General features: G+C 42.3%; 9 protein-coding genes across 12 annotated transcripts; 5 read left to right on the top strand and 4 right to left on the bottom strand.

The window, feature by feature from the left end:
• The first annotated feature begins 20,631 nt into the window (after window positions 1–20,631).
• On the top strand, window positions 20,632–122,566 carry LOC106582184 (thrombospondin type-1 domain-containing protein 7A-like). Its single transcript, XM_045703364.1, has 28 exons — window positions 20,632–21,191; window positions 59,541–60,372; window positions 64,291–64,545; window positions 65,564–65,745; window positions 75,801–75,956; window positions 76,692–76,895; window positions 81,736–81,930; window positions 89,122–89,380; window positions 93,634–93,749; window positions 96,433–96,568; window positions 96,823–96,926; window positions 98,313–98,507; window positions 98,924–99,181; window positions 103,174–103,352; window positions 103,977–103,982; window positions 104,262–104,395; window positions 104,628–104,781; window positions 106,228–106,369; window positions 109,342–109,457; window positions 110,130–110,247; window positions 114,238–114,383; window positions 115,159–115,333; window positions 115,896–116,069; window positions 117,114–117,209; window positions 117,344–117,429; window positions 117,786–118,005; window positions 118,639–118,726; window positions 120,447–122,566. The coding sequence occupies exons 1-28, from the start codon at window positions 21,032–21,034 to the stop codon at window positions 120,535–120,537; spliced, it is 4,977 nt and encodes a 1,658-aa protein (XP_045559320.1). The 5' UTR covers window positions 20,632–21,031; the 3' UTR covers window positions 120,538–122,566.
• Window positions 122,567–122,985: 419 nt separating this feature from the next.
• Window positions 122,986–132,256, top strand: LOC106584533 (neurexophilin-1). Its single transcript, XM_014169940.2, has 2 exons — window positions 122,986–123,375; window positions 128,637–132,256. Exons 1-2 carry the CDS (start codon window positions 123,301–123,303, stop codon window positions 129,396–129,398), a joined length of 837 nt encoding a protein of 278 aa, XP_014025415.1. The 5' UTR covers window positions 122,986–123,300; the 3' UTR covers window positions 129,399–132,256.
• Window positions 132,257–146,636: 14,380 nt separating this feature from the next.
• On the top strand, window positions 146,637–156,371 carry ica1 (islet cell autoantigen 1). The gene is made up of 14 exons (XM_014164993.2): window positions 146,637–146,821; window positions 148,533–148,562; window positions 148,676–148,850; window positions 149,078–149,150; window positions 149,296–149,419; window positions 151,287–151,485; window positions 151,931–152,056; window positions 152,168–152,266; window positions 152,749–152,852; window positions 152,961–153,001; window positions 153,306–153,368; window positions 153,548–153,823; window positions 154,800–154,892; window positions 155,128–156,371. The coding sequence occupies exons 2-14, from the start codon at window positions 148,546–148,548 to the stop codon at window positions 155,247–155,249; spliced, it is 1,512 nt and encodes a 503-aa protein (XP_014020468.1). The 5' UTR covers window positions 146,637–146,821; window positions 148,533–148,545; the 3' UTR covers window positions 155,250–156,371.
• A 564-nt stretch (window positions 156,372–156,935) lies between these two features.
• Window positions 156,936–174,583, bottom strand: LOC106582161 (glucocorticoid-induced transcript 1 protein). Of its 3 annotated transcripts, XM_014164974.2 has the most exons (9): window positions 174,416–174,583; window positions 173,915–174,296; window positions 170,880–171,028; window positions 167,791–167,883; window positions 164,170–164,280; window positions 163,248–163,385; window positions 162,500–162,683; window positions 159,807–159,927; window positions 156,936–159,530 (listed from the first exon to the last, which is right to left on the bottom strand). In XM_014164974.2, exons 2-9 carry the CDS (start codon window positions 174,243–174,245, stop codon window positions 159,119–159,121), a joined length of 1,539 nt encoding a protein of 512 aa, XP_014020449.1. In that variant the 5' UTR covers window positions 174,246–174,296; window positions 174,416–174,583; the 3' UTR covers window positions 156,936–159,118. The 3 variants fall into 3 exon arrangements, with proteins under 3 accessions (XP_014020449.1, XP_014020442.1, XP_014020456.1); XM_014164967.2 differs by having other exon boundaries at window positions 173,915–174,583; XM_014164981.2 differs by having other exon boundaries at window positions 164,170–164,277; window positions 173,915–174,583.
• Window positions 174,584–175,222: 639 nt separating this feature from the next.
• LOC106582151 (GATOR complex protein MIOS-like) lies at window positions 175,223–183,533 on the bottom strand. Its single transcript, XM_014164943.2, has 11 exons — window positions 182,715–183,533; window positions 182,043–182,532; window positions 181,181–181,279; window positions 180,718–180,972; window positions 180,161–180,330; window positions 179,786–179,851; window positions 179,502–179,660; window positions 178,934–179,086; window positions 178,350–178,554; window positions 177,666–177,795; window positions 175,223–176,557 (listed from the first exon to the last, which is right to left on the bottom strand). Exons 1-11 carry the CDS (start codon window positions 183,531–183,533, stop codon window positions 176,467–176,469), a joined length of 2,637 nt encoding a protein of 878 aa, XP_014020418.1. The 3' UTR covers window positions 175,223–176,466.
• Window positions 183,383–200,227, top strand: LOC106582155 (collagen alpha-1(XXVIII) chain-like). Its single transcript, XM_014164954.2, has 37 exons — window positions 183,383–183,573; window positions 185,380–185,525; window positions 185,915–186,045; window positions 189,794–190,362; window positions 191,083–191,103; window positions 191,195–191,254; window positions 191,427–191,480; window positions 191,582–191,626; window positions 191,768–191,794; window positions 191,884–191,928; window positions 192,024–192,068; window positions 192,960–193,013; window positions 193,508–193,576; window positions 193,667–193,735; window positions 193,945–194,013; window positions 194,178–194,246; window positions 194,394–194,462; window positions 194,590–194,658; window positions 194,795–194,863; window positions 194,947–195,018; window positions 195,138–195,206; window positions 195,294–195,365; window positions 195,451–195,519; window positions 195,646–195,714; window positions 195,822–195,890; window positions 195,994–196,062; window positions 196,185–196,253; window positions 196,404–196,472; window positions 196,588–196,656; window positions 196,832–196,912; window positions 196,997–197,032; window positions 197,119–197,155; window positions 197,245–197,465; window positions 197,702–198,035; window positions 198,284–198,468; window positions 198,908–199,181; window positions 199,310–200,227. The coding sequence occupies exons 3-37, from the start codon at window positions 185,922–185,924 to the stop codon at window positions 199,480–199,482; spliced, it is 3,564 nt and encodes a 1,187-aa protein (XP_014020429.2). The 5' UTR covers window positions 183,383–183,573; window positions 185,380–185,525; window positions 185,915–185,921; the 3' UTR covers window positions 199,483–200,227.
• On the bottom strand, window positions 199,891–211,700 carry si:dkey-256h2.1 (Peptide-N4-N-acetyl-beta-D-glucosaminylasparagine amidase F). The gene is given in 12 exon segments (NM_001173612.1): window positions 199,891–200,827; window positions 203,376–203,509; window positions 204,159–204,285; window positions 204,456–204,580; window positions 205,459–205,604; window positions 208,516–208,684; window positions 209,296–209,417; window positions 209,585–209,725; window positions 210,021–210,181; window positions 210,375–210,550; window positions 210,810–210,949; window positions 211,065–211,700. Coding segments are annotated over 12 exon segments (2,052 nt in total). The 5' UTR covers window positions 211,550–211,700; the 3' UTR covers window positions 199,891–200,701.
• Window positions 211,701–214,014: 2,314 nt separating this feature from the next.
• LOC106582140 (septin-7) lies at window positions 214,015–226,013 on the bottom strand. Its single transcript, XM_014164915.2, has 15 exons — window positions 225,761–226,013; window positions 224,225–224,226; window positions 223,974–224,076; window positions 221,838–221,944; window positions 219,929–220,029; window positions 219,625–219,759; window positions 218,780–218,897; window positions 218,425–218,517; window positions 217,891–217,987; window positions 217,726–217,777; window positions 217,445–217,573; window positions 216,560–216,580; window positions 215,810–215,945; window positions 215,353–215,495; window positions 214,015–214,987 (listed from the first exon to the last, which is right to left on the bottom strand). The coding sequence occupies exons 1-15, from the start codon at window positions 225,762–225,764 to the stop codon at window positions 214,948–214,950; spliced, it is 1,281 nt and encodes a 426-aa protein (XP_014020390.1). The 5' UTR covers window positions 225,765–226,013; the 3' UTR covers window positions 214,015–214,947.
• A 409-nt stretch (window positions 226,014–226,422) lies between these two features.
• On the top strand, window positions 226,423–228,342 carry LOC106582133 (serine/threonine-protein kinase Nek10). Of its 2 annotated transcripts, XM_045703338.1 has the most exons (7): window positions 226,423–226,536; window positions 226,771–226,886; window positions 227,055–227,115; window positions 227,206–227,342; window positions 227,435–227,518; window positions 227,980–228,092; window positions 228,181–228,342. In XM_045703338.1, exons 2-7 carry the CDS (start codon window positions 226,816–226,818, stop codon window positions 228,300–228,302), a joined length of 588 nt encoding a protein of 195 aa, XP_045559294.1. In that variant the 5' UTR covers window positions 226,423–226,536; window positions 226,771–226,815; the 3' UTR covers window positions 228,303–228,342. The 2 variants fall into 2 exon arrangements, with proteins under 2 accessions (XP_045559294.1, XP_014020379.1); XM_014164904.2 differs by lacking the exon at window positions 226,423–226,536 and having other exon boundaries at window positions 226,548–226,886.
• Window positions 228,343–238,528: the final 10,186 nt, after the last annotated feature.

Here is a 238,528-nt window from a genome sequence, read left to right as displayed (position 1 = left end):
AAATGGAGCTCTTTGGCATCAACTCAACTCGCCGTGTTTGGAAGAGGAGGAATGCTGCCTATGACCCCAAGAACACCATCCCCTCCGTCAAACATGGAGGTGGGGATGGTGTTTTTCTGCTAAGGGGACAGGACAACTTTACCACATCAAATGGACGATGGACGGGTCCATGTACCGTCAAATCTTGGGTGAGAACCTCCTTCCCTTTGCCAGGGCATTGAAAATGGGTCGTGGATGGGTATTCCAGCATGACAATGACCCAAAACACACGGCCAAGGCAACAAAGGAGTGGCTCAAGAAGAAGCACATTAAGGTCCTGGAGTGGCCTAGCCAGTCTCCAGACCTTAATCCCATAGAAAATCTGTGGAGGGAGCTGAAGGTTTGAGTTGCCAAACGTCAGCCTCGAAACCTTAATGACTTGGAGAAGATCTGCAAAGAGGAGTGGGACAAAATCCCTCCTGAGATGTGTGCAAACCTGGTGGCCAACTACAAGAAACGTCGGACCTCTGTGATTGCCAACAAGGGTTTTGCCACCAAGTACTAAGTCATGTTTTGCAGAGGGGTCAAATACTTATTTCCCTCATTAAAATGCAAATAATTTTATAACATTTTTGACATGCATTTTTCTGGATTTTTTGTTGTTGTTATTCTGTCTCTCACTGTTCAAATAAACCTACCATTAAAATTATAGACTGATAATTTCTTTGTCAGTGGGCAAACGTACAAAATCAGCAGGGGATCAAATACTTTTTTCCCTCACTGTATCTGTGAGTCAGATATTGATGTTATTCCAACATATAACTATTTCCCCAATCAGCGTAAAGCCTTTCCTGCTGTGATATTTCTGAAGAAAACATCTGCTTTCAAAGAATGTCACAAAATATTACTTAAAACAAACAGTATGTGTCCAAATCAGCAATTCAGCAAAGTCATTTCACAGTTGGATGCAGTGAAAACAGGAGAGACTACAGCACCATTGCTTCAGCAGAGGCTTCAAAACAGCAGTATGTGTGACATTATAGAATATTTTGTGAAGGAAATGCTACCTGCACATTTCTTAGCCAATGATCTCCTCCACATTCACAGTTTATGCTCTCAAAATTGCAATCAGTGCAAGAGAGCCATGAATAGCCAGGGTAAAAAATGAATAGCTCAACTAGGGCATATTTCAGAAAGCGGCATCAAAGAATTCCTTTCACTGCAAGCATCCCAAGAAAACAAGATTTGTAAAACATGTACTACTGCAAACACCTTTCAGCGATCAAGCTTTAATGTCATCCATGTTCCAAAGACATTACTTGTGAAGATAGACAGGCCAGCAGAGAGCTGTTTACCCAAGAGCTTGAATCTATCCTGCGTATATAACATACACCTCTCTGAATTATCTAGAATTATAGCATTTTCAGATAATTACCCACTTGGGAAATCGTACACACTACATGGCAAGCTCTGGTATATATCGACTGCACTCTAGTATCAAAATCAAGTGTGGCCTTTACCTTAGAGAAGGACCAAGAATTCCTGAAGCAAGCTGTGTTCTATCTGGTATCATACGAAAAGAAACACAGTGAAAAAGTAAAAAAAAATATTTTGAAAGACAAAAGTAATCTGTGCTCTGACAAATGCACAAAGAATAACTAATCTGTGTCTTAACTTCTAATTCCAAAGACAACCAAAACTCTTCCATCTCCACTTACTAAAGAGGATTATAACATATTAATCAATGACAACAAGTGGTTGGTTCAATGACAAAATAATTGAAGGGTACAATTATCTTTTGATGTCACATCTGAAGGAATAATTTGTGTTAATGTCCCCTGCGTCTTTTGCGCGTCACGAAGACAGAGTCTGTTTTGTGACAGCAAGGAGGTTATGCCAAATGTGCCTGGAACCAGAACGGTGCACTATTGGTGGCGTTTTGATCATGTGATAGTGACTGTGAACTTAAAGTCACATTGGAAAGTTATAGCCATAGATATGCAACATAGAGTTAGTAGCAGTAATTGTATTACATTACATCTTAAAATGATGGATTCCTTAAGCCAGTGTGAATGCATGGACTTGTGGTGTATGTGACTCTAAACTAGGATTTTGTTCTCATCGGTGCCCCCATTTTAGAATACAGTCAGATGGTAGTAGTTGTGGTGTTAATGTGTGCTCATTCTGTAAAGCAGTCTTATTAGAGGGCAATGTGAATACACTTTCTCACAATGGCATGTGAGAGTATGTTTTATATCAGTTATCAGAGAGAAAATTACTACAGAGTACATTTTAATCTCTACACAAAAGGCCTTTGCTGGCCTTGATTTATAATCAAGGGGGTGCGGTATATGGCCAAGGGGGTGTGTTGAAGTCGGAAGTTTACATACACCTTAGCAAAATATATTTAAACTCTGTTTTTCACAATTCCTGACATTTAATCCTAGTAAAAATTCCCTGTCTTAGGTCAGTTAGGATCACCACTTTATTTTAAGAATGTGAAATGTCAGAATAATAGTAGGGAATGATTTATTTCAGCTTTTATTTCTTTCATCACATTCCCAGTGGGTCAGAAATGTACATACACTCAATTAGTATTTGGTAACATTGCCTTTAAATTGTTTAACTTGTGTCAAACGTTTCGGTTAGCCTTCCACAAGCTTCCCACAATAAGTTGGGTGAATTTTGGCCCATTCCTCCTGACAGAGCTGGTGTAATTGAGTCAGGTTTGTAGGCCTCCTTGCTCGCACACAGTTTTTCAGTTCTTCCCACAGATTTTCTATAGGATTGAGGTCAGGGCTTTGTGATGGCCACTCCAATAGCTTGACTTTGTTGTCCTTAAGCCATTTTGTCACAACTTTAGAAGTATGCTTGGGGTCATTGTTAATTTGGAAGACCCATTTGCGACCAAGCTTTAACTTCCTGACTGATGTCTTGATGTTGCTTCAATATATCCACATAATTTCCCGTCCTCATGATGCCATCTATTTTGTGAAGTGCACCAGTGCCAGCACCCCTTCAACATGATGCTGCCATCCCCGTGCTTCACGGTTGGGATGGTGTTCTTTGGCTTGCAAGCCTCCCCTTTTTTCTTCCAAACATAATGATGGTCATTATGGCCAAACAGTTTTATTTTTGTTTCATCAGACCAGAGGACATTTCTCCAAAAAGTACAATCTTGGTCCCCATGTGCAGTTGCAAAGCGTAGTCTGGCTTTTTTACCGCGGTTTTTGAGCAGTGGCTTCTTCCTTGCTGAGCAGCCTTTCATTTTATGTCGATATAGAACTCGTTTTACTGTGGATATAGATACTTTGTACCTGTTTCCTCCAGCATCTTCACAAGGTCCTTTGCTGTTGTTCTGGGATTGATTTGCACTTTTCGCACCAAAGTACGTTCATCTCTAGGAGACAGAACGCGTCTCCTTCCTGAGTGGTATGACGGCTGTGTGGTCCCATGGTGTTTATACTTGTGTACTATTGTTTGTACAGATGAACGTGGTACCTTCAGGCATTTGGAAATTGCTCCCAAGGATGAACCAGACTTGTGGAGGTCTACAATTATTTTTCTGAGGTCTTGGCTGATTTCTTTTGATTTTCCCATGATGTCAAGCAAAGAGGCACTGAGTTTGAAGGTAGGCCTTGAAATACATCCACAGGTACACCTTCAATTGATTCAAATAATGTCAATTAGCCTAACAGAAGCTTCTAAAGCCATGACATAATTTTCTGGAATTTTCCAAGCTGTTTAAAGGCACAGTCAACTTAGTGTATGTAAACTTCTGACCCACTAGAATTGTGATACAGTGAATTTTAAGTGAAATAATCTGTCTGTAAACAATTGTTGGAAAATTACTTGTGTCATGCACAAAGTAGATGTCCTAACCGACTTGCCAAACTATAGTTTGTTAACAAGAAATTTGTGGAGTGGTTGAAAAACGAGTTTTAATGACTCCAACATAAGTGTATGTAAACTTCCGACTTCAACTGTATATACCACACCGCGAGGGGGTTTGGTATATGGCCATCTCATGCAAGACCAAGGGAGTAATCTCATCACCTGTTCATGTGGGAAAGCCTACGTAGGACAAATGAAAAGACAATTAAAACAACGCATAGCTGAACACCACAGCTCAATCAGGTGTAAGCACATTGGCTATCCAGTAGCAGCGCACTTTGTTGAAGCTAACCATCCTGTCTCCTTCCTCAAATACACAGGCATTGAGCATGTTGCTAAAAAAATGAAATAGGAAACTATTAAATATATATGTGAAATTGAATTAAACAATAATGTATGTTGATGCTAATATTATGTACAATACTTAATTATGTTTCCATATGATAACAATAGCCTAATATATTAAATATGCTATAAACTATTGTTTTTTCAACAGTTTCACTCAACTCATTCTAATTAACTTAATAATTATGACACACCCCTCACAATGTTGTTTATTTCACCTTTATTTAACCAGGTAGGCTAGTTGAGAACAAGTTCTCATTTGCAACTGCGACCTGGCCAAGATAAAGCATAGCACTTCGACACATACAACAACACAGAGTTACACATGGAATAAACAAACATACAGATAATAATACAGTAGAAAAAAAGAAAACAACAAGTCTATATACAGTGAGTGCAAATGAGGTAAGATAAGGGAGTTAAGGCAATAAATAGGCCATGGTGGCAAAGTAATTACAATATAGCAATTAAACACTGGAATGGTAGATGTGCAGAAGATGAATGTGAAAGTAGATACTGGGGTGCAAAGGAGCAAGATAAATAAATAAATACAGTATGGGGATGAGGTAGTTGGATGGGCTGTTAACAGATTGGCTATGTAGAGGTGCAGTGATCTGTGAGCTGCTCTGACATCTGGTGCTCAAAGCTAGTGAGGGAGATATGAGTCTCCAGCTTCAGTGATTTTTGCAGTTCATTCCAGTCATTTGGCAGCAGAGAACTGGAAGGAAAGGCGGCCGAAGGGGGAATTGGCTTTGGGGGTGACCAGTGAGATATACCTGCTGGAGCGCGTGCTACGAGTGGGTGATGCTATGGTGACCAGTGAGCTGAGGTAAGGTGGGGCATTGCCTAGCAGAGACTTGTAGATGACCTGGAGCCAGTGGGTTTGGCAACGAGAGTGAAGAGAGGGCCAGCCAACGAGAGCGTACAGGTCGCAGTGGTGGGTAGTATATGGGGCGTTGGTGACAAAACGGATGGCACTGTGATAGACTGCATCCAATTTGTTGAGTAGAGTGTTGGAGGCTATTTTATAAATGACATCGCTGAAGTCGAGGATCGGTAGGATGGTCAGTTTTACAAGAGTATGTTTGGCAGCATGAGTGAAGGCTGCTTTGTTGCGAAATAGGAAGCCGATTCTAGATTTAATTTTGGATTGGAGATGCTTAATGTGTGTCTGGAAGGGGAGTTTACAGTCTAACCAGACACCTAGGCATTTGTAGTTGTCCATATATTCTAAGTCAGAGCCGTCCAGAGTAGTGATGCTGGACGGGTGGGCAGGTACAGGCAGTGATCGGTTGAAGAGCATGCATTTACTTTTACTTGCAGTTGGAGGCCACCGAAGGAGAGTTGTATGGCATTGAAGCTCGTCTGGAGGTTAGTTAACACAGTGTCCAACGAAGGGCCAGAAGCATACAGAATGGTGTCGTCTGTGTAGAGGTGGATCAGAGAATCACCAGCAGCAAGAGCGACATCATTGATGTATACAGACAAGAGAGTTGGCCTGAGAATTGAACCCTGTGGCACCCCCATAGAGACTGCCAGAGGTCCGGACAACAGGCCCTCCAATTTGACACACTGAACTCTATCAGAGAAGTAGTTGGTAAACCAGACTAGGCAATCATTTGAGAAACCAAGGCTGTTGAGTCTGCCAATAAGAATGCGGTGATTGACAGAGTCGAAAGCCTTGGCCAGGTCCATGAATACGGCTGCACAGTATTGTCTCTTATTGATGGCGGTTATGATATCGTTTAGGACCTTGAGCGTCGCTGAGGTGCACCCATGACCAGCTCTGAAACCAGATTGCATAGCGGAGAAGGTACGGTGAGATTTGAAATGGTCATTGGTTGCACTAATTGTCATTGGTTGCACTAATTGCACTGTTTGTCTACATAACCTGGTTCAAGCATTCATGACATTACCCTGAAGAAGGCACAATGATGCCGAAGCGTTGGTGATTTACCCAATAAATGAATGGGAGTTTAAATATAGAGTGTGTGACTTTCTTTATTTTTATAGCTTAAAGTTTATTCGCCATTAGTCATCACCGCTACATAAAATAATTGTCTCTTGTTGTGCTCCAGCTCAAGTTTTTTATTCGACATACCAGAAATCTAACAATAAAAATAATACAAAATATCCTAATTCTTAACAGCATAGAAAATTCCCCATTATGACATACTAACGTGCATCAGGAGATCGGTTTACTCCATGATCTAAGTTTAAACCCGGCTTTTATTCTTCCAAGAGTGCCAACTCCGAGTATCTCCTATCCTCTAATTAACATCACTTTGCATGACCCAAAACAATTAAACAAAGGCATGAAAACATTCTTGGATCTAATCATCACAACTCTTATCTAAATTATACTGGTGCACCCCTGTGTCTCTCCTCTTTGAACTATCCGCCTTCCGACGAATATAACTATAACTATAAATCCATAGCACTTACAGTACAATAAAACATATCAAAATGCATAGCTCTTTATGAACTCTTGAAACAATCCAAACATGACAATTTAACTCACACAGTAACATTCATTTCCTTGATTTCATCAGTCTTCAACTTGTTGTGGAAATTACCACCTGGAGCTCAAAGTCAAACTTCAATTAATAATTATTTATTATCAGCAAGCTGGAGAGGTTAATGCGCCATAGTACACGTTGACGTTTGGTTCCTGCATGAGACCAACCAATACCTCATGAGGCGTCTCCTCTCCAAGCTGAGACCTTGAAACAGAGATATCATTTTGGTTCCCAGAACAATGTTCTTGGCGTGCTGCCAATTGGTCTGAGGAGGAAGTCACAGTCACCTGCACGAACCAAGATAGAGGCAGAGGAGATGCTGTGTACAATTCAATGCTATCGCTTCAGACAACAACATTTTCTCTCACAACCCCTCCTGGCATCAGTGACCCTAGGACTTCTGTGTGAATGTGTCTTCATCGAGATTGCCACAGATAAGGTATGTTTCACCCCTGTGATAGCCCACAGATGGTCTGTCATGCAAACAATGCCATAAATCGGGATTGAGTCATCACACTGTGCTCACGCTGTGCTCCCACACCAGCCAGTCGCTAGTTGCGAGTTTCACCTTCTCTCATTATTCCACTACACTATAACTTGTAAATGATGTTCTCCAGTGTTGTTCTGAATGCTTAATTACACTGTGTACTGTTAGCCTTGTAACCTTGTAGTCTCTTGTAATACATTTTCATCTCTACAAAAAGTGCTTTTGCTGACCTTGACCAATAATCATGTAAATAATCTTGTCTCTGTTATAATGTTTTTAAACTAGGTAATAGGCCTTTACTGTGTACTGCAGACCTTCATAGAGAAGAAGCCTATATCGGCCTACAACTTGTAAATCATTTTATCCATTACTGTTCAGAAAGTATGATTATACTGTGTCCTAATAGCCTGGTAGATATTCATTAAATTGAACTCGTAAATAAATTAGATTTAGTTTTGATAAAAAAGTTTAGCTTTTGTGTTTCATTTTTGTTGTTGTTGAGTGTGTATTGATTTCAAGAGCATGGATAGTGATTTAAAGCTGTGCTGCTGGATATGTACGACACAGCCCCCCTACAAACTACACATATTTGGTTAGTAGAGACCCTACTGAGTGTTTCCCACTTCACGTTAGCTGAGAAAGCTAGAACAGTTCTCTCTCTACAAGCCACTATGTTTCCCATATACAGTGTATTGCATTAGGCACTACAGATGGGACAGAGTGAAAAGCCAGCAGCAGGCCGTGCGACACAGTCCCCCTCCAAAAGTAACCACACATGGTTAGTAGAGACAGTGGTGTAAAGTACTTAAGTAAAAATACTTTAAAGTAATACTTTTGAGATATCTGTACTTTACTTCACTATTTATATTTTTGACAAATACATCACTACATTCCTAAAGAAAATAATGAACTTTTTACTCCAAACATTTTGACACACAAAAGTACTGGTTACATTTTGAATGCTTAACAGGACAAGAAAATGGTCCAATTCACTCACTTATCAAGAGAACATCCCTGGTCATCCCTACTACCTCTGATCTGGCATACTCACTAATCACACATGCTTCATTTGTAAATGATGTCTGAGTGTTGGAGTGCCCCCGGCTATCCGTACATTTTAAAAACAAGAGAATGCTGCAGTGGTTTGCTTAATATAAATCATTTGAAATTTGATACTTAAGTATATTTTAGTAATTACATTTATTTTTGTTACTTAGGTATATTTAAAACCAAATACTTTTAGACTTCTACTCAAGTAGTGTTTTACTGGGTACTTTAGTAATTTTCTATTAAGGTATCTTTACTTTTACTCAAGCCCTGACCTCCAAGGGGCCCCCATTGATATTATCAGTCGCTTTCACTCAGATGTCATTAACATGGCATTAGTCGTGCAAAATGTGTAACATTTTATGGAAAATTTACTTTAAAACTGAAAAAAATGCATCTCCACCCCATGGCAAAATGAGTATAATTGCATGATATTTGTTATAAAATTACAAAATGTTCTCTCCGCCCCATGGCAAAATCTGTAGAAATGCAGAAAACTTGCTTTAAAACTGCAACATTTTGTATTTATTTTTTTGGAACTCAGTCAGGGTCTCAGGGCTCCTGAGTGGCGCATCGGTCTAAGGCTCTGCATCTCAGTGCTAGAGGTCTCACTACAGACACCCTGGTTTGAATCCAGGCTGTATCACAACCAACCTTGATTGCGAGTCCTATAGGGCGGTGCACAATTGGCCCAGCATTGTCCGGGTTTGGCCGGTGTAGGCTGTCATTCTAAATAAGAATTTGTTCTTAACTGACTTGCCTGGTTAAATAAATAAAACATTTTACTGTTGAGAGTTAGAATAGTAGAATATACAAGGTGCAAGTTCGAAATTTGGTTGTGCATCAGCAATTTGTATCTTGTTATGTCAGTCACTAACAATCATTCAATTAGCCATATTAGCGGGAAAAAAATATTGGTAAATTAGGCTAGCCAGTTATCTAAACTTGTAGTACTCATGGCCAAATATCGACCAGGCCCAGAGGCTGACCTCCAGCAGGCCCCCATTGATTTTGTTAGTCACTTTCACTCAGACATCATTAACATGGCAAAATGTGTAGAATTGCAAGAGATTAGCTTTAAAATTGAAAACAATTATCTCCACCCCATGGAAAATTGGGTAGAATTGCAGTAAATGTATGTTTACTTGGGTGCGGCCAGCTGTGGGCATGTAGGCAGGATGAAATACCTTTCATTCTGTGACACAATTATTTCCTATCATCTCGCAAATCTCACTTTTGGACGAGATTGACTTTATGACAAAAATGATCCTATTTAAACTTTATAGTCAATTTTGACACTTGAATAAATGTTTCTGGCTGATATCGATGCTTCGTAGGCCGTTATCAGAACGATAAATTGCTTTTTAGGAGCAGTCTCTCTTGAAAAGAAATGATGGAAATGAACTGAGACTCAAATCATTTGGTAGACAGTGTGCATTTATTTGTATTGTCTAGAGGATGATGAGAGATATATAGAGAACACATTACTCCTTCAGATAAGAAGACATGAGGTAATACACACTATTTACATTTATAGAATTGCCTGGCAGGAGGATTATTGTATTTGATAACCACACGAGGGCAGTATACTGTAAGTATTGCTGATGACTGGATGGTGCCTCAGCAGATAATTGTAACAATAGCTTTATTTCAATCTCTGTACTTATTCACAGGAGCTACTCTAAATAATGTGGGAAAAATATTGGATTAGGACAACTGTCAAGTAGCAACATTTCAAATTATTTTGCCCAGACAGTGTTTTAGTCGTGGCCTACTTGGTATTGCCACTAGTTTCGTCATTGTGCCCACACTAAGTAAATTAGAGAGGCAGCTCCGAGCATGACGAAATCAGTCGATGCTAATGAGTATAATGTACAAAATATTCCTGAAATCAGTCGATGCTGATGAGTATAATGTACAAAATATTCCTAAAATGCAGACCAATGCAGAAGGAGTCTTGAGGTGCTCAAACACATTTACATGTACAGATTTAACAAGCCCAGAGACCATTACAAAAAAAGATTGCCGTTTTGAAACTGCAGTAAAAGTGCAGTAACAGCAGTCAACTCTGGTACTGCAGTTGAAATGCAGTTATACTGCACTCTAACTGCAATTACACTGCAAAATTACTGTATAAAAAAAACAGTGTTATTTTGGACGCAGTATTTGCAGCATACTACAGTTATACTGCAACCTAACTGCAATTATACTGCAGTGTACAGCAGTTATACTTCACTCTGACTGCTATCTTTTTTGTAAGGGGAGCAAGCCCTACTTTCCTCCACCTCTTATTAGAGAGGTGGCTTCGTCTTACTCAGTCTGAGTTTCCTGTTAGCGTACGACTACAGCATCCTAAGCACTCATCTCCCACTACAAACACAATCATATTTGTACATAACTTACTCTGGATTACCGTAAGGGGTATAGAAAACCCTTCAGTTCCAGTCTTAGGTGGAGAGTTAAGAGTCTTCTGGCACTGCCGTTCCAGACAGACTACAGTCTGAGGCTGCCTGTGTGTCTCTGATAAGACCTTAGGGAGAGCCTTGTGGACACATCCGCCCTCTCCCAGTGTCAGAAAACTATCAGCATCTGTGCAGAGGGTGTGGATGAAATCCGTACTGCAAAGGTGATTTCTGAAGTCCCTTAAGTCCATTTTCTGCTAAGTTCATTTGCGCCTGTCAATTTCAACTGCCAATCATAAATCAGTAACGGGGCATTAGGCGACCAATGTTAATTGAAATGATTAACCACATAATAAGAATGTAGAATTTAATCATGTAAATAACAAAGCATGCTTTCTCTCTTTACATTTCTGGAATTGGCCTCAAGAGTTCTGGGCGTTATCAATCCCAGCCATAAGCCGTTAGAATTCTATAAACTAAGCACTGAGGTTAAAAATGAATAGTCAAGCTTAAAATGGGAGTAGCGATGCTACATTAGGGACGAGGCATAACTCCTACATTTTCCCTAAAGCAATATCCTCACTTGAATTGCCATGTGCTTGTTTTTAATTGCTCAGTAAGTTATCAATATCGAACTGCAATGAAATATTAGCATTGCCATTCCCTCTGCGATTGGTTAGAAAAAGTTTACATTAATTGGTAATTGAAGGCAAAGTCGAAGGCCTCCAAGATACAGAGCCCTTGGAAATTCAGGAAACATGAACATTAGTCGTTTTGGTTGAATCCTCCTAATAATTCTGATAAACTGTGATTACTCAACATGCAATCATACAGTTTCAGATGAGTCCTAGGGGTGTTTTTGCCTTTTTTCCACCTCATCTCTCAACAGTCTCAAAGAATATTCACTGGCTTTTCATACAAAAGTGATATTGCTGCACAGTTCCATACTGTGGTTCAAATAACTACTACACCACTTACAGAATTATAGATGATCAATGTAAAGTGGGATCAAGGAGTCAACTACAAGGAGGCAGGTAATCTTGAGGGGATCTACTGTACAGTATTGAAACATCTTAACTCTGTATTGAAATGTGTCCAAAAGTATAAACTGTTCAGCATACCGGGTGTGTTGAGGTTGTTGTCAGACATTGCTAACCCTAGATTGATCTTGGTTATGTACAGTACATCTGTTTCCACAGAGGATCATCCAATCACATTCGGACCAAATGGAGAAAAGCTCTTATGATCTTATGACAGTGTGTGGGTGTATGTGGGATTAGACAGTGGTTTGCATGAGGCTTTTAGTGTGTGGTTAAATGGTTCGTTTATTGCCCTCCTTTTTCTTGCCCTCCTTTGAATGAATGAAATGGGCCACTCCTTGTAGTGCTGACCTGATTTGGTTGGCTTTGCAATCTCCTAGAATATGACTCTTTAGATCTGCGATTGCTCAGAGGGCTTGGTTGAGGCCAATGCAGACTTTCCCCTTGGACTATTGGGGTTTGGCTGATGCTTGATGCTCAGAATGGCTCTTTAAGTTAACACATTAACCTTCTCCAAAATGCTTTTACCCTCATATGTTTTTGTTGTATTTAACTGTATTTGTTGACATGTTATGGTGACCTTTGACATACATATTATACTACCTAATATTTGCTGAGATGTTGTTTGTTGCAGTAGATCACCTGTAATGTTGGTCCCCAAGGTCAATTACTTAGCCCATCAATCTGGAGGGCTGCACATTAATCATGCCACACTATCTGTGTTTCACCACAGCTGCAGCATTAGCCTCCTGTTGGGATTGAGACTATAGGAGAGGAACTGACTGGTGCATTGGGAAAGACTTCAGACAGATATGGATGGACTAGCCAGTAGGTTGTTGAGCATAATTTTTTATTTTACCAGGCAAGTCAGTTAATTAAGAACAAATTCCTATTTTCAATGACAGCCTAGGAGCCATTGGTTGACAGCCTTGTTCAGGGGCAGAACAACAGTTTTTCACCTCAGAGATTTGATCTTGCAACCTTTTAGGTTACTAGTCCAACACTCTAACTACTAGGCTACCTGCCATCATGAGGGTTTTGGGGTCACAATCTGTATTTCAGTAATTATTTTAGTGTTATGTACCACTGTGCAAGGTAGACACCATGTTTTGACTAGTAGGCTGGGAGGAAATGGAATGTGATTGAAGTCGCTCTAATCTCCATGACAACATTTTAATTTATAAAATTGCTGTGTGTTTTGAGACCAATAGAGTATAAGGAAGTGGCAGGAGATGGAAATAGAGCAGGCTGTGTGATTGTAGGTCATGGTAATGCTTGGTAAACCTGACCCACTGAACCTCTCTCTGTTTGGACTCACTAAGGAGTCCCCCAGGGGCCCAATGTGATGACTGAGGGGGCAGAACCTTGGCTGTGCCTTCCTGCGCCACACGCCACATACACATGCACGTACATGCATGCACACACACACACAAACACATGCCCTGTAGGAGTGCTTCAGGACTAGCTATAGTGTATCCCTGCTCCAATTTCTTCCCAAGTCTCTCCTTCTGAACAGCAAAAACAAATGAGTGGTGTTGAGTAGTTAATGAGCATCACACACAGGCATGCACACGGGCACACGCCGGCATACACGCACACATACATATACACCCTGCCATCCTGCCTGCTTGTCACAGCACATTACCATTGGGTCAGGTTGCTCTCATCACCTTTGCTATGGCAGCACTCATTGAAAAGTGTCTGGCTGTAGGCCTGTCCTCTAGGCTGCTCCTTCAAAAGAAAAAACAGCCACAACATCCAGGGGTGTCACAATTATACTCCTAGAAAGCATTATCACCAAAAATAACACATTCAGGCTCCTGCTGTTACTGTATTACTCAAAATAACTAAATACCCTTACCGTAAAAGCATGTAACCTCTTCACTTATTTCACCATTTGCATGGTGTTAATGGTTAAACTTCAGTTATTCAACCCACAAACTTTGAGAAATCTACATTGATGATTCCGTCCATGGTTGTGATTTGATATGTTCCGTACATTATTGAACCTCTGCTAAATGGTCAGTCATGCAGGTGCTCTACATGCTGACATGAAGTATAGACTGTGATATGACATCTGGGTCATTTCTTCTATTTTGGGTGGATTGGCTGGGAGGCCACTAAAAAGAACTGCATCTGACCTCGTTCTTTCCTGGCTTCTTTTGGCTTGTTTTTTAATGCTACTGACCCATATTTACTTTGACTCCATCTGAGCTCTCTATGGAAATAAGTATAGAAAGTGCTTTTTATTCTCAATAGAACCATTTGCTTTCATGTGCTCATATTTTTCACAGCTTGCAAGATCAGATATGTCAAACAACTGTAATTTATGACCTGGTAGTTACAGTGCAACTAATTCCAATGAATTATCATTCTGTTATGCGGAGTGGAACAGGGGAACCGAAGAGCAGACTCAGACGAGGAGACTGGGATGAAGTAACCAAGGTATTTATTGAAATACAGGGGGGAGATGGAGTGCAGGTCAGGGGAAGCTCGGGCGGGTTGCTGGAAACCACGTGCGGAGGCTGAGGCTGGAGCGAGAGGGGTTGGGACAGGGTAAGCAGGTCCGGAGGGGAATCCAAGGGAGTAGTAGAGTGGGGAATCAAGGACCGAGTAGCAGGATGACGAGACGTGGGACTGGAGAGAGGGACCAGTCAGAGCGGGCAGAACTGTAGCAGAGAGGACAACAGCATCAGGCAAGGAAAACAGGATATGAATAGTAACAAACAGCTAGACCCATAGACTGACTGAGCAGAGATTACAATCTGGCAGCATAGAGTGGCAGGGCTGAGTATTTGTAGAGGTCTTGATTATGGAACAAGTTGCAGCTGGTGGGGATCTGCTCTGACTCCAACACACCTGTCTCCGCTCACACACACAGAGAGAGAGAGCGAGAGAGAGAGAGAGAGAGAGAGAGAGAGAGAGAGAGAGAGAGAGAGAGAGAGAGATAAACACATATATTGGGGGAGACACATTCATTGACAAAATACATATTTGTAACTTTGATTAATTAATAGATTAATTTTGATTAGTTAAAAAATGGATGTGACTCGACTGCCATTGATTAGTCGAGTAGTATATTATGTAATTGATTGTTTGACCCCAGCCTTTATTGAGGACATTGACGGAAGTCACATCAAAGAGTTGAAAGTCTAGTCGAACAGTCCATTCATTAATGTGGAGCTATTTTGAAGTAGCAGCAGCAGTCTTTATGAAAAAAATCTGACCAGCATACTGTGTGTGTGTTGTGACGCTAGCCTCTCATTAGACTAATTGGTTTTGGCGCATGGTCAGTAGATGAGGACAGCTGAGAGTGGTCGAGGCAGATGAGGTAAGCTCTTAATCTCCTGAAGTCCTTCCTTGCCTCACTGGGAGGACACGACTGGGACTCTAGTGCACTCCAAGGTGCAGCATCTCACTCACACACATCACACAGTCTGAAACAACTCTCTGCAGGAGGGGTGTGTATGTGTGTGTGAGGTTGTGTTTGCGTGTGAGGGAGATGTGAGACAGAGAGAGTGTGAGTGGGTGTGAATGTGCATAATGCATAGTGTGTTTGCGTGTTAGAGTGTGTGCAAACAAATGTATACAGTATCTGTGTGCACACACGTGTGTGTCTGTTCGTATGTTTAGTGCTCAGGTATACTTTATATGTGTGGTTGCTTGTGTGCATACTTCATTTCTTTACCTTTTGGCATGCCAGGATCTCTGCTAGTGTGCCAGAGGACTTGTAAAGAAGAAGGACTGCCTTGACCTGACCCCAGAGTTCATCTCATTAAGCCATTAGGCCACCTGGGCCCTCGTGGCACGTTCATTTAAGCCAATGAGGACTGTTTAGGGTGGATTACGTCATACCTTTATCAGAATAGGATCAACAACACGGCTTTCCTTACATCCAAGGGAAAGTGACGTAGTGGCATTGTAATTGTCTCCAACCCTAATCAGATTTCCGCTCATTGTACCAACCGGTAAGCTAATGTCAGACCTGGGTTCAAATACTATTTTAAGGAATTTAAAAGGCACACCTGGCAGGCTAAAGCAAAAGGTAAAAGATTTCAAATAATATTCCAACCCAGGTTTAATGTTGGTTGGCTAGCATGGAGGATGAGAGGTGTATTTCCATCTCTCTCTCCCTGGCGGCATGGTGTTGATATGAATATTCTGGATCCATTGGAGGGATCTGTGGTTTCTATTAACCTTGATGTGTAGACTTGAGTGTGAAATGATCCAGCGGAGATGTATAGGGAATATTTCACAGCATTTAATCAATTCCCACAACATTGCAGACAAGAGATCAAAATAAAAAAAAATTGCAGCTGAGCAATATGGTATTTCACCCATTTGAGGAGGAATTGTTGTGTAGCGTGGATCAGTTAGACTCAAAACAAATTTATTTCGGTTATTGAACATGTCAAATAGACTCCTAGAGCTAAACTTAACCATTTCACCCACTTCAATTGTGTGTGTTTATTACGGTGTAGTGTTCTAGTAGTTCAATATGTACTCATATAGAGTACAACTGTACATTTTAAGCATGTGGCCACAAAGGACATATCTGAAATATAGGCCAAGTAGTTCAAGAGATTTATTTGGTGAGATTTTTACAGTATGTGTTGTACAAATGCTGCTTAACAATGCTTATGGAAAGAAATAATTTTCTCCCAAGAACTGTACAGTACATGTACTAAGGCCCAAATGGGAACATACTGTACTATAAAGGCAAAGATAATACTGTCTCTGATCAGAGGGAAATAAAAAATGTCCCAGAGGAGTACTTGAACATGCATACTTTGTAATTCGCACGATTTGAGTTTGTTTGCATGTGTGTTTGTGTATTTTGACTGTTGACAATTCATGGCGTAGTCTTTTTCATAATCTCCCTTCTCCCTGCTGTGAGTCAGACACTTGAGCCCTGGTTGTGGGGCCTCGTAGGCTGGCAGCCCTGTTTGACTTTGGCACTGCTGTTATCATCCCTTGCTTTATGACTCATAGTCATCCCACAGTGAATACGCTGCTACAGGAAGACTGAGGTTGCCATGTATGATACTGGGGGTTGCCATGTAGTACTGTATGTTAGGGTGAAGTATAGCATTTTAATGATGTTTGCTTTTCTTAGCAGGTGTGTTGGCTCGTATATGTATTTATGAATGTGAGTGTATGGGTAGGCTATGTGGTTGTGAGCGGTGAGTTTATTTGAACGACCCAGCGGGGGGCCATTTCCTATACGGCATTATTGATACAGTACCTCTGTCCTGATATTTAATGGAGGAACCCTGCCTCTCTATGTGCTGTTTGGGAGACACTAGTCTTGCTGATGCACATGGTGTCACTGATGAAATGAAAGTGCTATGAGATTACTGTGATGACGTTGCTCTCATTCCCTTTATGGAGCTCTAATCAATGAAGCAGAATACAGCAGGACTGGAGCACTGGGACGGGGACAGGGATTGGAGCTGGCTGCCTGTCTTTCTCAATGAAGCTGTTTTCACCCTGACGGGATGTGAGAGGTATGAACCATTTGGCAAAGCGTTTATGATCGGGTTTGTTGAAGGGTTAGCCATCTTGGTTCTTCAGGTATACCTTATATTCCCTTGAAAATATATTTCCCCAGACTGAAAACCAAGCAAGGATTCAAACGCGTGTTGGCCGTGTTCTATCAAAGGTAATATGTTGTGGGTTTATGCAACAAGAAATCCTGTTCAAATGTGAAAACGAATGTTAAAAACCCTTTACATGCACATGTATGACTCTTGTAGTTCGGGATTTCTGCTGGTACAGTAGGAGTGTTGTTGTTCTTTGCCTCCTGATTAATTTGCAGCCGGAAGTGGTCATTTATTATTCATTAGGAGGCATGCACTAAGGGTTTTCTTTGATTCCATGGATGCTAAGTGTTTGCTTAATCCATGTTAATAATCCTAATGAATTTCCAGTGGTGATTGGTTTCCCTGTTGATGTAATATTCAACACGACGACGACTAGTTAATCCATGTTAGAATAAGGCTGTAACAAAATGTGGAAAAAGTCAAGGGGTCTGAACACTTTCCGAATGCACTGTATATACAGACCCCTTGACTTTTTCAACATTTTGTTACGTTACAGCCTTATTCTAAAACATATTTAAAAATATATATATATTCTAATCAAAAACAGGTTTTTAAAAATGTTTGTATTAGGGGAAATATTCGGAAGAATTAAAATCTATTTAGCTAGTCTATACTTTGTAGGCAGCATGTGCTGCAACAGAATCACATGTTCTCTCCCTGCTTTATCATGCTTTGAACGAGGTACAGTACAGTACAGTTCACACTCAAAAAGATTAGCCTACTGGAGATTGTTGAATTTATTTACCCAAGAGAGCATAGCTAGGCCTATATCTACGGGCTTTTATGTGCTTCTGTCGTGCATAATGCATATAGCTTATGTATTGGATAACAGAACAATCATTTGGGCTAGGGCTCATAAAATGTATTTAATCAGGCTCAGGTTGCATCAGGCTTGAATTTTTGATCAATGCTCGAATCAAATCCAGACATAGGCCTATTTATATGCTTTTGAATAACACAATTCCGGGAAATATCGGGTTACCCGGGAGAAAAGTGATTTATTATGGAACATTTGTAAAATACCGGGAAAATATTCAACCCTGATCACCAGTCAAAGTGTGAGCAAAGTGTAGATTCCATTACTCCATTATAAGAGTCCATTAGCTGATCCCTGAATCAATTTCTTTGCTGTAATGAACGCCCTCTTGGATATTTGGCCCAGTATAATGTTGGCATAAAGATGAAGGTATTGGTTGGATTTGTATTTCCCACACACACACACACACACACACACACACACACACACACACACACACACACACACACACACACACACACACACACACACACACACACACACACACACACACACACACACACACACACACACACACACACGGTCAGAGACAATGTGACTGCCATGAAAAAGTGCTACTAGGTGATTACCCTGTTCCCTCATTAATCATGCATTATCGTTTGTCCAGGAACCAAAGGCATAGAAAAACATCTACTGAAAAATGTGAAAACAATAGCAGAGGTATGGTATATCCAATGGAAACTATCAAGTCAAGACAGGGTTGAATGCAAAATACAAATCTTTTGTTTTATGAATTCAGCAGCATTATGAATGTACCCATTGTGTCTAATCTGTTTTCGACACTTTGGTTTTTAGGTTTTTAGGTTGTGCTTGGTGAACTAAAAAGAAACTGTCCCCTTAGGACTCAGCCAAAACGATAAAAAAAAACACTAGATGTCATGGTTACAGGTAATGTTTCTGATAAATGGTCACGTGGCTACGTTTCACCCAGAAAATATTGACATTTTGACATTTGCCTAAATTGGTATGGGCAGTCGATAAGGACCAATTCGAACAAAATGCTGTTCTGTAAAACATTGAGTTTATACTTTATGTTAACTTTTTGTTCCCTTTGTGTGTCCTTAATGGCCTCTCTTGACTAATCCCAGATGAGTTGTAAATGCGTCTTTAGTGTTTCCTAAACTTTTTATGTTGTGACCCACCTGTTCTTACAACTTTTCTTGTGACAAAACCATGTTTACCAGGAACCAAGCTGGGCACGACCATTCTATTGACCCAACAATTGGTAAACGTTGGTCTACCAAGTGTTTTTTCCAGTATGGCAGCCCTCAGTCTGTGAAAAGGTAGCTAACGCTGGCATACCCTCTGAAGTGGTTGTCTTAGCTAAGCTAACGCCTGTTCTAAAGCTAGCTAAAGCAAACCGGCCAAGCAGAACCACGTGTCTGCAGGTCAGAAACACGGGCAGGGTCTTAGCCTGGGCTCCTGGCCAGGGAACACGCTACATGTTCTGACTACAGGGGAGGGAAGGAGAGGAGAGCTGAGGCAAGGGATATCTACCTGCTTGCCTCTCCCCCCTACTTATATCCCTATCTCTGTCTGTCTGTCTGTCTGTCTGTCTGTCTGTCTGTCTGTCTGTCTGTCTGTCTGTCTGTCTGTCTGTCTGTCTGTCTGTCTGTCTGTCTGTCTGTCTGTCTGTCTGTCTGTCTGTCTGTCTGTCTGTCTGTCTGTCTGTCTGTCTGTCTGTCTGTCTGTCTGTCTGTCTGTCTGTCTGTCTGTCTGTCTGTCTGTCTGTCTGTCAAACACTACGTCATTGGAGCGTCAATGGAATATTTCGGCACTTAACAATTGTGAAGTTGCTTTGTCAGGTCTGTGTCACGCTTTTCAGTCTCAAAATAGAATGAAACGCCAACACAGTAACCCAATAGATTATGTGCAAAGAGCCTGGAAAGGATATTATGCACACCGTGGTATTATTCTGTTCTGTTCTGTTTTAAAGCACTGCAGTGCTATCTATAAGCCTAATACTCTACAACAGAGACAAAACCCAGTTACTCACCAATCTAGATCTGCTTGATTTTGCTGATCGGTTTTACAAATCTCTCCTCTCTCTCTCACACAGTCTACACCCCCAGTCTACACACACACACACACACACACACACACACACACACACACACACACACACACACACACACACACACACACACACACACACACACACACACACACACACTTTCCCTATTTCTCCCCATCTCCCCCATCTCTATCTCTTCCCGCCCTGTGCTGCACTGTCTCTGAACCTTGAAGCTGTGCTTGCAATAACTCCTCTGCTCATTTTGAACGTTGGTCTCCAGCTGTCCTCTCAGCGCTGCTAGCGAGGAGTGGAACAGAAGATGCGTCCGTCCCTGTGCCCTCGGCAAGAGAGGGACTGTGTGTGTAAAAAAGAGAGGGAGCTGGAGCATGGAGAGACAGAAAGAGAGAGAGTGAGTGAAAGAGAGCGAGCGAGAGAGAGAGAGAGAGAGAGAGAGCGAGAGAGAGAGAGAGAGAGAGAGAGAGCGTGTGAGAGAGGGGAAAGGAGAGAGGAGGGGAGGAGGTACCACTGCAGACGCACAGCCACTGTCACAGCTCCACAGCCAGAGGACAGAGGCAGCACCAGAGAGCATGGAGGAGCAAGACTCTATCATTCCTCTGGACCTCTACCCTCTCTCACTGACAACCTTCCTCTGGGGATACCCTGTGAAGAGTGGAGTGGAGAAGAGAAGAGGAGGGAGATAGAGGACAAGAGGAGTAATCTCTCGATCTGCCCTTCAGGAGAGGAAGCACCAGTCCCTTACTCTAGTGGGACAAATCACACACTATTCTTTTTTTTTGCCTGTCAGACCTGTGTACGTCTTGGGCTATCTTCCTCTGCGGTGACCTTTTCGACTGTGTGGACTTACGTTGACCCTGGAGAGGACCATGGGGCTGGGGTGGAGGTGGAGGGGTGCAGGAGGGTCCCCCAGTATGAGGACAGGGGGCAGCACATTCCTTTGGGTGACAGTACTACTGCTCTGTGGTACCTGGAGGGCTAACACACAGATGGTAGAGGACACCAAGTCTGTGTACTTCTGGGAAACAGGTACTGGACTCCTATTGTACTATGAGAGACTTAGAGACAGATTGGTTGTTGTTTTGTACTGTTTGACTTTAATGGCGATCAGAATAAAACATCTGCAGTATTGAAGTCTAAGCAGAATATTATGTTTCAAGGAGCATGTTTTCAATAGTTAATGGTGACTATGTATTCAGTATTGAAAAAGCTTGTGGACAAGACACTCAGCTTGGGCACGATATTCTCTGTTCTCATTTCCTCTCTGTGAACCTTTTGAAAATTAGAGCAGGTCTCAAGGTCCTTAAAACCCCCCTGTCATCGCGTTACCTAATTTTCCCTGTCCCTTGCACTAGTCTCACAAGCTGATCGTTTTCACATTGTAACTGAAGTCTAGAAGTCTTGAATAGCAAGCTATCATGGGAGAATGAGGCAGAGAACGCTAACAGAGAAATCCACCAGAAGTCTATTAATAAGTGCAATGAATTTGCCACCTAAAGCTCGCATGATCCATTCTGACTGGATTACTTACATTTCTGTCTCTTAGATGAATTGGTAGTTGAGGTGTGTGGTTACACCATATCCTGATGATTGTACATGTGTCGGAGCACAATAGTAGACAAAAAATGGGGAGTTGATTGCAAACATGAGATGAAATGGGATGGGTGGTTGCAGAGTGTTTTCTGATCACCTCTGATATGAACAAGTGCAATGCATTAGTAATGTACAGCTCCTCTAACATAATTAGAAGATCTGAGCCAGGAATAATCATGCCCTGGGAGTGCTTTTAAAAATATATGGGAAAATCTCCTTGGCCCTCGAGGTGATAGTTAACCCTTTGCTTCCTCACCTCCCCCACCACCTCCCTCCCCCTCATAGGACTAGATGAGGGCAAAATAACCCTCCCCCTTCCCAACCCACTGGACAGCTCAGCCCAGCGCCAGTCCTGAATCGATGGGATGTCGTTGTGTCTCGCGCTTTCTGCATCTCTAAAGAGGATGTAGTTGAGTAAGGAGATTAAAGGACTAGGGATTTGCTCAAAAAAGACGTTCCAGGGAGCAGCCCTGCCCTAAGAAATGGAGCGTCAGGGGCTAGATCTCTCCCACTGTAGATCATTAGGATTACACCACTCTCCCACGCTGCTGCACCCCTCTCTCCCACGCTGCTGCACCCCTCTCTCCCACGCTGCTGCACCCCTCTCTCCCACGCTGCTGCACCCCTCTCTCCCACGCTGCTGCACCCCTCTCTCCCACGCTGCTGCACCCCTCTCTCCCACGCTGCTGCACCCCTCTCTCCCACGCTGCTGCACCCCTCTCTCCCACGCTGCTGCACCCCTCTCTCCCACGCTGCTGCACCCTCTCTCCCACGCTGCTGCACCCTCTCTCCCACGCTGCTGCACCCTCTCCCACGCTGCTGCACCCCTCTCTCCCACGCTGCTGCACCCCTCTCTCCCACGCTGCTGCACCCCTCTCTCCCACGCTACACACACACACCTGCACAAACACAAGAAAGCAAACACACATATACACACACACACACGCATACCTCCTACTGCCTATAGCCACATCACTTTAGGTCTTCACTGTGATATGTAGCCCTCTGTGTGGAGGTTTTCTGTTCTTTCTAACTAAAGGAAGACTATTGATTTTAGGATAGAAGTTTTTATTTGTTTTAGAATTTTAGAATTTACTTTTTTTTTCTCTTCTTCTTCTTCTTTGGTTTGGCGATGCCACAGAGCTTGGAGATAACCTACAGTAGAGCAATTTATTTCTGTGCTTTCAAGCATTTTGATCAAAATGTGTCCTGTGTGGCTCAGTTGTTGGAGCATGTCGCTTGCAAGGCCAGTTTTGTGTGTTAAGTTCCCACGAGGGGACCAGTACGATGAAGTATGAAAAATGTATGCACTCTGTATGCACTCTGAATAAGAATGTTTGCTAAATGACTAAAATGTGGTATCATTGCATTTGCATACCACTTTTTGTGCATTTCAGCTCTTTTCATAAAATATGATTATGTTTGTGCACATTTCAGAGAGAGCAGTCAGTGGAGGGAATATTCTGGTGACAAATGCTGCTGTGATGTTTGCATAATGATGAGTTGCTGAAATACAGCTCTGTCTTCAAACTATAGGGAATTGTCTTACGTTGCTTTTATTGGCTTCATGAAAATATGATCTATGTTTTGAGGTGCAGTGAATTCAGGGATATTTCCCTCCGGAGGGTTCTATTTAAATGACAAAAGCGAAAACAGGCACTGGCTGCCACAGTCTTGATAATGATGTTCTTGAAGAAGATGAGGATGATGACGACAATGATGATGTGAAGGAGGAGGAGAAACCTGTTGAGAATAAGGTTGATGAAGGCAGTTATGATGATGATGATGATGATTATATTGATGTGGACGATAATGAGGAGATTGTGAAGGAGTAGGAGGATGATATGGCAGTGTATAGTAGTGTTACAAGCCTTGAAGAGATTCTTGGAGGGTTTAGTGCTCTCTATCACACAGTTATTTCTATCCTCTATCTCTCACTTACACACACACTGTCACACAAACACACACACACACACACACACACACACACACACACACACACACACACACACACACACACACACACACACACACACACACACACACACACACACACACACACTAACACAAACACACACACACACAGTCACACACACACACACAAACACACACACACACACACACACAGTCACACAAACACACACACATACACAATCACACACACAGTAACACAAACACACACACACAGTCACACATACACACACACATACACACACACACACACACACACACACACACACACACACACACACACACACACACACACACACACACACACACACACACACACACACACACACACACACACACACACACACAGTCACACACACAGTCACACAAACACACAGTCACACAAACACACAGTCACACACACACAGTCACACTGTGGGTGGAATTCCTCTTGCAGTTTGGTGCTGTGTGCGCTTCATTAGTTTCCGTTAGTGGAGTGGCAGTACTGCTGTAGTCTGTAGGGCGGAGCTGTCAGGATTGCACCAGCATGCGTGCCCATCGGAGGCCAAGGCAATTTTCAGTGTGTGTACAGTGTGACTGTGTGTCCCGTTCAAGGCCAGAGATCAACCTGGAGTACACAACAGATGAGGCTTTGGTACTACGCTACCCCACTCCTTGAACTCTCACTCTGACACCATGGGATATAAATGAGGATACTCCAACTGTCCTGACTTGTACTGGTATGACACCATCAAACCAACAGTGTTTGGTGTGACTCTTCCAATGTGAAGAGGTATCTTCATATGTGACATTTGTGACATCTTATCAAATATTCACCAATATAATTTGAATACCACCAAGCAACTTGTAATGACATAGAAATGCAGTTGGCAAATGTCCTGCTGTGTTGTAGGGAAGCATGAATACATTACAAAGGGCCTTACAAAGGACTCCTGAGTGGCTCAGCGGTCTAAGGCATAGCATCTCAGTGCTAGAGGCATCACTACAGACCCTGGTTCGATCCTGGGCTGTATCACATCCAGCCGTGATTGGGAGTCCCACAGGGCGGCGCAGAATTGACCCAGCATAGTCTGGGTTAGGGGAGGGTTTGGCCAGGGTAGGCCATCATTGTAAAATAAGAATTTGTCCTAACTGATAACTGATTTGCCTGGTTGAATAAAAACATTTAAAAAAAAACATTGACAGTGACAATGACAATAGAGATGTTCATCCTTGTGGTTCAGAACCATTCTCTGTGTTACAGCACAACCCAGCAGGAGAGCCTGATGCATCTCCAACGTTCCCCTTTGCGCTTCTCCAGGTCCTTATCTGCCATTGGGAAGCAGATGATCCATTATTCAGATTACGTAGGCATCGTCCCTGACTTCTGATCATCCCAATCCCCTTTTACCAGACTGGCTCTCTCTCTCTCTGGCCTACTCATGGTTTACACCATTTTTTTCCTCCCCGAGATCTGTTAGCCACCTGAAACGTGCATGGTTATCGCTAATTCTGATAATTGCTCTTAACTGATTTCAGCCAACACCTGTCAGGGCTCCAGTCCAGATTAACGTCCCCCCCAAGAACAAATCTGCTGCGTCAAACCATAGAGTACATTTGAGTCATCATCTTATAAAGTCATTATAGAGTCATTCACAATGCTTTAAACTTCTTCAGGATCGGTGTCCCTTCCACGGGATGGTTGAGCTAACGTAGGCTAATATTATTAGCATGAGGTTGTAAGTAACAAGAACATTTCCCAGGACATAGACATAACTGATATTGGCAGAAAGCTTCAATTCTTGTTAATCTAACTGCACTGTCCAATTTACAGTAGCTATTACAGTGAAAGAATACCATGCTGTTGTTTGAGGAGAGTGCACAATTATGAACTCGAAAATGTATTAATAAACCAATTAGGCACATTTGGGCAGTCCTGATACAACATTTTGAACAGAAATGCAATGGTTCATTGGATCAGTCTAAAACGTTACACATGCACTGCTGCCATCTAGTGGTCAAAATATACATTACGCCTGGGCTGAAATAATACATTATGGCCTTTCTGTTGCATTTCAAAGATGATGGTACAAAAAATATACAAAAGAACGGTTGGTTTTTTCTTTGTATTATCTTTTACCAGATCTATTGTGTTCTATTCTACTACACTCCTTTCACATTTCCACAAACATCAAAGTGTTTCCTTTCAAATGGTACCATGAATATGCATATCATTGCTTCAGGGCCTGAGCTACAGACAGATAGATTTGGGTTATTTTAGGCGAAAATTGAAAAAAAGGGGTGGATCCTTTTAACAAGTATAATAGACTACTGAGATGGTATTCAATAAATACGTTGTTACATCTAACATGTCCAAGCAGGAATTCAATGTATTTGGATATGCAACCTAATCGAGTGATTGACATGAATTTTGGGTTGACAATTAGGCTATTTTTGTTATATTTTACTGGCAAAATTGGGCTTGTTCAATAGAGATTACATTGCCTTCATCTGTATGTGCACTAATATTATATACAGTTGAAGTCGGAAGTTTACATACACCTCAGCTAAATACATTTAAACTCAGTTTTTCACAATTCCTGACATTTAATCCTAGTAAACATTCCCTGTCTTAGGTCAGTTAGGATCACCCCTTTATTTTAAGAATGTGAAATGTCAGAATAATAGTAGAGAGAATTATTTATTTCACCTTTTATTTCTTTCATCACATTCCCAGTGGGTAAGAAGTTTACATACACTCAATTAGTATTCGGTAACATTGCCTTTAAATGTTTAACTTGGTTCAAACGTTTCGGGTAGCCTTCCACAAGCTTCCCACAATAAGTTGGGTAAATTTTGGCCCATTCCTCCTGACAGAGCTGGTGTAACCAAGTCAGGTTTGTAGGCCTCCTTGCTCACACACGCTTTTTCAGTTCTGCCCACACATTTTCTAATGGATTGAGGTCAGGGCCTTGTGATGGCCACTCCAATACCTTGACTTTGTTGTCCTTAAGCTATTTTGCCACAACTTTGGAAGTATGCTTGGGGTCATTGTCCATTTGGAAGACCCATTTGCGACCAAGCTTTAACCTCCTGACTGATATCTTGAGATGTTGCTTCAACATATCCACATCATTTTCCATCCTCATGATGCCATCTATTTTGTGAAGTGCACCAGTCCCTCCTGTAGCAAAGCACTTCACAACATGATGCTGCCACCCCCATGCTTCACGGTTGGGATGGTGTTCTTCGGCTTGCAAGCCTCCCCCTTTTTCCTCCAAACATAATGATGGTCATTTTGGCCAAACAGTTCTATTTTTGTTTCATCAGACCAGAGAACATTTCTCCAAAAAGTATGATCTATGTCCCCATGTGCAGTTGCAAACCGTAGTCTGGCTTTTTTATGGCGGTTTTCAAGCAGTGGCTTCTTCCTTGCTGAGCGGCCTTTCAGGTTATATCGATATAAGGCTAGTTTTACTGTGGATATAGATACTTTTGGACCTGTTTCCTCCAGCATTTTCACAAGGTCCTTTGCTGTTGTTCTGGGATTGATTTGCACTTTTCGCACCAAAGTACGTTCATCTCTAGGAGACTGAATGTGTCTCCTTCCTGAGCGGTATGACGGCTGTGTGGTCCCATGGTGTTTATACTTGTGTACCTTTGTTTGTACAGATGAAAGTGGTACCTTCAGGCGTTTGGAAATTGCTCCCATGGATGAACCAAACTTGTGGAGGGCTACAATTATTTTTCTGAGGTCTTGGCTGATTTCTTTTGATTTTCCCATGACGTCAAGCAGAGGCACTGAGTTTTTAGGTAGGCCTTGAAATACATCCACAGGTACACCTCCAATTGACTCAAATTATGTCAATTAGCCTATGACATCATTTTCTGGAATTTTCCAAGCTGTTAAAGGCACAGTCAACTTAGTGTATGTAAAATTCTGACACACTGGAATTGTGATACAGTTAATTATAAGTGAAATAATCTGTCTGTAAACAATTGTTGAAAAAATTACTTGTGTCATGCACAAAGTAGATGTCCTAACCGACTTGCCAAAACTATAGTTTGTTAACAAAAATTTGTGGAGTGGATGAAAAACGAGTTTTAATGACTCCAACCTAAGTGTATGTAAACTTCCGATTTCAACTGTATAGGCCAAATTAATTTGGTGCTAATTCACCACCTGAAGAAGTGGAAACTCAAAACACATTAGCTACACTGAGTGTAGAAAACATTAGGAACATCTGCTCTTTTCATGACATAGACTGACCAGGTCAAACCCATGTCAGATATCTTGATTGTAAAACAGTGTGCTTTGAGCTCAGTAATGATCGTTGAGAAATAAAAAGCTGAGACCCTTTAATATGGAAAACAAATTGCTCGCAAAGTTTTAGTTTTTTTCCCCGCAATTGCATTTTGAAATGTCATACAAGCACGAGGGGGAGAGAGAGTGTGAGAGCAGCCGGCCCCAGCGAAACAGGCAGGCCCAGCTGCAGGTCAGACACGTTTATTACAGGAATCATGTCATTTACTGTTTAACAAATTCCTGGTTTTATCCACCTAACAAAATAGGATGTTTTGATTGCGGTGACCAGCTAGAATGTGGGTCTCGCACCAGGACTACAGATGACACATCGTTGGCCCGCCTCCTAACCACTTGTGGCCATATGGGTGTTTCTAGGAAGGAAATGTAGATGTAGATGACCCCTTGCAACTCAAAAGACAATTGAACCAAGTAGCCCACTACTCCACCTCTAGTGTTGTGGACATACTGTAGCTACTGTATGTGTAACCATGATGCTGGACTGATGTCATTCCTCAATGAGATGGGCCAGTGTGAAGAGCACTGACAGGCCATTGTTACTGAATACGTTTCCACCTAACGATGGCTCCAGCAGTGTGTGATGTCACCCGACCTAGCTGTTAGTGGCTCTCCCAGTCCCAACCACCTGCTATGACAACAAACACTATATATACAAAAGTATGTGGACACCCATTCAAATCAGTGGATTTGGCTATTTCAGCCACACCCGTTGCTGGCAGATATATAAAATTGAGCTCACAGCCATGCAGTCTCCATAGGCCAACGTTGGCAGTAGAATGGCCTTACTGAAGAGCTCATTGACTTTCAACGTGACATCATCATAGGATGTCACCTTTCCAACAAGACAGTTAGTCAAATTTCTGCCCCGGTCAACTGTAAGTGCTGTTATTGTGAAGTGAAAACATCTAGAAGCAACAACGGCTCAGCCGTGAAGTGGTAGGCCACACAAGGCCACACAAGCTCACAGATCTGGACCACCGAGTGCTGAAGCACATAGCACGAAAAATCGTCTGTCCTTGGTTGCAACACTCACTACCAAGATTCAAACTGTCTCTGGAAGCAACGTCAGCACAAGAACTGTTCATCAGGAGCTTCATGAAATGGGTTTCCATTGCCGAGCAGCCGCACACAAGCCTAAGATCACCATGCGGAATGCCAAGCGTCGTCTGGAGTGGTGTAAAGCTCGCCAGCATTGGACTCCGGAGCAGTGGAACGCGTTCTCTGGAGTGATGAATCACGCTTCACCATCTGGCAGTCCGAAAGACGAATCTGGGTTTGGCGGATGCCAGGAGAATACTACATGCTCGAATGCATAGTGCCAACTGTAAAGTTTGGTGGAGGATGAGTAATGGTCTGAGGCTGTTTTTCATGGTTTGGGCTAGGCCCATTAGTTCCAGGGAAGAGAAATCAACAGTACAGCATACAATGACATTCTAGACGATTCTGTGCTTCCAACTTAGTGTCAACAGTTTGAGGAAGGCACCCATGCACAAAGCGAGGTCCATACAGAAATGTTTTGTCGAGATCGGTGTGGAAGAACTTGATTGGTCTGTACAGAGCCCTGAGCACAATACCATCGAACACCTTTGGGATGAATTGGAACACCAACTGCGAGCCAGGTCTAATCGCACAACATCAGTGCTTGACCTCACTAATGCTCTTGTGATTGACTGGAAGCAAGTCCCCGCAGCAATGTTCCAACATGTAGTGGAAAGCCTTCCTAGAAGAGTGGAGGCTGTTTAGCAGCAAAGGGGGGACCAACTCCATATTAATGCCCATGATTTTGGAATGAGGTGTTCGATGAGCAGGTGTCCACATACTTTTGGTCATGTAGTGTTGTACGCACCAGAGTGAACAGCCTGTCTGGAAAGCATATGAGGGAAAAGGTCAGAAGCTCAATACCATAACCTAAGGTCGTTATCATGGTAAAACAAGCACAGCATGTCCCACTCTCCCAGACTCCCACTAGACCAGAGTAATTCAAACCCGGGCCAAGATCCATAGAGCGACTGGTGTTCTTCCTTACTCTCTATTCAGGATCTGACTCAGACTTTGGACTCCAGGAGAGTGGACTATCTGGCCAAATCAATTAAAAAATCTATCAATCAATCAATGAACTACCAGGAAAAAAACAGCAGTACTGAAAAAACATTAAGGCCTGGTTTTTAATAGCCTTGTACTATCACCTGAATGTACAGTGTTAGAGATCGACAAGTGCCTTTGGCAGGAAACAAGCCCACATCTAGCTGCCTCAGTAAGAGAAGCTGTCTGGAGATATGGCCATGGGGGATTTCTCTAGCAACATCCCAATTGAATGTATCCTTATGGAGCCCAGCTTCATTTTATTGAGTGCATTTTAATATGACCCATGTTGACCCTCATTACCATAGTACCTGAGGGCATACCAGCTTCTGAAATATAATTGGCTCGCCACTCTTTAAGACCCATAGCAACAGGCTGCATATTTAGGCCATGAATAAATGAAGGTGATTTCCTTGGGAGTTGGAGATCATGGCATGCAAGTGTTTTTCTTGTATATTCCATTTTTCAGTTAGGCTCTAATGGGCGATAACTGAAGCAATAGCGTGTGACCGGTCTCATATCCAGATTGGAAACTGAGCAGTCAGCAGCACTGCAGCCCACGGTGTATTCATATTTCTGGAGAGCGGCAACAACAGGAACACAACTTACACACAGCGTCAGCAGATTTCTGCCTTGGAAAGGGAGGGTGAAACATTTCAAAGAAGATTTGTGTTTCGTATCAAGATGAACAGTTTGGGGTTGGTTTCAGGTTTTGCCCCTGTTGTAACATCTGTAACAGCACCTTTGAACTCTACAGATATTTCATCACATAGAAACTTGTTTGATGATAGAGATTCATAGAGATTCATAGAGAACTGCACTGACATCTCATGTTATCAAAACCTCTTCTTTTGACCCACATTGGGGTAGTAGTGGAGGGTGAAACTGTTATTTTTCACGTATATGTTGCATAAACAGATTAAGCTGTATCCTTGTCGCCCAAAAACGGTACTTTGTGAAAACGGCCCATTCATCCTAAAGTTGTCCAGTCCCACGTAGACGCAGCAGTGTGCAGGCCAGGAAGCAGCGCAAGAGTTTGTTTAAAGGTAGACTCAGCGAAATGACGTTGCCACGAGCAGCACCACAGAGATTGAGCTGAGCAAGATGCAAGACTTCGCTCTCACACGGTCACACACAGTATCTCTGCGCATGTGCGCGGGTTCGCTTCAGTGGCCACGGACCCAAAACAACGGAGAAGTTGAGCCTTGCGCTTCAGCGCTCTTAGTTGTTGCGGAAATAGACCCACTACGTTATGTACTTTCTGCATCTACGTCATATCGCTGAGTCTACCTTTAATCTAAAGCGCAGAGTTTACACTAAGAACTGATCATTACTGATATAGCGATGCAGGCCGGATTACAGATTACACTTTATCCCCAAAACATTATTTATAGCGATTTAAGAGGATTTGCACATTTACACCATATTCTGCAATATTCCAACAGCTCACAACATATGATATTTAGACGGCAGCTAGGTCATAAATGTATTTAGCGTGTATTTACTGGTAATTATTACTTTGTATATACTAGTGTTTGTATGGTGAGAGTAAGCAGATCAATGGTAATATTAGGGGATAAGTTGTGGGATATTATAGAGTTCTGATGAAAGTCTATCCCTTGACTGCTGTTTAAGCTTTATCGCTTTAAAGGGATGAGTGTATGATTGAATAGACCGACCTACACTTTCCTATTAATCTTCTCAAGTGCCCCCTGAAAGACGAGGACAGGAGACAGGTGACGAGGGGGACACATTGTGCGGGGACATAGGGGTCGTGTCCTCCCAGTGCCTTGACTGACAACTACTTCAGCCATACTGGGTCAAAGCAGAAACATGGTGAACTCTTCTCATTCAGTCAGTGGATACGTTGGGGAAACATGCTATTTAGACTCTGGGAGTGGCATTCAAAACTGACTGTCATCTCCCGTGGGAAGCAATAAGGCTGCTTCAGTGGGTTGAGCGGAACTGGCTCTCTGAGAGGGAGCAGTGACATTTACTTTAGTGAGACGAGTCTCTTGTCCACAAACCTCTTCTCTGCTGATGGTAATAAAGGCATACGATGGAGAAGTGGAGAAATATCCGTCCATCCACTCATCCATCCATCCATCCTTTCATTCATCACTCCATCCACCCATCCCTCAGTCCTGCTCAGTTGTATTACTTCAGGATGAGCACGACTAGTGTGTTCATTGTATTGGAATGTTTTGGAAATCTAGTTTTAGTTCTGTGGTGGGTTCATTTACCGCATTGACTGCATCATACCGCAACATTGGCCCAACGATGTACCGCATTTGATTACGTTTTTATACATTTGTATGAGTTTCGGTTTTACTTATCTTATTTGTATCATATTACCAATGGCGTGATGGAAATGTAATTGAAGTCTATTCTCTGCTAGGCTGTAGCATGCAATGAATATACAAAGTAATGAAGGCCTACTATATTGCGCAAGATACATTTTGCTTTCATTATCTCAGTGATCCCAGGGTGAATTAATATACTGCTCTGTGTAATCATGTGTAAATACAGATTGATTTAATCTATGGTAGTGGAATCAAACGCTCAAACCTCCTGGGTCAGACAGTGCATGAGAATGAAGGACAATCTCCGCTTCCGCCTGCCGGGTCCATATCTGAGAATGGAATCCGATGATGATATGGTTACCAGTGAGAACCACAGGCATGTATTACACATGTTTTATACAATAATTGTACAGTATCTAGTACTGACGTGGTGCTTTGCAATTGGTTATAAGTGTTGAGGTAGGATGCTGAACGGTCCATCAAGTGGATAGCTGACAACAATCGTCAATTCTCAAGTGCTACTGTAGCTCTAACCGAACCATAGTGAGCAGATCACTGATGCTTGAAAACACTCTGCAATATACAGTTTAACCCAGGTGGGCCTGTGTTTAGCCACTCTTTAACCTTGTCTTGGTGATACTGGTACATGAATCCCTGGCCATCTAGCCCTTTTAAGATGGTGTTTGTACAGGAAAAGCTGTTGGTGTCTGTGATCTGAGGCTTGTAGGGTCCTTCCCCACAGTTCTACCATCTTTAATGTCAATTTCACACACGCATGGGCTAATCACTTATGAAAATCCCCTGGCTTAGAGCGAGGGCAGCAGATGGCCCCAGACAGAGGAAAGCCATGGCGGGGCAGGGCAGGGCGCACCGGGCCTGGTCAACACACAGGGCTGTTCTGCTCCCTTGCTAGCTACTGTAGATACCTCCTCTGGCTTCTCCACTCGTTCACTCTAATTCTCTGGTATCCGTTCATCTATAAATCTACAGTGTCTATTCTGCATGGCTGATTCGTTGCTCTTCCTTTATGTTGTTCTCCTCCATAATCCCTCCATCCAGCTATCCCTCCATCCATCTATCCATCCATCTATCCATCCATTCGTCCATCCATTTATTTATTTATCTGTCAATGTGTTCGGGAGCTGGCAGCCTTGCCTCTCCACCTCCTCCTCCTCTCCTTTTCCTCTATTAATCCATCCATCCATTCTCTCTGTTTCCACACTCCCTCTTTCCTGGCTCACGTGGGTGTTTGGGCGTGGGGCCAGGACTCGCGCATAGCACTTCACACCAGGTCTCTGGCACTCGCTCACAGACATGCTCGACCATCCTGTACGTGCACGTACACACGCATGCACACACGTGCACTAGCAACTCCACACTCACACCTATAGAGAGATGCATTCACTGGCTTTTGCGCCTCTAACCCTTTGGTAATAGTTCATGCATGGGTTGCAGGAATGCAGGAAGAGTATTCCTGTAGATCACACCTCCATTTATAGCTCACTACAAACACGTGATAGATTCAGGGTGAGGGATCTGCTGTTTTCTGTTCTCTCCCTCTATTCTCTCCCTCTGTTTTTCTCTGACGTTTCAAGAACATTGTTACAGTAACTTGGTGCAACTAGATATTTATGGATTTCTTTAAATGTTTTACACTTATAGTTGTATGAATGATAAGAGAGTGTCATGAAAAGCGGCTTAGGGCTCGACCAACATTAAAACAATTACTCCAGTGTGTTGAAGGGGAGCTATCTGTGGGATTAATATGAACTGAAATTATATATCAGATAATCATTTTCAATTATCTTGGTGTATTTCTTTGCTCTTGTTTTTCATATTAGAGAAAGTATAACATTTTGATTACACAGTTTAAGCAGCAACGTAATTGGTTGCTTCTCTCAGTCCTCCAATCAAAACACTCACTGTGCTATCAGACCATCTGCAAATTAAACTTTGCCATCTTTTGGAGGTTTGGATAATCAAAACCTGCTAGTCTCAGAAATCCCAGATTTACACACATTACGCACACAAACCAGTGAAACCACAACAATTTGCTATTGGCACAATGGAAAACCTTTATTAAAAGGTATTTCTTGTTGATTCATCCTTTGTGTTGTCGCTACACAGGCCTCTATGAGAAGTCATGAAGCCAATCTGCAGCCAGGCATTACAGGGCACAGTAATTCATCATGGCACATTTGACCTCTCTAGAATCTTTTAGGAAGTCCTCTTGAATGTGCCACAGGGTTTTCTCACTATACCCTCTTCTGTCATATAAGCAGTTTGTCTCACTTGTCTATTGTAAATTATTTTGGATATCTGATGTGATTGTTTTGTCCCTTCTACAATGATACAAGTGGCTATTACTGTCAATAATAACTTGGACAATGACTAATTTGTAAATAACATCGACTATGACTAATACCCAGGATGAACACAGTATGATGATGTTCGTGCGTGTCAGGAGAGACCAAGATTATGAGGGATGACATGAGTTGGTGCTGACCTCTGTGATGACATTTGCCACGGAGACATGGACCAAACACGACTGATTACAAGAGTGAGGCCTGTTTTTATCCATGGTTCTATCCACTACTGTACTGGCTATTAAGCCATCTGTACCTGTCATATTTCTCCAGTGAGCATCACCATTGCAATTCAATTCCATTCATCACCTCTGCCTTTCTCAGCTGGTTGGTTACTTGAGATATCAAACAATACTGGACTGTTTGTCGTTTATTTGAACTACAAATCTTGCGCCTTTCACCATGCCTCCGTCTGTGCCTTCATCTGGGCTGGGAAATAAGACAGCCCGAGCCCTCTGTACCTGAAACCTCCCTCTGGTTCTATATGTCATAATAATCCTAATCAAGCGCTGGCTCTACAAATCCAAACTCAGTCCTCCCACTCCATTCCCATCTCTCCCTGTCTTCATCTCTCTGGTTGGTGGGTCTGTGGCGGACGGCTAGGCTGAGCGGCTGGGCTTTAATGAAGATTGCGTTTTTTTTCCCAGAGAGGGGCCGGCGGGATTACACAGCTGTCACAGCTGTCAGTCATTCCTCCACCTCTTCTGGAGCTGCTAGAAAGATGTAGCCATGGCAACAGTGATATGATGACTGCTTAATGTGATGATGTAAACCCTTCGCACCTGTACCTGTTCAATTCTGGCTCCCTGTTGTAGAGTGGTAGTGTAGACCCAAAGTTTAGACTGCTTCACGGCAAGAGAGAGAGAGTCGAGGGCTTGACTATAAGGTTCTATCTGTTAAAAAACGATTCTGAGATAATTGGTTTTAATGTTCCGAGCCCTCATTGACTTGAATGGTGTTTTCTACTTAACAACATGAATTGGAGTACTTATAATATACTATATAGGTAGAGAACATTGAACAGAACAAGGCTATGTCAATAAATACATTTTGACAAAAATGCTGATAGTCCCAAGCTCTTGTAGTTGAACTTTTTTCAAATCTGTTATTTAGCAGAAAGTAAGAGCTCAACCGCAGTAGAAAATGAAGTATCATGAGCAAAACAATCAACACAGCAAAAAAAAGAAAATACTTAAAAGGGAAGGACTGTTTCTTCTCTGCCCTTCTTTAATTTAACAGAACACAGACAGGTTTGTGTGTGTGCCTGCGTGCGTGCATGAGTGTGTGCATGAATTTGTGTGTGTGAGTGTACGTGCGACCACGTTGCATTATATATGTGTGTAAAATCTAGGTCAGTCCTGCTGCTGTTGTACCCCACTGGTGAACCCTCTGGTGGGACTATTGCAGATCTGAAAGGGCGGAGGGATGTGTAGATATGTGTGCTTATCTGTGTACAGTGTGTGGTTGTTGCATGTGGACACATCCTTTCATCTATCCCCCACTGCCAACGCCATTAAAAATAGACGTTTTCCACTGATAACACATCTAAATCAGTGTAAGAAGGCACTGGATCAGCACTATACCGCTATGGCACTCCATTAAAGAAAATTTGGTTCGGATGAAATCTAACCCTGGCCAATGGCAATTTTCAGAGGATTAATATCATTGAAATCCTCTCTTCCATGCTCAGGGCATCTCTGGTTGACTGCCCGGACCCTAGTGTGAAGCACTTTGGCCCAAGGACCCCACTACATCTGGTATTTACATGATCACAGACCAGAGAGTAGACACCATGTGGGGGAGAGAGAAGAGGGGGTGGAGAGAGATGGAGGGAAGGAAACAAGAGAGAGGTGGAGGAAAAAGGAGAGATACAGTATGCAGAGAAACACTGTAAAAAATGGATCAACCTAGAAAAAAATACTTCCTGGTTACAGGTAAATAGGTAAATACAGGTTTTCTCAATTGAAAATACTACATTTGTTGAAACCAAATAATGTATGTGATTCAATGCCAACTGTTTTATTTTATTATTACCAAAGTATATCTCAAGTTGCAACCTATTTCTTTCAACACTCAACTTACTTTTCCCCTTTGATTAAACCTACTAAATAACAAAACGAAATACAACCCATTTTTTCATCTTGTTCCAAATTCACTTTTAAGTATAGAATAAGCTATCCAAATGTCCTCAATTGGGTTAAGCAATTAAATACATTTCATATAAAACAAGAAAATAAGTTTGTTAAAAAAAAAGTAATAATGTTTACATATTCTTCACACAAGACTGTCACATTTAAGTGCAATAAGATCAGAACCAAACATTTGCTTCCTTATCTTTGGTATCACATACACTTACACAATTATCATTACAGATGTTGACCAGGTACATGTTGTGTATGAATGAAGAATACAATATACTAGATTAACTGGAATTACATTTATCCTTTCGGGTGGGCAAAAAGAACCAGCTGAAAGCCACGCCCCCAATATGCCACACCTCAAACTCTTCTGATAGGCTGCTGTCACTACATTGTCCCCGCTGTTAGAACCTTTAATCAATTTAAAAAATCACAGTAATCTGTCAAATTAGTTATTTGATTTCTGGCAAATTGAATAGAATAGGTTGAACGAACTAAAGCAACATTTTCAAATCCTTCCAATCAGTAAAAGCACTTCATATGAACAGCAGCGTCGTGACTTTTTTTACAGTGAAGAAAGATGGACAAAGCTGTTGCTAAAGAGGAAAGCCGGGAGAGAGCTAGGATTTTTTTTAAATATAATTTCTTTGTGTATTTTTTATTTATTTGAATTAAAAAATATATATATTATCATTTTTTTTGTTGTTGGTATTTTCTTATATCTGCATTGTTGGTTATGGGCTTGTAAGTAAGCATTTCACTGTTGTATTCGGAGCATTTGACAAATAAAATGTGATTTGATTTGATTTGAAAGAGAGAGAAGGAGAAAGAGTATAAGTAGTGGAGAGAGAAGGGAGAGAGGCTATCCCCAGTGGCATCAATTCCCTTCAACTGCGCCACTATCTCTGTGAAATGAAATGGTTATCATCAAAGGCTTAAGTCCATAGCATGGGAACAGCCTGTATTAACCTTTAAGGGTGCATGACATTATAATACTCAGTTGTCTGAGTGGATTTCACATGCCTCTCATGTACGATCTCTCTCGTCTGGGGTACCTTTGTTTTTAGAGGAAAAAAGAGAAAGAGAGCAAAAGTTGCAGACAGAGGGAGAGAGAAGTATAGAAGGAGAGAGAAGGAGAGAGTCAAGGAGACAGATGGAGAGACTGCAGAGAGAAAGAGAAACGAGAGTGACAGACATTGAGATGGAGAGAGAAGATAGTAAGAGAACGAGGGAGAAAGAAGAACAGAGAAGTAGCTACAGAAGACCCTTGTGAAAACAGATGCAGACCTTCAGGATGGAATAATGTGGCGAGAGGAATAATATGACTTCCTAAGTCCAGGCTGCTGCCAAATCCGAAGATTGATTAAGTCAGAGATTCTCTCTTTATTACCTCAGCGGCTGGGTATTGCTACACGACTTTGGCTTCAAAAAGGATGTGCGCTGTTACATTTCAGATGGCATTTATTTCCATCCATCAAAATAAATGTATTCTCAAATGTAGCTTATATCCCAATGTGTTTCGGCCTTGTTGTGAAAACCAGGTGATTTACTTTACCAGTCCATCTTATTTTCCTATTTGTTAGGAGAGGATTGTATTTTAAAGTGTATATAAAACAAGTCTCTAAACTCAAACTACTTTTCCATATTATAGCAAAATACACTTGTAGCAACTTCAACATCCAGCACACTATCTCTCTTATCGTTTCTAGAAAATTGCATTACTTTATGTTCCTCAAATCCTATATCAAAGTGTTTCCACGGGACAATCATTCTCCCCTCATCCTTCCATTTCCCCAAATTTCCCCCATCTCTCTTTGAGACGTGGGGGGTATGGTAGAGTAGTGTTGGATTCACAGGAAGTGCAGTGTTAAAGAACACGAACCTTGGCTGGTACTGAGTCTCTTTGATCTGTCCACCTACTGGGTTCTCTTTGAACACTTCTCTTTGGATTAAAGTAATCTGACCCTGGAAAGGCAAAGCTAAGGATCACGGCTACAAAGTAAGAGACCGTCTTTACCAGATGACTCCCTCAGACTCTCTTTTACAGAGCTCGACTTCGGCCCATCAGAAAATGCCTTCACTTTAGTTGTATCCGCTCAGTCGCTCAAATTTCAATCCGATCTATTGGATTGTCTTGTAGTTGTTACATTTCTGAGCCCCAAAATGATCTTATATCCTTCATTCGTATACTTGCATAGTAATACAGTCAAATGCCGGAATACCATTCAAACAAATAAATCATGAAGTAGGGCAGGGATCATCAACTAACGTAGACTAAAAAAAACATTGAGTGGATGGTCAGGGGGCCGGAACATAATACAAATAATCTGTAGACCGCAAGCCCAAACAGATATAATGTTTGACTAAAACTTCATAATTTCAAACCTTGCTTACATTTGTATATGATCACATATCTCATTATTATGCGTGCAATATTTTGGAACAGATTTAGAAAATGTAAATCACTTGGAGCTGTTTTGCTGTTGTTTTTACAGTCTTTTACGTCCAACAATAAAAAAAAGTATTACGTTTTATTTATTTATTTTCTCAGATAACGTAATAAAATAAAAATAAAATAATTTGGCCCGTGGGCCGCCAGTTGCGGAACCCTGGACTAGGCCAGTACAACATGTTTTGGGAGGAAATAAATCCCATGTAGCCTTAAACATCTGGCTTACAACAACATTATCCTACAATATTCCCAAATCACACTCACAGTTGTCATACTGAATGTCTTCAGTGTCACTCAGAAACACACACACATACATACTGGAGGCAGAAATGCTTCCGTCGTCATATTTGCTCTCCCCCTCTTCTCCACCCATGCCCCCTAACACTAACAGATGGAACCATGAAGCAGCATGTAGAGGGGGATCTGTGTCTGTATGTCTGTCTATCTGGGTAAAGTACCACCATGCCCATGCTGTTGTTGCTCCCCACTATGTGCGCCACCAGCCTGCCTACCTGGCAGCGCTCCATCCCCTCTGCCCTCCTGTCCCATTCTCTGTTGATTACCACTGTAATGGAATCGCCACTCTCTTACCACCCATCCTGATGCCCTGCCGCCGCGACGTGATTAAACCTTCAACTGTGGAAAGTTCCAGATGTTGTGACAGGGAAAGGTGTCTACTGTATGTTTGACGAGATGAGTCCCGGCATTTCTGGCTGCGTTTGGAAAATGTATTGCCCTTGGGGTTCGTGTTCTATCCCAGATACAGGAAAGCTATTAGTTTATGTGTGTATAGTCTGATCGTGTTAACTCGCATGGAATGTAAATATGCTGTTTGCGGGTTGTCACTGAGCTGAGAAATACTGTGAGTGGATGGAGGAAGAGGGATTTGTATATTAGTAGGATGATGATGACGTATCAAGCTGCAGATGCAAAGCAGATGTTCGCTTCTCCCTTGATTGTTTCCATTGATCAATTAATAAAATAAGCAACTATGGACATGTGGGTACGTGTGTGTGTGTGTGTGTGTGTGTGTGTGTGTGTGTGTGTGTGTGTGTGTGTGTGTGTGTGTGTGTGTGTGTGTGTGTGTGTGTGTGTGTGTGTGTGTGTGTGTGTGTGTGTGTGTGTATGTGTGCATGCGCGTATGAGAGTACTACAGTGTTAGTATGCTTGTGGTAGTATGTTTTGTGGTATTAGTGATTAGTGTGTTTACTTACGGTAAAGTAGTGTGAGTGTGTGTGTCAGGGGAAAGGGAGTTGTGGGTATGTGTGTGTGTGTTCAGAGTGTGTGTGTGTTCTAAGACAGAAGCCCCCCCCCCCTCTCCCCTCTCCTCTCATGTTTACCTGGCTCAGCACAGCGGTGGAATCAAAGAGCAGAAACACAGAGGTTTGCTCATTCATCTCCTCGCCTGCAGGTTGAGGGTGGCAGGCTTTACTGCACCCGACCCCTGGTGTGATCACAGCGAAGAGTATGTGTCCCCTCCGAGGAGTGTGGCCTCAGACCTCCCGCTCCACAATGAAACACCAGCAAAAGTTGTAGTCTCTACCTGCAATCCTGCAAAGACATCACCAAAGAGCGAGCCGAGAATGGAGCTTCGTGTTATACTGTGACTCATTGAAGGTGGTGTGTTCTAACGTGTGGAGCTGGAACAGATGTGAGGAACTGTGGGTGGTTTATTTGTGGCTAATGACTTTCTCATGTAGCTTTCCATTACTTCATAGAGGATTCAATGCTCGGATAAATATCAGGAATGCATGGAATATGGAAGATGCTCATGGTCTATAAATACAACCCCAATGTGTGTTTCTTTTAGATCTAGTCTGGATCTCATTCAAAAGCAAAAGGTTCGTTGTCAAGACGTTCTCAAATCATTTTCAAAGTAACATGAATTCAGATGTATTTCTCATTTTGTAAGTTTGTGATACAGGTTGAGCCATGTGGATTTACTGGCAAGCAGGCACAGCCCTCGTACAGTTTCATCATTCCTATGGTTCACTAAGCATCCTTTAGTAGATTGGCTCATGTGTTGGTGTATGCTGATTTATGCTACTGTTCTGGTGTACAAACAGACCTCTCAATTATTGACCCCCCCCCCCCCATTTGGTACGTTTTACTGGAAGTAATGAATTCTTTGGTCTCTTATAGCCCCTCCTTCTCTCTCAAACTATATGATTGTGCAATATGTGCTGGCCACAGGCCAATCTTTCAGGGGGCCCTTGATTTGTACAGTTTAGCATCAATTATTGATATTGATTCCTTACATTGGCTCTTTGAAAATACAGGGTAGAGAGCTGCACTGCTGGCAGGGGCAAACAGAGTGTATGAACTCCAAATGGTATTGCATGCATACACCAATGCAGTGTATGTAAAATATGTGTGGCTTTTGTCAAGCTTGTGTCTTTCAAAACTTACACATTGAATGATATTGATATCAATATCATTCAATCTGTTCACACTGCTACCATCTAGAAGGCGAAGACAGTACAGGTGCATCTAAGCTGGTACGGAGAGACTGAAAAACAGCTTCTATCTCCAGGCCATCAGACTGTTAAATAGTCACCACTAGCCAGCCTTTGACCAGTACCCTGCTCTGAACTTTAGTCACTGTTACTAACCAGCTACCACTCAATACCCAACCTTGTGCCTTAGAGACTGCTGCCCTATGTACATAGTCATTGAACACTGGTCGCTTGAATAATATTTAAATACTGTTTTAACACACTTCGTATGTACACTGAGTGTACAAAACATTAAGAGTACCTGCTTTTTCCATGACATGGACTGACCAGGTGAATCCAGGTGGAAGCTATGGGTTATTGATGTCATTTGTTAAAACAACTTCAATCAGTGTAGATGAAGGGGAGGAGTCAGGTTAAAGAAGGATTTTTAAGCCTCGAGACAATTGAGACATGGATGGAGTATGATTACAGATTATTATGAGCCCAATAAAAATAAATGGTAAATAATGTATTGTGTCATTTTGGAGACACCTTTATTGTAAACACTTCTACATTAATGTAGATGCTACCATGATTTTGGATAATGCTGAATGAATTGAATGAATCATGAATAATGATGTGAGAAAGTTACAGACACACAAATATCATACCCCCCCCCAAAATGCAAACCTCCCTGCTATTGTAATGGGAGGTTTGCATTTTGGGGGGGTATGATATTTGTGTGTCTGTAACTTGATGGATATGATATTTGTGCGTCTGTAACTTTCTCACTCATCATTATTCACGATTCATTCAGGACTATCCGTAATCATGGTAGCATCCACATTGATGTATGTTGAAACATTCTGTTCTTATTTACAATAAAAGTGACTCCAAAACAACACAATACATTATTTACCATTAATTTATATTGGGCACAAAATAATCTGAAACACAACCAAAACAAACAGCATATGCATCTAACAAGTTTGTAGAGTCACAAGCTTTCTGTAATCATTGTGTGCTAGGATTACGGGACCAAATACTATACTTTTGACTACTTTAATACACGTACAGTATAAGTGAATTTGTCCCCATACTTTTGGTCCCCTAAAATTGGGGGACTTCAGTATGTACAAAAAGTGCAGTAATTTCTAAACGGCTCAGCCGATATGGATCAAAATACCCTCAAATTAAAGATGACAGTCTGCACTTTAACCTCATAGTCATTGTATAATTTAAAATCCAAAGTGCTGGAGTACAGAGCCAAAACACAAAAACACTGTCACTGCCCCAATACTTTTGGAGCTCACTGTATATTTATATTTATGTATTTTTTTATTCTTTATTTGTATTTTTAGTAGTAGCGTGTATTGTTTTGTATTGTTAGGTATTACTGCACTGTGGAGCTAGGAACATAATCAATATTATCTGATAAATTTGTGTACCCGACCAATACAATGTATTTTATTTAATATGGGACATACAGTACGGCTATACTGGTAAATAACCATATGGACAAAATCAGCAATTGGTGTGCAATGTTTGAAAACCAAAACCTTTGAGAACATCTAATTTGAGACCTTTACACCAAAGAGAAGCGAGAAACGACGAGATCTGTGTCTGTTCCGTGACCACCATTAATATCCTAGCAACCGTGTCCCAGAGGTTCCATAATCTTCCCTTCTGGCCAATTAACAGAGGGAGGAGCTGTCAGGGGAACATGGAGGGGGGGATGAGGGGGATTGGAGCATTAGCACTGTGGATGGAAATGCTTGAGATTGGGATCACAGTTCTCTCTCCTCCAGTTGACACGGGGGCTATTTCTGTGGCTCCAGGTTAACACTTTTCTCCCTGCTCTTTTCTGCCTCATGATTTCATTAGGTGCCGTCACTCCGGTGTAGCGCGGATACCAACTGGGCTCATGTTCCTGTAATAGTGACATGAGGATGGAAAAGGCACTAAATTGCATTTAGTGAGCTTAACCCTGGTGTGTAATTAAACGAAGAGATGAAGCGGAAACTTTATGTGATGAATACATTGGTTTCGTGAGAACAGAGCTGTAAGGCGTCTACCTTGAGGGAAAAAAGTATTTGATCCCCTGCTGATTTTGTACGTTTGCCCACTGACAAAGAAATTATCAGTCTATAATTTTAATGGTAGGTTTATTTGAACAGTGAGAGACAGAATAACAACAAAAAAATCCAGAAAAACGCATATCAAAAATGTTATAAATTGATTTGCATTTTAATGAGGGAAATAAGTATTTGACCCCTCTGCAAAACATGACTTAGTACTTGGTGGCAAAACCCTTGTTGGCAATCACAGAGGTCAGATGTTTGTTGTAGTTGGCCACCAGGTTTGCACACATCTCAGGACGGATTTTGTCCCACTCCTCTTTGCAGATCTTCTCCAAGTCATTAAGGTTTTGAGGCAAAATCAGCAGAGGATCAAATACTTTTTTCCCTCACTGTAGGTGTAGCAGGTAAGCCGGAGTCAGGTGCAGGACACAGAGATGAGTAATACACGTAACTTTACTCAAAACAACAAATATTCCAAGAAGGAAAATAATCAAGCTCACAAACACAGTCCAACTTACAATGAAGAAACACGCACAAAATCATGGGGGAACCAGAGGGTTAAATAAGGAACATATAATTATGGGAATGGAAACCAGGTGTGTACAATAAAGACAAAACAAATGGAAAATGAAAAGTGGATCGGTGGCGGCTAGAAAACCGGTGACGTCGATCGCGGAACGCCGCCCGAACAAGGAGAGGGACCAACTTCGGCGGAAGTCGTGGCATAACAAACAAACCTCATTCAGTCTCCTCAGGACTTTAAATGGCCCTACAAACCGCGGACCCAGCTTCCGGCAGGGCAGGTAGAGGGGCAGGTTTCGGGTCGAGAGCCGAGGCCTCACTGCGATGGCGGTCGGCGCTCACCTTCTGCCGCCTTATGGCCCGTTGCAGGTGCACATCGGCGGAGTCCCAGGTCTCCTCCGAGCACCTAAACCATTCATCCACCGCAGGTGCCTCGATCTGCCTCTGATGCCACGGTGCCAGAATCGGCTGATATCCTATTATGCACTGGAAGGGAGATAGGTTAGTGGAGGAGTGGCGGAGTGAGTTCTGGGCCATCTCTGCCCAGGGGATGAAAGCCGCCCACTCCCCCGGCCAGTCCTGGCAATAGGACCGCAGAAACCTACCCACGTCCTGGTTAACTCTTTCCACCTGCCCGTTACTCTCGGGGTGAAAACCTGAGGTGAGGCTGACCGAGACCCCCAGACATTCCATGAACGCCCTCCAGACCCTGGAGGGCGTTCATCCGGGACAGTGCGTCTGCCTTAGCGTTTTAGGAACCTGGTCTGTAGGATAGGGTGAAATCAAAACGGGTGAAAAACATGGCCCACCTTGCCTGGCGAGGGTTTCGTCTCCTCGCCGCCTGGATGTACTCCAGATTGCGGTGGTCAGTCCAGATGAGAAAAGGGTGTTTAGCCCCCTCAAGCCAATGCCTCCACGCCTTCAGAGCCTTTACGACAGCCAACAGCTCCCGGTCCCCCACATCATAGTTTCGCTCCGCCAAGCTGAGCTTCTTCGAAAAGAATGCACAAGGGCGGAGCTTTGGTGGCGTACCCGAGCGCTGAGACAGCACAGCTCCTATCCCAGCCTCGGATGCATCCACCTCCACTATGAATGCCAAGGAGGGATCCGGATGAGCCCGCACAGGAGCCGAGGTAAACAGAGCCCTCAGGTGACCAAAAGCCCTCTCCACCTCAGCTGACCACTGCAGTCGCACCGGTCCCCCCTTCAGCAGTGAGGTAACGGGAGCCGCTACCTGACCAAAGCCCCAGATAAACCTATGGTAGTAGTTGGCAAACCCTAAGAACCGCTGCACCTCCTTTATCGTGGTTGGAGTCGGCCAATTACGCACGGCTGAAATGCGGTCACTTTCCATCTCCACCCCTGACGTGGTAATGCAGTACCCTAGGAAGGAGACGGACTGTTGGAAGAACAGACATTTCTCAGACTTGACGTACAGGTCATGCTCCAACAGTCGACCAAGCACCTTGCACACCAGGGACACATGCTCGGCGCGCGTAACGGAGTATATCAGAATGTCGTCGATATACACCACTATACCCTGCCCGTGCAGGTCCCGGAAAATCTTGTCTACAAATGCCTGGATGACTGATGGAGGATTCATCAACCCGTATGGCATGATGAGGTATTCATAGTGCCCAGAGGTGGTACTAAATGCCGTCTTACACCCGTCCCCCTCCCGGATACGCACCAGATTGTAAGCGCTCCTGAGATCCAATTTTGTGAAGAAGCGCGCCCCGTGCATTGACTCGATCGCATTGGCTATGAGAGGCAGCGGGTAGCGGTACCTCACAGTGATCTGATTGATACCTCGATAGTCAATACACGAGCGCAGACCTCCATCCTTCTTCTTCACAAAAAAGAAACTCGAGGAGGCAGGTGAAGTGGAAGGCCGAATGTATCCCTGCCCCAGAGATTCGGAGACATATGTTTCCATAGCCGCCGTCTCCTCCTGTGATAGAGGATACACGTGACTCCTGGGAAGTGCTGTGTCTACCAGGAGATTTATCGCACAATCCCCTCGTCGATGGGGTGGTAGTTGAGTCGCCTTCTTCTTACAGAAGGCGAGAGCCAAATCGGCATATTACATTTACATTTAAGTCATTTAGCAGACGCTCTTATCCAGAGCGACTTACAAATTGGTGCATTCACCTTATGATATCCAGTGGAACAACCACTTTACAATAGTGCATCTAAATCTTTTAAGGGGGGGTTAGAAGGATTACTTTATCCTATCCTAGGTATTCCTTAAAGAGGTGGGGTTTCAGGTGTCTCCGGAAGGTGGTGATTGACTCCGCTGTCCTGGCGTCGTGAGGGAGCTTGTTCCACCATTGGGGTGCCAGAGCAGCAAACAGTTTTGACTGGGCTGAGCGGGAACTGTGCTTCCTCAGAGGTAGGGGGGCCAGCAGTCCAGAGGTGGATGAACGCAGTGCCCTTGTTTGGGTGTAGGGCCTGATCAGAGCCTGAAGGTATGGAGGTGCCGTTCCCTTCACAGCTCTGTAGGCAATCACCATGGTCTTGTAGCGGATGCGAGCTTCAACTGGAAGCCAGTGGAGAGAGCGGAGGAGCGGGGTGACGTGAGAGAATTTGGGAAGGTTGAACACCAGATGGGCTGCGGCGTTCTGGATGAGTTGTAGGGGTTTAATGGCACAGGCAGGGAGCAAAGCCAACAGCGAGTTGCAGTAATCCAGACGGGAGATGACAAGTGCCTGGATTAGGACCTGCGCCGCTTCCTGTGTGAGGCAGGGTCGTACTCTGCGAATGTTGTAGAGCATGAACCTACAGGATCGGGTCACCGCCTTGACGTTAGTGGAGAACGACAGGGTGTTGTCCAGGATCACGCCAAGGTTCTTAGCACTCTGGGAGGAGGACACAAGGGAGTTGTCAACCGTGATGGCGAGATCATGGAACGGGCAGTCCTTCCCCGGGAGGAAGAGCAGCTCCGTCTTGCCGAGGTTCAGCTTGAGCTGGTGATCCGTCATCCACACTGATATGTCTGACAGACATGCAGAGATGCGATTCGCCGCCTGGTTATCAGAAGGGGGAAAGGAGAAGATTAATTGTGTGTCGTCTGCATAGCAATGATAGGAGATATTCTGAGGGGATGTGCACGGTGGAGACCTGGTCTGGACTCTCCACCGTAGTCGCACTGATGGAAACACCTACATACCTCCCTGAGCACTTACGGGACCATCCCTTGAGAGCCCTCTGTTGCCACGGAATAGTGGAGTCATGATAGGCCAACCAGGGTAGGCCCAGTACCACGGGAAACGCAGGAGAATCAATCAAGGAAGAGACTAATTCTCTCCTCATGACCCTCCTGCATAACCATGCATAGTGGAGCGGTGGCCTCCCTAATCAGCCCTGACCCCAATGGTCGACTATCTAAGGCATGCACAGGGAAGGGCATATCAACAGGAACAATGGGGATCCCTAAACTATGAGCAAATGAACGGTCAATAAAGTTCCCAGCTGCGCCTGAATCTACTAGCGCCTTATGCTGGGAATGCAGGGAAAACTCAGGAAATTCTATAAACACAAACATGTGAGCAACAGGGAGCTTTGGGTGAGTCTGGTGCCTACTCACCTGGGATGATCCACCAGTGCCCTGCCTGCTACCTCGACTCCCTGGGGAACCTCCCCAGCCACGAGCAGCAGTATGCCCTCTACGGCCACAGATGGTGCAGGGAATGCCCCCCCCCTCCGGTCCCCCTCATAGCAGCACCTCCTAGCTCCATAGGTGTCGGAGCGGCGGTGCTGGGGGATGGAACTGACGCACCCCGATCCGGACGTCCGCGTGTGGCCAACAGGTTATCCAGCCGGATGGACAGGTCCACCAGCTGGTCGAATGTAAGGATGGTGTCCCTGCAGGCCAGCTCCCGACGGACGTCCTCACGCAGACTGCACCGGTAATGGTCGATCAGGGCCCTGACAAGGCATCCCACGCCAGCGGCCAGGGTTCGGAAGTCCAAAGCAAAGTCCTGTGCGCTCCTTGTCCCCTGTCTTAGGTGAAACAAGCATAGTGGTCCTCATAGTGGTCCAACGCCGCGTCGCCCTCTCCCCATACGGCGTTGGCCCACTCAAGGGCTTTAGACAGGAGATGAGGGCGGACATGCTCTCGCGTCCAGAAGGAGCCGGGTGGACGGTCGCAAGGTAGAGCTCCAGCTGGTGTAGGAACCCCTGGCACCCAGCAGCCGTCCCATCATATTCCCTCAGGAGCGCGAGCCGAATCCCACTGGAACCAGGTGAAGGAGGGGTGGACAGTGGTGTGAGTTGTTGTGATGATGATGGGGGTGCTGGATAACCTCCTCTCTCCCATCGCTCCGTTGTGTGCAGCACGCGATCCATGGCTGTGCCGAGACTTAGCAATATGGTCGCGTGCTGCTGGATGCGCTCCTCCACTAGCAAAGGTGGGCTGTGTGCACCTGCTGACTCCATTTCGTGCTGCGTGTATCTGTAAGGCGTCTAGGTGTAGCAGGTAAGGTGGAGTCAGGCGCAGGACACAGAGATGAGTAATACACGTAACTTTACTCAAAACAACAAATATTCCAAGAAGGAAAATAATCAAGCTCACAAACACAGTTCAACTTACAATGAACAAACACGCATAAAACCATGGGGGAACCAGAGGGTTAAATAAGGCACATACAATTATGGGAATGGAAACCAGGTGTGTACAAAGAAGACAAAACAAATGGAAAATTAAAAGTGGATCGGTGGAGGCTAGAAAACCGGTGACGTCAACCGCCAAACGCCGCCCGAACAAGGAGAGGGACTAACTTCGGCAGAAGTCGTGACAAGAGTACAGTTCTTTCTGAGGAAGTTGATGTTTCTTGTAGAGAATGATGTTCTATTTCGTCTTCCACTCATGGCAGGATCATTAGGCAATGTGCTGCTGGATCAATATCACTGTCGTGAAAAACACCTTAATCTCTTTTAAATCATTTGATATTTTACAGCAGTTCTTTGGAGAGTATGCTATAATGTCAAAGCAGTACACCCAATACTTATTTTCTCTCTATTTTATCCTCAAAGATGTCATAGCCTGAACAGCATTCATGTTCACTGGCATAGCATGCAGCAGAGTCCCTGAATCATAATTCAAAGGATTTGTTCTTAGTTACAGAGTTGACATTGAGATGATTACCTCATCCTCCGCTCGCTGTATTTGTCCTTTCCTCCGCATCTATGCAGGAAATATCACTTCATGTAGAAAATATTATCTAAAGCAACACGTACATGCACAGTATGCTCATGCAACACAGGCACATGAGCACTGTGAAGAAGATATTCTGCTTTTATCATAGTTTTTATTAAAATTTTAAGTATTTATTAAAATCAAGTTATATATTTAAGAGCATGTTGTGTTTTGTGTATGTATTTAGTCATTCACTTACAAACCTTCAACAGTTCCAAGTTAACTTATCCACCATCTGAACATCTACAGCAAATTGATTTGACCCTGGTAATAAGTTCACCTGCCATTTTAGCTGTGCCCAAATGTTGGTCAGGGGATGTCTTTTAAGTTAGGTGAGCCAAGGTTTTAGTTGCCAATGTTTTTATGGTTCTAACTTGTTCTTGAGTTGCAGTTTTTTTTAATAAATATAAGACTGTTTAACAGTTATCTCAGTCTTTGTTTTAAGCCTGTTCAAGTGGTTGAGCTCTTCCACAAGCACACAAGTGCTTTCTCGTGATCCAGGATGTGATATTTGAAGCTGAGTGAATGCTTGTGAGAATTTATGAGTCTCTCTGATGTTGACATGCTCTCTTCTCTACGTGTCAATGAAATGGCTCAAATTAGAGGGAGAGAGAACCTCGGATCCTCTGGGAACGGGAGTTGTCAATCATTAATGCTATTCTCAGCATCGGAACAATGTCTGGATGGGTGAGAATGGCTATCAAGCTCTATCTACTGTAATGAATCAGTGGTACAGATGCTTGGTGAAAACTCACTAACCATTTCAATCACAGTGTTTTTGGGATTGGAGGATAAGTGTTCATTTGGAAAGAATTGGACTCAACAAGTGATTGACAAGCAACACATTGAAACATTTTGAGTCAAATGCCCAGCCAGATCAATACCTACAGAATGAACAGAACATTTAATACAAACATCCAGAAATATTGACAAAGAAATCAGAGGACGATAAATCTATCATCACTGCTTTGCCATTTCACTATATGCTTCTCTTGTAAACATAATACAACATTATTTCCCAACATCCTAACAAGACCTCACAGTGGACTTGCAGTCAGTGTCGCTGTCAATTTGAGAACTGAGATCTCAGTAAACACTTTGCTGAGAGATTGCAGCGAAACCTCCCTCAACCTCACCGTCATGCGCTCTGAAACCGTTCCCCCAACCTCACCGTCATGCGCACTGAAACCGTTCCCCCAACCTCACCGTCATGCGCTCTGAAACCGTCCCCTCAACCTCACCGTCATGCGCTCTGAAACCGTTCCCTCAACCTCACCGTCATGCGCTCTGAAACCGTTCCCCCAACCTCACCGTCATGCGCTTTGAAACCGTTCCCTCAACCTCACCGTCATGCGCTCTGAAACCGTTCCCTCAACCTCACCGTCATGCGCTCTGAAACCGTTCCCCCAACCTCACCGTCATGCGCTCTGAAACCGTTCCCTCAACCTCACCGTCATGCGCTCTGAAACCGTTCCCCCAACCTCAACGTCATGCGCTCTGAAACCGTTCCCTCAACCTCACCGTCATGCGCTCTGAAACCGTTCCCTCAACCTCACCGTCATGCGCTCTGAAACCGTTCCCCCAACCTCACCGTCATGCGCTCTGAAACTGTTCCCTCAACCTCACCGTCATGCGCTCTGAAACCGTTCCCCCAACCTCACCGTCATGCGCTCTGAAACTGTTCCCTCAACCTCACCGTCATGCGCTCTGAAACCGTTCCCTCAACCTCACCGTCATGCGCTCTGAAACCGTTCCCCCAACCTCATCGTCATGCTCTCTGAAACCGTTCCCTCAACCTCACCGTCATGCGCTCTGAAACCGTTCCCTCAACCTCACCGTCATGCGCTCTGAAACTGTTCCCTCAACCTCACCGTCATGCGCTCTGAAACCGTTCCCCCAACCTCACCGTCATGCGCTCTGAAACCGTTCCCTCAACCTCACCGTCATGCGCTCTGAAACTGTTCCCTCAACCTCACCGTCATGCGCTCTGAAACCGTTCCCTCAACCTCACCGTCATGCGCTCTGAAACTGTTCCCTCAACCTCACCGTCATGCGCTCTGAAACCGTTCCCCCAACCTCACCGTCATGTGCTCTGAAACTGTTCCCTCAACCTCACCGTCATGCGCTCTGAAACCGTTCCCCCAAAAAGCAATAGAACTGGATCACCCAAGGGACCACTAGCTACGTCTACCTGACCCTTGCTGTTAGAATCAAGAAATTAAAAGGTAGAATTAGTTTGCCTAGAGAAAGAACAGGTGTGAGGGTAAACTACTCTCTTTGGCATTCACTTCCTGCACTCAAAGGCCTTTGCATCTGCCGTCTGGCATGTTGTCTCTGTATTGTCAATGATAAGATCTAGGTCCTCTGGCTTTAGCTGGTTCAAGTGAATGATGATGAATTATAACATGACACGTTTCTATTCTTGATGTCAGGGCTTACATGCCATGTAAATACAGTATGTACAGTGCTACATAATCTGACATTCAGATTTGGTATTCACACAGACACATTCTAATGAGGGCTTTAAGAGTAGTATTGCATTTAAGTGGAATCAATGGTAATTTGTTTTGATTAGGAGACATGATACAAAAGAAAGTTAATGTCTTTCACCCCGAAGGTGTATTTTTATTGCTGTTTACATCGTACATCTCGCAGCTGATATGAAATGAAAGAAAACATGAAAAGAGTTGACAGAAAGCTGTGTGTCGACCTAAGTGTGAGTGCAGTCTGTCTGTTTTGGCCCAACGTGTGTGTGTGTGTGTGTGTGTGTGTGTGTGTGTGTGTGTGTGTGTGTGTGTGTGTGTGTGTGTGTGTGTGTGTGTGTGTGTGTACTGTGCTAGGCTTGGCTGGGGTATCCACTCTCTACCAACACCTCCCACACTCCTACTCAGTCCAAATGAATAGTGTTGCTGGATCACAATCCAAGAGGGATCCCCATAGGCCTAGGAAAGAAAGTCCACACCTTGCGTTCCAAGTTTAGCCACTAGTGTCCTAGAAGTGTTATTTTCCCATCCTGCACTAATTAGAAGTACAAGCATCCCAGCTGTGGAGTTTAATTATCAGCCCAACACGACAATTTCTCGCCATTTCTGTTGTATTATATAGCCATTAATTGATTAGAAACATGTTTCATCTACTAACATCAATCTTAGATCCTTCTCAATCATAACAGGTCACATGATGATTTTGTGGATCATACGACATTGTCGTGAATTGAGGACCGCTCAGCCTATTCCTGTCCTTGTCTTTTCTCGTGTCCTGATCGAAACAAACATCTCGTTTACACTAACATGTCAACATCTCTCTCTGATCAGGATTGATGTTAGCAACTCTAAGCTTGGTCTAATCTATGATTAGTGCCTGGTGTGAAAAGGGCAGGCTGGCCATTGACTGGCCAAAACGACCTTTGAAGAGCAGTGTTTAGTCTGAAGTATAGTACTGTAAACGTTCCCACCACCTTTACAGATGGTTTGTCCCCTTTGAAGTTACCTGTCATATGATCAACAAATGTAACTTAGTTGATATGAACTACCAACCTTTGCTGGGATCATAGAGGATAACCTCTAAATGTTATTGAGAATTACTAGTATTTTGTCTTCAGAGGTCTGTAATGGGAGCATTATAAGATTATAGGATTAATGTCATTTCTAAGTGGTGACTTCCTAATTGTATTGTTCTCTACACATACGCTTTGTTGTAGCAGACAAAGCATACGTCACACACGCTTAGTAATAGTTTCCGGCCCACAAAAAAATGATTCGTTTTTTCACTTCTATTTCTGCTTTCATACATGACCTGCTGTGGACTGTCAGCTATAAAATGACCATTTTACACCTTCATGTTGCTCTTAGTCGTGCTGCATTTGGCTGCCTTTTAGAACATGTGTGTTAGTTTGGCAGACACCTCCCCAGTGCCAGTTGCAAATCCTTATTCTATGAAGTTTCCCAGTGTTGTGTTACTTTACTATTGAATTGAGATGTAGAGAATGATGCATCGTAGGCAGCAGTAATCTAATTTTAGGCAGAGGCGCTCCAGAGGGTGGGAGATCTCACCATGTGATTGGTTGAATTTATCTCAATAAAGTGGCAGGTACATTATCAAATCTCTGGCCCTGGAGCAACAGTCACACACACGTGCAGGCAATCACATGGGAACACGGCACATGCAGACACGCCCGCTTGTGCATGCACCCACACATCCACACACATGCACACACGTGCACACATACTACACAAACACACTGTACTGGCACACACATTCATGCCAAGAGCAGTTTTAACCCCAAAATAGATACGAAATTGACTAACACAACAATAGCAGACACAAATAGTGAAGAGTTGGTCACATAAAGCATTAGCATAACATTAGACAGATGATATTCTGTATATGCCTGTATATGCCCCAGGTTTCATAGCAATAACAGTGACAGTATGACTTTCCCTACTAAAGGAGAAATGTAAACAAGATGCCCTGCCCTTTTTCATGTTATCCGTGCAGGCTTCCTTGCAAATCATGCAACTGTTTTCACAACCCAGCTCACTTCATGTAAAGCCAGCCAGTGCAACTCTTCCTCACAGACTAATGGCTGGCTTTTTTTAAGGGCAGAATATAGTCAATGAAACCCCTCTCTCACCCCTCATCCTCTACCACACCATTTTTTACATTTTAGTCATTTAGCAGATGCTCTTATCCAGAGTGACTTACAGTAGTGAATGCATACATTTCACACATTTCTTTTTTCCCCCGTACTGGTCCCCCGTGGGAATCGAACCCACAACCCTGGTGTTGCAAACACCATGCTCTACCAACTGAGCCACACGGGACCGAGGAAGTCTTCCATGGAAGTGCCTCTTTAGATTGGAGTCAACAATGTGCTTCTAACTGGCATCATATTAATATTTAACTGCAGTGCCAAGCACCAAGGGGCACATTCTCTCCCTGTGATTTGTCTTATCCTTACTCTTTTTTCAACATGGTGGATATTTTTGCTTGAAATGCAGTTTTGCTGGCATCATTTCAGGGGCTTTGTTTCTGTATTGCAGTGGCTTTCAAATGTTTTACATGGATTAGGATATCTAACTAAGACCTGCGACGATGCCCACTATTTCATTATTTTCTGGATTATATTTCATATTTCAGTGGTTTACATTTTGTGTTTTGGTATAAATAAAGATGACGTTAGTACATCCCTTTTTTTTTTTACAACTCGTTTAATCTCGTAACGTGATCAGCATATAGGCTACTTTGCAGCACATGTGATTATTTGTATCCCAGTTCAATAAGCGCTTGTGTTGATGGAAGTCCAAAATATACATCAACATCCATTCCATTCTATTACTTTGCATAATGGAAGTCTATTCCGCTATGAAATGTGTTCATTATGTCCTCCTGCCATTTATCCTTTCTCAAATTATTGTTTAAGAAAAACACTGCAGTCTGTTCCCAGATGAAGAGACAGAATCAGCTAGAATTTGTGGAAGTAATCAATCAAAATGTCCAACCTCTGAACTTCAAATGTCAACATGCCAATTTTATGAATGGTAGATTGTTGATTTGGTCCAATTACTGTGTCAGACCACATGACAATAGATATCATAAGCGTGTTATCTGAAAACAGCTCTCTCCCTTTCATTGAAATATGACTCAGTGGCTTGTGACTAATTGCGGTAGGATTTACTGTTGGTTATCTGGTTCACCTTTCCTGTGTTCTCATAAAGCACGCCTGTCAGAGCTGCATGATGGGCATGTTGAATATTACCGCAGAGCAGGAGGGACACTCCCATCCCTATCCCATTATTTAAAGGCCACTGACTGCCCCTCCCACAACATCCTGCCTCAAACTGGGGCAAGAGAACATTTGGGCAACAACATAAACTCCCACAACACATATAAGAGGTCCATGTGAAATGATGAGGTTTATTGATTGCGTTATGACAGTTACTGACAGCTTGGACATATTTCCTGACAGATTTCTAAGTGGAACATGGACCATTGCGTTTGACCTTTTGAAATTTGTCTGCTGTTGAATGCATTGACAGTTGGATTTTGACAGACACACATGAATGGGTGGTTTGTGCAGACTGCCAAAAATGTCACTGCAGGAGTAACAAATGAGTCTGTCTCCTACAAGCTGCAGTGCAGTATTCCACCTTTGGTTTGTTATTGATCACTGAAATTAAGGATTTCATTAGCTGAATCCAATGAGATGACTGCAGATGGTAACCATGACACTTGTTCATGAAGATGCCATGGCATCAATAATGACACGGAGTCTGCACAATGTTTCCTATTTGTGAAAAATATAATTAAATGGAGGAAACGATTTAACATTGTATGGGTTAAATCAAAAGTCTGCCTCAGAGTTACGTACGGTGCTGTATGTTATGCTTAATGAATCAAAATCATCAAAGCCCTTTAAACCATGGAAGCGACATTGTGGTATTCCAGCTAATGACATTCAGGTCAATTGTGAGAGGAAGAGCTTTAGTCAATGGATTGTAGCTTAGCGAAACATGGCCAAGGGCACAGATCACACTGAACATAGGGTTGGTAATTATCCATGAATGTTAAGCAGCTCAAAGTTTTTCAGCAGACATCAAGTGGTAGCCTCTGGTCTCTTCCTTCTCCTCAGACATATTTTTCTCTTTTTCATTATAACCCATGATTTATAATTTGGTGTTGTTTATTAAAAAAAAAAGGTCAATGTTCATTTGGAAGTGAAATGAAGCGTCTGACCATACTTTAGTAACTTATGAACTTATGATGCATTTTCTTCAAATGCAGACTTCTGTACGACCCCTTAGGACTATGTGGAGTTTGTTTCTTCATCCTTTGTCTTTCCATGGTCTCTCTGAAGGGATACATAGTTTGGCCTTGTGTAATGCTCATCTGATTGTTTGCAAGCTTTTTGGCTAGATTGTTTGTAGGCCTTTTAGCTAACTAATTGCTCTACTGGGTTTAACAGGGGCTCAACTTGGCATGTTCAATATGTTGACGTTCATCTCTGCCAAGGGTTACGTGCAATTGTATTTAAGAGGGCTTTTTGTATTCCATTTCACTCTGTGCTGCAACTGAACTTTATTAGGAGTTGGGTATGGTAGTTTGGGGATACAAGGTCCTTGGCTCACTTTCATTTTACAGTTATTTTTATAGCTTTGGCCATCTGAGATGTGAGAGCACTTTATTTTAAGTGGTTTTCCTAAAGCAAAAATAATCTGCTCATAATAACACCTGTCCAATCTGGTCCTGACATTCTGTAGAATGACAGACATTTTGAGTGCTCTATGAGACACCTAAACCAGAAGTAACGACAGGGATTTCTTGGCAATAGGACCACCACTTTAGTATCTGTCAGACAGCAAGGACAGCTCAAAATAATCCCTGACCTTGGCAGTAAGCAGTTCCTGTTTTAGAAGGATCAATAACAAGCAAACACAACCAAGTGAACAGCTCTGTGTGACTCCATCCTTAGTGAGGATGACCCTGTGGGAGCCAAAACATGTCTGTTCATTAATGAGGACACACATGGGGACAGAGAGATCCGACTGATTCTCCAACAGTGGGGATATTACACTTCTTACTCTAGCCTAATCTGCTGCTTAGAGTTGGGAGTATGTGCACTTGAGCCTATGGGAGATCTGTTAAGGCCCTTGGACATTATGTAAAAATGTTAACTAGGATCACAAAAGAAAGAAAAATCTCCCCCTGAGTTATATATTCAAGCAATAAGGCCCGAGAGGGTGTGGTATATGGCCAGTGTATCACGGCTAAGGGCTGTTCTTAAACACGACGCAACGCGGAGTGCCTGGATACAGCCCTTAGCTATGGTACATTGGCCATTTCCACAAAGCCCCAGACATGCCTTATGTCTTTTATAAACTGGTTACTAACGTAATTAGAGCAGTAAAAATAGATGTTTAGTTATACCTGTGGTATACGGTCTGATATACCACGGCAAATCATTTTGCTAGGGTTTCATTTACTCAGGCAAACAGAATATAGGGATAAGCCTTGGGAGTGCTCCAGATAATTTACCCCCTGCCTCTTTTGTGCCGAATACCCCAGACACCCCATTTCATAAGGCTATTAAATTAACCCCAATCTGATCGGTAGCTAACGGATGCCCAGACATCCCCTGAATCACAACTATATATGATACATGTGCAGTCTGACAGCAGGGCATTGATCTTGTGTTGATATAGGGGGAAATAAAACAACCACGGGTGATGTGCCTTGAGGCTTCTGTCGACATGCTGATATGCTGATTGAAGCCAGTTCCTGCCTGCGAGATCAGCAGCTGAGCGAGGAGATGAGTCCACTAATAGGCTGTCATCTGAGGCATTTGGGTCTGATAATTGCAGGAAATGTTTCAGCCTGTTTCAGGCAGACTAGCGTTCTTCATCCTCCACAGGGGGGGAATCGGTTTAGGGGTGCAACATGGGTAAACACAAGGCACCCGCAGCCGGATACCACTCAGCCTGAGGCCGTCATCTAACACAATCAATTCAAATCAAATCAAATGACATTTTATTTGACACATACACATGGTTAGCGGATGTTAATGTGAGTGTAGCAAAATGCTTGTGCTTCTAGTTCCGACAGTGCAGTAATATCTAACAAGTAATCTAACAATTCCCCAACAACTACATTTACATTTTAGTCATTTAGCAGACGCTCTTATCCAGAGCGACTTACAGTAGTGACCTAATACACACAAATCTAAAGAGGTGAATGAGAATATGTACATGTAAGTATATGGATGAGCGATGGCCGAGCGGCATAGACAAAGTGCAATGGATGGTATAAATACAGTATATACATGTGATATGAGTAATGTAAGATATATACACATTATTAAAGTGGCATTATTTAGAGTGCATTGTATAAAGTGACTAGTGACCCATTTATTAAAGTGATCAGTGATTGGGTCTCAATGTAGGTAGCAGCCTCTCTGAGTTAGTGATTGCTGTTTAACAGTCTGATGGCCTTGAGATAGAAGCTGTTTCTCAGTCTCTCGGTCCCAGCTTTGATGCACCTGTACTGACCTCGCCTTCTGGATGGTAGCGGTGTAAACAGGCAGTGGCTCGGGTGGTTGATGTCCTTGAAGATCTTTTTGGCCTTCCTGTGACATCAGATGCCCTGGAGAGCCTTGCGGTTGTGGGCGGTGCAGTTTCCGTACCAGGCTGTGATACAGCCCGACAGGATGCTCCCGATTGAGCATCTGTAAAAGTTTGTCAGGGTTTTAGGTGACAAGCCAAATTTCTTCAGCCTCCTGAGGTTGAAGAGGTGCTGTTGCTCCTTCTTCACCACACTGTCTGTGGGAGTGGACCATTTCAGTTTGTCTGTGATGTGTACGCTGTAGATGGAAGGGGTTGGTCTGAGGTGAAGCTGTATATTAGTCTCCTCTTCTTTCTTGGTTGTCTTGTGCTGTCACTAGCATGTGGATAACAGCGTTAGAGCACAACATGGTCACGGATTAGGTTGAGCTGAATGACTCAATGAAAAACACTACTATTAAGCCGCAGCTTTTTTACTGTGATGAGGTTTGGCGTGGGGGTAAAAGTCAGAGAAAGCTCTTGTGTTACGGCTGCAATGGAGACTTCATTCAGAGTAATAATGTGGAGCTGGAAGGGGAGCTATAGTAGAATAGCTGATGTACTAATCTTTTAGTGCATGAATTGTCAATGTGCTATATGCCTCTGTCGGCCGGTATGAAGGCGTGGTCGGGGTTCTCTATGGCATTACTGGTCTCCATCGATCCTCCTGCAGATGATATTTGTATGGTTTGCTTTTTCCAAATTATTCATAAACTACCGCCCCTAAAATAATCAATTTCCCATCAATTGATATACTGTATAGTGTTCACTGTATCCACTTTACCATTTGATGTAAAAAATAAAAGGTTATTTTAACCCTGTCTGTGTTGTGTTCCCAAGGGCCATGGGGCAGATGTATGGGCAGTGACTGTGGCCCAGGTGGCAGCCAGAGTCGGGCTGTGTGGTGTGCCCACGTGGACGGCTGGACCACCCTCCACACCAACTGTGACCAGTCCCAGCGGCCTTCCAACCAGCAGAACTGCTTCCGTGTATGCGACTGGCACAAGGACCTTTACGACTGGAAACTGGGTGCCTGGAACCAGTGTGTGTCCGTGTCAGCAAGGACCTTTGGGGGCATGCGGCCATACGTATGCAATGGGGGTGAGGAGGGCATTCAGACTCGGGAGGTGGGCTGCATACTAAAGTCAGACGAGTCTCCCGGAGACGACAACATCTGTGAGTACTTTGAGCCCAAGCCTCGACTAGAGCAGGCCTGCCTCATCCCCTGCCCTCAGGACTGTGTAGTGTCTGAATTCACCCCCTGGACGTCCTGCTCAAAAACCTGTGGAACCGGCCTAAAGAACCGGGTGCGCAGTGTCCTGGTGCCTCCGCTCTTCGGGGGTTCCGCCTGCCCAAACCTAACCGAGTTCCAGACCTGTAAGCCAGGGCCTTGTAAGGGGCCTGAGGGGGTGTACAGCCTCAGGGTGGGGCCCTGGATGCCCTGTTCTCTCCCCATTTCCCGGCCGGTGCGGCAGGCCAAGCGTAAGAAGGGTAAAGGGGGGGCCAGGGAGAGGCCTGGGGTCAAAGACCCTGATACTAGGGAGCTGATCCAGAAGAAACGGACCCGGAACCGGCTCAACAGGCAGGAGAGTCCCTTCTGGGACATCCAGGTGGGATACCAGAGTCGCACGGTGTCCTGTGCACACAGGAACGGGAGCACGGTGGGACTCAGGTAAGTGGCTCAGCATCAGTATTTCAGGGTCTGGGGTAATACTGGTGCCTTAGTTTGTGTCTGTGTGCTGGTTGTCCTTTAAAATTGTACTTTTAGTCTAAATGGGCAAACCATGATATTTCATTGGTCAAAGGAAACCATGTGTTTTTGTCCTTTCAGAACTGTAATTCTGTGAGTCATCATAGTGAGTTATCTCTTGGCTTGTCCTTAAATAACACTCAATCTTAATATAGGCACAAACCTGCCACATGTCTAAACAGGCCTTTGCAAGGGCTTGTTTTTATCTTCTTTCAGAACTGTAAGCATAGTATTATGTTGTGAGGTGATGTTCTGTACTGATGTACAGTGGATGACAGGTAGGGGAATGGTTATTTGTCTCTGCTTTGCTGTCAAAGTAATGGAGCACTCCCACTTTCTGATGTTTACTTTCAACGGTGGAGATGACAACTCTATATTCACTGGTGCTCATTCCGTGACAGGGATTGAATCTTAGCCAGCACTTTGTAAAGCACTTTGAAAGGTCTTCTGTAATCTTTGACTGTAAAAGAGCAGGATGAGTTGCACAATGCACATGATTGTATTGGTATTGTTACGTGTGCAGGTGAGGAAAGATAAAAGCATTTCAAATCAAAAAGCTTGATTATTAAGAGTCATTTCAGTTCAACTTAAAAAAGTACAGTCATTTATTTTTAAATGCTGTTGACCAAATACTTTTTATGAAACTCTTTCATATTAGGAGTATGGTTCAGGTTATCAATGATTCAGGTTCTTCACATACTATATCTTATATACGATATACAGTAGACAAGACTGCATGCGTGCCCTTCAAGTAAACTGACATTTCCTTGGGCCCTGTCTTCGCTTGATGCTGTCCCTAACTCTATCTTGCCTTGAAGCTCTTTCTTTTGCGTTGAATGATGTCTTTGTTTTATGCTGAGTGACAATAACTTCAAATGTCAGCACTGTACAGTACCTCTCATCTTAGAATCCATGAGGTCTTTCATCTCTAGCAAGGAGAGCTACAGTCTCCGTTATATAGCCTTACATCCACATTATGTATGTGTCACATGCTACAGATTTGATAAATTATGTACTAAATATATTCATTAATGCGCTGTTGGGGCCAATTTCTCAGCGGTGGCTGGGATCAAATATTTCAAAAGAACCGTCAAAACAAATCTTACGCCCTTAGGAAGGTAAATATTAATCTTTGACTTGTTTATTTCTGGTTCTGAAATATTCATTGTTGTTTTTGCCACTTCAGAAAAGTGGATCAAACTTCCCAGCAAACCAACATTGTTTCTGTGAAAGTTCCCAGAACATTTGTTAGGTTGCGGCAATGTACTCATAGCACAAAAACTGTCCAGTTGCGATGATGATTATACAATATTTGTATAAAACATTTGCCTGATGTTGCAATAACGTTCCCAGAACGTTGCCCTCATATTTTCTTGCAGCAGTTTGTTATAAAAACTTTACTAGTACATTGTGTTATTACATTACCTGGAAACCTAATGAGAACATTTGGGGGAATGTTCTATGATGGTTGTTACAGATGTTGTGCACAACATTTTTGTGAATGTTAATAGAACATTCCAAGGATATTTCCTTTAAAACATTTTCTGAATAAAATAAAAATGTTCTTATCAAAAACATTCTTTGTATGTTTTTGGGATGTTATCATCCTAAAGTTAGATAAACCCCTAACTAGATCTTAATGAGAATCTTAGCTAATGTTCTGGGAATGTTCCCGGTTTGCTGGGTTCTCTCTGAAGCGATACCCAGTGAATCTAGGCAGTCGTCCTCCGAACATCTTGCTGACTTCATTTCCCATTTTGTTTGATGTACATTTGTCATCGTTGGGTCACAGCTTTCTCTTGACTCATTAGACTTTGTTTTAGCCTGGTTGTAGAATAGTGGCTGGCTTTACATGTACTCATATGAAAACAGCATGCATGTGTAGGCTATTTACTGTAGGTTCCAGTTTACATGTTGGCCTCTGAAGTTTCCATTTACCACCAGAAGCACTTCTAGAAAGTATCACTTTACATCTTTTAGTTCAAATTTGAGTCTCTCATATTCTTCCATCCTTATGTTTCTCTTCACTGGCCTCACTGGCCTTCCAACCATTCCACTCTGTTTTCTAAACTGTGTTTCCATCAAGGCGCTAAAAAATATTGTTAAAAGTTTTCTCCCAGGGTTTCACATTCCCTGACCCACATAGTACAGCCAGTTTTGTAGGCTTCAATTGTACAACATGTTTCTTAGCCAAAGCCTTGTGTAATGAGCATGTTTGGGTTCAATGTGGATATTCTTCAGAAACCAAACTCTGTTTTGTGGAATTTCATGGCATTTCTTGTTTGTCATATAACCTTTATTGGTTTTAAAATGAGAGTTTGAGTGTTTTGAAATATTATTACTCTCTTATTTCAAGTGAAATTGTTTGTCTGTCCCCGTTCTGTCTGACTGACGGAGATTTTTTTTTAAAGTATGACTACTTTTAAGACTTCAAAACCCCTACAACAATGCAGAATATAATAAAAAGTTGACACAACAAAAATATCAAATACTGAAAGAGATTGAGATGCCGTGAAAAGGGTCAATGGACGCTTTAAGGCTTTTTAAGCATGTGTGAAGTTTCATCTGAGTCAGGAAGCGAGCCATTATCCTCACTGTGTCACAAAACCTTTGTTTTAATTCCTGAATGTTGTTCACTGAGAAAGATACTCTAGCAGCGGGCCTTGCTGGCAGCACAATGGATCTTTGTCGTGACGTCACACCTGCAGGCCCACCACATCAAACAATTCAAAGGTATCTTCATCTGTGGAGACAGAGTGGTTAAAAACACAACTCAGGCTCTTTTTCAAGCGTTTTTCAAACCAGTTTCACTCGTTTCTAGCAGAAGTGTGAGAAGCTAGAGGTGAAGTGTGGCATCGGCGTCGTCTAAATGAGAGGTTTCTAAATGAAGCAGAGCTGTAATTAGCAGTAAAAGCTCCTCAGCCGCAGCGCCTCAGGGAAAGGCAATGCATGCAACAGAGCAAGGAACAGAAAATGGTCGGCATTAATTCCTAGTCATTTGAAGGAGCTTAAAGAGGCAGCATTTATTCATAAGCTCTAATTGCAAGTTGAATGATTAACAGAGTGATTGTTTTTGGTGATTGATCAGTTGTGGTTACTACTCTGATGCTTTTGAGGCACTACCCTTCAGAATTGATGTAGATATGAACCTAGTATAAGTAACTTTATGTATTGTATTGTATTACATGTACAAAACCCCTCTTCTCATGGTCCTTTGAGCCGGATTTGAACCAGCAACCATTTCCCTACCTAAATGTGGGGGCTGTTGTACAAACCCTTTTCATCTTTTTTTTCTGCATTGTTTATTAAGTTGTGATGATTCTGAATGAAGGGTTGAGTACTAGGGTTCAATGCCAGTCAGTTCCCTAAGGACTCTTGAATACAGCTTATTACAACATGCTTAGTATAATGTACATTATACTATAGTACAAGTATTAGTACATTATAGTATATGATAGTATTAGTATCATGTACTTACATCCAGCTCATTGATGAATGACCTCTGGCTTCCCATTGTCTTTTGACAGGTGGTGGCGTCACCCAACACAACCGTCTATCTGACCTAAAACAATGCTTCCTTGATGAATGACACACTGCAATAGACAGGACGAAAACCAACATTCCACAAATTCAACCAACATATGCCAAATTCTACCTCAAAATGTACCTCAACTGTCTTTGAAACCCAGTGACCACTTGTTCTAGGACCTACCAACACACACAGGGCTCCCTCAGGACCAACTTTCACATCCACTGTTGCAAATTGCAGGCAGCTTGCAGACTGATCTCAGATTACTGACCTTGCCACTCCTCTGCTCTCGCCTCACCTCTGTGTTCCAGTCGGTGTCTGCCCAGGGACCTCCCTCTGACGGTCCAGTCCTGCATCCTCGCTAAGGACTGTAAGCTGAGCGAGTGGGCAGACTGGGGCCCCTGCTCCAAGGCCTGTCTAGACCCAGACCCTGAGTCCCCCCGGGGCCAACGCTCCAGGACCAGACGCGTGCACCAGTTCTCCGTGGGGGAGGGGGAGGACTGCCCGCCTCTGGAGGAGAGGGAGCCATGTGACCCCCAGGGGGATGGAGTACTGCCCTGTGCCACGTGAGTGTCACTTAGTGTCATGAGGATGTGTGGCTGTATGTGTGGAAGTTATAGTTTTACACTAAATATATGGTAAGAAAGATACGGACATTTATGGTAGGCCTAGAGCTTGAACGTGGGTTAAGTCAATGTTGTATTAGTGGAATTTAAAATGATGAAATGTCGTGTCCAAATGTAATGTATTACACAGTAGTACCAGTGTGTCGAAAGATACTACCGTACATAGTTCAGGAACCTGATAGGCCTCCAGGAAGTTTTCAACAAATTGGAACCACTTAGTGCACTAACATCCCAAAGTCTACTGGATTCTCACTGACAGAGGTGATACATTCATTCTGTTGATTTCCCATTAGCTACTTCACCTAGCTAATTCGCTCTCCTGGGTGGCCCGTAGGAGTTTGTTTGTGTGGGCCTGTGTCTGTGGTGGAGGAGAGAGCATATGGAGAATGATTGGTGCAAGTGTTTGAGCTTTTGCCAGACACAGACTCCAGTCAAGTGGAGTCTATGACAATATTGTCTCTCCTGTAACCTGCCACGCAAACACACACACACACACACACACACACACACACACACACACACACACACACACAGATCATATCCCGTCTTTACACAACCATTCACATAACACTTGAGCTTTCCTGTTCCGATTCTGCGAAATACTTCAAAACCCCACCATCTATAAAACTATCAGTCGTGACAAAGCCTTTAAAATGGATTATTTTTATGACTAAAATGCATGTTTTCATATTACTCATGTGTTACTTGGATTGGAAGCAATTAGCCAAACATGGCGTTGATAGCTACTGGAGTTGTAGTGGAACGATAAGGATTAGTGTAATTGAAGTTTGGCAGCTGCAGCCTCAGATGCAGGTAGAACAGATCAACACACAAGTCACAAATGTGTTTTTATAGCACAGACATGTCAGGGATTTGATTAGCTAAAGAAACATCAGTCAGATTTGAAATGTGTTTTGACAGCATAACCCCCACACACCCATCTCTGTCACCGTCACAGCTACACCTGGAGGACTACAGAGTGGAGCGACTGTAGGGTGGACTCGTTGCTAAGCCAACAGGACCGTCGGCGTAGCAACCAGACCGGCCTGTGTGGGGGAGGGCTCCAGAATCGAGAGGTGTACTGTGTCCAGGCCAACGCCGAACTACTGACCTACCTCAACAACCTCAAAGACAAAGATGGTAATGAGGCTTTTCTATATATAACACTTTTCCATAACAAAGTTTTTCCTATATATAAGGGACTGATCAAAATGTATTGGGGGGAGGGGCTGGTCCAAATCTAGGTGTCATAAACAAATATGCATAACATAAAAAATATTTTCACATGACCCTCCCCTTGTACATTAAAATAAATGGAACACCCTTCCCCCTCATAGAATTACCTATAAGTCATGTTTACGACCCTGTGTTTATAAACATGGATATCGACTTCAGCATACATTTGTTTCACAGTCGAGGGGACAAAAAGTCAGGGGTTCGCAGACTACCCCAGACGAGCCATATTTATAATTATATAAAATATATGCAAAGAGTTTACCACCAACAGTTTTCTGTGCCAATGCACCACACAATCAATAAACAAAGCATACCGACTTAGGGCACTTCGATATCATGCTTTGTCTTTTCAACACCACAATAAATAGACTATGTCAATCTCCACAAACAGAAAATATTTCCCTCCCTACCTTGTAGGCCTACCCAGTATAGAAGGCTTGACAATCTCTGAATGACATTCAACTTTTTAGTGTTTTGTAACAGATGACTCTTTCAGTTTGGATTGATTGATTGATTTTATTTGTCAGTAAAAAAAATATATACATATATACAGAAATATTTTTTAAATAAGTCTGGGACTTATTTCCATTGTGGTCCCTATTTTCTACTATTTTCTACATAAATACATATACTTACATTACATAGATACAGACACATTACAGAGATAGAGACGCATTACAGAGATAGAGACGCATTACAGAGATACAGACACATTACAGAGATACAGACGCATTACAGAGATACAGACGCATTACAGAGATAGAGATTCATTACAGAGATACAGACACATTACAGAGATACAGACGCATTACAGAGATACAGACACATTACAGAGATACAGACGCATTACAGAGATACAGACGCATTACAGAGATACAGACGCATTACACAGATAGAGACGCATTACAGAGATACAGACGCATTACAGAGATACAGACGCATTACAGAGATAGAGACGCATTACAGAGATACAGACAAATTACAGAGATAGAGATTCATTACAGAGATAGAGACGCATTACAGAGATAGAGACGCATTACAGAGATACAGACAAATTACAGAGATAGAGATTCATTACAGAGATAGAGACGCATTACAGAGATAGAGATTCATTACAGAGATAGAGACGCATTACAGAGATAGAGACGCATTACAGAGATAGAGATTCATTACAGAGATAGAGACGCATTACAGAGATAGAGATTCATTACAGAGATAGAGACGCATTACAGAGATAGAGACGCATTACAGAGATAGAGATTCATTACAGAGATAGAGACGCATTACAGAGATAGAGACGCATTACAGAGATACAGACAAATTACAGAGATAGAGACGCATTACAGAGATACAGACAAATTACAGAGATACAGACAAATTACAGAGATAGAGACAAAAAAATACTCAACCTCCAGATGAGTATGAGGGGGGAGTTTAAGTACAGTTCTTACCAGCTTGTTTAGCTAGTAGCGTATTCTTAAGATGTTTAGGGCTGCTGGTGAACTATGATGTGCAGGCATAATCAAAGCCACACGGGACAAGCGCACTAGCTAGGTTTCCATCCAATTGGTGACAGATTTTCTAAAATCTTCATTAAAACAATATGCCATTTCAGAGTTTTCTTTAGGAGACAACATGGCAGGGAAGATGTTAATTTACCGGACATTTAAGACATTGACCAGGTATCTATATGCATTCAGATCCGACCTGGCGCATCCAGCTCCATCAATAAACGTGGGATATTGGCCAAATGAGCCACATTTACATTTTCTTAAACAACCTATAGCAAATGACAAAAACACTATTCCTTGTGTTTCGATGTGTAGCATATGCAAAACATTATAGCCTATTTTTTTATTGGTTTTTAGGCTACTTTTTTTTTAGGCTGCTGTCAGAAATTTGAGCACAACATGTATCAGGGCTTAGATGTCCACTGTATGATATTAACATTTTAATAAATATATATAGCCTATATAAAGGAAGAGAAGCTTAGACCTAACCCTAGAGCGATAGAGAGAGAAATGCCGGTGACATGCTACGACACAGACAAGCATTTCTTTATGTGAGATGGCTACTGCGTCTGCTATACAGATATAGAATGCAGAAGGAGGGTAATTAGTTCCTTTTCAATCAGAATATTTTGTATAATGATAAGCATTATATTGTTAGATTATAGAAGTAACTCTGGTAGGCCTGAAACAAGTCTTCCTCACCTCAAGTTCAACTGTCAGAGTCCGATTGGAGCGCCGGGGCGCACTGCTTTCACATCATAGGCCTGCAGTAGCTAAAGTTTAATTATAGCCACACCTAACAAACCTTCACAAATGTTTCTAAATTGTATTAGGGTAATATCAAAAGTAAGCCAAGTCATTGTTTATAGGGAAAATTGTCACGTCCTGACCCTTGTAAGATGTCATTTTCTATAGTAGAGTAGGTCAGGGTGTGACAGGGGGTGTTTTTGGGTGGTTTTCTATGTTTTCCATTTCTATGTTATATTCTAGGTTTCTATTTCTATGTTGTTGTTTTTGGTTGATCTCCAATTGGAGGCAGCTGGTCCTCGTTGCCTCAAATTGGAGATCATATTTAAGTTGGGGGTTTTTCTATTGTGTTTGTGGGTAGTTGTTTTCCGTTTTGTTGTCTGCTGCCTGACGGAACTGTTTGCTGGCGTTTTTTTGTTTCTTTGTAAAAGTGTTTAGTTTTAATTAAAAGAATAATCATGAGCACTCAACACGCCGCGCCTTGGTCCCCTCTATACGACGCACGTTACAGAAAATACAAGCAGAAGAGCAAATGTAAATGTAAAAAAACGCAGTGCCCTTCCCTGTGCCCAATAAAAAAACACACAACCCTCCCCCACACCTCCCCCGAGAAAATGTTGATCTTTCCCTAACACTTTCCTATAACAAAGTCTTTCCTATGTAAAACTGTCTCAATACCAAAATACGGATGCATATCTGATGGCGTTATGTTCATAAACCATCCAACCATCTCATGTGTAATAATAAACATCATAGAAGACTATGCTATAACATGACAAATGTTGTCCCACGGCTGATATTGTTGCATGTCTCAAGTCTGTAAAGGTTGTATGAAACAGTCCCAAACATTTCACAACAAAGACAAAAATAGTTACATGTTGGCACACCCAACTATTTCAGCATCATTGTCTCGTGTCTAACAAATTCAGTAACACACATTGTCATGTACAGTATTCACAGTTCCATTCCTTGTGTCCATTCTGACATTTCCTAACAACGGCAGTATCTGAATAACCCCATTAAAATCACGCTTTGTGCTCTACAATTAGCGTAGCCATTACAGAATTACCATAGCAACTCTTGAACACTGCATACTACAGCGAGAGGCAACACGGGAAGTGGAGCTCCTTTCATAACATAACCTGATTTGTGCATCGTCAACTGTCCTGGTGTGACTCTTAAGCCTTAGAAAAGTGAGTGCACTCCGGCTTTGACACTCAGTCCTGTCAAGCCCAGTTTAAGTCAATGCTGCACTGGTATTTATAATAGCAAGGATTCTAAGACTAAGCACCACCAGTGGAGATGGTGTGAGAAAAACAATAAGCATTTCCATTACGCAAGAAGCACAATTAGCTAGCATATCAAATCAAATCAAATTGTATTGGTCACATACACATGGTTAGCAGATGTTAATGTGAGTGTAGCGAAATGCTTGTGCTTCTAGTTCCGACCATGCAGTAATATCTAACAAGTAATCTAACAATTTCACAACAACTACCTTATACACACAAGTGTAAAGGAATGAATAAGAATATGTACATATAAATATATGGATGTGTGATGGCCGAACGGCATAGGCAAGATGCGGTAGATGGTATAGAGTACAGTATATACATATGAGATGAGCAATGTAGGGTATGTAAACATTATATAAAGTGGCATTGTTTAAAGTGGCTAGTGATACATTTATTACATCCCATTTTTAATTATTAAGTGGCTAGAGATTTGAGTCAGTATGTTGGCAGCAGCCACTCAGTGTATATCAGGAGATGTTCCTGTCGTTGGAACGGTAATTGTTGGTGAGGTGATAATTATATTCTGACAATATTTTTGTGCACAGGTGAAAGTGCTAATTTGAGCTTGAAGGGGGCAATCTGCAGTTCAAACAACAACAAAGTGTTAGTTTCAACCATGTTTTGAGGCTATACAGTGTATTTTTACAATTACAGTGTTTACAAACATTGGAGTAAAACAAGTTTATATTTTCGGGTTCGGATGGGGTAAACAGTTTGAGGCATTTTTAAGTTATATTCTTCAAGGATCAATGTGTATATATCATTCATTTAAAAGTTTTAAAAAACTGTGTAGCGATCGCAGATTGCCCTTTTAAGTATGATGAAGATAGACGTATCTCTCTTGTTGTGACCGATACACCACAAGACACAAACACACACACAAACTCTGTGTGTCATGTCATACACAGTACACACAGCAGTGTTATCTACAGTGCCTTCAGAAATATATTTACTCCCCTTGGCTTTTTACACATTTTGTTGGGTTGCAAAGTGGGATTAAAATGTATTTAATTGTCATTTTTTGTCATCTATCTCCATGAAATACTCAAATGTCAAAGTGGAAGAAGAATTATATATATATATATATATTTAAATGTAATGGAAAATAAAGCACTAATATGTCTTGATTAGATAAGTATTCAACCCCCTGAGTCAATACATGATAGAATCACATTTGGCAGCAATTACAGCTGTGAGTCTTTCTGAGCAAGTAGCTAAGGGCTTTGCACACCTGGATTGTACAATATTTGCTGACTATTCTTTGAAAAAAAAATCAGGCTCTGTCAAGTTAGTTGTTGATCATTGCTAAACAGCCATTGTTAAGTGTTGCAATAGATTTTCAAGCCGATTTAAGTCAAAACTAACTGTAGGTCACTCAAGAACATTCAATGTTGTCTTGGTAAGCAACTCCAGTGTATATTTGGCCTTGTGGTTTAATTAGTTGTCCAGCTGATAGATGGCTTTGTCTCCCAGTGTCTGTTGGACAGCAGACTGAACTAAGTTTTCCTGCAGGATTTTTCATTTATTTTTAGCCCCCCAAAAACTCCCTAGTCTTTGCAAATGCCAAGTATACCCATAACATGATGCACCCATCACCATACTTGAAAATATGAAGAGTGGTACTCAGTTATTTGTTGTGTTGGATTTGACCCAAACATAACACTTTCTATTCAGGACAAAAAGTTATTACTTTAGTGCCTTACTGGAAACCGGATGCATGTTTATTAGAATATTATTATTCTGTACAGGCTTCCTTCTTTTCACTCTGTCATTTATGTAGTATTTTGGAGTAACTACAATGTTGTTGATCCCTCCTCAGTTATTTCCTATCACAGCTATTAAACTCTTTAACTGTTTTAAAATCCCCATTGGCCTCATGGTAAAATGTCTAAGCGGTTTCCTTCCTCACCGGCAACTGAGTTTGGAAGGGTGCCTGTATCTTTGTAGAGACTGGGTGTATTGATTTATCATCCAAAGTGTAATTAATAACTGCACCATGCTCATACTCAATGTCTACTTTTTTTACCCATCTACCAATAGGTGCCCTTCTTTGTGAAATATTGGAAAACCTCCCTTGTCTTTGTGGTTGAAATTCACTGCTCAACTGAGGGACCTTACAAATAATTGTATATATGGAGAACAGAAATGAGACAGTCATTCAAAAATCATGTTAAGCACTATTATTGTAGTCTATGCATTTTATTATGTGACTTGTTAAGCAAACTTTTACTCCTAAACTTATTTAGGCTTGCCGTAACAAAACGGTTGGAGACTTATTGCCTCAAGACATTTCAGCTTTTTATTTTTAATTAATATATTAACATTTGTAAAAAAACATAATTCCACTTTGATATTATGGGGTATTGTGTGTGGATCAGTGACACAAAATCTCAAATTAATCCATATTAAATTCAGGCTGTCACACAACACAATCTGGAAAAAGTCAAGGGGTGTGAATACATTCTGAGAAAATGCTTGCCTATACTCGGTGTCACTAACTGTCGTATGTCTTCACGTCACTACCGCAATTTGGGCTTCTTTGCATTGACAATAGTCTCTCTCTCTCTTTCTATCTCTCTATCTAACCATAGATACAGTACTAAAACCACATCATGTCCTCCTGCATGTTGAAACACACGTTTGGTATGCAGTTAAAGATTGACTGACATTAAAGGAGAATGTACTCGTGATTTTGTTGAAATGTATGTGTATGTTTGTGTTCCCACGTGTGTCTGGTGTGTGGGAGTTAGAAGGGAGAGTGTTCTTATCTTCCTGGCGCAGGATTCCTCTTCCTCCCCATCAGGGGGGTAATCTCCCCAGCTGGCACATAGATAGAGGCAGACACAGGCAGAAAGTGCATCAGTGAAGTCTGCAGCAACCACCACTGCATGCATAAACTAAATCACCACGCTCTTAGAAGAACACATCCATAAGCACAGGTCCAGGATCACCTTACCCTCCCTAAATCCAAACCTTAACCATTCTAGAGGGGAAAATCCAAAACTGACTGTTGATCAGTTTCTAGGGGTAACTAGACTGATCTTATTAGAGCACCTTCAATCTGCATTTTTAAAGATCGACAAGTGTATCCCTGCAGCGCTTCCCATCCGTATTCTTTCGACAAGCCTCTTTCTCATATTGGAAAACCGCTAGACTCCTGTAGCAGCACTTAACGTATGCCTCAACTTCCGAAACCCTCTCCCTTTCCAGTGACTGCATTGCTAATAGTTGTATCTCCCTGTGCCCGCAGAGGGTCAGACCTCAAACCAGCAGAAGCCTAGTGTTCCCCCTCTTCTATCCATCAGCTTTGAAGTTACAGGTAGGTGCTTTAGACCAATCTGAACCTCCTCTTTCTGCCTTGTAGACCGCGTTCTTCTCCTCCTTGCTGCTTCTGTCTTCTACTTTTTCCCGTTCCATTCCTAATAATGTGTCTCAGTTGAAGTATGTACTGTTAGCATGCATTTCTGTTTTGATGGATGATACTATGACAGTGTTTTGATAGGTTGGCCTCTCCGCAGATTTTGCATCTCAACTGGTGTAGTTTTCTGAAACACCAACATGTGTTTCCAACTAAGTTTGAGCATAAACGGTTTCAAGAAGTGGTACGGAAAAAGGACAACAAAGTATTTGCCTGGCACATCGGGACAAGTTTTTATGCTTTTGTGGGAATGGTGAAATAACTCAGTGTTGTTTTTCCAAATGGAATATGCAAAGCATCTGTGAGATGTTTTTCCCCCTGTTTTTCTACTCTGGCACACAATATGCAACACTCACATTAGCTGCACTAGGGACATTTGTTATTGTAGTTTCAATACAATGCAGGAAATACAAGCACAATGCATAAATTGTGTAATGAAGATGCTGGGTTTTTCTTTATCACAAACACCACTATCTGTTGGTCGACAATTTCTATTCAGAATGTATTGATGTACTTAGATTTAAGTCTGTTCTGCACACTAATAATACAAGGATTATCAGGCTTACCAAATGCAGTATTTGACTATTTGTAAGGGAATAATTCCTTTTGCATATCAATTTCAAAGCTGTGCTTGCTTTTCGCTGTACGCTCGGTATAATTATTTTTCAGCTCTCTTGACTTGATAAGACTCGAAGCGCTGAATGTATTGTTGGAGCTGTCAGACTTAGGGAGAGAGACGTGTGAGGACATCTTGATCTTCACATCCTGCTTAATGAGAAAGTGTATTTGTGTACAAGTGTAATTGATTGAAAGTGTTGCAACCATTGATGCAATGTTTGGATCATAAATTGAGTGTCTGTACGTGTGTGTGCACATATACAGGTGTGTGTGCGTACGTGCATTTGTGCATGTGCATGTGTGTGTGTGTGTGTGTGTGTACGTCTGTTCGTGCTGTGGCAGAGGGGTGTAAATTTGACAGTGTAGCCAATGGTAGTGGATTTTGCTTTGGACAATCTGTTAGGAGATCAAGAGCCTTTGTTGCATCAACCAGAACAACCAGCACTGTGCTATGTTCCAAAACAGTTTCGATGTGACAGACACACAAAACCACTCACCAACTTTCCACACCAACTTTCAAACAAACCCATTTATTCAAGTGCATTTAAGAAACATCCAGAAAATGGCGTCTCACAGTCGGCCTCACTTATCCTCCTGCCGAGAAAAACAATCTCTCTTTTGTTCCTTTGCATGAAGTGAAGTTCCTCTGCGGGAATATATGCATCGTGTACACAGCTTCTAAATCTGAAGCGCTACAACAGGGGAATCATAGCACTGGATTATTCTTCATGGAATATGTATGAGAGGAGACACTGCAGCTCTCTCACACCTTCGGTACAGCCTTCATGTGTCTTCAGTGAGAGCGGTGGGCCTGTCTTCATGTTGTTTCAAGTGTTAGATAGCGCTGAAAGGTTCATCAGAGTTCATTTATCACCCTGAAATGCTAACAGTATGCTAACAGTGGGGCGATAAACAAAGGGAAATGGCAGCACTTCACAGACTGTAAACCTTTACTGTGGGTTTTATGTGCTCTCTTCTGGGACCTTGTTTTTGATTTATTTTACCTTTATTTAACTAGGCAAGTTAGTTAAGAAAAAAATCTTCTTTTCAATGACAGCCTAGGAACACTGGGTTAACTGCCTTGTTCAGGGGCAGAACGGCAGATTTTTACCTTGTCAGCTCAGGGATTCAATCTTGCAACATTTCGGTTACTAGTCCAACACTCTAACCACTAGGCTACAGGCGTGCATATAAGTAAAAACCAACGTTTTTTTTCCATTTGGCATTTTCCTCTCCATTATCATAACCAAGAACACTGGTAAACATTCTGCATGAAAACAAGTACAGGATAAAATCAAACAGATGAATGGAAAATATACTCAGTCGATTCCAAGATAATACTGAAATACCACTGCTGTATCTAATCTAACAGTTCATCTGTTTCTCAGTATATTTGTTCCTCTATTTCTCTGTATTTGTCTGGGTATATCGGAATATTTCAGAATATATCAGTATATTTATGACTATGTTAGTATGATTATGTTAGTATGTACAATCCCCTAAGTATTTGTTTGGACAGTGAAGCTAAAATGTTTAGTTTGGCTCTATACTCCAGCATTTTGTATTTGAGATCAAATGTTTCATACAGAATCTCACTTTTTGTTTGAGGGTATTTTCATACATATCTGTTTTACCGTTAAGAAATTAAAAATACTTTATGTATCTAGTCTCCCCATTTGAAGGTGTCAAGTGGTTGGACAAATTCACTTATACAGTATGTGTATTAAAGTTGTAAAATGAAAGCCATATTTCTAGCATACAATGATTGCATCAAACTTTTGCAGTTTGTTTTGGTTGTGTTTCAGATTATCTTGTGCCCAATAGAAATGAATGGTAAATAATGTATCTTTATTTTTAACTCTGCATTATTGGAAAAGGCCCCGGTATTCTACTGTTAGTTTCCACCTGTTGTTTATGAAGCATTTGACAAATTTGATTTGATTTAATGTGTACCATGATTACGGATAATCATGAACAAATCGTGAACAATGACGAGTGAGAAAGTTAGAGGCATAAATATCAACCCCCCCCCCCCAAAAAAAAAAATGCTAATGGTGAGAGGTTAGCATGTCTTGGGGGTATGATATTTGTGCCTTCTGTAACTGTGTCACTCAAATGGGGGGACTACATACAGCAAGTGCTTTAATTTCTAAACAGATGTATGAAATACAATTCAATTAAAGGTAACACTCTGTTCTGTCTCCTCAGGAAACATTTGATCATTTTAATGAAATTTAAAATGTAATGTTTTAGCTTTACTGTCAAAATAAATACATAAGGGAATGTATATATATTTCTGAATATATCAGTATATTTCTGACTACACTGTAAGTATATTTGTATGCCTGTCCCTTATTTCCATGTCCCTAGCATCCCGTCCTGTGGACAGCAAGCTGTGTGGGGGTCCCATGCCCAACACGTCCCAGCTGTGTCACATCCCCTGTCCCATCGAGTGTGAAGTGTCCCCATGGGGGGCCTGGGGACCCTGCACCTATGAGAACTGTGATGTTCAAGAAGGAAAGAAAGGTGTGTGGATAAGGGTTTGAGTGGGACTACTGTATGTCGATCACACTTTATTTGGATAGTCCCATATAGATGATCTACAGATGGTCACACTATCAACAAACAATCAAATGCTTGCTAAGGTTAGGGTTAGGGTTAGGTTTAGAATAAAGGTTACGTAACAGATAAGTTTAGGGTTGGGATAATGGTTAAGGTTAGGGCTAGGGTTAGGCTTAGTGGATAGTAAGTTGAAATGCTGTTGACAGTTATTGAACATCTACTGAACACCTATACCTGAACACCATTTATGAATATGGCACTGTTTCAGAAGGTTATACAGTAATTATCAGTGAATATATAGTAGTTGGTGTTATTGTAGCCAAGTCCTCTTAAACAAACCTATTCTGGCATAAATGTAGTATCTAACATCTGTGGGTGGTTCAACACCCACATGATAATTACACGCTGGCTCTTCGCAATGAAATCCTCTCGTTTGTATCAATTTATGGTCAATTTGATCACAGTATGTGTTAAAGTGCCAACAATTAACTAGGCAATTATTTGCTTGCACTTGTACACTAATCCCAATCTTATCATAGTAGCATATCCTATTATTCCATTTCGAATTCCAAAGGAGGACAATTAGGCATATTATGCATTTTTTCAGAGTTTTTATATATTTTTTCCATATGGTTTTATGTATTTTTCATTATACATTTTCATATTAAATGGAATTATGTGTCTTTTTCCCTTCGGCAGGTTTTAAACTGAGGAAACGGGAGATCAGCAATGAGCCAACTGGTGGACCAGGGAACTGCCCTCACCTGGTGGAGGCTGTCCCATGTGACGAACCCAGCTGCTGGGTCTGGCGCCTGGTCAGACTGGATGAGTGTATCCCCGACGGGGAGCTGCCGTGTGGCTCCGGGACACAGATACCTCAGGTCCAGTGTGTCAACAGCACCGGTGAGGAAAATCATGGTGATAACTAATTATCAGCTAAAGATTATTTCAATTGGATTTTTCCTTCGTTAATTCCATTAAACTTAGTCTCCATAATCGTTGCTGTGTGATTGTAGATAAAGCTCTGTGATTGCAGTCTATAGGTTTATTGATTCGGTTAATGCACATTATAGAGTTCTTTATTTTCAGTGGACGTTTGCTTGACTAATTCATGTATAACACAGCCAACAGGCAAACTGACTGAAATGACGTTGTTACAACCAGAAAATGGTTGAAATGTTGTCATTAAGACGTTATTTCAACCAGTTATGCCTGCTAAGCTAGCATAGTACAATAAAACTGTACTATAGTATTCTGACTTACTATTATGCTCAGAATCCACCACATTATTAGCTCAGCTCCCTGATCCCCCCCAAGAGTAGCCCACCACTTCCAGATTAACTATTTACATCTGTGATGAATAAAGGTGTCCGCACGCTTCCCAGCCGAAACAGTTCGGAAAAGTTTGTGCATACAGTGCGTTCATAAAGTATTCAGACCCCTTGACTTTTTCCACATTTTGTTACGTTACAACCTTATTCTCAAATTGATCAAATAAAAATGTGTCCTCATCAATCTACAACAATACCCCATAATGACAAAGCGAAGTTTGCAAATTTCTTACAAATAAACAACAGAAATACCTTATTTACATAAGTATTCAGACTCTTTGCTATGAGACTCGAATTCGAACTCAATTGCATCCTGTTTCCATTGACTAACCTTGAGATGTTTCTACAAGTTGATTGGAGTCCACCTGTGGAAAATTCAGTTGATTGGACATGATTTGGAAAGGCACACACCTGTCTTTTTAGGGTCCCACAGTTGACAGTGCATGTCAGAGCAAAAACCAAGCCGAGGTGGAAGGAATTGTCCATAGAGATCCAAGACAGGATTTTGTCGCAGCACAGATCTGGATCTGGGGAAGGGTACCAAAAAATGTCTGCAGCATTGAAAGTCCCCAAGAACACAGTGTCCTCCATCATTCTTAAATGGAAGAAGTTTGGAACCACCAAGACTCTTCCTAGAGCTGGCCGCCTGGCCAAACTGAGCAATCAGGGGAGAAAGGTCTTTGTGAGGGAGGTGACCAAGAACCCGATGGTCGTTCTGACAGAGCTCTAGAGTTCCTCTGTAGAGATGGGAGAACCTTCCAGAAGGACAACCATCTCTGCAGCACCCCACCAATCAGGCCTTTATGGTAAAGTGGCCAAATGGAAGCTACTCCTCAGTAAAAGGCACATCATATCCCACTTGGAGTTTGCCAAAAGGCTCCTAAAGACACGCAGACCATGAGAAACAAGATTCTCTGCATGATGAAACCAAGATTCATCTCTTTGGCCTGAATGCCATGTCTGGAAGAAACCTGGCACGAAAGCATGGTGGTGGAATTATCATGCTGTGTGGATGTTTTTCAGTGGCAGTGACTGGGAGACTAGTCAGAATCGAGGGAAAGATCAACGGAGCAAGGAAGAGATAGAACCTTGATGAAAACCTGCTCCAGAGCGCTCAGGACCTCAGACTGGGGCAACGGTTCACCTTCCAACAGGACAACGACCCTAAGCACACAGCCAAGACAATGCAGGAGTGGCTTCGGGACAAGTCTCTGAATGTCCTTGAGTGGCCCGGCCAGAGCCCACAATTGAACCCGATCGAACATATCTGGATAGACCTGAAAATAGTTGTGCAGCAACGCTCCCCATCCAACCGGACAGAGCTTGAGATCTGCAGAGAAGAATGGGAGAAACTCCCCAAATACAGGTGTGCCAAGCTTGTAGCGTCATACCCAAGAAGACTCGAGTCTGTAATCGCTGCCAAAGGTGCTTCAAAAAGTAAATACTTATGTAAATGTAATATTTAGATAATTTTTTAATGTACTTTTGCAAAAAAAATTTAAAACCTGTTTTTGCTTTGTCATTATGGGTTATTGTGTGTAGATTGATGAGTGAATTTTTTTTTTTAATACATTTTAGAAAAAGGCTGTAACGTAACAAAATGTGGAAAAAGTCAAGGGGTCTGAATACTTTCCAAATGCACCGGAAATTATGACGACATTTTATGACATTTCTGTTTATTTTGGACTTCGGTGAGGGTTTTTTCAGCTGTTCGGGCACATACAATTTCTTATAGAGGCAAGTTCGGAGCCGAAGTCTATGCCCCCTTCGTCGGTGATTGGTCAACAGAAGAGAGTCTTCAATAAAGGCAACTAATTTTCAAGCACATTTTTTGATTGAGAAATACTGCACCTAACATCTTAGTTAGATGTAAAATTGAGCGGCTAAGAGCTCCTTGGCAAAATGTCAAAATAAATGACAGTTATCTTAGATTAATTCGGATTATTTTGAGGAAATGTATACTGGCTACGGCATCTCAAAATGGACAAACAGTACTATTGACACTTTTTCTTGTTTTTCAAGCGAAGGTCTTTTAAGGGAGTATGCGAGCACACTCATTTAGTTTGGCTAACCGAGTTCAGCTAGGCACCAGCCGAACTGAAGCATGCTGATGCCTTAAATCAGGGTCTCACCCTCTGGATAAAAAATCATATGTTGCTCAAGGTGACCTCTCTACCAACCCTCTAACATATGGCTATACTGTAAGTGAGTGAAGAGCTGGGAACGACTAGAGAGAGAATGGTGGTTAGCCGCCCTGCCATTTATCATGGCTGCCATTTATCATGGAGTTCTCTCCAGACGCCCTCGCCCACCTCACATCCCCCTCCCCGTCTCCTTTAACACTTCCCAAGCCCTCCCCCCTTTTCACTCTCTCAGCCAGAGCAATTAAACCCTGCTCACACTAAATCAAATCAATTCTCTCTGGCCCTGAGTCTCGGGGACTCCCTTAACTTTGCAGCTTCGTGGTTTTACTGCTCCACTTTATTACTGAAGAATGTTTGACTGAAGAGATTGGTAGTCGGTGCAGAGAGATGCTGTCTGGGTTTTTCAGCAGGTTTCAGAATGTGTGTGTAATTGACAAAGATGCTATGTTATCAATCCCAGGTATAGTCGCCATTCCTAGTTTGAGCGTTATGAAAGCGATATAGAGAGATATCAAAGAGATACACAGAGAAAGATACAGGCACTGTAATGGATTGAGTCCAAATCATACTCTTGCGATACTCCTTTGACAATGACCTCTTATCATCCTCCAAATTCGGGAAAAACTGAAACATCCTATGTTACATTGTCATCTCACCTCATACAGGACACATACTGTACATGTACATCCACTAGTGGAATTCAGGGTTATTGCCAGGTCAGGTGATGTCTTCCTAGTAGCTCTGTGAGAGGCACAACCTCTTTGTGTTTTTCTACCTATCTTGACTGGCGTTGACTGATTCCCCCTATCTCCACTGATGTTTGTTGTGTTATGATTTTGTGCTACTTTTGCCCGAGAGACTTTGGGTCTGTCTGCCGTACTGAGGCTGAATTTTATGAAACTGCCACACCAACAACAGCCACACGGAGACAAAAGTCTATACAAATGTAATTGAAACTCCACTGTCGATACTGAGCGTTTCTGATATATACTAATATTCACTGTTCTGACTCATTTAAAGGGAACCGTTTTTCTCAGTTCACTAAGCCTGGAGTTTTTCTAATAAAGGGTGTTCTGTCCATTCATGTTTTTGCCACCGTGAGAGCCACTGAGTTTCCCTGTCACTTCACATTTCCACACTGTCTCGGTTCAGTCACGATTGGTTCACTGAACGCTCCTCAAAGTGACATCTTAATGTAAAGGCGGACCGATCGGAGGGTTTGAAGCTCAACTCATCCTCAGCCTGAAATTGCAAAAACCAACCGTCGGAAGATCCATATTTACTCTGCAGAGCCGTTGTGTTGCTCGTTTTGGTTTTTGAAGTGTCTTGAATTCAGTTCATTGCGACACGGAAACCCTTTCCTAATATTTTTCATTCATTAATAAACAACAGAAAATCCGATGTTTCTATGTCAAACGGTTTTGGTATATTTCAGTGTTCTGTGATGTATATGAAGTGTAATATTGGGATGCGAACTCAAAATGTTATACATTTCAACTCTATATCTGACATGGTACAGGTGGCTGTAAGATCATAACCATGTGTGTGAGGAATATACTTTTGTTTCAAAGTAGATTTGTTTGTGTGACCCTGATTTAGCCCACTACAGTAATGTTAACCTGTTAAAAGCACATACAAAATATGCGGCTTAATAGTATAACCCACTTAAGTGGTCATGAATCATAAATATGTAAGTGAAACAAATGTAAGTCCCGTGTAAGTTTGTACTTACTATGTCCAAAGCTAATTCAGTATTCAGATCGAGTTGCGTTGAGAATAGCGACGTCATTATTAATATATTGTACAGTTTATGCTCGGTAATCTTAACCCAGCATGTTATTAAACAGTTACCAAACATTTGATCCAGCTGTGATGTCAGAAGGAAGACAACAGATCAAGTTGAATGTCTGTGTTAATGAATTGTATGGGTTGAAATTGATTCGCATTCAATGACACTAAGGAAACAACATATAAACAACCCCAACAATGGACCAGAAAATTGTAGTGTGGTTTATCATGTTGTAGACATTATAATGGAGGGTGACAGGTAACCTTGTGGTTTGAATCCCGAGCCAACCAGGCGAAAAACTCTGCCGATGTGCCTTGAGCAAGGCACTTAACCCAAATCGCTCCTGTAAATTGCTCTGGATAAGAGTCTGCTAAGTTATATAAAGTGTAGTACAATTACAGATTCTGTTTATGTTTGCGATTTTTTTCTGTATTGAAAAACAGTTCGATCAATTATTGTTTTTCTATTGTGCCACCCAGGCGACATGGTGGACAAGGAGCTGTGTGGGGGAGCCCCTGCCCCTGAGCCCATCGCCTGTGATGTGCCTTGCCCTAAGGACTGTGTCCTCAGCGACTGGACCTCCTGGTCCTCCTGCTCCCAAACCTGTTCCAGCAAAACCATCGAGGGCAAGCAGCTGAGGACCCGCTCCGTACTGGCCTACAATGCTGGCGAAGGTGACTATGAGACTATATACTGTAGATGGTGTGCCGTTCTGTATGGTCTGTATTGTATATCTACTGTAGTGTTAATTTACCATGTTAAGGGGGTCTTTCTCTTTGTATAGCTTTCAACTCACACTGTCCATTAAAGTGTCTGTCCCTCTGTCTGCTACTGTCTTTTACTGTCCCTCTGTATGTTACTGTCTGTTACTGCCTGTCTGTCTGTCCCTCTGTCTGTTACTGTCTGTTACTGTCTGCTACTGTCTTTTACTGTCCCTCTGTCTGTTACTGTCTGCTACTGCCTTTTACTGTCCCTCTGTATGTTACTGTCTGTTGCTGCCTGTCTGTCTGTCCCTCTGTCTGTTACTGTCTGTTACTGTCTGCTACTGTCTTTTACTGTCCCTCTGTCTGTTACTGTCTGCTACTGTCTTTTACTGTCCCTCTGTATGTTACTGAATGTTACTGTCTGCTACTGTCTTTTACTGTCCCTCTGTCTGTTACTGTATCTTACTGTCTGCTACTGTCTTTTACTGTCCCTCTGTCTGTTACTGTATGTTACTGCCTGTCTTTTACTGTCCCTCTGTATGTTACTGTCTGTTACTGCCTGTCTGTCTGTCCCTCTGTCTGTTACTGTATGTTACTGCCTGTCTTTTACTGTCCCTCTGTATGTTACTGTCTGTTACTGCCTGTCTGTCTGTCCCTCTGTCTGTTACTGTATGTTACTGTCTGTTACTGTCTGTCTGTCCCTCTGTCCGTCCCTCTGTCCGTCTGTCTGTCTGTCTGTCTGTCTGTCTGTCTGTCTGTCTGTCTGTCTGTCTGTCTGTCTGTCTGTCTGTCTGTCTGTCTGTCTGTCTGTTACTGTTACTGTCCCTCTATCACACTGTCTGTTACTGTCTGTCTGTCCCTTTGTCTGTTACTGTCTGTTTGTTTGTCTGTCTGTCTGTACCTCTGTCTGTCACTATGATTTTTTAGTTTTCATTTAAACATTTGGCTAAAAGTTGATCTGCATGTTGTTTACCTCCCCACAGTAACTGCAATGGTAGTGGCATGGATCACAGTGATGGAGGGTAACACTTGTGATTGAAATTAGCTGTTAGCTACATTTAACCTTAGCGATATGTTGACAAATGAGAAAATAATTGGATTTCTGTCAATGTTTATAGACTTTACTGTAGTTATACCTCGACAACCTTTGGGCACCATAGGTTTGATTTAAAATCCTAGTGGCAATAGATGTAGTGAAAGAAGTAGTTGCTTTTGGTTTTGTTGTTGTACAGTAAGTAAGTATAACTCATTCTTCAAATGTATTTACACATTCTCATATCTTGATGTGAGAATTTTAACATTCTATATCAATGTTTTCCAAAGGTCTTTCAAGGGTGCCAAAGTTTCCAAAGCTTTTTGGTACATTCTATTTTTATCTTTAAAAATAGTAATAGTACTAGTAATAGTAGTAGTAGTAGTAGTAGTAGTACTATTAGTAGCAGTAATAGTAGTAGTAGTACTAGTAGCAGTAGTAGGTGATGAGTAGTAGAAATTGTTAGCGTAGAGTGTTGGGTAGATGATTTAAAGGGGCAAATCATTGTTGAAACAATAAAAAGAAAAGTGTACTCCCCGTCACTGTTTCAGTAAAATGCTGAGGGATGGGGCTGGAGAAATGTAACCACTCTAAAATGTATAGACAGAGATATGGATGCAAGGATTGATTATCCATTATATCAAAAGTATGTTTTTAAACCTGTTTTGAGGCTGTACAGTGTTTGTTTACATTTACTTTGTTTACAAACATTAGAGTTAAACAAGCTTATATTTTAGCTTCTGATGGGGTACGACAGTTAAAACTCTTAAGGACTCGCTCCTTTTTAAAAATGTTCGCCTAAAATGACATACCCAAATCTAACTGCCTGTAGCTCAGGACCTGAAGCAAGGATATGCATATTCTTGATACCATTTGAAAGGAAACACTTTGAAGTTTGTGGAAATTTGAAATTAATGTAGGAGAATATAACACATTACATCTGGTAAAAGATAATACAAAGAAAAAAAACATGTGTTTAAAAAAATTTGTACCATCATCTTTGAAATGCAAGAGAAAGGCCATAATATATTATTCCAGCCCATGCACAATTTAGAGTCCACTAGTTGACAGCAGTGTATGTGCAAAGTGTTAGACTGATCCAATGAACCATTGCATTTCTGTTCAACATTTTGTATCAAGACTGCCCAAATGTGCCTAATTGGTTTATTAATAAATCAAATCAAACTTTATTTGTCACATGCGCCGAATACAACAAGTATAGACTTTACCGTGAAAAATGTGATTACTATTATTTGACCATGCTGGTCATTTATGAACATTTGAACATCTTGGCCATGTTCTGTTATAATCTCCACCCGGCACAGCCAGAAGAGGACTGGCCACCCCTCATAGCCTGGTCCCTCTCTAGGTTTCTTCCTAGGTTTTGGCCTTTCTATGGAGTTTTTCCTAGCCACCGTGCTTCTACACCTGCATTGCTTGCTGTTTGGGGTTTTAGGCTGGGTTTCTGTACAGCACGTTGATATATCAGCTGATGTAAGAAGGGCTATATAAATTTGATTTGAAATGCTTACTTACAAGCCCTTAAAACCTCTTAGCGTACGGATCCCGTTACCGGGATCAAAATCGACAACATCCGGTGAAGCTGGAGCGCCCCAAATTCAAATGAAAAAATCCTAATAATAAACATTCACAAACATACAAGTGTCCTACATAATTTAAAAACTTCTTGTTAATCCAGCCGCTTTGTCAGATTTCAAAAAGGCTTTACAGCGAAAGCATACCATGCGATTATCTGAGGACAGCGCCCCCACACATAAAAGCATTAAAAACATTTTCCAAACCAGCAGAGGCGTCACAAAAGTCAGAAATAACGATAAAATAAATCACTTACCTTTGAAGATCTTCCTCTGCTTGCAATCCCAAGCGTCCCAGCTACACAAAAAAAGTCAGTTTAGTTGGCACGTTTGATTCAGTAATCCACCCGTTCCACTAGTTCAACATGCATACAAAGGAATCCCAGAAGTTACCAATAAACCTTGTCCAAACAAGTCAAAAAACATTTCTAATCAATCTTCAGGTACCCTAATATGTAAATAAATGATCAAATTTAAGACAGAGAATAGTGTGTTCAATACTGGAGATAAATAACGAAGTGCGACTACAGTTCTACAGAGAGCCACCTTGAAAAACTACAAATTGTAGCTCATTTTTCAAAAAACAAGCCTGAAACCCTTTCTAAAGACTGTTGACATCTAGTGGAAGCTGGATGGATTTTCCTCGGGTTATTGCCTACAATATCAGTTCTGTTATACTCACAGACATTATTTTAACAGTTTTAGAAACTTCAGTGTTTTCTATCTAATGCTACCAATGATATGCATATCGTAGCTTCTGGGCCAGGCTGTTTACTTTGGGCCCGACATTTATCCGAACTTCCGAACACTGCCCCCTAGCCCTAAGGCTCTTAACCAACAGTGCAGTTCAAGAAGAAGAAAATATTTACCAAGTAGACTAAAATAAAAAGTAATAATAAAAAGTAACACAATAAGAATAACTTATTATGCTTATTATACTATGCTTAGGTAACAAACAAACAGCGAGTAGCAGCAGTGTACAAAAGGGAGGGGGGGGGGGGGGGTCAATGTAAATTGTCCGTTGACTATTTTATGAATTGTTCAGCAGTCTTATGGATTGGGGGTAGAAGCTGTTCAGGAGCCTTTTGGTCCTAGACTTGGTGCTCCGGTACCACTTGCATTGCGGTAGCAGAGAAAACAGTCTATAACTTGGGTGACTGGAGTCTCTGACAATTTTATGGGCTTTCCTCTGACACCACCTATTATATAGGTCCTGGATGGCAGGAAGCTTGGCTCCAGTGATGTACTGGGCCATTCACACTACCCTCTGTAGCACCGTATGGTCAGATGCCGAGCAGTTGCCATACCAGGCCGTGATGCAACTGGTCAGGATGCTCTCGATGGTGCAGCTGTAGAACCTTTTGAGGATCTGGGGACCCATGCCAAATCTTTTCAATCTCCTGAAGGGGAAAAGGTTTTGTCATGCCCTCTTCACAACTGTCTTGGTGTGTTTGGACCATGATAGTTCGTTGGTGATGTGGACACCAAGGAACTTGAAACTCTCAACGCACTCCACTACAGCCCCGTCGATGTTCGGCCCGTCTTTTCCTGTAGTCCACGATCAGCTCCTTTATCTTGCGCACATTGAGGGAAAGGTTGTTGTCCTGGCACCACGCTACCAGTTCTCTGACCTCCTCCCTATAGGCCGTCTCATCGTTGGTGGTGATCAGGCCTACCACTGCTGTGTCGTCAGCAAACTTAACGATGGCGTTGGAGTCGTGTTTGGCCACTCAGTCGTGGGTGAACAGGGAATACAGGAGGGGACTAAGTACACACCCCTGAAGGGTCCCAGTGTTAAGAATCAGCGTGGCAGACGTGTTGTTGCCTACTCTTACCACCTGGGGCGGCCCGTCAGAAGTCCAGGATCCAGTTGCAGAGGGAGGTGTTTAGTCACAGAGTCCTTAGCTTAATGATGAGCTTCATGGGCACTATGGTGTTGAACGCTGAGCTGTAGTCAATGAACAGCATTCTCACATAGGTGTTCCTTTTGTGCAGGTGAGAAAGGGCAGTGTGGAGTGTGATTGAGATTGCGTCACCTGTGGATCTGTTGGGGCGATATGCGAATTGGAGTGGGTCTAGGGTGTCCGGGAGGATGCTGTTGATGTGAGCCATGACCAGCCTTTCAAAGCACTTCCTGGCTACCGACGTGAGTGCCACGGGGCGGTAATAATTTAGGCAGGTTACCTTCGCATCCTTGTGCACAGGGACTATGGTGGTCTGCTTGAAACATGTAGGTATTACAGACTCGGTCAGGGAGAGGTTGAAAAAGACAGTGAAGACACTTGACAGTTGGTCCGTGCATGCTTTGAGTACACGTCCTGGTAATCCGTCTGGCCCAGCGGCTTTGTGAATGTTGACCTGTTTAAAGGTTTTGTTCACATCGGCTACCGAGAGCGTTATCACACAGTCATCTAGAACAGCTGGTGCTCTCGTGCATGCTTCAGTGTTGCTTGCCTCGAAGGGAGCATAAAAGGCATTTAGCTCATCTGGTAGTCTTGCGTCACTGGGCAGCTCGCGTCTGGGTTTCCCTTTGTAGTCCGTAATAGTTTTCAAGCCCTGCCACTTCCGTCAAGCCTCAGAGCTGGTGTAGTAGGATTCAATCTTAATCCTGTATTGCTTTGCTTTTTTGATGGTTCGTCTGAGAGCATAGCGGGATTTCTTATAAGCATCCGGAATAGTCTCCCGCTCCTTGAAAGCGTCAGCTCTAGCCTTTAGCTTGATGCGGATGTTGCCTGTAATCCATGGTTTCTGGTTGGGATATGTACGTACAGTCACTGTGGGGACGACGTTATCGATGCACTTATTGATGAAGCCGATGACTTAGGTGATATATTCCTCAATGCCATTGGATGCACTCTCCTCAAACAATAGCATGGTATTCTTTCACTCTAATAGCTACTGTAAATTGGACAGTTAGATTAACAAGAATTTAAGCTTTCTGCCAATATCAGATATGTCCTGGGAAATGTTCTTGTTACTTACAACCTCATGCTAATAACAATAGCCTACGTTAGCTCATCCGTCCCGCGGGGGACCCACCGATCCTGTAGAGGATCAACTAAGTTTATTAGGCATTTTTTAAGCTATATTCTTCTAGTCGGTACATATCATTCATTTATAAGTCCAAAAATGGATACAGAAACTACATATTGGCCCTTTAAAGTTTTTCTGATTGGTGTTCTTCCCCACCAATGTGGAAAGTCTTCGCATCATCATGTATGCTACTTCAATATTTTTTTAACCTTTTCCTGTTTGAAGAATACCTCCCAAAATATAGATATTTTAGCAGTCAAGTGTGCCGTCTGTTAGGTGATCCCAAGCTCCAGTGTCATAAGCCGCATACTAAATGTAACCGCGCTAGCGCAGACACCCAATACATTATGGATGTCTTTCCGAGTAAATTTCGTGAATAAGTCAGAAAAGTGATGAAATTCATACCGCAAACATGAATGAACCCATATTCCATGAGCTGCATCCTTTGAGTAGCGTAAAAGCAATTATATTTGTCACATTAAGACTGGACTGATGTTGCTTCACCATTCATAAGTCATCCACTACAACTCCCTGTAGAATCAACATAGACTTTTCCTCTGCCCAACCCAAACCACTTTTCTAGGTCAGTCTGTGCACCATCTGTGGCTTATTTGTCTGGTTAGTTTACGCTATTGGAAGAACCAGCAAACCGACATGATTAGTCAGCGATGTAAGCAGGTAGCAGTCAGCAGAAAGGAAGGAGGAGGAGGTCTGTTCATTTGCCATCAGGTTTAGATTTGTCTGAGTTGGCATTCCACATTGACCGGCCTGTGAACAACACCACTGCTGCTCATTATGGAACAGGTTGGCTTTCATCTCAGAATGTTGCAGGTGTGGAGGACTTACAGTCCCACAATGCCCCTTCATCACTGCCCAAACCTGTAAGTGTCTGCAATTACTCTGAAGCACTAAGGGCTCTGAATCTCACTCTATCGACCCACCTGCCTCCACTGAGCAGAGATGAGAGAGACAGAGATACAGAGAGAGAGAGGGAGAGCGTGAGAGAGAGCGAGAGAGAGACAGAGCGAGAGAGGTGAGGAAGGGACAGAGTGATGTTGGATGTGTTGGATGTTGTAAATCCAACAGAGGTGGAGAAGTGGGTTGGTAATCAGACTTGCAACTAGCAGTAGGAGGAGATGAATAGTCTGAGCCTCAAAGTGGGCTGGAGGATTAAAATGCATTGTCAATCACCGGGGGAGGTCTTTCAACACAATCATGGACTGCCACTATCAATAATTGGCTGAATCTTTCAGACTTTGTTATGACAGAGTCTGTCATTATTTAAGGGCTTCATGTATAAGCCAGAGCCTCCCTGACTGATGACATTGGAACTACCCTGTATATGTGTGTGGTGTGGTAGAGAATTTGAACTTATTGCTTATCATACGTTGCACTGTTATTGTGCACGATTCCGAACCTCTATAAAGTAACTCATCAGCTCTCCCTTTCTGTGTGCGTGCGTTTGTTTGTGCGTGTGCATGTGTGTGTGAGTGTTCCTAGGTGGTGGCATGTGCCCCAACAGCAGTTCTCTGCAGGAGGTGCGTAACTGCAACGAGCATGCATGTACAGTGTATCACTGGCAGACTGGCCCCTGGGGCCCCTGTACTGAAGACCCCTCAGCCTCAGCCCTCAACACCACCACTGGCCCCAGGTCTGCTGCTGGCCCAAACACCAACGGGCAAGGCCCCTGCTCCCAGGGCATGCAGACACGCAAGGTCATCTGTGTCCGGGTCAACGTGGGACAGGTGCCGCCCAAGAAGTAAGAATATTTAGGCCCTAGGTGTGTATGCATGCGTGAGTTTGTGTTGTCTGTGTGAGAGAGAGAGAGTTAAAAGGTATTTAGGAAGGTATAACAAGCAGTCATACAGTACGAAGAGTAGCTTTCAAGCCCTATCTCTACTCCACAGGCAAACCCAGATAAATAAATATATATGCCGTCCCAAACAGGCTAATTAAGCCTGTTCATTTAGGCCTGTGTAATTTCCCACTGATGATAATGACAGTAATTAAGTGGCTTTGATACTTTAAGGCAATTAAATCACCACAAGATGAGAGCTGCAGGATGTCTATGGTTTGCAATGCAGAAGATACACTGCAGCCTCAAAATGCATCAATAAGTTTACTTTACAGTTAGCCTAAAGTTGTGCTCTTGCATGGGTGCGGATTTGCTTTGCTAGGCTTATCTAGTTGGGATTTTATGTTCATTTAACTAATTAACCTGCTGTATGTAAGATCCAGAAATCTTAACCTTGAGTCTACAGTTTACGGATCTTGTTGCTATCCAAGGTCCTGAAGTAATTTTCACTTGGCAGGATAAAACCTCCCAGTGGTATCTGTTCAAGGTGCTGGGCCATCATAGGCTTTGCTATAGAGTCCATATCCTTTTAAGGCCACTGTATTTTGCCTTTGTTATGAAATAACTTTCCTGCATGTTTGCATTCTTTCAAGCCACTGTTGCTCTTAAAGAGGCTTTCCCCTGTCATGGCGGATTAGGTTAAGACCGCTGAAGCTGGCAAAGCTCCAAAAGTGCTTTCTCTCAGTGCTTTGTCTATAAGTCCTTCGTTGTGAAGGGATAGTTCATTCTAAAATCAATATTTGTCAGTCATTGTAAGACTTCAAAAGTGGTCTAATGTCAGGGTGAGTCCATGTCCAACTGGCGCCAATCTATTCCATTCCTTGGAGAGATGGTGTGGATTCATCTCCAAACGAAACCACTAAGCCAAGTAGCTATCTAGCTTCAGTGTAGAGGTGGTTTCACCCTGCCTGCACTCAGTGCGCTTCATTGTGACTTGACATGGTCTCTAGTTGTTATTTCCCACCATCCTACTTGGCAGGTAGGTTTGATTAGCCCTCCCCCAGGAACCTGGCAGAGCAAACATACACACGCCTGCCTCGCTGGTGTGTATGCAGATGTGCCCCAGCACACTCACAGAGGGCGCAGAGCTGTCTTCACACACCCCGAGGCAGTGAACCTCACACAGTGTCACCACACACACTGTCAAAGCCCAATAGAGAAGGGAGTCTCTCAAGACAAATATGTCACTCCCTCAGGCATACGCTTCTATCAGTCTATATACAGAGTACTGCAGGGGGATCTTGGCTTATTGATTGTGACAATTTGCATGGGGATTGACGTCCGATGTGTTTGTATAATCGCACTGATGCTTACTTGGACAGTCGGAAAAAGGATTTGGGATGAATAATTGTGATAGTGTTTGACAGTCATAGTCAATCCCGTGGATATGTCCTAATGACATCTGTGTTCAGTCACTGTGGATGACAGATGGTTGAAAGCTGTCGAGGCAGTGGCCAAAGAAACGTACGCTAAGCCGAAGCTGTTTTTCCTGCCGAATATTAAACAAATTATGTTTTATTTGCTGTTGTACTTTTAAATATTGCTTTTAATTAGTGCTTATCGTTTTGTGCCAGGCTTTGTGTGCTTTTGTGATCTCTTAAAACGATGTGGGTTGCAATGTTTCCTCACTCTCTGTTCAACCACACAGTACGCTCATTTTGAAGAATCTCTTGCCGAACAGATTATTGAAGCGGTAATAGAAAATAGCAGAACAAAAACATTACCCTAGCAGACTCTTCTTAATGATGTGCTGTGGGACAGACTCAGAGTAAATGTTGTGTTTCTTGGCTCACTACAAATCATTACATTTTAAGATCATTAAGATATGATAACACTAGCAGGGAAAACAAGTCAGCCAAAACCAGAGGATGCTTTAATTGGATAATCTAATGACCAGTCGAAAAGTCTACATACTTCAATAGCCGCGAAGACTGAGTTTTCTGCGGCGTCAGTATTGTGTTCTGACAATGAACGTGGCCTGTTTTTTTTAAAGAGAATGTCATTTTTATCATGCAAAATTCGCGTAGTACCTATCATTACACTTGGCCTAAAATACAATTAAAGTAAAAAGGAACAGTAGAAATGTTTCTGTCTGCTGGAGCATTAGTTTCGGCATTAGTTTCAGCATTAGTTTCAGCATTAGCTTCAGCATTAGTTTCAGCATTAGTTATGTGAGGTAGTTAAGTGCTCGGGTCAACAACTCAATCTGTGTCCTGTTGTTGTGTCTCACATTTGACTATGTTTCGTCTGGAACGTCATTAAAACTCAAAGGGAACAGTAGGGATGTTTCTGTCTGCTAGAGGGCATTCAGCATTAGTTCTGGGAGGTGTAGTGAGGTAGTTAAATGCTCAGCTCAAAAGCTCAATCTGGATCATGTTGTTATGTCTCATCTTTTATTGTTTTGCCTAGAAGATAGGTACCTGTAGGCTTCTCTTTTGAACTCTTTTGAAGTAGCTTGTCCTTAAACAGGTTCCCATTACCTTTGCACCTGTTGTTGATGCAGTTAATCCGTGTAAACTCTTTAAACCTAAAGAGGAAATAAGAAATTGATTTGATCCAAGCCTGACCCATATTTATCATCATCAGCAGCTCTCTGTTCTCCATCCCTGAGCACTGCTTTGGAGTGTAGAAACAGTGTACGGACATGCCAGAGGATTTGTCTCACTAAAGAGGGATTTATCTCTCTCTATTGGTATTAAACGTAAATCTCTCCTCTCTTTGCATAGCTGCCTGCTGCATTATTACATTGTGCGTGTGAGGCACCCTATTTCTCCCCTGACGACACAGTGCTAACGAGTGGAGCAACCCCAGAAGAAGACAGTGCTCCTGCTCCCAGTGTGTAAACCTGAGCCAAATGATCAGGCTATCTATGCTATCTCAGCAATAGGATGAGGAAATAGAGCCGCAACACCGCTTAAAAAGCCCCAGGAGAGCCCATGTTCCGAAAAATCAGATGACTTGATGTCTTTTAGACGGACAATTTTCCCCCGTTTATCTTCATCCGGTGGCCTTTCACTGGGGATCAGAGGTACTTATAACTACATGCTGAAGATTACATATAACCCTTTGTCCGTTAAATATGAAGACCGACTCCAACCACAATCCCAGCGATCTAACGGATTATCATCCAGTAATAGAATCAATTTAAAACGGAAAGGATTCCCATGGAGGGTCTTATCTATAGTGAACTGAATCTAGCCTGGAGGAATCTCCATTTAAGAGGAATGAATATTAACAAAGGCACTGCTGAGCTGCTAAAGCCGTATACTGTAGGTCATGTTTAAATTGCCCTACATAAGACATAAGATGATCTCTTTCCTTTTTTACTTTAACCCCTTTTTCTCGCCAATTTCGTGGTATCCAATTGGTAGTTACAGTCTTGACCCATCGCTGCAACTCCTGTACAGACTCGGGAGAGGCGAAGGTCGAGAGCCATGCGTCCTTCGAAACACAACCCAGCCAAGCTGCATTGCTTCTTAACACAACGCCCGCTTAACCAGGAAGCCAGCTGCACAAATGTGTCAGAGGAAACACTGTACACCTGGTGACCGTGTCAGCGTGCATTGCACTCGGCCTGCCACAGGAGTCGCTAGAGCGCGATGGGACAAGAACATCCATGCCAGGCAAACCCTTCCCTAACCTGGACGATGCTGGGCCAATTGTGCACCGCCCCATGGGTCTCCCGGTCACGGCCGACTGCAACAGAGCCTGGACTCAAACCAGGATCTCTAGAGGCACAGCTAGCACTGCGATGCAGTGCCTTAGACCACTGCACCACTCGGGAGGCCCCCTCTTTTCTTATCTGTCAGTGGTACCATGGATTGACATGGACATAAGACATAGGACTTCTTATCAGACAGTTGCTTCTTGTTGTCCTAGTTTGTGCTTCAGAAAACACTGGATTTCTCTCGGTAAAAGCCAAGTGGGTTTACGTAGAAAAACGACATAGTACAAAGCCAAGCATGTTACAGTACTTTCTGAGAGGAGTATCTTCTAAGCCAAAAATCTATCATTGTTCCTCGATAGCTCCGTGGCTCTTGGCCAATCCGATGAGTCATTTGAATTCCTGCAGCCAAAGTGAGAAGCTTGTGTCTGTGTGTTACCAGCTATGTGTTTGCATGTGTTACCAATATTGTGTGTGTATGCTTATCATGTAGATGTCCTGAGAGTCCTCGTCCAGGTACAGTGCGGCCCTGTCGAATGCCCTGTAAGAAGGACTGCATCGTCACCCCCTTCAGTGACTGGTCCCAGTGCTCTCCCACCTGTGATGCAGGTATGAAAGAAGAATTCAAGCTACTGTGCAAAGACAGATGTAGGATCTTAATTTGATCACCCTGTTGCAGGACAACTTACCTGCTATGCAGTGTATTTGAGTCTTAAAAAAGCTTCTATAGTTTGAAATTTCCACTTAGAAATGTCCAACTTTTTCCCTTAAATGTATCAACCCCTACAAAAAATGTCTATTATTTATAATCCACATAATAATAATTCACATTTCCTGTTGCTGCAGGATTATTTTCCTGCTGTAGCATACTGGCTCAAATTAATATCATACATCTGTACTTGTTCATTGTAAGTCTCTTGGGAGCTAAGTACTATGGAGCAAAAATGCTCTCCTGAATGGAATTACTTGCTTATCCAACTGCTCAGAGGAATATTATGCATGTCAGCTTTTATCATGAAGCATAGAAATCAATGATATCATAAACCAATGGAAAACTGGGATGAATAAGGAAACTGGCACCAATTGGGTGATGCATGCAATGTAAATGACTCATTACAGTTTCCTTAAGTTGTATTACTCTCGTTTCTTTACGGATATTTCATTTGACAGATTTACATGTAGGATGACCCTAAGATGACCTAATTTAGTGCAAACCAGTAAACATACTAGCCTGTGGCTACAAGTGACAAGACGCCATGTTGTTGTTGTTATTGTTGTTTTCATGCTGTGATAAAAACACCTTCAGACCAGGTCACCTTTGTCAGACAGCCATGGCCACAGCTGGAGGACATTGTTGAATACATGACATTGATTTATGGGATGAAATCATCATCGTTCAGATTTTGATGACCTCTTTATTTGGCATGAGAGCATGAATCTTTGGCCCTCGCCACACACAGTCTCAGTCGTATATTTTGATAGTAGTGCTGATGTTCTCTTGCTGTATAGGATGACCTGCCTCCTACCCACACTGGTTGAAACTAAAGGTCAGGGATACACAGAGCCTGTAATACACTCATATAAATGATTCATCACTCCTGGGCCAGTCCTGGACCATAAAACTGCATCTTACATCTCGGTATAGATCAGTATAGATCAGTGGTTCTCAATCCTGGTCCTGGGGACCCAAAGGGTTGCACATTTTTGTTTTTGTCCTTGCACTACACACCTGATTCAAATCATCAAAGCCTGATTATGAGTTGATTATTTTAATGTGTAGTGCTAGGGCAAAAACAAAAATGTGCAACCCTTTGAGTCCCAATGACCAGGATTGAGAACCACTGGTCTATATAGTCAGAGCTCTGGCTGAACTTTATAGTTCTTAATTGTATTTATTCAACGGATGTGTCTATTGGGAATACTGCTGATCGTGGGGAAAGCATCCATCTTGTTGATGCTACTTCATCATTAGATTTGGACTTAACGACTATGTTGATTTTACTGCAACTATAAAGCAGTCAACATTCGCCCACTCTACCATGAATATGTCAGTTTGACATGGAATGTCTCAACATCATTTAAAGGGGAACAGCGGCAAATTTCAGTGGAGAGTGAAGTAGAGCTAGAGCCAGGTCGCAAGTTTCTGCGACCCTCCCCCTCACTGCAGTGCTAGATAGGACTTTGTGAAATAAAGCAGATCTACAAAAATAATCTACGTTCTGTAATGACAGCGAAATTACATATTTTGTTTGCAAGCCAGGGCCAAATTACCTTCCTTGAGCGAACAAGAGAAATGTGATGTAATTTAATGAAATGGAAAAGTATTCTTATGTGTTTGCATCAAATACCATACTCCTTGAAAGTTGTGTGTTGATTATATATAGCAAAGGCTACGAGATGAAGGATGATCACTGGCAATCAACAGCTGCTGTGTTGCTCTTTAGATTATCCCATATCATGGAATAGGCCAAGTGTGTGAACGTTTATAAAGACAAAGGCGAACACATGAATTATTTGATTTGGTTGGATAGCTGACATGACAGAATGGTAGGCAGATATTTTCTTATCTAAAAGGTGGGGGAAAGTTTGCTACATTTCTCAAGCTCATGAAGCAACCAGCTCTCACGGTCTCACGTCAGAATTAGACGTTCATCCATGTTTCTCAAATGCCAAATTTCAAGGTTTTCTGCTTGGTTTCCAGAGAAATGCATTGAAAGAGGCATATGAAATAGGCTACTACCAAGGTCTGATGATGCTTCTGACAATATAGTAAAAGGATGTCCTAATGTATTTACAAAACTGCCGGTGACAGTGTAGTGTTTATGAGGAGTTCCCTTGTGCATGTGTTGTTGCATGTGCAGTAAGTCCTGGGTAGATTTTCTTCCTCCCTGCTTGGCAGAGATCTTATAAAAGGTAAGAATTGTGAAACCACAACCCAAATGTATCACATAAAATGTATATGCCATATCTCCCAATCAAATGGGCTTCCCGAATAAAGCTTGTTCGCTGTGACAGAACGTAGTTTCTTTTTCATAGATCTGCGTTATTCCACAAAGTTCTATCTAGCGCTGCAATGAGGGAGAGGGTCGCATAACCTTGTGACCTAGCTCTAGCTCTACTCCACTCTCCATGGGTGAGAGAGCTGCACACTGTGACAGACAGTCCAACACTGTGACAGACAGTCCAACACTGAGCCAGACAGGTTTAGGTACTGTGACAAACTTCCGGTGTTTGAAAATCAAATTATAAGATATCATTAAAGTAATACTCAATGTACTGTTTGCTGTGTCAGCTGGTAACATTCAGAAGAAGAAGCAGTCGAGAAAACGCGTCATCCTCCAGCTGCCAGCCAACGGGGGCCAAGACTGTCCTGAGGTGCTGGAGGAGAAAAAGGACTGTGAGGCTCCTAAAGTCTGCCCTGGTTACAGGTACAGCACAGTACTTTCTGAAGACACTGTACATGGAGATGATTACATGAATGAAGATACTATTGCTACTATCGTTAGCAACTCTTACTCATAAAGTGTATCACTATTATACACTAATTACCTCTACTGTCTGCTGATAATGTTCATGTTGAATATGATGATTTTAATGATTATGATGACATTGACTTGATGATCATCATCACGCTCAACATCATTATCACAATCATCCCATCACAATACTTCCTCTATTGCAGGTGGAAGTCACACAAATGGAGAAGGTGTCAATTGGTACCATGGTACATCAGGGAGGACAGCCCAGGGGCTCAGGAGACATGTGGACCAGGTCTTCAAACAAGAGGTGAAATGACATCTTTTAACCGTCTCTTTTTTCTTTCACAAATCCCCTTCTATTACTTACTCTTCTATCCAATTTAAACATCCACAATGAAATTGACATTCTTTGTGGCCTCTGAATCTCAGCCAGGAGAAAACAGATGGATTTGGCAAGGTTAGGAGAGGCAAATTGTGCATCTTAAACCACTTGTCAAATTCCTCTCCTTTGGCGAAGACGTGAACTGGGGTTGACACTCCCCACAGCACTGAGGACACCGTTTGTTATCCCTCAGTGAATTTAGGATGTCAATGTCTTCATGACTAGGCATCCACCTTGTTTGTTTGAGACAGTTTCTGGGTACCAGGTACCTTAGGCTCTTTTCATGCAGCTACAATCACAGCTCCATTTGGGAGAGCTGCTACATTCCTCCTCTGGCTAACTACAACCTGTAAATATGTTTCAATTGTAAGCAGATACCATATGATAGCATTTTGAAGCGTACGTTTTACTTGCATTCAGGAATGGCTCACCTACTGTAGATAAAAGGAGCTGTACAACAAAGTAGTGTAAATGTGTTTTTTCAGGTCACAGAATAATTCCATTGTCGTATAGCTTCAAATGAGAATTATAATCAGTGGCAATGTTGTATATTGCCACTTGTGAAGTGCTAATATGCATAAATGGAAAGAGTCACGTTACCATTTGCTTTTCTTCATACAAACGATCTGACATCCACAATCCTCCTGTAGCGTTGGGCTGACTCTCATAGCCTGTGATAGTAGACGTTAACATCCCTGGGCTCTAAAGAATCCAGGTCACTGTTTGTCATTCTCTGAGACATGCTGAGACATAGTGCCTCTTTACCCCAGGGGCGTCTCACAGCTTCTCACAGCGTCTCACTGTTGTGTACCTGGAGGGACCTGGAACACTCCTGGCCGCCAGTCACACTCACTGTCAACACACATGCCACCACAAACAACCCCACACACATCGACAGGCTACAGCAATCCAAACGTATAGAGTCAACAGAGGCCCAAGGGAGTTTGGGCAGAACTCTGCTTGTAGGTTATTTTGGGGTAGAAAAATAATCGTATCTTGAGTGTCTACAGCATAATGAAAGCACATATTGCAATATCTTCAGTAATGTCCTTTAAATCAAAACTCAACATATTTGACATATTAACATTGAACCTGTATTGATCGTTATTTATATTTTACCCTAACTGTTCTTTCTAAGTTGTTACTGGCCGTATAAAAAAACAGTCTGCCTGAGGCTGTGTTCAATTGACAACCACCCTGTATTACATAGTACACCTTTTCTGCAACTCCATTCCTGCTAAATCTCTGTGACCTAGACAAAATGGCCACCAACCCTGTAAGGGACACTGTGCCTTTGATTTCCCCCCACAGCCGTGTCCTGTCGCCAGCTGGACGGAGCGCAGGCAGACATTGGAGAGTGTCTGAAGTTTGCCAACACCATGCCCCCCATCACTCAGCGGTGCCAGCTCCCATGCCAGGATGATTGCCAGCTCACCAACTGGTCCAAGTTCTCGTCCTGCACAGCTGACTGTGTGGGGGTCCGAACCAGGAAGAGGTTACTTGTAGGTGAGGAATAGTAACAAAACGTGTGGACTTTTGGTAGTATGGCACCTTTGCACAGGGGCAGTCCATTAAGGAAGTTCTATAGCTTATACGCAACACATGACTGATTCAGTTTACTCTATGACCTTGCGAGAAGGGGAGGTAGCATGTAGCCTGCTCGAGTGCAGCATAGATGCTATTAGCAACTATTAGATAAAGTCTCTTGTTTTGGGGAGCAGCCTAAGAATTTTAATGAGGTCTGGTCCAATTAATCTGGATGTGGAATATTTACATGTACTCAATGAGAACATAATGATGCATATTAATGCCTAGTGACAGGATGGAGTTTAGCTTTTAAATTGCACATGACAGACCTGCAGGCAGACAACACACAAACACAAACTTCATACCTACTAACCCCTATCCTCTCTCCACCTCAGGGAGAAGCAAGAAGAAGGACAAGTGTAAGAACACCCAGATGTACCCTCTGAGCGAGACGCAGTACTGCCCGTGTGACAAGTACAACGCCCAGCCCGTGGGCAACTGGTCCGACTGCATCCTGGCCGGGGGAGAGAGCCTCCTGGGCATGAAGGTCCAGGGGAACATCAAGGAGTGTGGCCAGGGCTACCGCTACCAGGCCATGGTGTGTTACGACCAGGACAACAGACTGGTGGAGACCTCACGATGCAACAGCCACGGTGGGCTGGAGTTGTTGTGTGTGTGTGTGTGTGTGTGTGTGTGTGTGTGTGTGTGTGTGTGTGTGTGTGTGTGTGTGTGTGTGTGTGTGTGTGTGTGTGTGTGTGTGTGTGTGTACCCCCCAGGGGAAAGTTGACTAGCCGTAATCCCCCCTGAGCCCCTCACACACTAATATACACACACACTAATGCACACACACTAATAAACACACACTAATACACACACAGAGAGAGTGTGCTCCTAATGGCATCATGCATTGCTCTGTTAACTATGACCCCTGAACTCTGATGATGACTGCTGACCTGCCAGCACCAAATCTGCCCCAAATCACAGCTACAGTACTTGGTTTGATGCCAAGGGCAGGGATGTGGGTCGACTGGGTTGTTAGGTTTCTCTCCAATGATGATTTCAGTGAAACAATAAGCACTGCGTGTACAAAACGTTGCAATATCTGTATTAGAATTTAAGATGTTTTACCACTTTCAAAGTTCTCTGGCTCTCATGAATATTACTATTATTAAAACAACTGTTTATTTTTAAAACTGGATTTTTTTCAACTGAATTTGACATGATTTCTTTTCTCAAACATTCTTGTCTGAACTTTTCTTATCTGAATCGCTCTTACCTCCTTGTTCTTAAAACATGAAGCGCAAAGGAACACTCAATGACCTCTCTAATTTGACACACGCAGACAAATTGCTTTTAGAATAGTTGAATTTTGAAGACATGTACTGATATAAGCAGTAGCGCAGAGAGAGATGTAGAAATGAACACATCAATGTCATGCATTTCTGAACAGAGCCCACGCTATGACTCAGAGATTCAGTTGCACATTAGTACGCCCGGGAGTGGGCATGACTGGAGCCCGACACTGGGACGTATTAGGAAAGAAAATATGTGTGTGTTTGTGGGACAAGGTATACTGTATATTATTATGGAAGGAATTATTGATAGTGTTCTAGAATAATGTGTTTTTGTTACTGAGATGACACGTATCGTCTCGTTACGGTATGTATCGTAATACATGCAATATCACTTCCCTATCTCTCTCTGTCTCTGTTTCTCTCTCTGACTCTCTCTCTCCCTGTCTCTTTCTCTCTCTGCATATCTCTCTCTCTCACTCTCTCTCTCTCTCTTCTCTCTTCTTGCTCTCTCTCTCTCTCTCTCTCTCTCTCTCTCTCTCTCTCTCTCTCTCTTCCTCCCATCATCAGGGTTAATATTAATAGAAGAGGAAACATTGTCCTCTCCATCACTGTGTGTATGGTGACATATTTCCCCAGGCTGTGATAGAGATCATCAAATGTAGTTATCTCTATTCCCCCCAGATATCAATAGAGGCGAGGATTAACACTCAAAGGCTGTGTTGCTCACAGCGACGACATACACAGTCCTTTTACTGTTCACCTTTTTTAAAGTCTTGGACTCCAGCAGTGATGATTTGACATACCAAGTTCATCTATTGCTGATTTGTTGGAGTCTATTGAGTTTTCCCCCATTTTGTGGGGTTAACGTTTCACGTGTGAATTGTTAAAGTCTCCATGGTGGGTAAAAAGGTGTTGGTTGGGATACTGACTAGTGACCATGTGTACAGAATCCATTTTAGGAACCTTGCCATTCCTCCTCCTTAGACCTCACGCCTCACCTTGGCAATGTTCCTAGTATGGATTCCGTACTTTGTAACTCAGCCATGCCCTTTTCTATGATTATATACTATGGGATGGCTCTGAGGGGCTTGGCCTTGGCTTGACAGGAATTGGGTGGTTAAGAGGGTATGAGGTCACTGTGGGAATCTGCGCTGTAGGTGAAGGCTTGTAGTAAGGCGGACATGTTGGTAAGGACCAGTAACCTCTAGCAGTGTGTGAGGTTGTGGTGGGGATGTGGTTTAGTTCGAGGTAGTGGGAGGAGGAGGGGCTGCCATTATATTAAGAGATGATTGGGGCACTTCCAAACTTCTGAAATGATGCAGCAAAAAAATCAGGTGAACGCAATGGGTTGTGCTGTGCAACAGAAAAGTTCTGATTAAATAGCAACACATCCTTTCCATGGCTCCCTCAAGAAATGTGATACAATATGCAATATGCACTTCGTATCCTCCCATTCCACCACACCCCTGCAGACACACAGCGGATAACTTTGTGAGGGTCCATGAACTACATGACATAAGGGATGATTTCAATTCATTGGGCTGGCTTAAAAAGCAATTGAAGGCAATAAACAACTTATCTGGTAGAAAATGGCCTATGTGGCATCGATATTAGTCAGAAACATTTGTTCTAGTGTCACAAAGTGTAAATAGGATAATTTTGTTCATAAAGTCAGTCACGTCCAAACTGAGATTTGAGAGATAATTAGGAAAACATCACGGAATGAAGGGTATCGTATAAGTTTTCCTATTTCAATCCTGCCCACAGCTGGCAGCACCCAAGTAATCATCAATTCAGGAATGCTCAGCTGCACGCGACCGATCATAATGCCCATGGTCAATTTGGTTTGGCATTCATTATCCTTAAGGGATAGGCGACAATATTTTAAAATGTCAATAGCCCCAAATGTATATAACTTAAAAATCTCTAACCAACTATAAATTATACAAATTCCTATAGAAATATTGAAAGCATTTAATGAGACAACTAAAAGATTAAAATATTGTCCCATTTACATTGTGAAATTGAATAAATGGAACTGAGTCAAACATGTGGTTTCTATATGTTTGATGTGTTTGATACCGTTCCATTCATCCATTCCAGTCATTACAATGAGTCTGTCCTCCTATAGCTCCTCCCACCAGCCTCCACTGGCGTATGTGATGTCACATGACAGTAAGACGTGTCACTGTGCCACTAGGGTCACCCCTGTTGGGATCGGAGAGGCTTCTTTCCCTGCCACCTCGTCACTCAGGGAGCTCCTATGTTTGAACAGGATTCCAGGGTCAAATACTGCTGACAATGGTAGCAGTTTAATAGCCAGGGCTTCCAATCAATCACACATCCAGCACCTAGAGAGTCTTCAGGAAGACAGAATGTTGTCAAAAAGTGCATTTTATGCACATACACCTAATTTTGTCTCCTTGTGTGTTCACTTCATTGATTTAGATGTTTTCCAATTCAATCTGGATGGCACCACAGGGAAACGCTGTTACACAATAACACAGCCTCGGGCTTTCAACCTTGAAGCTTTAGTTCAGGCCCAGCCCTCAAATTTATACAATACACCGCACATTCCCGTTCGTTAACAACCGTCTCGTGAAAGCATAGAGAAGAAACGTGTTGTTCTCCACTGAAATGTAGCCAGTGGTTCATATGGATAATCTCTTCCAGTGAATTAGCCTGGGACCTCTGTGTGTTTGTCGAGACAGACACAGGATATCAGGCTTGGGGATGTAGGGATCCAAATAAACAGCAGTAATAAGCAGAGTGAGATGCTTAAGCCAGCCAGCCGCAGTTGCCATGTCATGACCCTGTCAGCCACTTGAGGAAACATAGATTACATGAAAAAGCTTACGTCGACCCAAACCGCTGGTCAAGTGTATTTTTCGACTTTATATAACAGCTCCACACGAGACCCTGGAGTGTAGCTCTATTGTTATAGAGCAACATCAGCAGTCTCTGTAAGTCAACAGTTGAGTCATTATTTGCTCATGTTGTTGGTGCTAGTATTGGTTTTCTGGTCGTGTGATATCGTTACACTTGATATCGTTACACTTGTGCAACTTGGATTTTCTCCAAGTTGCACATACAATATTTTCACAAGAGTTTATTATGATATTATTGTTTATTACAGAAAACAAAAATATAATGGGTAACATTATGCTTTTAACTCCTTCGTGAAAATGTCGTGAACATGCCATTATGTTTTTATAACATGTCATAACCTTCGCAATCAGACCAAAATAGATGCTATACTATGGAAAGGAAGGGCTATGCATCATAGGGCTCCTGGGGGCCTCTAAGGGCCTCTATGGCCCTTCTCACACCTCTCTCTCTCCTCCATGAAGGCTACATTGAGGAGGCATGCATCATCCCCTGTCCGTCAGACTGTAAGCTCAGCGAGTGGTCCAACTGGTCCCGCTGCAGCAAGTCATGTGGTAGCGGGGTCAAAGTGCGTTCCAAGTGGCTCCGGGAGAAACCCTACAACGGAGGGCGACCCTGCCCCAAACTGGACCACATCAACCAGGTACAGCATGAGAAACACTCACAAGACTGTCTAATGTAGAAATGAGTTCAAGAATTCAAATGGAAAATGGAACTCTTTCAAGAATTTGGTCTGACAGCTGAGGGACTTCCTAATATGGATGCCATTTTTTCCTAATATAAGTTCTTTTTTCAGGCACTGTTTGTGATAGATAACACCGTTTTTGTGTTAGAAACACATTATTACAAACACATAGGAGAGAGAGAAACAAATGAAATATTCATGAAAATATTCCGTTTGAATTACCCTCCGTTACTTTCTCTCATGATTGCCAAATTGCTTTTGCTGGGTAGAATAGAGAGCCAGGGGAATGGATACTATAAATGGATCCATCCACAAAAATGCCCCTGATTTGAGAAATTCATTTTTTTTACCTTGAATATGAATAGAAACAGATTCAGAGAAGTGAATTACATTCATGGCATGTTGATCTGTTTCTCAGTGTTTGAATTCTCGAAAGTGGTCTTCACAGAGGCAGCCTTTATTTACAACGTCACATTAATCAAATGTTTGATCTAAGCAATTCAATATTTGCATTTGTCAATTATACCAACTCTTTGTCACTTTCATTCCACAATGCACACTGGATACGGATGAACACAATAGGCCCAGGTAAGACCCTTTTCAGTATTATGAATTCATATTGTCAACCATGTCCCACATACAAAATATCTCCTGTTGTGCATAGTACTGTACAGAACATTCACAGATGTAGCGGGGTAAGATTAAAAAGGATAGACATAAGCACTAACAAAACACCTCTGGTAATGTCTTAATCATCTCAACACAGTAATATCATTGACGCTATTCTTGTCACCCAAACTCAACGACAACGGAGGTAATAACCATAGACATATTCATGTCAAACCTCTTGCCTGGTGCCTTCCCCAGGTGTATGAGGTTGTGCCCTGTATTAGTGACTGCAGTCAGTATGTGTGGGTGGCTGAACCCTGGAGCGTGTGGAAGGTCAGTAACTTGGACCTGAAGGAGAACTGTGGAGAGGGTGTCCAGACACGCAAAGTCAGGTACTATACCCTTTCACTACATCACACTACTGTAGACTAAATAAAACCACCCCAAGCAATCTTCTACTCCCTCATACGAAGACCGTTGTGTCACACACAGTATAAATCCATGGTCCTCAACATATGCATGTAAATATGTTGTATATATTGCATTTGATTGACAGTTGATTTTATTGGAAAATGTTTTGACTATGTAAGGTCATATGAACACATCTCTGGGCCAATCCCGTAGGTGTATGCTGAACACTATTGACGGTCCATCTGAGTCTGTGGAGGACTACCTGTGTGACCCGGAGGACATGCCCTTGGGGACGAGGGGAAGTCGGCTGCCCTGCCCCGAGGACTGTGTCCTCTCTGACTGGAGCAGCTGGAACCGCTGCAGCCTGGTAAGAATAACTGGTCTGAGACCAGTCATCTTTATTCACGTATGTATGGTGTGTATGTGATGGCTGTGGTAAGAGGTGTCCTGGATCTGTACAAAAGTTTCGGCCTCTCTGGAGTTGCTGCAGCCTGCTAAGAACCACTGGTACATGTATGTGGTAAGAACTGACCCTGGATCTGTAGGATAGTTTCTTAACTCACCCACTGATTCTGTGATATGAAGTCCTGGGATTGAAACTGTGAAACCCATTTCTCACTTTTTGAAAGAGACTGGAACCTAACATAAAGAGTTTGTTTGTCTTCGGATAAATGGATTGCGAATCTTTCACAGTATGATATTTCTTCCTCCACGGAAGCAGAAAAAGAATAAAAAAGAAATATGTGCTGCAGAACGGTAACAAATGCCTGTGAATCACATTATCCAATTCTCACCCATTAAAATACACAGGGAAAGAAACCGATGTAACTACTTCCTGATCGAGACTTCAGTGGAGGTCAATGTATTTCTGGATGTAAAAATCCCCTAGTGAAACAGATGCACCTGCTCTGATCAGATCATCAACCACTCTCACTTTCCAGCCTGACACTGCTAGGAAGCCTTTGTAACATGGTAAAGGCAGACCGACCATGGTTGTCTCACAGCTGTAAAATAGACACGTTTAAAATATTACTGAATATAATCAAAGTCCAGTAGTTAACCGCAGTAAGGGGTCCACAGCCTCCCCATCTGACACATTTCATTGGTTGTAAAAGAGCGATTGAACTGTTTCGACGTCACCTGCTGTTTTCCTGAAAAGGCACCAGCCATTATTAATCACACCCCGTTCTCTTTAAGTGCTTGACATGCTGACTTCCCACAATTCCAATCTCAACATGGAGTCTCGCCGGTACCAGCGGGGCTTGTCCCATGTTTTATTCATGACGAATAAAACATTCCAGCGATGTTATTCCAGAGGCAGTGTTTTTCCCATTCTCACACTGTGTAAAGGGGAATGTAAGGAATGTTAGGATGGAATATCTATTCGAGAAGCATCTTCAACGCTTTTCCGCGAAATTCCTAGGAATTCCATATTCCAGGAATGCCAGTAGAGAGGATATGGAAAAGTTGGCAGCCCTGGGAATTGGGAATGGCATGACATCAGAACATGGAATGTTAATCCACTTTTATTTAAGACAATTAAATATGGAGAAAGAGCTGGGAAATAATCCAGAAGCCTTCAAATTCACACAGTTGAATCGACTTTTATGTTCAATAAATATGGACATCATGGCGACAAGGCCTCTCCATTGAAAAAGGGCTTAGTTCCAGTTCAGTGATCTGTCTACGTAGACTTCTTATCACTTGCTGCAATATGGATTTGTAAATCATTTACGCTATAAGAAAAATACCCAACCCTCCCCCTTTTTGCTCAACCCCTCCATGTTGATGTGAAATTGTGCCTACTTTTCAGCCATGCAGTTACAACAACAGCAGGAAACGGACAGCCTACGCCATCCGGTCACCTGGAGCAGGGAGACAATGTCCGGACACCACAGAGAAGGAGCCATGTAGTCTGAACCTGAACTGCTTTCACTATTTCTACAACATCACAGGTAAAAAAAATAATAATAATTATGAATCGCAGAACATCTCACTTTGACATCTTCCATTTAGTTTGTCTATAAGTAGCTACTTTCCCTCATCAGTGGCTATCTACTTACACTGTTACTTAAAGGCCCAATGCAGCTGTTTTTACCTCACTATCAAATCATTTCTGGGTAACAATTAAGTACCTTACTGTGACTGTTTTCAATCAAAATGGTCAAAAAGAAACAAAAATAGCTTCTTAGCATGAGCAATTTCTTGATCTATTAACTTCCGCCTGGTGACTGCAATCCTACCAAAACAGGCAGAAATTTCAGCCGGCCTTTTTTAACAGCTCTTACACTAAAAGGGCATTATCATCATTTTCACAATTTCCTAGTATTATTCCAAGTTCATAGTGTGGAAATATATACAAAACCCTGGGAAATCATGTTATTGACTGCACTGGGCCTTTTAAGTGTTCTAATTTTACTCATACTGAAAAAACTTTACCCAACCAATGCAGTTTAAAAAAAAGTCTATATGCACACTATAAGGTCGTGTACTCATTTTGCACACTCTTGGTGCAGCATACTCTTATCTAGTGCTACTCCAAAACGACTTGGTCCAATTAAACTGCAGTCTTTTTTGGTGGCTCCTCTGTGATTCCAGAGATGGGTAGTGTTATCTTCAATATCGTAGCTCTCTCTCTCTACTCTCTCTCTGTCTGTTGCTCACTTTACTGCTAATCTGTAGCGCTCTGCTCCCAGCGGCACCCACGCCTATCAGGGCCACACAGTAACTATGTAAATAAAATACCAGTAGAGATCATTACTGGAAATGCTCTATTTCATGTTGCCAGGATCCATCTTGCCTCTGCTTGTCTGAATCGTTCTCTCTCTCTCCACAATCTCCCCCTTCCACTCCCCCGAGTGCCACAAAGCTTTGCAGCAGGAGTTGAGCACTTAAAACAGCCGCTAAAAACAGCCACTCATCTTTGTCAGAGTGTTGCAGGCGTTTGAGTGATCCCCGGGTCCCTCGGGGGTAGACATGCTTCCTGGCTTAACTAGAGCCACATGGTTATTTGACTGGGGTTCTGGGATTCCAACTTCTCTGGATTCAAACAATATGCTTCACTTCAGAGGATTGTTTATGTAAATACTTTACTATTTATAATTTTGATAACTTTTACTTCACTACATTCCTAAAGGAAATTAGATACTTTTTACTCCATACATTTTCCCTGACACCCAAAAGCACTCCTTACATTTGAATGGAAAATCGTCCAATTCACACACTTATCAAGAGAACATCCCTGGTCACCTCTACTGCCTCTGATATTGCGGACTCACTAAACACAAATGCTTTATCTGAGTGTTGGAGTGTGCCCCTGGCTATCCATAAATAAAAAATAAAAATTGTGCCATTTGGTTTGCTTAATATAATATACTTTTACTTTTGATACTTAAGTATATTTAAAACCAACTACTTTTAGACTTTCACTCAAGTAGTATTTAACTGTGTGACTTTTAACTTGAGTCATATTCTATTAAGATATCTTTACTTTTACGCACGTCTGACAATTCCACCACTTCTATTGAAATTGGCGTTGGCGTTTTTCTTGATCTTTTTACGTGCTCCTCCGTCATGTGCCCTAGTTTAGCTGTCAAAAGCACGGCAGAGCAGGTGTTACAAGTGGTCATGACTCTGTTCAGTTAATGAGTTCAAGTGCGAGAGGTGTTCCAAATGCGTCTGTTGCCAAACTAATCAACTGCCATCAAACTCAACTGAGTAAATATCCTATCTTTAGAAAATGGCTTGGGGTTGGAACTGCCTAAAACAGGCTTTGACATCAAATGTACCCTTTGCCTAATGATTGAAGCTTCGCACGTGTAACTCCTGTCCAGTTTGGGGCAATGATGTATATAAACACTAGATTGCAAATGCTGTGTATTGGCCAATGAGAGGCTTTGAAGCCACCGGTCGGACATATTGGTACTCCCCAGTCTTCCATAGGAATAAATGTAACTCTTTACAGTATTTCAATTAAATGTTTCAAGGACAAAATTACATATATTTAAGAATTTTAATATTGTAGTGGGGACAGCAACATTATTACTTTCTAAAGGTTATACGTTAAGGAAAATGTTATTTTATATTTATTTATAATTATTTCTATGTTTAGCTCACATAATACCATTTCAAAGTATGCATTAAGGTGTCTGTAATAGAATAAACTTGGTAAAAACAAATGTAGGCATTAATAAAATTAATTTCTATAGCTTATTTTTTACAACGGTGGGGGAGTAGTAAAATGGAGGAGCGGTGGCTTCAAATCAGTGCCCCCCTGTTAGCCATTTAGTGTATATATAAATCATTTCGGGCCATACTGTACACTGAGAAAAGAAAACATTTTAGAACACCTGGTCTTTCCATGACATAGACTAACCAGGTGAATCCAGGTGAAAGCTATGATCCCTTATTGATTCCACTTGTTCAATCCACTTCAAGCAATGTAGATGAAGGGGAGGAGACAGGTTAAAGAAGGATTATCAAGCCTCGAGACAATTGAGACATGGATTGTTTTATGTGTGCCATTCAGAGGGTGAATGGGCAAGACCAAAAAAATGTGTGCCTTTGAAAGGGGTATGGTAGTAGGTGCCAGACACACCGGTTTGTCTCAAGAACGGCAACGCTGCTGGGTTTTTCATGCTCAACATTTTCCTGTGTGTATCAAGAATGGTCCACCACCCAAAGGACATCCAGCCAACTTGGCACAACTGTAGGAAGCATTGGAGTCAACATGGGCCAGTATCCCTGTGGAACGTTTCGACACCTTGTAGAGTCCATGCCCTGATGAATTGAGGCTGTTCTGAGGGCAAAAGGGAGTGTAACTCAATATTAGGAAGGTGTTCCGAATGTTTAGTATATTCAGTGTATGTTTGTGAGTTTGTCTTGAATTTGAGTGTGATTTTCATACTGGTCTGCCTTTTCCCCTCAGACTGGAGCACATGTCAGCTAAGTGCCAATGCTGTGTGTGGGAATGGCATCAAGACACGGATGCTGGATTGTGTACGCAGCGACAGCAAGTCTATCGACCTCAAGTTCTGTAAGGAGGTGAGATCCTCTTAAACGCTCTATCCCCAACTCCTGATTACAATCCTAGCTCTCTTTCAGGTCCACTATGATGAAAGTCAATACTGATTCAATACTAGTGATACTGAAATTGGACCATTTCCAGAGTAACTGAACCATCTGTACTGTCAATAGTTTGAAGTTGTGTGTCCTTGGAGTATTACTAATTTAGCTCAGAAGAGCAGCAATAACGTAATATATTATCTCTTTGGATCAGTATCAGCCACAAGTGATTCTAGGCAAATAAAATGACAGGCATGTACAGTATCTTCATAAAACATTTAGAAGTGTTTACACATGAGGATTGCTGTAGCCCCATCAGATTCAACTCAGTTTATTCATAATCCATTCAGACTCTCTCAAATTGTACCCTGCAGGTTGCAGTAGAAAAACGAACCTCACTGCTATTGAACCCATGGCCCAGTTTCAGTCCGGCTCAATCAGGGATAATAGGGTTTATACAAGCCGGGTGCCCATCTTGTGCCAGAACAGAACCAGCGGCTCCTGAGAATTATAGGCTATTTACCTAGGGGTCAGACAGAAGTAAGAAGTAATGGGTCTGGGCTGGCTGTACCAGTCTGTTGCAAAACGCCACTATGATAGGTGTTGTGACTGATACTGTAACTGAGTGATAATGATCACGCTCTTTCATAGCTGAGCCTGGAGAGGAAGTGGCAGATGAACATTTCCTGTGTGGTGGAGTGTCCTGTCAACTGCCAGCTGTCTGATTGGTCGGCCTGGTCGGAATGCTCGCACACGTGTGGACTGGATGGTAAGACAGGTAGCCTAGTGGTTAGAGCATTGAGCCAGTAACTGAAAGTTTCCTGGATCGAATCCCCGAGCTGACAAGGTAAAAATCTGTCATTCTGCCCCTGAACAAGGCAGTTAACCCACTGTTCCCTGGTAGGCCGTCATTGTAAATGAGAATTTGTTCTTAACTGACTTGCCTAGTTAAATAAAGGTTCAATTTTTAAAATATATATGTACAGTGGGGGGAAAAAGTATTTGATCCCCTGCTGATTTTGTACATTTGCCCACTGACAAAGAAATGATCAGTCTATAATTTTAATGTTAGGTTTATTTGAACAGTGAGAGACAGAATAACAACAAAAATATCGAGAAAAACTCATGTCAAAAATTTTATAAATTGATTTGCATTTTAATGAGGGAAATAAGTATTTGACCCCCTCTCAATCAGAAAGATGTCTGGCTCCCAGGTGTCTTTTATACAGGTAACGACAGAAGCAATCAATCAATCAATCAGATTCCAAACTCTCCACCATGGCCAAGACCAAAGAGCTCTCCAAGGATGTCAGAGACAAGATTGTAGACCTACACAAGGCTGGAATGGGCTTCAAGACCATCGCCAAGCAGCTTGGTGAGAAGGTGACAACATTTGGTGCGATTATTCACAAATGGAAGAAACACAAAAGAACTGTCAATCTCCCTCGGCCTGGGGCTCCATGCAAGATCTCACCTCGTGGAGTTGCAATGATCATGAGAATGGTGCCCAGAACTACACGGGAGGATCTTGTCAATGATCTCAAGGCAGCTGGGACCATAGTCACCAAGAAAACAATTGGTAACACACTACGCCGTGAAGGACTGAAATCCTGCAGCGCTCGCAAGGTCCCCCTGCTCAATAATACATATACATGCCCGTCTGAAGTTTGCCAATGAACATCTGAATGATTCAGAGGACAACTGGTGAAAGTGTTGTGGTCAGATGAGACCAAAATGGAGCTCTTTGGCATCAACTCAACTCGCCGTGTTTGGAGGAGGAGGAATGCTGCCTATGACCCCAAGAACACCATCTCCACCGTCAAACATGGAGGTGGAAACATTATGCTTTGGGAGTGTTTTTCTGCTAAGGGGACAGGACAACTTCACCGCATCATTTGACGGGGCCATGTACTGTCAAATCTTGGGTGAGAACCTCCTTCCCTCAGCAAGGGCATTGAAAATGGGTCGTGGATGGGTATTCCAGCATGACAATGACCCAAAACACACGGCCAAGGCAACAAAGGAGTGGCTCAAGAAGAAGCACATTAAGGTCCTGGAGTGGCCTAGCCAGTCTCCAGACCTTAATCCCATAGAAAATCTGTGGAGGGAGCTGAAGGTTCGAGTTGCCAAACGTCAGCCACGAACCCTTAATGACTTGGAGAAGATCTGCAAAGAGGAGTGGGACAAAATCCCTCCTGAGATGTGTGCAAACCTGGTGGCCAACTACAAGAAACGTCTGACCTCTGTGATTGCCAACAAGGGTTTTGCCACCAAGTACTAAGTCATGTTTTGCAGAGGGGTCAAATATTTATTTCCCTCATTAAAATGCAAATCACTTTATAACATTTTTGACATGCGTTTATCTGGATTTTTTTTGTTATTCTGTCTCTCACTGTTCATATAAACCTACCATTAAAATTATAGACTGATCATTTCTTTGTAAGTGGGCAAACGTACAAAATCAGCAGGGGATCAAATACCTTTTTCCCCCACTGTATATATATACCTATATCCTTTTACTGTCAATGGCTCCTAGGTAAATGTCTGAGATGATCAAGAAGAATTGAAGGACACTTAATGGGTTAACTTCTCCTGAGGGTCATCAAACCAGACTCATCTTGGTGGTTATATGAACATTGTTTCCATATGAGATACAGTGCATGAGTTACAGAAGGAACGTTTGAATGTTCAACAATTGAATGCTTTGTTTCCTACAAATATTCTATTCAAGCTAATATCACAAAATATCTCAGGCAGCCAGGGTTTGGAAAAAAACAAACATTACAAACGAGACAAACGGCATTAAACACGGTCATACAGTATCTTCAAATCTCACTCTGTTTCGTTCAACCTATGGCCTTACGTAATAGATTGCACACCTTTCTACGTTCACTGTGCTATCAACCCATGTTAAATCAACAGCTCCTCTACACTGTCAGATTACCAACGATCACGGGGATCTCCGTCTGCGCAAAAACAATCACACGTCACACTCTTCATGGGTTGGGAGAACTCCCCCCAAATAATTGCAAGACTGACCATTGAGCTGAGAGAGATTGCATCATACATCGCAAGACTGCTCTATCCTTTGTTGTTTGTTGTTGTACAGCATCAGACAATTGATTCTGTCCTATTATGTCTGTCTGCTAGCGGCCCTGTGGGAAGCCCTTTGAAGTAACAGCCAGCCTGTAGCCTCTAGCACCTGCAGCTAAATCACAGGCAAGACATAAGTGTTTTAAGAGTGGCTAAAGGTGCAATGGGGATCCTCACCTGATCTATAGAGGATGTTCTGTTGGCTAGAACAGGATGTGAGGTAGTATTATGTCTGATGGAGAATGTTGTATTTTACTGTCTGATAAGGGTAGCAGGTGTTCATTGTTGATTGGTTGAGAGAGAGGATTGCTGGCTCTGTGTTGGAAAATGAGCTGTTATATGTGACCAATTGCAAAACAGAGACGGAGAAAGGGGTTTGAAAGAGTATGTGGCATGGAAGCAGTGAGATGGATTTATATGAGGGGTGGAAAGAGAGGAATGAATGCGAGGGAGAGGTGGACATTAAGTCTGCAGTACTTGAAGTACCAGTGTGTTACAGCAACTCACAATCCGTGTGTGTGTGTGTGTGTGTGTGTGTGTGTGTGTGTGTGTGTGTGTGTGTGTGTGTGTGTGTGTGTGTGTGTGTGTGTGTGTGTGTGTTAGCTCACTTAACACCTATACTTCATCTGAGATGATACACTCTTAGTATAACTACTGTATACATCACATTGCAAAGCCTTTAGAATCAAGAAAGCTTACAAAATGCTCAAACTGCAGCACACCAGATCCATTACACATAAGAGACTTCACCACATCATATGGTCCTGTACTGCTGTTATATAAAAGGAAGGCAGTAGTTGGCAGAACAGAAAGGAAAAGTCATTTTGCTCAAGTGGAAGAGTGGAAGTAGAGAGGTAATCAATATGGCTGGAGCACAGAACAGTGTAGCAGGCTTTTTCAAGAGCTGCCTTTGTCAAGCAGTTAGGGACGACTAATACAGTAACCTATAAATAATACATTAACACACACGCAAAGACGCACAGGAGTCCACACACATGTACATAAATACACACAGTAACTGTTTGTAGGCCTATACTGTAATTACATTTCGTGAGCCAATTGAAATGAATGCACTGAATGGTGAATGACCTCACATTAAAACAAAGGAGCAGGCTGCTCCATTCAAAAGAAAGGAAAAGAATACAGGAGGGAACAACACATCATAGACATGCGTTTATCTAGACGGAGATCACTGCTGCGTTTGGTTTTTAGACCTTGCTCATGCATCTCCCTATTCAGACATCAGTCATATGTTGATGTGAATTACAGTCAAAGCATTCTTTCTGAATAAAATAGTCCCAATGTCTGCAGACTTTCTACATGTCTTTAGGTAGATGTGATACTGTAACGACTACAGATTTAGAATCTTCATTTGAGTCAGTTTAGCTACAGCAGGAAAATAATCCACACCAACAGGAAATGTGAATTATTATCTGGATTATAATTCATGGATATTTTTGAAGGTGTTTCAGAAAGGGAAAAATCAAGTTTGAATTTTCAAAGTGAAAATTACTTCAGGAGCCTTTTTAACCTCAAATGCACTACACTGCATTGCAGGAAAGTTCTCCTGCAACAGGGTGATCAAATTAAGATCCTACATTTGTACAAGACAAATTGTCCAGTGAGTGTCTCACATTAATGATGCCACTGCATTTTTGTGTTCCAGGGCGGATGTGGCGTAGCAGGGTGGTGGTGCAGGGGTCCCAGGGAGACGGGCGTCCCTGTCCCTCTCAGCTGGAGCAGTGGAAACCTTGTCCAGTCAGACCCTGTTACAGGTGGCAGTACAGCCCCTGGTCTGAGTGCAGGGTGGAGGTAGGCTACACCTCACACTGTCTTATTCTCCCTGGTCTGAGTGCAGGGTGGAGGTAGGCTACACCACACACTGTCTTATTCTCCCTGGTCTGAGTGCAGAGTGGAGGTGGGCTACACCTCACACTGTCTTATTCTCCCTGGTCTGAGTGCAGAGTGGAGGTAGGCTACACCACACACTGTCTTATTCTCCCTGGTCTGAGTGCAGAGTGGAGGTAGGCTACACCACACACTGTCTTATTCTCCCTGGTCTGAGTGCAGAGTGGAGGTAGGCTACACCACACACTGTCTTATTCTCCCTGGTCTGAGTGCAGAGTGGAGGTGGGCTACACCTCACACTGTCTTATTCTCCCTGGTCTGAGTGCAGGGTGGAGGTAGACTACACCACACACTGTCTTATTCTCCCTGGTCTGAGTGCAGAGTGGAGGTGGGCTACACCTCACACTGTCTTATTCTCCCTGGTCTGAGTGCAGGGTGGAGGTAGACTACACCACACACTGTCTTATTCTCCCTGGTCTGAGTGCAGGGTGGAGGTAGACTACACCACACACTGTCTTATTCTCTCTTTGACCCTTTTACTCAGTTAACAGACACAGAGGTCATGATCTGACTTTTCCGTGTGTGTGCGTGTGTGTGTGTGTGTGTGTGTGTGTGTGTGTGTGTGTGTGTGTGTGTGTGTGTGTGTGTGTGTGTGTGTGTGTGTGTGTGTGTGTGTGTGTGTGTGTGTGTGTGTGTGTGTGTGTGTGTGTGTGTGTGTGTTTGTGTCTGTCTCCCCCAGGAGGTGGTATGCGGAGCGGGACTTCGCTACCGGAACCTGTCGTGCTTCGTGTCGGACGGCTCCAGAGAGGGAGAGGGCAGCATGGTGGAGGAGGAGCTGTGTGGAGGTCTGGAGCTGGCTGTCAACAGAGACAAACTGATCATACTGAAGGAGACCTGTGTTCTGCCCTGTCCAGGTAACCAACCAGCTAACTGTATACAGCGCTCCCGTCTTATGTAGGTGTGCTGTTACTTATATTGTGCATCGTGGTAGTGTGGGTGGTAGCATAGATCTAGATGAAGCCAAGTCCTGTACAAAAACAGCATAGAGAAAAAGCACACTGTGAATTCATAACATCTCCTTTTTATGCAGATACACACATACATTACATCAACAACAATCTGCTTTGAACTGTAATAGACGTTCTTCAACCCCAAGAGTTTAATAAGCCTGACTTGGTCAGCTTTAGTTGTGTTTCTTGCTCTGTTGTCTTTTCTCTAGGCATATCACTCCAAATGGAACAAAGAGGCTAACAACTGTGTGGTTCTCTCTCTCTCTCTCTCTCTCTCTCTCTCCTCCTCTCTCCTCTCTCCTCTCTCCTCACTCACTCACTCACTCACTCACTCACTCACTCACTCACTCACTCACTCACTCACTCACTCACTCACTCACTCACTCACTCTCTCTCTCTCTCTCTCTCTCTCTCACTCTCTCTCTCTCTCTCTCTCTCTCTCTCTCTCTCCTCTCTCTCTCTGTAGGTGAATGCTACCTGATGGAGTGGTCTGACTGGAGCCCGTGTCTGAGTGTGTGTGCCAAAGGGGCCGGCGTGGACTTTGGCTCTGTCCAGGTGCGCTCGCGAGCCGTCATGGCCCAGGAGCCTGAGAATGTCCAGCTGTGTCCTGACCAGGACTGGGAGTCCCGACCCTGCATTGGTGAGACTGGGAAAACAAGGTTGTATTCATTAGGGCACACAAGCTAAATGTTTTGCAATGGAAGACGAAAATGTATGTTTTTTTTATTGGACAATTAAGGTTGTCCCTTCCCGCTTCAGTCTGTTTTCTTCCATTTGGTGCCTAATGAATACAACCCAGGTTTTATGTTTTCATCAAAGTCAAATAACTTTCCCCATGAGGAATTTATTTTACCAGGTCAAAATATGGCAAAACAAATTCCTCATGTTTATATACAGTACTAGCATGGTCCCTCAGGCATCTTATTCATGTAGGACTAGACTAGAGCATACAGTGTTATGTGAATCCCCAACCCCCCACTATGTTCCCCTGGGCTCTGTCTGGGGAGTCCCACGTTTTCTCACCCACTGCTGCGGCCGCCCCACAGCAGCCATTGCTGGGATGACCTGGTTTATAAGCATCACTGTGGGCCCAGGAGGGAGAGGGAATGGGGTGGCCCGGTGCACTTTAAGAAGGAGAGACAGGGGGAGATAGAGTGGGAAGGAGCGAGACATGGGATGGAGAGGAAAAACAGGAGAGAGAGGAGTGAAAGAGAGGGGAGAGGAAGCAATATGGGGAATAGAGAAAGAGGGAGAGGAAGAAAGAGAGAAACACCCCAGATCATTATACCCTGACCGATGACACTATAAAAAATCTATTGTATTGATTGTAGCGATGATACTGTAGCCAGCGAGCACTGAGAGAAAAATCAAACTTTTTCAAGGTTAGATTGCTCATTTACGATAGAGTTGAACTGGTTTTGCAGGTGATTAGTTACAGAGGGCTCCCTAGAGAATAAGGGTCACTTGGAGCACTGATGGAGATATTGATGAAACATTAACAGCGTTCATGCTAAGCCATCTAGCAAAAGCCTGAGCCTTTCATCCAGAATGTAAAAATCGAACCACACCCCTCTGTTCAATTAAGTTCCGTTTAATTCAGTAGAACTGATCTGAATTCAATTTGGCTCTGTTCTGTACCTGGCTTAATGGCTTATCGATATCATTATGTCTTGTGCTCTAACAGATGGGGAGTGTTTTGAGTACAAGTGGATGAGCAGCACGTGGTCAGGCTCCTCTCGTGTCACCTGGTGTCAGCGCTCTGATGGACTCAACGTCACAGGTAGGCACTACTAAACCTTCAATGATGCCTTAATGCACTTCTTTCCATATACCTTATTAGAGATGACATCAAAGCCTAAAGATCTGACCAATCACATGGCATCTGATCCATCTTTGGTGACCTTTGACCTACAGGAGGATGCCCCGCTATCAATCCTCCAGGGGACGACAACAACTCCTGTGACCCGCCGTGTCAAATGCCAATGTCCTTCTGCACTGAGGTGAGCTGTTCACGGGTAGTCATCTATGTTTAGTGAGAGTGGTTCAGATTAGGTTTGTGCTCTGAACGCATTGCACTTCAGTCCATTCTAGCATGGCCAGATAGTGACAAGCTGACAACCGTGGTTGTGTCTGAAAGCATTAATACCTGTCAAATCCTTGCTTCCTCCATCCTTGTCTCCTCAATTCCTTTCAAAGTGCATCAAAGGAGAGGATCCAAGGTCCCTCCCTCTGACCTCCTCCTCCAATTAGCTTTGAAAGGAATTGAGGAAACAAGGACAGAGGAAGCAAGGATTCGACAGATAGTAACATATTCACACAGCAGTGACCAGTATTTGTGTAACCCTGCCCCCTTCAGGCCGGCGTGTGTATGTGCGAGGAGGGCTACACCGAGGTGATGGTGATGTCCTCCAGTGGCCAGCTGAACCAGTGTTCCCCCATACCCATCCTGGAGATCCCCACAGCCGGGGACAAGAAGACTGACGTGAAGACCAGCCGTGCCATCAACCCCACCCTGCCTGCCACCATACAGCCTGGACACACCGGACGCACCTGGTACCTGCAGCCCTTTGGACCAGGTGAACCAGCTACGTCACTAGAGTAAAAGTAGTGAACACACATTCAGTAACTTGCAGGTGCAGAGTACAAAAAGTAAACCCATGAAAGTTTGATAGGTGCTGCGGGGGGCATTATTTCTTACAGATGCAGCTACGTCGACCACAGTAAATAGATTTTATAGCTTTTGGTTTATGCGAGTTACATTTCTGCACACACTTCTGACAATAGCAAATATAGCAAGAATGTGAAGTGATGGGAGGAACAGTTTGGGTCAGAGGAAAATGTTTCTCTGCTACTGCTTCATCATTGCGAAATAAGTGCATGAAATGAAAAGGAAGCACGTGGCTGATGATTTGTTAGATGCTGCAACAGGATTGCAGCCAATACAGGAGATACTATGTATTATGCTAATGTCCTGTACGCTCTTAGCTAATTTGCTTGGTTAACACCATAGTGCTTTCTGGTTAGAGTGCTGCATGTCACTGAGGCAGTAAGTGGCACTTGGGCTCTTACCATTTTCAACAGTTTGAGATTGTCTAGACATGTCCTCCAATGCACAATTCAGATCAACATTTTCAAAGACAGAAACGAATGGAAAGTAGACCCAGTCAGCCGTGTAGCCAGCTGAACTGACAGCTCTCCCTCCTCCACAGATGGCAAGCTGAAGATGTGGGTATATGGTGTAGCAGCGGGAGCCCTGGTACTGCTCATGTTCATAGTGTCTATGATATACCTAGCTTGGTGAGTCCGCTCTGAGCTTGTCCTTTTTTACTCATCCATCCCTTCATCATTCATTAAAAAATCCGCGTAGTGATTTGTTTTGGTCCAATTTGATTTTAGATTTTGAACCCTTTCATTTAGTGGTTAGTCGGTTCATCCCCCCCTCATCTTTTTGGTGTATTTATTGTTTTCTTGTTGTTTGTTTTGTTTTCTTCATGCCGTCTGTCGCCAGCAGCAGTTACAGCGTCCTCCGCCGCTATCTTCAGGCCACCGAGTCCAATGCCAATGGGACGGTGGTCTGGATGGGCCAAAATGTACATGAGTTGACTTATATGTGCCCCGATTGCCAAGAGTTGGGCCAAAGCAGTAGCCAAAGCAGTGGCCAAAGCAGCGGCCAGGGCAGCGGCCAGGGCAGCAGCTAAAGAGCAGCTGCAGTGCCAATCGTTGACCCCTGATCTGTGACCCCTCCACCAGTGTCACATGACATGTCCTGCCTGACCAGCTGTGTGAAGTTGCTGGTGCAGGTGAGGTCCCAGGAAATCACCTTCTAGAGGTCCCTCATACTATAGGTGGTAGGCTCCAGATAGAACCTGGTCGTAGGAAGTCTTCCAACTTTAGGATGACCTTACCTTCACCAAATCATTAACCTTTAGGGCAGTGGTCTCCAGACCCTAACACACTCAATTACTAATCAACGACTCAAGATGAAGATTAGTTAACTCAGAAGTGTTAGTGTTGGCCTGGAACAAAATATGTGACCAGGGTTAAGTGACTACTAATGTGACAACCATTGACTGATTTGGGCTCCCGAGTGACGCAGCAGTCTAAGGCACTGCATCTCAGCGCAAGAGGCGTCACTATAGTACCTGGTTCGCATCCAGGCTGTATCACATCCGGCCATGATTGGGAGTTCCATAGTGTGCGCACAATTGGCCCAGCGTCATCTGGATTTGGCCGGAGTAGGCTGTCATTGTAAATAAGAATTTGTTCTTAACTGACTTGCCTAGTTAAATAAAGGTTAAAAAAAAAACAAAAAAAACCATTAAGACTGAATTCAGGCCTTTTCCTGTAGACTCTTTCATTTTCCTGAATGTAAAATGGCACAACGATGGTGACATACTGCCCTCTGGTGGCCATAAAAAATAGCTAGTATATTTTAGAGCAGGAGCGACATTCCCCTGCTTTTATCAAATCCCCTCTGCCATCTCATCCCTGTTTATCCTCTATTTACCATACATTGTCACAAACATTTATTATTTTGCTGACGTTTGTTATGCACGGAAGTTCACACTACCATCAAGAAATATGGACGCATGCAGTCGAAGTAAGCGTTTATGCATGCATCTTTTTGAGGCATTAATGATTGCAGGACAACAATAGTGCTTCTCTTTTCCTAGGATGGTGATGTTTGCTAAATAGCTCTGTAATATTCTTGCACTGTCAGAGCCAATACAAAAGGTACTTTATAGCTCAGAGCCATAGATGTCAAGTGAAGCATGGCCACAGATATTAATGCAAATGGGCATACTAATACCTTTAACTTGCTTTTTATCTTTTTAATATGCCCATGTCTTCCGAAATGTCCGTTTAATAGAGATGTCGTTAATTTGGAACAAAGGCAGCGATATGTTATAACTGACATAATAGTATGCCACTTTCTAGTGCTGCTGGTGTTTTACTTGCACTGTAGTGTACATATTGTAAGGCAGGGTAGTAACATATTGTCTACTCTTCCTCTTAGCAAAAAGCCAAAGAAACCAAAGAGACAGAGGCAGATGAACAACCGACTGAAACCTCTCACCCTAGCCTATGACGGGGACGCTGACATGTAGGACTCTGGGATAGCCTAGTCCTCCAGAGTCCTACCATTCCTGCCGTAAAAACAAAGAGACATATCCCATCATAGGAAGGACAGGGATGTTTTCATCTGCAGATCAGAAGAAGAAGACCAACGGCCACCTTGAATCCATTTTGGGTCCTCATGAGTTAAATGGAGATTGGAATTGAGGAAACATTTCTCCACTTAGATATATTTGGGTTTAGTCCAATTCAAGCAGCAGCTCTCCTTTTTTCCCCCATTTTGTTTTGTGATATTTCCTTAAGAAAATACCTTCACGGCCTCCACTCACTATGATGAAATTGCCTTTTTTTGTTTGGCCTTTTTGCTTTCAAATGGAAGGGCTGCTGCGAAGAGACAAACTTTTTCTCCTTGAACACAAACAGCACAAGCTCATTTCTTTGCCGTGTTTTTCTGCTTGTCACTGAAACATTGAGTAGCTGGAGGCTTAGGATGCACTGACGGTTCGCACGTTGCCAAAAGTCACCGCAGGGAAGGGAAGAAAATCTCCATGAAAAGGCTTGGATTCCTTTCCTTTCTGGATTTTGACTGAAATCTCCTTCTTCGGTCGCAAACAAAGAGATACTTTTGGTTTCCGGTTGATTCCTAGGCAGTGGCCTATCTTGAAGGATAAACATATACAGACAGAGAACACAAGATGAGAAACAATCCCTGGTTACTGGATCTATTGCCTGTCTCCCCTTTGCTTTGTTTCAGGCACTATTATTGCACTATATTAGTGCAGCATGATATGCACATGATGACTTATACGTTGTATTGCCATAGAACATTGCCTCTCTTAAGACACAACCATATGCAGTTGGAAACAAAATGTGAAAATAATAGGCATTTTCAAGGCCATGGATACATGAAAACTGGAGATGATGTCACATTCTATAACACAGAGGGTGTGAATCAATAGTAAATATGTATAGATTTTATTTTGTCACAACTCGTTTTGTTTTTGGCCCAGTATCTTTTGTGGTCTATATACTGTAGTTTGCTTGGTATTGTCCCTGTCTATGCCCGAAGGAAATTGAATGGACTACTTAAATGAGGACCATTGATTCTGTTCTTGCTTACAATTAGATATTTCCAATGGTTTAAATGTTGTAAATATGAAACATAGCCCATATGTACATGGAAGATAAATGGGCAAATGGATTTTCTTATTTTTTAGATAACTTGTTTTGCAAACAACAAAACCCTTCTAAAGCTAAAACAATGTGTGTGACTACTATTGTATTTTTATCTAACTTCTAATGTCACGCAAACCTAACTTCTGCCTTACTGTCAATGATCAACTATCTACAGTACCATATACATTCATGAAACCAACATATTTAATAATGGGTGCAGCACTGGTTTAAACTGTATGTCATTGATTCATGTGATGAATGATTGATGAATTTGGTGATTGACGAATTTAGACGGACGTTAAACAGTACCATTTTCTTGGACAAAGGCTCTAGGAACACTACAGTTGCTTTCAGTTCTGGCTTAAGACTATCGAAATGTCCTTTTTCACAATGACCCATATCATAGTGCCCTTAGACATATGATAATGATGCAGTTTGTTCTCTCGGCGTACAATATCACATCATATATTCTGTATATATCGAGGTCCATCTAAGCAGCCTTCATTACAGTATATGAATACAGAGGAAATAGGACGCCGCTGTTCTACAGTGGCAGAATTCGACCACTGCCTGATAGCTAGAAGAACAGCTGATGAGGAGAATGTTTACTTTTTTGTTAGTTTTCCTTGTAAATAATAACATTTTTTTAATTTTTTTAAAAAAGGTCAACATATGTGAACATTTATTTTGTATTGCACAGAAATGTTTAGTTTGAATATTGCAAAGTATGATGTTACTGATGGGGGTTCTCTTGAAGCAAGTCGTGTGTTGTAAAAAAAAAGATAAGACTCCGTCGTTTTGTAAAGATTGTTTATATATGTATCGGAAGTAAAACTAAAAATAAATGAAGAAAATGTTATAAACATACTAAGTTAACAGTGAAAATGTTGATGGATGCCTTTCTAGTGTGTACTGTCATTATGTTAGCTGTACCACTAGATGTCTCTCTAGACACAAATGAAAAGTTATATTGCAAGGCTCTCTTGCAGTCTCCTTTCCAACTCTCTCTTTCTACCCACTCTCTCCCTCTTCCTGCCTCTCTCTATCCCTTCCTCGCTCTCCTCTCTCTCTCTTTCTCTCTCTTGGTCTCTCCCTCTTCCTGCCTCTCTATTACTCCCTCCCTCGCTCTCCTTTCTCTCTCTTTCTCTCCCTTTCTCCCTCTTCCTCCCTCTCTCTCCCCCTCTTCCTCGCCTCTCTGTCTCTCCCTCTTCCTGCCTCGCTCTATCCCTCCCTCTTTCTCGCCCTCTCTCTCTCTCTCTCTCTCTCTCTCCCTCTTCCTGCCTCTCTCTATCCCTCTCTCTCTCTCTTTGCCTCTTTCTCTCTTCTCTTTCTCTCGCTCTATAAAACATCACATCACACTGACAATCAGACCTACAAGCACTACCATTCACGCAACACCGCCACTAATCCTGCAACAAAGACCGTATCATTCATATCTTCCAATAGAGAAAACATAGACAGAGCATTTGATTTTCAACCCTCAGCCAATCTGAAGATTGATCCCTGCTATTTGCTCCAGGGTCTTTTTCAGGTTTCCTTTTGTCATTTATCTCTAGTTGTGGCATTTTTACCTAGTCAATTCGATTTTTTTCAAGAAAGGGTTTTGCGTACAGGTTGGCATGAAAAGTGAAGGACTACCAAGAGGAATGAAGTCCACATGTTGGTGCGTTGTTCTCCTGTCACTCATTTCTATGGTAAGTTGAGTTTTTGTTGTAAATGATCTAGTAAAAATAAGTGTTTCTGTCTTTTGAAATCTTGAGTTCAAAGCTACCAGCTAAATGTACAGATGTTGTCTGTGCCATAGCATTTTTCCAAAGATCTTTTTACTCACAAGTGTTTGGTAAATGTATGTGCTGCATACATATTTTGAGTATACTTTTCAGCACCTTGGAGAGCACCAGTCTTTGATTTTACTCTTAAAGGGAAATGTCACCATAATTCAACTTCATGTTCATCATCTCCAGCACCACCCCAACATCAACATATGTGAAAATGGCGCGTTTCTATGTTTTGTAGTAAAGAAGATAGAGGAATAAAACTGTTTCCAATGACCTCGTCAACCAATTAGTAGACAATTAGTAGGCAATGCATACTAACAATTGGTTAAAATCACACGACGCACACCGACGATGTCATTGGAAACACTTATCTTCCTTTATCTTTTTTTACTACAAAACATAGAAACGCGCCATTTTCACATATATTGATGTTGGGGTGGTGCTGGAGATGATGAATATGAAGTTTACATCTTTACATCTTTGACTTATCTATTGTTTTAATAGATGTACTATTGTGTTGTGGGCAGAGGGAAACATTTTGTCATTCCCATTCTGATTGTTGTAGATCTAATTTGAATCAATCAACTCAGATTACTCTCCCATTTGAGTCACTCAATTCAGTTGAAAAGTGCTTGACATTTCACCTTTTGATAAGCTTGACATAATATCTTTATTGTTATGCCATCATAGTTTCTGACATCCCAGTTGTGTTAATAATCTTCTGGTACACAGTAACCCTGCATGAGGTAGACCTGTCAACAGGCAAGCAAGAGAAACAGGCCCAATTGTCTCTTACACATTATTTTAACTTAATCCCACAAAGTTGACTAATCTTCAATAGTTACCTTGGGTTATCAGCACTTCATTTGCATAGTGATTGAAATAAGTCAATTAATATTAATTGTTTCTACGACTTAACTCCCATTATCGAATTGAATTCGCAGTCTTGAAAATTATAAACTCAATTTCACACTTGACTAGTCTCACTAATCATTTTATCCCCTGAACTAATGAAGCCTTCTCTTTAGGAACACTTTTATTCAGTGGATTATGATGCAATTATATTAAACTAATACTATATTACTGTAAAATGTCATTACAGTACTGTAAACATGAAGTGTTGGATGTATAGAAAGTGTTTACTCTCAATTGTACCACTTGATGTGAAGGTTTTTCCAGGCTTCGCCTCCAAATTGCTTCGCCATGCTTTAATGGGGTGCTCATAATTGTTTCGTGCTCCGCGCATCCTAAACTCTAGCCTCGAGCTCCTTCGACAGATTGACAGACCCATGGGAACCTCCCAAACTTATTTTGGATGCCTTTGAACCAACTCGTGTGTGAAATAATATGATTATGTATTTATCCTCTGGGTGAGTTGGAGAAACTAGTCTATTTTTTGTATTTTTTGCCACAATAATACCCTCAGTCCAACTGCTGACCGTTTTGATCCTTTACAGACCTCACGGCGATAATACCGCCCTATGTTTTCTATGTTTGATAGTCTATCATTCTATTTCACACCTATTTGAGATGTCTTGAGATGCCTCACTCTAAAGCCCATAATCTTTGACCCCCTCAGGTAACAGTGGGGGTAACATGGAGACCGAGCTTTCTGGTGATTTCACGTTGATCTCTGTTCATCTCTGAGAATGCTATAGCTGATCCATGAAAACATCAGAGAAAGAAAATCCTACATTTTCCAAGATCAATTTGGATATCAGTACAACCAAACGATCCCCTAAAAAAGTGATGGCCAGCTCCCCCAGGAGAGCTACTGATTAGTATAATCAAGTGTTAGATTAGTGCTAGAACAAAACCCTGCGGGGAGTAGCTCTCCAGGAGAAGAGTAGGCCACATCTGCCCTAAAACATATCCCTGGAGATGTATACAGTCTTACTGCGCTTAGATCCAATTCCATTCTGCTCACTGAACGATGGAATCATGTCCCTGCGGACTCACAGATTCTGAATGGTTCTGATTGACCAGTGCTGTAAGGTGCTCTCTGAGATTCATTTAGGCACATATGGTAGCTGAGAGTTGAAAGGGACCTCAAGTATGTCATATCAGTGAAGATCCTTTATATGCTAAATAGAATGGGTGGATTGGCCATGATTCTTGGATGTATATTGATTCATCAACATGGTGCAATTTTGTTTCACTAGAACACAAAATCCTGAGCCAAGTTATGGTAAACAAACCACTTCAGCTACCTAAACAAGATGGATGACATTGTTGCTTTGAATAGGAATAGAGATAGCTGGTCCCAACCATTCCAGCTCTAATGACTGTTTAACCGGAAGTGTCAGCTAATCGCAGCACCCAGAATTCACTCAATTTAGTTGCTAAAATGGTAACAATCTGTCAGAGACAAGTCTGCCCCAGAAACCCCCCTAGGAGTTCCAGCTGCAGTACTATTTCAGTGAATGAAAGCTCACACATTTTTAATCTCTCCTAGGTGTTTTTTAGCTACCAAGGTTGTCTTATCAGAACAAGACATTGTTGCTATATGGGGATTTTAACATATTGCATATCCTCCTTATCTTAAGGGAAGCTACTGTACAGTACCATACTTTATCTTCCTCTCTCTAGGGAAAGGATGTGTTAACAGGAAGAGATACCATTCAGGTTCATCCATCTACTGTGTCTACCACATTATGTCTATGGGTATTTTCAATAGGACTCGCTAGGGTATTTCCAATAAGGTTTTAACAGGGTATGTCCTCCATGATAAAATCATCCCAGCATTTGTGTAATTGTGCAGGAATTCTGGTTTGTTTGAGGCCACAGGTAAGATTGACAAAAAGTGAGATTTAGAACTGGCTGATGAGCAATGCCTCACATTCTTCAAATTCACCCCAGTACAGCTGTTGGTGACAACCTGTTTCTCCACCTCCATTTAACACCAGCAAAACATGTTTAATTTTCTGTCTTCTCCGTCTCACATGCTCTCAAACAGAGCGAGGTAATCTTGGCCTTTTCCCCTGTTTCCTCAGACAAGGCTGCCTTGATGTAAATGTTGGTTTAGTCAGGAGAGCCTTGATTTGCCTAATCTCTGTCGTGTGGATTACAGGTTGGTTATAATCCGTGAATTGGGGTCTCTGTGAATGTGACATGGAGCCCTCTAATCCCGACCATGACAGTTTGCACAGGCTGTCAGGTGCTTCAGATGAAAGCTAATTGGATGTCAGTGTTGAACCCAGTATAATAACCTTCATGACAAGACAGTAAGGACCAAGCTAGCGCTCAAGAAAATGTTGGGAATATAAGATGTACCCTATACAGTGTAATTGTGCATATGATTGCTTAGGAGAAACATGTCTGAATCAACTAAATGGGATATATGTTGTGAGATCCTTAAAGGGAAAACGAAATATTTTATTTTCCAGGTCGCCCTCGCAAAATAAGCTTTTAACCTCGAGTCTTTCTCCTGGATAAATAGAGGTTAAATGAGAGAGAAAAAAATGGTTGGCTGTCCTTCCGAATAGGGGGAATCCATTGAGATTGAGCTTCAGTCATTTAGCAGCACAGGTAATTACAGCTCTATGAAAGCTATTTTTCATTTGGTCATTGGAGACCCCACTGCTAATGAATCAGGAAAGAGAAAGCCTTGGGAAATAAATGGGGCTTATTTGAATTATGGGTCATGCTTCCTATTCAATGAAACTGAAGCACTCAACCTTTCCTATTTCTTTTCAGATGGAGAACACAAATGTATAAGTTAAAGAACATTGCAGCGACATTTTCTTAGCGCAAAATAATTGTGCAAAGTGCAACAAAATACCATAAAAGTCATTCTATTCTTGCAGTGTGATTTCATTTGAAACTTTTCTTCAGCGTTATAAGGAGGCAATTATTTAACCCGAGTTTAGTAAACTGTCCCCTTTATAACTCACATTGTTGAAGAAAAGTTTGAAATTAAATCATGATGGCAGATTATAATTAGGTTTTTGCACAATTTTTTTCATAGTTTTCATGTTCATTGTATGAAGTCATATTTGGCCCAAAACAAAGATGAGATTGAAATTAGGTTTGAGCACCACAAATGATATTTTTCAAATGAAGTATTCTATGTCCAAATCTAACATGCATTCGCACTATAACTGTTACAATATACTGACTACCCTACCGCAATGTCATCCAGTGAACTTTGTGAAAGAGAGAAGACCTTATTCTCCTAGTATTGATCTGAGGTAAAGGTACAAGATGTAAGACTTTGCCCAGATAGATCTGCTGTCACGTTCCACAGATGGGGTTAGGCCATCACTGTCACCATTCTTCATGAAGTGCAGTGGGAATCTTAGCCCTGTCATCTGTATTATTATGAGGGCCGGAGTAAAGGAATCATCAATCAACCGTTCAGGGTACATTCACGGGTAATAGTCTGGTGTTGCATCACGCCTGTAGGCTACTGAATAAACGCTTCAGTCATCTATATGTATGGCAGGATTGGAATGTCCTTACTCTTGATAAAGGACACTGTGTTCATATGAGGCAATTGTGTCATGCACTGGATTTGTCTCATATTCTTACTATATCCATTAGTCACGACCTTCAGCATCACTGAATTTCAAATGGGAATTGACTTTATTGCAATTTCAGACCTACAGTTCATGTATGATCTTTTTGTATAAAACAAAACAATGGCATATCAAGGTGTCACGTCCTGACCAGTAAAGGGGTCATTTGTAATTGTAGTATGGTCAGGGCGTGGCAGGGGGTGTTTGTTTTGTGTGTTTTGGGTTTTTTTGGTTCTAGGGGATTTTGGTTCTAGTTTTCTATTTCTTTGTTTCTTTTTCTATGTGTGGCCAGGTATGGCTTCCAATCAGAGGCAGGTGTCTTTCGTTGTCTCTGATTGGAAGCCATACTTAGGCAGCCTGTTTTTCCTGTGTTTTTGTGGGTGGTTGCTTTCTGTATAGTCTATGTACCTTACAGAACTGTTGATTGTCTTTTGTTATTTTGTTTAAGTGTTCACTCTCTTTAAATAAATACACGAAGATGAGCACTATACCCACTGCGCATTGGTCTGTCCCTTATGACGCTTATGAAACAAGGACATATCACTTTTATCTTACACAGCAGACCTATTTTTTTAATGGTTTATGCCATTATGCCATCATGGCATGCCTGGTGTGTTTTATCATTGATATAGGATTGTAATGTCTCTTTGTTTTCCACAGGTTACAAGTGCCCATTCATCTGCATCTGGAAGTTCAGACGTTCTGAAGTCAGAGCGACCAAAGTCAAGAGCTAAGGACCTCTGGACAACAGACACCAGCAAGGACTTATCCATCAGTCGTCTGCTCTCCCAGACCTTTTATGACAAGAACCTGTCTGGCCTGGATCTGAACTATGACAAGTTGGAACCATACCCTCAACAGGAGCTCTGGGACTGGCTCCACAACACCTCTAGCCTTCATGACCCCCGCTCCCGATCCAAGAGGAGACCCATCGTCAAGACAGGAAAGTTCAAGAAGATGTTCGGCTGGGGCGACTTCCACTCCAACATCAAGACAGTGAAGCTCAACCTGCTGATCACCGGGAAGATCGTAGACCACGGCAACGGCACGTTCAGCGTCTACTTCCGCCACAACGCAACGGGCCAGGGCAATGTGTCGGTGGGGCTGGTGCCGCCCACCAAGGCCGTGGAGTTCCAGCTGCAGCAGTCGACGGTCCTCGAGCCCAAAGACACCAAGCTGTTCAACTGCAGGGTGGAGTATGAGAAGGTGGAGAAGGGCACCAGGAAGTCGCTGTGTTCCCACGACCCCTCGCAGAGCTGCCCTCAGGAGCAGACCCAGAGCCATGTGTCCTGGCTGTGCTCCAAGCCCTTCAAAGTCATCTGCATCTACATCTCCTTCTACAGCACCGACTACAAGCTGGTGCAGAAAGTGTGTCCGGATTACAACTACCACAGCGATACTCCCTACCTCCCCACAGGGTGATTGGCTGAGCGGCTAAGGGAAAGGAACAGAGACAGACAGGGCATTCGCTCCTGAGAGGTGTCAGTTGATTTGAGCTAGGCTGGCACGGCCCTCAATAGAACAGAGGAGGATGCTTTACTGTCGGAACAGAACTGTTAAAAGGTATTATTAAAGCCAATGCATCCCTGCTGCTTGTGAGATCGCTACACTGAGCAGACCTTCCCTATGGCCATTGTACGAGCATTTAGGACGCAAAATTTCCTGGCTTGGCATACTTTTTACTCATGTATTTTGACCCTCTACAGTAGCTATAAGAAAGTGCTCAGCCGGGGCCTTCTCTGAAGATTTGTCATTATGTAAATAATAACTGATAAAGCCCACTTTATTCTATTAGAAACTGTTTCGATCTTCTAATTGTGTGTTGATGGAATAGCATTTTTCATTTTCTTTCTCTCTCATTGTCCATTTCTGTTTGTCACTGGTGATTACAAAGCAGAAATGAAATAGGTAGATGTCGACTTACTGTGAAGGAAAGTGTCAGAACGCATTAAGACGTGCCATCTATTTCGTTGCTTGTTTGTATCTGTATGACAGCCAGAAATACAGATCCTTTCAAATTGTTTCTTTTTCAGTCTCAGTGGACTATACACACAGGAAACTGTTGAGCATGAAAAAGCTAGCAGTGTTGCAGTTCTTGACACAAACAGGTGAAGCCTGCCACCTACCATACCCCGTTCAAAGGCACTTAAATATTTTGTCTTGCCCATTCACCCTCTGAATGGCACACATACACAATCCATGCCTCAATTGTTTCAAGGCTTAAAAATCCTCCTTTAACCGGTCTCCTCCCCTTCATCTACACTGATTGAAGTGGATTTAACCAATACCATCAATAAGGGATCATAGCTTTCACCTGGATTCCCCTGGTTAGTCTATATCATAGAAAGAGCAGGTGTTCTTAATGTGTTGTATACTCAGTGTACATTGTTTTTGGTAGATAACGAAGAAAAAAATGTTACCAATGATTTTCAGCTCTGACATTGATGCCATGTTGATAGCAATCTCTTGCCCTCAGTTATATCCTATCCGACACAAGTTAATGCAGAGTAAATCAGATCAATGGAGGACTTTCATTCATTATGGATCTAAGTGTATTTCAATATTTAAAAAATGACCATTTATGTTTGCCCCATGAGGAAAAAACACAGTAAAGAGTCCCCACTCTGTTCGCTATAAAACATTAAATCAATGAAATCAAAGGACGTTACAGCATAAAATGTGCTGCTTGCCAGAGGACATGTATTAAACTGCAGGGGCATCTCTCCACACATTATAACAACCACTTCTGACATCAATAACGCAAATTCTGGATGATGATGTAATAACACTATACGATAATGATACTGTGTATTCGATTTGGCCGTTGAGCTTTCATTATGCAAATGTGATGCTTGTAGCTGATTGTGAAACATCTCTGAGAACCATCACTGTGATTGTCATCCCTGTGTGAGAGAATAATGTTCGGGAATTACACTGATACACAATAGGAATAGAAATCCTTTATGAGGTTGATAGGCACCTTGAGGTATAGTTTTTTATGCGGTTTGCAGTGTACATCTAACTAGTCAACTACTGCAGGGTCTTCAGTACTGTACACTTGCACACAGACTCGTTTGATGTTGACACAACTGAAAAATGGAATGGAAGATTTGACAAGGTACTTTATAAGAAATAGGGTTTGTTTCCTGTGAAGAGAGGGGCCTATGTGATAAGAGAGTGTGAACAGGGATTTATGATGTGAATGAACAAAGCTGACAGAAAAAAAAACGTTAACATTTGACTCATAAATTGAGAGCAGTTATCTGTCATCATGGCTACTGGATGACAAATGTTTCAGATTATATTATTCGAATGGGTCTTCCATTTTTATAAAGAGTCATTTTCTGTATAAGATCAGTTAAATATGTTGCCAAACTGGACACTCGTCTTCATTTTGTGTAATATATTATACTTGATGTACGGCTAATTATTATTTATTTGAAATATATATATATGAATTCAACTGCACTCTTTTATGATGTCCGATAGTTGCACTTGGTTCTGAGTCTAAGCTCTATCTGGTACCATTTCTATGAATGAAAACCTCCATCTGTAATATACTACTGCATGACTAACACAAAGCTTTTAATGAGTGAATTATCCCCCATACCAGATCCAGTCCATTGGTGCAGTTGTCCTGGGCCATAGCCATACACCAAGCCTCCGGTCTCCTCCTGCTCTCAGAGAACTTCCTGATTAATGTGGTCTGGGGAACTGTCACAAATGGCAGATAGAATCAGGGGATTTCTCCTTCAGACTCCCAATGACACCCAGCAGCTGCAGGAGTAAACAGATGACTAACCGCTGGCCTTTTGGCAGCCATTGGAGACTGGGAGGAGGAGGAGACCTGTAAACGTTGCCTTGACATTTAGGTGGATTAAAAAGTTATTGGGATCCTGCTCTCCTGGTGTCGGAGGTAGTTGGCTCCGTAATTAACTGTGTCTTGGTCTTTTTTCAAGAAGCTAAGCTAAAAGCATGCTAAGTATCATGCTTGTTGCAGTCCTTCACTTACTATATGTAGGGCTAGGTACACTTGGTTAGCCTAGCACTTTATCTGATATGACATCTATATTAGTGACCAAATAGCACATCACTCATAAACAGATAATCAGATGGGATGTCAAATGACTTATTTGAGTATGTGCAATTGGCATCTAATTCCAGAGTAATTCATTATTGTCATTTCATATCTTGTTATGTTATTGCAGAATTCATGTTGTGTTTTGCTTTGAATCTGTGGTGTTCATTTCTGTGTGAAATACTGACGTATTAAAGCTCTAGCAGACAATGGCTTGTGGTTTTTGAATTACAAATGAATTGCTCTCGTCCAAACGCTATTACTATCCTGGAAATGAAAGCTCATTCATTGTGAACGTCTCATATCAGGTAAAACTAGAGAGAATTAATTAAACTTTGTCATTTTAATTGCTTTAGTGACAGCTGTCCTTTGGTGATGGAGCTATCCTAATGCACATACTGTGGTTTGTCAATTACTTTCCCAGTGAATAGATTAAAAAGCCACAGAGGATAGGATCGTTTCATTAGTCTGGATTAATGCCCCTGGGCAGAACTAGGTATGAATACTTCGCCCCTAAATATGCTGCAAAATGAATACTACTATTTAGCCCATATGAATAGAATGAATTGTGGCAACGTGAAATTAAGTTTACGCTCTATTAATCCTGTCAAACTGCTCGTGCAGCAATATTTGACATGCTAAACTTTTGTCACTCAGTTCCAGGCAAATTGTTGCCATTTGGAAAAGGATGTAATTCTATTCAACATTCAACTGTATGAAGATAATTCATATTTGACATAATTTGAGTGCAATTGGCCCACCATATGAACATCTGTCTATGCTACTCTCGGGAACAGTAGGCTTCCACACCTACACATTCTCACATTATATTCATTAAGATAGTTTCTGAAGCTATTTTTACATGTTCATGTTGTCAGCTGGTACACCTTTCAAACTCTGTATGGATATTTCCAACAGCTTTCACTGTAACTCAAAGCAGGTCAACTATTACTCAACCTATTGCTTCAATAGAATAAAGATAATCAAGCCATGAATCAAATGTTCCATAGAGGGCTATCTAAAGGTGACTTGAGGAAGCATTTTCAACTGGACATTTTGACCATATTAATCAAATTCACATTCTGATCATAGGGACAATGACCCAATTTAGCGTAATAGTTACACAGCTGGGTATACAATATTATATTTACACATTACGCTAAGTAGGGCTGAATCGTTCTGATGTAGCATCAATGGTAAGTGTGAAATGGTGTGATCTAAAGATGACACCTAAGTAAGTATTGACATTTTTTAAGATAAGGATCCATTGGCTTCTGTAAATTACATGAGGCTTAAGCGGATTACATGCCTCTCACACATTCCTCTACCCACCATCTGTGTTAGCCCTCCAATCAGCGGGGACAATGTAGCTGTATTTCCCTGCTACCGTTATGTATTGCCAGCGAGCGAAGAGGCTGAGCCCAGCTCCCTTGTCTGAATATGTTTGGCCCCATTTCAATTACAGAAAAAAAAAAACATATCTAGACATGTAAATAAAAGTATTTATGATTCATGACCAGTTGATGTATAAAATGCCACTTTTACTTTTAACTACTCTGCTGCTACCCCGCCTTGGATATTCTGGCAATGAAACAATCAGGGTCGGCATGTTTTTGAGCTGGGGGTTAGTTTTCAATTGATTTATATCTCTAGAACCACTCCTCCTACCTCTACCGCAAAAGGTTGGATAGAAAGGCAGTGTTTGTGACAGAGATGGACTAGTTGCTACGCAGAGAGAGAGATGATGCACTTAAAAAATGCATCACCATTAAATCAAGGCTCAACCTTGAATGAGTCAAACTCTGTGCCAACACAGTGACGTGAATTCTGCCGTCAGTGCCACATAGCATGCCAAACAGTGTGGGGATGGAACTAACCAGGCAATGACATTAACAGATAGTGCTTTACTTTCCTGACAAAGGCTTATGCTATTTGTTGTACAGTGAAATTCAGAGAAACTATGACAAGACTTGATTTCAATGTCATTCGACCTATTAAAAGCAACTATTCTTGAGTAGTTTAGAGTGCTTGTCACATCTGTTCCGAGAGTAACTGACAACCCTTAACTGTTGATAAGTTGGGGATCCAAAGTACAATATCTCAATCTAACGCTCAAAATCAACACTTGGTGAAACACACAACCTACACATCACTGGTTGTCAGTGGCTGGGACTTGAAAGCCTGCTGAAAATGGGACCGTATTGCAGTGTAGTAAAGTGCATGGACAATTCCCATGAAGGGGAAGGGATTATGGATTTTGGCCTCTAAGCTGCCTGGATGCCCAGTGAGGATGTATCTGTACTACAGACTAATCTTCAAACACAAGCAGAAGAAGTGATGAATCATTACTGGGCACTGAGGTGTTCGGCTTGGAATCTGGATCATGTTCTAGTGACAAACGGAGGAAAGGTAGAGAGAAACAGACACTACTTTGTAACAAAGATGGGCAGAGAAGTTTCGGTTGAAAAAAGGGTTTAACTGGTCATTGCTCTAGAGAGAAAGAAATATTGGGAAAGCACTGGGTTTTGGCATAAAGCTTTTATCAGGTCTTCTCACTCCATCTGTAAGAGTCGAAATACAAGGCTGGTAAAATGCACATAATGCTTATAAGAATGGTCAGGAGAGTGTTGTGGTCAAGTATGCTGTGTAAAATATGGACCTAGGTTTTTATACATCTCATTTGTATCGTTTTAATCTGGCATAAAGCCTAGGTCCATAATGAGAAGGATTGAGAGTGAAATTTGTGACTCCCAACCTATGGATTAATAACAATAATCAATCTACATGAACAATCTAGAATTGTTTCCCATCAAATCCAGACATAGCTTTAATGTACAGCAGATCCAGAGATAAGAGCAGTGCATTATGGTTCTCAGTAAATGCCATGGTTCCTTATCATCAAGCTTAACTGCAGAGAGAAAAGTCAATTGGGCAATTGTTCGTGACCTATCAAGGCAGGAATAGTCCATTTGGGGGTCAGGGGATCTGGAGGAGTGGAAACCTCTATAGTGACAAACATCATTTTTCATTTTCATGTTGACCCAGTGTACTGGGAAATAATACGACGTTTGTTGGTTGCAGACACAAACCAATTTGCTCAATTAGTCGTTAATTGTGACATTTGCTAATGTAGCAGAGACTGTGAGAGGGTAGAGGGAAGTATTTTAACAAAGAACAAGACTGTGACAAGGAAGACAAGATATTAATGGAGATTATCCTCAAGTGAGGGGACACAAGCTGCAGTAGGAGAATGGCACTTGTCAGACATAAAGAAACAATCAGTTAGGTAGCCTCCGGTCTGATTGAGATCTTCATAAATTGATAACCTTTCTCTGTGAGTCTATCCTGATTGAATTGTATCGGCCAAAAAAAAACTATTTTAAGATGCTCCATTTTCATGTGTAGTTTAAGTAGAACCAAATTGGTTTGATAAGATCCAGGACGTTGAGATAAGACCAGTTGGAGGAACAGATAGGGTGGAGGACATCAGTAAGTAGGGAAATTATGGAGATCGAGATTAAAATGAGACACTACTACATTAGCCCATGCCTGGTGTAGAGCCCTCCAGTTAAGTCAGAGGTCAAGCTATGAACTTCTCAGAGAAAAGGGAAGTTTAAATGAAGTGGAAAGGAGACATATTATGATTTGTGTGAAGAGTATGACAGAGTAGTGCTTTAGGTAGATTTGGTTCTGTGTTCGTAAATTATACTTTGCACAGATTCACATGACAAAATGTTTTTGCATATTTAATGAGAATGACCTCTACATAAATACAAATAAGTGATTAAACACATATAATTGTTATAAATCCATGGATAATTGATTGATTGATTTTATTTGCCAGTTTAAAAAAAGAATACACACAAAGATAGATTACATAGATATAGATACACACAAAGACACATTACATAGATATACACTACCGTTCAAAAGTTTTAGAACACCTACTCATGCAAGGGTTTTTCTTTATTTTTACTATTTTCTACGTTGTAGAATAATAGCGAAGACATAAAAACTATGAAATAACACATATGGAATCATGTAGTAACCAAGAGTGTTAAACAAATCAAAACATTATTTTATATTTGAGATTCTTCAAATAGCTACCCTTTGCCTTGATGACAGCTTTGCACATTCTCTCACCCAGCTTCATGAGGTAGACACCTGGAATGCATTGCAATTAACAGGTGTGCCTTCTTAAAAGTTAATTTGTGGAATTTCTTTCTTTCTTAATGCGTTTGAGCCAATCAGTTGTGTTGTGACAAGGTAGGGGTGGTATACAGAAGATAGCCCTATTTGGTAAAATACCAAGTCCATATTATGGAAAGAACAGCTCAAATAAGCAAAGAGAAACGACAGTCCATCATTACTTTAAGACATGAAGGTCAGTCAATACGGAACATTTCAATAACTTTGAAAGTTTCTTCAAGTGCATCGCAAAAAACATCAAGCATTATGATAAAACTGGCTCTCATGTGGGCTGCCTCAGGAATGGAAGACCCAGACTTACCTCTGCTGCAGAGGATAAGTTCATTAGAGTTACCAGCCTCAAAATTGCAGCCCAAATAAATGCTTCACAGAGTTCAAGTAACAGACACATCTCAATGTCAACTGTTCAGAGGAGACTGTGTGAATCAGGCCTTCATGGTCGAATTTCTGCAAAGAAACCACTACTAAAGGACACCAACAATAAGAAGAGACTTGCTTGGGCCAAGAAACACGAGCAATGGACATTAGACCGGTGGAAATGTGTCCTTTCCCACCGTAAAGCATGGAGGAGGAGGTGTGGGGTGCTTTGCTGGTGACACTGTCTGTGATTTATTTAGAATTCAAGGCAAACTTAACCAGCATGGCTACCACAGCATTGTCCAGTGATACACCATCCCATCTGGTTCGGGCTTAGTGGGACTATCATTTGTTTTTCAACAGGACAATAACCCAACACACCTCCAGGCTGTGTAAGGGCTATTTTACCCAGAAGGAGAGTGATGGAGTGCTGCATCAGATGACCTGGCCTCCACAATCCCCTGACGTCAACCAAATTGAGATGGTTTGGGATGAGTCGGACCACAGAGTGAAGGAAAAGCAGCCAACAAGTGCTCAGCATATGTGGGAACTCCTTCAAGACTGTTGGAAAAGCATTCCAGGTGAAGCTGGTTGAGAGAATACCAAAATCAAATCAAATCAAATTTATTTATAAAGTCCTTCTTACATCAGCTGATACCTCAAAGTGCTGTAGAGAAACCCAGCCTAAAACCCCAAACAGCAAGCAATGCAGGTGAGTGTGCAAGAGTGTGCAAAGCTGTCATCAAGGCAAGTGTGGCTATTTGAAGAATCTCAAATCTCAAATATAAAAATATATTTATAATATGTACCAATATATAACACTTTTTTCATTACTATAAGATTCCATATGTGTTATTTCATAGTTTGGATGTCTTCACTATTACTCTACAACGTAGAAAATAGTACAAATAAAGAAAAACCCTTGAATGAGTAGGTGTTCTAAAACTTTTCACCGGTAGTGTAGATTATGGTGGAAATGACAAAAGTATGTTATAATGCTGTTATTGCATCAAATGGTTGTTTTATGCAACAGAATAAGGGGTTGTTAGAACGCTCATCTGTGTGTGTTTTACTGAGGATGGGCCTCTAGAATATCACGATGTCTTTGGGTGATACCGCATTCCAGAGCATGAGTTAATGTTTCTGTACTGGGGTACCAGGGGGAGATGGCTCCAGTATGGAGTTGGGGGGGCAGACACTGGTCTCTACACAATAAGAATTGTTTTTACAGCAGATACTGTCTACTGTGAATTATAAGTATCTTTCATACAAATCTTAACCTTGTGACCCATTCTATACATCTGTTGTTTGTCATGTATACTGAAGGAGGATGGACTTTGCTATAAAATGCTGTAGCTCAAACCAGCTGGTTGAGTTCTCAGTGATCACCTCCAGGGGTGATTACCGACCAGCTTCATTACTGCACTAATTCAATAATAAAGTTTGATTGTTTTGAAGAAATCTAAAAGTCTCTCCTGTTGATTACAATAATTCCACCACAAGATACACACAAAGATAGATTGCATAGATATAGATACACACAAAGATCCATTACATAGATATAGATACACACAAAGATACATTACATAGATAGACATGAAAAAAGGTTATTTGGTTCAGTCAGCAGCCTTTTGGTAGGCCTATGATGTTGAAACTCACAATGAGGATTCAACAACTTTTTATTCATTGTATCTTTATCATTGAATTGATGAGGCATCATCTCCATAATAGTATGCAATGTAAGGATCTATACTTGATTGGACTTCTGTCATGATGAGACATCTATAGGTCAGTGCTTCAATGGAAAGAGAGGGACAATTCTTTCTCCTTTCCTTGATGTTTTGCTGCCATCCTGTGGTCGTAACTGTTACCGCAGCATATCTGCTATTCATTTCCTTGATAGTCCATAGTAGGTTAATGTATGCTGATGGAAACCATGTTATTGCAGTACAGATGTTGCCTCTTACAAACGTGTCTTTATTATGAAAACATTATGCGCTAGTAATTCAAAGACACATTCTGTTATAACTGTATGCTCTCTCTCTCTCCCTTCTCTCTCCTCCCTCTCTCAATTCAATGGGGCTTTTTATTGGTTATGAATACATTGCCAGAGCAAGTGAAATAAACAATAAACACAAGTGAGAAGAAACTAATTTAACAACATCAACCAAAAACTATTAGAAATGAACAGTAAAAATTGCACTCAAAATCATTTCTAAAAGATAAATACATTTCAAGTGTTATATTATCAGCTATGTACAGAGTTTTTAACAATGTGCAAATAGTTGTAGTACAAATAGTAAGGGGGAGATAAATAAGCATTTACAATGTTGTTTGTGCTTCACTGGTTGCTCTTTTCTTATGACAACTGGACACAAATCTTGCTGCTGTGACTGCACATTGTGATATTTCACCTAATATACAGTGCCTTGCGAAAGTATTCGGCCCCCTTGAACTTTTCGACCTTTTGCCACATTTCAGGCTTCAAACATAAAGATATAAAACTGTAATTTTTTGGGAAGATTGGGAACAAGTGGGACACAATCATAAAGTGGAACGAAATTTATTGGATATTTCAAACTTTTTTAACAAATAAAAAAATGAAAAATTCGTCGTGCAAAATTATTCAGCCCCTTTACTTTCAGTGCAGCAAACTCTCTCCAGAAGTTCAGTGAGGATCTCTGAATGATCCAATGTTGACCTAAATGACTAATGATGATAAATAGAATCCACCTGTGTGTAATCAAGATGGATGGAGCCAAATACAGGACCATTCTGGAAGAAAACCTGATGGAGTCTGCAAAAGACCTGAGACTGGGACGGAGATTTGTCTTCCAACAAGACAATGATCCAAAACATAAAGCAAAATCTACAATGGAATGGTTCATAAATAAACATATCCAGGTGTTAGAATGGCCAAGTCAAAGTCCAGACCTGAATCCAATCGAGAATCTGTGGAAAGAACTGAAAACTGCTGTTCACAAACGCTCTCCATCCAACCTCACTGAGCTCGAGCTGTTTTGCAAGGAGGAATGGGCAAAAATTTCAGTCTCTCGATGTGCAAAACTGATAGAGACATACCCCAAGCGACTTACACCTGTAATCGCAGCAAAAGGTGGCGCTACAAAGTATTAACTTAAGGGGGCTGAATAATTTTGCACAGACAATTTTTCAGTTTTTTATTTCTTAAAAAAGTTTGAAATATCCAATCAATTTCGTTCCACTTCATAATTGTGTCCCACTTGTTGTTGATTCTTCACAAAAATGTACAGTTTTATATCTTTATGTTTGAAGCCTGAAATGTGGCAAAAGGTCGAAAAGTTCAAGGGGGCCGAATACTTTCGCAAGGCACTGTATATGGGAGTTGATCAAAGTTTGATTTGATTTCAAATTCTTTGTGGGAAATATGTGTCTCTAATATGGTCATACCTTTGGCAGGAGGTTAGGAAGTGCAGCTCAGTTTCCACCTAATTTTGTGGACAGTGGGCACATATCATGTCTTCTCTTGAGAGTGAGGTCTGCCTATGGTGTCCTCTCTCAATAGCAAGGCTATGCTCACTGAGTCTGTACATAGTCAAGGATTTTCTTCATTTTGGGTCAGTCACAGTGGTCAGGTATTCTGCCACTGTATACTCTCTGTTTAAGGCCAGATAGCGTTCCATTTTGCTCTGTTTTTTGGTTGATTCTTTCCAGTGTGTCAAATAGTTCTCTTTTTCCTTTATCACAATTTGTTTGGGTCTAATTGTGTTGCTTTCCTGGGGCTCTGTGGTCTGTTTGTGTTTGTGAACAGAGCCCTTGTTGGCTGAGGTTACTCTTCTCTAGGTTCATCTATCTGTAGGTGAGTGCTTTGTGGTGGAATGTGTGGGCATCGCTTCCTTTCAGGTGGTTGTAGAATTTAACAGTTCTTTTCTGGATTTTGATAAGTTGCGGGTATAGTCCTAAGTCTGCATGCATTGGTTGGGGTTTTGAGTTGTACAGTTGTGGCCAAAAGTTTTGAGAATGACACAAATATTAATTTTCACAAAGTCTGCTGCCTCAGTTTGTATGATGGCAATTTGCATATACTCCAGAATGTTATGAAGAGTGATCAGATGAATTGCAATTAATTGCAAAGTCCCCCTTGGCCATACAAATGAACTGAATCCCCAAAAAACATTTCCACTGCATTTCAGCCCTACCACAAAAGGACCGGCTGACATCATGTCAGTGATTCTCTCGTTAACACAGGTGTGAGTGTTGACGAGGACAAGGCTGGAGATCACTCTGTCATGCTGGTTGAGTTCGAATAACAGACTAGATGCTTCAAAAGGAGGGTGGTGCTTGGAATCAGTGTTCTTCCTCTGTAAATCATGGTTACCTGCAAGGAAACATGTGCCGTCATCATTGCTTTGCACAAAAAGGGCTTCACAGGCAAGGATATTGCTGCCAGTAAGATTGCACCTAAATCAACCATTTATCGGATCATCAAGAACTTCAAGGAGAGTGGTTCAATTGTTGTGAAGAAGGCTTCAGGGCGCCCAAGAAAGTCCAGCAAGCGCCAGGACCGTCTCCTAAAGTTGATTCAGCTGCGGGATCGGGGCACCACCAGTACAGAGCTTGCTCAGGAATAGCAGCGGGCAGGTGTGAGTGCATCTGCACGCACAGTGAGGCGAAGACTTTTGCAGGATGGCCTGGTGTCAAGAAGGGCAGGAAAGAAGCCACTTCTCTCCAGGAAAAACATCAGGGACAGACTGATATTCTGCAAAAGGTACAGGGATTGGACTGCTGAGGACTGGGGTAAAGTCATTTTCTCTGATGAATCCACTTTCCGATTGTTTGGGGCATCTGGAAAAAAGCTTGTCCGGAGAAGACAAGGTAAGCGCTACCATCAGTCCTGTGTCATGCCAACAGTAAAGAATCCTGAGACCATTCATGTGTGGGGTTGCTTCTCAGCCAAGGGAGTGGGCTCACTCACAATTTTGCCTAAGAACACAGCCATGAATAAAGAATGGTACCAACACATCCTCCGAGAGCAACTTCTCCCAACCATCCAGGAACAGTTTGGTGATGAACAATGCCTTTTCCAGCATGATGGAGCACCTTGCCATAAGGCAAAAGTGATAACTAAGTGGCTCGGGGAACAAAACATCGATAGTTTGGGTCCATGGCCAGGAAACTCCCCAGACCTTAATCCCATTGAGAACTTGTGGTCAATCCTCATGAGGCGGGTGGACAAATAAAACCCCACAAATTCTGACAAACTCCAAGCATTGATTATGCAAGAATGGGCTGCCATCAGTCACGATGTGGTCCAGAAGTTAATTGACAGCATGCCAGGGCGGATTGCAGAGGTCTTGAAAAAGAAGGGTCAACACTGCAATTGATTGCATCAACTTCATGTAATTGTCAATAAAAGCCTTTGACATTTATTAAATGCTTGTAATTATACTTCAGTATTCCATAGTAACATCTGACAAAATATCTAAAGACACTGAAGCAGCAAACTTTGTGAAAATGTATATTTGTGTCATTCTCAAAACTTTTGGCCACGACTGTACACAAAGTATATTTTTGCAGAATTCTGCAGGCAGTCTCAATTAGGTGTTTGTCCCGTTTTGTGAATTATTGGTTGGTGAGTGGACCCCAGACCTTACAACCATAGAGGCATTCTATTTAAGTGATAATACCCGAGAAGCCGGTGTTTGGAGGATATAATGGCACAAGTTTTGTTAGGCCCGAAACAAAGTCGGGATTGAAGTATTTTTAGCCTGATCCTAATTGGGAAGTTGAGTTTTATGTTCCTTTTGATGGCATAAAAGGCCCTTCTTGCCTTGTCTCTCAGATCGTTCATAGCCTTGTGTAAGTTACCTGTGGTGGTGATACATAGGCCAAGGTACAGTAGGTAAAATGATTTGTGTGCTCAAGAGCAACGGTGTCTAGATAGAATATGTATTTGTTGTCTTGGCAACTGGATCTTTTTTGGAACACCATTCTTTTCGTCTTACTGACATTCACTGTCAGGGCCCTGGTCTGACAGAATCTGTGCAGCAGATCTAGGTGCTGCTGTAAGTCCTCCTTGGTTGGGGACAGAAGCACCAGATCATCTGCAAACATTTGATTTCCGAGTCCAGTAGGGTGAAGCCGGGTGCTGCAGACTGTTCTAGTGCCCTCGCCAATTTGTTGATATACTGTATATAATATGTTGAAGAGGGTGGCGCTCAAGCTGCAATCCTGTCTCACCCACAGCCCAGAGGAAAGAAATCTGTGTGTTTATTGCCAATTTCAACTGCACGCTTGTTGTTTGTGCACATTGATTTTATAATGTCATATGTTTTTCCCCCAACACCGCTTTCCATCAATGTGTATAGCAGACCATCATGCCAAATTTTGTCAAAAGCTTTGTTGAAATCAACAAAGCATGAGAAGACTTTGCTTTTGTTTTGTTTGTTTGTCAATAAGTGTGTGCGTGATTGGTTGTACGATATTTTGGTAAGAAGCCAATTTGACATTTGCTCAGAACATTGTTTTCAATGAGGAAATGTTGGAGTCGGCTGTTGATGATACTGCAGAAGATTTTTCCTGACGCAGATTCCACAGTAATTATTGGGGTCAAATTTGTCTCCACTTCTGTGGATTGAGGTGACCAGATGTTGGTTCCAAATATTGGGGAAGATACCAGAGCTGAGGATCATTTTGAAGAGTTTAAGAATAGCCCATTTGAATTTATGGTCTGCATATTTTATTATTTCCTTTAGTATGCCATCAACACCACAGGCCTTTTTGGGATGGAGGGTTTGTATTTTGTCCTGTAGCTCATCCAATGTAATTGGAGAATCCCATGGGTTCTGGTGGTCTTTAATAGCTGATTCTAAGTTTTGTAAAGTATCATGTTTTTGTTCTTGGTTCTTTGTTATATGATGAAAAGGTTGGAGAAGTGGTTTTGGATAGATAGCTCTTCGTGTTGTTTGTTTAGTGTGTTCCAATTTCCCAGAAGTGATTTGATTCTATGCATTCTTCAATCACATTGAGCTGTTTTCTGACATGCTGTTCCTTATTTTTTCTTAGGGTACTTATGTACTGTTTCAGTGTTTCCCCATAGTAAAGGCATAAGTTAAAGTTTTCTGGGTCTCTGTGTTTTTGGTTGGATAGGTTTCTCAATTTCTTTTCAAGGTTTTTGCATTCTTCATATCTCTCTCTTGCTCGCTCTCTCTCTCCCTCTCTTTCAAAGCGCTGTCCCTTGACTATATTTTGTATTTATTTGTTAATCAATTCATCATAAGGCCATGATGTCATATCCTCCTGAGACCCAACAATTCATTTTTGTCCTCTCTAATGGACATTAATATTTGTTCCTTAGCTCTAAGGCCATACATGCCACTGTGTTAGGTCCTGGTTTACCATTGAGAGGACATTCTGGGCTTTTCAATGATATCACATGTCACCTTGATCATTTCTTATTTCGGGTTCATCAAAATGGCTACCATCACAATTAGCACATCTTATGGTAAGTGTTTGTAATTGTGTAATTACCTGGTGATGTAATGCATCATTTGTCCTGGGGCCGGATTCACAAAACCTTCTTAATTGAAGAAATGTATTCTTAACTGCCATTTTTTCCTTAACTATTGACTTAAGAAGAAAGTTAAGCAAAGTTGCTATTCCTCAATAAAGTTCTTGGAAATGTTCTTAAGGTTTTTCCTAAGTTTCTTCCTAAAAAAAAGTTAAGAAGAAATGGGATTCTTGAAAATAATGCTTTAGGATTTATTCTTGGAAATGTACTTAACTTTAGGACAGCTAAACCCTTGTCTTGAGACGAATGGATACTTTTGTAACCATGAATGTTTTCTTGCACCACAGACACAGTTGTCTACCGGATATTTAAATACAGCAAGAAAACAAAATTAAACGTGCATTATCTAGCTACCTAGTAATTAACAATATATTACAATATTCTAGAAGTGTTAGATAGCTAGCGTTAACTCGTCAATTTGCAAAGAAGAACTAGGCTAACTTAGCTAATGTTAACGTTGTTAGCTATGTTGTTGGCTATAATGTTGAGACGAGTTGGCTAGCTAACGCGGAAACCAAACCGGCTGCGCGCGTGCGCCATCGTGCATAAATGTATTTTGTCCCCCCACACCAAACGCGAAGACGACATGCAGGTTAAAATATCAAAACAAACTCTGAAACAATTATATTAATTTGGGGACAGGTAGAAAAGCATTAAACATTTATGGCAATTTAGCTAATTAGCTTGCACTTGCTAGCTAATTTGTCCTATTTAGCTAGCTTGCTGTTGGTTGCTAATTTGTCCTGGGATATAAACATTGAGTTTATAGTGTGTGTGTGTGTGTGTGTGTGTGTGTGTGTAAAGGGTTCGCGAGCCAACTAAAACATTTTTATTCTCGAGACATAAAGCAAAAAAATAAATGTAATAAAATGTAAATATCAACACTTTATTATAGTGGGCCAAATCCTATCATCCTTGTCGCATAGGCTTATTTATTAGTTTCAAGCACGTCACTAATGTCAATGCCACATAAGAAGATCTTTACGAAGTTCTTAATAAAGATATTTACGAAGTTCTTAAGAAAGATATTTACGAAGTTCCTAAGAAAACTACGAATTCCTAAGAACATTTTGAGGAATTGCATTTACAAACTATCTTATGAACTTATTTTTTGTCTTAAGCAGCTTCTTAAGTTTTTTTCGTAAGTAATGTTTTGTGAATCCAGCCCCTGATCTTGTTCACATTCTGATTGTGCCCACATTTTCAGAAATATGTTTACTCCAGTGGAGGTTGCTGAGGGGAGGACGGCTCATAATAATGGGTGGAACAGAGCAAATGGAATGATATCAAACACATGGAAACCATGTGTTTGATGTATTTGCTACCATTCCACCTACTCAGCTCAAGCCATTACCATGAGCTGTCCTCCCAAATTAAGGTGCCACCAACCTCCTGTGGTATACACGTGGTATTAAAATGTGTCTCATATCAGTCCACTGTGTCCGCATTATGACCAGATTTCCTGGTCCCTCCCTGTATAAAAATTATTTGGCAGCTATTCTTTCAAAATAATATGTATTTATTTATTTTAAAACAGATATTGATCTAATAAAAAAGCATAGCTGGAGCACACCCAGATAAAATAGTTTTGTGTGGAGGTGCTGACTAACGGCGAATAAACTGTAAGCTAAAAAAATAAATAGAGTCGCACATTCTATATATATATAAACTCCCAGTAATTTATTGAGTAAAATACCAATGTTTCGGTATCACTGTGCCTTCTTCAATAATATGTATTCATTTTAAGACAGATATTGATGTCATAAGTCAATCGGCGGGATCATGATGATTTAAATGGTTTCTCTGTCCATATCCTCAGGCGTTGCTGACTGCTGCCAGATCTTACAACGACAGAATATGAATTTTAGGTATCAGCTAACCACATCATATGTTATAGTGATCTGTCAGTCGATGACGTATCACACAACCATTGGTTGATGCCCATGCAACGTCTGAGCAGGCGACCAATGCGTGCCTGACTACAACCGAGGTCCGCAAGGTCCGATCACAATCAGATCACAATGCATCTTGTAATCGTCTACACCTGTCTGAAAATGAGGGCACAGTCAGAATGTCGACAAGACAAAGGATGCAAGTTAGAACCAGGTATAAACAGAGCTTAACAGGTACATATCTCAGGAATAGTTAGGTGAGTTTTCAGAGCAGTGTAATATTATTCTTTTTCCACATTAAATAGAAGCTTGTTAGTAAATGTCCTCTGTAGTGGGCATCAAGATGCGCTATTTTTACCTACTGTCCCCATTTAATGTAATTTTTCATATTTACTATCAACCGAGTCCTTAAGGCCACTACAGCTCGCACAGGCCTACAATAAAACATTTATTAAAACAATTTCCCAAAGAATTATTTGTAACATGTTTTTTTTTTCACGACAAACACGTATGTAACGCAGGGAGGATATTCTGCAGCTTTATTTGCTAATCGCAAATATTTGATCAACAAACGCGACTGCACCCTTTTTTATGAGAGCGAGTTTGGTGCGTTGTTACATGACGTCATCGACCATTCTGCGCAAGGATTGTATTCAACAGAATGAGCAGCTGGTTACGCTGTATAGCCTACAGTCAATAATAGTAGAATAAATGTATGGACGTTGGCTATAGCTGAATGGTAGGCTATCAACACAGCAAGGTATGTGATCTTGATTTTCAATGTAAATGAATTGCTTTGGTCAATAGGCGTTTATTGGCGGCTACAAGAACATGGAGAGGGCAGTCTGGTTCACATACGCTGATGATGTGAAGCGTTCTGTGTTTATTCCGGTACGGCGGCCGAATAAAGCCGGATATTACATTCATTCACTCACATGCAGGAATCATCTTATTATAAAAGTCTTATGTTATGGCATTATCCTTGGCTATCCGATGATAATGTCTTGAACAAGGTGCGTGCTTGCCTTCTCAGCGAGAGGCCTAAAACCAGGCATCTTATTATCAGAGGCTGCTGAATCGTGACAGAGTATTGCCAGGCAGGCCCTTTCGGGTGTGGACTGTTAGCCAACAGACTAGACTAGCATGATAGGTTGAGCCTTGTTTCATTTTGTAAAAGGTTATTGAATATCTACAAAATAAATATATATATATATATATAAATATCCTACCTACTTCTGAATTAATAATTATTTTTTTGTTTTCAACTGTATCGAGCAAGATAATGAGTCCCCAAACATGATACATTTTATATACTTTTTTTTAAACTTTTTTTTTAAAGGGACACTACCGTTCAAATGTTTGGGGGTCCTTGTTTTTAAAGAAAAGCAATTTTTTTTGCTCCATTAAAATAACATCAAATTGATCAGAAATACAGTGTAGACATTGTTAATGTTGTAAATGACTATTGTACCTGGAAACGGATTTTAATTTAAACATTTTTTTATAATGGAATATCTACATAGGCGTACAGAGGCCCATTATCAGCAACCATCACTCCTGTGTTCCAATGGCACGTTGTGTTAGCTAATCCAAGTTTATCATTTTAAAAGGCTAATCGATCATTAGAAAACCCTTTTGCAATTATGTTAGCACAGCTGAAAACTGTTGTTCTGATTTTAAATAAGCAATAAAACTGGCCTTCTTTAGACTAGTTGAGTATCTTTAGCATCAACATTTGTGGGTTCAATTATAGGCTCAAAATGGCCAGAAACAAATAACTTTGTTTATTAGTCTATTCTCGTTCTGAGAAATGAAGGCTATTCCATGTGAGAAATTGCCAAGAAACTGAAGATCTCATACAACGTTGTGTTCTACTCCCTACACAGAACAGAGCAAACTGGCTCTAACCAGAATAGAAAGAGGAGTGGGAGGCCCCAGTGCACAACTGAGCAAGAGGACAAGTACATTAGAGTGTCTAATTTGAGAAACAGACGCCTCACAAGTCCTCAACTTGCAGCTTCATTCAATTGTACCCGCAAAACACTAGTCTCAATGTCAACAGTGAAGAGGCGACTCCAGGTGGCTGGCCTTCTAGGCAGTTTCTGGACATTTTGAGCCTGTAATCGAACCCCAAAATGCTGATGTCCCAGATACTCAACTAGTCTAAAAAATGTATTCATGCATGAAAATAACATAAGGATTGGGCTAATAAATTGACCATTCTCCCAATAATTTGCCCATGACTGTCTAGGATAACAGGCGGGGCAGCAGGTGCACTTTTCATAATGGTGTGGATGTCAACTTTGTTTTCACAGTAGCTACTTCTGGTTAATATTTGACCTCAACCAATGGGCAGGTAGAAATTCATACAGTTTTAGTCCATTGCCAACACAATTGGTCTAGACCTAGCTGGTGAAGGGAGTTGAAGTTGGCCTGCAAAGCCATGACATAACATGTAACCTATGTTACAGGTAACCTGACAAAATGGAGAGGGGAAATTAGTAAGTACAAAAACACTCCCCATATTCTTTGAATTAACATCACAAATGTACTTGTTTTTTGCCATATGGTTGATAAAGTAACAAGACTTTGACTGTTTCGAATGTCATTGCAGTGGTGGCTACTCTCGGGAGTATTTTGACCGCTTTATTGAAAGCCAAGACTCATCTGTTGTGAACAAGTTCCAGCAAAAGTACTGGAAAACCAAACAGAAGATCATCAAGGTCACTGGAAAGAAAGAGGACGAACATGTCGTGGCGTCAGACGCAGACCTGGATGGCAAACTGGAGGTTAGCTTCACAGATGAAATGCTTCAAATCTGTTTTGTTACTGTGTCATGAATACATTGTCATAGATACACAGACAACTGTTGCTCCAATTACCAAAGGCCTGAGCTGACAATATCAAGTATCAACCTTTATTTATCTCACATAACACAGGCAGATGACTGTTAAAGATTTGCGTAAAATGCATATATTTGTTGACTGGCATACGTCATTTTTCCATGGCATTGTAGGTGTTTCACTCTGTCCAGAGGACGTGCATGGAGCTATTGAAGGTGATCGAGCAGTACCAGAGAAGAATCTGCTGTGAGTCTTTTCACCCTTGCATCTGGCACCCACTTCCATTTCGGACCCAGTTACATCAGGATACCCAAGGTTCTTCTGGACCCGGATTCTGAAGCCTTGTTCAACCCTCTGAGTTCTACCATGTGGCTCTATCCCTCCTCTTCAGTTCTATCCCAGGAGGAGAATGAGTTGGGGCGGTTCCTACGATCGCAGGGCTCCCAGGACCGGACCAGAGCTGGGAAGATCATGCAGGCTACCGGGAAGGCCCTCTGCTTCTCCTCCCAGCAGAGGTTTGTACCTGGACCACACTACCAGAGGACAGACAGACACACTGGATATTGCAGTGTAGATAGAGAGACAGACAGGATAGGGGGCTCACATTACAAGGTAGAGAGACAGACATGCAGGATAGTAGTCTCTCTCCCTCTACCAGAGGAGACGAGATAGACTACTAGTGTAGCGAGACGGACATGTAGGATGGTAGTTATAGGCGGTGTGTCCATAAGGCTAGGGGAATTAAATTGCCAAAATTATATAGCCTAATTAGCCTACTCCTGTCTATACAAATCATTCAACATAGGCTACTACACCAGAAAGCATGATTTGGCCACAGAGGACCATTAGCTTCTTTAAAATGGGTGGCAGGTAGCCTAGCTGTTAAGAGTGTTGAGCCAGTAACTGAAAGGTTGCTGGTTTGAATCCTTGAGCCGACTAGGTGAAAAATGTGTTCAGTACCCTTGAGCAAGGCACTTTACCCTAATTGCACCTGTAAATTGCTTTGGATAAGAGCATCTACTAAATGTAAAAAATAAAATGTAAAAAAAGATTAGCTGTAGATTGTTTTAAATCGCATTGCCTTCAGTCGGAATTTCTGCAGCGTGCGCTGCAAATACGAAATAGATGATTGTTGAGTTGCGACTAAGTGAAAAGTAGAGCCAGGCATATTGCAATATTTCAAAATACAATCGCGGGAAAACATAGTTTTGAAAGCAAATGGCTATTGCTGTAAAGGGAAGACGATGAAAAGACTGTCTTTTAAATTCTCAACTTAATTCAGCAAACAAACTTATCAGCACCAGCCGAGATCATCGGCTATATATCCCCGGTGAGTTCACATGTTCACTGATCGGTGCCACTTGAAAGTTTTTTGTTTTTGGACAATAATTTCCTCTTCTGGGTTAGATGGACGTCATATTGTAAGTATTTGTGTCTCTCCTTCTCGTATATTAGGCCTAGGAGAAGGGGAGACCATTTTTATTGGTCTTTTTGTCATTCTCAGCAGAGTAGGTTACCTTGTCATTTTTTTCGTATTTATAAAAAAGATTCTGCTTGTCTCCAGTCATATAAAGTGTAGTAGAATTTCATGAAATGTGTTTATAAAAGGCCACATGTTTCCTGTGTAAAGAAGGGAGAAGAAACATATCTGATATAGCTCTACGTCACTACGCACTCAGCCATGCATTGAACAGTCTTTTTTGCAAACAGTGAGTTATATTATTAGCCTAAATCATGACTGTCCAATCTACTCATCGCATTATGAATAGTAGGCTATCTTGCATAAGTCTGCAAATGTGATGATGCATGGAATGCTATATTTATAAAAGGTACAGTTTTATGGTGAAAATTAGCTTCCTCAAACTTGAAACTCACACGCTGCCTATGATGGTAGTCTCCCTCTTACAGAGAAGATAGACTACCAGTGTAGAGAGATATGAGATAGAAAATTGCATCAATTGGCTCCTAAGGGACAGGCTAGGAGTCTGCTGTGAAGAGAGGCAAGAAAGAAAACGGCATACAGTGACAGCTTTGTATTATGACAGACATAGGCCTCTACTGTATCAACACCGTACTCGGAGTGTTTGAATAGAAACTGATGACTCATAATTGAGAGAGTGCTATGGTAATCCATGTTGTTTCGGTAATTGTTCATAGGTTAATTTTTACTTCCTGTTTGCTGCTCCATCTTTAAGCTTTAGTGACCAATTACCCAGTCAAAAAGATTCAGGAGCAGAAACAAGGTGAACAGACAATCATCTTCTTTCTAAATGTATCTTTTTGTCCAGCTGCTGCTCTTCACTCATCCACATTGTGTCAGCTGCACTTCATTTGGATGAGTGGATTTGTTCTCTGTTGATGACAGTCTTTTGTCCCCCTCAGGCTGTCTCTTCGTAGTCCTTTGTCTCGCCTCTACCAGGAGGTGGAGACTTTCCGATACCGGGCCATCTCTGACACCTGGCTGACGGTGAACCGCATGGAACAGTCCAGGACGGAATACCGTGGAGCACTGCTCTGGATGAAGGACGTATCCCAGGAGCTCGATCCAGACACACACAAACAGATGGAGAAATTCCGCAAGGTTTGGATACTCTCTTTTAGATATTGGTCTCGATCATATCAGGAAGAAGGACTGTTTAAACAGTATGAATGAAGTCTGTGGGCCAGATTGATTAGGCATTTGTACCTGTTTCTGTACAAAAAGAATTACATCTGAGTTTCATAGAATCAAACAGAAAATGGAATTGTTATATTTACCACTAGATGGTGCAATTTACTGTAAAATTGTTGTGTGTGATTGTGTACTTTAGTGTGGAGCTGATTCATGGGAACTAGGGGAAAGGCATGTTTTCTTCAGTTTTGTGTTGGTTGCACTCAGGGGTTATCTTGAGTGAGAAAGACTTCAGTTGCACTTGCAACATCTGTGTATTCTCATGCGTGATGATCGTTATTCCGTGCAATGTTAGCCTATGTTATGATCCCGTCTTCAGTTGGGCAATATTTAATATCTCTTCTCTCCATCTCAGGTTCAAGTGCAGGTGCGAACCACTAAAACAAGCTTTGACAAACTGAAGAATGATGTCTGCCAAAAAGTCGATTTATTAGGAGCCAGCCGCTGCAATCTGCTTTCTCATGTTTTAACCACATACCAGGTACACCAGAATATCAAGGAGTGGTGTATGCACAGAAAGTAAAATAATAATTATTGCATAATAGTAATTGCTGGCTACAGCCTGGCGCTAATATGTATTTGTGTGTTTCAGACCACCCTGTTGCACTTCTGGGAGAAGACGTCTCACACTATGGCTGCCATTCATGAGAGCTTTAAGGGCTGCCAGCATTATGAGTTCTCTACAATCAAGGTGAGGGAGGCCTCTATCATATATATTTTTTTATTTTATTTAATTAGGCAATTCAGTTAAGAACAAATTCTTATTTACAATGACTGCCTACCCTGGCCAAACCCTAACCCGGACGACGCTGGGCCAATTGTGCGCCGCCATATGGGACTCCCAATCACGGCCGGTTGGGATACAGACTGGAATCGAACCAGGGTCTGTAGTGACGCCTCTAGCACTGAGGTGCAGTGCCTTAGACCGCTGTGCCACTCGGGGAGCCCTATCCCTCTGTAAGCTGTATCATCTTTGTCAGGATTTTGGAATCGGTGAATAGTCTGTTTTTTTATATCTATGATATACTCAAAAGGTGTCTGTACAGTGTTGTACTTTACATTAAGAAAGAACTGTATGTTTCACCACAAGGCCTCACTTAGATGACAGCACAAGGTGTCGTTGTCAGCGTCATGTCTTGTGACGTTGCCAGTATGTAATTCTTCTACTTCCAGAGCCTCCAAGACCCCATGGATAAACTGTCATCTCAGGAATCGAAGAAAAAGAGGGAGAAGAAAGTCAAAACAAAGACCGATCTTGAGGAGACTGCAGATGGCCAGTAAGTGGAAATCTGTACAACATGACAGAATGAATTTAAAGTCTTACATTAGGCTACACAGGATCTTATACTGTACACTACATGTAACATGTTTTTTGTTGTCCTTAGACTTATCTCAATAGATCCCAATGAAGAGTCCAATGAAGAAGGTAAAGGACAATAGTGTATTATGAATATTTCAGCTAATTTAACAAGCCATTGTAACGCACACTTGTTCTATATTGATGGATTTAAGGCTAGATTAAATCAGATTCCCAACACTCGCATAGCTGTTGTGTTGACAGTGTCTGAGGTGGAACTGTGTTAGAGCTGTCAAATCCACAAGTGGCTACCGGCATCATACCTATCACGGACATTGCCATTGGCTGCATGGAGTCCGGGTTAACGCTTAATTTGATTGAATCTAGGCCTTAAATTAGGTTACCATGCACTTTTCATTATCATCCTATGCAGCTCAAACCAAGACACCTTCTGGACAATTCTTTGAAGACATCGACCTTAATAGACAAATGACAGGTAATGTACAGAAGCACCACCTCAACGTATGTGTCTGTGTCCTAAATGAATATCAGAGAAAAATATATGAACAGATCATGTGAAATTATTTCTTATTTTACCTCAAAACATATCAACTACCCATTATTAGGCCCCACTGCCCACCTCTAAATAACACAGTATTTGATTGGTTATCCCAGGGCCTGAGGATCTTCTCTCAGCCTTCTCTCATCAGGAGCAGGAGGAGGGTGGAGAGAGGGACAGCATGGCCTTGTTGAATGAGATTCTGGGCAGCACGTCTCTGGATGAGGGCGAGTTCTCACAGGAGTGGCAGGAGGTGTTTGGTAAGGGGGACCAGGGGAGCGGAGCCACTAGTAGAGGGGGCCTAGTGGAACCCCAGCAGGAGGAAGACTCCATCTTCCTCCCATCTCACCTCCTGGACCAGAACAGGAACAACCTCCAATCTTCTCTCTCAGGTCAGAGGTCAAACACTGTAGATCATACTACGCTGTTGTGCATATTTCTTCATTGGTCAGATTGCATTTCTCTTCATTGAAAAACAAACCATGTGAAGCATCACCGTGTGGTTTGTTCCAAAACACAGGGTTTTGTGGAGAGAAAGCATGTAAGTGATCATTCTTGATTAAATTGAGGAGAAATCCCTGACCAGAGTATGAAGCATGAAACAATTGAATCAATTTGTATTATTAGCGTAATTAAATTCAACCCTGTGGTTGGTTAGATTTTATGAATGAGCCCAGAAATGACATAATTAGGGCTGTGCAGTTGGCCTTGACAGTTTTTTTTCTTCTTCTCTCTGAATAAGTACTTCAACAAATAAACCTTTTTTTTTCACCATGCGTAACTATTTCCACACAGAGAAAGTGGCCCTAAAATGATTTTGTTTTTAAATTCATTTTTTACTACAGCTGTGTTAGTAATAGGCACTGGCTACTGACACTGGCTATTTGACTCGCTTAACTATAGCTAATTGCTCATCTCTTTCCATTTCATTACTCTCTGGGTCTGGGCAGCGACTACTACAGTAGTCCCTCATCTGATTTTGTGTTTGTCTATATTCACATGGGGGCGTGTGAAATGAACAGTCATACTGAAATATAATCTTTTAACCTCATGTGGATCTAAATGTATTATTAAATACATTTCCATTTCACACCACACTTGTACAGGGTACATACATATTTGTACATGCGTGAAACAGGACAAATATAAATAAGTACCCCCTTATTTGACCTTTTGAAATGGTTATGGACTGACAATTGTATTTTGGAGAACATGCATAGATTTGGTGAAGACATGCAGTGTTCAATAATTGCAATATTCTTGTCTATTGCACAAAGTCAAAAGTTCTGTGTGAAAGTAATTGTCTCCTGGATCAAGCAACGATGTGTATCCCCTGAAGATGGATGTAAATCTGCATCTCCCTTCCAGATTGGGCCATGAGCATTCCACAGCCCATCTCCCAGGCAACAGAGCAATCATCTGGGGCCAATCAGAACCCCTCTAGGCCAGCAGCAGTGAGAGGTAGGATTGGGCCAAACAAGTAAAACCTATGTATAGAATTGAAAGGGTTTAGCGCATAAAAATTAAAAAAAAGGTGTGTTTCTAACAAGAACCTGTTTGAATGCTTTCGGAGTACTTGTTGGGTATAAATAGCACAATGTCTGAGTCAGATGAAGCCCTGTATTAAACAAGACATTACTATTCAACATCCAAGTTTACTGTGTGAGATGGTTTACCTCTGGTTCTGATTGTACAGAGACGCCAGAGACCGCCAAAGACCTCTCAGCCTGGTTCAACCTGTTCGCAGACTTGGACCCTCTGTCGAACCCAGACGCAGTAGGTAGGAGTGGGCAGGAGCATGAGCTTCACAACGCATAGACCTGCGACCTGATTCACATCCAGGGCAAGCTCCTACACTATAAGTTAGCATAATGCACAACAAGGTTGTGGTTATTTTGCTGTTAACATCTGTTCTAGGGTCATCTCTTTCTCAACCCCTGTCCTACTCCTTACCATTGAGTTAAAACAACAATTTTACCCTGGACCAGCTGTTAAAGATGCATTTACTGTACAAGTCAATGGTATCAATCAATTGAGCTTGAAATCATGAATTCCAAAAGAAAACAAAATGTTATTTGTGTCTTTGTTTTAACATGATTTATCAATGTTTATAAGTTAAGAGAGGGTAGCTGCTTTCAACAACCAAAGGATGTACGAAGGATTCATGATTAGCTTTTTCAGAATTATTGCCTTGTCATTTGGGTATACCTGTAAGCTTTCTGGTGGTGACAATGATGAGGCCTTTACACCCATCTCAACAATAGGAAAATCAGTATACAGTATGAAAGGGTAAAATATGTATCAGTTTTGTCTGATAGATCATACATTTATTGCATGTTTTGTGTATTCCTTTATTTAGTTGTGTGATTGTACTCATATGTTACTGTTGACAATAACATATCTAACGTTTGATTTGTTTGAGATACCCTGTCTTTAGGGCCTGAAATAAATTCACGGTGTGTTATAGAGCAGCGCACTAGACAGCCGACAATGCACCTTTTTTAAAAGGCATTTTCTCATACTTTTGTGGAAATCCTATTCACGGTAACCACTGTACATGTCAGCTCCAGCGTAAATGACCTTAAAGTCTGTTCTAGTGGGCTGTTCTATAGCACGCCTCCGATTGCATCCCAGCCTAGGTGTACATTTATTAACTGTGTACTTGAAAGTGCAGCTAATCTGTATTCTATTGCTTGGAGAGCAACCTATGGAAGAGGGAGAAATGTGCATAACACACATTCTAACCTGCATAAAATACATATGTTGTAATTGGTGACTGGTTTTAAGCGTGTAAACAAAATTATTAGAATTATATTTTAATTGTGGAGTGCCGAAAAGTGTGCATTTTGATTTTGTCAGTAAAAATTTGCTAAATGAGACTAACTTATTAGAATTAAACTATTGCCATTGTTTCAATTAAAGCCTTGTTTATTCCTGTTATCTTATGTATTGTATATTTATTTGAATGCTGCAAAGCTATGCTATTGTTCCTCTATTGTCAGGTTACAACTACCACAAGACTATTCTTCCTCTTTGGTTTATTAGCTTTGAATAGATAGTGGGATGTGTGCATTCTCTCAACTGACAGCATCTCGACTATCTCACTATGAATCCCTGAGGCATATGATGTCACTGTAGGCTTCCTCTGAACCATGAAACTGAACTAATAAGCCAGGTTTTAAGGGGTTCTAGGGCTCGGTTAAATCCGTATCGCTGAAGTTCAGCGCTATAGCACCCTTTGAAATAAAATGTCAGACTGAGACGACATATGCAGCGTTTACCGTGAATGCAGTCTCCGCGAACGAAGGAACGTTGCCGTTATATTACATTTATACTATAGCGCTGAACTTCGGCAATAAGTACTGAATCGAGCGCCTAGTCTCGTGTGGCCAGCCTTCCAAAATCCTGTCTTGTTGGAAGCCTGGGCTTAATAAGCTAAATGGGTTCTAATACATCTAAAATAATGGGAAGCTAGTGCTTTAAAAAATAGACAAACATCAAGTGTGATTTTTTTGTATTGCTTACTTTATTGTAAAAACACAAGGTCTACATATAAAACATGAAATACACAGGCATGAAATATTAGTGCCGAACATGGCAAGCCTTGCTGAACTTTGAAAATAATATGTTAGTATGACTTCAAACTAGTCGTCGAGCAGCGGTCATCTTTACCGACAAAATATACATCTAGGTTTAAATGGATTGTGTTGCATTTGTTTGTTCGTTTTGCAAATGGTTTTGTCTGTTTTTACTTTTAAAATACTTTCATATAATTTTTGTTATATTATTGCCAAGGGGTTTTAACGTAATGTATACTGAAGATACATAATACACTTAGGGAATGGATTCAATCCGTATCGTAGAAGTATCGGGGGAGGTCCACGTTATAGCTCGATTTAAATGTAAAGGCAATAATTCCCGCGGTACTTCCGCGACAAGGATTGAATGCAGCCCTTGTACACAGTTTGATGAAATTTTTTACTCCATACTGAACGTCAAATCAAACACTAGGATACTCATAGTTTTGTATTTTTTTAACAGTATCTGATATGCTTTACGTTTTATATAGTACTGTGTGTGATTATTATCACGCCTGGAATTAAGTGCTTTGAAAATATCTCGTTAGCCTCCATGTTAATTCCGAATTTGACAGAATTATAAGTGCTGGTTGATTGCTTATCTATTTTGTATAATTTGCTCATTTCTTTTTTTTTTATGCTTAAAAAAAATGTTTTGGCCTAGATTCTATCAGATGCGCAGCAGCCAACACCCACAGCGGCATTATATCTGAAGTGGACATTGCCATTGGCTGCATGGAGAAGCATTACAAGAAATCCCATGTAGCCTTGTTTACAAGTTCGAACACTGGAATGTGAGACGTAATCTATACCTCGATTAGGCTGATAAGAAGTTCTCATTGTTTTGTTGAATGATTTTCAATTAGAGCGTCATTATTTCTATACAGCCTACACTTTTTCTCTTTTTGAACTTCTAACGCCAGAGGGATGGGTGTGGCAATGATCAGAGGAGCAGCTGCTCACTGATTTGACAACTTCAACGCAGTAACAACTGACACCGCCAAAACTCAAAGCACCGCTGGTTAACGCTTAATCCGATTGAATCTAGGCCTTATTTTGATCAATTTTATTGGTTAAATGTCATAGCTCATATTTAATCAATTTCATCACTAGGGAGGTTGAACAGGCTGTGAAAGATAATACTGCTGATATCTTGGAGCTACAATATAATAACCTCTGGAATGTCTCTTAAGCACTTGAAACTATCTTTACAGATTTCCTGTGCACCAAGTTATCATTTCTATCGATGGCAATCCTTTAATATGTCGTGTTGAAAGATTAGAATCAGCACTTGTAAAAAGACTATGGAATGTCTTAGGAGTAATGTCATGAATGACCCATAAAAGGCAACGTCAAAGTTCATGCTTGAGTAGTAGTACATTCCAAATGACCTGAGTTCATTGGTTATTCAGGGGACCTGAAACAAGGCTATGTGGGGACACTGTGCTTTGTAGCTGGCTGTTTGGTCACTTTCAGATCGTCTTTCTTCAGCTTTTTGTCATGCGTTTACATAAACTGGATTGAAACCTGAAATAAGTGTAAACATTCAGGGAAAGGTGGAGCATTGTATTATAACTGTAGGACATCCCAATGGAGTTTTCAATATAAACAGGCGTGATATTTTATTTTATATTAAAAAGCTTATCCATGCTGTAATATTGGCTAGCAACACAGAACAGCTAAATAAGCTGGTTAGATAAACATTTTCAAAATTCAATAAAATACATGTTTTTCTCTTGCCCATTGCTTCTTTAAATTCCCTTATTTTTTTCTCAATTTCTTGAATTGATTTTGATAAAGCTGATTGCTACAGAACACAATACATGAAACAATTGAATCTACCCTTGGAATAGAAAACAAGTCTTTCTGAAGGATGTTGCCTGCCACACCTTTCATAAGAGAAGGCTAGGTTAGTAAGGATAGGCCCCCCTTGCTGGCTAATGTTGTGTTAAAGAGCTATACTCAGCTAGAGGCATTCTCAGCTAGCCTGGTCCCAGATCTGTTGTGCTGTTTTGCCACCTATGGTCATTGCGACCCTAGGAGTTAGCGAGACAGCTCAAACTGACATGGGACCAGGCTAATGCTCAGCAGCTGGACTGTACCTGAGAACTAGCTGGTAAGAAGGATGTGTGTAGTGGAGCAGGGATCTGTAGACAGGCCGTCTGGGGCCATTGCTGTGCTTGTCGGTTCATCTGTGTTAGGGCCTGTGTCTGGGCTCAGACTGTCTGTGCTGTTCTCTGTGCTTGTGTCAATGCCTACGCCTGTGTCTGAGCTACTGACCATGTCTGTGCCTATAGATGAGCTCCAGTTAGTGGAGGCCAGAGTAGTGGAACTACTGGGTGTCATGGCGTCCTCGGGCCATGTGCTGCCTTTTCCATGGAGACCAGGGCTGGGCGAGGTTGTGGTGAAGTGGGAGGAGCAGAGGAGTTTGACGGGACAGAAGGCGGAGCCCCTGGGGATGAAGTTCACCTTGTTTTTGTCTGGGCATGAAAAAAGAGGGAAGCCTCTGGAGACACCAGACCTGGGGAGGAAAAGTGAGGGAGAATGTCTTCATCTTTTTATCATCACATACCAAAGTGTGTGTATGAAACGCCTACAGTGAGAGAGTCCTACAGATGTCGAATCTTAATCTGATCGTGCGGTTGCAGGAGAACTAAATGAAGATCCTACATCTGTACAGTAGCATAAGGACATACACTATCAGACCAATTTAAAGAAGAAACTAAAACATGTAACACTATGAAGTTGAGAAGCATTCGAATTAGAAATACCCCTCAACGTAGTGAAGAAGACTTACACCATCTCTTCAAACACTTTGACCCTCTCACACCCCTCCGGAGGCTCCCGTTTGAACATGTAGCTGTTGTTGGGTTTGGGAGAGGTGGCAAACTTGGGAAGGGGAGAGCTGCAGCCGCTGTCTGAAAACAGAATGAAACATATAAGCAGGTCAGTGTGGTGATCTTATGTTCCTATAAAAGAACGAATGTTAGAGATCTGTTGTCTGTAGAAGACAATGAGGTGATTCATATAATACGGCACAGTATTAATACAGCGTGAGCCATTTATCATTAAGGAAATCCTGATCACTAGACTCCTGAACAGAGGATGTGAGCGGAGCATGCCCAATTTGATTGGAGCGTGGGGCAAGATTCCCAAAGGCTGGAGCGTCGGCCATCTCGCCCGCTCCAATTTCGCCCCAGTAGAGATCACTTCAGGAGCTCAGGGCATGCCCGCCCCAGCATGCATTTGTAGTCTACTTGTGTGCTGCTAATAGCCACTTGCTTTAGCTACTGTCATGGAGTTCACTAAATATTTTCATAAAGAAACTGATAAAACACACAGGTGCTAAATCAAGGTGACTTACAAAGATGAGGACCAATAGCAAGACAGGGAGTGTGGTGACATAGTGTCCACAATGATTGTGGAATCTGAAAAGACACTTATCCCAAAAGTATGATGGTGTACTTACTACGTGCACATGCTAAAAGAAAGGAATGAGGTGGGTAGATAACTAAGTGCGTCATTATAGAAAGTATTTCTAAACTAAAAATCAGATCTCTTAAACGTTTCGTTCATTTTTGTTCTATTATCTATACAATAGGCCATCAGTGATTTTGGCCCAATAGGCCTGGCATATTCCAACGTTCAAGGAGCTTTCCGTTTTGATTGGGTTATTTTGCCTAAAACCTTTAGGCCTACCTATAAAAATAAATAAAAAAACAACTCTGCATCTCTGCCCAGCCTGGTTAGAGTGGCCTAAAGGGTGTTTATCATCCCCAGTGGCTCTGCAAGCTCAGAGAGGATATTCTCTGCTGCTGACCGGCTCTCCAGGCACCATCGCATGAGCCTGAACCCACAGACTGGCCAGCTCTCCAGGCACCATCGCATGAGCCTGAACCCAAAGACTGGCCAGCTCTCCAGGCACCATCGCATGAGCCTGAACCCACAGACTGGCCAGCTCTCCAGGCACCATCGCATGAGCCTGAACCCACAGACTGGCCAGCTCTCCAGGCACCATCGCATGAGCCTGAACCTACAGACTGGCCAGCTCTCCAGGCACCATCGCATGAGCCTGAACCCACAGACTGGCCAGCTCTCCAGGCACCATCGCATGAGCCTGAACCCACAGACTGGCCAGCTCTCCAGGCACCATCGCATGAGCCTGAACCCACAGACTGGCCAGCTCTCCAGGCACCATCGCATGAGCCTGAACCCACAGACTGGCCAGCTCTCCAGGCACCATCGCATGAGCCTGAACCCACAGACTGGCCAGCTCTCCAGGCACCATCGCATGAGCCTGAACCCACAGACTGGCCAGCTCTCCAGGCACCATCGCATGAGCCTGAACCCACAGACTGGCCAGCTCTCCAGGCACCATCGCATGAGCCTGAACCCACAGACTGGCCAGCTCTCCAGGCACCATCGCATGAGCCTGAACCCACAGACTGGCCAGCTCTCCAGGCACCATCGCATGAGCCTGAACCCACAGACTGGCCAGCTCTCCAGGCACCATCGCATGAGCCTGAACCCACAGACTGGCCAGCTCTCCAGGCACCATCGCATGAGCCTGAACCTACAGACTGGCCAGCTCTCCAGGCACCATCGCATGAGCCTGAACCCACAGACTGGCCAGCTCTCCAGGCACCATCGCATGAGCCTGAACCCACAGACTGGCCAGCTCTCCAGGCACCATCGCATGAGCCTGAACCTACAGACTGGCCAGCTCTCCAGGCACCATCGCATGAGCCTGAACCCACAGACTGGCCAGCTCTCCAGGCACCATCGCATGAGCCTGAACCCACAGACTGGCCAGCTCTCCAGGCACCATCGCATGAGCCTGAACCCACAGACTGGCCAAACTCCTGTTTCTAAAAATGTATTCAAAGGCACTAACAAGTCATTTTTCGTTTAATTTGGATTTAATTCAAAGCCTAAATGCGCAATTTATAGACTATAATGATTTAATACAACGAAATGTTGTTTAAATGCTGCTCGCTTTATGTCCCTACCAGCCTATTGTGTCGAATTTGCAAATGGTTCACAATGTACTTCTTTGTAGGCTATAGCCTTGAAATCATTGAAATAATATAGCCTAAATAATTTGTTCCTTCTTAGGCTCCCTGTCTGGCTCCTGGCCTATTTAGAGTGTTTATATGCTGTTTAACATTCAAATCCTTATGGTTTGGTTTCAATACTTAAAAACCAATTGGTAGGTCCAGTTATTCACAAAAATAGAGGGGTGTTGATTAAATTGTGATTTTGATGAATGAGGTGAACTTGGAGCGGGATTTTGTTTTTCTGTGAGCGTAGAGCGGTTTTTTTTTGCGGAGCGGTAGGAAAGGACATGGAGCGGTGAGCGGGATTTCCAATCGCTCAACTATGTTCACATACTCTGCTCCTGAGACATGCAATGGCTGGAGACTGTTGAATGTGTGCATTGAACTACAGTAATAGATCATGCAAGCCAGAAAATAAATCTGAATGGAGTACCTTTGTCAAGCTCTTCTGTAGAGCAGGGGCTGCCTTCTGGGGAGTGGAGGGGGTCAGGGGTGAAGGGCCAGGGGCTGGAACCGCCACTAGAGGGGGCCTGGGTGTCCGTGTCGCGTGTGTCACCACCATTGCCGTAGCGATGAGGCTGAAACGGGGCACGGCGGCCGTCCAACACGTCCAAAGCCTGAGAGGTCAGAGGTGGAGATGGAGGGAAAGGATGAAGGGATGAGAGGGGTGCAAGAACCACAGCAGGGCACTATATAATTCACAGTTGTTATTGATCATCATACATAAGTCAATTCAATGCATTCAGTTCATTTCAGTATTATCACACTGCATGTAAACTCCAGTACGTGTGGACGTATTTGAATGACAAGCAGAAAAGTGAATACCAGCGCAGATGATAATGTATGATACTGAATTAAAATGTTCAGAGCCCTTCTCCTTGTGCTGTAGAGTACAGCTGATTCTGAGCAGAAGAAGACTTGCTGCGCTGCAGGTCATCAATATATGTGTGTGTGTGTGTGTGTGTGTGTGTGTGTGTGTGTGTGTGTGTGTGTGTGTGTGTGTGTGTGTGTGTGTGTGTGTGTGTGTGTGAGAGAGTGTGGGCACTCATGCACGCACTTCAGGTAGAGCCATTTCACTAACCTGTCAAGGTTTACTGCCCTACTTCACACACAATTTACAGCTCTACTCAACTTTCAGCAATTTAAATCAGTGTGAGTGAGAATATAGTGTGTGTGCCCACCTGTATTCCCTGCTTCCAGTCCTCTCGGATGAACACATTCTCCAGCTCGTGGTTGATGCCCTCCACGCTGCTAGGCACTCTCGATATGAGGGACTTTGGCACTGGGATGTTCGACAGGGCTTTGGAAACCACCTTATTCTGGAAAACATGGCAAACCAAGGGTTATATTTTCTTAGGTGGTGGAAATGTTTTGTAGCTTTTCTATGATCATTTTAAACAGACATCTTGTCAATTGTATGCTCTCCCCAGTATTTCAGTGTATGGTATCGCTATAGAATGTGATTTATGTGAGGTTAAATTTGAAGTGAAATGACATTAAAGTGAGGGCAACAATAATATAGGCTGTGACTGTGATCTACCACAGGTGAAAGTCATACCATGTCAAAGTTAGTTTATGTTCTTTTCCCCAGTGCTTTGTTTACAGTTGCTCAGTATCCGTTAATGAATGAACCACAAACACAGAGAGTACTGGGAACTGGGCATGCCCAGACACGTCTCCTCCTCTTCCTCATCTGTCTCTGGTCAGAATAGGGACTCGTGAACTAGAGCTCTTTAAATCAAATATGGCTCTTATATATAATAAGTGGTCTGACCACATTCATATGACAGGAAACATGCCTGAACAATTGCCTGAATTGTGCTTGAACAATTCTGCATTACAGCAAAGCCACGTTGTTGTTTTGGAAGGACATGTTGCCTGAAGCAGAAACAGCCTGGCACCCAGGCTACCAAAACCCTAGTCTATACATTTACAATCAAGTATTATCCATAATAAGTACTGCATTTATTTCAGGTTGTACATGGTACAGTGACACTCCCACTGTGAATATAGCATTGGGGCAGACACCATACTAGTTCCATGCTACCATGCCCTGTGATCTGGGTGGCAGACACAGGGAGGCAGCAGTAGGGTAGAACTCACCTGGGGATGGCATGTGGTGCTGGTGTGTAGTCCCAGCTGCTGATCTCTGTCTTTGCTCTGGCGGCTGACCTGTTTACTGCGCTGGAGCTGCAGCCTGAGTTTAGCAATCTGCTGGAGAAAGACAGGGGGTTTACCTCAGAGAAAATGAATGGTTCTCAATGGACATTAAAGGTAGCCTGGTGGTCCCATACTGCATGTGCTGTGTAGCCAACACTTCTATTGTTTCATGCCATATATGGCAGAGAGGAGTTGGCTAAAGCACACATAGACTGGACCACCAAGCTATATTTGAGGTGTAATTCAATAGAATATGCATTTAGAAAAGGCACAAAGCAATACATAAGGGATAATCAACGAGGAGCAATGCATTCAACGGAAAATAATGCACGATGTGGAAGGTGTGCCACGACGCTAAGCTTCCTCGGATTTCCATTGTTTTGTGTTGTTTTCCTCAGAACAACATTTCTCCAGCATTCAGAGTGATATGTCCACAGATTCAGAATGAATTTGAAAAGAATCTGTAAAGAGAGGGCTTTTATGGATATAGCTACGGTCAAACATAAGTGAAGTCAAAAGGTTATTATGTTTCTGTACTGGTTATATAATCATAACATAATCAGTTGTATAATGCAGACTAAGGCGAGGTCTTTTAATGCTGATCTTATAATCCTGGCTATACAGTACACAGAAAGGGTATGTCTACTCTATAGGATGCCCTTCCCTGCAAGTCATCGATAGAGGTTATTATAGAACAGTACCATGTCATCCATATAGGTTATTATAGAACAGTACCATGTCATCCATATAGGTTATTATAGAACAGTACCATGTCATCCATATAGGTTATTATAGAACAGTACCATGTCATCCATATAGGTTATTATAGAACAGTACCATGTCATCCATATAGGTTATTATAGAACAGTACCATGTCATCCATATAGGTTATTATAGAACAGTACCATGTCATCCACAGAGGTTATTATAGAACAGTACCATGTCATCCATATAGGTTATTATAGAACAGTACCATGTCATCCATAGAGGTTATTATAGAACAGTACCATGTCATCCATAGAGGTTATTATAGAACAGTACCATGTCATCCATATAGGTTATTATAGAACAGTACCATGTCATCCATATAGGTTATTATAGAACAGTACCATGTCATCCATATAGGTTATTATAGAACAGTACCATGTCATCCATAGAGGTTATTATAGAACAGTACCATGTCATCCATAGAGGTTATTATAGAACAGTACCATGTCATCCATATAGGTTATTATAGTACAGTACCATGTCATCCATATAGGTTATTATAGAACAGTACCATGTCATCCATATAGGTTATTATAGAACAGTACCATGTCATCCATAGAGGTTATTATAGAACAGTACCATGTCATCCATATAGGTTATTATAGTACAGTACCATGTCATCCATATAGGTTATTATAGAACAGTACCATGTCATCCATAGAGGTTATTATAGAACAGTACCATGTCATCCACAGAGGTTATTATAGAACAGTACCATGTCATCCACATAGGTTATTATAGAACAGTACCATGTCATCCATATAGGTTATTATAGAACAGTACCATGTCATCCACATAGGTTATTATAGAACAGTACCATGTCATCCATATAGGTTATTATAGAACAGTACCATGTCATCCATATAGGTTATTATAGAACAGTACCATGTCATCCACAGAGGTTATTATAGAACAGTACCATGTCATCCATATAGGTTATTATAGAACAGTACCATGTCATCCATATAGGTTATTATAGAACAGTTCCATGTCATCCATAGAGGTTATTATAGAACAGTACCATGTCATCCACAGAGGTTATTATAGAACAGTACCATGTCATCCATATAGGTTATTTTTTAACAGTACCATGTCATCCACAGAGGGTACAGTGTGGTTCGTCTGGATTGACTTGCTTTGAGAGTACCTAATAGGAGGCAATAGAGCCAAGGCAATCCATATGAGGTTTCTGAAGATGAGAACAAACAGGGCAGTGTAAAACTCCGTGTATTAAAGGGCTGGACCTCACAATATGATATTATCACAATACTTAGGTGAGCGATACGATATGTATTGTGATTCTATATGTATTGCGATTGGATACTGCGATTTTATTGCGATGATAAAAAATGAAAAATTGGTTCCAAACATATTGCTCACTATATGTCTGCTGCAGACGGATAAGAGAAAACCATGACAAAATGAGTTTTGGAGGTAAAAGTGCTCAAAACATGTTGGCTCACCATTAAAAACAATTAAAAAGATGAAGAACTAGCTATAGGATGGTAAATACCAGAGTTTTTAATCAATACTTCGAGTCAACGGTATCGATATAAAATCGACAAAAACAATGCTGCGATACTCTACTGCCTTGAAACTCAACTCTGGACCTGGAAACCTGTTCCACTGTGTTTTTCTGTTCCCCTCTAATCAGGGACTGATTTAGACCTGGGACATCAGATGGGTGCAATTCATTATCAGGTAGAACAGAAAAATCCAGACCTTGTAGAGTAAGATTTTAATATCCCTTCTTACTGTATTGCTTCCCCCTCCCCCCATCTCTACTGTATAGTACCACTCACCGTTGGGTGGGAAGATTTGTCCTTTGGCTATATATGACTGGGTCAGCTAAAATATGTATGAAAGACTACATGTCAAATCCAAATGTACCTATTGCTACTTTTATATGCTACAACGGGCGACTTAGATAATCTTAGATTATTAGTATCTTTAGAAACATATATATATATGTTGCTATATGTTACTACATGTACATACAGTACAGTAGCATATCATCATAATCATGTCAAGAACAAAAAGAAACATCTCAACACAGTGAGAGAACATTCCATCCCTTTAGTGTTTATTGCTCATCTAACAACAGGCCTATCTTATGTAAGTCAGCCCACTTCAAAAGCCTCAATAACATTGTTTTGCTGTATTGCTCTTGAGCAAAAGCCAGCAGACTGGAAAAAGCTTATATATGTGTTGTTTGTAGGATGACTAGGCCTTTATGGAGATAGATAAGGCTCATCCTTGTCACTGGAGTATCAACAGGGCCAAGCTGAGAGGGAAATGATATGGCTGTTACACCCTGCAGAGATGCCACGGACTAGACTACAGAGGGAAAGGAAGGTTAAATAAAGACTGTGGTCTGGAAGAGCTAGAGAACTAATAGCTCAATGTGGTCTCCAACTAGCCACTAATTCAGCCAGGCTACGCGCACAGAAACCGACCTTCAGGAGAATAATATTTAACTGAACCTCATATCCTGACAAATAAAACACATTTCAAGTAATGGCTGAACCTCAAAGCCCTGACAAAAAAAATGATGCACATACAGTGCAGCTCCAATAATGTCAACAATACAACTCTTGCTGGATGTTTTGTGACACACCAGCTATTCTGGTCTAACATTAAACTCCTCAGAGAGTTATGGTGTTGACATCGGTTACAGTATTGGATTACAAATAATAGGATAGCGCTCCGTACAGTTGTTTTGGCTAGGGACATAGGTCATGCAGAGAGTGTGTAGGCTAGGCTACATATGCTAGGAAGGTTGAGTCTGGCACCTACCTCTTTCAGATGGTCTGCACTGCCCCAGGAGGCTGACCGCTGGTGTGGGCTTCCCTGCTCCCCTCCAGCCTCCTCTATCCACAGACCAGGAGTCTGAAACACACACACACACACACACACACACACACACACACACACACACACACACACACACACACACACACACACACACACACACACACACACACACACAGATATATAAATATGCATACTCTAAGCAGTGGATAAACAAATACACCCACATCAATCCCCATCATTTGTATGGAATTCAGGACTGAGACAAGACTCCGGAATTCATTGAGATGAACAGACGAGGGAGAGGTGGGTGAAATCAATCATCACCCCTGTGCCTTCGCCAGAGATGCACACATCTGGAAACAATCAAACGAGTCAAAAATTGTCTTTGCGGGATAAAGAAGGATGCAGGCACAAAACAGTAATAATATGTGTGATAGCTACTACTTAAAGTTGTATCCTTACAGTTTTAATGACAATCCACATTAGGACAGACTGCCAAAGGCTACTTTGTGGCTGGTGACTGACATACTAGATACTAACTACTAGCTGGTAAGTCTGTGGGAAATGGCTGCTCTTTCTCCACTACAGCAGATAGAGAAAAGTACTCTAGTGTCTACAAGAATGCAACCTTTACATAAATAGCAGAACGGTTAACTTATGTAAAATACATGCAAAAAAAGAGACAGGATGTTTCAAAAGCATGTTTGCAACCATGATGCACTTCCCCTTGATTATGCATATCAACAGTGACATTGGTCCTCCAAGGAGTCGTGGTCAGTACAGTAGAGCGAAGCATCTTAAATGTCAATGTCCTCGTACTGCCGTACGTTTGACCCTTGTCGAAAAACAAAACATCCTCTATAACGCACAACGTTACACAAAAGACCCACTCTATGATATGCAACATGAAGAACACTAGTGATGCATTATGGCTACTGGCACATTGCTCTTCAGAAAGGACAAACGGTTTAAACGGGTGTTTGTGCGCCAATAAAGAGGCCACTATGCTGGATGGCAGATGTGCTAGCGTTTAAAGTAACATTTTGAACATGGCTATGGTATTACTGTGGTGTTCGATGCCAGAGCCAAACATTGAGGGCTGAATGAATAGTGAAAGGAAAGTTTCCAATACTAAGTGCAAACTTTGCAAAAAGTTATATTGAGATGTTAAGTAATATGGGTATTATTAACTTGTAGCCTAGTTCTCCAGTACTACTAAAGCCTACCCTTCAGCAAATAGTTAGAAGGGTACAAGAACATAGCAATGCTTACACCATAGGCTACTTATCGCCATCATCATTGTAAGAACAATTTAAAATGTTTATTTTTTATAACAAATGAAGTGTCTGTTCACAGAGCTCCCAGCTTTGTGTACCTCAAGCCTCTTTTATCGACTTAGTTTTTGCCCTTCCCGGCCTGTCTTGTGTGTTTTGTGGGGTTGTTTGCCAGGTGCCGTGCCAGATAATGCTCTGGTGAGATAAAGGTAGGGTACTTTACTTTCACATAGTCTACAGCTCATGTTAAATGACTCTCACCCCACTTAAAATCCTATTTGATTTCCCAGCAGGGATACTAAACGTCAATGGATTTACAATGGAATTGAAGTTGGTTTGTTTAGTTTACATGCTGAGGTAAGAGTATAGAATGCCACAGCTATCATTTGGTCTGATTTGAGTTGATGAGGGCATTACGTTCTGGTTCTGTGACCTTGTTGGTCTTCTCATCTACAGATTATCTTGCACGTCTAAAACATGAGGAACAATTTTTCGAGAATAGATAAATATCTTTGACTAAACGCTCATTATGGATTCAAGCTTCTTGAAGAACAAGGAAATCGCAGTAATGCATAACTGCTGATTTTAAACGACTCATAAGTAAAACATGCCGAGTTGATAGTCATCGATAATAGACTGTCCACATCCTGCCTGTGTAAAACAATTCTAAAGATTAAGACAGTCTTTAGTCTGGTGTGTGTGTGTGTGTGTGTGTGTGTGTGTGTGTGTGTGTGTGTGTGTGTGTGTGTGTGTGGCGCACACCAGACTAAATCAATGCATTCTGTCTGTCTGTCTGTCTGTCTGTCTGTCTGTCTGTCTGTCTGTCTGTCTGTCTGTCTGTCTGTCTGTCTGTCTGTCTGTCTGTCTGTCTGTGTGTGCTTGTAGGTATGCCTGTGTGTGTGTGTGTGTCTGTGTGTGTGTCTGTTTAATCTTCATACAGACATTCTCTGTGTTCTGTAACCACAGGGCCTGGGGCAGACAGATCTATCCCAGAACAGTGATTAGCATATGTATGGCCCTCTGCTCCTCACTCCCACACAAAGGCAGACGGGCCAGCCACGAGGGCCAGGTGGTAAGCAGTGGGATTCCTCTCCTCGCCCCAACCATCGCCTGAGGGACAGGTGCAAACAACTTCACCTCCACAGACAACTACATTCCAGCTCTGAAAAGAGCCCGTCTCTAGATTGTGTGCTACAACAAAGACTTTCTGTCCCAGGTTTTTTGCTGTTGCAGTGTTACAGGCGATTTGGGGTAATAGGAGAGATCTTGTTAACAGGAAGTAGCTAGTCTGTGACTGTACTTGGGGAGTTTGTGCTTTTCCTAATGGAAGTGGTTTAAGTGAAGCAGTCCACACCATCATTAGGGGAACGTTGATTCTATATGTAGCTACTTAAACCTGGAGGCCCACTCACCACTTCAGAAGACTAAACAAAGAGCCCCAAGGTGAATGAACGGTTAAAGGGAAGAAGCCATGTAAATGAGGCTGGGCGGCGCTCATTCAGCCACATGAAAGGATTCTATTAGGATGGACAGCGCGACCATGGTCAATGGCCCTGCCATCATCATACATATTCAATATGGGTTCATAACCACAAACATCTGCCCATTCTCAAACTGCATGGAACGGCCAATCACTTTGACCATAATAGTGAGTGCTGATGTGTGGGCTGCTACCCAGGAAAATTGTAGTCAAAATAAACCCAGTACGAGTTTTTCTGAAGAGAAACTTGATTTAGAAAACATATGCTTTTAAATAAATTATTATGTGCTTTTGTGGGTCCTTTGGCCTACAGTTACCTGTGTGGCTTTGTCTTTCATGCAGGAAGGGTAGGGTCCGTGGGAGTCACGAGGCCACTGGCCTGTGAGGTACGGCCCCATAATGGCGTCCAGGGAAGATGTCCGACGGATAGCACTGGAGCTACGCACCTGCAGTTTGGACCTCTCTCCTACAGGAGCGAGGGGAGAGCAAGGGTCAGTATAGGACACACCCACACTGTCATACTGAACAATTGGCCCGGAACATCTTGTTGTTTTCCATAAACGGCTCTATTGCTAACCTTATTGACTATCAGTGCTCTACAGTGATATATACTAGGTCTAACTAATCTGGATGTGTTGAAGCTAGGTCTGATGTCATGGGAGCTGCCTTCTCTCAGCCAAAGTAGTTAAACACACACCACCCACATAAGAACTCATTAACAACCACACCACAATTAACAGCAATATGGCCTGCATTCACTCAACATTCCTCCTGCAGTAACTCACAGTAAAGACCCAAACACAGAAATGCCCTGTTTTTCCAAAGCAGGGAGACATGAAGGAGGAAATGGTTGAAAGCATAGGCTAGTAAGCAGTATTATGCTTTGTGATTGTTGAAAGTCAATGAGAGCGCCTTGCTTTCCATATCAAAGAGCTTCTGAGGGGGTGAAGGAGGTGACCAGGGTACACATTCTTCATTCAATCTGTTCCTTGTCTAAGTGCATATGCAGTGTTCCTTTTCGATACCACTACACACCACCTGGGTCTAGGGCCTAGATGATCAGCCAAGTCTGAGCATATCAACCAAAATATGTTGGCTAAGTAAGTAAACCCAATGACTTAGGGTAAACTATCTGAGGAAAAGGGAGTGGATTTCCATCAATATTGTTGTAGCCAAAGTTCTCCAAACACAGCATGAAAATTTAGCCCGAGTGATTTTCCACGGTCTCTCCACTTTGCTAAATTTAGGCTCTCAAGAGCAAAATAAAGTCAGATCATTTCCTGGCTTTTAGTGTGCACAAGGTCCCTTTCACAATTTTCTAATCAACCTTTTGAAAAATAGTGAACTTTCTACCAAAGTTGACAGATTTTGGGCTGGGTTCTAGGTTTAACAACAAGCTTGTTTTCCAATTTACTCTTACTCTGCAGTTTGGGGACGTGCAACAATGAGGCAGGCCATTTCAGCACAGCTGGCACTTTGACAGGGAGGGGGAGTTTCTTTGTTGAGACCATTGGGAAGGCCTGGTGTGGGGATGATGTCATAGTGTGAACCTAAAGATCATGTGGTGGAATGTCACCCTTTTCCATGGCCTTCACCCTGGCCTGTTGTCCTTGCAACCCTTTCCCCACCACCTAGCTCAGATGAGATGAGTGATGCGAATGAACACGCTGACTGACTGAAAGGAAGATGTCCACTAGTTAACTTCTCCAATGTTCCAATCACAAAGCTGCATGGCTGACAAGGACACAATGTCTTGTCCACTTGAATGTTTAACCTTAATTTGTCAGATGCCTCGAAAGATAAAACCACAAATTCCCTTCAGTGTGTTTGCTGCAAATAGCCTACAATTCTGAGGAAACGGTCAAATAAAAATAGCTCCATATTTCCGTTTGCCAATGAAAGATGAACAATACATCTACATATTTCCATTTCCATCCCTGTGCACTTCCCAGTGGTATCCCAATTCTACATGTCGCAATGCAATGCGCCTCCTACCCCTAGCTAGCAGATGACATCACATGAAACAAACTAGCCTTCGACTGGGAGGTCACTGCCATCCAACAGCGGGTCTCCATCACGACGTATGTGACTGGACACTGCTCAGGGTCGAAGGTCATCTCATTCTGAGGACCAGGGAATGCAAGGCATGTCATGTCATTTTCCCGAACATTGAGTTACCAACCCCACAATAACCGCAATGCAGCTCAAAGACAAGGAGGCTGCCATCTTGGGGAAAGGTAAGGCGGACGCCATTATACTCCACTGATGTAGGAGGGCGTCAAGACAGCTGGAGTGTCATGGCTGTCACTGGTTAAACCATGGTGATTCATGACCTGCCCTCGTAAAGTGCAGAAGGTCATTATAGTAAAAATACCTTGTTGCATAGTGAGTACAACATAGTCCTGGATGCAGATTTGGAGTCACACAGCAGGTTCGACGCAGTCTCCAAGCTGTGACAGAAAAAGCTAACTGTATTCAGAGATTTCACCTTCACAAAGGCATGGAGACATTAACTGGATGCTTTGTGTGTCTTGCGTTTTACTGCTGTGAAATTTTTGTTGTTGGGGAAGATAAATATAATCAGTCTGAATACCAGCGGCAACATCAATATTTGACAGGAGAGCCTGTCTCAGAAACAGGATTTAGAGTGGTCTAGTCTCCCATCTCCCCCTTCAGTCCACCCTCCATCTCCTTATCACCTGAAAGGAACAACTGCTCAGGCTGAACCAATAGAGATGTGAAATGTCACACCACTCACTTCCATTCTCCATAACATAGGGTCTCCATAACACAGTTGAAAGTGAGTAGGTGAGTAGGTCACTGTAACCTGACTGTTTGTCCAACATCAATTCTCACTGTCTACGGCCCCCTTACAACCCTTAAACATGTCTTGCGGCCAGTGATCTCCTCCCTTTTCCTGTCAATAGTCCATAAGCAGCAGGAGTGTAAGAGAGGACACTATAAGCTTCCTTATTAGCGATGTGATGTACTGTGGTAGTAGGCCTTGGTATGGGCCTACTTCCCCTTTTGTCAAACTCTGGGGCCATATATTCAATCAAAACCTAATATGCTCCCTAAATCAGCACAAGACAAATCATGTGTTTGACTTACCTTAGAAACCTAGTGCCCTATTCCGTGTCAAGGTGACTGAATAGGGCCCAGTCAGTATCACTAATCCATCAATATTGTAAAAATTAATTAGGCTATAAAATGCATAGCAAACACTTTATTACAAGAATACAAAAGGCATACAATCTCTTGACCATCACCAAGAGCAAGCAAAATGGTGCATTTGTCCTGAATACATCGATATTGTAGCATGTGGTAGGTGGATAATATAACAATATTTTACCTCTACAAACGGGTGAGTTTGGACCCCGGTCAGGTGAGTGCGAGACCCTATTTTCAGGAGACAGCCCCTGTCTCGTGGCGCCAGTGCAATTTACTCCAAGATTCAGATTCGCACTTGGGGGAGATGACCCGCGGCTACTTGTCTGTCCATTGTTGCCTCCAACAGAGAGAGACAGAGAGCGTGTCGGGCTGCTCTGGCCCCCGCGTAGGAGCTGGTAGGGCACGGTAGCACGGATGGGGTGCAAACGGCAGCTGTTGGAAAAACTGGGGGACCCTGCATTGCTACGTCTGACTGTGGACTGTTGTTGAAGCGAGTTGGTGGGAACTGACATTCTGCTGCTTCGTATCACTTTCAGGAACAAATTTCCCCAAGATATCCGCTTCTGGAAAACACAGGATTAACTTCCTTTAATTTTAGCTCGTATGCTGCTCGAGCTCATTTTGCAGCAATCTCGCCGTTATCTTGCATCTTGAAAAGGCGAATTCTACTGCAATAACTTACCTCGAAGAACACTAAAACAAGTATTCTTTGGGCATGTTTGTCGAGAACTTTAAATATATGTTGTTTTAAAAACTTAATTTGTACAGTTAGCTAAACATATTCCCTAATATTTGGCGATACCGTACCGTCCCCATGTCCACTGTAAATGACAGTTGTATCCGCAAGACTACTGGCTGATAAACCTGGGCGGGCTGCACTCTTTCATTCTGATCCTGTGGTTGGACAGCTAAATTATACAGTAACATTACTCATTGGTCCAATGTTGTCTAGTGACTGTACTTTCAGCCAATAACTTCATCGATGTATTATAAGGATTGGACCAATTTCTTTCTAAAAAACCTTCGTTTAAAAAAATTTACTTTACAATTTTTGTGTAATTACCTGTACGTTTAAATATATAACGTGTTATGTAATGACGTTAATTCATATGGACGAAATGTTGTTGGACAAACCTGATTCTAGGACAGACATGATTTGATGAAATATGATCCTCACAGTTTTTAAACCAAATGTGCATAGTCCCAGGACTAAACTATATGTATATACGTATTTTTTATTTTTATTTAACCAGGCAAGGTAAAGTATACCCCCTATATAATTACTGGATAGTCATTGTGTATTTTATTTCCTTTAGACAAATTTAAATATGAGACAAAACGGTAACATCATACATGATCGAGAATACCAAAGATTTAGGCCTCAAGTTATAATTAAAAGAGCATACATTTTCACCAAAGTTTGAAGCAATTCGTTACTATGATTCCGTTTTGAAAAGGAAAATGCAAAAACTATTTTTGGAGACTTGAGTTCAAGTAACTTTTTATTCAGAACGGTACACGCCTACCAAATGTGTGAACCCCACTCCATTATGGTTCACAAAAGGGTATGCCATAAAATATCCGACGCTGGGAGACAGTGGTGAAAAACAGAATACAGTAGCTCGCATGCCCCCCTCCCTACTCCGTGACTAAGTTAATTAGCCAGCTCGGGTGCAGGCCCCTCATGTTTACTGGTTCTCCGAGTCGAAGCAGTAGAGTCCATTGGGGGGCGGCAGAGAAAGAAAAACACATTTACAATGCATCTTACACATCGCCGTGGAGTACGTCTGGACACCCATCCCGGATTGCTGTGTGGTATGCATATTTTGTGCGCGATTTTGTCCCGGGGAGAGAGAACCGAGGGCCTTCTCGCGCTCCAGCTCTCGCCCTCTTTGAGTCAATGGTGTTCAGTGGTGTTCCAGCAGCTGAAGTTCTTTATGAAGAGAACAATCTGGAGGGTCTTGTCGGAGTGCCGAGCAGCTGCTGTTTTTTTCTCTGCCTCTTTTCACAAGACACAGGCCTGGAGCGGGGAGGTGAATACACAGACAACTTCCCCCCTCCCTGCCCCTGCACTGTAAACCCTGACATACAATGTGAGATGAAGAGTGGCACAGGCCAGGGTAACCAGAAGAGAAAGCATTGTCAATTTGTTCTCTTTCTGTTGCCTGGGGTAACTAACTTCCTTATTTCATCACTTTGTCAATGTTTTTCTGAGATATCTAAGTCTGATTGTGACCCAGAAAGAAAGCTTGGAAAAATGTAAGTCTTAAAACATAGCTACAATATATTGGTACACAATCACATCCTTTACCTGCTGGCTTATTTGAGGCATAGGGGAAAATAAGGCTATATACTAATGATAGGAATTAAAGGATCATCCTGATTCAGGTTTGGTTAAAGGAGGCCGTTTATAACACAACCTTTATAATATATCCCTTTAAGGATCTCCTTAATATCATTAGTAAGCATCAAGCCACAATCCTTCAAGACATTCATTGATTCATCAGTAACACATCTAGCCTCTTTTACCATATGATTATGAAAAGATGTTAATTTTTTATTCAACTCAAGCTATCACCCAGTGTTAACACTATTCAAGCAGCCTGTCCAGAACAGTACCCAGCAGCCTGGCTTAGTCTGGGGTGTGTCGACTGGTGGGTGGCGTAGTGAAGTCAGAGTGCACAGGCAGGTTTTAGGCTGGTGGTTAGGCTGTGGACCCTACCAGAGGCCCCTCTAGTGGCTGTCTGAAGGCACCAGGTTTCCTGTGGTGTCCAGCTGCATGCACTTACAGGTGCAGGCCGACACTGGACACTCTGTATGGTCCCTATGGGGAACAGAGAGGACAACCAAAGGTTAATCAATAAACAACCATTAAAATGCACAAACCACCGAAAATGTGACACTTCTCACAAAGCTACCACATCTAATCAAATGTTATTTGTCACATGCCCCAGTGTAGACCTTAACGTCAAATGCTTAGTTACAAGCCCTTAACCAATAATGCAGTTCAGGAAATATTTACTAAATAAACTAAAGTAAAAAAATAAATGTAAAAAAACGTAACAATAAAATAACAAGGCTATATACAGCGGGTAGCAGTACCGAGTCAATGTGCGGGGGTACAGGTTAGTCGCGGTAATTTGTACATGTAGACAGGGGTAAAGTGCCTATGCATAGATAATAAACAGCGAGTAGCAGCAGTGTAAAAACAAAGGGGGGTTAATGTTAATAGTCCAGGTGGCCATTCGATTAATTGTTCAGCAGTCTGATGGCTTGGGGGTAGAAGCTGTTCAGGAGCCTTTTGGACCTAGACTTAGCGCTCCGGTACCGCTTGCCGTGCGGTAGCAGAGAGAACAGTCTATGACTTGGGTGACTGGAGTTTTTTTGGGGCCATCCTCTGACACCACCTAGTATATAGGTCCTGGATGGCAGGAAGCATGGCCCCAGTGATGTACTGGGCCGTACGCACTACCCTCTGTAGTGCCTTACAGTCAGATGCCGAGCAGTTGCCATACCAAGCAGTGATGCAACTGGTCAGGATGCTCTCGATGGTGCAGCTGTAGAACTTTTTGAGGATCTGGGGACCCATGCCAAATCTTTTCAGTCTCCTGAGGGGGAAAAGGTATTGTCGTGCCCTCGTCATGACTGTCTTGGTATGTTTGGACCATGATAGTTCGTTGGTGATTTGGACACCAAGGAACTTGAACCTTACGACCCGCTCCACTACAGCCCCGTCGATGTTAATGGGGGCCTGTTCAGCGTGCCTTTTCCTGTAGTCCACGATCAGCTCCTTTGTCTTGCTCACATTGAGGAGAGGTCGTTGTCCTGGCACCACACTGCCAGGACAACATACAAGACCTATGATGCATTCTGTTGACAAAACTAATCTGATACAGAAAAATGTTATCCGAACGTTCCGGTAATGTTCTTACCTAAACCAGCTGAGTATGTGACCTGCGTGGCCGCCATGGCGGCAGTTGTGGCACCAGGTGAACCAGTTGTTGAACTGGGCCAGTTTGTTCTCCCTGGTCAGATCCACCTTCTCGTCTGACTTCCCCGTACCTGGGAAAAACAACAGCCGTGTGACTACACACATCTATTCTAAACCATCAAATGTGAATGTTTGTTTTGCTTTTTATGCGCTTTGAGATTATGTTCTGTAATGAAAAGAGCTATACAGGTTAACTAAATTACTATTAATAATCTGGTTGATGTTTTATAAGTCAACTAAAGTACAGATCAGTATCTACAATCATTATCACATTCATGATCTGCTTTATTTATTAGTGTGATTTGTATTAGTTAGTGATACAAAAACATTGTATCACTAGCTAATATACTGTATGTATGCATTTCTCTCGCTCAATTACCCTGAAGTGTGTGTATGCACTTGCATTCCTATTTTCATAATAGGGTGTGTAATGAGGAAGTTAGACTGGCTACAGAACTGTGACAGTAGGGTAAAGTTGAACTTTGACACTGATCCATGACCAGTTTTTCATTCTCTCCCCATAATGTTTATGGTTAGGATTAGGTGAAGATAAACAGATCCTAGATCTGTGGCTACAGGCAACTTCCACCCAGAGCCCATCTGTGGAGTATACCGTGTCCAGTACCTGGGCAGTTGGACACAGGCGTGCCCATGTTCATGAGGCAGAGGGCACACCGGGGGAGGGGCTTCCTGCAGCCGGGGCAGCTGGTGACCTTTGACTTGGTGGGCGAGCCGCTGACCCCGTACTGGCTGAAGCCGCGGCCCTGGTGGGGCATGGCCGAGCAGCTGTACGATATGGACTTCCCACAGAAGTTACAGCTCACAAACACCTGCAGCAGGCAACAACACAAAGGTCAAGTGTGATAAGGAGTGGCAGGTTAAATTAGAGCTAGCAGAAGCCAACATGAATGGGTTATAACATCGAGATCAATGTTAAGCTCATGAAGCTAGAGATGAATGTACTCGTCCAATACAGTGTATCATTATCTAGCTGACCAATAACAAATAAACAACTAGCATCACTTATTAATCAGGATAATCATATTCATTATTGTGTTTTAAGTTTATGTAAAACCTACAAGCAAGTTGGTCACTCAGCCACATCCTCCATGTGAAGATTTATGAACAGATAAACCAAAAGACAGAGACATTAATAACTATGAACAACTGTCCATCTCTTAGTGCAGTGTTCCCTTTCCCTTTCCTTGCCTGTGCCAGTGGTTTGGAGCTGGGGTCCAGCTTGCTCCTGTGGATGTCAAACTCAGCCCGTTTGTGCCAGAACCTCCATGCATCCAGCAGGTTGCGGTAGTTCTCGATCCAGCACTGGACACGCGGGTCCTTCACCACCTCCCCTGGGGAACCCTGGGAGGGAAGGACACTACGTCATGAAGCTCCCCTTACAGTGACAAAGGTATTCGATTTTGAAACAGAATGGAAGTGGGCTCCCGTTACTGTGTCAGTCTCACATCATCAGCCTAGCTTCTATGATATTTGTATTGTCATGTCACTTTTACAGTTGTTTTTCATTCTATCATTAAGCATTTGAACTCTAGCTAATCTTAAAGATTCAACAAATCTATACGCCTGAATGTAGGAAAAACCTTGGGTAAAAGATCCAACAATCGATCTTGAGCAAAACTTATCTAATTCTAGCCAACATGGGACAGGTGATCATAGTATGAACCACAAGGTCAGTCAGCCCGTTGCCTCGACTACAACCCTTTTACGGTGTGATGTCGAGCTGTGCAAGACTATTCAGCCACTGCTCTGACCATACCCTGAGCATGCAGAAGCTGGCGGTCTGGACGTCTCCGGTCCGGTCCACGTAGCTCTCCATCAGGTCCACTCCGTCTTTGGTCAGCCCCGTCAGCAGGATCCCCTCCAGGTTCCCCACCTCCTTCATCTCACTGGTCAGCTTCTCCATGTAGCGAGGCAGCTACATAACAAAACACAGAGAAAATGAAACATTCCTTTCAATAGATAGAAATGGGGTAATCAGTGAAAAAAAATAAGATTATTATCTATTGTATGTTGTCGTGCGGTTGCTGGAGGAGGTCTTACCTGTGCGTCGTTTAGGAACATGCATGCGAAGGCCACTCGGTCCGTTACAGCCACACTGCTCTCATACTAAGGAGGGAAACACAAAAAGGTTTGTATGACTAAGTTGTACTTTTTTTTTTAAACGTTGGAATCTTCAAACTACTATGTCAAACACTGCCCTCTTCATGCAGCTGCTGATGTTTAGGATTAATTTGTAGTTTCCCGGAAAATTCACTGAGGCCCCCTCGTGGTCCCTAGCCCCATTTGACAATTCAGGTACTATAGCCCTTTGTACTTCAGCCTAACATGATAATGAATGTTATAAAGGGTTGGATAATGCATATAAAAATCTGGCAACCCAGTTTATATCAATGGTTCACCCCCTTCCCTGCGTACCAGTACTCCGTCGTAGGTGCCAGGCTCACTGGTGAGGAAGGCAAACATGACACACAGGTAGGGGTTCTTGAGTTGCAGCCTCAGAGAGCTGCACATCTCCCTCCACAGGGAACTCTTCTCGTCCGTGTAACCTGACAACGCCATGGCAACCACGTTTAGGTTCAGGTCCCCTGCGAGGAAGGAAGGGTGGGGAAGATTGGTTCATTTCGCTTGGATAGCTTGGTTTATGAGCTTCCACTGTACACTATAGCCAAATCTAATATTGGTGGGTATACTTTCTGACTGTATACTGCTTTTGTTTAGTGGTGAAATCCTAGCAGTATGTTATGGTACTTTTGCTGTGATGGAAGTGACACCACAGGAGGGCAATGCATTACTGTTAACACTCAATATCTAATTAGTCTCCCTGTCAGTCTGTGACCAGGCAGTAATTAGTAGCATACTTTATGCTGTGTACAGTACATACAGTGTATATTGCAAACAAGTTCTTGAGTCCTTACAAAGAATCTTCAAATATGCATTACATAGCCCTGTCCCAGATGACTCCACGCCAGTACCTCTCTCAGCGGAGGCTCCCTTGTTGAGGATCTGGATGGCCCTACGGATGTCCAGGTTGAAGAGGGCCACGGCGGCCGCACGCTCCCACTCGCCCTCCCCCTCCAGGGAGCGCAGGAAGGGCTCCACGTTGATGTCGGGGCCTCGGTTGATCCAGCCGCACAGACGCAGGGCAAGGCTACGCTCCTCGCTGTGGAACCTGGGGACGTCCGTCTGGCGGTCTGAGCCGCTCCAGCACCGCCGGTTCTCTGTAGTGCCTGGTGGAGTAGAGAGAAACAGACATACAAATGTTACTTCAGGGGCTTTTTTGCTCCAATGTGAAGGAAAACCTAGGGGAAACACTGAAAAAGAGTTGTATAACTTACAGTACCTATGTAGAGTGTTACATAATACTTTCAAGGGTTCAGCCTGTATATTTAGCCTAGATATAGACCTAAAGATGATCTAGATCTTTAGGTTGCTTACCTGAGCTGGACTTGACTATGTTCTTGATGCCTGAATAGACCAGGGGCTGTTTGTTCCCCTGCTGTTTCTGCTCCATGTCTTCAGTGTACTGCTTCATGAGTGATACTTACATAGGAAATGGAACGCTGAGGCATCATAAGAACCACAGTGCAAACAGTGACATACAATATAGCAACTTAGTCTATGTACATTGTATCCAGTATGTCAGGTGTAAGAACACAAAGACAATTGATAATTCAATGAATCACTACAGCGCAAGCAGAACGCCAGGCATGTCTCTCACACAAGGACAGTGCCTACTTTAAAAAAACAGAACAAAAAATTTAATAAAACAGCACATGAATCATCACGCAAAGCTAAATATGTTTAGAAATTAGTAAGCACCAGTAATGTAATAAACCAGGGGTATTCAACTCTTACCCTACAAGGTCCGGAGCCTGATGGTTTTCTGGTCTACCTGATAATTAATTGTACCCACCTGGTGTCCCAGGTCTAAATCAGTCCTTGATTAGAGGGGAACAATGAAAAAAAGACAGTGGAGCTGGCTTCGAGGTCCAGTTGAGATTGAGTGTAATTAAGCAATAAGGCCCGAGGAGGTGCGGTATATGGCCAATATACCACGGCTAACGGTTGTTCTTACACACGACGCAATGCGGAGTGCTTGGACACAGCCCTTAGCCGTGGTATATTGGCCATATCACAAACCCCAGAGGAGCCTTATTGCTATTATAAACTGGTTACCAATGTAATTAGAGCAGTAAAACGAAATGTTGTCATACCCGTGGTATACGGTCTGATATACAATGGCCTTCAGCCTATCAGAATTCAGGGCTGAAACCACCCAGTTTATAATAAAGGATATAGAACAGAGTGTACCACAGGGACTTGAGCTGGGGGTCGTCCCCTCCGGCCAGCAAATGGTTCTTCCACACCTGGACCGTATCATGACCGTACCTGGACTGGGCCCTCTGCCTCATTTTAGTGGCTATGTCCTTCTCTACAGTACCCTCCCCTCCCACGCCCCCCTCCTCAGCACACTCATAGAGGTGTCTGCCGCAGGCCCACATGAGCGAAGTGGTGGAGCTCCAGGCTAAAGATATACGTTCGAACACAGTGAAGTCGGTCATGGTGCGGTTGGCGGCCGAAACCACCACCATGCGGTTCTGGGAAGTGGGGTGCCAGGCGAAGCTGCCAATGAGGCTGTTGCTGGGCTGCACGCTGCGCTCGATGATCGTGGGCTCTGTCTCGTCGCCGATGGGCGTGGGCGTGTGCTGCATGTCGTAAAGGCGGATGATGTTGCTGTCACGTGTCAGCGTGGCCAACAGGCCCATACGCGTGGGGCACCAGGCCACCTGGGAATGAAAGGAAAGTGAGTTGTACATCCTTACATCCAAAACATGTAGGCTATAGCACAATTATGTATTCCTGTATCACACAAAAAGTATACTCCTGATATGTGCAAATCGATTGTACAATAGATGGCGGTGGACAACAGAATTTCACAACAGACCAAAAAACCATACCAGTAAGTTACCTTGGTGAGTGGCTTGGGCTGCTCGGTGAGCGTGAGCACTGGCTTCTCAAACTTGCGCAGGTCCCAGATGGCCACCTGGCCCTCGAAGAAGGAGGCCACACGGTCTGGGAAGTGGGGGTCCACTGTCACACCCTGGATGGCCTTGGTGTTGACGAAGGTCTTCTGGCTGGTGTTGCGCAGGTCGAAGATGGCCAGGTTACGGTGCATGCCAGCCAAGAGCAGCTTCTGGTCGCGGGGCAGCCAGCAGAGGGACAGGCAAGCATCGTTCTGGCCTAGCTCATACAGGGGCTTGGTCACCACTAGGCCAGAGTCTGTGTCTCCTGATGAGAGACGGATCTTTTCAGTGGCTACACTAGCCTCTGGGGTGAACTTACTGCTAATGTCCCATATGAGCACTGAGAAGTCTGCTCTGTGCTTGTCCAGCCCAGCGGCTAGCCAGTTGCTGTCTACAGGGTTCCAGGCTAGGGTGTTGCATTGACGTGCATGCTTGGGCACAAACTCCTTCCCCATTAGCTCCTTGCACTTGGAGTTGTGGCTCTGGCCTAGGCTAGTGAGGACTACCCTGCCGTTAGCCTGTCCAACTGCTAGCAGACATTCAGGCTCGTGCTTTGGGTACCAGGCCACACATTTCATGTAGGGGGTGTCAGAGTTGATCGCTAATAGGGTAGCAGCGGTCTCCTCAGAGAGGGGGAGAGCTCCGGCTTTGGTCTCGCCGCTCCCCACAGGTCCGATGCGGTACAGTCCAAGCTCTGAATCACAGATGACATAGCGGTCGGCGTGGTGGGGAGACCACAGAATGTCTGGCTTTGAGCCACTCATTGTTCAAATGGAAGAGCTTCTTCTTGCTTTTTACAACTAGGTATACTGGGGGAAAACAGCATTTACAGTACAGCTGAAAGTTACCAACTGACATCTAGCAAGTAGTCTAGTAGTGAGCAAACTAATATGTTTAGCCTACTTTCTATAAACGAATATATTGAGCCTACGTTCAGTAAAGTTAGCTGAAGATATTGTACAAATCTTGTGACAATGTAGTTAGCTACCATTATGTGCAGCACGGGAGCAACATATTAGGTCGCTAACTGCTAGCTAGTGACATGTGGCACAGCTAACAGACGATTTAGTTAGCAATCCCAAGGCGTAAAATAACGATAGGCCTAAATTGCATAACATTTGCAAGATGTTAATGCAATATTGTATCTCGCTAGATAGTTAATTAAACAAACTGTGGATATAGGAAACTTTGTAGCAGATTTGTTAGCAAAAAATGTGAACGTCTGCTAATTTAGCGAGCTACAGTAGTTAGCTAACGTTCTGTCTAGCTGCAGTGCTAGCTAGCTACAACTTTGTTGACATCACAAGATTAGCTTCCCGAAGTACCAGTATCAAGAAAACAGATCAACCGCAAATAAACATTCGTAAATTGTGTTTCTAATAATAAAGATAACAAGTTATTGAAAGAAACTTACAAATTGCTAGACATGTCAACATGGACAAAACTGGGTGTCCACTAGTTACCTCAGCCACAAAGTCCAAATTTCCTATACGTAGAATTTCATGAAAACAAACATTAGCTTTTTGGTCTTAATTTAAGGTTAGGCATAAAGGTAGCAGTGTGGTTAGGTTTAAAATCACAGTTTAACAAGATACATTTTAGAAATAGGCGGGCTTTATGATTTTGTGGCTGTGGTAACTAGTGACGACCACAAACCTAAGCCGTGCTTGTTTTCATGTTACACATAAATATTTCCCCGGAAAAAGCATATTGCTATTCGAGAGGTCCTGTTACGCACAAACCTGTTACAATTTTGGGGAACACGGCACTGTCAATTCCTAAAGGTGGCGCTACAAACAAAGATGTATGATATTGGGATAGTAATGCATGTTTAATAAATAGGCTTTTACATCTGTTAGATAATCAAGGGGTTTCAAACTGGGGTCCCCAGACCCCCGGGGGTCCGCAGAAAAGTTGGAGAAATTCAAATTCACCCTTCTTATTTTTCACTAAATTATACATTTGTTTTATCAAACCTGCAGAACATAAATTGGGACATAAATTAGCCCAAGTTTACCATAATACTGGCAGGTTGGCCTTATACTACTGTAAGTCAAAGTACGCCTCATTCCACGTGGGCGTTAAATTATTCTTGAACATGCGAGGGAGCCTGTGTTCTGGTTCTATATTGAAGAAAAAAAACATCATGCCTGTTTTTCAAGTTAGCAAGCGTGCAAGTGGAGAAGAGGAAAATCGTCATAACATGTATCAGTTGGGACTTTTATGTACAACAATCCAAACAATCACCATGCAGAAAGGTTACAAACAGTTCTAAATAGCAAATAACGGGATTCAAACGTAGACTGTGGGGAAAGTGAAATGTTTAAAGAAACCACAACGTGTTTTAACTTTGTATCCTCAGTTTTTTACACCTCTATAATTCTTAATTAAGCATAATACGTTATAAGGAATTCATGACAGTCGTGTGTACTGCCCAGAGCTACACTATTACGCGCGCTACTAAATGAAATTGTATTGGTCACATACACGTCCTATGACTGACTACAATTTATTCAGTATCTGTGAGTCTGTAATGCTGAAATTTCATAAAGATACATAAAGAGAATGCATAGTGACATGTAGCGCACAACAATCAACACATTCTTGCAGAGGACCCGAGCGCTGTCCATCCCTATGCGACATCGCACTTCACGTCGTGGACTAGTCCTAACTGGTGATCAGGACGAGATGCTGCTTCCTAAACCACTCCAGATGACTATACCTAAACCGGCGGCTGTATTTAAATGATAACTAAGGTAAGAGGATAAAAATCTACATTTTCAAATTAAATGACTTTTTGAGTAGTTGGCCAATTATTTTGAATTGTGGAAATTAAAAGATGAAAAATAAAACAAATTAGCATAAATTATGTGGCATGTTGTTTTAGTTGAACATGTCGTTTTTTAGTGCTCTGTATAAATATTTGACAACATTACAGAAATTCATAAAGTACATTTATGTTGCCAGCTTCAGCCCATAGTTGATACAGTGACTCTGCAGATGGCCCATGTACTGTACATTGATTCTGTGCACCAACAATTGGGGTGAGAATCAACAATGGTCGTGAGGAGGAGATCGCATCCACACCTGCCATATAGAATGATGCCACACTTAAATAAGACATGTTTTTTTTCTTTATGTATAGGGTGTGAATGTTGAGAAAGGACATCATGGGGAAAGGAGTGGCTCTGTTCCTTCTACTGTTGGCACTTCACGAGGCCATAGGCCAGAGAAGAAGAAAGGGAAAGTACAGTGTCCTCAGAGATGGAGGAAATGGTAAATGAAGTCCACATGTTAGTGAGGATGGTCAGTCACTGTGGCTTGTCCATTATTATTTTTTATCTATATGGCTACATTACATCTAAAATACCCCGTGCATGTTAAAGGGGGGCTGAACTTCCTGATTTAGCCTCGGTTTCAATTCTCCTCATTAGGATATGCGACTGAAAATAACAGTTAACCTTCGTTCCGTGACATACCGTCTTTTTCCTAATTATCTCGCAAATCTTCGTTTTGGACTGACTATGTCTAAAATGATTCTTATTACACTTGAATACATGTTTCTCATATCGATGCCACACAGGCTGTTTTCAAAAGGAAAAGTTGCTTATTACGTTCAGTTGCTCTTTAAGGTCTTTTGTAAAATCTCCTGGAGAAATCAAATAACTTTCTCAGCCAACAGGAACATTTTAATTGATCAATGTCTAAATCATTGTAACCGTGATTTATTCTAAGTAGATGTACAGTGCATTCGGAAAGTATTCGAACCCCTTGGCTTTTTCCAAATGTTGTTTGTTACAGCATTATAAAAAAATTAAAAATTTCCCTAATCAATCTACACACAATACCCCATAATCACAAAGCAAAAACAGGTTTTTAGATTTTTTTGCAAATGTATAAAAAAATCTACTGAAATATTACATTTACATAATTATTCAGACCCTTTACTCAGTACTTTGTTGAAGCACCGTTGGCAACGATTACAGCCTTGAGTCTTCTTGGGTCTGACGCTACAAGCTTGGCACACCTGTATTTGGGGAGTTTCTCCCATTCTTCTCTGCAGATCCTCTTAAGCTCTGTCAGGTTGGATGTGGAGTGTTGCTGCACAGCTATTTTCAGGTCTCTCCAGAGATGTTCGATCGGGTTCAAGTCCGGGCTCTGGCAGGGCCACTCAAGGATTTTCAGAGACTTGTCCCGAAGCCACTCCTGCATTGTCTTGGCTGTATGCTTAGGGTTGTTGTCCTGTTGGAAGGTGAACCTTCGCCCCAGTCAGGTCCTGAGCGCTCGGAGCAGGTTTTCATCAAGGATCTCTCTGTACATTGCTCTGTTCATCTTTCCCTCGATCTTGAGTAGTTTTTCAGTCCCTACCGCTGAAAAACATCCCCACAGCATGATGCTACCTCCACCATGCTTCACTGTAGGGATGGTGCCAGGTTTCCTCCAGACGTGACACTTGGCATTCAGGCCATAGAGTTCAATCTTGGTTTCATTAGACCAGATCATCTTGTTTCTCATGGTCTGAGAGTCTTTAGGTGCCTTTTGGCAAACTCCCAAGTGGCATGTCATGTGCCTTTTACTGAGGAGTGGCTTCCATCTGACCACTAAGCCATAAAGGCCTGATTGGTGGAATGCTGCAGAGATGGTTGTCCTTCTGGAAGGTTCTCCCATCTCCACAGAGGAACTCTGGAGCTTTGTCAGAGTGACCATCGGGTTCTTGGTCACCTCCCTGACCAAGGCCCTTCTCCCCCGATTGCTCAGTTTGACCGGGCGCCAACTCTAGGAAGAGTCTGGTGGTTCCAAACTTCTTTCATTTAAGAGTCATGGTGGCCACTGTGTTCTTGGGGACCTTCAATGCTGCAGAACTGTTTAGGTACCCTTCCCCAGATTTGTGCCTCGACACAATCCTGTCTCGGAGCGCTATGGACAATTCCTTGTACCTCATGGCTTGGTTTTTGCTCTGACATGCACTGTCAACTGTGGGACCTTAAATAGACAGGTGTGTGCATATCCAAATCATGTCCAATCAATTGAATTTACAACAGGTGGACTCCAATCAAATTGAAGAAACATCTCAAGGATGATCAATGGTAACAGGATGCACCTGAGCTCAATTTTGATTCTCATAGCAAAGGGCCTGAATACTTATGTAAATAAGGTTTTTCTGTTTTTGCTTTGTCATTATGGGGTATTGTGTGTAGATTGATGAAAATATATATTTTTAAAATCCATTTTATATTAAGGCTTTGACGTAACAAAATGCGGAAAAAGTCAAGGGGTCTGAATTCTTTCCAAATGCACTGAACAAAAATATAAACACAACATGCAACAATTTCAAAGATAAGGAAATCAGTCAATTGAAAAAACATTATTAGGCCCTAACCTATGGATTGCACATGACTGGTAATACAGATATGCATCTGTTGGTCACATATACCTAAAAAATGTTTTAAAAAAAAGTAGGGGCGTGGATCGGAAAACCAGTCAGTATCGAGTGTGACCACCATTTGCCTCATGCAGCACATTTCCCCCACATAGAGCTGATCAGGCTGTTGACTGTGGCCTGTGGAATGTTGTCCCACTCCTCTTCAATGTCTGTGCGAAGTTTCTGGATATTGGCGGGAACTGGAACACGCTATTGTACACGTCAATCCAGAGCATCCCAAACATGCTCAATGGGTGACATGTCTGGTGAGTATGCAGGCCATGGAAGAACTGGGACATTTTCACCTTCCAGGAATTGTGTACAGATCCTTTCTATATAGGGCCGTGCATTATCATGCTGAAATATGAGGTGATGGCGGCGGATGAATGGCACGACAATGGGCCTCAGGATCTTGTCACAGTATCTCTGTGCATTCAAATTTCCATCAATAAAATAATTTGTGTTCGTTGTCCGTAGCTTATGCCTGCCCATGCCATAACCCCATCACCACCCATGTGGCACTCTGGTTACAATACTGCCAAAAAAATGGACGTACTGACAAATTTCTAAAACTATGTTGGAGGCGGCTGGTCGTTTCATGAAGTGAAATAAAATATCCCAGACATTTTCAATATGCACAAAAGGCGTATTTCTTTCAAATTCTGTGCACAAATTTGTTTTCATCCCTATTAGTGAGAATTTCTCCTTTGCCAAGAAAATCCCTCCACCTGACAGGTGTGGCATATCAAGAAGCTGATTAAACAGCATGATCATTACACAGGTGCACCTTGTGCTGTAATAAAGCCTTTTGTACAGAAAAAATCATTCTGATTGGCTGGGCCTGGCTCCCAAGTGGCTGCGCCCCTGCCCAGTCGTGTGAAATCAGTGGTGAAAAAAGTACCCAATTGTCATACTTGTAAAAGTATCGATACCTTAATAGAAAGTTACTCAAAGTAAAAGTCACCCAGTAAAATACTACTTGAGTAAAAGTCTAAAAGTATTTGGTTCTAAATATTCTTAAGTATCAAAAGTAAATGTAATTGCTAATATATACTTAAGTATCAAAATTAAAAGTATAAATTATGTCAAATTCATTCTATTAAGCAAAGCAGGCAGCACCATTTTCTTGTTTTAAAAATGTATGTATAGCCAGGGGCACACTCCAACACTCAGACATTATTTACAAAAGATGCATTTGTGTTTAGTGAGTCTGCCAGATCAGAGGCAGAAGGGATGCCCATGTGTGTGAATTGGACAATTTTCCCATCCTGCTAAGCATTCAAAATGTAATAATACTTTTGGATGTCAGAGAAAATGTATGGAGTAAAAAGTACATTATTTTCTTAAGGAATGTAGTGAAGTAAAACTAAAAGTAGTCTTTAGTACTTTACATCACTGTGTGAAATCCATAGATTAGGGCCTAATTTATTTATTTTAATTGACTGATTTCCTTATGAACTGTAACTCAACAAAAATATTTGAAATTGTTGCATGTTGCGTTTATATTTTTGTTCAGTATAGATGTTCATTTGCTTTTGACATTGGCCTGAAGTTTATCCAATCGATCTCCATGTGAAACACATGTATGTGTCCCTCTCCCAGACATGACAACATGTTCCATGGAGGTGGCCTTCATTCTGGACAGTTCGGAGAGCGCCAAGACCTTCCTGTTCGAGAAGCAGAAGTCCTTTGTTCTGCATTTCAGCACTCGTCTCACCATGCTCCAGGTGTCTGGATGGACCCTGAAGCTGCGGATGGCTGCTCTGCAGTACAGTAGCTCCGTGTCTGTAGAGCACAGCTTCACTGCCTGGCAGGACCTGGATGTGTTCCACAGCAGAGTCAGCTCCATGGCCTACATTGGCCACGGTACCTACTCCACCTACGCCATCACCAACGCCACGCAGCTCTTCACCCAGGAGACCAAGGAGGACAGCGTCAGGGTGGAGGTGCTCATGACTGACGGTGCCGATCATCCGAGGAACCCTGATGTGATCGGAGCAGCGGTGGATGCTAAGGCTAGTGGCGTGAAGCTCTTTGCCGTAGGGTTGTCGGACTTGGCCCGCCAGAGCCAGAACAGTGCCAAACTCCGGGCTATCGCCAGCACACCGGCCCAGCAGTTCGTCCACAGTCTCACTGACCCCCAGCTAGAGGAGAAGTTACTGAAAGAGTTGGTGAGTGTTCTGTCATCAAAGTCACCCTACACTCAAGTTGAAGATGATTGGTATGCTGAACCAGGCCAGCACGGTATGGTTTGGGATCATTAGTTTGTAGTGTGAAATGGGTATGATAGTACCTCCACACTGTCTTTTCTATATGAGTATGAGAACTTCACAGCTTTTTCCAGAGGTTTGTGAGGGTACAAAGTGAGGGAAACGTAAGTTAGTTGGCACACAACATCCCTGTCCAACAGTTCTGAGCTCCTCAGATAAACTTGTCTTGTTATCATGTCTGTGTCCTAAGCGGGGGCTCAAACCTCAATGGCAGAATTGTTCCTGTGTGGGGAATTCTTCCCCTAATATGCATTTTCCATAAACACAGAGATTTGTCTATAGTCTAAATGAGGTCAAGACCTGTCTATGGGCAGACAGTAGCATGAATTATACATTTTCCAAAAATCCATCATTGTTTTTTAAATTCATATTCATCATTAGCGGAGGTTTAAAAGAGAACAGCTTTATAAAGCAAAACTGACAGGAAGTGATCTAGCTCTCTACCGCCTGTCCCCTCTGTTGTTTTATTCTTCCTTAGAACAATGTCTTGACCATCTGTACCATTGTTCATGTACAGTAAGGCCTGCTCAGGTACAATACAATGTTCAGTCAATAGTGGTACTGTTGGAATTGTTTCTAGGTAAAAATCTCACACAATCTTCTTGTATTTTTTCCATCCAGGCTGCAATAGCGCTTGAGGCGGTAAGTACTTCAAAACAATAAACACTATATTGGCACTGGAAGTAGCAGGTGGAGTGATAAGATTGATTTTGTATTCTTTTCATTGTATCAGTGTCCACAGGCTAAAGTGTGTTTGTGTGAAAGAGGGGAGAGAGGCCCTCCTGGAAACCCAGTGAGTACACTAGACGTTTTTTCAACAGAACGTGTAGGTCTACTGTAAGGATTATGCAGTAACCCAGTATGACTGACACGCCACACAAAAACGAAATAAAAACATTCGAAGAAATACCGAATACTCTCATTCAACAGTGACTCCATATACTAAGTTATTGTGTTTCGTCAAGGGTAAAAAAGGAGATCCAGGATATGAAGGACCATCTGGTCCAAAAGGATCAAGGGTAAGTCGTAAAAAGATAGTGATTTTCACTATTTTAATGACCTTAAGTGTTCCACATACAATCCTGATCTCACATTTATAACACTGTCTCAATTCTACAAGGGAGAACCTGGAGTCAGTGGCCGACCAGGAAGTGACGGTCTTGAGGTATACAATGTATTTCTTTATTCTGTAATTATTTTCTGAGGCATTCTATTCTAATTAACTTCCATCTAACTGCCATATTCCCATAGTTGACTGAGATACCTTCAGCACTGGGTGTTGAACACTGTTGTTCTTACTTTACAGGGCAGTCCTGGTTATAAAGGTGACAAGGTGGGACATCTGCTTTCAAGACATTTTAGAATACAACTGTCTTGCTTAAAAGTGTTTAACTAAATGATTGAACTTGTGCTGTATTTCAGGGGGAGATAGGAGATTGTGGCACCCCTGGGGAAAAAGGAGATAAAGTAAGTACAATGATTACTGTGCCATTTTGGTTCAATCAATATTGTGATCTATTCTACAGTATGTGTGCCAACTGAAGCATGATGTCATCTTACAGGGCCCTGGAGGACCTCCTGGCCCACGGGGACCCAGAGGAGACCAGGTACAATGTAACATTGTTGTTTTTACTCCTTCAATACATGAACAGGTATATTTCGCTACCTTTTTAGGACCTTGTTTTAATCATGATTGCATATGATACAGTATGTTCATCTGGAATAGGTTAATTGATTCTCAATGAATGATGCACTTTAGAGCAAGGGCTGAGTACTTTTTTCGCTAAGATGTTGTTTGATGACGGGGTGAAAATGAGTACAGACATTGAGAACAGACTACATATAAGTCAGCCAGAGACATCCCTTATTCCCTTTCATTCTCAAACATGGAAAATGGAAGTTGAGTTTGTCGTTTTCCCACCCATGCACTTATGGAATGTGAATTTTGGATTACGCCTAATCCCGATGCTAATGTGAGTATCTAAAGCAGTGAATCCAGGCTTGCAGGATATTATTCTTTTCCAGGAGCAGACTTTGTGTCGTAGGATTAGCTGCTAGGACAGGGTTGCCAGTACAGTGGCACTGTTCCTTCTCACTATCAGCTCCTCGTCTGGCATGGTATCAGTCATTGTGTTGTTTTGACACCAGGCCCTGAGAATGGAACAAAACTACTGCTCTGTTCTGTATAGTTCTGTGCATTTGTATTGCATTAGTTCAATTGTAAGAATGAACTACTAACTGGTACATTGTAAAATACACCTCACAATATAGATTTGGCAGATATCAGGGATGAGTTAGATTCTCTGGGCTATCAATTCTATACAAACAGTAGCTACATACTGTACAGTGAGAAAAAAGGCTGTTGTAGACGCCATTTCAAAACCATTTCACACAGACTTGTTAGGATACTGCAATGGAACCAGTGCATTATATGAATCAACTTCATTGTGCTTTTATTCACTAAGGTAATTTCTAGATTTTTTTGGTTTCTTCCACAGGGTGTTAACGGACCACCTGGGGACCAGGGTCCGGAGGGCCAAACAGGACCTAAAGTAGGCACGCTGATTCTCAGCCAATGACTTTCATGGGGTGCTAGAAAATCAGCCAATTGCATTCATGGGTGCTACTGTATGACACTTTCCTACATGGAAACACATTTTCACACAGCATCTCTATTGTCAAAGTGTGTTGCTTAGCCAGGGAAGCCAAGGAAGGCCTTGGAATCAAGTGATTTAGAGCCATTTAGCTATTTAGGGTTTAAAGTTCTGACGTAATCAAGAACAGAACAGTATAGCAGGAACAAGTGACTGAGATGTGTTATTGAATCCCATGAAGATCCTTTGTCTGCATTTTATTGCCGTTTTCCATCCTCGTAGATTCTGTTGGAATGGATCGAGTTCCTGTGTGGAGAAGCACTGGGGAAGGGTTTTCTCTTACAGTATGAACTTGGAATAGAAGTGTTTTATGACTAACTTGTTGGCGGTGTGGGTTTCAAGTAGTAGGCGTTTTGACAAATTCACACTGTGATCGTACACCTCTAACACAGGGGGACCAAGGACCCACCGGTGCATCTGGACCAGCAGGTGACATTGGCATTGGGTTCCCAGGTCCAAAGGTAACCTAATAATAACCATTACAGAGATTATGCTATACATTTACAGTTTATGTAAATAACATAAATGTTGAAATGTGTCATTGTTCTCAGGGGGCCAAAGGAATTCAGGGAAGACCAGGAACCCCTGGTCCCATTGGAATTGGAGAGCCAGGACAGCCAGTAAGTATTACTGTTGATGCCAGCTTTGGATACCTAAACAGTGATCGCTATGGGAACGTTATACATGACCCTATCCTTCTACCTCTGATTCATATGATCAGATTTGACAATGGAAATCTAAAAACAAAACTAAATGTTGCCATTTACTGGCCAGTAAATTTTGAAACTGTTTGAGGGTCAAAAATGATGAGACTGTTTGTTTATTTCAGGGACCCCCAGGACTCGCTGGAGCACAGGGTAACCAGGGAGCTGTTGGGGAGGGGCTCCCTGGCCCAAAGGTGGGCAAATATTTGAGTGTCCGAGCATTAACCTGTTTCATGTATACTGTTAGGTGTAACTGTACACATCCTTAAGTCAGAATGAAGTCTGGTGTAAGTACAATGGGCCATTAATATGTACATTTTTTAAATATCATTGTCGACTCAAGTATCTATTTTTTCAGGGGGATCGAGGCTACGAGGGCCCCAGAGGTGAGCGTGGTCTCACTGGTGTTGGGGTCAAAGGTGATAAGGTAAAGCAAGTTTAAGACTATTGGACATTACTATGTTGAGGTCTTATGTTGGTCCGTATGAGGATAAATGATCAATGGTCCATTGAGAATGATCCCATATTCCTTCAGTGAAATGACATTTGACGAGAGGTCTTATGTTTCTCTCAGGGAAATCCTGGACAGCTTGGATCACAAGGACTGGTGGGAATGCCAGGGGCAGGAATTCAAGGAGAAAAGGTACATTCTGATTAAACTGCAGTCAGATCCTTTTGTATAATGTCAATTTGTCTATTCTCAAACATACTGTATACTCACACATACTTATACTCATATTCCTTTTCTTCTAATGTCCCCTTCTTTTCAGGGGAACCAAGGGCCAGTTGGCCCTCCAGGCCCCCGAGGGAATCCAGGTGTGGGACTTATGGGCCAAAAGGTAAGGTTGAATGTCACATGATCAAAGGGAGTCTAATGTCAGGCAAAAATGAAAGTCTTCAATCTGAACGCAAGACGCAAACGTACAGTATATTCATTTAGTAAATATGATGTCACATATACTGTTTGTTCTACAGGGAAGCCAAGGCTTCTCAGGTGAGCCTGGAATCCCAGGGGAGAGAGGTGTCGGGGAGCCAGGACCTAAAGTAAGTCTGATGGTTCAGTAAGACAGTATTTAAACCAGATCAAGTAAAACTGTGTTAATAGAGATTTGTAAATGCTCCTCTAGGGAGACCCAGGATCGGATGGGTTACCTGGTATTCCGGGCCTCTCTGGAGAGGATGGAGATATAGGACAGAAGGTGGGCACAGTGTGCTGTGATGCAATGTCATTATCACTAGGACAGTACATTAATGCCAGTCTGTCAACTGACAGTGTTTATTGTTTACAGTATTGTGTATTTATTTCACATGGTATCAGGGTGACATTGGGTTACAGGGGCCCAGAGGACCTGATGGGGCACCCGGAAAAGGTGTCCCTGGAGAAAAGGTACAAATCAGTTATCTTAAAGCATTTTCACTATTTCAAAGAATGTATGGAAGAGTGTTTGAAATCAAGCTGTGACTATTCTCTCAGGGGGACCGAGGGGAGCGGGGCTCCAGGGGCCAGCTAGGGGCAGTAGGGCCTGTGGGGCCAATGGGGGCCAAGGTAAGCACATTCACAGCAGTCATGCTCAACACTACTGACCCAAAGCATGGTTGGTTCTGCTATTATAAAATGTTTCCTGTTTCAGGGTGAACCCGGAAGTGCTGGACGAGCAGGTACAAATGGACCACCTGGGCGGGGATTACCCGGTATCAAGGTAAGTTCTGGTGAGAAGGAACATTGACAACACTGTTGGTTACCACTTTATTAGGATATTAAAGTGTTACCATATCTTAAGGCTGATGTCAGTGTTCTGTTTTATGTTGGGTTGCTTTGTGTCCAGGGGGATCCTGGTGCAGTAGGCCCACCCGGACATGTTGGTGAACCAGGAATAGGAATCACTGGACCGAAGGTCATTTGATTCAGCTTCTTTCTGTTTGATTTGGGAGGTGCAAGTATTTCTCAAATGTCCAATGAACCACATAAGACCATTGGTGTGAAACAACTCTCACTTTTTAGGGTGAGAGAGGGCTACCAGGACCCATTGGTCCAACTGGGCTTGAAGGGGAAGGCCTCCCTGGAACCCCAGTAAGTATCCCCATTTTCTCTAGTATTACGATCATATTCATTGATCTATGCTGACTATTCAGTTTGAATACTGTATGAATGGATGTTCCGTCATGTTTATTAGGGCCCCCCTGGAATACCAGGACTGACAGGTGAGACTGGACCAGAAGGAAAAGGTTTACCTGGTCCTAAGGTGAGTTTTCCGGGATAATGATTGCATAAACAAAATAACCTTAACCCAATTATAGGGGCAACTTAATGTGTTTGTTTTGTGATCTATATGTGAGTTTTTAACCTGAGGATCTTTCTGTTCAGGGAGACCGGGGAACTCCAGGCCCCACAGGACCAGCTGGAGCACCAGGAGTCGGGCTAATGGGTCCCAAGGTCATGAATCCTATTCAGACCAATAATAATTATTTTATCAATGTGTAGGAGGAGAAATGAGCCATCATGATTGGAGTACACAGGATTGAGAAAGATTGATAGGAACCATATGACTGGCGTAGCATCAAGATGACATGATTCTCTCTGCAGGGGTCAGCCGGTCAGATTGGAGCACAGGGTCCCCAGGGACTGCCTGGAGAGGGCATTCAAGGACCAAAGGTACAGTTAAAGGACCATTTAGTATGCCATGTTAGGTCATAGTACAGCCAGGCATACAGTATACTAGTGCTGTGTTTCAAAAAGGTCAAATTGCTGAATTGATTTTGTCTGATAGGGGGAGTCAGGATTCCAGGGGATCACGGGCCCCAGGGGGCCCCCAGGACAGGGTATTCAAGGGGAAAAGGTAAGAACCTCCACACAAACAACATAAAATGTAGCTTAATAAATACATAGATGTTATCCAATCTATAATCTCGGGACCCAGAACCAAATCATGTCTCATAAATGGTCTTGAACTTGACAAAGTTTTAATGCTTTCCAAGTTCTAGAAAAGTTCTGCAGTTTTGCCGTTCCTACAGGGAAACAGGGGGTTCGTGGGTGAACGAGGCAGAAAGGGGGACAGGGGAGAGACTGGAGAGAGAGGAGCTGCTGGACCTTTGGTACTAATCTTACTATAAATCTGGAAAAGGCATGGACATTATCAGATGTATATATTTGTTATTGAGGGACCTCCTGAATTACAGGGCAGACTGGGAGAAAAAGGGGAAGCTGGCCTAACAGTAAGTATAGTCTGTTTTGTACACTGTACCTCCGTACTGTAGTATTACAATGACTAGGCACTAAAGTGTTTTACCATCTTTTACAGAGAGAGGAGGTCATCAAACTGGTCAGATCTATATGTGGTTAGTGTGGTAATTCACACATCAGGTACAATACCATACCTGTAATGGCTGTTTGCAGAGACTTTCAATGAATCTTTCTCTTTCCCCAGGTTGTGGGGTGAAGTGCCGTGAGAGCCCACTGGAGATGGTCTTTGTGATTGACAGCTCAGAGAGCGTTGGCCCCGACAACTTCAACGTGGTCAAGGACTTTGTGAACGCTCTGGTTGACCGCGCCTCCGTGAGCCGGGAGACCACTCACGTCGGGGTAGTCCTCTACAGCCACATCAACATGGTGGTGGTCAGTCTGCACCAGCAGGCCAGCCGGGACCAGGTCAAGACTATCTGTTTATTATTGAGGCCTCTGTAATGATAACATTCAATTCATATGACATAAATGTTCAATGCAAGGTGATTTTCTCTCAAGCGTTCAAAATGAAAAATCTTACTCTCTAGTACAGTGCCCTGGTCCCAGATCTGTTTGTGCTGTCTTGCCAACTCCTATGGTCATCACAAACAGATCTGGGACCAGGCTACATCAGAGATTTTATAAATATTTATCACCACCAGGTGAAGAAGGCGGTCCGCACTATGACCTACCTGGGCGAAGGCACCTTTACGGGCAGCGCCATCCATCAGGCCAACCAGGTGTTCCGGGCGGCCAGGCCCGGGGTGAGGAAAGTGGCCATAGTGATCACAGATGGACAGGCGGACGAGAGGGACACTGTGAGGCTGGAGGAGGCGGTGAAAGAGGCCAATGGCAGTAACATTGAGATGTTTGTCATCGGGGTGGTGAACCAGAGTGATCCGCTGTACGAGGAGTTTAAGAAAGAGCTCCACCTCATGGCCTCTGACCCAGACAGGGAACACGTCTACCTGATTGATGACTTCAGGACACTTCCTGGTAAGCAGAAAGTACCTTTCACTCATGTCCATCTTTACTGAAGTTTATGTTCCTTGTAAGGAACATCTTGTAAAGCCACAGTTATATCTGAAGAGTTAATGTAGGCCTAAATACTCCTAAAGTCAGAGAAACACCTGTGCTGTTAAAACTAGCCAAAGAAAATACAGTCCTAAATATCTGTACGTTTTACATAGCTGTGTCTTATTGCCTAGTCCCAATAATATAATCTCTTGTCTTGGATCGTCCAGCCCTTGAGAGCAAGCTGTTGAGTCGGATCTGTGAGAGTGATGGCGGGGCCCAGTTCAGCTCCATCCCCAGCTCCAGATACTCCCCCGGAACCCCTGGACAAGCTGGGATTGTCAGGGAAACCCCAGAGAGGACTGATACCGACACGCCCAATTTCAATGGAGACTTCAAGAAAACACAGATGGTGGTGAGAATGACAACACTTCCACTTTACATAATGGTTCTGTCATGATCAGAATAGGGCTGCACATGTACTGAGTTTTACTGAGCTCACTAAGCTTTGCAGTAATATATATCATGTCATTGTAAAATATAATATTGTGAAAAACATTAGGAGAGAACTCACCATAACCAAAAGATTGCTAAAAAGGCCCCACATAAGGATAGTGTCTGAACTTGGGCCCAAAATTGTATTTCTGCTAAATCAGCCATGAATTGAGTGTGTGTACGTGCACATGTTCATTTGCATGCGTTCATACATGGACCTGTGTGTCAAGATTTTGATTGCAATCACATATTATAGACAATAACTCAGGTTCAAGCCTATGCAGGTGCAATCACATACTATAGCAGATGTACAGAATACATATATCCATTTAACCATTCCTTTACGCTCGTTTACACAGCCAGGTTCACCAGGAGAGTCAGACAGAGTCTTTATCCCACAGGGCCCCCAGCCCGGGGACCGAGATAACTCAGAGACCTACAGGGTCCCATCCTTTGACAGGGAACCCTTCAAGCGCCTACCAGAGTTCCTTCTTCCGTCAGAGGTGAAGAACCCCACCCACGGTGTGGTCATGACGGGCCCCCAGGCCCCCACCCAGATGCCCCTTCCCGTAGTAAAGCTACCCAGGCTCCCCTCTACCTCTCCACCTCTGCCCCAGGATGCTTTAATACCAGGTCATTTGATTGGTTGGATATAGCGCTTTTCCAGAGCTCAAACTACTGTGTAGCACCTTGCTCATATTTCCCCATTTCCTACAGTACAAGTAAAATCAATGTCCTCCATTTCTCTTCCCTTTTCCCAGATGAGAGCTGTGGACAGATTCTGGACCCCGGGCCTTGCAGGGATTATGTTGTGAAGTGGTACTATGACAGTACGGCTAACGCCTGTGCCCAGTTCTGGTTCGGAGGCTGTCAGGGAAACCAAAACCAGTTTGAGTCGGAGAAGAGCTGCAAAAAAACCTGTGTGAAGTTCTAACAAACACACGTTTGTTGACTTGTTTTGAACGCTTACAAATCTACTTGATTGTATTGATGAGACAGATGATATGTTTGGGTCAAAGGTGGGTCAATTTCAGTATCAGTGCCTTATCTCTTCACCAATACTTTGACATGGGGATAGAAAACTTGTCGAAGAGTGGACTAGGTAATTTTAGGACCAAATGTTCAATCACAATTATTTTGGATTCGTATTCCCTCGTCTTGGAACTGTTGGTGGTAATATGGCACCATTTCAATTTAACTTGAATTAAATTGAATGAATCCCCTCAGGGGCAATAAGCTATTTACATAACTCTGTATATGTGTGTCTTTGGTTTAACATAAGCTCCCTCATTTCTTGGAGCTAACTCTAAGTGAATGAGACTTCGGGCTTTTGAAAGAAGTATAGAGTGAGGGAACCATTCCATTTATTCATGTTCAAGATGGGGTAATAAGGGCAGTGCGAAGCGTATTGAGTTCCAAAAACACTGTTGAACACTAAATAGTAATGTTACAAACATGGCAGAAGGTCTTAACACTAACCAATATCCCTGATTAACTTTTCTATAAGTAACTCATTTGTATGAAAACTGACTGCTGGATATTAGTATATAATACTGCACACCTTCATTAAAGTTAATTAAATGAACAAAGAGAATGTTGTTAATTTGAACATCCAGATATATTTTCACATTTTAAGAAATATTACACTGTTTAATGCATTCGTGTCTGTGGTAGCAAATGTAACCAACCCCCACTCCTCCAACCTTTGCAAGTAAACCGTTCAAAAAGAGATACTTGAATAATTGAAGGATCAGAAAGTGGTTGATCTTGCGTCAGGAAAAGTGTCTTGTCATCACCTGAAAGTTTAAGTTTGACACTAAAAGCTAAGTTTGTGTAATTACACATAATTGACCAGGTTAAGTAGCAAGATAACAATAGCTCCTTCTTCAACTTTTCTGAAGAGCAAAATTAGCTATTCAAGATGACGTCTTCTTTGTATCGAACTTGAGTGAAAAGTCTTGAGTGGGAAAACAGTGCAAGTTGGTGACACACCCAAACATAGAATAGGCTACAATATTACTGGATAAAAGTGGCAGTCTGATAAAGAAGTGCCAGTCTGATAAGAAAATAAAGATTTTATCATGATTGGTTTTCATTTGCATCAATCACAGTCATTACAATTCACATTCAAGACAACCTGGTTGTCAGGGAGACTACTTGTAGAACACCAGATAAGAAAACATGACAATGTAGCCAGGGTCGTGAGACGGATTGGGGTCCTGTCCACTGTAAAGGCCAAAGTAGAGCAGAGTATTGGCTTCAATCCCACTCATGTCCAGCTGAGAAAGACAACAAGAAATAACAATTCAAGGCCTCAGGAGAAACACTATAGTAAATCAAACAGCCCCAATACTGTAATATCTATGGATTACAAATGAAGCCTGTGGTAATTAAATGAAGTGGTCATGAACATGATGTGTGTGTATCAAATGAATAAAATGTAACTGAAGCTTTGGAAAGAGAGGGTCATGTGTGCCTTTCCAAGGACTCATGAGTGATCAAGTGCTGTACTCATCTAATAGGCTAGTTTCATGAAGGGCGCTCCACTGCAAACTAATGGACACAAATGCCTACTGTAGCAAAAAAATATATAATTTGAATGCTTAACCTTTCCGCCAAAAACCCTGCAGTTTATGTGATAGAAGATGAGCAAAACTGTTGTCTTGAATCATCTCTTTCAATGTCAGAAATAGTAGCTAAAACACCAAAAAAAGGCTGGCAAATTTACAAAGACTATGTATTATGGTCTTGTTTACATGGTGAAGGAATGCCTCTTTAGTATGAATTTGAAGGTGGCAACATTGTACATTGTTACATCACCATTTCATAGTTCAATATCATTCCAGTATGAGGTGAGGATGAAAGAACCATAGAAATAGAATGATTAAATTAGATAGATTAATGATAAATTCTATTTCTATGGAAAGTACGTATAAAGCCATTTTTCGTTTACAAGCAATCGTCACGTTCGAGCGATGCGCACGCATCCCCACACCAAAAAGATCTGTAACAGGATAGCCAACGCTAAAATCAGGACTAGAGGTCAACTGATTAATCAGAATGTCCGATTAATTAGGGCCAATTTAAAGTTTTCATAAATCGGTAATCGGCATTTTTGGGCACCGATTATGGCCGATTACATTGCACTCCACGAGGAGACTGCGTGGCAGGATGACTACCTGTTTCGCCAGTGCAGCAAGGAGCCAAGGTAATTTGCTAGCTAGCATTACATTTATCTTATAAAAAAACAATCAAACTACACATGGTTGATGATATTACTAGTTTATCTAGCTTGTCCTGCGTTGCATATAATCGATGCGGTGCCTGTTAATTTATCATCGAATCACAGCCTACTTCGCCAAACGGGTGATGATTTAACAAGCGCATTCGCGAAAAAAGCACCGTCTTTGCACCAATGTGTACCTAACAAAAAACATCAATTCCTTTCTTAAAATCAATACACAAGTACATATTTTTAAACCTGCATATTTAGTTAATATTGCCTGCTGACATGAATTTATTTTAACTAGGGAAATGGTGTCACTTCTCTTGCATTCTGTGCAAACAGAGTCAGGGTATATGCAGCAGTTTGGGCTGCCTGGCTCATTGCGAACTGTGTGAAGACCATTTCTTCCTAACAAAGACCATAATTAAGTTGCCAGAATTGTACATAATTATGACATAACATTGAAGGTTGTGCAATGTAACAGCAATATTTAGACTTAGGGATGCCACCCGTTAGATAAAATACGGAATGGTTTCATATTTCACTGAAAGAATAAACATTTTGTTTTCGAAATGATAGTTTCCGGATTTGACCATATTAATGACCTAAGGCTCGTATTTGTGTGTGTTATTATATTATAATTAAGTCTATGATTTGATATTCGATAGAGCAGTCTGACTGAGCGGTGGTAGGCAGCAGCAGGCTTGTAAGAATTCAATCAAACAGCACTTTCCTGCATTTGCCAGCAGCTCTTCGCTGTGCTTCAAGCATTGCGCTGTTTATGACTTCAAGCCTATTAACATCCTGAGATTAGACTGGCAATACTATAGTACCTATAAGAACATCCAATAGTCAAATGTATATGAAATACAAAATGGCATAGAGAGAAACAGTCCTATAATTCCTATAATAACTACAACCTAAAACTTCTTACCTGGGAATATTGAAGACTCACGTTAAAAGGAACCACCAGCTTTCATATGTTCTCATGTTCTGAGCAAGGAACTTAAACGTTAGCTTTTTTTACATGGCAAATATTGCACTTTTACTTTAGTCTCCAACACTTTGTTTTTGCATTATTTAAACCAAATTGAACATGTTTCATTATTTATTTGAGACTAAATTGATTTTATTGATGTATTATATTAAGTTAAAATAAAAGTGTTCATTCAGTATTGTTGTAATTGTCATTATTACAAATATATAAAAAACGGCCGATTAATCAGTATCGGCTTTTTTTGGTCCGCCAATAAACGGTATCGCCGTTAAAATCATAATCCGTCGACCTCTAGTCAGGACCCAGACAAACTTAACAGTGACTGAGTGATGACCGTGAAAACATGCAAGACTGATGGCTATAGCTATGTTCAACAATTACATTATTCTTCCGGCTTTAACGAGCTCTATTTGTGATTTAATCAATCCTCTGATGACATCTGTGATGTTGCAGACGATAACCATCCGATTACGTGTTTGTTAACTTCCATGAGCTGCATTTGAAGTTGCATGCGATCGTATCCACCGCTAGCTAAACAAAGAGCTTTCTGATGACGAACCGCAAGGGCAACTATTCATGACGCGGTCTGGTGATAGTTCTATACCTGTGTGGTGATGTCAATCCTCCAGGGGTTGACCTGTAGCCCATCACACCAGCCTCCACGGCCGTACAGCCAGGTGCCATGCTCGTTGGGCACCGCCCCCTCTCCCACCCGCATGGCACACCCCAGGGCTGAACCTGGAGATTAAAACAACACCAGGAAACAGTCAGGACAATGGGATCGTTAAAGAACGCTGCATTAAAAACATGGTAAATGCAGTATAATACATTGATGTGGTAGTATCTACATTCGTTTGGAACGGAATGCATGACAAAAGACCCACACCTGACTCACTCAAACAAGAATAGGGAAACAAGCAGGCAAATGCCCTAGGACAGGGGTCAGCAACAAGCAGCTTGCAGGCCAAATTCAGCTGAAAGGGATTTCATTTGGCCCCCAAAATACATTTTTGGGGGCCAAATTCTAAGTTTTGTTCTTGGGCAAAAAATACACATTTCCAAGAATTTAGCTAATTCCTTTGATTTAGGAAATCTGTTCAAGTATTCCCATGAATACATAAAGAGACCTATGTGACCGTGTCTCAATGTAATCAAGGTATTAAATGATTATGGTATTGTGAAATACAATATCTATTTGGGTTTACTTACGGTGTAAAAACAATAATGTTACACCCCCCCAGTCCATCCAATTCGAAAATAAATCGTCCCGCGGTTCAATTTAATTGCCCTCAGAGGAATACAACCTCATGCTAATGTAACTTTGTCCCAGACTATGGGAAGATATATGAATCTGCATGACCAAACTCTAACGTTAGTCATTTCTCACCTGCCGAGTCAAAAATACGGGTGTTATTGAATGCTCCGTTGACGAGGAAGTGGTGTGACGTCACGCAGAACTCGCCACAACCGTTCTCGTCGCTCCCGTGGCCTGTGATTACGGCATACAACTCCACCTAAGACAAAATATGGTACATAAATTGACTGATTACAATAATAACTTTATTTGTAAAGCAGCTTTTTACCCACATTATGGCCAAAGCACTAACTAACAAATGCCGTATATGACAATTACCATTTATTATGAGTAAATGTAAACAGAAGTAATATAAATTCTGCATTATACCTTTTTTGTTGAGGCTGGGACAGTGAATTTGATTGGTTGGTATCTCTTGTTGTATTCCTTGTCAAAGGTGCCTCCACTGTACAATGACATCAGCTTAAAGGGGTAAAGCTCGTCTGAGTGATTGGCTGTAACAAGAGCATAATCTAGTTCTAACATCTGTTTGAAGTGCTCATCCTGTTACTTATTACCATATAAGAATACAGCATGATACTGTAATGATACTGTCTTTAGACGGTATTGCGTTTGTGCAGTGAGGAAAAAGCTTATACTGGAGTACTTTTTTCCCCATGACTACTCTGTCGTGACCGAGACTCATAGGGGGGGGTTGTCCTTTGCCAGGACAACTTTCCAGCAACAATTTGCAAAGATCCTGTTATTTTCTATGACACTCCACTTTGCTTAGGATGGAAGTGCACATCTTTTTCTACACATGATGAAAGAGGGATGAAATGGTCTAAATTGCTCAAGAAGAGTGATTTCTGTCCATTGCTTTGTCACTAGTAGAACTGTACACAACAGGATGGCATACCCACCTATTGGAAACCTATTTAATGTTGGGGGTTTTTAAGCGAAAGAGTCAGTCCTATTGCCTAACCATCACTTAGCATTTTTTTATACTGTAAAAAATATACATATATTTTAGAGAAGAATTCTGATACACAATGAACAGTAAAATGCTAATTGTAGAGTATGAATGAATGTCTTATGACAGTGTTATGTAGGTGTTACTATTTGTATTTTTTTTATTTAACTAGGCAAGTCAGTTAAGAACAAATTCTTATTTACAATGACAGCCTACCCTGGCCAAACCCTAACAAAGACGACGCTGGGCCAATTGTGCGCCGCCCTATGGGACTCCCAATCACAGCCGGTTGTGATACAGCCTGGAATCAAACCAGGGTCTGTAGTGATGCCTCTATCACTGAGATGCAGTGCCTTAGGACTCCCGAGTGGCGCAGCGGTCTAACACCTGTGACCGTGTTATGTAGGCATTATAACTTACTTGAGTGATTTGTGTGGCTGAATCGCAGACTCAGAGACACCACCCAGGGCATGGCCCAAGGCACAGTCTTCATGGTGAAGGTACATCTCCCATTGTTCAACAGAGGCACCAGAGGAGAAACATCAGTGAGCCAGCGCCCAATGCCTCTGGGGGAGGAATATTAACATTGTTAAAATAATTTGCAGGAGCGTTTCTTTAGCCAAAGGGAATCGCTGTGAAGTGGTAAAGGGATTTTCCTATGTTTTATATATACTAAACAAAAATATAAACGTAACAGTGTTGGTCCCATGTTTCATGAACTCAAATAAAAAGATCCCATCATTTTTCTATATGCACAAAAATGTATTTCTCTCAAATTTTGTTCACAAATTTGTTTACATTTCTCCTTTGCCTAGATAATCCATCCATCTGACAGGTGTGACATATCAAGAAACCTGGGGCTGGGGACAATAAAAGGCCACTAAAATGTGCAGTTTAGTCACACAACGCCACAGACGTCTCAAGTTTTGAGAAAGCAGGCAATTGGCATGCTGACTGCAGGAATGTCCACCAGAGCTGTTGCCAGAGAATTGAAGGTTCATTTCTTTACCATAAGCCGCAATCCAACTTCGTTTTAGAGAATTTGGCTGTACGTCCAACCAGCCTTACAACCGCAGACCACGTGTAACCACGCCAGCCCAGGACCTCAACATCCGGCTTCTTCACCTGTGGGATCATCTGAGACCAGCCACCCGGACAGCTGATGAAACTGAGGAGTATTTCTGTCTGTATTTAAGCCCTTTTGTGGGGGAAAACTCATTCTGATTGGCTGGGTCTGGCTCCCCAGTAGGTGGGCCTGGCTCCCAAGTGGGTGGGTCCCAGGCCCACTCATGGCTGCACCCCTGCCCAGTCATGTGAAATCCATAGATTGGGCATAATGAATTTATTTCAATTGACTGATTTTCTTATATGAACTGTAACTCAGTAAAATCGTTAAAATTATTGCATGTTGCGTTTATATTTTTGTTCAGTATACACCGGCAAGAAAAAGTATGTGAACCCTTTGGAATTACCTGGATTTCGGCATAAATTGGTCATCAAATTTGTTCTGATCTTCATCTTAGTCACAGTGTGCTTAAACTAATAACACACAAATTATTGTATGTTTCTTGTCTATATTGAATACATCATTTAAACATTCACAGTGTAGGTTGGAAAAAGTATGTGAACCCCTAGGCAAATGAGACGAGATTGGAGATGTTAGTTAGAGCTGCCTTGCCCTATAAAATAAAACACTTGAGGTTGCTATTCACAAGAAGCATTGCCTGATGTGAACCATGCCTCAAACAAAAGATCTCAGAAGACCTAAGATTAAGAATTGTTGACTTGCATAAAGCTGGAAAGTGTCACAAAAGTATCTCTAAAAGCCTAAAAGTCTATAAAATGGGGAAAGTTCAGCACTGTTGCTACTCTCCCTAGGAGTGGCCGTCCTGCAAAGATGACTGCAAGAGCACAGCACAGAATGCTCAATGAGGTTAAGAAGAATCCTAGAGTGTCAGCTAAAGATTTACAGAAATCTCTGGAGCATGCTAACATCTCTGCTGACGAGTCTACGATAAGTAAAACACTAAACAAGAATGGTGTTAATGGAAGGACATCACGGAAGAAGTCACTGCTGTCCAAAGAAAACATTGCTGCAAGTTTGCAAAAGAGCACCTGGATGTTCCACAGCACTACTGGAAAAATATTCTGTGGACAGATGAAACTATAGTTGAGTTGTTTGGAAGGAACACACAACACTATGTGTGGAGAAAAAAAGGCACAGCACACCAACATCAAAACCTCATCCCCACTGTAAAGTATGGTGGAGGGAGCATCATGGTTTGGGGCTGCTTCGCTGCCTCAAGGCCTGGACAGCTTGCTATCGTCGACGGAAAAATGAATTCCCAAGTTTATCAAGACATTTTGTAGGAGAATGTTAGGCTATCTGTCCGCCAATTGAAGCTCAAAAGAAATTGGGTGATGCAACAGGACAACGACCCAAAACACAGAAGTAAATCAACAACAGAATGGCTTCAACAAGAAAATGCGCCTTCTGGAGTGGCCCAGTCAGAGTCCTGACCTCAACCCGATCGAGATGCTGTGGCATGACCTCAAGAGAGCAGTTCACACCAGACATGCCATGAATATTGCTGAACTGAAACAGTTTTGTAAAGAGGAATGGTCCAAAATTCCTCCTGACTGTTGTGCAGGTCTGATCCGCAACCACAGAAAATGTTTGGTTGAGGTTATTGCTGCCAAAGGAGGGTCAACCAGTTATTAAATCAAAGGGTTCACATACTTTTCCCACCCTGCACTGTGAAGGTTTACACTATGTTTTCAATAAAGACATGAACATGTACAATTGTTTGTGTTTTATTAGTTTAAGCAGACTGTGTTTGTCTATTGTTGTGACCTAGATGAAGATCAGATCAAATTGTATGACCAATGCAGAAATCCAGGTATTTCCAAGGGGTTCACATACTTTTTCTTGCCACTGTATATTTCCACACTATGAAGTTGTAATAATACTGTAAAATTGTGAAAATTATGATAACACCCTTTTAGTGTGAGAACTGTTTGAAAAGACTGTCTGGAATTTCTGCTTGTTTTGCACGGGTGGAGTTTTGGCCTGCCTGGTGACATCACCAGGCGGTGTAAGTTAATTGACCAATAAAGAGTTTCAAACCTCTCTGACAATAACCGCTAGTTTCCAGGTTACATATCCCTCCCATTAGGCTCCTCCCATTAGGCCCCTCACTTAGACCACTCCTAGCAAAATAATTTTTTGAGAAATGCTCTTGATAAGAAGCTATTTGGGTTTCCTTTTGACCATTTTAATTGAAAACAATCACAGTAAGATACTTCATTGTTACCCATAAATGATTTGATATGGAGATTTTTTTAAAAAACGTCTGCATCAATGGAAGTGGAACAGCTTTGTCCTTCTTGAGTGATCTTAACAAATGTCAAAATGCATTTTGGGGACTCATGTCACATGGTATCTATGTCAAGTGACAACAAATGCAGAGACTATACCTGCGGAAGGCTGTTATCCAGCGCCCCATCTCCATGTTGCAGTAGGGACTGAAATGGTCACAGCACACAAACAGCTGCACAGTGTGGTCCCAGTGGGCGCAGGAGTCATCCCTCTGGCTGGGACAGGATAGAGACGCGTCCAACTCCAGCATGTCAAAATCCAACATGTCTACCGACACAGTGAAATGGAAAAGTCAATATTCCGATCCCCTTTAAATACCTATCAAATTATATTCAAAGCTGATGCATTTATTGTCAACTTAGTGTATGGCTCGACCATAAATGCTTAGTGTACAAAACTTTAAGAACACCTTCCTAATATTGAGTTGCACCCCTTTTGCCATCAGAACAGCCTCAATTCGTTGGGGCATGGACTACAAAGTATCAAAAGCGTTCCACAGGGGTTCTGTCTCATGTTGACTACAATGCTTCCCATAGTTGTGTCAAGTTGGCTGGATGTCCTTTGGGTGGTGGACCATTTTGATAAACACAGGAAAATGTTGAGCGTGAAAAACCCAGCAGCGTTGCAGTTGTTGACACACTCAAACCGGTGTGCTTGGCACCTACCATACCCCGTTCAAAGGCACTTACATATTTTGTCTTGCCCATTCACCGTCTCAATGACTGATTGAAGTGGATTTAACAAGTGACATCAATAAGGAATCATAGTTTTCACCTGGATTCACCTGGTATGTCATGGAAAGAGCAGGTGTTCCTAATGTTTTGTACACTCAGTGTAGGTGTAAATGACCTGGTGGAGATACAATGAGGTCTCTTTACCAGAAGGCAGGTTCACAGTAGCTACTGCTCCACTCTGTCCTTGCATCTGGACCTTCTCAAACACAGGGACCACCCAGGCTGGGTCACGGAGTCTAGTCTGAAGCCCCTCATAGAAATCAAACCTAAGAGGGAATGGTTACAGTTACCAAATAGATTCAAATATTTATCTTTCTTCACATACTCCTGACATATGAATTCCTGATGTCTTCAGTATACTGACATATGAATTCCTGATGTCTTCAGTATACTGTAATAAACTGGGGGAATCCATAGTGTGCTTACTGCTTACCACTGGGCCTGCCAGTTGATAAACTTGAAGGAGGGGTAGAGGAACCAGCCCATCTCAGACAGTGCCCCCTGCTGGTCAATGCCAATGAAGAAGTTTGGAGAGGGGGTACTCTGAAAGGACACGTTCACCATGTGCCCATATCTACAAAACATAGAACAGAATATAAACATCCATTTATTCACTTTATTTGGTCCAATATTCATTAATGGTTGAGAATTTCACAATCAACAAGTGTAAAATAACATACACAGTACGTTCTGTTGACCACTGCACGCATATCTCATCAGGTCAGGGGTCGATAGATCATTTCCATGACTAATCCTTCTAAGACTACTGAGAGAACACAATTATCCTTAGCGGAAGCATGGCTTCTAAGTGAGTTAAGTGAGGAAAGCAACTTGACCTAACACTGTATGAGTCAGTCAGTGTTAGTTACCTAAGGGCCTGGGCAACAGAGGGCTCGCAATGCACCATGGCAGCAGGTATGCCTAGTGGCGTAGAACATTCGTCTCCCACACAGTTCATATCCTGGATCGGGTTTCCAGGACGTGCATGGACAAGGACACCTGTGGCGTTGGACTTGGCCATGTTCTTCACCTGGGGACGGAAACAAACAATGTCAATGTGTTCCTTCATGTCGAGTTCAAGCACATGGAAAGTCTGTGAGTGTTTACACAACCTCTCAAACTCTATGGGCAACTGTATAACAACTTCTGTTAAACCTGGAAAATGGCAGTTAAATGTTTCCACGCATCTCTCCACCTATCCCTCTCTCTGTCTCATAACTGACCTTCGTGAAAAAGGAGCAGTTGCCCTCGGAAACCCAGGCAACAGCACCTGCAGCGGAGGGGGCGGGCTCACATCCATCGCCTGCATCAATCAACTGGTGTTTCATTTGGCTCCAGGAGCCCATCAGCCAATCGTATCGCGCATCAAGTCTCTTGACAATCACCGGCATATTCCACCCTGTATGTAATTAAAATGTCAATAAATACATCACTTCCAGAAAATGGACATAGAAAAGAATAAATACATGGCCCATCTGTCATTAAATAACTGAGAACTCTGAACTATAATATGTTCATCCAGGATGGAATAATAATAGTCAAAAACAAAAGTTAAATGGACCACAAACAGTTGGGATCTAAATGCAAGGGACAATGAAACTTCCACTGGTGCTGTGATGAGTGCACCAGTCCTACAATGCATAGAGAGTATTCCCTACCTGTAGAGGTAAAAACTGCCTGAGAAAGGCCACAGTTGTGTCCGGAACAACCCCAAGAGTACAGCACACTGGGAATCCAGTTCCCCAAGCAAAATACAGGAACAGGGGAGAAGTGCAATCTGGACAAAACCTCTGTCTTTCTGTTGAACAGAAACACGAAGGGAAAGTTGTAATATGTCAGTTCAGTTCAATGACCCGTCTCCTCTATATTAACAAGCAACAGTAAACATTTGTGTTGCTCTTTTGTAATGCTACCTATGCGATGCTACACGAAGGACTTGATCTCTCATCCATAAGGCATCGTTGACAGAGCTGTCATCAAGAGACACGAAGAGGACTTGGGTGCTCTCAGGTAGGTTCTGGACCAAGTCGGTTAATGACGACTCGGAGTTCCACAGGCACTCCAAAAAGGCAGACTTGTTGGTAAAAGCATGAATTATCAATGGCCCTTTCAACCCTGCAAGTGGCGGGTAAATGAATTCTCCATCAAGGGTTACCACTTTGAAAGCTGGAGCGGTGTTACCTGGCTCCAATACCGTGACTTGTTGAAGAGTTATTTTGGATTTGAAGTTGGTGGTACTATGCGCAAATGTAGATGGTGAGAATGCACCCTCGTCGTAGTCTAAATTATGAGTTGACTTCCTCCCTCTCATTTTCGCTGTTGCATCAATTTGAATTACATCTAGGCCTAACGTTACTGTTAAGCAGCACAGCACCAAAGTTGATGATAACCAAGCCATATGTGCCTTCCACAACTGTGGCGGTATGTCGATAATTTTCTAAATCAATTTGCACACAGCAGTATCTTGGGTCATTGCTGTGTAAATGCAAAATATGTATTTAAAAAATTTAAAAAATTAAAATTAAACTGACAGCATTGAACCAGGAGTTGACTGATGGTAAAGGAACGACTACTTCCTTGTTTATTCCAAGGGATGTATGAAGTGGGCGCGTGCACTTGTACGGTGGCCCATAAATGCTAAAAAGTCTTACAGACGCAAGGATTATTACTGTATGAGTGCTTATGCTTGTTTCAATGATTTCACTGTACACGCTCTCTCTCTCTCTCTCTCACTCACACACACACACCTGCTTTCTCGCTCACTCTGACACATCACACTCTTTCTTTTTATTGAGCCCTACTCCCTACTTGTTGTTTAACTTTTCTTGTGTTTCCTGTTATACTATATAAAGCGGCCTTGGGTCCTTAAAAAGCGCTATAAATAGGCTGCCATGTATTAAATATGACGTTTTGACGTCACTTGTATATGTTGTACTTCTGGATGGAATTGATTGATTGTGAGCCCAGCACATTGGCAAAAGTAGGCTAGCCTTGTTCCAGACATTTGGATTATAGGCCTCTGTTGAACAGAAGCAACAGTGGTTTACCCCTTCAGAAATAAAACACAGACAAACCTACTGACTCATAATATGACCTAATTATGTTACAAAAAACTGCTTGACATTGACATCCACTTCAGCTCTGTCTCTGCATAAAAACGCCGGCGCGCACAGGTGCGACGATTGTAATGTCACGCCAATGGATAGACGCACTTCTCTCTGTTAAAATTTGCTCCATGGGGTATTCCAGCAGGCTGCATCTTTAAAACTATTGATATTATAGGAATTCGGTATTTATTCAGGCCATTAGTCTGTTTTTATCAGTGAAGTTACTCTCATCAAATAAAAATAAACGCATGAAGAGGAACAACTTTACGCACAGCACACCTGCTAAAAAAATGAAGATAATTCTACTCATTATGGTATTTTCCCTCGTTTTGGCAACTGTCCTCAGCCAAAAAATCTATTTTGATGACAGTTGGAGAGAAGACAATGAAACGGTAGGACACTTCTCTCAAATTGGCAAAAATATGTTTGAAATATAGCCTATAGCTATATATATAATATAGCCTACATTGTCGATATAAAGATAAAAAAATGTTTCAGCACTGTCCCGGACATTTGGAAATGTGGACTATTTAGGAAGTAGCCACGGGCAGTGATAGGCTTCATAATAAGCATCTCATGATTAGCCTAGGCTACATTCAAATGAATAAGCTAAATTGTGTATTTTATTTATTCAGAGCAAATGGCCACAATCTGAGCAATATAAAGAAATCCTGAAAAGAATGACTCGAAAACCTGAGTCACGCAAATTCTTTGGTCTTATGGGGAAAAGAGGCTCTGGTATGCTAACTACTTACTAGTTATAATTCAATATATTAAAGGACATATATTCTATAAAAGCTCATCTGTATTTTTGCTTTGTCCCTTCCACTCTTTGCAGCAAAATCCCAGGTAACAAGAAGAAGTAAGTGTTGCATGCATTAGACATTGTTGGCAATGACTATTTTCAATCGCATTAAAGAGGCTACTTGTATCAAGATATCAATGGGATACAAGGCACATAGATCATATTAAATGATAGAATTACATATAATAGGTATGAAAACCACTAAGGTGGAACTGTTCTCATGCCATATACAATTCCTACAAGAGACTCTGCTGTGTAATGTCAAAATGGGATCACTGTGGGAGATATACTTTCTTCTGTCTGAAATAGCCCTACTCTCACCTCTTTTCCAGGGCAGAAATTTGAGTCTTTTGTTGGACTGATGGGTAAAAGGAGCTCAGAGGAACAAGGTAAAATACCAGCATTTAGTGTATGTATGACTCATTCTGAGTTTTTTTCTCTCTCAGGACATACTGTTGATTACTGTTATTCCTGCAGGTTCCTTCTAATGGATCTAAAGCAGCTACATACAACTTCGAATTGAAAGAATCAAGTGTGTACCAGAATGCACTGAAAATGTGTTTGCATGATTGTTTCAGTCAAGTGTAAAATTGAGAGAACATCTTGCGTCGGCAAATTAACAGTACTTGCAAAAATTGCTTTAGAAAATTAAGGATTATGCATATTACTGTGGTGTGAAATGTCAAAACTATTCAGGCGAATAACCTGTTAGTGCTCTGAAAACATTCATATTGTGCATGTAATGTGTCAGAATACTTATATCAAAAGTAAAACCACTAAACTGAAAAACACTGAATAAAGGTGGAGATACAGTGCAAAGCATATTAATACTAAACTACAGAGCAAAATAAGTATCACAATTTAACTTTACATTTCAGTAGGCCTACATAATAGGTATTCCGAACGTAGTAATGCAGTATCAACATGCATCTCTTATCAGAATTCATTGCATTGCAAGTCTATCACATGTTTATTAAGTGACTTTGTACAATACAAATAAAAAAAATACAGATGAGTACATAGCCAAAGCAAAATATGGTGTTGACTTTCCTTTCCCCACATAATCTGATGACATGTGGAGTAACAAATATTCCTTTCATTTATTTATTTTTTGCTCTTTGTACGACTACTGAATGTATTTTAAACAGTCAATCCTCTCCAGAAACTGGTCAAAGCTTCAGAAGAATTCTCCATACAAAAAAAAAAAACATTACTTTAGCTGGCTCGGTATATATAAAAATAAACTAACTGAAATATAACATTTATGAAGTTAATGGTGGTCCAAGGCTAGTGAAATTTGCTAAAAACAGAAGAAAGCGTTACATTTTGGAAAAAGCTTTAGCCATAAAAAAAAGCCCAAGGTGCATTTTAGCCTCTAGATTTCCCGTTACTCCTGTTGAGAGAACGAGACAGTTGTTTCATGTTAGGCTACATTGCATGGGGAGCTGTTCAGTATGAGGTTTATCTGTTACACTTTACTAAACAAAAAGGATTTTGTAAATGCCTTTTCCACATCATGGAAGATCTTTTGTGCATGTAAACAAATAAAACCACTGAAACATGATTGTACAACAGTTCATTATTTTTGTTGCTCTGCATTAAACGGTAGACATCAGTTGTTAAATAGACAATGCAACCTTGGGGGGAAGGGGGGGGGCAGTATTCAGTTATATATGGGTTTGGCCTGTCTAAGACAGTAAGTTTCGTTAAGGTAAACACATTCCTTGGAGAAGTCCACAGGCAGCTCTCTTCCGGTCATTGTGACAGTACATGCAGACCCAGCTGGGCTGTACAAGAGCTTTGGTGTTGGTTTGGTGCCACACACGGATGTCCGAGCTGGCAACGTTGGCAACAAGTACAACTTGGTGTTTCTGCAGACTGTCTCTAAAATATCTTCCCCTTCTTTTTGTTCTTTTCCAGAGTCCTGTAGAGGAGAATAGTTTAGAAGGTAATAAAATGACACATTTACAAACAGTGGTTGAGATTATTATAGTGACATCTAGTGGGACACGCTGGTATTACGTTCTACACAGACCGTTGTTACATTTACATTTTAGTCATTTTGCAGACGCTCTAATCCAGAGCGACTTACAGTAGAGTGCATACAATTTATTACATTTTTAAAATACTGGCCCCCCGTGGGAATCGAACCCACAACCCTTGCGTTGCAAGCGCCATGCTCTACAGTGGGACCAGTTTAGTTCTCGATCTAACAAACAATAAATAGAGCTACTTTAGTAAACAACCAAAGTCACCGCTACAGTTCAGGTGTGTGACAGACAGTGTTACCTGGAGGCATCCAGTCTCTGTTGCTCCAGGCGCTGATTGGTCTCCCAGTTGGCCCGGTCATCCTCAAACTGGCGTCTCTTCTCCTCCAGCTCCTTGTGCTGGGCCTCCAGATTCTTCTTCATCTGCTCATGACGCCTCGAGAGCTGCAGAAGAGACATTGGTTTTTTTTATTTGAAAAGGCATGGGGGAAAAAAAATCACAACTGTATGACTCACTGAAAAAAGTGACAATTGTTGCTAAGAGGACTATCCTGGTTAAATATGTGTGCATTTGGAAATGTAACACATCAGAGAGGAGCAGTGAAGTTACACACACATCATTAAAAACACCCCACTCACTAAGACTTTCAGCACATCTACACCCACCAAAAAGTGACAGTGTTTATGCATCAGGAAGTAAGAAGTCAAACCATACGGTAGAGGTCAGTAGTGTAGTAAGGCAATGTGACTGATGTTACCTCAGCCTCAGAATCTTTCAGCTTCTGGATCTTCTCCTTGACCTTCATCTCAAACACCTGTTCCATTTCCATCTCCATCTTCTTCATCTTGGCCACGTGCTCCCTCCGCTCCTCCTCCATCTGAGCCAGGGGGCTCCTGCAGGGTCACACACACACACACGCACGCAAACAGTCAGACCAGTCCTACAGTGCACCAACCTCCTCCATCACACTGGAACAATCCGCACAGTAATGCCACCCCCATTTTCCTGCAGGGAATTGGTACATACAAGGATCTATGCATGAAAGGAACGGTAGGACCCAACAATGTGGTGACTGAAGTGTGGAAAAGCAGAGGGAGGAAGAAACCCAATTTGCTCTGGAGCAGGGGACTCAAAGACCAGCACCAAGCAATCACGGAGCTGAGTTAGCTAAGCTGTTAGCATAGGCTAGTGAGTAACTGTAGTGATATAGTGGTGCTTTGGGATGTTAGCTTAGCTAAATGTTAGTAAACGCAATTGAAAGTGAGAAGAAGCCACCAGTCCAACTACGCTAATTACATTTGAAGTATTTGCAAATTTATCAATTCCCAGTTGATTTCTCAATGTTGGCATCTACAGGGTTCCTTGAGACATTGTCCGACATAAGGGGGAAGAAAGGAGAGAAAACTGAACTGGGAAAAGAGAACCCAGACAAAGGAACACGAACAGGGGAGGGAAAGGGTATATTAAAAAACAAAATGATCTAAGGAAACATAAATTGACCACTTACATGCCTTCACCTGTGTCATGTCTAAAAAAACAGAAACACACACACACTTAGCATGCTGTGATGAAATCATGCACTACGACAACGGAAAATAATAAAACGGACTGACCGCACTAACAAAAAACATGGACTAAGAACGAAACATCTACTTTCTCACGGTAAACAAGGAAAAGTTCACAAAAACTACTTTAAGAGGCCTGAAACGGTGTGTAGTAGTAGTAGTATTGTGCAGTAGTAGCCTTACATTAGTAGCATGTGTTTGGTGCGTAGCTGTGCGTTAGGAACCGCAGTGTGTGAGGGTGTCTCTCAGTAAAGAGCTAAGATGCTGAGCGTGGTTGGTGTACATAACAGGGTCTTAGGTGTGAGAGAGCAACAGTGTGGAATTTAAAGGGATAGTTATGGATTTTGGCAATTATGCCCTTTTCTACTTCCCCAGAGTCAGATGAACTTGTGGATGCCATTTTTATGTCTCTCTCTGTGTCCAGTATGAAGGAAGTTGCTATCTAGCGCAATACTAACTACCGTAAGCGCAATTGCTAACTAGCCTTAGCGCAATGACTGGAAGTCTGTAGACTTGGTATCCCAGAGTTCATCTGACTCCGAGGAAGTAGATAAAGGCCCTCATTGCCAAAATCCCAAAGTATCCCCTTAAGCTGTAATACCTGCCTTTGGAATGATGGACCTATATTGGGAAAAAAATACCTCCAAGAACACTACGACAATAAAATCCATTTATATACAGCCTAAATATCACATCAATATCATAAAACATTTCAAAAGTCTCAGATGTCCAGTAGATTGTGTGTCAGGTTAAAATATGCCTTTGATCATTGACAAAGAGAGTTAGGCTATGTCTAATAGAGAACTGTTGGTAGCTGTTGGACTCACTTGGTCGACTGTTGACCCTTGACCCTGTTGTTGTCCTGTCCGTTGTAGGTGACGGCCGCCAGCTTCCTGCTGCGGTAGTTCTCATAGTGGACGTTATTGGTCACGTCCTTCAGGTCCTGCATATGGGTTCTGTACGCACACAGAAAGACAGACAAAACAAGTCTTAGAAACCTAGCAAGTTGAGGCTATGGTCAATGTGGTTAACAACGTTACAAAAAAAAATGCATTGTCATTTCCCCATTTTCTATCAATTGTTGTAACTTCATGTTTTGAGTCTGTACCTGATGAGCATGTCTCGTAGGATGGTGAAATCACAGTGGTCTCCGTTCTCAACTGCAAGGAAAGACAATCAATACATATTCAAACCGCTCTCCAGAAGGAGCCTCTTACCACTCTTACAGATTTTCCTTCTCTGATCAAACTACATCTCCCATCATTCCTGGTACCTTCTGCCACTCCCCATGGATACTGTCGTCCTCTGGTCCTCTTCCCATTCACCTCGATGATGGTGTTACTACCCACCACGGCCAGGGGCAGACGGTCCTGCAAGCAAAATAACACAAAGACGTGTGAGACGAGTGTCTGTGTATATGCAACAGCACTTCCAGAATTTTGTGATGGCTAGTTGTGGGCCAAAATATTTGGTTTTGCTGCAGCAATTCAGATATTTTGCGTGGCAATTTGTGATGACTTTGACAAATTTGGAAAAAAGTTAGACGTGCTGCTTGATTGAACCATTTTATGCTGTAAAAGTGAATTATTGGTTAAAATGTCCAGCACTCTTTTTGTTGTTGTGTTGTACGTGGTAATAGTGCGGTGACTGGTAATTTGCACGTCCTCGCACAATAAGCGGGGAATTCGATTTTCGATCACAATATCCAGGCGGGAGTGATGTAGCTAAGTGCCTCACAGTTTAAATGGCTAAGTTCGTTGGTGCATGCATGGTGTTTAAAACTACTCGCAGTACATTTGTGTCATACCTTGATCTTCTTCACCAGTTTGTTCTCCTCCTCATCGTCCGTCTCTGGGAACTCGTAGATCTGGATTTTGTGCTCCAAGATTTCCCGCATGATCTGAGGGAAGGTTCAGTGTGTTTCATTAACAAGGACCCCAATGACAATCCAAAAGACATGTGGGACAGTTCTTTATCATGTGGTATCAACTCCATTCAGACTGTATGAATGTACTACCCTGAGGAAATTCCCAAGGCATCGTCGGAGCAGTATGTGGAATAGGAAACGGCCCATTCTGCCCAAACAGTCTTTCTATCTGCAACAATCAAGTCTTGGTCTGTGTAGACCCTTGATGCCCAGCCCCCAGACAGAGCCCACTGACCTGCTTCTTGAACCGTTGGCACTCCTCTGGGGTGAGAGTGTCTGCTTTTGCGATCAGTGGGATGACGTTCACCTTCTCATGCAACCGTTTCATAAACTCAATATCCAGAGGCTTCAGTCTGGAGGGAGACATGGCATAATAACATTAATACCATAATGGTGGGGTAGGGGTACTGATGGACAGATTCAGTCCAGTATTTTCATAGCAAACCACGAAGATCACATTTCTTTCCTTAAACCTATTAACTAATAAAACGGGGGTTTTTTTAACACAATGGAGCTCTAGTAGTGTAAACAAACAAGCAATTTAATCAACGATGACAACACAAATAACTATTGTCTGTGTCCCCAGAACACTTTCCCCAGCTGTTTCTCATTAGCAGTGTCACTGTGCAAGGCACTCGAGTGTAAGTGAGCTATATCAGCCGGTGCTGTGAGGAGTGTGTGCGTGTGAGGGGTCAGTGTGTGTGAGGCCAGCATAAGCTGCTCATTCTAAGAGCCTGTCTCAACACTGACTGGGAGATTGTAAGGACAATGTCCCATAGAACAGAGTATGAACAGTGAACGCATGCACACACCCCGTTTACCCCACAGCCACAGCCTTCTCTGAGAGAGCCGATGCCCTTTAGCACTATCAGCCATATGAAACACAACTATGTATGTATACTGCAAAACAACCCTAAAGAGAGAAAAAAGCCTAGAAGAGGCAGTAGCAAAAAAATGATTGGAATTTCTAATGTGGGGTAGTTTACTTTACACTTGTGAAATCTTAGTAAATATTAAGAAGCCCCCCCCCCCACCCCTCATTCACACTGTCCGACCTCTCTCCCTCCCACCCAGACTCACCCGTGTCCCGAGGGGGCGATGAAGTAGAGGCAGCACTGCACTCTGCTGTCGGGCATCAATCGTCTGTTCACCCGCGACTCACAGTTGAGGAAATCCTCAAACTTGCTGTCTATGTGGTCGATGACCGGCTGCCAGCTGCGTGGAACACACAGCCACAGGGAGGAAACAAATCCACACACATTGAGCCAAAATGGTCACCATTTCCTGGAAACCTGTTCGCAAGCTATGAGCTGAAATGGCTGTCAAATAGGTCAAGATCAATGCATTTATTGGAGCCAAAATGGAGTTGTCAAACTTTGGGTACCAGTTGCTATTGTCCACAGCGTCGCCGAATCCTGGGGTGTCGACTATTGTGAGCAGGAGCTGGACACCACCTTCCTTTACTAACACTTTGGATTGTTCCACCTGGGAAATACAGAATTATATTAGCATTCAATAGTTGTCTAAACGCATACGGTTACTGTTCATATTTGGTGTATGACAGTGAGATAGTGAACAATACAACTTTCCTAAGAACTGTCGTAAGAATATTAAGCACTCACTACAGCTCTGGTTGTTTAACAATGCAGGACCCATTGCGTTCAGCAACACGCCCGTCTCCACAAGAGAGTGTTTGCAACAACACAGAAGAAATTAGCATATTGCCAATCCCAATGAAGGGAAAGAAGAGGACCAAAACAACCTCTCAGGAAGACAACTTGTCCCCAATTGTGTAGCACACATTGAGGACAGTGGGTGACTCTCGCTGCATGTATCAACATGCAGTCTAACACTGTGTCATTACCTAACTATGCAGAGGAACCAGAAAAACAGATGAGCATCTGTGTGGAGATAACGTTGGGTTTTGGAGACCTAAATGACATACAGTGCCTTCAGAAAGTATTCACGCCCCTTGCCATTTTCCGCATTTTGTTGTGTTACAGCCTGAATTTAAAATGAATTATTTTGAGATTTTTTTCGGTCACAAGCCTACACACAATACCCCATAATGTCGAAGTGGAATAATGTTGTTGGAATTGTTTTTACAAACTAATTTAAATAAACGAAAAGCTGAAACGTCTTGAATCGTGCAGTGAATTTCAAACACAGATTCAACCACAAAGACCAGGGATGTTTTCCAATGCCTCGCAAAGGGCCCCTATTGGTAGATGGGTAGGAGACGAAAAAAAGCAGCCATTCAATAGCCCTTTGAGCATGGTGAAGTTGTTAATTACACTTTGGATGTTGTATCATGACACCCAGTCACTAAAATGATACAGGCGTCCTTCCTAACTCAGTTGCCGGAGAGGTGACTTTAAAACAGTTATAGCATTTAAAATGGCTGTGATCGGAGAAAACGGAGGATGGATCAACAACATTGTAGTTACTCCACAACACTAACCTAAATGACAGAGGAAGCACATACAGAATACAAATATTCAAAAACATGCATCCTGTTTGCAACAAGGCACTAAAGTAAAACTGCAAAAAAATGTGGCAAAGCAATTAACTTTTTGTCCTGAATACAAAGTGTTATGTTTGGGGCAAATCCAATACATTACTGAATTCCACTCTCCATATTTTTAAGCATAGTTGTAGCTGCATCATGTTATGGGTAACTTTCAGCAGAACAGTAACCTAAAACAAGGCCAAATCTACACTGGAGTTGCTTACCAAGAAGACAGTGAATGTTCCCGAGTGGCCGAGTTAAATCTACTTGAAAATCTATGGCCAGACCTGAAAATGGTTGTCTAGTAATGATCAGCAACCAATTTGACAGAGCTTGAAAAAAAACTTTTACAATTATAAAAAAAAGGCAAATGTTGCACCATCCAGGTATGGAAAGCTCTTGGAGACTTACCCAGAAAGACTCACAGCTGTAATCGCTGCCAAATGTGCTTCTACAAAGTATCGACTGAGACTCAGGGGTGTGATAACTTATGAACATGCATTTCATTTTCAATACATTTGCAAAAATGTTAAATAAATGTCATCATGGGGGATTGTGTGTAGATGTGTGAGAATTGTTTTTGCTTTCATCCATTTTGAATTCAGGCTGCAACACAAAATGTGGAATAAGTCAAGGGGTATGAATACTTTAGTCTGCTCTATATCGCAGAATATGTTTCAAATGCCAAGGTATCAACACTGAGGCAAACTAACATGGTCATCAGTGGAAGGACATTCAACAAGAGTACAGAATACAGGACTGTTAAGCAGAAGTCTTAAACTACCTGTACAGTCTTTTTGACTCTGTGCGAAGGCCCAGGGTATTCTGACGAGTACAAATCTGTTAGGAACAGCGAGTTGATCAACGTGGACTTGCCCAATCCCGATTCACCTAGGAAAAAAAAGAATCTATTCATTTTTGATCATAAAGCCTAATGACAGTGTTGCTACATTAGGGTCAGTGTCATTTTAAATGAGGGAATCAATGCAACTCAAATCAACATACAAGCCTAGTGTGCACAGTATAACACGTAGCTATACCAGCAAGAACACAACATTTAAAGATAAGGGAACACTGACATAAACAGCTAACCATACATGTTGAAAGCAGGTACATCCCACTGTGTGATAGCCATTCATGCAACTTTAGAGGCATCCAATGGTACTGTAGAAGCATCGAATAAAGCCCAGCCAATAAATCCCATCAAAGGTCACGTCTTTGAGGGCCATTGACATTTGTCCAAGACGACCATCCATCTGAATGATTGTGTAAAGGGCTAGGACAACAGCGCCTAGTCTGAACGTGGCTAGAGAATGCCGTATCATGCCGGCTGTGTGGTCCCGTTTCTCCAGCGTGGCTAGCCATTGTGTGCCTGGTCTCCATGCTCCTGGTGAATGGAATCATTAATGCAGTGGAAATGACCACTGGCACTGACCTCGATCGAGCTGCTGTTTACAGGCTACAGTATTGGGAGTTGAGAGCTACCATTTCTGTGTTGAGTGATTGCACGTGACAACGTGCATTTCAATGCCCATCTTCAAACTCCTATGAGTATGAACGGCTAGTTTATATCAACACCAGTGTTTTCCAGGTAACAGAACAGGTTGGCGTGTGGCGCTCAGCGAGGCATAGTGTGCTGTGCCAGTCACTGCTGATAATGCCAGCCCTTTCTCACACTACCAGTGACATGGGCTCATAGCTCCTCAAGACTGGGTAGAGAAGCTGGCTCTGCCTACTGCTGAGGCAGTGTGTTTATAACAGTGTACAAGACTGATATTGCTGAATTAGCAAACAGTGAAACTATCAACCATTTCATTTTTTGCTGTGGGTTTTGTATACATTTTTGTACATTTAATACAGAATCTTGAGCAAAAAATTAAGTGGTTGATAGTTTGACTGTTTGCTAATTCAGCAATATCAGTCTTGTACACTGTTATAAACACACTGCCTCAGCAGTAGGCAGAGCCAGCTCCTCTACCCAGTCTTGAGGAGCTATGAGCCCATGTCACTGGTAGTGTGAGAAAGGGCTGGCATTATCAGCAGTGACTGGCACAGCACACTATGCCTCGCGGAGCGCAGCACGCAAACCTGTTCTGTTACCTGGAAAACACTGAGGTGTTGATATAAACTAGCCTGCTTCACATATGCAAAGTGTGCATTGTTTGTGATGCGTTTGCATTCACAGAAATAGGACTTTAAAAATCATATTATTTTTATTGCAGCAATCAGGCTGGCGAAATCTTCAAGGCATTTTTGGGCCCCAACAGCCAACTTGGGCACCATCCAACACACTGCCTTTAAAGGAAATTTTATACAGCAGGGTAAATCATGGTGACTTGTTTAAGATGAACCCTGTTGCATGCGAGTGCCTGGCAAGGCAGGCATGTTTAGATAGGCAACACTTGTCTTCTAACTTTTTTAAATTGATCAATGACAAACCCATGACTGGCTCAGAAAGAGGCTGCTGTTGAGATGAAATGCGAGATGAACTATTCTTAGCAGTGAGGGAGAAATTCTGCTATGCCGACCACAGGAAATGGTTTGACCCAAAGAAACATTTTCCCTCCAAACAGTGACTGATTAGCAAATGAAGGTCCTGGCCGAGTTCAACGACCGCATCCAAGTACTTCAACGGCACTCTTGTATTTTTGATAATACTGCGCAATTTTTAATAAATCAATGCTATTTTAATAGCTAGGCGGATGTGAAAAAAAGTCAAATGAGAGAGGTTGACTGAGAGGAGGCTAACCGCACACACGCACTTTGCTTGCACATAACTGTGGTCACACACACATTCCTGTCTACAAATTTAACTTACCATATACAGCCTTACCTGGTCAACTGTATTGTGCAAACTGAAATGACTGAAAACATGACTCGGTTGAACTATGACCTCAATATATGAATAGCATTTTCTTACCCACAACCATCAGGGTGAATTCAAAGCCTCTCTTCACTGATTTTCTGTACACTTGATTGGGAAGGCTAGCAAAGCCCACATACCCCTCCAGATTCTTTTGTTGCTGGAAAGTAACATACGAGCACAACATCACCACCACAGCTTTTGCAATGTTATGTAACAGGCCTCGGTTACTTTAAAATGAGGAGAAAGTAATTCTGATAGGCCAATGTTTATTTGCCTGCTTAACTGACTAATCCATCCATACTTACAGCTGTTTTATGGAAATAATCATGCGATGTGGTCCAACGTGAGGTAAGAGCCAGAGGAGAGAACACACACAACAGTCAATATCAGCAATAACCCTAACAAAGAATTCTGTTAACAGAATCAATTTCACAAACTGGAAAACCTGGGGATAAATAACATGTGCTTAGGCTAGCAAGCATAACATCACAGAGTTGGATAGCATGATAATGTTATTCACTGTTGTTGGCTTCACCATGGGGTATAACGGCGTCCAATCTCGGTTGATGCCCTTAGCCTTGGACTGTTGTTCAAATGTTTTCAACTGAAAGCCTATGTCTGTGCGAAATTATCGTTCAAATTGTATGTCTTCTTTATGTCCATGCAAGAAACGTTCAATGCATCATATGAGTGAGATCACTATCTGTACACCAGTGGAGGCTGGTGGGAGGAGCTATAGGAGGACGGGCTCATTGTAATGGATAGAATAAAAGAAACGGTGTCAAACTTGTTTCCATGTGTTTGATACTGTTCCATATATTCCATTCCAGCAATCACAATGAGCCCGTCCTCCCACAGCATCCACTGCTTTACATGGAAAATGTAACAAATCCTTCTTCACGATTATGTTAGCTAGTGTGGTTTCCGTTTCAGTTTGCGGGTCAACTGAAGGAAGTGGTGAGAGGTGTACACTCATGACTGCATGAGAAAAATGTGTATCTTCATCACAATTTAATAGGCCTTCTTTAATAAAAACCTGACTCACTTTCACTTGGTACTACCCCAAACCAATTTCAAAAGGCAGACACCCAAAGATACCCCATCTTCACACTTGACTTGTTCTTAGATCTATCCAAGGTCTGAGAATCTAACTGTGTTGCTTGAGCGAGTGTTGATCCTCATCTGTCCCCTTCCCTCAGATTATCAGAACATAAACTGGTTTGCTGTTTTCGACACTATAGGGTGTCACACTTCAATCTATTTTTCAGTGCCGAACTCATGGGGAAATCAAGTGTTTGAAATAGCTGGAAGTAAATACATTGCTTGACATTATTGTTTTGCTAGCTAACCATTAACAATAAACAATGGCTTGCTTCATGAATACTGGGACAATAATTTAAGGGTAAGGACTTGGCGTTAGCATTTTCTGAATCGTAGGCTAGCAAGCCAGCTGGCTAACGTTAGGTGGTGAACATGACGTTATCGCCACACACAAAAAAAAGCTAGCTTGCGTTGCCTCGATGGAGTTTACTTAAACACCAGATACATAAAATAAGACATTCGCTTTTGGAATGAACCACTAGGTAGGTAAACATTTAGGAAAGTAATTAGTGATGAGGTAGAAAATAACTACACAGGAAATGCCTTAGCTAACGCTAACCTGCTAGCTAAGATAGCAACTCATCCAACAACTGGTGGGGGGACGACTGGGCGTTGGTTACTCAGACAACTAGAAAGCCACGAACAACCATTACTTTAAAATAGCCATTCTGATACAACAAGCTATAAATATAATTTCCAAAGCAGTTTTAGGACATTTTTGATACAGTACGTAGGCTCACCCATAATGTTGACGTTCGCTGCCGCTCTGGAAACCGATCATTCACAACCCGACATTCCGCTTCTTACCACTAGCGCATACCTACGTACTATGGCCGACGTAATTTCACACCTGAACGACGGAGAGTACGCCAGATACAATGCGTACTGAGATTATGAATAGCAAAAATTAAGGACCAAATATCTCGCGGTAGTTTGTTCATTGCCTGAGTTATCCACATGCTATCGCGACAACAATATTACATTTTTGCTAAAGAGAATCTCTGTTTTAATTTGATTTATTTTCCATCAACAGAAACCTGACAGAAACGCTGCATCTACTTAACTTTCCAAAATCGAAAGTTTATTTTGCATATAGATAGATGCACACAGGTTAGTAGTTTATGAAAAATAAATATTAATCAAAATAAGAGCTATAAACCTACTTGTTAAATACAGTTGTTTAGTATTAATATGTTTATTTATGCACTTGGTGAAACTGGAACAACCAGTGAGCTATAATAACAGGGGAACAACAAACAACTACATTCCAAAGACAAAAGTATCTGGTGACGGAATGCGAAAGCGTCAGTTGTATCCATAGAAACTACCACATAATAATGTTGCTTACTCCTATTGGTTAAAACTATCATCAAATTCAGTATGACCTTTTCCAATTCGGGCACATGCTTTCCCATAATATGTCCATGAATAAACTGCATCCTTGAAGGAGAAAACAAGCTTGAAAAGAATAATAAAATAACAGGTGTATCCTACATATTTGCCATGGTGAAGGAGGGTAAGGGAATGCTCAGTGGCTCAAAGGAAACACGTTTCTCCTTTGTCTTGTGTTCCCTTGTAGTGGATGGCTGCATTATTCCCGAACTATGTAGCACTTGTTGTTGTTCAGTGTTACAGTAGCTAGGCTAATGTTTTCAAAACAGACTATGTTTATTTGTATATTGAGAGCAGTTGCAATGTACCAAATGCCATGATATTGAATGCATTATTATATTGTGTCAATTATCGGAAGTTGAACCTCAGGTATGACCCATGGAAGCAGAAGGGAGTTTGTGTAATGCCCAACCCAGTTAAAAAGGTGAGAAGAGCAGACAAACTACTCCAGAAGTTAAAGGGACCAGACAACAAGTAAGTCGTATTGAAGTAATTTCAGTTTCAGTCAATTCAGATACTGCAAATGCATAATGTCAAAATAGGCCTACTTTTTTGAGGACATTTTCAACTAAAATATTCACACACAACTAATATCCTGTTTTGACTGGAATAAAAGGATTCACCAAAAGGTAACATTTTTAGGGAATCACATGATCTCAGGAAACTTCTGTCCCTGCTTGAAACTAATGCTCACAGACACCAGGTAAGGACATGTCAATTCATATGAATGTCAAACCCTCTATTTTGTGTTGTACAGTATTATGTGATCAGGATTGTCTGCCTGACATTCTAGGTGGCAGCATTGAGACAGTCATGTAAGGTCCGCAACAGTGGAGGAAGATCCCAGACCACTCTCCAGCTAAATAATGCCAGCAACAATAGGAGTCAGATTCACATAATCTCTGAAGATCCTGAGCTGGAGAAATTCAGGTATATCCCTAAATAATGCATTTATGATTCCTTAAATATGATTGATCACATAATTCACTTTTCTTACACATCTTTCCTCCTGCAACATACAGAAATCAACATTGTTTCAACAGTCATCCTCAACATAAGCTCTTTTTGGAGATCCTTACCTCTTTGGTCAAGAACAGGCTGTGCAGGTAGTCTCATACGGTTTCAGCAATTTTTGTGCAGCTGATGTTGTTGATGAAGGTCTTGAAAGTTGCTCAGTTGTGTGTGTACTGTCTTTGTAGTGACTGGGTCGACCATGCACCACCTGAGTCTGTCCTTAGAGTGCTCATCTGTCTACGATTGCTTATAAGAGAACCCCTTTATCATGTAAAACGAATGATGGGCCTTTTCTTCCTTCAACTTCATATGATGTAAAATAGATATGACTTGTGCTGCCTTTCTTTTATGACTTGTTGACAAAAACCTGACAAGCAAGCAGGACAATTCAAAACTCTGAATTCAGGTATATTTTTTATTCTCTTCATACCCTCTCTTTTTTTAGAGAGTTTTTCATCAACTCCAAGCTGTTGATCTTCTCGCAAGGGTAAATGTACTTTAAATCTATTTTAAAAAACCTTCTAGTCTGACAGTCCTGTGTTGCTTTTTATAGTTGCCGCCTTCTATCCCGCTCACTCCCTCTCCAGTACATGGAGTTGATGTGCAGCAGTTATGTGGAGTGTGGAAAGCAGACATTTGCCATGGAGAAGTTGGTCACTATGACATGTGAGTTATCAAATCCCCCCCAAAAAAGTAGCCTGAATTTCCCTCAATGTCCTTCCTTATCATTCCTTGTCTCTTCATTCCTGAATAGATATGTTTCAGAAACTGTCTGCAGTGGAGGACCAAAGGCAGTGGGTTATTGAGAGTGGAGCTCATAAGGTAAACAATTGTAAAAATTGCACTGCTGTAACGGCTGTCTTCGTCGTCAGATGAAACAGATAAGTCATCGTCCGAAAAGGTGGACCAATACGCAGCGGAGTGAGTGTTCATATTCAATATTTAATTAATAGAAACACTTTAAACAAAACACGAAAATGAACGACAGCCTACAGTTCTGCTAGGTACAAAACTAAACAGAAACAATTACCCACAAAACCCAAAGGAAAAACATGCTCCTTATGTGTGACTCCCAATCAGCAGCAACGAGCTTCAGCTGTGCCTGATTGGGAGCCACACACACGGCCCAAAACAAAGAAATACCAAAACATAGAAAAAGGAACATAGAACGCCCACCCAATGTAACACCCTGGCCTAACCAAAATAAAGAACAAAAAACCCCTCTCTATGGCCAGGGCGTTACAACTGCCTCATACAATATACTGTAGGATTGTGTTAAATAAAGAACTGTACTCCTAACTGACTGTTAGTCCAATGTCTGATCCTCATTACTTGTGGATAGGTTTTTTTCTGTCTGGGAAAGTAGTAACTAATGAGCATATAATGATATAAGATTTCATGCTCATGCTCAGACCCTGGTAAAGCTCCTATCAACACGCGATAGCAGTGTGTTACTAGGTTCCCTCCTAGCACTCACCTCATTGGCTGAGAGGTAACTGCTCTTATAAAGGGACCTTGGGACATCATGCATACCTTTTAGTAAGAGTATACACTGTAGCTAACACTTAAATACATCACTTGATCTATCCCTTAGTTCAGAATGCAAGGAGAAGATAGGAGAGTTGTCAATCGTGGAGAATCTTCTTGTTATACTACAAGATTATGACTTACTGTCCAAAAGGTACAGTGCCTACCTCCCTAATCAGTCACACTCTATGCGTTCATCTTTGCGCAACAAAGTTGCTTCAAAATAACAGTTCGCCTTACACCCCCATCAACAGCATGACTATATCAGTAGCAATAAGATGCACTTTCCAATGTCTTGCTTTGATATGTGTTTTGCGTATCCATTTTTCTTTGTGTCCCTTTCAGGATGAGTGCAGAGTTGCTGCGGCTGCTTTCCCCGGTGCTGTAGGTGCGGGAGCAGGTGAGGGAGTGCGAGGGCCTGCCAGTGCGGCTCAGCCTGCTGCACAGGGAGCACCTGAAGCTGATGTGGAGCGTAATGTGGATCCTGGTCCAGCTGTGTGAAGAGCCAGACACCAGCGCCGAGATACGCACCTGGGGAGGGGTGCAACAGCTGCTCCACATCCTCAACAGGTGAGAGGCTACCTCTGGATAGACTAAAGAAGTATCATAAAAGTTCATGGAGAGCAGACTACTCAGGAGTTCACTGGGTCAAATGCAGTTTATTGGGTGAGGCCTAGGTTAGTGCATATTATGAGCTTGAGAAAATTGTGATTATGAGAAAATGGTATGCAACCTCTGGTCAGGCTAAAAATGTCACGCCATGTCTCTGTTTCACCTGTTCCTGTGATTGTCTCCACCCCCTCCAGGTGTCGCTTATTTTCCCCAGTGTATTTATCCCTGTTTTTCCTGTTTCTCTGTGCCAGTTTGTCTTTTATGTTTAGTCAAGTCAACCAGCGTGTTTTTCCCGTACTCCTTTTGGCTATTCTCCTTTTTCTAGTCCTCCCGGGTTTGACCCTTGCCTGTTTCTGGACTTTGTATCCACCTACCTGATCATTCTGCCTGCCTTAACCACGAGCCTGTCTGCCACTTTGTACCTCCTGGACTCTGATCTGGTTTTGACCTTTTTGCCTGTCCACGACCATTCTCTTGCCTACCCCTTTGGATTATTAAACATTGTAAGACTCCAACCATCTGCCTCCTGTGTCTGCATTTGGGTCTCGCCTTATGCCTTGATAAAACATTTATTTTTAACTTTAGAACATATATTAATCAAGAGTTACTCAAGAGTTTAGTGGGTCAAAGACAGTGGTTGAAACATTGGTTAGTGCATATTATAACCATGAGAAAATTCAGTTGATGAGAAAGCGGTATGCAACCCAGACCAGTAGGGTTCTGTAATGTACTGTATGTTGTCTGTTCCAGTGAGCGGGCGTACGTTTCGGACCGCTCCTCTATCGAGGCCCTCTGCAGCGCCAATGCAGCGGGACGCATCCAGAGACAGCACGTCAGTGAGGAGCTCAGTCCACAGGAGGTTGTGGACGACACCATGTCTCTACAGTCAGGTATGAACATACACTGGACATGTTGACTATAGATCATACAGATTGATCTACGTTCAACATAATCTTATGTAAATGTCTGTCTTTATTGCAGCATGCTGTGCGGCTCTGACTGAGCTCGTTTTGGATGACACCACTGCACATCAGGTGGTTCAGGTAAGGGCACCTACCCACAAACAGAAACAGAGTGTTGGCTGCCATTAGAATGGTCAATGAACTGGGCAATATGTAGGACTATGATATTGATTCGGAATTGTGTTAGTGGAAAGGACATTTTTGAAATGCATTCTCTTTGCTTCATCAGGAGAATGGGGACTATGTAATAACGAAATTGATTCTGCCACGAAGCTTTCTCAATGGACCAAAAACAATATCCCTACAGGTATTAAACATGCATACCATAATGGTGTAATTACAATTATCATGTCATGTTTGTCCTTATACTGCAATGATAGTAATTATGTTATTGTTGATGTTGACAGTGCTATGCATTTCGGACCCTACGTTTCCTCTTCAGCATGGAATGTAACCGACATCTGTTTAAAAGGTGAAGACATAAGACATTGTTTCTTAAAGTCAATGTACATATTCTTTCCTTTCAGAAAATGTATGAAAATAATTTTCAGTTTCAGGCTCTTTCCTACAGATTTATTTGAGATGTTCATTGATGTTGGACATTATGTGAGAGACATCACTGTCTATGAAGCACTTCAAGCAAAGGTTTCTCTCTACACGGTGAGACAACTACTATACTGTAAAAACGACTATACGTAACATATAGGTAAACACCAACATATAGCGTCTTAAAAGGTTGTTGGGCCACCACAAGCCAAAACAGCTTCAATGCATCTTGGCATAGATTCTACAAGTGTCTGGAACAATATTGAGGAAGCACCTGCTTTCAATATACTTTTTATTCCTCATTTACTCAAGTGTTTTCATTATTTTGGCAGTTAGCTGTCTCCTTTTACCTGTTAAATACATTTAGATTGTAATGTAAAGCCCTGTATAATCATAATAATGATGAATTGACTATTTTCATTACTTGTTCTCTGCTGCCATTACTACCCTACTCCACTCTGTGAGGATTGTTTACTGGCGTGTGTTGGCTTGCCTTTAGCAGGAGGAATTAGACAGTCTGAGGGAGAGTATTGAGACTGTCGACCAGAACCACCCTCCTCTGAGAGTGATCAATGGCTACTCCATACTGGACCATTGTAACGGCTGTCGGGAGAGAGAGTAGACCAAGGTGCAGCGGAGTTAGTGTTCATCATTGAAGTTTAATTTACTAAAGAACACTACACAAAACAAAACAAGAAAACCGACAGCCAAACAGTCCTGTCAGGTGCAAAACACTAAACAGAAACAATTACCCACAAAACCCCAACGGAAAAACAGGCACTTATGTGTGACTCCCAATCAGCAACAACACTCTACAGCTGTGCCTGATTGGAAGCCACACGGCCAAAATCAATGAAACAAACCAACATAGAAAAATGCACATAGAACGCCCACCCAATGTAACACCCTGGCCTAACCAAAATAAAGAACAAAAACCCCTCTATGGCCAGGGCGTTACAGTACCCCCCCCCCCCCCAAGGTGCGGACTCCGACCGCAAAACCTGACTCTGAAGGGGAGGGTCCGGGTGGGCCTTCTTACGGCGGTGGCTCAGGTGCGGGACGTGGCCTCTGCTCCACCCTCGGCGTCGCCCTCTTAGGTGGCGCACCTGGCCGCGCCGAAGGTCTGGTGGGCGACCCCTGACTGCGCCCGGCTGGCGGGCGTCCCTGGTTGCGCCCGGCTGGCGGGCGGTGATGGTTGTGCCCGGCTGGCGGGCGACCCTGGTTGCGCCCGGCTGGCGGGCGGTGATGGCTGCGCCCGGCTGGCGGGCGGAGATGGCTGCGCCCGGCTGGCGGGCGGCAATGACTGCGCCCGGCTGGCAGGCGGCGATGGCTGCGCCCGGCTGGCGGGCGACCCTGGTTGCGCCCGGCTGGCGGGCGTCCCTGGCGGCTCCAGCGGCACTGACCCAGGATTCACCAGGCTGAGGAGACAGGTAAGAGGCCTGGCCCTAGGCGCAGGCACAGGACTCACAGGGCTGGCGGGCGGCTCTGACTGCTCCGGACAGGCAGGCGGCTCCGGACAGGCGGGCGGCTCTGGCGGCTCCGGACAGGCAGGCGGCTCTGGCGGCTCCGGACAGGCGGGCGGCTCTGGCGGCTCCGGACAGGCGGGTGGCTCTGGCGGCTCCTGACTGGGGGGCGGCTCTGACGGCTCCGGACTGACGGGCGGCTCTGGCGGCTCCTGACTGGGGGGCGGCTCTGACGGCTCCGGACTGGCGGGCGGCTCTGGCGGCTCTGGACTGGCGGGCGGCTCCGGACTGGCGGGCGGCTCTGGCGGCTCTGGACTGGCGAGACCCACTGGAGGCCTAGTCCTAGGAGGCGGCACAGGACGGACCAGGCTGGAGAGATCCACTGGAGGCCTGGTCCGAGGAGGAGGCACAGGCTTAACCAGGATGGGGAGACCCACTGGAGGCCTAGTCCGAGGAGCACAGGATAAACCGGGCTGTGGGGGAGCACTGGAGTTCTAGACTTTACGCTCTTTACCCATACTCCAGACTGAATGCCCACTTTGGCCCGGCACGGGCAGAGAGCAGGCATTGGGCGAACTGGACCCTCCCAGCGCCCTGGAGACACAGTGCGCAGAGCCAGTGCAGGATACCCTGGCCCAAAAAGGCGCACTGGAGACCAGACGCGCTGAGCTGGCACAACCCATCCTGGCTCAATGCCTGCCCTCGCATGGCACTTGCGGGGGGCTGGTATGTAGCGCACCGGGCTATGCACGGTGCGCAAGTGCCCAAGTCAGTTAAGAACAAATTCTTATATACAATGACGGACTACCAACAGGCAAAAGGCCTCCTGCGGGGACGGGGGCTTGAGATTATAAATATAGGACAAAACACACATCACAACAAGAGAGACAGCACACAAAACTACATGAAGAGAGACCTAAGACAACAACATAGCAAGGCAGCAACACATGACAACACAGCATGGTAGCAACACAACATGGTAGCAGAACAAAACATGGTACAAACATTATTGGGCACAGACAACAGCACAAAGGGCAAGAAGGTAGAGACAACAATACATCACGCAAAGCAGCCACAACTGTCAGTAAGAGTTTCCATGATTGAGTATTTGAATGAAGAGATTGAGATAAAACTATCCAGTTTGAGTGTTTGTTGCAGCTCGTTCCAGTCGCTAGATGCAGCGAACTGAAAAGAGGAGCGACCCAGGGATGTGTGTGCTTTGGGGACCTTTAACAGAATGTGACTGGCAGAACGGGTGTTATATGTGAAGGATGAGGGCTGCAGTAGATATCTCAGATAGGGGGGAATGAGGCCTAAGAGGGTTTTATAAATAAGCATCAACCAGTGGGTCTTGCAACGAGTATACAGAGATGACCAGTTTACAGAGGAGTATCGAGTGCAGTGATGTGTCATATAAGGAGCATTGGTGGCAAATCTGATGGCCGAATGGTAAAGAACATCTAGCCGCTCGTGAGCACCCTTACCTGTCTATCTATAAATTACGTCTCCGTAATCTAGCATGGGTAGGATGGTCATCTGAATCAGAGTTAGTTTGACAGCTGGGGTGAAAAAGGAGCGATTACGATAGAGGAAACCAAGTCTAGATTTAACTTTAGCCTGCAGCTTTGATATGTGCTGAGAGAAGGACAGTGCACTGTCTAGCCATATTCCCAAGTACTTGTATGAGGTGATTACCTAAAGCTCTAAACCCTCAGAGGTAGTAATAACACCTGTGGGGAGAGGGGCATTCCTCCTACCAAACCACATGACCTTTGTTTTGGAGGTGTTCAGAACAAGGTTAAGGGTAGTGAAAGCTTGTTGGACACTAAGAAAGCTTTGTTGTAGAGCATTTAACACAAAATCCAGGGAGGGGCCAGCTTAGTATATGACTGTATCATCTGCATATAAATGGATGAGAGAGCTTCCTACAGCCTGAGCTATGTTGTTGATGTAAATTGAGAAGAGCGTGGGGCCTAGGATCAAGCCTTGGGGTACTCCTTGGTGACAGGCGGTGGCTGAGACAGCAGACTTTCTGAATGTATACACTGCACTCTTTGAAAGAGGTAGTTAGCAAACCAGCCCAAAGACCTCTGAGACACCAATACTCCTTAGCCGGCCTACAAGAATGGAATGGTCTTCTGTATCAAAAACTTTGGCCAAGTCAATAAAAATCGCAGCACAATATTGCTTAGAATCAAGAGCAATGGTGACATCATTGAGGACCTTTAAGGTTGCAGTGACACATTCATAACCTGAGCGGAAACCAGATTGTATACCAGAGAGAATACTATAGACATCAAGAAAGCCAGTCAGTTGATTATTGACAAGTTTTTCTAACACTTTTTGATAGAAATAGAAATAGGCCTATAACAGTTAGGATCAGCTTGATTTCCCCCTTTAAATAAAGGACGAACCGTAATATCACTCTACACATGTCATTAACATTCTTTCTGGTATATTTTCTACCCGTTTGGTTTTGATTGTTGTGTGTGGTTGTGCTGAGAGGTGAGGAAACAGAGTGGACAGAACCTTCTGGCTCTGAAGGAAGTGTATCTCCACAACCCTGCCTTTGGCAAAGATAAGAAGTCCAGAGACAGCAACGTGGAGAAGATCGTGTCTGAGCTCACCATCATTAAGGAACAGGTTAGCATTGGTTTACTATTGGCCAGATACAGTAGTTCATGTCTCACACATAGCTTTTGTTTGTTGATATTCTACCATGTGGTTATATACAGTATTACCTACAACACCCCAGTCAGTACCTATTTTTGAATTATGAGGACTTTTTCTCTGTTCCCTGAAAATGACCCATCCAAATGTGAAATATTACAAGACATTCTTGGAAGATAAGTACCAGACACACCACTATATTGAGTTAACATTATTAAGATATCAGCTTTATAAATGGCTATGAACACTGTTGTAGGTGACAGGCTGTACATTGTCATGGAGTTGATAGAAGGTGTTCCCCTCTGGGATCATTTCAACTCTCTGAAAGAGAAGGAGCAGCAATTCACAGAGGAGAGACTTTGGAACAGATTCATCCAGGTAAGTATCGGCCTCCATTGCTTTGCACTGACGACAAAGCTACTGTGACTGTGAATTCTCTCTTGGATAATTACTATGAAGGAATGAATGAATCAATGCTATGATGTTGTCTACTAAAGAGTGCATATCCTTTTTTTTTTTTCTCCCGATGAAATTCCTCAGATGTGTCTGGCTTTAAGGTACCTGCACAAGGAGAAGAGGATCGTCCACCTCACTCCTAATAACGTCATGCTGGGAGAGAGGGACAAAGTCACTATAAAGTCACTATCAGTCAGTCAATCACAGTTGTCCTTTTCATGCTCTATGTCTCACTCCTCATGGCATCTCCTACTAAAACTAGAGGCACACGTCAACGTGAATGAGTCAAATTCTTCAGCAAGCCACTTCTCATTCATTTTACGTACATCATGTCCTTATGCCTGAAGGTATACGTGTCGGTAAAACATTTGACCTGAATCCATTTCAGCTGGCTAAACAGAAACAGAAGAACAGCAAGTTAACATCAGTGGTTGGGGCCATACTGTACTCCTGGTGAGTTATGTGTATAATAGTTACTCGTACTCAGGGGAGATTTCAGGTAGATCTGTTCTGATGAGGAAGTAGGTCGTCTCTAAGGTACGACTGCCTTTAGCAAGCTTCATGACTGACACTCCAATATCATTTGAATGGTCTCTACAACTGCCCCTTTGTGTGTGTGTGTGTGTGTGTGTGTGTGTGTGTGTGTGTGTGTGTGTGTGTGTGTGTGTGTGTATATATGTGTGAGTGTAGTCCAGAGATAGTGAAGAATGAGCCGTATGGGGAGAAGGCTAATGAAGCCTAACACACAAACGCACATACACACACTACTCACATAGGTTCTCTATGTACCTAAGGCTATTGTTGCTAAACTGTGGTTTGTGTGGGTTGATTGTGGAGGCAGTCTATGAACCAGTGAAGCAAGGCCTTTCCTCAGAGAGAGTCACAGACATGATTAAGTGGTAAGATGTTAAAGTGAATTCATTTATGTTTCACTTAAATATTTTTGATGTGGATAGCAAAGAGCTCTCATTGCATCACACAAATAAATGATGGACAGTGCTTGATAAGATGCTACATTATCTGATTACTACCTAAATAACTCCCATAATACCCCTCAGGTGCCTGACAACCGACGCAGACTTGCGTCCAGACCTCGTGGAAGTCAGCTCCAAGATGTCTGACGTCATGATGAGGTTCATGGACAGCTTGTACACCTCCCAGAATGCTTTGGAGAGGAGGGCGGAGCGAGACAGGAAGCGAGCACAGAAGTACTTCCTGGAGAGCCATCGGGGCAGGGTCAGCTGCTGCCACTCCTCTAAAGACCAGGAGAAAACCACTAGTAGGACTGACGAGTCCATGGTACCATACTTCTCTTTAGGCCACAGCACAAACCAAAGCAAAAAAATACACAGCCAAGGTAAATCTTCCCTGGATTATATGGGCATAATTAATGTTTCTCATAAAACATTTGCTACCATGTTGATTATGATCCATGTGTTTATATAGATAATGGCTTCGATGGAGATCTCGATCCCTCTCATACCAACATCTCCACTGCCTCGGGGTATAAAGACGCTGGTGAGCACTTGAATTCAAAATGCACACTTGAATTTAGATCTTTCAACTACTAGGAGTATAATGTTTGGATTGGAATCAATTGATCTTTGGTATTGTTAAAGGGCCGGTAAAGAGGAGCATCAGTGCTTCTGTGGCAGATGAACCAAACTTAGCTGGGTGAGTCTATATATGATCATACTCTGATATATTATATGTTGTTGAATATTACCCATATCATCATTTCATCTGAAGAGTGCCTATACTGTTTGTGTCATGACAACAGTTTGTCAGTCAAGTGATAAAATAACCATCCTCTTTTCCTCAGTGGTGAGTTTGCTATTCCGAAGCCAAAACCTCGACCAGCTAAATTGGGTCATTTTGAAGGATGTTCTGCTTTCCTCCTTTAACTCTTTGGTTAAATGGGTTCAACTCAACTGATAAACATGTGGGTTTCATAGCGTCAGCAGGAATCTGTGTATCTCAGAGGAAGGTTTGGCAGATCGATGCTCCCATCCAAAAACTCCTGGTATCACTCAGGTAAGTCTATATGTACTTTAGATTTTCATTTGATTTAGAGTTCCGGTAATATAATGAGAACTATGTATCAGTTGGTTGGTGTATACAGTATGTCTAGACATTTGAACCATTATATTTAAAATCGTACTGTTTTTAACCATTTTATGTTCAGCTTCCCCCAGCTCTTCAGCACAGTGTCAAACGGCGGGCGATTGAGAGATTAAAAAAATCCCTGTTCCACTACGGAAGCAGTCCCTACAGTCTCAAGGTGGAGCTTAACAAGGTAAGTACAAGACACCAGAAACTTACAACAATGTTAGAGTGGTCTGCCTCAACTATGGAGTTGCACTGCGGTAGTTAGAGTGGCATTGTAAGCCTATATACCAGTCTAGTTCATCTAATGGGTTAAATCCGTATGTGTTGATCTCCATTTTGTTTCCAGCTGCTCCAGGGGTCTCCAGAGCTAATGGTGTCAGACTCTGCCAGCTCAGACTGGTGGTCTCTGGTCCAGTGTTTTGGAGGAGACCATCTAGGTGCTGCCAAGCAAGGTACGCTAACCTCAGTGCTAGTGCATACTGGTTAACATAGCAATCTAACAGTACTGAGGCAAGAGCCACAGCTGCATGATGATTGTTGTGTACTCACGTTGTCTCCCATGGGGGTTGCTATAACTCTGTCTACGTGTTTAGAAGCCTAACATTGATCTGCTAACAAGTCTAACTTTGTGCTACAGGTGATATGGAAAATGGGAATCAGCTATGAGCAGATGCAGGTTAGTATCTGGGATTGTTTTAATGTATAGAAATAAATACAGTAAGTTAGCCTGTTGAAGTTGACATATTTCAGGACATGT

The sequence above is a fragment of the Salmo salar genome, chromosome ssa02 (assembly GCF_905237065.1).
Source record: "Salmo salar chromosome ssa02, Ssal_v3.1, whole genome shotgun sequence".
Classification (NCBI taxonomy): Eukaryota; Metazoa; Chordata; class Actinopteri; order Salmoniformes; family Salmonidae; genus Salmo; species Salmo salar.
Note: the sequence above shows the minus strand (reverse complement) of the source record. Positions and strands in the feature narration are given on the sequence as shown.

Coding starts and splice junctions, on each gene's coding strand:
- LOC106582184 (XM_045703364.1), top strand. CDS start 21,032: ATGGGGCTGGGGTGGAGGTGGAGGGGTGCAGGAGGGTCCCCCAGTATG. Junction 76,896..81,735: donor CCAGTGTGTCAACAGCACCG/GTGAGGAAAATC, acceptor TGTGCCACCCAG/GCGACATGGTGGACAAGGAG. Junction 93,750..96,432: donor CTCTCCCACCTGTGATGCAG/GTATGAAAGAAG, acceptor TTGCTGTGTCAG/CTGGTAACATTCAGAAGAAG.
- ica1 (XM_014164993.2), top strand. Junction 151,486..151,930: donor AGATGGAGAAATTCCGCAAG/GTTTGGATACTC, acceptor TCTCCATCTCAG/GTTCAAGTGCAGGTGCGAAC. Junction 152,853..152,960: donor GAGGAGACTGCAGATGGCCA/GTAAGTGGAAAT, acceptor TGTTGTCCTTAG/ACTTATCTCAATAGATCCCA.
- LOC106582133 (XM_014164904.2), top strand. CDS start 226,729: ATGATATTGAATGCATTATTATATTGTGTCAATTATCGGAAGTTGAAC. Junction 227,116..227,205: donor CTAATGCTCACAGACACCAG/GTAAGGACATGT, acceptor CTGACATTCTAG/GTGGCAGCATTGAGACAGTC. Junction 227,343..227,434: donor CCTGAGCTGGAGAAATTCAG/GTATATCCCTAA, acceptor TGCAACATACAG/AAATCAACATTGTTTCAACA.
- LOC106584533 (XM_014169940.2), top strand. CDS start 123,301: ATGAAAAGTGAAGGACTACCAAGAGGAATGAAGTCCACATGTTGGTGC. Junction 123,376..128,636: donor TCCTGTCACTCATTTCTATG/GTAAGTTGAGTT, acceptor TGTTTTCCACAG/GTTACAAGTGCCCATTCATC.
- LOC106582155 (XM_014164954.2), top strand. CDS start 185,922: ATGTTGAGAAAGGACATCATGGGGAAAGGAGTGGCTCTGTTCCTTCTA. Junction 197,033..197,118: donor AAGGGGAAGCTGGCCTAACA/GTAAGTATAGTC, acceptor CATCTTTTACAG/AGAGAGGAGGTCATCAAACT. Junction 198,469..198,907: donor TCAAGAAAACACAGATGGTG/GTGAGAATGACA, acceptor TCGTTTACACAG/CCAGGTTCACCAGGAGAGTC.
- LOC106582161 (XM_014164967.2), bottom strand. CDS start 174,245: ATGTCAGTTCCCACCAACTCGCTTCAACAACAGTCCACAGTCAGACGT. Junction 162,684..163,247: donor ACTGGAAGCAGGGAATACAG/GTGGGCACACAC, acceptor CTGACCTCTCAG/GCTTTGGACGTGTTGGACGG. Junction 159,928..162,499: donor TACAGAAGAGCTTGACAAAG/GTACTCCATTCA, acceptor TTCTGTTTTCAG/ACAGCGGCTGCAGCTCTCCC.
- LOC106582151 (XM_014164943.2), bottom strand. CDS start 183,533: ATGAGTGGCTCAAAGCCAGACATTCTGTGGTCTCCCCACCACGCCGAC. Junction 179,661..179,785: donor TGTTCCTAAACGACGCACAG/GTAAGACCTCCT, acceptor TTTGTTATGTAG/CTGCCTCGCTACATGGAGAA. Junction 177,796..178,349: donor GCCTGTGTCCAACTGCCCAG/GTACTGGACACG, acceptor TGTTTTTCCCAG/GTACGGGGAAGTCAGACGAG.
- LOC106582140 (XM_014164915.2), bottom strand. Junction 219,760..219,928: donor GCTGTGGACAATAGCAACTG/GTACCCAAAGTT, acceptor TGTTCCACGCAG/CTGGCAGCCGGTCATCGACC. Junction 217,988..218,424: donor AACTGGTGAAGAAGATCAAG/GTATGACACAAA, acceptor TTTTGCTTGCAG/GACCGTCTGCCCCTGGCCGT.